Source organism: Gasterosteus aculeatus, chromosome 5, assembly GCF_964276395.1.
Source record: "Gasterosteus aculeatus chromosome 5, fGasAcu3.hap1.1, whole genome shotgun sequence".
NCBI lineage: Eukaryota > Metazoa > Chordata > Actinopteri > Perciformes > Gasterosteidae > Gasterosteus > Gasterosteus aculeatus.
In genome coordinates this window covers 13,099,074-13,375,372 of record NC_135692.1, presented here as the reverse complement: position 1 = coordinate 13,375,372, position 276,299 = coordinate 13,099,074, and the positions used below count along the sequence as shown (strand labels likewise).

The following is a 276,299-nucleotide window of genomic DNA, read 5'->3' as shown; positions in this document are numbered from 1 at the left end:
TATCACAACGCCGGACCACGCGCTTTCAGCTCCAGCGTGCCATTTACACTGAGGGACCAAGAATGCTAATAAACGTCTGGAGAGGTGATTACTTCTTCGCCCTCAGGATGTGTCTTGTAACGTAATGGAACAATGATGGGAAATGAATAGCGTGCCACGATTCGGTTTGGAACAAAACAGGCACATTTCAGTCCGGCAGCATGACAACAAAAGATGTGCTAAGGAATAGAGCAGGATCTTTCAGCGTGTGGTGGGTGTGCAGCTCTGGCCAGATGAGCAGTTTAAATGCTCATTTCCCGTTAAAGGATGGCGACACTTCAATCATGATGCTGTTGGGACGATTGATTAATGCGCCGTGGTCAACTGCGTTGCTGGGCCGACATCTCTAGTTGCGGCGTATCACAGTACGGGTCGGACACATTCCGAATTTGCATCACAAATACTGCGTTAATGTGTTCATATATGGGTGCTTATTGGGTGGAAGGAATTTCACGACTCTGGATTAAAGTGAAAGCAGGCTGAGCCCACAGACAGAGAGCATGTGGCCAAAACGGAGAGAAGAAGCTGTGGCGGTTTTACAAAAAGGCTTCACTATTTCCAATACGGCAAAACAAAACTGAGCGAGGGGCGGCTTAGCATAGTCGTGTTTGTATCTCAGAAACTCAAGCGTGGAATTGTTGTCGAGTTGTAATTGCATCACAGTCAAAAACAAAGCGCGTAGGTTGCGCAAAGTGGAAACAATTTGAGCAATTTGAGGGGGGACAATGGTTTAGTCACAAAAAGTCACAAATTGCACGAGCTAAAAAGGCAGAGCCGCAATCAGACGGGACAGCAGAGCTTTCATCAGGAGAAAATCATCTCAGAATACATAAGTCATCAGAGCTACTGACAGGCTCGATGAGCAGAAAATCACTCCCTGTTCTCCTCTGTCAGCTGAACGCCACACACCCATCAGCCGGCTTCTGATGATAAATTGATAGAAAGATATATATATATATATATACACACACATGTTAAATGTATATTCACCTTGTCTCGTTGCTGGAGCTTCTCCAATTCCTCGAGCACAAAGTCCACTTGTTTGGAGGTGGTGAGTGAAGCGATGTTCCCGTTGAGGTTTTTGCAGTAGTGTTGGGCGTTGTCGTAGCTCTTGTGGCTGGAGTTGATCCTCAGGCAGGCTTCCCCCACCTGGCTCCATCCCTCACTGCACTGCTGGGCTGGAAGAAAGAAAGAAAGAAAGAAAGAGAAGGACGTTTTCAACCACGCGCTACTACAATCACGCTACCACGTTAAGAACAATAAAAAGGTACATTAGATATTAGATTGTTTTTGAAAGCCAAATTACTAGTAAATTATTGCTTCTTATTGAAATATAGTGGTTGTCATTTAGATGCATGTATCCATTTTGAACACAAGAATTGTGCCAAGACACCGTTCCAGGAATAAAACACACACACACACACACACACACACACACACACACAGACGCTGTGTGTGTGTGCAGCTTCCACTGCTGCAACAAGCCCTCAGGCGACAAGGCTTCACCAAGTGAAATTATGAAGCGACTGCAAACAATTCTTCAGACTCCGTCTGAGTCAACATTCGGGAGGGTGAGAGGTAAACTTAATAATCTGCCAGAACTGATAAACAACATTGGGATGACAGCTTGAAAAGTACATCCCTGCAAATAACAAAATGTTGTTTACAGTACACTGTACAAATCCTCAACTTAATGTAAATCTGTTTAAATATTCCCTTTCGGGTCACAGTCTCAGTGGGGGCATTCATTACAGTCGACCCAACATTATCTGGCAACATAAGTGCCTACTCTGTTATGAGGTGCTAACCCGCAGAGAAAGACTCTACCCATAGCACCAAGGAGATCACGTAAACAGTAAGCGTTACAGATACAGCATCATCGATTGTGCCCGATCTGAACCCAAACCGTTCAATCAGATGTTGTGCGTTTGTGTTTATGGAAATGCGCTGGTGTTTCGGGTGTCCGTCTCACCCGGCGAAGCGTGACACACGGACTGATTCTGATCCCACTGACAGTTGACATTCAGCGAGCAGCTCTTGCAATTAGCGAGCTTGCTGCACACGTGCTCGTTCCGCACCGGACACTCGGTGAAGTTCCTCACGTTCTACAGATGAAGAGGAAAAAAAAAAAGAAAATAGAAGTGACAGGGCGGCAAAGAGCGTTTCGCCGCTAATGTTTCAGAAGAGCAGAAGTGCTCCGTCGCCCCCTGGTGGGCCACTCACTGAGGTGCAGTTGCTGGAGGCGGAGAGGCACTTCTTGTCATCACACCATTGGCATCCGTTGGTGTTGGCTGTACAGGTGGCGCAGTCGGAGAACCGGTAGCACCGCTCGTCCACCGTGACTGAAGATGAAGAACAGCAGTGGTGAGTGTGCATATGGTCCAAAAGCATACCATTTTTTTGAATATATAAACACTATTTAATTTTTAATAGATGGAAATAGTTCCAAGGGAATAAGGTATGAAACTGTATCTAACTAAGCTCGAATGTCGACGATAAAAATATCAAGTCATTCAGAATAGCTGAGAGGCTGAATTACTGTGGTGTCACAGATCCGCTTTGTATGAAGCAGGAATCTACCAGAAATTAAAGCGCTAATGAACACCCCAAAAAATCTTGGATGTCTGTCTCTCTCACCAGCTTTCGTGGGGCAGAACGGGGCGGGACCAAGGCTGCCGTTAGCCATGCTGGGTTCCCAGGGGAGACAGCGGCCTCCACTCCAGATGCAGCGGACCCCCGGCCCGGCGTTCACACACGCTTCCTCCGCCGAGAAGGCCCGACAGCTGGGGGGGCGGTAAACGAGCACGTCGTTGAGCAGCACGCCGGAGAAGCCCCCGAACACATACATGGACCTGCAAGAAAACCGGCCAGCAGACGGTCAACGAGGGGAGACGTCGACTAAGACAAACTTGGCAAAAACAACATAATAAAAAGGGAAAGTGATATTGAGGCCTCAAGCAGCCACAGGGAGCGTGTTCTGAAGCATTTTGTTTTCAGAGAGACTCACCCGTTGCTGACCACAGCAGAGTGACCATAGCGGTTGACGTCCCTGTGCAGGTCGGGTTTAGGCAGGAGCCGCCACTCATCACAAGCTGAGGAAGAGCACGGGGAAGAAGGCGTCAGGGAGCATTGGGTTTGACTTTGTGCTCGTGGGGGGTGGGCGAACGTTCAAAATGGTGTCCAGGATGCTACGAGACGCCTACCGATGTCGTAGGCGAGGAAGTCGGCGGAGAAACACTTGGCGCCGTTGCTGAGGGACGAGTCGTTGTGCGTGTTCCCGCCAAAGACGAGCAGCGTGCCGCTGAGCAGCGCGGCCGAGTGCAAGTACCGCGGGAAGCCGCTCTCCCTCAGGATGAACCTGGAGCACACGCAGGACAAGTGTTAATGGACGCGCTTACCTGCCGCGTGCACAGACACGAGCGCGCAGTCAGGGCGCGTTGGGTTTACCACGTCCGGGTGTTGACGTCGTAGCGGTAGAGGTCGTCGACGAGGCCGTATTTTTTGGCGGGCAGCGCCTTGTAGCCCCCGTGAACAAACACGCTGCCGCTGGCGCCGTCGTACGTGCTGCTGTGGCCGTAACCTCCCTGGGGAACGGCGCCTTTCGTCTCCGCCACCAGCCACGTGTTGGACCCTGACGAGGACACGTGTATAGGGCGCGATAAAGGCAGGAGAAAGACAACGTCCTTAGCAACCGTAGTACAAACTTTTCTAATGTCTTTTTTTTTTGTTGAAATGCCTGCTTTTTAAACCACAACCATACTTGGAATCAAGCACACGTGTGATAAAAACAACACAATTCATATATTCATATCACTTACAATAAAAGCTGCAATGTATCAAAGTAAAAGGTCCCATGCTACCTGTTCCTACGATCTACATGAAGTCATGCGATGGGAGGGACTTTCAAATCTGGTCCGCTGATATAAGTGAGAAACAATGTGTGCAGTGCTGCGACTCACTCAGGTTGTACTCCTGAACGTTGCTGATATGGCTGTAGATGGGCGAGTAGCCAAAGATGACCAGCATAAGGGCCTCGCCATCCTCCAGCAGAACGCAGTGGGCCGAGTGACCCTCCACGGCGAAGATCTGAGCCTGGGCCGGCGGGCCAACCGCGGGGTTTCTCCGCTGCCACGTGCGACTGGGTACGTTGAACGCCCACAGCTCGTCCGTCACGTTGCCCCAGCCGGCCTCCAGTTTCCCACCAAACATATAGATGTCATCCTGGAAAGAGAAAGAGTTGCGTGTTCAAGCAAGTGGAACCAGACGCAGAGAAGAAGATAATTGCTTTTTTGAGGTTTTCGAACAACATTTTTTTTTTTTGAAATCCGTAGTCATACAGCTTGCTAAGTTTATTAAATAGGCTTGCTTTAAGCTTTGTGTTTAAAGACATTGAGGGTTATTTTCAATACTAAAAATGTGCCCTTCCTATTTCAAAGCGATTCATGTGGTTTCCCTTTTGGGACAGGGAAAGTTGAATCTCGGTGTGTGAGCGTTTACCTGGTAGGCAGCAAGTGAGTGGCCGTATCTTGGCAGAGGGCCACTGTTGATGGGAACCGTGTTCCAGATGCCGCTCTCCAGGTTGTAGCTGCAGAGCAACAAAACATTACACTCTAAACGCATTGGGAAAACACATTAAGCACATTTATTAAAAAGGGAAGCCGTTTGCCTCATGCTGCTACGGGCAGCGCTTTATTCTTCCAGTCACAGAGGGTATTGGTGTTTCTCAATTTAGCTAAGTGAATGCACCACCCACTACATTCATAAAACACACCATTGAAACCGGAAGTCTCGCGCTCGCCGTACACTGGGTTATTGATTTCTCACGGGACAAGGAGGACCTTCTCCGCACTTAATCTGAGTGTTGTTTGCTTGGATTATAATCCAAAGTGTTCATGCGTGTTCAGGACATCATGCAGACTGGAGGGGGGCTTTTAGTCAAATTAAAAATCCCTCCATTGCTGTGAAACATGTAAATAAATGCCCTGTGGAAACGCTATGCTACGACTTACTTTAGAATCATCTGGAAGGAGCTGTAGTTGAAGGTGTATCCACCCACCACCCACATGACCTTTTCATGCACCACGGCCTTCTGGGAAGCCCTGGCGAGCGACGTGCCGAAGGGCTTGACGTTTGGTATCACCCAGAAGGACTCGGTCGAAGGCACCGTCAGCGAGCAGTCCGGCCCTGCAAGGCAACGGCCAGAGACAAGTTTCAGCCCGAGGCGCACAACGAAAGCGCGGCGAGAATGTCACCCAAGTTCACCGCACGACATTTCTTTCACATTAAAAACTTCTCTTTGTTCAAACAAAGCGCTGCGTTTATCCGACGCTGAATCTCTCTCAGGGACGGACTGCTGTTCCTGCTCGGGGGAAACTTTGAAGAGCAAACATGGCGAGCTCAAACCTGAACGAAAGCACGACCACCGAACCAAACGCGAACGGGCAGGGAGGTGTGATCACATTAGACGGAGTGAGAATGAACGCCGTGCTCCAAAGAAAATGACAACGCGCTAATGATACATGCCACATGCTAATGACGGTGTCAGGTTTGATCACATGAAAGCGTTGTTTCTCCCCGGCCGGCGGCTCATGTTGGCGCGCTACCCATCAGCATCATGACACAAAACAACACAGCGGCTTGTGCTCGTCTGCTGACACCGCCTCCATTACATCTTCCGACATCACTCGCCGCAGCAGACACGGGAGGAGCGGCGGCGTTTTACAATCCAGATGAATCATATCCTACACGCCATGAATCAGTTTTTCTTTCTTCACGTTTCAAATATTTTGTCGCGGTTATCTACAAAAAACAATCTGATCATTATTATTCCACTAATGTAAACGGGGGGGGTGGGGAATTGGAAAGAGCAGTTAGATATTGTAATGGGATGGAGCCATTGTTTGGGATCGGGGTGTTACCTTGCCAGCTGTCGTTGCAGACACACAGCTTCTCTCCGGTCAGGTCGCAGTAGCCGTGGTCGGGGCTGCCGCAGTTGTTCCTGCAGTACGGGATGTCGCAGGCCTCGCCTTTCCAGTACTTGTCGCATTCACAGTACACTCGGCTGGCGGCAGAGTTGCCGGGGGTGCACTTCCCGTGGCCGGAGCAGTTGTTGGGGCAAGAGTTGACCCTGGGCAGAAGGGACAGGAAAAAAGAGTGAGCAGGTCAATCAAAATTAACTGTGGGGTTTTTTTTTGCATTTTGCAAGCATTTTACCAACAATCAGGGAGCAGAAGTCAACGGGCCTGACAAACTCCACATGTGTCAAATCAATAAAAGCCTGGAAAATGTATTTCCCACAGGTGGCTGAAGCCAAACCGCAATGTTCGGAAAGGACAAAGCGTTCTATCGCGTCATGTTGTTCTCGTAGTTTAAGATCAAACCGGATTACTTACGAGTAAAATATTTCAAAGCCGGTCAAGTTGTAGGCCGCGTCGCTGAAGAAATGTAGCAGCGCGTAGCCCGAAGTGGTCTCAACCTCAGGAACCGTCTCGTTTCCTCTGATCTCAGGCACGATGAGGCCGCTGTCAAACAAGCGCAGAAAATTCATTGGCACCAGTTTCTCAGCACCTCAGCCAATAACGCACGTATTAAAACGCTCTCACCTGAACACGGCAACCAGGGGGGCATATATCGAGTCTCCGTCATAGACGTACATGTGGTCCCAACCACATTCTGTGGCAAAGTGGTTAAATCTCAACCGAAGAACCGCATTTGGACTGCGGAGGAAACAGTGGAAAACGTTTAGATCATTTTCGGTGTCGCCGCAGGTTTAGAAACATAACAGAACACTTTATCTGACGGCGACGTCGGCTCATTTTCATTGCATCAATGAGTTCATGATAATTCAATTTACTGAAGTACTCACTAGCCCTCGATGAGCCAGGTGCACTTTGTTTTGAACTTGTAGTTGATGGGACCATCGGTGAGGTATCCCGAGGGCTCCGTCAACCTGAAAGATGACGCAGACGACGGCACAGTCAGAGCACGATTCCCCTTTGTCGGATATGTGGAGTCACGAGAGAGACGTGGACCTTAAATCCAGACTGCGATGGCAGAAAGTGCGAGTCCAAGAATAAATGAGCTACACTGTATTTTTGGGCCGTCAGCAGTTAAGGCCATGGAAGTAGATGTGGTCCGATCTTTGACCAAAAGCGATCATCGAATTTGTGAATATGTCAACGTCACATTCGGAGATTAAAATGTATATGTCCGTATATTGGGTCAAATCTATTCAATCATGAATAAAACAATTCAATCATCTGCCTCTTAAAAAGGGTCGTCTGCTCCTTTCTGTGAATGCAATGCGAAACATTTTGCAGACCAGAAGGTTCAAGTCCAACAGGTTATTTACCCACATCGGGAAAAAGAAGCAGACTAAAATGTGGTGGCACCTTGTGAATAATTTATATCAAGCCTTCAACCCTTTCTGTCTATTATTTGCCATTATTATCCCCAACGGCATAAGACATAATTAAATATAAAGGTTAATAGGAAATGAAGACATTGGAGGTACTAGAAGAAAAAAAAAAAAGAACAAATGAAGAGTGATTGATTATGAACCAGAAATAATGAAAAACTAATAAATGATTAAATCACCAGCATGGAAGATGGCAGAAAGCTTGACAGCCCAAATGAAGTACACCCGGGATGAATCGAAATGAATCACAAGGAAGAGCGATAAGAGGAGACAAATAAGCACAAACTATAGTCTCGACACAGTGAGGCATTTTCTAGACGGATGACTCTTTGATAAAGAACCTCATTTGGATGTCAAAGTTGGGACAACACTCTATGAATCTGTCAGTTGATAATGTCCCCGTCTTTACAGACAGGCAGAGAGCCTTGGTTTTTTTATTTCTGACTCTGCGAGCTTCACAAAAACACACAGCGGCTCTGATAAGAGGTCAGAGTAACACAGGCACTGAATTTATTACCTTTCATGTCCGTTTGATGTACGACATTACTTTCAATTTTGAGGGTTTTTTTGTAGTGGCGCAAGGTTGCCTACCAAGTCCGGTCCCTCTCCATTTAAAATCAGACATTACAAATAATACGCAACCCTGTACCTTTGGAAATAGGATTTATCGTAACGCTTTTTCTTTCTTTTTTTTATGGAAGCCACAGGTCTTTTATGCAGCAATGTTTACCTGACCGCGTATTAACCGTGATGCAGTTCCTCATTCCACTGACAGATGGGACATTTTACGGCTGTTTGTCTCTAGCTCGTTCCCTGCTGCTGACGACAACCCCTTCGAACCCTCACCCACATCACGGCCAGCGGTAATCACTGTGATCGAAGCGCTTCTGCAGCACCTCAGGTGGACTGGAAAGCCATTAGAATGATCCTGTCAAGGGAGTCTCGCTCAAGATATCATTACAGAGCAGTTGGACGTTTATTCTTACAGTATTACCCTGTTACCTATGTGCACCCAATTGTTAACTAAATGCAACAAATGTGGGGTCGACATGTCTTGCACCCGCATGTTCTTCCAATTTATTCCAACACTACGCATCAGCACCATGTAGGCAGCAAGGCTGAATCAATTGGTTGCAGAATTTTCCTCTAAACGACTTTGGAAAATGATTATTTTAAGGATTTTAATTGGAGTCAATGTAATCGTATCAGGCTGTAAGTAACTGTAACAGTATACGTCAGAGTCCTGATTTTCTGGTTCATCACTCACTTAGTCAAGACAATCATCCCTTTACTCACAAAACATCAGACATGCGGGGTAATGCATTATCTAAAGAAAACGCATAAATCACAAACATCCAATTGACTGAACAAGGCTACGGGCGAAGACGTTATATTGGTGGTTTTGGACAAGTACATTGAATGAGTCACTTTGGGTTTTAGGACATTACGATGGACCCTTTTCTAAAATGTTATAGATCAAACCATGATGAAAATAACAACCAGCAAATATAACATGATTGATTTGCTTGATTTCCCTATCATCAAAGCTTTGGCTAGTGATGAATCCATTCAGAACTCTCATTAATAACAGGTCAGTAGAGGCTTCGTCGATGATGATGATGGAGGGCAAAAAGCAGTTATTGTCTTTGTCACTTGAGACCGTTTTTTTTTTTGCTCATTCACAAACGCAACCCATCCGGCAGCAACCTGGTCCGAAGCGGCACTTACTTGAACCTCCCCTGGCAGTGCTGGCACTGGTCCCCGACCCATCCTCGATCGCACACGCAGGACCCGTTGACACATTTCCCAGAGAGGCAGTTCTTGTCGCAGGGCTTCTGCGGGGTCGCGTGGGTGACCAGCACGAAGTAGAAGAGCAGGACGTAGGCCACCAGGTATCTGTTGATGCCCCCCAGGTCGCCGCGGGCGGCGGGTCTGGCTCCGACAATGAACAGTTCCGTCCCCGGATGCATTTTAATGGCCAGGGTTCGACCAAAGAGCGGGGCCCGTTACGTCTGCTTTTTTTTTTGTTTTGAGGGGGGAGGAGGGTGTCGGTTACTCACGCTGTTTCCCTTAGAAGTCCCGCATATTTAGCGGAATATTGCGCATATCTGCATCCCGGCTAAGCTGCGCTTGTGTGCTAGGAAAACGCAAACGGTTAGCCCTCGAGGCGAGCATTAAATTGAGCTAACTGAGCGGGCTAACTCGCGACTAGCTTAGCATGTACCGTCTTAGCATGCGTAGCTAATTGGCCGTTTGGCCTCGGCGGAGTAACGACACGTTACTGTCGTTGAATCCGGACCCTCTCTCCCGTCCGAATGCCATCTCAGCAGCCATTTTAACGCGTAAACAGACCTCCAGAACCGGACACCGGGGTAGGGGGTTGTTATGTGGCGACGCGCGACGGTCCCGCTTCACAAATTTAGCCGGATCTTCGCCGCGGGAGAACGACGGTGTCGCGGCGTTGTAGTCGGACCTGGACCCGGTAAAAAGGCTGCCGCAGTCAACATGGATGTGGTGTGATGGGAGAACTGGAAAGCGCTTTTTTTCTTGCCTACTGGGAGGTGGGGGTCGGGAGTGGGAGGAGGGGTGGGGGGAGACGGATTGAGCAAGTACTTTAAACTGTTGTTGATCCCCACTGGTCTATTCCCCCCGGCAGCAAAACAAAAAAAAAAGAATATGAACGCCTTTAAACGTGGCCTTCGCTGACAGCAGTACGCTGTTTCCTCGTATTCCCCGCTGAGGAAGGAAAGAGAATGAAACACAAAAAAGCCCCCGCTGTTGCTCTCAAAAAGAGGACGAGAAACCGGCCCCGATGGGTTTGCTAGCGCAGCGGCACATCAGTCAGATCCTCAGGTTGGAGAAAACTAAACACGGGCTGCGCATGCGTAGTAAACACCAGTGTTATTTAAAGGGACAGCGTCGCGAAGACAAACCCTGAGCGGTTCTATGCGGCATTTAAAAGCTGGATGCGTCTTTTTGAGGTCAACGGTTTTCCAAACGCACGCTCACAGGCTTTTGATAATTGAACACCCTTTGTGACATTTTGTCTTTGTTCTTTGACCTTGAAGTGTTAATATCTTACAAGCAAAGGTCACTTCTCAGTATTTAGCCCTCCAGTCTTACATACATTGTTATTATTATTTAGTTATATCACTTTTTAAAACTCTATATCACTCTTTTTAAAATAACATCAAAGCATTGAACAATGTACCCTGTGGTATGAAAGTGAGGCTGGTAAAAGGTGTAATGTTCATTAACACTACTAATGAAAGTCACCCTCATGGTTCTTAAGCTACGATTACCCTGCTGAACCAAAGCAAAGGCTGAACTTCTGCCTCCGCATTTGGATGATGATTTTACATGTAAATTTTCCCGTGGAAATGATGTTGGCATCGCACTTGACGTCCTGGCACATCTCACGAAATTTCAGTAGGCCTACTCGACACAAATTTCTGGTGAGAAATTCAGTGGCCGGGTCAAGGAGAGTCGGGCGCCTTTTAATAAAGCCTCTCGCCGTCACTGTGCTCTGACATCAGATGCAGTGTGTCGCTCTGAGAGACCACTTATCTGGCTGTGAGATGAGGCTTGTCAGAGTGCGGCCTGCTGCCGGGGTCATATTTGGTGAAGCAGCGGGGGTTAAGGCAAATATTTGTGTTTGTCATACAGATGTGAAACACCTGCGAATGGACCCCGGCTTACAGTAGACACGGCAAAAAGGGAGTTTTTCATCTTCTCTATTTTGTTACAATAAATAATGACTTTAAATAACAGAAAAGTCATCGTTAAATTTTAAGTAAGCAATAATTGCTCATTCATTAACCGTTTATCTGGAGCCGTCCACACTTCTCGATCTACGCCTCTAGGCGGCGATGTTGCAGCAACTAAGCAATTAAGTTTCAAATCAACGCAGACTCTGTAGGAAGAAATACAAGAATAAGAGGAGGGGAGGAAAGAAAAAACTACTTTTAAAATCATTTAATGGGACGGTTCATCTTAAAATTATGTTTTGGATCATTTCATGATTAAATATTTCTCAGCTCAGCTCTTTTTGTAAATTGAAACCAGTCTCTCCATAGACTAAAGACAATTCAGCATTGCAGACGCAGTGATAACAACTAATGGAACAACTAGTGTTAGTCATTGTGACACACGGTGATGTCACGCGCGGGATACAGACGTTTTCTGTGTCACGGCTGGATTCGTCTACTTATATTCAGCTCCAAAAGTCATCTAAAGACTTTACAAATGCAACCCCTGATGTTGGGACTTTACATAATATAGATAATTGTTATTGACCGTGTGTACACACTGACTTTACTGACCAAATCCTCCAATGTTTAAGACAAAATGACTCACGGATAGTGAGAAAGAAGCAAGGCGATGTGTTTCTTTTGGGCGTGTTTGGAGAGTCATCGAAACACGTCCTCTCCTTGATCTCATAAAGACACCAGACATCTAAAACCAGCCTCAGTTCTCCCCAAACACAACCTGCCAGGCAGGAAAGATTTAAGCCTTCACAAAAGCTATCGCCTCAACGTTTTGTCCGCTCTCACACGACTCATCCGCACAGACTTTGAAAACCTCCCTTTATTTCCCACTGAGGGCTGCTGAACCAAACACAATATTATCCCACTTTGACTTAACATTCTCCTACTTAAGCCACGGGAGAACCTGTTGACGTTTAGTCAGGTGCACGGGAACCTCCGTGGTGCAGGGAAACCAGAGCCATCTTCACAAGGTGCGGTGTGTCTGCGGCCAGTGCCCTCACACATTCTCCATCCAAACGTTGTTAAAACAACAAGGAGGCACAGCGGAGTCAGTAGTGGATTCAACTTTCTTTGGAAATTCCCAGACAGTAAGAGGTTTAGACCAGATTAGATGAAAATACCTAAATCCATGGGGGGGGCTATTTTGTCAGGGGGTTGGTTCGTTGTGAACATTGTAAAGCGCCCTGAATCAAAAAGAGGATCGACTGCTAATTTGGTGTGGAGTCAGTGACCTTTGTCCCCTCGATTCACAGCCGAGGAATGCTCCTCGTGGTGCAGCAGGACAGAGATGCCGACTCCACTGAAGCACCTTTGACTCAGAAATGACATTTTGTAAAAACAAAGAAAGGTTTAGCGTCCTTGTGCCACACACACACACACGGGTAAAGCTCGATGAGCAGATATCATCCAAATCTGCACGCTCAAGACCTGAAATCACCCGTGTAGCCGGAGACTCCCAGAAGGTCTGCTGCACAATAGGAATTCCCCGGCTGGGTTAAGAAGGCGTCTCTTTTGCTGCGGAAAGACGGACACAGACGGAGACCACCCTCGTATTCAATTCATGCCGAGCCATCATGCCCGACTTACGCTCATACTTTGTGTGCTCACGGCTAAACCATTAAGTGTAAAAAAAGGTTAGATCACCAGTTGGCTTTTAGCCGAGTGTGCAAACACAGCTTCAAGGCTAGGAATTGAATCATTAGTCATTCTTCCTCGTAGTTGAGAAAAACTTCCTCAAGTGCAAATTTTCATCTGTATTTTGTGCACAACAACGAACACAAAATATTGAGGCAGGAAGTCGACACACACAGACAGAAAATACATCAATTCCACTGTTTTGAACAAACGCCTTGTTTCAGCGTCAGCCTTTGTAGCAAGAACCGAAGAAGACACGAGCAGGACTTTTTCTTTAGAATGAGAACTCAACACCTTGAAAATAGACATAAAACAGGAACTCAGGAACATCATATTGTGCATTCACACCCACAGGTATACAAATGCACTGCACAAACATGAGCATCAGTGCTCACACATTTGTACGTGTTTCGGTGGGAAGAAAACAAGCAGAGGAGAGATCCCTAATGGCAGCGGTTGTAACTTTATGACAGACGGGTTTGCAGCTGTAAATCAGCGCTGGGAAAATGTGTGCACTGGATTTGAACAAGACACTCTTCACTTTTTGAATAAAATAACGTGCTTAAGAGGAACTAGTTATGGGCCGTTGTGTTTGCACGACGTAAAAGAAACTCATGCAATATATGCTCAGTTCTACCAATATCATTTATTTTTTTAAGATCAAATATCTTAAAATCTTGTCACATCGGGGAGACCTTCTTGACTTCTGACGAGAATACTATTCGTGATCATCAAATGTGTGTGATTAGAAAGGTCACCAGTTGTTACGTCTGTTAAGAAAGGAGTGTGACAACAGGGCAAAGATGTAAAGACCGCAACATCTGTTGTGTCTCCTTCGAGTTTGGGGCGCCGCACCTTCTTTGGGGTGTCTTCGCCGCCGCCGTTACCCCGACCCCAAGAGGATGGGCGAAGATGTTTTAGAAGAGCCGAACGCACTTATGTTACTCAGACACGTGATCAATTAAACCACACAATGTCTTCACAAGGGGACTACTGAGGGACGCTTGGACAGTCACATGTCTCAAAGTCCTCTGTGAGTATCGAGCCACGTGTAAAACTCGACAACAGCAGCCTTAAAGCGGGGCCTCCATTAGACCCTAAAGGGTGACGCATTAACCAGCAGCGGATGACGTCACTGCCAGTGCCCTGTTGCTGTCATGGGCGTGACTGGGACAACAACAGGCAACACCAAACCTCTACCAAGGGCTTCTCTTCATGCCTTTAATCATTTTTTCTTTCACACCGCGGGACACACCTCTCATACCTGGAAGGTCCCGCAGTGTCACGTCTCGATCCTCCCGCTGTTGTTTCTGCAGCATCGCTTTTCTGCTGGCTGCAGCTTTTAAAGACACTTTAGTTCAATCGTTGACTTGACAATTTTTTTTTTTTAATTGCATCAGTCAGACATTTTCAAATGCACAGATGTGCGATGCATATGACGTCACAGAGCTTCGGAAGACCCCCCCGCGCATGTAGAACAAGGAGGGGTGTGTTTTTTTTCTTTTAGGTTTTCCGACAAAAATGTGCCCAGGTGTCATTCAATCATCTGAATCTGAAGTCGTAGGGATCGTTCACATCAAGGGTTGAGTGTCTCTCGCTGACACCTGAAGGCGCTGCGCACGATGCCGCATGCGGGAGGAGGAGGTGCGGCAGAAGCAGAATAGGGAGACGAGGAGAGCGCGCTGCTGTTGCGTCAAAAGTCACCGCGGCCAGTCGGTGTTGTGTGGTCGCAAACGGGAGCGTCGGCGCTGCTGCATTCCGCGCAATTCCGCCGTTCTCTTCACTCGCAAAGTTGTCGGGAAAACTTTTGGGGATTTGTTCGAGTTGCATGAGAGGAGCAAAGCGAGGGAATGGAGAAGCACAAAGGTAAGCGGCGGATTCTTTGTATTATTATGTTTTAAAACGTTTTATACCTCTGTGGCAATAACATGAACTGCCGACTTCTCGATGTAGAGAGGAAATGTTCAAAACAACAAGTGGACATTTATCTACTTTGGATGCATTAGAGATCCGGGTAGAGATGCTTTTTTTTTGTTAATTTGTTAATTAATCACTTAAGTTAATTTGAGTTGCGATTGGTCGCTGTTGTGCACACGTTGGCTTGGATATTACCGGGTCATCTTCCTCTAATTATTGTGATTTAAATGAAATAATGAAGCCTACCTAAACGGACGGACTGTCATTGTTGAATGGATCCTGTGTCACCAAAGATATGAAGATGTGTGACTCATCCCATAACCGCCTTGCCATCCAAGTGGGTTCTATAAAAAAAAGTTTACACTGTGGCTACTGATGAGTTCAAATAGCAGCCACATTGTTCTCACAGCATTCCTAAAATTCCTGCAGTTATTTGTCCATGAGGGATGAGCAAGGCCTCTTAATACTTCCTGATTGACATAAACAAATAGTCAGTAGGATGATCGGCCGTGCAGTGAACCTCACCTTGCCATCTGATCCCCAAAACAGGCACAGAGAGTAGTTATAAGGGGATCAACATAACATGTGGAACGGCACAAACACATTACGAATCCACCTCTCCGTCACTAGTCCGGCAAATGGGTGGATTTTCTGGACTGAAAACAATGAGCGACTGGAATGGGATCACCACAATTTGAAATTCTTGATGCAGCATTCCTGCTCCCCAGCTGACTGGACAGCCCAGTCTGTTTACTCCCACACCGTCCCGGGGTAAATAACCATTGTGGAAGCTTGTTCATTCAATTCATTTGCCATGTTTGAATCATTTGCAAGCATAAATTACCCGGTTTCAGATTCTCAAATGTGAAGCTTCACAGCCTTTTCTCATTTTTGCAAGATTGTGAATTGAATATATGTGGGTCTTGGCTATTATGATGACATTCCCTGTGAAGGGACTCCAGGGAAAAGTCAGTGGGATGCCAATAACAAGACGAGGCATTGTTAGAAATTGCTCCATTTCTCTCGAAGCCGACCCATGCAGGTTTCATTCGAGAGGAAGGAGTATCAGCAGATCGTGACGCTGGTTCTCACACCTTCTGCCAGGGATGAGGATCGGATTAGTGAAACCACCCGGAGCCGTGTTCGGTTTCAGAGTCCTTTGGGCCGTGATATTTGAGAATCATCGGTGCCGCATTGGACGTACTTCAGTGGCTGAGCAAACACATGAATGGAGGATTTCTTTTAAAATGCATTTGATTGCTTGTTGGTTACTTTCACCATTTTTTGGAAAAACAGCCTAAATTCTATACAAGTACATATATCGAAATAAATGAAAGTGCAATTTCCATAAATATTCCGATGGAGAAAATGTTTTGTTTTGTTTCACAAGACCCCCCCCCCCCCCCCCAAGTGTTTATTATCTCAATTCCCTTGTCAATCAGTGGCTTCCTCCTCGTGCCCTTGCTTCTTTTGCATTCCAAGTTATTATGGATCCCACCAGTCTCTGGGTCGAATCCACCGTGCTGGCTGCAGGCTCTCTGCAGCTGGACGGTACTCAGGAAAAGCAGCGATGGGACTCGCGACGGCGGCTCCTTCAACTCTCCTCGGGCGCCCGCCGTCTCCTCCGACAACTCTGCGATCACTGCCAAAATAAAATGCGGGACAACTGGAGGCGGACTGACAGACGCATTGATGGACAGTGAATTGTTCGCTTGTCACATCCAACCACTCGACAACTAAATCTGTTGGCCTAATGATTTGTTTTGGCAGGAAGATTTGGATTGGATTCAGATGGGACAGGAAACAAAGATATTGTAAAAAATGCAACTTCAGTATCATTTCTATGGTTACGGGTATTAACCATAACATAGTTTTTGTGCAAAGTATCATTTGATGTTGTTTTGTGTCAAAAACAAAAACCACTTGATCCTAAAAAGTAATTTTCATTTTTATTACCATATGTAGTTTCAGAGCTGCTGGGGTCTTAATAGCAGGATCATATCCATCCAAAGGACTCCCAGTCAAAATGATTCGCGACATCGGTTGAAAATGAGCACGACAATGCGACACAGTCGGTGTGTTTGACCTCCCTGTGAGCTGAGGAACAGGCCGGCTGAGATGAAGGCCCTCAGCGCCGGCATGGGGTCTCCCGGTTGTGTGCGCGTGTGAGTGTGTGTGTGTGTGTGTGTGTCATAGGCTTTATGGGGAGCGAGCCGAGTGCGGGTAACTCAGGAAGCCGGGGCTATGAAAATGATCAAAAGAAAAAGACGGTCTTGCTGATCTGTGTTGCGAGCGCAGCGCTCCGTGGGAGCGTCGGCCCCCTTTTCGCCCCGTGGGCCTCGCTCCTGTTCGTTTACCAACACATCAAACATGGCTTTGTTTATGGCGTACAGGAGCTCGGGATAAAACCTGCATTGTGTGTGGGGCCCCCCCCCCCCAACCCCGCCCTCACCAGGTACTCTTTTAAAGGAAGTTGCACTCTCTTGTAATCACATACACATGTACGCTCACTAGTTGCTACTTTCCCTGCAGCCCTCCTGGCCACTTATCTGTGGAATAATAACTAAGCAGAGAAGCTTTTATGTGGGTGACTTTGAGGCGGCATTGCTACTTAGTTTTTATTTGTCAGCCACCGCTTCTAGTTTGTCGATTTTTCGTTCTCATCAAGCCACGAATCTGGAGCCTTGCAGAGTTTCCCTTTTTCATTCACATGTGAATGTGAATCCGCATGGTATGAAGACACATGCACGGCTTAAAACATCTAAAGGGTGACGCTTCAACTCCTGTGGAGCGAGGCAACATGCACGGGGAGAGGAAGACTGAAGGAAGGATGATCCTTCAGCAGGAAACTGCTCCCCATGTTACACAAAGTCACTTGATCCTTTTTTGACATAAGAACGTTAGAGCAGCTTTTAACATCTGTCATTAAACTGAGCCGGCTGAAAGCAAAATTCATTGGTCATTGTTATTGTATTAAAGAGATGAATTTCTCTCTGTGAATCAGAATAAATGGCAGAACTTTATTTGGATTTCTATTTCTTTGAATACTCTCTCACACAAAAATAAATGATTTACTTGTCGAGCGCGTTAACATTTTTCAGCTACGGAAAAAAAAAAGCCTGGTTTCTCCAAGGGCCGAGCTGTAAGCCTCGATACGACCAAGACGGCACAGATCCAAAGAAAGCAACAAAAAAAAAAGGATGTGAAGAAAGATAAAGCGTAAGATGAAGAAAGGCGAGGCTCAATAATGCATGGAGGGAAGATGAAAGAGGAAAAACTTGAAACAGAGTGTGGAACAATGCTTTTTAGGTGACTCCTTTTACAGCTTGATTGTTTTTCTCAACCTGTGCTATTGTTGCAACATGCCACTATACTCTATACTTTCATGCTTTCAAGTCTTTTTAAGCATTTCAAACGTTCTCCTCATATGACCAGGAGGAGCTTCGAGTTATTCCGATCAGAACAGTAGACACAGGATGCTCCAACAGTTCATTGTGAGGCCGATGGTACAGTAACCGATTCCACCGACTTCCTCTTCTCTGGTGGAAGTTGTGACGAACAGGGCGGACGGGCGGCCCGCGGCGTTACAACCGGGCGACTCGCTTCACAAAATCTGCCGAGCAACTTCAAGCTCCTCCTACCGCACCTTTTTTTTCCCACAGTGTCAAAGACACTTCCTGTCACTAGCATGCGACCTCCTTTCTGACCTCGAGTGTCAACAACGACTGACACCGATTTTTTAACCACTTTTTCCAGCCACGTCAAAGTCGTTTCCATGGTGTGTACGTGGGGGAGGAAAATGAGCCCGAAGCGGAACGAACTGACACGCTGCTACAAAGCTTTTTTCATTGAAGACAAGGAAGTCGCGACCAGATGAGAGTCGGGAAACGAAAGATGCTGCATGTTAATGGTCCACACTATTCCAGCTTACTAAAATAGTCAATATTCATAATATGAATCCTAAATTAAAGAGCGTCATCTTCATCTTGCATCATATACTCCATATTCCATGCACTCAATCATCTGGATGGGGCTTTGGGAGGGAAATCAGTTCAGGAAGCAGAAAAGTAGAACACCAACTCTTAATGGGCGTATCGGGTAAAACAACAACCTAAAGCGACATAAAATGTTCTTCTTCTTAAAGAAAAAATTCTTTACGAACGGATTGCGATTGCTCAGGAGTTCAATATCTTACTGGTCTTTACTTTTCCTTTACGGGGGCGAAGTCCCGGTTGTTTTCCTCCTTGTCGGTGATTTTCAGCTGATAACAATATTTGCTAACTCTCTCTCGTTGTTGTTCCACATTCCGTCAATATACGCTCTCACGTCTCTCCCCCCTCCCTCGTGTCACTTTGACAATTCATTTGTTTTCATCCACAGTCCCTTCAGCACGGCTATCGGACATAGGCGGCCCCCCCGTCTCTGAGGTCATCAAGTCGACACCCCGCCTTTTTGGGGGGGGGTTGTATTCAGGTTTCTACGGCAATAACAACAAAACACAGCTTGGATTAATCCAGGCAGTATGTCACTGCAGCTGAATCCAGCGCGTTGCGTGGAGACGGAACCAGCGTCTGTCGATAGCTGTCAAAATAATCTGCCACACTCAGCAGAGCCAGGCCGGCCTGGAACAAACCAATCATACGTGGCTCCTTCTCGCTGCTGTTTTGCATTAAAATCTGACCCACTGAGCAACGGTCAATGTCATTCGGGGTGTTTTTTCCTCCACGGAGGTTCGGCGTGCAGGAGTCAAAGGATAAGAAGCGAATGTGCTTTGTTTCAGTCAGTGTCTTTCCCGTCTGCTGAAGCAGAAACCCGCTTTAATCCATCAGGGTGTGAGAACGTTTTGGGCCACAGGTTGCAATTCTCCTTCTTTCTGCCACTTCCCTTTTACGTGAACTTGTAGCGCTGTCTGTTATCTACAAGGTGACATTAAATAGAGTCAGGGCCGGGTGTCAGACTGATACTACTTGACCAATCATTGGTTTCGTTCAACATGGAATTATGTGAGTATATTTCCTTATTCACAAAAAAAGATGAAAAAAAATGAATTTAATCCAATATGTATTACCAAAGTACACAAATTAATAGAATTGGGGACAATGTAAGCTTTGCACATTGCTGATGGGTAGAAGACCAAGCAAGTCAATATTTGTCTTTGTTTTCTATATTAGCGATGGCCTTATTTACCTAAATTAAAATAGAACTAAAATAAAAGATTTCTCAACTATAAATCTGCATTCTGGTAAAACGTGTATAATACTGGTTCAAAGTATTTGACTAATAACATTTTAATTTGTTGAACAACCCAATGAAGCCATTTGTATCAGTTTCAGATTAATAACAGACTTTGTGTGCACATTGAAATGTTGTAAATAAGAGTTATTTTATTGTTAATGAAAGGCAAGAGCATGCCTGAAAACAGCATAAATATGCATCCGTGAAAACAGAATTTTTCCTGGAGCATGAATTTATATGCTGGTGTTGTTTTGAAAGTAAGACTGGAAGAAGATGATGTAAGGATGAGAAAAAACATGAAAGTTGAAGTTTTATTTTGAAAATGAGAGAAAAAGATTAAAGGTAGAAGTGCACACCCGTCACACAGGTTTGTGTTTGTTTTTTAAAGGACTTTGGCGTCTATTTATGGGTTTTCCGAACATGCTGCTGATGAATTATCTCTGATGCCACAAGTCAAAGGTTCAAAGCTCAATTTAGCACAAAATAAGTAGATACTTGACTTCTTAAAATGCCCTTTCCAAACATTGTCAGTCAGTAGCTACTTATTGCTGTTGTGAGGGAAAGCTAATTGGATTATTGTCAGGTTATTATAGCCTGGCATGTTTTCTCGGCTGATCCGTCCAAGTAAACAGTACATCAGGAGGCCCGTTTAACATGGAATTAGTGTGATTGAAATGAGAGGCCATGCCTGCCTCGTTGATTTAACAAAGTGAAGATGTGAGTGGTGATGCAGGACCTCAAGCCCCTGCTTGAAACGATGCCATGAGTCTGACAAGACTCTCTTGTTGCAGAAGACATGCATGTCGTTACAGACCCGAGTCCAATCCGTCACGTCTTATTTTGACGGTTTGGACATGGGCCTCTTGAACGCAATCTATTTCTTGTCGATTGCATTTGCTGACCACATTTGCGTTTCTTTTAATTGCATGCAGGAGGTGATCAGCCGGGCCGGAAGATGGTTAAAGATTAAAAAAAGCTTGATTTGTGTTTCAGACACACAGATAAAAGCGCAGATAGACGCGCATGCAAAGACATTATGTTTGTTGTCTTTAGGGGTCACGCAGATGAAGACCAGCACAGACTAATATCGCAGGACGCATTTGTTAATTATAATCTTTCCCTTTTGTTTGATGTTGTAACCATCGAATCAACTCTTTGCTTTACTTTGCCTTGTTGCACCCCGGGCACATATTCCCTTAAATGAAGACAGCGCAGCCGTTCGGCGTCTCCGATTCCTTTCGGCCATTCTAAAGAATTGAACCGTTTAATGTCGCGGTCACCCGCTGGACGTTCAGAGGGCGCCCGGCCGGCCCGTGGCCCACAGAGGCCGCCTCCCAACAGACCTCCCTGTCCTGTCAGCTGACTCCCTTTCCCAGGGTCCTCCACTCCAAAAGGCCATCAGAGTCAATCTCTGCAAACACACAATGAGGAGAAGCTGGAAAAATGTTTAGATTCCTTCTCAACAGCCAAACAACCAGTGGAAATGTAATGAGTTTGGATCATTATAGTAACATCATTTTTAATTACTCTACGTGACCACATGTGTGTGTGTGTCGAAACGTGTAATGTTTTCCATGGCGCGGGGCCTCTCTGCAGACGTTGACTCAGCTTGAGCAGGAGTCATTAAAAACAGCCCAGCTTGCTGTCGCTCTGGGAAAGCCTCTCGTCATCTCCGAGGGGGGGAAAGGCGTGCAGGGTCCCGATCACCTTATTTTGCAGAAACGTGTACCGCGCTTTGGCCCTTTGATGTGAGGGAGTGTAGGACGGAGGTGAGAGGGCACGGATGTTCTACCCCGCGAGGGCCCTGTTAGTCATCCGTTTGAGCCGGAAGGAGCCTCTAAAATAGTGTGAGTGGCTGTTTGAAAAGAGTTCAGAGGAGCAGTTCACTATCTTTATGAAAGCTCATAGATATGTGATAGCTTTTATTATGATGATTCCAGTTATATGGAGTAGCTTTCGTGAGTGGAGTCAGACCTTTGGCTGTCATTTTAGTTTCAGTTTCAACTCGAGGTGTTTTCACGTGTCCACTGTTGTGTTTAGCTATGTGTGCTGTCCTTATCCCATGTGCACTCACAGGTAAAACAATATGTTTGCAACAAACCGAGCTCAGCTATCCATCAATCCTCACCGGCTCCAAAGGGCCTAGAATATATAAACATGGGTTAAATTGAGCCGCTCGTCTCACTCTAAGTAACAAATAGTTGCTTCAGATGTGTGTTTTTTGTTCTTATTCCATATATTATGTTTGATGCTGGGTTTGAAGACAAATTCATTAATTCTAAATATAGAGCTGAATAACTCGATACACAGGAGCCTACTATCACACACTGCTTTTGACATTCCAGTATCTAAGAACAGTATGACACCCCCCCCCCCCCTCCCCTCTGATATCAGCCCCACCTTATCCTTTGATAAAATCCCCCCTTTTTCATCCTCACGCTGAGGCCCGCTGTCGCGAGGAGGCCTATTCATGAGGCCAAGAGACAGTGAAGGGAAGCACAAAGAGCTCCCCACACAAGTCGGAGAGAGCCGTGAGCTCAGCGATGACCCCTGAAGGATGTGTGTGGGCTGCACCCAGACACAGAGGCCCCGCCGACTCCGGGCCCGGACTCCTCCCCTCCCCTCCTCCGGACTCGACCTTAAACTAAACCCATGCGACTGCTACCAAAACAAGCTCAAACCGACGAGTAACTGGCAATGGCAAGTGGGGCGAGGGTAATGACTGGATGGCACGAAGCCTGAATGGAAATCAAGTGGTCGCCAGCTGAGAACCTCTGAAGAGTCTCTACCCGTGTTAAATGTTGGCGTAGCATGAGGCACAAAGGCCCGGCAGTGACAATGGAATCGCTAACAAACTGACGGGTCTTTAGATTTTAACTACATGTCCTCCATGAGTTGAAGTATCATTCTGCCTGGAAACTCCCCAGGCTTTATATTTCTCTCAGCTCCTCTCTGTCTCAATGATGGGAACTCCCACAGTTTTGCTCCAAAAGCCGTCATTTTAATACCCTTATCGCGGCAAGAAATGTTTAGCAATACCCAGGATCAGGGGATATTCTCTTACAATGTTTTCCTTTTTGAGACCGTCTTGTCTGTCTGTGTCCTCCAGTGCTGGACCAGCTCCTGATGGAGCTCCACCGATTCCTGCACATCCTGGACAAGGAGGCCCTGAGTGGGAACGCCACCGTCCAGAAGGGCTTGCTCTCCGATCTCCTGCAGTCCTACAGAGCATCCAATGGTATGAGGGAAATACTGTAGTCGTGGATGTACAGTGCACTTGAATGCATTAAAAAGGCCGTGGCAGATAACAAATAGTGTAGATATATAAAGAAATACAATTCTAAAACAGCGTTGCTTGAGTTCCCACTTTTTCCTCAAGAGATGCAAAATAAATAGTTAGTCTGAAACATTTCCTCCATTTATTTATTTTTCTTCGTGGTGTGGTATTTGTGTGAACCACAAATCTTTAAACACGCATGGCGGTTAGTCTGCCTTTATGCAAAGTACGTTATGTGAAATGTGGTCATGCCCTGCTCAACAACTCAATGATCTTAGATGGTCTGCTATCAAACAAACCACTTGGTATTATTTTAAACTTTCAGCAGCCACCATGTAATAAATGTACTCTTGCATGGTACATTTCGGTGGTTGATAACCACTTTGTGGTGGCTGAATTGCATATTTCTTTCCCTGCGTTTCCCAAAATAATCCAGTTAACATTTTATTTGTTGTGAATATTACTTACAATAATCAAAGTGCTCATTGCTTCATTGTAAAATGTTGCGAGGTGTGTGATTAATTGGGAATATTGAATTTGCTCCTTGATTCTTAAGTGATGAAAATATGAACCAGTAAAATGATTGGACATTATTTTAAGCTGATCTTGGCAAAGGTATACAGAAATCTTACCAATTCTTTTGTGCCCACTGTCACTTTTGAATTGGAAAAGCCAGCATGAGCGTCGCCGCTCCCTTTCTGTCCCTCTCAGTCTGTCACACACTGACGAAGCTCAACAACACACACACACACACACCAGCAGTGGTGCTTTTCCATGTTCGGGTCCTGGACTCGTCTCTCACTTCCTTTCCTGGCTCCAAGCTGTATCATTTTTCCGAAGCTGCATTTATCCTCTTGGGACGCACACTTCCTCTGAGCAGCTTAAAAATAGCATTTCAACTACCCCAAAAATCTGTTTCCACTGTACAGGCAAAACATAGTTTGAATCCGCTGTTGTTTGGTTTCACCTAGCGATATCTATTTCAAAGCGCAAAGCTTCTCCAGAGCATCGCCCGAGGTTGGAGTTGTGTTTGCTTTTCTCTCGGGGTATAATCTTAGTCAGCTAGAATATTGAATTCATTTAAAAACACCCTCCTCAAAACTGCGCTGCAGCTCCGGAGCAAATTCCCATAACAGGTTAGAGTAACCAGCTGGAGCCTTCTGCACCCAAACCGCAGGGTTTATTGTCTGAGAAAAGACATCCATTCAAACTGTTTATGTGGCGATGTCATGGCGACGTTTTCGCCAGCTTGTAATTACTCCACCATGCTGAGACCGACTCGAACAAAACACAGTGCTTTTCTCACTGGGCCGACTTCAGCATCGGTGGATGTCACGAGCTTTCATCATCTCCGCTTATTGCCTTAATGATAACCGTTGCTCGCGCTGACTCGTAAATATTTACATTTTAGTGGAAGTCAGTTCCGTCTCAAACAAACGACGGCCCTGATTAATTGTCCAGTGATGTTTAACTTCTCTCGCTATGTGCAGCACTTCCTGCTCTTTAACTGTTCTCCCAGGAAACCATTACTCAATTAGATTATTTCTTATTTTGAGTTGAATCAAATGCTTCCCTTTCTGACTTTCTATGCCCCAAATTACTCGGTTGAAAAGATTAATTCCATGCAAGAACGAATCCAATTTCAACCCAAACCATACTTTACGTTATAATGTCGTAGCAGACGGACCAACTTCAGGAGCCACGTGCGTATTTAGCTGCCGGATAGAAGCGACACAATATGTGCAATATCTGTGCAGAAAGGGGCTTTTTTGACCAATGTTCGATGAATGCCGACCACGGTGAGGGTGGGTGTCAATAATGGGCCCGTCTGTCCACACAATAGGCCACTTGTTTGGGGCGAGTTACCCCCTTTTATCCTGGATGTTTGACAAACATGATGAGAGTTAGTCCGGCACTAAGGAATAAGAAATATGGAAGCTGGTATTACATACAGTTACATTACTTTGTTCTATTGAGGTTTAGAACAACTTTCAACAAAGAAATTATAATAACTGTAATATTATTATATTATAATAACTGTATGGGTTACTTTGGACAGTTCCATTCATCAATGTGATACATGGGGTTCTATCACGCTGGATTCAAACACCTTCTTCTAGTGTCTTCAGCATAACACAACGTGTTTGTTTGTTGTAAAATGGAACATGCGTATGTCAACTGTTAACCACACTGCTGTCTCCGTGCAGGTGCTGATGAAGAGTACATCTACATGAACAAAGTCATTGTTACTGGTAAGGACAGAAGCTGCAAAGGTGTGAGCTTGACGTTTTGAGCGGAAACAGTGTGCATGTTGTTTTCTTTTTAGTAACCAGGGCTGGTGATAATATAGAGCGTCTTTAGCAATGCCAGCGTGGCTCTATGGATGATAATCTTCATTTTGGGTGCAGACTGTAATCATTGAACAACTAATGCACGGATTGCCACGCAATTGAGTGCAGATATCAATGGTGCAGACACTTTGCATGGCGCGACTTGGTAAAACCAGCTTGTCAAAATTACAATTGGTCAAATACTTTGTCCAAAATACCCATGCCTGCTAAATATCAGCATGTTGGCTTTGTGTTTGCAAGGAGCAAATATGCTGATATTACTATTTAGCTCAAAGAACTGTGAGAAAACACTTAGTGTGAAGTTATTTTTAAGTTCAAGTGTTTTAAAAATCAGTCACATCCTCATCACTAATGTTATGTGCTGTACTTTAGGTATTTTGAAGTTGTCAGAGTCGCTCAAACACCAACGCATACTTGATATGCCCTTGCATATTATACTCTTTGATTTGACAAAATGCAAGTGAATAGCAGATATGAGAACAAGCTTACCGCAAGCAGTAACCCCCCCACAGCTCCCCTCCTCTCACCATTTCCTGTCTGTCTCTGCGCAGCTACTCACCATCTGAGACTGACCTGTTTTGTTTGGACAGTGTTGAAGAATGTGGTTGCAGTGAGCACTAGACTTAACACACATACTTTCAGCAGCGACGCTTGCAAAGCCGCAAGTTTTCTTTCACAGAGACTGAAGGTAATCGAGGGCTGAGATCGGGCTTGAAGATATTCAGGGGATTCTGAGTCCTCAATGGTAAAGAGCAGTTTAACACTGATCATTGTTAATGAAGTAGCAGACTCAAAGGGAAGCCCAGTTCTGAAATACTGGACGCAAAGCTTCTTCTTGGTCTTTGTGTTTTGCACAATAGGTTTAGATAAACAATGAAGGGGCTCTTGCTGCAAGGCTTATGCTCAGGCAGGAAGCGCCAATATGCACAGAGGACATCTGGAAATCTTGTTGAATGAAAAAGTGGAAAGCATTTTGTGGTTGAGCGTATAAATATAAATCTATTATTTGTTTGCTGAGGTCCCTCTCTGTACTTTGTTAAAACAGATGACAGATCGGATGCCCTGGTCAACGGAAAAGGAGCAAAAAATGTCCCCGTACCACAGAAGAGCCTCCCCAACCTGCCGCCCCCCAGAGCAGTAAGTGACGGCCAGTTTGTTTGCGGTCGGAGTGAATCAACACGTCTAAATGATTTGATTTTTTTGATCCTCTGCGACTGCGCTGGGAACGGTAACAAAGGCGACTCAAAGTACGAGGGAAAGATCAGTGGAAATTCTGCAAGGTACACAAAGGGAACCCCTTCATTGACTGTGAATGTAGCTAAAAGTATTTTGGTCTTCTGTTACAGAAAGAACTTCACTATCACTAAGCATCAGAAGTATTTTGCACGTTGGCAGATCATTTCATCGGTTTTTAATGCACAACAAAAAAAATGCAGTCTGTGGTCGTACAAGCCAAAGACATTTCCCACAAGCAGTGGTCACAACCTCAAGGCGAGGTGAAATGTATTCTCCCACAGAAACAGGTATTTAATCCGTCACGGGCCAGCAAACCTTGCGAAAGTGAGTATCCGAGAGCGTGCGAGAGAGCCGTGGTGTGTTTTACGTCGACTGGGAGGCCGGTGGTTCCTGAATTGGCCCAGTGTGACTTCAGGAAAATGGTAGAGAACGAGAGTTTTAGAACATCCCGTCAGAGCCTTTGAACTTTGCACGCACACACACATGCACAGTGGCCTCGCCATATATAAACTGCAATTCCAGCTGTTGCTAATCAGAACAAATGAGTAGTGTCAGCACGTGTGTGTGTGTGTGTGTGTGTGTGTGTGTGTGAGTTTATGCAGTGAATGCATTGAGTTTTTCAGTGTTAGTATTATCATTTTTGTATTCTTAGACTTGTATTCTAGCTTAAAAAAACGTATCGTTGTTTCCATTCTTTCAGTGTTGCGTAATCCTAAATATCAGTGATCATTTCCAGAAGCACACGCTGCGGTTGTACAGGTTGTGGTGCGCGTTGTTCTCGTCCTCATGAAACGACAACATCTATCTTAGCAGTATCCTCACATTCGAGGAAGAGCTTCCACGAATCCCCCGGATTTGTCCGGCAGAGGCCTTTCTTCTTCCCCACCTTCGGCGTCCAACTGCGGCGTAACCGGCCCCGTCGTGGGAAGCCTGAGCAAACACGTCCACAGCGAACCACTTTTTGGAAACCCCTTCATCTGCCGGCGGGGCTTCCATCCCTCCCCAGTGATGGCGTACTCCAGAGTCAGCATGTGCTTCACCGTGAAGGCCGAGTCGCCCTTTACCGCGGCGGAGAACAGCGCCCCCTTGCTGTTGATGTATGTCCCGGGCATCGCTGTCCACTGGCCTGTGGTGATGCTGTAGCAGTCCATCCGACAGCGCAGGAAGTCGTCACTGGGCCCGTTGCGCATCACGTACAAATTGTCCCTGTGAGCCACCATGCAGTGGCCGTAGCTCTGAGGCCTGATCATGGTGGTCGCGAGTTTCCACTCGTCCTCCGCTGGCGTGTATTCGTAGATGTCGGTGGTGTCTGGCGGTTTCCAGAAGCAAACGAAGATCCGCCGCCTCGCCACGGCGCACGCCGCAGACGCCACAGGCCTCGGCGCGCGTCGAATGAATGCCCACTCCCCCGTATCCACGTCGTAACTCTCCGCCGTGGCCATGGTCTTTTTTTGGAACTCGCCGCCGATGGCGTAGAGTCGGCCCTCGTGGCCCAGCAGGGTGAAGTCGTATCTCGGCTGCTGAGGCCCTGGGAGAACACGCCAAACTCCCGAGTCAGGGTTGTAGCAAAAGCTGCGGTCCACTGCGTCCTTCCCGTAACCGTACACTCCGCCCACAATGTACAATCGATTGTCAAGCACCGCCACCCCCGCCATGGAGGTGCTACAGAGGGTTGGGAGATTGGTCAGATGCTTCCAGTCTCCTTCTTTTTCGTCGAGGTAGCAAACGACCCTGAAGGAGTCCTGCAGCAGCTCCATCGATGGAGAGTGTGTGCCTATAGCAACGTACGTAGCGGGAGGCAACGATCGGGCGTATCGAAGAAGCTCTTGGGGAATCGCGCTCTCGGCCGCGTCCTTCAAGTCGTCGAGAGCGTCCCGGAGGAAGAGAGCCGCGCTGTGAAAGAGCGCGCGCACCCCGTAGATGGACGCCGCGTGGTACAGCAACAGGCAGTTGTCCGAGTCGACGATGTCGCAAAGATGCCGCACCAGGCACGCGACCTGCAAGAACGCGGCACACTCCACGGCTTCTACGAGCTCGTCCGGGCCGCAGACTGCGGGGGGCTCCCCCCTGCAGACGGCGAGGGCGATGAGGAAACCCCTGGCTCGCACCCCTCCCTTCAGGTAGAGCTCATCTCGGTGACTTTCCGCCATCCCGGAGCGGAAGAGGGCGCGGAAGTAGTTGCTGCACCTCGCCAGCGAAGCCCGGCGCACGGTGAACCAGCTCTCCTCCACCCTCACCCTCAGCCAGCCCGCCGCCCGCCGACCTCCGTCCTCCGGAGAGAGGGGGGAGTAGTCAAGCCTGTCACCGTCCCGCTTGGGTCCCGGGCCCTCGGGCGCTTCCATGGTCTCTTAGATCCGGGCTCTGGCGTCCTCCTCGAGTGACAACGCAGCGCGTGCGTCTCGGGCCTCGTGGCGCAGCCGTTTTCTACAGAGGACTGCAGGGGGCGGACGGGGTGAGCGGGGGGGGTAAATAAAGGTTTGTGGGCCATTGCGTCCTGTCGGCATGGTCTGAAAATAGAGCGGTACTAAAGATAGCAGCTGTGTCGCTCGGAGGCGTCACGCAGGGAAGGGGAAACTGTTGACATGCACACTGAGCGGCGACCGGTGGTTATCATTACCGCAATACGATTGGTCGACAGGATCTGCTGCATTATTCACGACGTCTGCCACCACTGCCCCTTTTAATCCACATGACGGCTATTTCAGTTTGATACATGTTTGTTACATTTATTTTTATAGTCGGACATTTTGTGTCAATGAGCATCACAACAGAATTGGGAGGTTGAGATGAGAGGAGGTCAAAGTGTTCCTAGATTAAATAATGATTGTATTTCTGAATATTTGAGATGTATGTATTTTCTTTTTTCTGAGCTGGCTTGTTTTTTTTCCCCTCCATTTTCATTCATGCTTTAAATATTATTACGACAGTTTCCGTCCTACAGAATGAAACGGCCACTATGATACAAGAGAGACAGCAGAAGGCCCGGAGAGTTCTCCTCAATCTAACTTTCCAAAGCTGATTATTTTTATCACTTCTTTCTCCTCAGCTCCCAGCAGGCTCTCGGATACACTTTGTGTGTAGGTGTGTGTGCGTGTGCGTGTGTCTGTGTGTGTGTGTGATTTCGCTGTGCCGGATTCCTGGCATGGGAACCAGGGATTTTCCGTGTTCCTCTGACTCTATTCGCTTTTTGGGCCCTTTTTCCCCACTCTTTACTCAAAGCCCCCCCCCCTCCACAACACCCCGACTCCTTACTTTGTTATTTATGCTCTGAGTCCTCGATCCATTCCTTCTACACAATGTTTCTGTGGTGAGGGTGTGTGTGTGTGTGTGTGTGAGAGAGGGAGGCGTTAAAGGGGCTGTTGGAGAGTGTTTCTGGGACAAAACGAAGTGACCCGACACACACCTGGTATGTTCGATATCAGTCCAGCTGCTCCGATGAATGGCTCAATGTCCTCTCTGGCCTCGGCTCAAACAAGAGGAGGATTTATTTTTTGGGGGAGACGAGGGAGAGAAAACGAAAGAAGATAGAGATAAGGGTGGTTGGGCGGTCGGGGAGGGAGGGGGGGGAGCTGCTTCTGCTCTGGAATGCCTGGCTCTTTGTTTTAATTAATAACAGATGTCTGAACTGCTGTTTTTTCACAGAGGAGCAGCTCACCCCGTCGGTGCCGTTGTGTGTGTTCACTAATACTTTGCAGTCTTTTTCTTGCAAAGTTCCTGTCGGTGTTTGTGGCTGTTTAAAATCTCTTTTAATGGCTCGGATCAAAACAACACGACACAACTCACCTCAATTCTTCTATTTCTGCGATTTAATGTCACATTTTTGAGTGATAGTTTTTCATTTGAATAACTCATGAATCATCAAAAAGTGTTCCATGTGTAAAGTCACGGACACATATTTTATTGGATCCCTATCATTGTGAAACTGGCTTAATTCCAGTGTCCACTGGGATTCGTGGCATTGTCCGTCTTAGTCCCCAAAGGCAATCAAGCCGTGCAGCCTCTTGATTTATCCACAGTATTTATGGGGCTTGGTTGTGGTGCTAAAAGCGTCAATCTAAGCATCACATTAGCTGAGATGCTTGGATACAAGTACCGCAGTCAGAGCCGAAGAAGTGAAAATGAAAAGTGAAAACGGTTGTTGTGCTCCACTTAGGTTTCGGTGCACCAGTAAGTTAGTAGACAGCTAACTAAGGCTTCTGATGTTTGTATTTGCTGATACTTTTCATTTATAAAAATAGGAAAGTGCCTCCCAAGCAGGGAAACACCTGTTTATTGTGGAGGCCAGCCCGCGTCGGAAAATGAGGATTTTGTGATTTTTGGACCAACAGATTTTTGTTGAGCTGTGAATCTCTATTACCACCAAGCTTGGCTACACATTAAACATTATGAAACTCAAAACATTGATTTCATCCTTTTGCAGGAACGGAATAGCTTTTGTCGCGTCTAAAAATGTAATAGAAGCAGCTTTGACCAACTAATATTCCCCCTTAATTAAACCCTGATATACAACTTTGATCTCATGAGATACTTAAAAGATGTTCAACTTTCTTTTCCACAGACTCGGCCTCCCTCCGGCAAGCTTCGCATGATAAATGCAGCTCCTCTGCTTAAAGTGCTGTTACATTTCGTGTGATCTTTCAGAGAATGTGACAGCGTTTGGGGAAATACAGTCAATGTGATGGAACACACATTGACATGAGCGGTGGGAGGAAAAATTAGACATAGTTCACAAACCGCTTGTCGTCATTCGACTTGAAGGGTTTCACAGAGTTCACTTGAGAAAAAACTCTTTGAAAGACCTTTCAGCAACTTTTTTTAACAGATTAGATGAAATGGGCTTCGGTCTCCATCATCGATCTCTATGCGTCATCATGTGATCTTCAATGGGAGGAACGCATTGATATCAACTTGCTCGGCCTTTTTCTGGTCTCAGTTTTAGTGTTTACCAACAACTTGCACACCTCCCATGTTCTGCTTGGCACCATAGATATGATGGCTTGGGAGTTGAGTAGGTTACAAAAAAAAAGGAAACGTTTTAGTTGGTGGAAAATTTGCGTTTCGAAATATCGAGTCAGAGAGTGAGTGTGGTCATTGTCTTAAATAAACACACCTGATAATGTGACTGGTGTGATCTCAGAACAAAACTGTAACCCACGAACAATAATACACCTGACCACAAAGACTGTGTGCGGGGGGGGGGGGGGGGGGGGGGGGGGGGTTAAAGCATAAAAAATCAGGAAATCAGGAATCAGGAAACATTTATTAGCCAAAATATGTCAAACATACAAGGAATTTGTCTTGGCGGTTAGTGCGCGACAGTAGACAGACAAGACAAGACAACAGTGCACAGGTAATAAAATAAAGTGGAATGAAATGCTAATGCAATGGGTTAGTAAGAATAAGGCTAAGGCTATGGGTTAGTATAAAACAGGGGAATAAAGTTAAACAAATTTTAAATATTAAAAAGTTGAAAAATATTAAGCATAAAGTGCACTAACAAACAAGTAACAGACAAGAGACAAAGTGACAAAGTGATGAATTGCAGTTAAAGTGACATGTGCAGTATGAGGGGGAGTGAAACGTCGATAGGACACAGCAATGCGTCCTATAGACGACGAACCACAAACCTGACAAAAGGCAACTCTCCGTTTGCTCGTCAAGCTCGTTGCATTTCTATGTTGATTATATCACGTTATCTTGTCTGCTGTCAAACAAACAGAATCCAAACATCCAGTTTAACATTTTAAAGTGTGTATTTAAACAGATAAATAACAGCTGAGTGGTGACAGATGTCTCCAAAGCGCATTTTACTGGTCGTGTAACCGACTACGGAGATATTGTAAATGAACGGACTCACTGGAGAGTCGGGTGCTTTCCAGCGCGTGGGACGGGCCGTCGTTACCACACGGGAGATGACAAGAAAGACAGAAGTGAAGCCAGACTGCTGTTTGATTTCGGGACAGCCACAGTGCCCACGCACGCACACACACACACACACACACACACGCACACACGCACAAAATAAGATCCATGCTCACTCTCTTCTACCGGCTCACACACAGGCTTGTGCACTCTTCCCTGAAGGCATGTAACGTGCACGGAGCCACATGTTCAACCCGGGGGGAAGAACACGTGTTATTGTGTGTGTGTGTGTGTGTGTGTGTGTGTGTGTGTGTGTGTGTGTGTGAGAATGTGTGTGAATGTTAACCTGGAAATTCTCCTTATTCATTGAACCTACCAAGATGGAGGCTCTACAGTTAAAGGGCATATGAGTGAAACTAAATGTCTCATGTTGCCCCCCCCCCCTCTCACCGTCTCAGGGTGCGATGTGTCGGGAGCCGTTCCCTTTGCCCGCTCTGCCCGCTCCGGCCTGCACAGACACTTCAGAGAGTTACTACGAGGAGGCTCAGCCCTACGAGGAAACTTTCAATGGTAAGCGCTCCGGTTAAACCTTATCTTTGTGTCTATTTGGCCTCAATAAATCACATCACCTGGTTTCTTCATTTTCCCAGGAAAACAATTTTAAATTTCCACAGGCTTTCCAATTTTTCCAGTTTCAGGATTATCACATTAAGTACTTGATCATCTCCTTTCTGCAATTCTACTGCAGCCTGATGTGCGTCATGGAAAGTACAGGTAGCGCAGACGGTAAAGTTTTTAATGCCGTGTTGAAAAATTAGATGAGCTGCTCAAGCATATCAATAGAAGCTGTACTTTCGCAAACCCCAAACCACGCATTGGTTTCACTCTCTGAGCTGTGAACCATAATGAAAATAGCCTGACGTGAACGTTACCCTTGCCTACATGCTTTCCATCCACAGGGTAAAAGGTACGAGTTTTTTTGTGTCAGCGGTTTGACGCATGTGAGAATTGTGCACCCGGAGGCAAACACACGCCAGTTGTCACGAACTGAGACGTTCTACAAGAGCCTCTGGTCTGCGCTGACGGTGCAGTGGTGTGTTGACCTGTGGTTAATACGGTATTTGTTATGCTGCTGCCCAACACACAGGCTGTTGCGTGTGAACTTTGCGCCGAAAGATAAAAGGCTCGCGGTGTTTCTTCAGAATTGCTGCGCTGGGACGCCGTGAGGTCGCGTGTTGGTCCGAGGCAGCATGTTTTGTCTGTTAACGGGTCACAATATCAGATTTTCTCTACTGAGAAGTTTTGACACGTTATGACATAATCACACTTATAATTTATTTATTTATTTATAACACTTAAAATAATACGGTTAAATAAAGTTTTCCTTTTTGTTCATTTTCTTTGGATATTTTTCCCAATCTTGCTTCCTTCTCCTTCTCCTTCTTCTTCCCCTCCTCCCTGTTTCCTTTGACGTTGTGTAGATCTGGACTGTTTTGGCCACTTCTCAGGGCCCTGGATTCGGGTACAGAGCTCTGACAGTGTGGTCTATGCTGTTATCAACAGGGGTAGCTACCTCTCCATCTCCGGGTTGCGTGTTGTGCGTGTTTGTGTTTGCCGCGTGCACGGGTCCAACACGCATGCCCTCGGTCCTCGTTGTCCAGCATGGCCGGCGTCCTGCATGTGGAGGAACAACTTCATGCCAAGACCCGTGACCTTAAGCGCCTCATCAATCCCATCTTATCAATTTGCTCATTTAGCTGTTTTGCTTTTCGTTGTGTCTTTTTTTTTTTTTCTTCCTGTCATCCTCTTTCATCAATACGCCATACGCAGGCAAATCCTCTTCAACTGAAGAATGTCATCAAGATCAGAAGGAGTCAGGCATTGACTGATCATTTGCTCCCTCGAGTTCATTTAACCGCGTGATGCTTGTTGTCGCTACTCATGAACCCCCACCCGCCACGCGCACGCAGCCTTCTGCCTCTTTGTCTGAGTTTTCCTATCACGCCTCTGACTTGATTGGCCCTCAGATGACGGGGATGCCGTGAGCAGCTCGTACGAGTCCTACGACGAGGAGGAAGTGACCAGGGAAAAGTCCCCGTCGGCGCAGCACCAGTGGCCCTCAGCGGAGGCCTCCATTGAGCTCATGAAGGACGCTCATATCTGTGCCTTCCTGTGGAGGAAGAAGTGGCTGGGCCAGTGGGCCAAGCAGCTGTGTGTCATCAAGGACCATCGCCTGCTGGTGGGTAAAAGATTGATTCAAAAGCCGCCGGCGAGGTTAAACAGTTCAACAATTAAGGTCACGGGGACCAGAGGTTTGTTTATTACAGCGGTTCAATGTGACTGAACATGGAAAAAGAGAATTAAGTAAACAATCCCTGGGAATAGATTATTTACTGTGAGATTTAGCTGTCACGTGCTTTCCCTGTTTTGGCAGTTATTTTAAGGCAGGAAAATATGAAAACAATACATAATATTAATAGCACATTCTATTTGTGACCGTGCTCTGAGAGCTAGATGACTACAAAACTCACTCTAATCTGGCTTCAATCCAGTCCTTCTCCCGTCGTAATGTTCAGTGTCGTGTCGCTGCCCCTCTCAGTGCTACAAGAGCTCCAAGGAGCAGACGCCTCTGCTGGACGTGAGCCTGCTGGGCTGCAGCGTGGTCTACAAGGAGAAGCAGCTGAAGAAGAAGGAGCACAAGCTGAAGGTCATTCCGCTGGGAGGGGAGGCCATCGTGCTGGGCCTGCAGAGCAAGGAGCAGACGGAGCAGTGGCTGAAGGTGAGACCGGAACACTGGGCGGGGGGTTGCAGCGGTTCACGTTCACTAATGTTCTGACTCGGGCAGTTCCGCCGGGATCAAATACGTCCACCCTGACCATCATCTTTGCGTTCATCAGGTGATTCAGGAGATCAGCCCCAAGCCGGCGGAAAACTGTGACCCGCAGCACTCGGCGTCCGACTCCCCGAGGCTCATTTGTACAAAGGCAAGCTGATTTTGAACATTCGGGTCTCCTGGAGTAGGTCTGTAGGAGCTTTTGACTGGTTCTACCCAACGTGCCTACTAAATGGCAACCGTGTCTATCCGAACCTTTAGGGAGAACTTAGTGAGAGATACTCGGTGGCCTCAGAAAGCGGCAGCAGCACCGACAGCCACGCGGAGGCTCCCGAAAACAAAGAAGGTGAGACTTCTATGCACTCAGTCCGAAATAAGGGTTTGGGCACACGGTGCCGCTGTGAGTATTAACGGCACCAATTTATTAGATTCACATCAAGAATTCTTCTCTCGCCCACAGTTAAGAAAAAGTATGGTGCCGGGTTAAAGTTTAGCAACCTAATGAACATCGGCAAGAAAAAACCCTCCTCGTTGGAGATTCCAGGGAAGTGTGTGGACACCTCAGGTGAGCAGAGATCTGCTGTACATGCTGTATAATGTTCTGATTTCTCCTCGGGGGCAGCTCCTATTCTTTGACACGTGTGGTTCCTTTATACCAGACCGAGCATGTCAACACACACAGATCACTTGCATCATCACAGCCCTCCGTCGTGTTTCCTCCTTGCGTTGCCAGGCTACCTCAACGTGTTGGTGAACAGCCAATGGCGGACCTGCTGGTGCCTCATAAAGAACGGACAGCTGTGGTTCTACCAGGACAAGGGCAAGAACAAATTGAGCCAGCCAGCCGTGCCCCTGGGGGGCTGCAGCGTTCTGCCCGACCCCAGCCCCGAGCACCTGTACTCCTTCAGGATCAACATGGAGGGGACGCAGCTGGCGACCCTCGAGGTAGACCGCCACAGGGCTTTTTGATGCCGTGTCAATGTTTTTGTGAGAAACCGGAGACAGTATCTCTGTCTCGTGGGCTTCACCGTTGTCTTTTTAGTAGGCAAGCGACCCGGACACAGATTATTCCTGTTATTTGGCATTGTCACAAAAAGCCACGTAACATTCGGACACATTTTTTTTAAACCCTCACTAACTACTTTTTTTTTTTGTAAGCTGTGTTAATATCTAATGTCAGCAAAAGAAAATATTCATACAAAAGTAAAGTAATCTCTCAAAGATCCACGGGACGGGATGTAGCTTGCAATGCTGTCCTCTTTGGTTTAACACACCAACTCTAGCGTTATTTATATTGGAGGATGGGTCGATGCTGATATAAAAAAAAAAAAATAACCGCAAGTCTAACGTGTCGGGAGAGAAAACAACCATCGGCGACTCTCCGTAAGAGAACTGCAGTACAACTCCTAATAGGAAACACTAACATGAAATCCTGTTCTGCTGACATCCAACTTGTGTGTAATACAAGTGAGCTCGCAGGGGTGGTCTCCGTGTTTGTGTGCACACGTCGGCGGGGAGGGTGTGGATGAACTGGGATTTCGGGGGACTAACGTTACACCCTTTTCCATTAGGTTTCCAGTACCGCCGTGCTGCAGCGCGAGCATGCTCATAAACCATTGCAGTTTACGGTGTAGTTTAAAGTTGCAAGGCTCTGACACGTTCATGGTTCTTCTCCCACCAAAATAATAATTTTGGAAAATGATTGTATCAACGCACAGCGACGGACGGCGCGAAAAAAGCTGGTTTGAAACTCACCACGTTGTTGCGCTGTATTCATTTTAGCCGGTGTCTTTCCTCTCCTCTCAGGCTAAGACGTCGGCGGACATGGGCCACTGGCTGGGCCTCCTGCTGTCACAGACAGGGAGCAAGACGGACCCCGAGGAACTCACATACGACTACGTCAACGCTGAGAGGATCTCGAGCATCGTTAATGCTGCCAAGACTTCCCTATAGTGAGATCCCCGAGTTCTGCCCCTCTTAAAGGTGTATGCGGTGCACGATTTAATTACTTCTCTGTGTATTTGTGTGTCTCTCTAGCTTCATGCAGAGGAGGTATTCAGAGCCAAACACCTACATAGACGCCCCGCCCTCCATCGCCCACAACTCTGAAGAGCTGTATGACGACGTGGCATCTATAGCTGATCCAGAGGTGTCTTATCCAAACAAACTCATTTTTCTTGCGATTTCATGCATAATAATAAGGTGTAAATCATTTAGGGCGCCGTTTGTTTCTCGGACTAAAAAACCTGCAGCTTTCTGCTCCCCGTTGTTTTTCAATTTTCAACCACATTTTCAATTCCTGTTTCATTTTTTACATGGACCCTCCCCCTCGCCCCCCCCAATCTGACCACACCCCATCTCCTCACTCACTTCCTCCTGCTTCAGGACGCTGAAGAGAGCAGCCTGGCGGACAGTGAGGACAACAATCCTCAGGAGCAGAATGGACCGTGCGCACGGGACACCAAGGACCCGGAGGGAGCAGAGCAGGACACCGATGCCCGGGTGTACCTGGGCCTCATCCCTCTACGCTCCTTCCTCCATACGCCCGGGGCGAGTAAAGCCCCTTCCACAGAACTCGAGAGCGATTCCCCAGTCCCACCAGAGGAGGAGAAGGACCCCTCACCTCAAATTAAAGAGGTAATATGGTATTTATTATGAATAATAAATTGTCGTAACATTCTACTTGGATAGAATCTTACATTTTGTGCTATATTTCTATGTTTTATGCCTCATTTTCCAGGTCATTAACACCGACTGTATTGAGTCGACACCTGTGTCAAATGGGACATGTCCGCACTCCCGCAAACCAGAACAAGAGCCCCCAGTGACTCCCGCTCAACCACAGCCCCCAACCCAAGCGGTCAAGACCTTACCCCAAAGCCAGGAGACCCCCAAGAGGACGAGTGTGGGGATCCCACAGGCTTTCTGCTCCTCCGGGCCCCAGATCAATAAAGGCCTCCCGGTTTCTGCCGGGCTCACTCAAAGTCCTCATCCCCTGCGGCCAAAGGCGCACACCATGGGTGAAGACCAAAACACATAATCTTCATCATTCTCAACACACACGCACACATATTTGGGGGGAAATGGACTGACAATTGTTTTCCTCAACGCTGGTGTTTAAGTAATGTTACATCACCACGGCCCCCTCTAGTGAAACACTGCATCCTCTGCAGTCAAATGCGCAGCTTCAGGGAGGGTCACGTACTTTATTACAGTTTGATTTGGGAAAACGTTGTTTTACTTACTTTACAAAAATTCAACCTTGATTCCCAGGGTCTCCCGGCGCGGTCGAAGTGAAACTAGGCAAGAACCGCACAGAGGCCGACGTCCGCCGCTACATCGACGAGCGCGAGCGCCTGGAGAGAGAGAGGGAGGAGGTGAGGGCCATTCTGGCAAACCTGAAGAGGGAGAAGAGGGAGACCAAAGAGGAGCTCGGCGCCTGCCAAGGTACGGTCCAGTTCTTCCCCTCACACCACTGAAGGCTCCACAGCGGCCTGTGTGACTGACAGCCGAAGGGTCCGCTGTCCCTGTCCCTCAGACCCCGAGCAGCAGACCCCGTTAGAAGCCTTTCTGAGGCAGAAGGAGGAGGCGTGTCGCGACGCCGAGCGCCGCAGGGTGGAGGTGGAGCTGCGGCTCGTGGAGGTGAAGGAGAGCCTGAAGAAGGTGGAGTCGGGGGCCTTCACACTGGGGACCACGCTGGACAGCAGCCTCCAGGACTCACCGGCGGTTAGTGTACGGGTGATCCGGGTGAACTCGGGAGGTGGATCCCGAGATGACCACGGGCCTTTCGCCCTCTCTGATCGGAGCTGCTGTTTTCTTTTTTTCTCTCCCCTCTCTAAACTCTACGGTTTTACCTACAGCATAAAGCAGCAACCCTGCCTGCTCCCCAGACGTCCTCCTCCTCGTCATCATCATCATCATCCCAACCCCACAACAGCAACGTCAGTGCCGACCCAGTCAACTCTGCGTCTGCGCTAAAGAACAGACCCGTTTCCATCATGGCCACCAAAGGCAAAGTCCTGCAGAAAGCTATGGTGAGTCCAAAAGGCCCACGTGCATTATATGAACAAGATATTCCTGTGGTATCGTCAGGGATCATTTTTATTCCACCTACATTTCTATTTTTCTTTAAAACAGGAGTGGGAGAAGAAGTCCACCTCGTAGAGGGAACGCTGGATGACCTTTGACCCTTCACATCCACTTATTTCTCTTGGTGTGGTCGGGTGTCCACAACGGGAACCCTCCAAACAGACGAGTCAACGTTCTCCCTGCTCAGACAATAAAAAAGGCCGATCAGAGAGATGCACAAGCCGTCTTCTCAAACGCCAGTGGATAATCGTAGTTGTTTTTCTCAGTTTGCAAAGGATGGACGTTGATGTAGTAGCATTTTGGTCGGCCTAACAATTGATCTTAAAGATCCTGATGAAAGAAAGACACCCCTCAACTAAATTTTGTACAATCCAGATTGTAGCTTGGTTCTATATGCTGGTAGCCAACATGTAAATATATTTACACCATCATTTGGTTGTATCGTTAGCTAAAAATGCACTTTTTATTCAAATAAAATTGTTCTGACAACAATACTGGCTCGAAAATAGTTAATAATAAAAATGCCCCCTTTGCTTTTAAAGTTAGTCAAGCCTGTCTGTCTCTAGTTCCAATGCTTTCAAGCATGTAAATGTGCATCATTCACCTTTTAGCTGCCGAAATAGAGTCAATTCGGTCACTTCTCACTTGGGAAGTAATTTGATAACCAGATCGGTGGCATCGATGAAGATTCGTATTTACAATTTTATTTTTTCTAATTACAAATATGTAATTTTTGGGTTTGTTAGGTGTTCACGAGTGGACCAATTGTATTATAATATAGATACTGTTTACTAAAGCTGGACTGACAAATCAAAGATTATAGAGGGATAATTGCAAAGGTCATGGAAAATTAAATAAAAAGCCCACCTGATTATCAAAGTGATAAAGTAATTGTAGTGTACAACAGTGGCAGTTTATCAGAAAATGGTTTTTCACAGGGAGAGCAAACAGTCTTTTAAACTAAAAAAAAAAAAATTAAAATCAGTTGATATATATATTATAGGCCTATTGTAAAAACGACGTACTAAAACATGAAAAATAGTATTAGGTATAAGGCACTTGAGATCATTATACAAAATAATAAAAATCGAGCCAAAGTATATAATAATGTAATATAAAAGTTTACATCTTACAGCGAGTACAGTGACAAACTAGGACACAAATAGACAATTCAGTAGAAATACATTTGAGTGCAAGTTTAAATATTGACTTTTCCATTTATTCCATCGTGAAGCCGCACGCATTCTTTGTCCTCCAGTGTCCATAGTGTTACTGTGAATAGTGTGTGTGTGTGTGTGTGTGTGTTTATCAGACGGCATGTCTCCTGCGGTGCAGTTTGTAGAGATGCAGAAGCTCTCGGTGACTCTTCCTCTGCCGGCTCTTCTTCCTGAGACCAGCGGGCCTCGGGAGATCTCCTCTGGATGGTGATCTGCTGCTTTCTACGTTAAAGAAAACACACACACAGAGAAACTCATGCGCTCGCAGCGGCAATCCCAGCTTTAAAAGGTTTTGACTGATAAAAAGAAAAGGTCTATTGAGTGAGATGATAATATGAAGAAGCTTCATAAATGCCACTGACTTGTTTCGCAGTGTGGTCCTTCATGGCCGTCGCAGCGGCAGCGGAAGCTCCCTCCGGACAGGATGCAGGTCCCATCGTTCATACATGGGTTGGGCTTGCACAGGTTTACTGGCTTCTTAACCTCTAATAGACGTAAATGCATCATGAATCGGCCTGTGACATTCACAACCTCTGGATCGGGCGTCACGTTCCCCCGTCATCATTCTCACCTGAACACAGCATCTGCACCAGCACATCCTCGAAATATTTGAGATCCTCATAAAACGGCACCGCGATCATGTGATCCTCTGACCCGGTGATCCGCAGCAGCCGCTCCTTCTGCACGTCCCCGATGCCAATCACGAACAGCGAAACGCCGTTATCTCTCAACTTTTGAGCTGGGACGACGGCGTCGTCGCCGCCCGAGCCGTCGGTCACCACCACGACGGCCTTGTTGACCCCGGGACGCGCGCCCCTGGCCGCGGTCAGGACGTCGGACCGGACGTGGAGCAGAGCCGAGCCCGTCGAAGCCACTCCGCCCATGTAGTCGGCGGCGTCCACGGCCTTGAGGACGGCAGAACCGGTCTCGTGGGCGTCGAGGTTGAAGACGGTGGTGGCTCTCCGGCTGTAGGCCACGAGCGCCACTTGAGCCACGTCCCGGTTGATGTCGAACTGGACGGTGAGGCTGCGGACGAAGTCGCGCAGGACGCCGAAGTTGGCGGGGCTGACGCCACCAGAGGCGTCCAGGGCAAACACCAGGTCCACTGCTTGGCCAAGACAACCTGAAAAATGAGGTTGTGGATATGAATAAATTGCACCAAATGATGGCTTATTAATCTGAGCCAGATAAGGGAGATCATAAGGTTTCAAAGAAGTGAAGCTGATGCTTTATGGATTTAATGTCAGTACCTTGTGTATCCACGCTGCAGATCTTAGCCTTGAGCTCAGGGATCTTGGCACTTAACTCGGGCGGCGTGTAGGTGATGGTCCTCTGGGGATTTCCTGTCATGTTGTCCAGTTGTTCCCTCAGGTAACCTGGTCCCACCCCTATCAGGAAGATCTCCCTGTCTCGTGCGTACTTGGACGGCTCCACCACCTCGTCGGCGGCGCGGCTGGCGGTGAGCAGCACGACCACGCGGGGCAGGTCGTCCGTGACGTCGGCAAAGACCGGCGCGCTCACAAAGCCGTGGCGCGTGACGTGCTGAAGAGCCTGGCCCGTCAGGGTCGGGCCGCCGATCGGCTGAAGGGCCTCCACGGCCTTGAGCAAACCCTTCAGGTCCCCTTTGAACTTGCCCACGGGGACCTCGACCCGGGTCTCTCCCCCGAACGCCGCCAGGCCGACCCTGCTGGGGCTGTCGGACCCGACCACAGTGCGCAGGAAGCGCTTCAGGAAGGACTTGAGGCGGAGGAAGCCTTCCAAGGGGAGCGTGGCGGAGGCCTCCGTCAGGAACAGCAGGTCCACGGAGCAGTCCAGCGATAACGCCGGAGCTGAAGAGGGACGGGTGGTCAAGTTAAGTTTGAGAGGTCGCATGCAGCCACCGGGGCCTCTTCATTTACTGCCGGTACCCTAAACTGAAACTGGAGAACGTAGGAGACACAGCGTACAGACCGCAGTGTGGGTCTCCTCCGTAGCCCGGTGGACACGCGCAGTGGTAACCCTCTGGACCTTCTGATACACACGTTCCACCGTTCTGGCAGGGCCGAGAGTCGCAGGGATCTGCGGTGTAGAGAGAGACAGAGGGAGGGTGGCAGGGCGTCACACAAATACACATGCGAAAAAGAGGAAAAAAAGAGCATCGCTGTTACCTGGACAGAGAGTACGGTGGCAGACTGTCTGGTGCCTCCTGTAGACCTTGTTGTACCTGCGACACGAATATTAAATCACTCGATCGAGTTTTTATGTTGATTCATGAGACATACGGCGTGAGAGCGGAGGTGGAAAGCGATGCCTGAGTAGTTTCGGGCCTTTTCACGGTGGTGAAGTTGCAGTGGGCTGTGAAATGGATTTAGTCAAAAGGACATTTGAAGCGCCCTGGGAGGTTTTGACAGAGTTGCACTTGTTTTCAGGGACACCCTCCCACTGACGCCGACGTATTGATCATGAATCCGTCCCCGTGGGCCTCTTCAATTACTGCCGGACATCAGCTACCGTGTCACACACGTCTTAGTTTTTGTTTGGGGGATTATCTCTTTTGTGTAAAATGCCCCTGCCTCTCGTGTGCCACGCTCATTTCTCTTCCCGCCCCTCGCGTGTGTCTAATCACCTGCACCTCCCCGGGGTATTTAAACCCTGTGTCTCCGGTTTTAGATTAATGGAACGTTCCCTGCTGTATCCCTCGAGCTTCTTTGCTTTCCTAATCCCCTGATCCCGCTTTGTCCGTTCTGGCTTTCTCTGGATGTTTTCTCACAAACACAGGTGAGTGATTTACAGGAACGTAATCCGCATTCATATAGAAACTGTCAAATTCAGTAGTAATTCAGAAATCCATCTCACGAAAAACTATATTTTTGACTGCAGGGGAGGAAGACAACAAGGCCGTTTGGGTTGTTGGTGCGTTTGTGTACACCTGCCTGTAGTGTGGACACAGAGACGCGTATGGGGAATACCCCTTGGAGCCTTTCCAACACATGTAATTCCCCTGCATCTCTCTCACAGTCTCCAGTGTTTTCCTCTCGCAGGGAAACGACTCCACCAGACAGCCTGGGGAACGGAGCGAGAGGATTAGACGGGGGGGGGGGGGGGGGGGGACAAGGATTAATCAGGGAGACGAAAAATGGAAGCCGTTGGAAGAAAGGGGGTGTGGCTGTTGAAAGGTGTGGCAGACGAGCACCCACCTGCGGGTGTGGCGTCGCAGACGGAGAAGGCGCTCAGCGTGGTGTACAGGCCGTTCAGCGCGTCGCGGAGATGCTCGGCGAAGAACACGTGGCTCTCCGCCGGCTCGCTGGCCAAAGCGTGTAGCTCCTCCCAGCTTTGGGAGACAACAAAAAAGAAGCTTTTTAGAGACTGCACCTGCAAACCAAAGTGATGTGACCTATTGTCATTTTTCCAACCAGGGGGGACGAACTTTGGGTGGCGAATGCCCACGGCGAACAAGACGACGCCCGCCTCTTTGAGCTGAGCAGCCGCCTGCACCGTGTTGCCCTGAGACCTCCCGTCCGTCATGAGGATGGCGATCCGGGCCGCGGCGGAGGCGTTGCGGCCGCCCGGGAAGCCCTTCCTCAGCGCGTACTTGAGGGCGAGGCCCGTCTGGGTGGCGCCTCCCCTGGGAGTTCAGAGATTGGAAGAGCGTTTTTTTATCCATTTATTGTCTGAGCAAAACAGGAAACCTTATGGACTAAATCCTTCAACTGGCAACTTTAGCCCAGCTCCTATTTCACGGAGTGGATTTAGCCACGAAAGTACAAACAGGACATTTTGGAATCTCTTGCACACTTTTTATGTAACGGTTAACTGCAGTACGGCTATAAGCAAGCATGCACTTTACTCGTGTTTGTCATGCAAATTATATAAAGGGAATCAAAAAGTGAAGTAAACCAACACCGATATTACGATGCTAATCGGTGTGATTTTGATTTGAGGTGACAGCTAAGAAATTCATAACACAAATGGCAATTTCGTGCATCTTGCGCGCACACACACACACTTTTTTCTATTTTTTAGCTTTCTGAACATGTTTGAAATAACTAAGTCCGACCATATGGATAACATGTTTGCAATTTTGTTGCTGCTCTGTTTTGCCATCGTTGCCAACTGGTTACTTTTGGTTGTGTTCCTGAAACTACAGTGACAAGCGTCAGCTCGCATAAAAAAAAGATAAAGCTACAAACGTCCTCATCAAAGCAGACACGTCAAATGTACACAATATTATATGTTACACAATTAGCAGTAGTGTATTATAATATGCAGAGACAATTCATAGCGAAATTGCTGTTATTTCTACCCAATTTTCTCCCACAGGTTCACTTGTTGTTTTAGGCTTCCATTTATCAAAACAAGAAAAATACACGTTTTTGAAATGACATCTTTCATTTGTTATAAAACTAAACAATATCACTTTGTGGATAACACAAGTGCTCGTATATCCTCTTCTATGCTTCTCCAGCCGCTTAAAAAAGGATCCATCCACCCACTCCAAATGCCCAAAAGATGAACCGTCTGAAGATGAAACGAGAGGGGACACACACACACACACACACACCGGTGAGAAATCTTCTTCATGCGCTTCTTCAGCTCCTCTTTGGTGGTGTACGAGTCCAGGGCGAACTCCAGTCGAGGGGAGGAACCAAACTGGATCAAGCCGACTCGCACCTGCACAAGAGCGTGATTGCACACGATTGTGATTGAGGGGGATGGAGAGAGGGGGAGAGAGAGGGGGGGGGGAAGACACAAAGAAAAAGTCGGGACACGAACCTTGTCTGGTCCGACGTCCAGTGCTTGACAGAGCTGGATGGCGTAGTGTTTTGCCCTCTCGAAGCTGCCCTTCCCCACGCTGTGGGAACCATCCATGAGGAAGAGGACATCCATGGCCGCTGAGCACTTCATCACTTCCAAAGGAAACACACACGGTTAAATACACTGGTAATCCAGGTCCAACCACACTCATTGTCTCATGTCCTGTTTGACATAGACATCGGGTCAGTAAGATCACATGACCACGAACGTCTTATTTACCTGCACCTTCTGTCCACTTACTTTCTCCCGCTGCGTTGATCTTTTGGATGTTCTCATGGCTTGTTTGGATCTCCTGCACTGAGGAGCCCGGCCGAACTAGGACGGGGGACAACAACAAAAGGTCGGTCAAACGTCTACACAAACAGTACTTTCACGAAAAGTAGTAGGATGAAAAAGACTTCCGTAAACCTCACATCATTTCCATGTTAACTTTGTCTATTCAGTGCTTTAATTTAAAAAAATCATTAGTAATTTATAAAGCAATACAGAGAGACCTGATATGAAATAATGAATGGGATGCTGTTCCTGAAGGCATCACAGTTGGCTGACTCCTGCTTGGCTGATTAAGTAATCAGAGCTAATGTGAGTGGACACGTGAAGAAAACCATTGTTTTGCTCCATTCGCCGAACGGCCGTTGCTCTATTCAGGCTCAGGTCCGGCCCGCTCGGGTCATGTGACTTCAGAAACCCCTGTGAACACGCCTTGTTGTCCCCGGTAACCCCGACGGATCACTCAGGCATTTGTCCAGCGCTCGAGTGCTTTTTACACACGTCTTCAAACAAGTTCTGTATGAGAACATTTTGTTCTAACGTTGACTCAAACAAACAAAATAATCTACAAATACAACACTAAGAGATTCATTCTGAAAAAGAGCAGCTCCTATTTAAAGTTGTTCTTATCTTTGGGAGAATAGTGGCTTGTGTGTCATAAACAATAGGCCAATTGACACAATCTACAAACTCCTGAAAGAAGGGTCCAACTGTCTAATTGCATCATACATTTTGCAAAGCTGCATTAGACCAACAAGACTTTACATAAAGTCGATTATCTTTTGATTGGAGCAAACGGGCCGAGATTCAATCGGATGAGATTTGAGCAAAATAAACACGTATCTTCTTAAATCCAATGTGTGTGAAAGAAAACATATCCGAAAACCAGGAGCAAGATCATTAGCAGGTACAGTCTATTTCTAAGTGTTGATCCCCCAATAGTCTGGGATTCATAGAGAATATTTCCCTTCAAGGTGAAACTGTGATCAGCCAACACCTATATGTGAAATGGAACTTGACCGACAACCTTGCATGAATAGTTATTCATGCAACTCATCTGTGGAGGGAAAAGGGGCGTCCTGGCGAGGTAAAACAGTCTGGTTTTCTCAAGTTCAAAGTCTCACAATGAGCAGTAATAAATACTTGAGATGGTGCTAAAGCTGTCATTTTTGAAAACAACTCATTGCCCCGTGACTCCCGCCTCCTCCCGCCGGCAAATACCGACACTGTCGTGGCCGAGAGAGGAACCGACTCCGCTGCAAAAATCGATGCCAATCGGACAGGTCTGGAAAAACAGGCGGCACTTGAAGGCGCTGGGGGGGAGGGGGGGGGGGGGGGGGCATGACTTTGAAGAGGGACCGGAGACTTGACAAGTTTCAGCAGGACCTTGCAAAGAATCTCAAGTTGTCCCGTTAAGCATCGGACATTTTCCACCACGCGGTCAAAGAAGGCTTGACCTCAAGCCTTTACAATTTACTTCATTGAGTCTTATTTTCCAGAGGGTTTAACCTTTTGTAAATACAATAAAAGGTGTAACTTCTTAAAAGGGCATCAAAAATAGTTAAAGATGACACTGTAACGTGTTGTATGTTTGTGAGGTGACGTACTCGACCTCCAGACAACAACACGGCTGTCTTCGGCTTAACGTAATATATTGGGACACATTTGTAGCCTCATGGGTACAAAAAACCTAAAACGCTCAAGAGGATTCGGAGTAGCCGAGGCACAAAGGGAAGTCATGGACTGAAACTGACCGCTGAAAGTAATAAAAACCAATCACCCAACCTTGAAGAAGCAGCAGGGGCAAGAGGAGGGAGAGATGGATATCGGGCTGCATGTCGAGAGACCTGGAATGATAAACAAGGGCACGCAATTAACCAGAAGATGCAACACAATACACCAATGAGGGAAAAAGAGACGTGGGACAGGAGTGTGTACAAAGGTCGTGAGAGCGAGGTTTCATTTACATGTACTTGAATTTGAAGTGTTTTGGCAAGTTTGAAGCGCTAAAAGTTTCCAGTAACTCCCAAAAAATAAAGATTATAGAAAAGTGGAGTTTTGTGTAACTGACACTTTTTTTCTTTACCCTCACCTTTTGATTCTGATTTTTTTTTCAAATTAAGATCTGCCTAAACGTGTTTTCAGATGCTAAATAGATCAGACTGATCAGATCATAATTGATGATGGTGGTGATTATTCCACATTGCACCGGTACATGTTTTTGTATTCCAACAACGGATCCACAAGTTTGACGCACACATCATCTTACGAAAAGTTTTCATGAATCAACATGTAAAGAGCTTCGATCACGCAGGTGTTCCTGGTCAACTGTTCATATATTGAATGAGGACGAACCTGTGTGATCGTTGCTGCGTACACAGAAGAAGAACAACGGCTGCAGATAAGGTTTGATTAACTCAGGCCGCTGATATGCTCGGCCGTAATAACCCGTGTGTGTCTTGGTGGGATGAAGGACGTGCCAGAGAATCCCACCCCTCCTCCTCCTCCTCCTCCTCCTCCCACCACAGGTACAGCTGTGTGCGTTCCTGAGACAGTTGATAGAATTGTATTCAGGGCCGAAGCCTCTCTTTAAAAAAAGAAAGAGGAGTCTGTGTGTCTGCAGAGCCGACGTGCAGAAGATGAACATCACCACGAGCGATTGATGCTCTATTTGTGCACTCGCTGGTTTGTCACGAGGCAGAGAGATTTTTATTACTGCCAGGGGACACACACACACACACACACACACACACACACACACACACACACACACGCTTATGGGAAGGAGCAGTCTTGCATCACATATAAAACACACACACACACACACACACACACACACACACACACACACACACACACACACACACACACACACACCTGTCTCAAAATTGGCTTCCACTTCACAAGCATTCTTCTGGATACATCCAACCCTCACCTCTCCATTCTGCTCCCTTTTGGCTTGGCAGTGAACGCCTCTCTGCTCTGACTGGCTGCAAGTTTGGTCCTGGCTGAAATAAGAGTGCTGTGTTGTCTTTTTGGGGACGCTGGCGTCGCTGAGAGTCAACACCAGCAATGGTGACAAATGCCAAATCAGGGTCATTTTGTCAGGTAATATCTCAGGGATTCCCTTCTTGGACTATCACTTAGATCTCCCACATCCACAGGAGAAAAAGATCTAAACGTAAACTGGGACTTTCCTGCCTCAGAGTGCCGCCTGCTCCGATTGGTTGCCAGGTTGGAAAGTGGCTCCACTCTGGAGTCTGTCATTAGTAACGATGGCGAAATGCTTTTGGACCAACATCATACAAAATATCCCAGGATCTCCTAGTCTGTACTTGGAGGTCTTTCAGGGTGAGTCACCTGAAAAAGCAACTTTTAAAACAATCAAAGAAATGTGAACTAAACTAGAATTAAAAGTGTCCTGGCATGCATGGAAATGGGTTTCAATGGGTCTGCGATAGAAAATATAAATGACTAAATCATGCGAAGTCACACACAGTCCTGCTCTCACAGACACTTCAAATCACATTTCCTGAAACACCTTTGGTTTATTTTTAAATGTTTCTTTTTGTTTTTCCCCCCTTTGTTGCTTAACTTGTAAATTGTCATCGTGCAACACCTGGTCACAGTTGGCCGTGTCAGGGCAGGTTTAAGAGGGGGGAGGTCAGAGGTTGTGACCCCGACAGAGAGGTTTACCCGCAGAGTGACGCTCAGCGCGTCCTGCTGCTTTACACCCGCTGTGAACGTCGGATTCGGGTGGAAACGTCTCATGAATCAGACGCGAGGACGTCATCGCGTTTGTTTCAATTCGTAAAACTGACGTACGCGGATCCGTCGACACACGAAGAATCTAAATACAATCCTAAATCCTAAAGTCGCGCCATGGCGGACACGCCGCGCCCCCGCGGATCTCTTACCTTGCGCTGCGCGGTGCGTAAAAAACGACCTTTAAATTTGCGCCAACGGGTCGCGATCCGGAGCGGCTGCTCACACCGCTTTCATCCCCGCGCGGGTGTGATCCGTCGGGGCGTTCTGCGAACACACGTCCGAGCAGAGACCCCACCTCCTCGCCAAGCCCACCTCTCATGTACCTGTACAGGGGGGGGGGCGCGGTCTGTCTTCTCAAAGCGCACACAGCAGCTCGAGCTGCCCATTGGATTTACTTGCGTTTGACTTGACTTAAGTATTTGCATTGTATGAACTGTGTTTGTATGAACTGAGCACTCAGAAAAAAAGTTATTATTCGGTCAAGAACGTCGCAACACTGAACTTTGATGTCACAGAAGCTTTTATGTTGAACATAAATCAGGAAGGACATCCCATCTTGAGCGGGTGATTAGGAGTGAACTGAGGAACAGATGGCAGCTCTGCACAGCAGCTGAAGGAGAACAACACTCACTGCAAACCTACAGAGATGCATCTAAATAAAAAAAGGACTGGAATTTAACCGCAGGTTAAAAACATAAAAAGCCCAGAACAGAGTGACTGTTTAGTGAACATAAAATGAAAGCAACAAATTAAAACCTGGATGGCAGTATGTGGAACAGGTAGGCAGAATTAAAATGACATGCTGTATTGAAAGTTAACTTCCATGAAAGAAACAAATGAACAGGATTGATCTGAATAACTTTGTAACTTATTGAAATTAAAATCTAATTTCTTTCTGTCCCACCAACAGTTTGATGAGAGAAAGCTGCTGCTGCATCAACCGCTCCAAGTCGTCAATCTGTGAAAGGGTGGTGAAAAAAAAAAAAAAAAAGGTATTCATTTACACTTCATCTCTTCAGTTTTGGCCAAATACATTGTTGTGTCCTGCTGGAGTATGTCAAAGACGGTTAACAACTCATAGCTTCACTAAGGAAAATAACAAACTCGAGATGCTTTCCAAAAACAGTGAAAACTGCCCTGACCTTTGTGGTCAGCTTTAGACAGCAGCAGCTCGACGTCTGAGGATCTGAGGTTCAAATAGAAACAGAAGTCATTCATCACAAATCATAAATCAGTCAAACTAAAGTCAGATGGGCGTTGTGTGGGACATTAGTCTTGAGTTTGGCGGTCATTGGCAGACGTAACAGTTCAGACTAGCCCAAAAATTTGATTTGACCAACCGTTGAGCGCAACAGCTGACGTGTTTTTCTTCTGCTGCGGAGTCTGAGGTTCCGGCTCTGGATCCACGGGGGGGCCGGTGGCAGCAGCTGTACTTTCAAGCCCCTTTTGGGTTCCAGATTTGGACCGGAGGCCCTCAGGTGCAGCTGAAGTGGCGGCGGCGGCGGCGGCGGCAGCAGCAGCAGCAGCAGCAGCAGAGGCCGGGTCGTCAGTTTGGTCGACCTTCTGGGCGGCGGGTGTGCGAGGACTGCTCGTGGCCTCGGCCTTCGGGGCATCCCGGATCATGGCGGAGACGAGTCGCCCGCCGTTCTCAGTGGGCAGAGCGAGTGTCAGCACGTTTTCAGTGCCATTGAAGGACTGGACCGTGGCGAGGAAGCCACTCAACAGCAGGTCCGGAAGGTTTGCAGGCAAGTGTTCGTTACCTGGAAACGAAGAGGAACGATTACAATAAATACACTTATGGTTTAGCTTGAACGGAGAAATAATATAACAAGAACTCGTCACCGTTGAGGGTGCACCGGGTGACCTGGAAGGGGAGCTGCAGCAGGCTCATGGGGATGGGCAGGATACGGGAGAACGACACTTTCTCAGCGTTGCCGTAATCTGCGTAGATGACACTCGCCTCATTCTCGCCGACCTCAACGACCACCGCACGGTACCAGTTGTTGTCGGCTGATTCAAAAAAGAATAAAAAAGGGAGAGCGGAGATGAAAGTGAAGCTAACCCAGCTAGCAATTCCAGGCTAGCCCAGTAACTGTAGGTCGCCCACAGCTTTAGGAGACCAAGATCAAGCTGCACTCAAACTTTCATCAATCAAACTAAGCTTTTCCCTGCTGGTGCATTTTATTAATGCTAATGTGTCACAATGTCAAGAGAATTGTTCAGAATCATTCTGATGCAAGTTAAAAATGAACTTCCTGTTAACACATCACCTTTACCTGCTACAAACCATAGACAGCAGTCAAAACTCCATTAAAACAAACCCTGTTGTTAGCTGCGGAATGTATGCCAGGCTCTAGTCTCCTACTTGTGTACTATGTTTAAAGAAGAACCGCTCCTCAACACGCGCTGTGTAATTACATCGACTAGCAGCCACCAAATTACCAGCTTCCGTCTGCAGAGGCAACAACAGCAGGTGGGCGCTCAACACAAACAGTCAGAGACGGAACATACAAACAGGATGATGGAATTCATGGTGGCTGATTACTCGTCTGTTTCTTCTGAATGTGATGCCTCAACGATGGATCGGCTGATCGGTCTCCTGCATGTGATCTTTTAATGATGATGTCGAAAATGCATTTATGAAAATGCAAGTTCCTCACCAGAGAACCGGGCGCAGCAGGCAGCTCCAACAGCCGGTTTGCACGAGACACTGGAGGACAAAGAGGCCGGAATGTCGCAGCAGTAGGCGGCCAGCTCTGTCATCACCTCCTGAAGCTTCTGCTGGTCCACTGCACAACAACACACGGCAGTTACGACCGGAAGGTGCACAGGACGTTTACCAGTTGAGCACCTACTGACCCTGAACGGGAACGATCAGGTAGAAGAGAGAAGGGCCGCTGATAGCAGCAACACGAGGCTGAAAGGGGGTGTTGAGAGGCAGCTCCACTGCCTTCCAGTCCACTGGGAAACCAGGGGCTGAAACAAGATGAAAAAAACACAATTTTAAAACAGGAGTCCTCAGAACGTCAACGATTGCACTGCATCTACAGGACACGTGCCGTCCAGCAGACCTTTTGATGGCGTTGGAAGCCGGTCCTCGGTTGGCATTTCTTTCAAACTGACTCCGGTCGCCTGGTTGGAGTGTGCATGTTTTGGGCTGTGGTCATTTTCCTGCCCTTTTGCTTGGTGCGTGTGTCCAGAGACAGTTTCTGCTTCTAGCGCCCCAGGAACTTTGGCCAGTTGCTCAGAGATGAGGGCAGTTGCCACATCCTTCCCACTGCTTTCCAGCTTCAAACCGTAACCCTGATCGGTGACGGAAAGGACACGTGCAGAAAGCTGCTTGCCATCCACCAGCCTATCGAAGTACAGCATGGCCTCACTGGTCCACTCTGACCCCACAGGCTCCACACCTGAGACCAAACGCACACACTTTGTGAGAAACGTATTGTTAGGTACCCTTTGTCCAACTATTCAAGACTAGAGTCTTATTATTTCAATTTGAGCCAAAAACATGAACCATCCCATGGCTGAATATGCCAAAGAACGTGTAATACGGCTTGTAATACCATAGTTTCAGTCAGGAATTCCTAAATACACCACAATACAGAAAAAAACAAAGAGGATCTCTTGGTGGCTGAATAAGAATGCAGTTAATTTGAAAAAAGGCCTTAAAATGTTTCAGTAACTGAAGTTAACACTTTCACCCTCCATCACACACACACACACACACCTGTGAGCCAGCAGCAAATAGCCTGAAAGGGTAGAGTCAGGAGTCGGGCTGTAATGGATCGAAGGTGGTTCTTTTCAACTTTCATGCTGTAACCATAGTCCACAAAGTAGACAGACACGTCTTCCGACAGACCCATCACCATCGCCCGATGCCACTTTCCATCGCCTGTGGAGCAAAAAGGACATTTCATACAACTAAATCCCTCAAAACAGACAAAAGAAAACATGATTCAAGGCGGTTGGCAAACAGTGTTACAGATGTGATTCACAACTGCACCATTTCGTAAAAGCAAACTCGTTGGCATTAATAATCAACCCCAAAGCATAACCTTGTTTTGACTCCTATGCCAATGTACAAAGTATTTCACGTCTTAAGAGTGTGTTAAATACAAGTGGTACAATAAACTCACCAGGAAACATGGCACAACAGGGCTCCCCTACTTTGGGTACAAAAGGTGACGCCTTTGCCTCACAATGCTCCTTCAACTCAGCTCCCAGCTCTATCAGCTGCTGATGGTCTAAAAGAGACACATAAAATGAGGAAAGGTTATATGCCAGTATCCAGACATCTCAAACAATCACAAACTCAGTATAATATGTTAGTTTTTCCAAAAGATTTTGAAGAGGAATGAAGATTCTCTGGGAAGAACAGACCGCACATACCTGTGGGGTTGTTGACGCGGCAGTAGAACTCTTGAGGGTTCTCCACGACGCTGGCGAGCAGTGCCACTGTCTGGCCATCACAGGGAAGCCGAGTGCAAGACCACACCAGAGGCTCACAGGCGGCGGTAGGCTCTGAACAGCACATTCATGACACAAAAATCTACATCAATACATTCCTGTCCGCCCGCTTGCTCTCGGCATTTTAGAGCCAAATAGATAAATCATAACATTTTCTTAAAAATACACACTACTAGCCACATTTAATATAATGTTGAAAGATTTACATGACTCTGATTTCATACACCTCACACCTTGGGGGTCCACAGCAGCACTGGCTGTCTGGTCCGCCTGCTGGTCACTAATGGTGGGGACCGGAACGGCGAAGCCAGCAGAGCTCAACAGCTCGGCCATGTTGGCCTGAGGATCGCTGGCCTCGTCGATCATGGTCACTAGCAGCTTGCCGTCATGTTCTCCCGTGATCTCGATGCGCAGTATTCGGTTCACTACCCTCCGCTGCAGAGCCAGCACGCAGTCTTCTGTCCAGCTCTCCCCAACTGGTCGCACACCTGGAAAGGGGCCCAAAGACAGATGTTTGAGAGGCAGTTTCAGAAGGACACAAATGTGCATTTTGAAATTTGAGTCAAATGAACACCATGTGTATAAGTTCTAACCAGTTACATTGTGTTTGGAGTTGAATACGCTACCTGCTAGACCACAAGGTATAGCTTGCATTGGCATGGCCAGTAGGGAAGTGCTGATAGGCTGCAGGTTGGCCAAGTCCACTTCCTCAGAGTTGCCAAAGTCAAGGTAGCCAACACAGATGCGTTCCTCTGATGAATAACCCAAAACTTTGGCTCTGTACCACTGTTTGTCCTCTGAAAGCAACAACACAGGATTAGCTCGGATTTAAAAAGCACGCCACAGGAAAGTACCAATTAGATACTATACTCTATGACACTGGCTTGAAAGCTTAATGTAGAAATGTAGACACAAACAAAACTCCCATTGAATCTACAAATTAGCGGGGTTTTTTCAAATCATACAGCCATTGATAACCCACACGGGTGTTGTCAGTTATTGTAGCTGATCACTCTGTTCCGGTTGAGATTGGATCAGAGCTTTGATGGGAATCTAATAAATTTTACAATTTCGATTTTCTGTTTTTACTCCCTGATTTGGACATCATCCTACGAGATGAGAAGTTATTGTCGACTTGTATTTATCGAAAATGATTTAAACCGTGTGAATAATACAGCCTATTCTTACAGCCCTCTGATTTCATATGTTTTTACTTACAAATTGTAAATGATCAAATCCGTAGGTTTCTGTGATAATTTAATACACCAGGTCGAACACTCATCTCCTTAAAAATATGTGTGGCGCTCGTTTTACACGTTTTAAGTATTCACGTGTGTGTGTACCTGAGAACTGTGCGCAGCAAACTGTGCCCGGGGCCGGCCTGAAGTTCTGAGGCGCTGGGGCCTGAGAGCAGTGTTCCCGCAGCTTCAGCTGCAACTCCCGAATCACTCCTGAAGACAAAGAGCTCTCGGGTGAAACGGGCAAGTCCAGGTCTTGGGTTGCGCCTACCAGATCAAAACTGTACTCACCGGCGTTCTCGACCTTCTGTACAATCATTTCGCTGGGTGACTGGAAGTGGGTGATCAAAACGTAGAAGGCGTCCCCCACTGCCTGTGTCAGTGGCTCTGGTAGCTGAGCCCAAGTGTTGTCATCTTTTCCATCGGAGAGACGTCTGAAGTTGTCCAAAGACGCAGTCACCATAGCGTCTGAGGGGAATTTAACTTTTACATCAGCAAATATATATGGATCGACACGGGTTTTGTGGTTTTAAAAATCGATGAAAAAAAGCACAAAAAATATCAGATGCTGAATCACATTTCATGTTGCCAGTAGCTAAATTCCTTGTATTACTTTAGCAAAGGACTAAGGAATAACACATTTCAGTAAACTGTCTGACGTTACAATGGACATGCAGTTATTCTCCCAAGCTGTGCCACATCCCTGGTCTGCAGTCTGATTTCACATGTGTGGTTGTATACATATGGCTTACCTATTTCCTTCTTAGTGGGTGCTGTGTTGACAGCTTCCTCCTCTGCATAACCGTGATCAAGGAGAAACCTGCTTAAATTCTTTCCTTAAAAAAAAAAAAAAAGAAAGAACGAAAGTTGGGTTTATGGCCTGGTTCCCTGTCACATCGACACGTCATTGTTTATCAGCATTCCGAACTCCTACCCATAGGAAGTGTGATATCCACAGAATGTGTGCAACCATCTTCATGTGTTTCCACCATCCTAGTGGTCAAAATCTTGCCGGCCAAAAGCGGTTTCACTAAAATACAACACTCTGACGACCAGCTGCCAGCCGTTGGCACCACCCCGCTGATACGGCACTGCATTGCCTGAAAGGAATGGACGCACATCATGATGCCATTTGTACAACTAATCAAACGGTCAACGTAAATGTAGTAGGAGTTTTATCATAATCACGCTTAAAACAATTCAAGTGTGTGAATATGCACTCACGCAAGGAGAAAATGGCTGGATATTGGCAGCCAGGGGCTTTATCCTGTCCACAGGGACATTCTCTTCATTGCCAAAGTCAATGTAAAGGATATTAGCAGTCTTCTGGTCAGCAGTTAAGGTCTGGACAAGTCCTCTGTACCAGTTCTGAACGCAAAAAATACAAGCAACTTGGCACAGTCAAAAACTAAAGAAAATATTGTTTCATGTTAAAAGTTTGGGTCTTTTATCAATCTGCTCGAGAAGGCCTCTGCCTACCAGATCACAGGAGAACTTAACCGCACAAACTTCTCCAACATGGGGAACATATGTCGTCACCGATGGGCAGCTGTACGTTTTCTGAAGCTCTGTGCTGATGTTTTGCAGAGCTTCCAGAAGTTTGGGGTTTTGGGCAAGAAGGAAAAACCTGCCAGGGCTGTAGAACTCTAAGACAGATGCCTAGACCACACACAAAGCAAAAATATATTGCGCTTTTGTACTAATTTAACATTGGCTGGATGCAACGGTTAGCAAACAGCTCGTTGTACCTGGATGTCGGCTCCCTTGATGATTTTAGTCATGTGCAAGTCCTTCAAATAGACTCTCTGGAGGCTGGATGCATCACTTTGCTTCAGTAAACAAAGGTTGAACATAGATAACAAATCCCTTACTGAGGGTTATTTGAAATAATTAAAAACGTAAAAGGTTGACTTCCTCTTTGCATTAGAGAATCTCAAAATGAATTACAATGAGATTACCTTTGACTCAGGCAGGCTGCCTCCGTCTCCTGCCAATGGCGAAGCTGTAGTTTCTTTAGGTTTTTCACTTGGATCAAGAAAAACACGCGAGGGAAAATTATATATCGGACATTATGTAATAATTAAACTCCTGACTGGTGTTTTACAAAGTGTTTTTTTGTTGGCATTTAAAAAATTGTTCACAAGCTGACTGTGAGGACTATTCAATGTTAACATAGATTACATTTGAGGTTCTGGATCAAAGGGCTTGCACATGCGTCTGTGTGCCTTCCAGTCTTCTGTCTGACACGCGACGGAGCAGTAAGGCATCTTCTTGCAGCGCTTGCACCGCAAATTTCCTGTCAAGTGAATACTGGTTAATTAGAAACGTTGAATTTCTTGGCACTCTGATGTGGGATGACTTTTGGGGAGGCAAAAACAAACTTTTAAATTGAAATGATCATTTAATAATCTTAATGAAAATATTACATCCTTTTACTTAGTGAGAAGGACCAACACTTGTAAACTGTCAACACTCATTGGTGCAAGACTGCAGGAACTTGACATTCACCTTTACAGGTATGTAAACTTGTGACTTTCATGGTGACAATATTACCTTGCTGACCACAGTAGTTGCAGAAATTTACAGTCAGGGGTGGTGGTGTGGATTCAAAGAACTAGGAAAATATAAGAGAGATTTGTGGGAAAATTACAACGTTGAGCAGATTACATCAATTTATTCATCAAAGAATTGTGTAACTTACTGCAGATTGATCCCTGCCAGCTGATACATTCGTCAGGGCTGCAAACAAAAGAAAAGAGGAACAAAGATGGACGTATCAGATCTGATATCATTGCCACGTTCTAGGTTTGAAATCGTACCGCAAGTCAGTTAATATCCACTGTGCACGGTTGTCCAACAGGTAACGTTACGTCATGGTTACAGATTTACCGTCTCCAATGGCGCCCGACACGGTGCACGCAGCCGTAGCATCGGGCAAGGAGAGAGGCGGCGCCGGGGCCGGAGGCCTCGGGGTGGAGAGAGCCACGGGGCCCGATGATGGCTTCCTCAAGGGCAGGTTGGGTCGAAGCAGGTTTGGAGAGAATGCCCGATACATGGTGTCAGCTGACGAATTGCGTGATGAATTGTGTGTAAAAGGAGAGTGTAACACAAAAATACTTGTTACGTGATGTATAACGTTACAACAATGTCGCTTTGAGCTAAGGCGAAGCCCAAAGAAGAACTTAATGGTTAATGATAACTGCTAGCTAAGTTAGCGGTTAGCCGTTAGCTTAGAATTAAGTTCATTAGCTAGCGTTACACTTGGTGACTCACATTAACAATGAAAACATAACGTTGAATAGTGGTATACTATGAGACGCAACTGAGAATGTAAACCCAAAGATAGTTTTATCTGTACTTTTTATATTGCACAGTGAATATTCACCTTACTGCACGCGTCGGTAGAAAACGTTTAAGTGTCGCACATGCGCAATAGATTTGATTGGTTAGGTCAAAGGGTCCGGATGAAGTTAATTCTGAAGCATGTCGGTCTCAAGGCACATCCTTTAATTTTTTTAAATTCATTTTTAACTTGATTTATACTGTCCTGCGATGAGTTCCTGCAGAATTTGTATCCATAATTGATCCATACATTTAATTTTTTTTTTTTTTTTTAATTTGAAATAATACATATTGAAACTTTTTCCATCCTTTTAAAATAATTGACACTAGAATACAAAAATCAATGCACTAGAGTGAAGGCAGAGAAGAAAGTAAAGTAAACAAGTTGTGTAGTTGTTATGCATATATTAACATATATTATTTATTATTTTATGGGATTTACTGTGGCTATCTGTTCAAATATAGAATTTTCTGTTTGGAGGAAAAGGCACTATACCTGTCCTGTGGTGACGTCCGACTGACGTCATTCTCCCCGGGCTTTTGATTGGCTAATATCGTCTCATCGTTTCTCCCGCAGTGGCCATATTTGTTGATGTGTCATATCAAAGTGACTTGTTGGGGCTATCAGCTGGTAAGGTAGAAATCCCAAAGTTAACTATTACCCCGGTTCTCTGCGCATTGGAGTACACCATGGAGCTCTCGCATTCGGTGAGTGGAAATGTTACCACGCTTTATTTGTCATGTATGTTAGATGGTTGCATTAGCCACGCTAGCTGCTGTGTGGGGCTAACGCCTCTCTTATCAACGTTAGCCTAGCTGGCTAAAGTAAGCAATTCGTCCCTACAATTTGTCAGTCAGCATGTGTCAACTTTATCTAAATCACCCCTTTTATGTTTGTTACGTTAGTAACGTCGACGTTTTGTTCCTAATGCAATGTCTCGGATAACTAAGCGGCTAGCAAGATTAAATCAGCATTGGCAGGGCTAGCGTTCAATTAGCCGAAGTGTTAATAAATCGGCCGTAGCACGTTAAATTTAAATGGCACATTGGCCTGCTGCTTGCTAACTACACATTCAACAACCCGATGCACGGCTACATAATGGGTATCTTTAAAATAGGCTGACTGCTGACATCACGTCGACTGCTATGACAGTGTTCCTACATGACACCTGTCGCAAGAGCGTCATCGTCTTTGTATGGGGAAACATGTTGGTGTGACGAATCATCATTCAAGGACTATAACTTCATTAATTGATCAGTATTAAAAAAGACTCGTTTATCCCGGTCTCTGTGATTAATAACACAATAGACGCTGGCAAAAGTCCTTTTTCGTCCAAGTGAATAAAAGGTTCAACCCATGACTGGATGTTTCCGACAGATCTACTTCGTTTATTGACCTTTCCCGCAGCTTTGGTGGTGATTCCTATCCGTAAGATGAAACGAACAAGAAAAGGGTTATATTTCTTATTCTTGAAATTCGGTCAGATACCAGCTCTTAGGAGCTGCCTTAGGATTTTTCACATTAGACAATATCAGATCATGTCTCTGCTGAAAACATAGATTTGTACACCCCTATTCATTATTGTCATATCCACCGAAGTGTGTTTGCAATGATGATACAAATGATATGTAATGAGGTTGCTTGGTTATCAAATACTTGGTAGTGGAATGACATTCTGCACCACACGCCCGCAAGTGGCACTGCTTGACAGGACCACGCCTCTGACTGTGTGTCTTTCGAGGTATGTGATCCTTTTGAAGGCGGATCACTAACATGAGACTCAACACATCAAGGATAAGATTGTACCCGATTACCAGAAAATCCACTTCCGGCTCCTCACAGAAAAATAAAAAAATGTTATCCAAATATTTTGTTTTGTCTTTGCGTCACCTCTGTCTCTCCTTCTGCTCCGTGTCTGCTTCTCAATCTGTCTCCGCTAGGATTGAGCCCAGAGAGGGGCCGTGGAACAGGCTGCTCCTGCGTCAGACGCACGCACGCAAGCGCGATGGAAGGATCAGAGGTTGAGTCTGTGTCGGAGGGTTTGCCGCCGGCGAATGAGCCTCACAGCAGCACACCTGACGTAAAAGAAGAGGAACAAATCTTTCACAGCACTGCAGATGTGTCAGAAAAGTGCAGCCAGGCGGAAGATGAAGCAGTGCTCCACGGTGAATTAAGAGATACAGCGACAGATGTGCCGGCAGATATAAAGACAAAGTCGGAAGCTCAAACTTGCAGTCAGGAACAGGAAGAGGGGTGTGAACTGGATGCTGATGACAGCTGTGACCGACAAGGCGTTCCCACGGAGTGCAGGATACCTCCACCTTCACATGAGGCTGGAGGAGCTTTGGTAGCACCCGTTGCCATTTTGGGTGATGTGGTAGAAAGCCCTCCTATCCTCGAAGGAACAATAGTAGCCAAATTGAGCTTTGATGAAGTGAAGGATCCTCATGTGACCACTTCCAACGGCAACGAGCAGCCATCAGTCTTGATCAGAGATTGTCCTCCAGAGCCATCGGCCGCTGATGATAGTGGTTCAGCTGAGAGTCTGTCATCCTTTTCTGTCCAAAGCGCTTCCCAAAACTCCTCTTCCGATCCGATCACCACCTCAGGGTCCTGTAATGGCCCGTCCAGCCCCAGTTCAGACACGGTCAGCTCTTCCCTCGCATCCAGCCCGCAGTGCAGTGCCAAAACCTCAGCCCCCTCACAATCGTTGTCAAGTCCGTACGACACTGATTGCAGCCGGAAGCTCATCTCCCAAATCCAGCGCTCGCTGTCACAGGAGTCGCTGCTGGATGAGCTAGAGTCCGAGCTTCTGGCTTGTCAGGGGGAGCGTGGAGGTGAGAGGAAAGGGAGCACACCCGTCAACGGACTCTCCACAGACCAAGGGGACTGCATGTTGGTCTTTGAGAAGTGTGTGCAGCACAAGTACGCACAGCAGGAGAAGTCCATTCATAGGTAAACTGTTCTGTTATGTTGTCCGTTGTTAGATTAATCTAGGTCTCTCTGTCTGGTTAATATGGTGCCTAGTGTAGCTGATGATGTAATAGGCCACCTTCATCCCAGCATTTTAAACTGCTATTTGTTCAGTACTTGTCTTCCATTGCCAGGGGTTTATTCAGCAAGAGATTGACAAACTTTCTATTGGCTGCTTTTCTTTCACCTTTTTCAGTTGTAAATCTGTCTTATTTTGCAGTTGTGAAACAGGCCTTTTTGGCCAATTAACACATAATGACCCTCTCATTTTGCTATTCTGCTCAATTTTGTTTGGCCTTGATAGCAAGAGTCTTGATTCTTAAGCACATGATCTGGTATTGTATGCTAATTAATTTGTGTGTGTGGCGCTTCTTTTGTTTAAAGGCTGCTTGAGGAGAACAAGAGGCACCAGGAGCTGATCCTGGGTATCTGTTCAGAGAAAGACAACATGAGAGAAGAGCTGAAAAAGAGGGCAGAGACCGAAAAGCAGCACATGGCCACCATTAGAAAGGTCAGTTTCGTTCTCCATGGTCTATTCACATTGTTATCCAAAACAGCTGGTGCCGTATGACCGGCACCAACTGTTTTGGAGCACAAACACAAATGATGTGATCCGTATCCAAAACAAAGGTCCTCCTGTAATATTGGGCTATATTTCTCCTGCATAGCTCTCAAAGCTATTTATAATCTGTTTTAGTAAACAGAAAAGGCTATTCACATTTACAATAAGGAAGTGTTCCCCTGTCCTGTTTTGTCTGACATCCTGTCTGTCGCAGGCATTGACATTGTTATAACATAGCACCTACAATTTTGAAAAACATTTACATTATTCAAGTATTCTCTATTCATTGGATCTCTTCTAGCATCGCTGTTCCTATAGAAAGAAAAACATTTGATGCATGCTGTCTTGGTAACGCCGTTTGTACAAGCCTTGTGTAAACAGAATGATGCGGGAGGTTTTATTTTTTTTATTTTTATGACGTACGTGTACGTTAATCTCTCTTTACTTTCTCTCTCAGTGTCATTATTTGAAGCACAGCTATTTCAATCATCTTTTACAGTAAAAGTCTCCCGTAACACTGCCTTCCTCTTCCTGTTCTGCTGTCTCAATTAACTTTAGCTCCAACATTGTGTATCGGGTGTAATCCTGTGAAGCAGGTTAGCCCAGGTGTGGCCCAGTCTGACACGTTGTTTTTTTCCTTTTCTACTCCCCGTTTCTGCAGTTGGAGGGAAGGGTGGAGGAGCTGCTGAAAGAACTTAAAGAGTCGCGGGATAAACTGATTCACCAGGACCAGGCAGCTAAGGCTGCACTCCAGCAAATGCAGAAGGACCTGTCCTACAGGCTTGAACAGGTATAACCGGGTCCTTGATGAGCAGCGTACACAACTTCAGTTAACAGTCTAACCCTTTATTAGCATTTCTTTCTTTATTCTATTTTTGTCTGCTCCTTTTTTGTTTTGCTGAACTAACCACTACAGATTTGCATTCATGTGCAGACACACTCCTCTACAGTATCTGTTATATTTTTATACTCGGATTATGCCAATGCGTCAATTCCACAGTCATTGAGAAGAGTACACCGCTTTCTATAACTGAATGTTTTATTTATCTTCAGATTATTTCTAAAGCTGAAAAACTCAAAGGTTATTCACGACTGGCAGAAAGTGAATCAATTTTTGCAGCACACTCAATCCCATCTATCTTTGAAGCTGTCTATTAAAAACTTGCAGATTCAATCACATAGCTCAAGAGAGCACATTTATTATCCAATAGATGCCACACCTGGTTTGAACCACGTACGGCACTTTTCTCTTGACGGTTTCATCACACTACAGTTTTTAATTTCACTGTTCAGTGAACATTGAGAGGAACATTTGCCACTCAGTTGTTCTCTTACATCAGTCTTCCCTTAAGATGGTTTCACTGTCCTAATCAGCTGCTAGTCCCTGGTTTGAAATTCTTTTCTTAGTTTTATACAATCTGCTAAGAGCAAAGTGCACGTTGTGATAGTGAGTCATGAAAGGGGCAAACTGTTTCCTTGAAGTCCACTCTTATACAGTTTCCCCTTCCTTCTCCTGAAAGTCCAGCTTGCATATGGATTTAGCAAACCGCATACCGGTACTAACTGAAACAATAGGAAGGGCACATGAGCGTCACATTGGCATGAGGAATCAACCAACCAGAGTGAGCGCAGTAGTGACCATAAAAAGGCTCAGTCAATGAAGTGAATATCGCTAATGAAAATGCTTGTTAGTTTCAGCCTTTAGTAAGCTAAATATGTGATTAAGAAAGTCTTGGTGCTTTACTTTTTTTAAACTGGATAATAAAGCAACAGAAAATGGGCTTTATAACATTGCTGTGTTGACAGTTTTGCATCCGCTCTTCAAAGCAAGCGCCTCCATCTTCTGAATCCAGCCGTCCATCTTTCATTAAGTGTTTCAGTCCAGGCTGAAGTAGCAGCAACCTCGTCCCATTCATCTGGTTTTCTTGTGCGGACAATAGTATAAACCTAATTCCTGTTTTTAAACAATCACCCCCAGGCGGGCAAGAAGTGTGACGAGGCACGGCAAGAGAAGGAGGGCATGGTGATGAAATATGTGCGGGGGGAGAAGGAAGCCCTCGACCTGAGGCGAGACAAGGAGGGTCTGGAGAAGAGGCTCAGGGAAGCCACCAAGGAGGTCGACCGCCAGGCGCTCAGAGGAAACCAGCTGGCTCAGGATAAAGGTCGTCTGCAGCAGCTGTATGATGCGAAGGTGAAGGCAGTTTGGTGTTTTAAGAGCACACTAAACCATTTGTAGCAGGACGTGAAAGACTCAACAACTGCTCTGCTTAACATTATTTATCATCAGGAAGTTAACCTTGGATAAAAGTAAGACCTTTTTCTGTGGTGCGTTTGACCTGCTGATGTGCTAAATTCCTTGAATGTATAATTTTCCTCTAGAGACATAATAAACATACAAACCCTGGATTGAGTCCTAGCAGTTTTAGACTTCTCACACGGGATTGATTATCCTATCAATATTGGGGGGGAAAGATGAAGCCTGCTTATTTAATAGGAAGCTCGGCTCAGCCAAAGATCTCCTCCTCTGATGTTGTTCCCTCGCCCATTTCTCACAGGAAGGCGAGGTGGGCAGATTGATGCGAGAGGTGGAAAAATTGAAGGAGGAGCTCAACTCTCATCTCATCAAAGTCAAATGGGCCCAGAACAAACTGAAGAGTGAGGCCGACGCGCACAAGGTAATGTATCCAACCTTTTGGGTTAATCCTGCTTAGAGCTACTTGTCCAACAGAAGGGCAGTTGGAAACCACTTCCCAACGACTGCATGAGGTAGTTGCGGCTAGACTTTACATTTTGTTTATAATATTTATACGTCGTCTGTATTTGCTTGAAAGATGCAACTCAAGTTTCTGGTTAATGTTGATCTTCTAAACTTAATCTAGAAACCACGCCTGTTTGTCAAAGATTCTAAGCATTCCCAGGAAATGAATGACATCCCCTTCAGTCATTCTGTCTGCAGCCGCCTCACAGAAAACATGATTACTGTGCACGTGTCTCATGATTCGGGCACCAAATGAAATGAGGTGAAAAGGCTACATTAATGATCTGGCACGGATATCATCGTTAACATCGCTGCTATTTTTGGACATTTCTATTAAGAAACTATGCTTTTCATGTTTAACTGCCACAAGCAAATGCTCAACAATGAACAGAGGAGTGTGTGCGTGTGCGTGTGCGTGTGCGTGTGTGTGTCACACACTCGGTCTGCACAAATTCCGAAGGCATTTGCCAGGGGAAAAAAATTGCAACAGGAGCATTTTGCAAATCATTATACGGCTTTATACAATGCGTGCTTTGTTGTTTATCTCTGTGCAGGAATCTAAAGACAAACTGCGAGAGACCACTTCCAAGTTGGCGCAGGCCAAAGAAGAGACAGAACAGATCCGCAAGAACTGCCAGGACATGATCCGAACATACCAGGTTTGTGGTATTTCTCACAAAGAAGTATTAGTTTGCCCATGACCAATAACGGGAGGAGCAGATGCAAAACAGCGCTGCATAAATGGTAGAGATTGATTCTTTTGATCAGGTTCACACTTGTGAAAATTAGGGACACATGACAACAAACTGTTATGGTAATTTATTTATTTTAATAGTATACTATATGAACTACATGAAGCTGAACTTGACTAATTCTCCTCGAGGAGAAAAGACGTTTCATTGCATTCCTTGAGGTGGTGTTAGAGAGCTGCCTCAGTTCCCTGTGTGCTGGTTTGAGCTTCGGTATTCACCAGCAGTGTGTTATTAGTAGACTGGGACTACTACTAATCTACAGGGACTGTAGATTACAAAGCAGGACCTCAATGAAACTCCTTGTTGAGAAGATTTTAAAAAGACCTGATGAAAGAAAGTAATGTTTTATAAACCGATCGCATCTCATGATGTTAGAATGTTAAAATAAAATCCTGAATCGCTGCAGGAAATTACGTTTTCGTCTGTCAGTCTCATTATCTGGCTGCCTTATATTTCCCACACCTCTTTCTTCAAGGCGAGACTGGTCGTCACGGCAGCCCCGCTTCCGCTGCGCCTTCTCTCTTTCACCCTCGTCGTTGTTGTTGTCTTGTTTTTGAATCCTCCAGGAATCGGAGGAACTGAAGTCCAACGAGCTGGATGCTAAACTGAAGGAGACCAAAGTAGAGCTGGAGAAACACAAGCAGGAACAAACAGACCAATTAGAGGTGCCGATCGCTGTGCACACGTACAAACACTTTCCCACACATGCTATCCGGATAAGTTCAGCGTCAGTAGCAGTATTTAAACTATGTGCTAACTGCATTCTATTGTTGAACATCTTTGACTACCAACCACAAATACAAATTAAAAACTGTTCCCGATTTACTATTGATTCAAAATTTCAAGGGCATTCTGTTTCATTTTTCATCCTTTTTATTGACTATCTTGAAGTTCTTCTCGTACATAAAAATCGGTTTGAGATGTGCATTTGCCCTAAATTGGAACGAGTAACGAAGTGGCACTGTGTGCACTCATACACACATTTAAAACACAACGGCCTGTTTTTCTCCTTTTCATTCTGAGGGGAATCACGCTTTAAAAATACATGGCCTAGAAATAATCAATATTGAGCTCAGGGTTTCAACAACAACCCAGAGGACGTCACTTATTCCTCGCTGTCATTTTGCATCCGTTTGTTTATCCAGGTTGTTACACATCTTTTGAAATGAATGTCAGAAATATCAGGTGTTTATAAGTCATTAAATTGTCTTAAGTGTGAGTTCTAGTGTATTCATTTGAGCTGAAATGTGACATTTGAACCGTTTTTTTCTGTTTGTCAGAAATGTTCATATTTGTCCACAAACACCTCCTGTGTTTTACATTATGTTGATCATTTTTCCATGTTGGACCTCAGCAGACATTGTGTGTTATGTTCAAGTTATAGTGCAGCTTATTCATAAGTTATTTGGCAAAAAAACAAAACTACTGGGTTTCCATTACTGGCGGGCGGTAGTGTTAACATGAGACTGGGGTAAATAGAGGAAGTAGACAGTACATGCACCAGCATCACTGACATGTTGTCTTGGAGACCGGCTAATGGCTTCTTGGAAATGTTTTAACATTAATGGCTTTGTTCGAAGGATGAGACGAAGCACTATTAAGCTCTGCCTTCGCATACGTAATGACTGCATAAACAAAATAATGTTAATGAATGCCAGTAATGGACTGCCAGCAAACACATCTGCAATGAAATTATGCTAATGTGAGATTTATTTATTTATTTTTTCAGACATAAATATGCGAGTGTTAAGTTAATGGATAATTGAACTGAATACTAATGTGTTTTAAAATCTTAGTCTTAATAGTTGCACTGGCACAGAAGAACTAGGTATGCTTTTAAAATACAGTGTTTACAGGCTTAGACTCTGCTCAGGACAGCAATCCCCTTTTCTAAGTATTAACCTTAACAGTGGATCCATATCTAACGTAGACCTTGATGTATCCGGCAGGTGCACCGAGTGAAGGCCAAAGAGCTGGACGACTTGAAAAGGAGTTACAAAGAAGGCATGGATGAGCTCATTACTCTACGAACCAAGGTTTGTAATGGGGATAAGGTGTGTGTGCGTGTGCGTGTGCGCGTGAGCGTGCGTGCGCATGATATCCAAAGATTTCAGGGTTAATCAAGGATGTGTTTCGCTGTAGTTAAAGTGTCTAGAAGACGAGCGTCCGCGCTGGGAGGACGAGCTGAACAAGTACAGGGAGATGATCAACCGGCAGAAAGCCGAGATCGGGCGGCAGAGAGAAAAGCTGGAAGAGATCACGGCGCTGCAGGAGCAGCATGAACGGTACACACTCGCGCACGGATCACAAAGCCCTTGAACTGTAAATGGTTTTGACACCACAGTGCACACCACACTGCAATTCTCCCTTCTGGGTTTTTTTCAGCTAGAACATCATTGCATGTTTTAAAGATAGGCCAGGGACCGATATAGCACAGAGGGCATGAAGAGACTCTGGTCCCTCTGCGGTTGTGTGGCCATGTGCAGATCACTTGATGGAGGAACTTTTCCTCTTATCTAAGTGGTCCTTTTTCTGTATGCCATAAGTAGGTGGCTCCAACCCAAATAGAGTTAACCAAAAGCTTTCTAAATGTTTTTTCTTGTTTTTTTTTGCTCTTCCTGGCGGTCACTTTGAGCAGCAGGGCATGTATCCACCACAGATTTTAGTATTTGGAAAGTAAAAATGATGCCACCAGCTCTTTGGTCTGTGGGCAACTTTAGTACCAGGGAAGTTATGACTTTCATTTCAGCCAGTCTGTGAATTAGAATCAAAATGTTAGTGCTCATATTAGCTGTAGCTTCAGTGCTACATACGAGTGCCCATGCAACAAAAACATCAATTTAAATAAAATGATGTATTCCAGATAATTGAAATGAGAGTGAGCAGTTGATTATGTACTTGTTTTTCTACTACTACTAATTTAGTAACTACACATTTTTTTGTATTGGGTAGTTGTCTCTTAAACATGATCAAACATTCAACTCATTAAAGATAAATAAGATCATACATATACAAACTCCCGTCTTATACAGTGTATTCTTCTCTGCAATACAACAGTAAGCCTTTCACACACACACACACACACATGGGCGCTCATATCCAGCACTCTTTTATTAAGACCTCGCCAATGATCCATTTGTCCCGCAGTGATAAACAGGAGGTCACATCTCTTCGCGATGAAGTGGACGGCCTGTCCAACCAGCTGGCGGACCTCCAGCGTGATGTACAAGGCAGCAGAGAGCGCGAGGCGGAGTTACTGGGCTTCACTGAGAAGCTGAGCAGCAAGAACGCCCAGCTCCAGTCAGAGAGCAACTCCCTGCAGTTCCAGTTGGATCAGCTCAACAGCAGCTTCACCGAGCTGCAGGCGAAGCTGGAGGAGACCAACAGGCTGCTGGATGACAAGGTGGGCCAAGTGTGATCACACAGCTGTGTAAAAAAAAGGGTACATGGCAGCCGAGTAGTCAGAACATGCGGTGTCCCAGAACTGATCTCTTTTGTTTTTTTTGGCTTAAACAGAAGGAAAATCATCAAATAGTTTGTGCTTTATTTCTTTCTTATTCAGTCACTGTGTGAATTCTGTTCTGTTGTCACAACCGCTTGCTGCTCATTCACGCCTGCTGTTGCGTCGTTCGCGTCATTCAACCTCCCGTCCCTGATACTCCCCTAGTCACGGCTGCTGAAGCAGGAGGAGGTGCTGAGGCAGCAGGAGGTGCAGGGCCTGCAGGAGGAGCGGGCGGCATTGCAGACCGAAGCGGCTCAGCTGAAAACCAGAGTTGAAGAGCTCCGGGATGAGCTGTCGACTCAGAAAAGGAAACAGGCTGCCAACATCAAGGACCTCACAAAACAACTAATACAAGGTTAGGAACCGGGGGTTTGTTTGTTGGAAGCATAACGGCTGATATTTGCGACGAGCCAATGCGTGCAAACATCACTTTTAAATTTCATTATTTAGCAAAATATAGGATTAGCAGGTGATTTATCCAACCCATGTAGTAAAAAAACGCACATCCTGTGTCAAAATTACTTTACTAGTTTGTGTTCAAAGGAATAGCTCTCAAAAGCGTAGTGTCGTTTACAGCGCAGCCGTGCTCCTGTATTTAAAACCACATGTTTTGAATACGTGAGTGAGTGATAGATTGATTTCCTGCTATCGTTGAGTATCACTTCACTCTGACATGTGTCTTTGATGTATAATGTCTCCACTCGAGGAGCGTCCTTCACTCAGGATTTAATGTCAGGTCACACACACACACACACACCCGGATGAAGAGGAAAGGCTGCGGCGCGATTAGAAACCAGGGGGATGGGAGAGTACAGATATCTGCTGTGCATAGAAAGGCAATGTTCTTCTCATGCTAGGATTATACTTTGTAGAAGGAGCCCGTTCCCCCTGCTTGGTTCCCTGTGGGACACACACACACACACAGTGACCTAAAAGGGATGGTTGGTTTTTTTGTGAGGTTATATGAGGTACTTGTCTGTATTCGGTGTGTTACCCACAGTAGACGGTGGTCACCAAGGGTGCATCATAACAGTATTCTCCACCCTTTGCCTTGTTGACAGGAGGCCCTTTGCGATTAGCTCTTCAAAGCTGACACTTCTTTTAATAAAAAATTGCAATTTTACCTTGCAGAACCCCTGCTGTGGCCTTGATTTGTTAGTTTGGTGTGTGGTGAAAGAGAGCAGAGACAACTGCTTCAGTTGGAATAGACTATCTGACCTCAAGTTAAAGCAGCGGAAATATTTGGAATAAATCTCCCAAATTCATTATTTTTTTGCGTGCGTGCAAATTGAATAGACTGACCATGAAGTCCTACAACCCACAAACTAAATGTGAACAGTCCCTTACAGGCACAAGTTACAGAGCTATTTTATTAACACGAGCGTTTCCTATTTTTTTAATACGGGACACAAGAAGAGCTTGTTCATCAGTGCTGCAGTTAACAACATCATCTCCGTTCAGCTCAGTAGTGTAAAGTCTTTGATTATTCATGGGAGGTTTGCAGAGTGTGCAAAAGCAGCGTGCATCACCTTCATTCAGGTCGACCCCTTCAGAGAAAAACTGTTCAGTCAAGCAGCGATGCTTAGCTTTGACTTTCTGCCTCGTATCGTTAGTTTTGTAAGAATTTATATGCAGTTTTTTATTATTGCACGCTATCTTATGTTTTTGAAGAAGTTGAAGGTTGTTTCTTTGCTCAAGATTAGCGTTGAAATGATTAGTTCTTAAATGAAAATCCCAAATATACAAACATTTACTCCCGCAATACAGTCAAGAATTTTGTTGACACCACTTTCCTGTGTTTTAAGCATTGGTGTGACACTAACCTTTTTTTAAGCATATAGTGCAAATCTTTACGAATCTACTGTCAATGTTGTTGTTTTTTATTCCTTCTGTACTCTGTAGCCCGTAAGAGAATGGAGCAGGTTGAGAATGGAGGCTGCGACCGGGATGCCAGCAGTATGGGCAGTCGCTCAAGTTCCTCAGGTACTGCTCCTGGATTTGGTTAGTATTTAACATGCGCAAAAGTCATTTCCTAAAATACTTTTTACCTGTAAAATGTTGTCGTAAATGTCCCCCTAACAAGGTAGAAGAGAAGGCGATAAATACTGTATTCTTTTTGATAAGAATTAAAAGCTTGCCGCTCGTCTTAACAAAGACCTCCATTCACCAGGCTCGTTGAGCGCACGACACGGCGGCAGCGCTGGCGTTGAAGATCGCTCACCGGACATCCAGTCCGGCCCCTCGGTGGTGGTCGTGGACAGCTTCCCCGAGGTGGACAAGACCGTGCTGGTGGACCGCATCGTCCGCCTGCAGAAAGCTCTCGCTCGCAAGCAGGAAAAAATCGAGTTCATGGAGGATCACATCAAGCAACTGGTGGAGGAGATCCGCAAGAAGACCAAGTGAGTGGCCCCGTTCAGTAGACGAGGCAGAGAAGGGGGAGATTCATCTTCATTAAATTGTTTTCCTGCTTAATGCCATGGTGAATTACTTTCTTGGCGCAGTTTGACCCCGAGGACGCAAGGTCATGATGTTAGACCGGTGCAAGCGATGGTTGGACATGCATCTCATGTAACTACGCCATTAGAGAGGCACTTTCTTGCTGCTTTGTTAAAGGGATTAAAATAACGAGGACTGAATGCAGCACATAGTTCTTAGCGACTGTCTGTTAAAAAGCTTTTGGTGCAAATAGTGCAGATAGAGATGCTGACCAATAGTTCATTTGATTTTTGTGCAGTTTTTGTACCTCTGCTTCAGCTCACCTTCACCTGACAGCGTATGCACACTGTTTATTATCACCCGTCGATTGTAACTTGTGCGCCTCACTTTGGATCCGTGACACAATTTCAAAGTTACTGAGAGTCAAGGGAGGAGGGGGGGGGCACTGCATCAGTGTGGCTCTTTTTAGTGAGGTGCCATCCATATTCACGGCCATCGCCCCCAACTGAAGAGATGGCGTGAAGGTCGTTGCAGCTATCTTAATCACGTCGCTGCTTTATGTGACGGTTGGGCCTTGTAATGGATCGCTATGAATTCAACATACCAAAGTATCACTTTTAGAACCAAATAAACGGTTTCCTCGAATCGTAATCATTGATCGAGATGTAGATCTCTCCAAACTTCTTCTTCTAATTGTTCTCCATCACACTGGCTCTTGTTGCCAGATTATTATTATCATTATTATCATTATTATTATTACTACAACGATTACTCAAATAATCCCTCCTCGACTCGGCTTGGATCATCCTTATCTCTTTTCTCAGCCACACACTTGTATTGAAGCCATTAGCCTCAACCTACATTCTCGAGTTAAGATCGAGGACGAATCCCACGGTTACCGGGCTAAATTTAGCTCTGCGAAATCTCTGCGAAGTGGAGGGGGGGCGGGGGCATATTGCACTTCCCAGAAGTTGGAAGTGCACTTGTCCTTTTTGCCTTTGTTGTATCCATCCCTCCAGGACGACCTGGTGAAACTGGATTTCCTGTCAGCCTGCAGCAGGGGATGAATAAAGAGACCCCGTTAGTGGGACAGTGAATAGCGAGAGAAAAGCTGCCGCTTAAGCTTCCACCGATGATTTTTGGCCTTTTTTTTTTTTTTTTTTTTTTTTAAGGTAATTTCCTGTTGAAGCTACAACAACAATTAACGTCTCTTGTGTACTCGCTCTATTCCAAAGAATATACAGTTACAAAGTAGGTGGTGGGGATATTTTTGGAAACACCTGGTTGAAAATCTCTAAGAAATCTCCAATCACAACTAAATTAAAAACTGTTGCGTTTCAGCAGCAGGCAAAGCGTCAAGTCAGCGCAGTTGAGAAAACCGACAATCTTGCCGCTTAATTCGGTCGTGAGTTGGATTCTGGGTCAATTTTGGATGAATAATCAACATTTTCTGAGGAGTATTTTTTTGCTAACTTTCAACGTTGGATCATTTCGCTGAAGCTTTGATTCGCGCAAACATCAATTTCCCAGCGTGGTCGGCGAACTGTTTCCCTGTAGGCTTTTCACATGAAACTTTTATTATCAGTGTGCTCTCATCCAAAAGCTCTCATTTGTATGAATACGTAATATGACCACAGACGTTCAAGCTGTTATTTGCGGACCTCAATGGAAGCTTTTAATGCTAGAACATACATTTCGTACAAACCTCACTTCTCCCACAGCAGCAGCGACTGAGGCTCTTGGGTTTTGCAGTATTCAGTGCCGCTTGTCAAACCGATGGAGGAAAAACCAACATGATTTTAACATGTGACTTGAATTAAAATGATGCCGTCATAAACCGAATGAGATCACGCACTCGGCTGGAACAAAAAAAGGACTCTCACAAATAAATCCTCGTGCATCCCGGGCTGCAGACCTCGTGGCCACAACTTTAATTTGCCCCTTTTTTTTGCTTTTGCTAAACACGGAACTGGGGTCCGAGTACGGACCCTTCAGAGTCTAGTCAGAGGTAAGTCGTGTGTGTGTGTGTGTGTGTGTGTGTGTGTGTGTGTGTGTGTGTGTGTGTGTGTGTGTGCGTGCGCCTGTGTGTACCATAAACGTCTTTCTTAGTGTGTAATTATAAGTACGGAGCCACACACATTTTGAGGGCTTGTGTGCTGCATATATATTGTGTTAAAGGACTTAATAAAACTGACACATAAAGCACATCCATTCATTTAATGGATCATAAAAGATGGTTCTTAATACTGAGAGCCAGTATTGGTTTTATCCCCCTTCAGTCAGTCATCTTCAAACAGGTGTAAATTATTATTAATTATATTTTGGTATTTCGAAGTGTAATATTTAATATGGCACATTTTAAGGAGACGTGTATGTCAGGCTGCTGCTCTTTTATCTATTTCATTCACATTCATGATTTAGTAGTAATGGTTGTAGTAATAGTACTGGTACTCCCCTTGAATGAATCTACTCTCAAAGTATCTTCTTAGGAAGATAATAAGAATATTTTGAGCTCTACATTTCTTGGAATCTCTTGAGGAATAATGCCGATTTTTACAGCATGCAAATCTTATTGCGGTTCCCTTTGCGCATCCTGCAGTTACCCACTTTCAGAAAGTCGCTCTCGGACCCACCTGGCATTTAAACGAAAGGATATGGCTGGACGTCGTGGTTTCAGATGTACAGCAGGGTTGAGCTCCTGTTTTTGAAATATCGATTTACTGGCCCATCTTAAAGAGTCACAGGAGGGATGTTGTTGACCTTTTGCTGAAGGTCATCGCCCGATCCTCTTCATCTGCCCAGACTCCCAAGTCTTCAAGAGGAAAATTTAAGAACACAGCGGCAAACGTAAACGCTTTTCAGCTCTGGCATTGGAGAGGTTTCATTTATTAGCTGCGAAACTTGGACAGCAAAAAGTTTAGCGCTGTTGAGCTAATGATTTCTCTCTCTGGCACAAACTATCTTCTCTTTCCCCGAACGAACGAGCTTTAGCACGTTATTCTTACAGAGATGAAAATGTTCCATGAAGATCAATCTCCCCTTCTCGGACGATCCCGTTTTGATTAATTGAATCCTTGCGGCCCCCTCTACCGCGGCCCTCTCCATTATCTTTTCCTCCTCCGACTGTCACGGGAATCATCTCTCTAACTACGACTGAATTGATGGCGCGCGCGAGTTCAACAAGCTGCCCCGCTGAAATTACCATTCTACAAACGTCTGCTGCTTTTGCAGCTGGGAACGGTTTTATTGCTCTCCATGCTGCCGCCCATAAATCCCACTTTCCTCCGTTTCCCTGCTCGACAGTCTGCAGCACAAAGTTGTACACCTCTCTCTCCCTTCCTCCCCACAGAATCATCCAAAGCTACGTGCTGAGGGAGGAGTCCGGGGCCCTCTCGTCCGAGGCGTCGGACATCAATAAAGCCCATGTGAGCCGGCGGGGAGGCATCATGGCTTCGCTCTACACCTCCCACCCGGCGGACAGCGGGCTGACCCTGGACCTGTCGCTGGAGATCAACAGGAAGCTGCAGGCTGTGCTGGAGGACACGCTGCTGAAGAACATTACTCTGAAGGTAAATTGTCCTCCCAGCAGCCCCACCCCCCCTCCCCCAAACGCCATTAGCATTGTGCTGTAAATGCATTAACAATTGTACATGCACTCGCAGTATTGACGTTACGTGCAGTTTTCAATGAAACCCACGTAGTGTGCAGTGGGAGATTTATTGTTTAATTCTGATAACTGATAATAAGCATCGGTTTGTGCACAGGTAGTATTCCTGTTCTTAAAGGTGCATTCGTCCATTCTAAAGCGTTTAGACTATTTTCTACCCCTAAACATTTTATTCCAAAACCCTCAAATGTCTGTTTCGTCCATCGGCTCTTTTTTTTATAAAAATATGTTTAAAAGTCGGTTGTTTTTTCATACATGTTTTAATTTGATTGAGACTTCATAGCATTTCAATTTAGATACAAGAATCCCTTTTCTTTTAAGTCTTCTCACCTCCACAGCAGACTGCAGGATCCCGGGATGCCTCTTCTGCAGCACTTTTGCAAAGTACAAACTGCTGATGATGCTGAAACTCATTTATTTTGTAGGTCCAGGCGTCACCGCTGTTGTGGCCCTGTACAGATCAGGGGCTATTCTTGGTCCCCTCAAAGCAATATGTATTTAACATTCACATCACTTGCCTTCCCCGGCCTTTTAAACATTAACCACAACAAAGCTGGATGGAAAGAAAAACACTTGTGTCGTTGTTTCTGCTTTATGTTCCCCAAAAAATGACACGTTTGCTTGAATACTAATTTTAAATTAGTCTTGATTAATGGTGTAATAATTATGTATCTTTGACTTTAAGTAACTAGCACCATTAAATCCAAGATAATATTGATATCATGAATCACATTAATTTGTATATGGTTTGTTTTTTTATTGAACAGGCTCACAGTCTTATCAGGACAGTCGGGTTGTTTCTCTCCGTTATCAGAGAGATGAGATGTTGGGAATCGTGGTCCCATTCAGAGCCTGCATTATTGATGCTAACGCCACGAAAGGATTCATGTGCCCCAGTGACACTGAACGTGTTCGTCCTTCTCGGCAGTCCATGATCTTGAATAGTTTATTCAAGCCCACATTCACAGCGTTCGTCCTCGTTCAGCGAGCACGTGCGCTTTGTCCAGCTTCGCCGCCTTTGGCTCTTTTGATAATGTAATTGAATTGCGATTCCAGCTGAACCAATTTTCCCGATGCGTTTGTGTTAAATGAATGACTCCGCTTCTCGGCTCTCGAGGAGGTGACGTGGATGTGCGCTATACCTAAAAAGAAAAAAACGCAGCGGCAGGGACAGAGTGGCGGGTTTATTGCCGTTGCATGAAATATGCTCCATCCTGCAGTATGTGTGCAATACAGGCTTTACGTACTACAATAAAACCCATTTATTTCATGACCAAGTGCCCGATTAGAATGGGTGAAATCCATAGAGCGGCTGGAAAACAAGCAAAACTCTGCTTTATTTGCACTTTTGTGTTGACGTCTTGGATGCTTTGTTTGTAACAAGCAGCTTCATGTTGTCTTTATATTGTGTTAAACTCATTTTAGAAAAAGACAACCCACGTAAAAACCTAAATAAGAATTTCAATTTCAATGTGTGTGTATTTTCTGACAGCAATTCATGTTTCTGTGGCTGAAAGATTATTGGCAGGTAGTAATTATTTTAAAAACACTCAACACACAACAGATTGTGACAAAATTACAATACAACAAAAAGCCCTGACGAAGCTGAAATTTAAGGCTACGCGTTCCCTCAGATGGGTAATTTAGTTTCTGCAATTTTCAGACCCCGGTAATCGTTGTGAGAATTAATGGCGATTATTGTTTCTTCAAAGATTTTTTTTTTTTTATTGTCAATTACACACGCCCTGTCTCCTTTTGCAGGAGAATCTGCAGACTCTGGGGTCCGAGATCGAGAGGCTCATAAAACAGCAGCGAGATCCTGAGGACGGAGTGAGGAGGAAGTGACAAATCCACCGAGGAGGAGATCAAGGACCAGTAACTACTTAAGCAACCTCGCCCCCCCCCCACCCCCTTTCTGAAGGGACGGGAAAAACTAAGACGTTCTTCCAAGACGCGCAGGAGCAAATACGACGTTGTAAGTGCCAGTAGCGCGTCGGGCTGGAGGACCTCTTGAATTCTGTCCATTTGGGGACATGTCTGAGGCTTACTTGACCTGTCGTCATTCCGTCCACATTGTACCACCTCCGCCAACACAACTGATCTTCCTCTGCCTCGCGTCCATCTCCCCTGAGCCTCGCCAAGATTAAACTCTTTCGGGCCGGTGTGTGAAAGTCTGTCTTGTAAACTCATTGATGCCACAATCATGAATGTATAGCGAAGTCTACCAGGGAGGTAGTTTAAAAAAAGAAGAAGAAGAAAACAACAAATTAATACATGCTAGAAAGAAGACATTTGTCCCCTCGCGGCTCTTTTACGCCGCCCCGGCCCGGCAGCTATCTCGTGTGCCATGTGGGCATTTCTCATCAAACTTTTGCGCTGCACAGCACTTGCGGGCCGAGGCGGTGAAGCGGGGCGACTCAACGGTAGACGCAGCTGGACTGAAGGAAGCACAGCCGCGTGCTCTGCAACGTTTAATGCAGCCGACAGCACTATTCCGTCAGCGTGGAAGTATTCTCGTGTCAAGCTTTGTAAGAAAAACGTATGACAAGTGTAATGTAATGTTAGGGTTGAAATGTAGAGCTGGTCTTGAGTTTGGCCGTTTTTGTGTGTGATTTTTCGTTCTTTTTCTTTGTTTCTTGGCTTAAAACTGTACCGGTGTGGTTATACATTTTTATTTTTTTTTTATCATGCGGATTCTTGTTGAGCTTTTTGGCTTTTAATTTAAAATAATGAACACCTAGGATTTTTTTTGCATCTCCTTCTCTGATTTGTATGGTTATTTCCAACGGGTAACAACTTCTGTCAACCAGACATGAGCATTTAAAGCTGTGTTTGTAGCATCGGTAGCATTCCTGATACCAAACCGTGGACACGCAGGTAAAGGCCCGCGTGCAGAAACGTTCTTTGCACCGTGTGCACAGTCTGAGCTGGTGAGAGGGCGAAGACAAAAATGTTCACGTTCTCCACTTCTTTTTCCTCGTGTCACTCAGTCCGTTGAAGTACATCACGAATCAGACGGACAGGAGTAGGAGATCTGTAGCTATTTGCTCAGGAAAGTCGATGGAACCCACGGAAATATTTTCTGGGACAAAGTGCAATGCTGTTCCTTTTTCATTGATTATATATATATATATATATATCATTTTTTTATTTTTCTTTATTGTCTTTTGTTCTCTCTGTGTGTGTGTGCGCGTGTGTTATTTTTATAACCTCTCAAGCTATTGTGTTCACACCTCCTGTGCATTCTTCAGCTCTCAGAGCTTCTAGGATTCCACCTGATCGAACATGAAGTTTGTTTCATCCACAGGAGAACCGCTACACTCGATTTGCATTTAGACCAGAGTCTTGTCAGACACCCAGCTACACACGGTCTACACACACACACACACCCTATGACTGTTGTGAAGCAGGCAAATTGCTTGATTGAACAATATCAAAGTGTCCATGGTCTGTATTTGATCGGAAGAAGCAGCTTTCACAGCGCGTAAGCCTCTGTCTCTCGGTTGCTTTCAATCAGAAATCCTCTTTTTATGGTTTGCAAGTTGATCGCCCTCCCCGTTCAGCCCGAGGCCGTGTTCAAATGGCCCACTGTGTGAACAGAGATGAAAGTTTCCATGGTTGAAGTCACAGTCCTTAATACCGTCCTCGGCGTTCGTTTAATCCAGAGCGACTTCTCTCTGCGATGTGGGAGCACCGTGTGAACGTGAGGACGGCCCGCCTAGAGATTACACCTTGGACCGGTTGCAGATTCATCACTTTTCATTCAGGGTTTCCGTTTGTATCAAGGCTGTTGATTTATTTCAAAACCAAGGCAATCTGTATGTTTTCATGAATGTTAAACATAAAATAATCTGCTCGCTGCTAACTATGTGTAAATCATAATGCTTTTTGTTGTTTCTTCACTTCTGTCCTAGAAACTGACAGTAAAGTACAACCGATGCAAAAACCATGCATAGGTTGTACTTATTAAATCCAATTCTCAGAGGCAGGCTGATGGTCGCCGGATCCCTTCTGTCAGAATCATGCTGATCACACATTGCCGCAGCCTCGAAACGTAGCAACGCCGGCGCATTGTCATTTGACATGACTGAAATGTGTTTGCGTCAAAAGAGGGTGTGCGTGTGTCAAAATAAGGTGGAAGTCTGTAATTTCTCCTCTTGCTGTGCAATGATTCTCTGGCCCCCTTTAGTGGAATATTCAAACTGTGATTATAATATACATTTGTAAATATGTCATTCTGTAAAATGATTATGAGAAGTTTTAAAAAATAATGCTGATTCCGGATTACATTTGTGTGTGTGTGTATATATTGTTTCCATGGAATAAAAAGAGATGAGTCTTTACTTTCTCTTAAATGTGCCACGGTGCCACATGTCTCTTCTTTTTGTCTTTTTTTTTTTTTTTTTACTTTCGCCTGACCTGAACATCTGCTGCTCTCGTTTGAGTTGTTTGTATTTCATTGGAATGTCATTTAATTTGAGGTCGGGACATTTTTCACAGAGAGAAGATCCTTTCTCTGACTCTTTGTGACACAAAAAAAAAGCAGCTGAGTCAGCGGCGTTGGAGGTCAATGCTGTACCTGTCAGTCAAACCCGGACTCCAAAAAACAAGTCCAGGAGGATTTTAGTATCAATGAAGGCATCGATTATCTGCCCTAGTTTATCACGAATTAAACCGGCGTTTCGGGAGCAACGGTTAAAAATTAAGATATTTTTTTTATTTGGACATTCTGGTCCCGTGTCGGTGATATTTCCCATTTTCTCCGCAGGCAGAGCGGCGGGTTCAAATTGCCAATTCAGAATAGTTGGTGTGGGGCTATTTTTAGCTCTCTGGTAAAGGATACTTCTGTCAGCGTAGTTGGCCACCCTTGAATTCACGAAGCATCGCCTGTGTCCTTTGAACACAGTGGCAGAAGCTCTCGAGCTGCCCGTCCGTGTCTATTTTTCTTTACTATATTACAAACCCAACAGCTGCAGCATTAGGATAAGACACATTCGAATATGAACGGCATAATGAGTGTCCCATAAGTCCGGGTGTCTTTCAGCTTCAGCGCTTTGTCATTCTGTGTACGAAAAATACCCTCTTTTTTTTGATTGGAAATATTCATGTATCCATCAAGTCTATTATTAGATAGCGTTAGAAAATCCGCCCTCAGACGTGCAGAACGTCACGGTAATGCTTTGATTCTATGCCACCTCTCCTGCTCTTTGAGGGTTTCATTTTTTCGCCCTGCAGTTCTGTGAGAGAAAAAAAAAGAAATGAATGAATGAATGGATTGAGGAATGAAATATATTTTGTCTCACGCTGAAACCAGAACTCACTTTTCCAAACTTCATGCAGGGGGCAGATGAGAGTAGAGGCTTTAATCATTTGCTCAGCGCAAAGAGCCAGCGAGGCCTTGAGCGAGATGGAGGCTTCTAAACAAGCTGCTGCTCAGTTTCATTGCTCGGAAGTGGTGGCGCGTGACCACGTTCATATTCATTCAAGTGCTCTGCTTCACTTCAGTGTTTCCATTTAATGGTACCTTGTATTTCTTCATTCCCCTTCATTTAAATAGGACTAAACTTCACGGATGTACCGACTGCACCTCCTAGTTCTTCTTTCTTATGGTTAAAAATCTTGGAGTTGCTCTCCCGCTGTGCGTTTGGACGCTACAGGGGCTTCTCCTCCCTACGCTGACACAGCGGGGGAGGCCTTTGACTTGCACCGCTGTCATGAGCCGGTTACACCCCATAAGCGCCGTTATCACCCGACAGCGGCGAAAGCGGAGAGTGAGAGTGGGGGCTTCGCTCGGGTCAGCGCGGCGAGAGGCCTCCGAACCCGTGTCTTGCACCGCGCACGTCTCGTTCCGTCCTCTAGAAGGGTCGGTCTGCACGTACAGGGTTGTCTACTGCGCGGCTATCATGTTTGGGTTTTTGTTTTTTATCTGGTGTGACACAATGTCAGTGAAAGGGGTTGCAAAAGAGCACCAGTGTTGTTTTGGACTGCCGCCCTTTCAGACGGCTTTGAACAAAGATCAATATCACAGTGGAATCCATTTGTTCAATGCGAGGGCGGAGCGAGAAGCTGATTAGTTTAGCTTAGCTTAGCTTAGCGTAAAAGACTGGAAACGGGGGAAATAGCTGGTCTGAGTTTGTTGAGAAGTTTCAAAATACAACAGTTTCCTCGTGAGCTCTGCAGGTGCTGGTGAAGTAGGAGGATTTTGTTGATTTTGCCGTACATCAAAACTCTGTTTGGGAAAGAAAGTTGCATTACCCTAAAAGATAAACTAGGTGCTAAACACGGCGTAACAAATGTGCCCAAATGTTCAGATTACGACAGTCAGAGCGAGGGCCGACGCACGGCAGATGGAGAACGCCGAGCGCCAAGTTCACATGGGAATACAGACAGATGGACGCACGCGGCGCGTGCACCTGCTTTTTGGCGCCGCATCTCAACAATCACAGCGTGGCTCGGACCGGAATGAATCACGGAGGAGTTTAATTTGACAGGAGTTTCGAGGCATTTTTCTTCGCAAAGAAAGTTGAGCTTAATCAATGCTGCTGCTCCACATGTCAAAGCTTCTCCTCTGGCTACACTAACTTTAGTTTCCAGAGTAGCTAACTTTATCTCAAAATGGCCACTAAATGGCCATCACTTGGGTTATCAATACGTTACACGTTTTCTGTGAATATCCATTTTTAATATATATATAAAGTACTCTTCGGTAACAATTGATGTCAACACACAAAGGACTTGAAAACTGGGCAAAACGGTGCACTTTTATGCTGCCGTTGCATTTAGCACATCAGTTTGGGACGTGATAAGGCCACAGTCATTGGCAATCAGCAATAATTGTTACCAGGTGCTGACATTCCGCCTTTTTTTTTTTTTTTTTTTTTTTTTCAGAAAATCCCTGTGCTGTTTTTTGTAGTTTGTACCTCGGAACAACTTCCCCTCCAACCTGAACCCTGAAGAAAAATGACAGCATTTGCACTGCATTTAAAAATAATCATGTTTGCGGTGGATCTCTGAGAGACACGTTCGACGTGAGTCCTCTTTAACCGGGTTTGATGTTGTTTTTGTACGCAGTGTTCGTGCAAGACAAATCACGCTTTCGAGGCTTGTTTTATTAGCGTCAGTTTGAGTTGCATTTGGGAAAAGGGAACATTACCAATTCATAAAAAGGTCTCCCGGCCTCAATTGTGCTTTATATTCTCTCTGATGTTTCTGTTTGTCTTGGTCAGATGGCAGTAGGCAGTATAGGCGTCAGATGGCAGTAGGCAGTTATTCACGATCTGGACGAGAGGAGGTTGAGTCCATAACTGAATGAAACATCCCACCTGTTGCCCCGAGAGGGTCCGAATGAGCTTATTTAATGTAGTTGTGTTGATTTCGGAGGTTATGGAAACTGTCTGGCCTCATTTTGCTTTTGAAAGCACGTTTGGATTTGATTACAAATGCTTAAGAAGCCTCGGAATGAGTGAATTTCATGGGGGAATGATTGCACCTGGTCTCTTCTGAAATATCGCCACACTCCACGGACAATGAATGTAAATTGAACCATATTTGAGCAGGAGCAAAAGCAACGCAATTAAAGAAACAGTTTTGAGGAAATGTTATTCATGCAGAGAGTTGGAAATTACTTTCAATTTGACTTAATTCTGTGTGTAATAAATTATATTACGTCTGTGACATTTCAGCATCATTATACAGTAAATATACATAACATATTTTGAATATCATCGAATTTACTATTGCTGATTAAGTATTAAGAAATATTATTTAGTGACATTGCTTCTATATTTCATACCAGGAATCTTTCGTAAACTTTATTTTCAAATACTGCAGTGAACCACAAAGGTAAATCACCATCCCCTGTTATTTCTGCATGTACACTGTGTGTTTACTATAGCGTGGTACTAACTGTTGCTGCCGAGGTCACAGTGATATCAGTTAATCTATGACTTGAGCAGCCAGAATGTCCACTGATACACATGCAATTTGGAGCAATTATTCTTAAAACTGCTGATTAGCTCCTCCATCTGTGAGCCCACCGCTAATCCGCCCAAACTCGAACATCCTGCCAAACAAACAATGCTTGATAATGACGCAAATCTTTGCCAGGAGGCCTTCAAATATAATGTGCTGCACTGCTGTTGTAATGTTTTTCTGAAGGCTGTGAATCTCTCTTGTGTCACATATCAACAGCCCCCAAAAAAACAACCATACACGCAGGTATCATCAGGTCCATTTACAGAAAGTCTGTGATACAAACCTGAGAAGTGGGACTAAGGAGGCGTCGAGGGTCCAATGAAAGACACCTTCAAGTTGCATTATGGTACATAGAGGATTTAGTGTTTCTGGAGCGTGACCTGATTGTTTTTTTCTTCCTCCTCAAACTGATTTTTCTTTACCTCAATCTCAATCTTAACCCAATCTCTTGTGTTTTATTCCAATGGCTGCATGTGTGCTCATATAAACCGTGATCAGGGCGCAGTTGAGAATAAAGTAAATACATAAGCCATTAACATGCCTCTCCATGCTCTCCATGTGCATGGAGAGGCATCTTCTCTCCAACGGGCCGATCTGGTTATAATAATAAAACAGTAAATAACAATGAAACATCCTTTTATTTCACAGGAGTCAACACGCCACGTCACAATAGCATGTAAAGCTTAAATACAAAGAAAGAGGCTCAAAATCCTCACTTGAGTCTTAAACACCAACATATGTACAAAGGGCCGAAATCAGTCCCACATTCACTTGTTTAGTTGTAAAAGACAGCGCGGAATAAATATATATAAATATATATATGCGTATAATTACGTTATGTTTAATGTAAACAAATACCCGTCGTACAAATTGCACATTGTGAGCACGACAAGGCTTATTACAGTAAGCGTGTCCGCTGGATTTAAATAACATTCACTTTAGTACAGAGATGCGTCACTCTAAAGAATAGATGACGACACGTCTCGCAAACCGTGGAGGTGTCCACTGACTGTCCGCGTCCATGTGAACTGCGGGTCCAATGGGAGGATGAAAGCGTGCGCTCTTTGGAACGAGTGTCCATCCGCTGAATCCAGTTCCGTAATGCGCGCAGCACCGAGGATGTTTATCACACCCACACCCACAAAACATTAAGGGTTGATAGTTAAAAACAACAACAAAAGAACATCACTGAACTATCCATGGTGATATTTGCGCATCTTGGAAATAATGTTGGTCCAGCTCCACCACCTTTTTTAAAAAGAAAATAGCCTACTGCTTGCAATACAATTAAGTTGCGGATGTTGCGCACACCTTTCCAAAAAGACCCCCCCGTTCATCCTTCCCCATGACTAAATAGTAATCCACCACAAAATGCCTACTTCCCATTCCCTTCACAGCTGTGATTCCAAGTGCGACAGCTTCGCGGCCCGCCCCAAGCCGCCGTCCGCGTCGTCCAAGGCGGCGCAGTCGGACCACAGACCCAACGCGCCGGGCTCCAGCGCGGAGACGAACCCGCCGGAGTACCGCGACAGGTCACACGAGCTGGCGTGCAGCCGGCGGTCGGCTTGCCTCGGGCAGCACAGCAGCCTCTTGAACGCCTTCCTGAAGTCCGGGCTCCGGCAGTAAATGACGGGGTTGAACGCGGAGTTCGCGTAACCGAGCCAGTTCAGGAACACGAAAAGGTCCTTGTCCACCACCTCGGCGCAGAACACGCGCACCACGTTGACGATAAAGAAAGGCAGCCAGCACAGGGTGAACGTCCCCATGATGATCCCCAGCGTCTTGAGCGCCTTCTGCTCCCTGAGCGCCAGAATCTTAGACGGCCTCTTCTTGAACTTCGACGTCAGCCCGGTTAAGGTGTTGTGAAACCTGCCCTCGCACTTGTCGATCTTCCTCAGCTGCTGCTTGGCCTCTCTGTACACGCGGGCGTAAACAAATATCATAACCAGCAGAGGGATGTAAAAAGATATGATGGACGAGGAGATGGCGTAAGCCCGGTTGGTGACGAAGTCGCAACACTCGGGGTCGTCGTAGCAGGCGGTGTCCACGCTGTCCCGGGACCAGTGCATCAGGATGGGGAGGAAGGAGACCAGCGCGGAGATGGCCCAGACCACGCACACCACCGTTCTGGCCCGAGCTTTAGTCAACAGGCTTTGGTAGCGGAAAGGGGAGGTGATGGCCACGTACCTGTCTATGGCGATAACGCACAGGGTCTCGATGCTGGCGGTGACGCAAAGGACGTCCACGGAGATCCAGAACTCGCAGAAAAAGCTGCCGTACAGCCACGAGCCGCGCACCTCGAGCGCGGCGCCGAACGGCACCACCAGCAGCCCCATGATGAGGTCCGCGCCCGCCAGGGACACGATGAACACGTTGGTGAGCGTCTGCAGCCGCTGCGTTTTGGCGATGGCCACGATGACCAGGATGTTGCCGAGCACGATGGACACGACGATCAGACCCATCAGCACGCTCATCCCCGCCATCCACCGCTCGGAGGCGGCCGTCGCGGAGTCCGGCGCGTCCGGCGCCTCGGTGCCGGAGGCGTTCGGGAGACTCAGCGCGGAGTGCGCGCCACCGTCCCCCATGACGGGCTGCTGCGCGGTGTGCGGGACCAGGCCGAGGTCATCAAGGCAGTGCGAGGCGGCCTTTGTAGCGCGTCGCGGACGCACGGGCACACCGATCTAGTCCAGTTGCGCGCCGAACTCCATCTGGAGAGGCGCTCTCGCGCTGGGGTTTTGCGCGAGGTTTCGCACCGGCCGGCACGGCGGTGACATCACCGCTCCTCCGGACCAATCAACGTACCCCAGCGGAGAACATCGTCCCGACGGTGAAATAATTAGAGGAATCACAAATTCTGCATTGAGTGCCGCTCTGTCGCGTCGTTTTTTAACCCAATGCGCGCGGAGGGATGAATGAACGACGCTTGCGTTTATTAAGAGGAGTTTTATTTTTAGCGAGAAGCTCTCTAATCACACCCCACCCCAAACTGCCCTGTGACTGTTATCTTTCTAAAGAATCTGCCTTGGGACCATGTGAAAGCAATTATGGTAAATCCAAAATCCCACCGTGATGTTATGTACTTCGGGGATTTCACTGTTTTTGCCACTTGCCATTACAAACAAGGTTTATCTTTCCACTTGCCCAAATTATATTTTTACCACAAAGAACACATTCCGAAGCTGTGTGGGCTGCAGGCCACAGATCTGCCCGTTTTTCCCAGCGTTATAAAGGTCCCATGTCATGAGTTAAGCCAATTATAACACTTGGGTTTGTCCAACAGTCAAACTAATTCAGGGCCATTGAAATGCATCCAAACGTGCGCAAAGATGAGAATCTGAAAGAAGAGCGAGACGTGTCTTTGTTTTTATCCACCCGTAGTGACCACAAAAAAGAGTAACCCAAGACAGAGTAGAGGCCTAAAATCATGTTTCATTAAACTAACTCCTGAGAATGTGTGTGGCACAGTGCTTATTCTGTCAACATTTGAATTTAACGTGTGCTATGCCTCATTTAAACGTTAATCTTCACAGCGGTAAGGAGATTATTTGGAAATGACAGCAGCCTGTTTTGCAGCCTCCATCGTGTTAGAACCGGCCTCCAGGCACACAGGCTGCAGACACAAATGAACACACCTCTTTGTTGTTGTGATTGTTTTTGTGTGTGTTTGCTGATTTGCACGCCTGTTCGTGAACCCGACGACCCACTGGCCGACACGAGCGACCCAACAAGCGAACAAGGCCGCATCAGATTGTCGGCATCGGCTGCTTGGGTGAGCAACCTCGGGCGCTCACCCACATGCGTGTTTGGAGCGGGCATTTGAAACGAGGAGGCTGAAATAATGAGGCCTCAGCATTTATACTCTCCTCTCAAGAGAAGGAAAATAAATGATGTGAACTGACCCTTTAGGTTGATGGATTTGAAGCGGAACTGTTGCTGTTTTTTTCAATCATAAACGTGCTGGTGTATTAATGTCTCTTTGGCTGCATTCATACATGTGCATCTTCATGTTTCCATATTTTACCTCTTCTCTCACTTTCACTTAAATAAGCTCAAGCAAAGTGCCCTCGAGACACCGTCATACGAGCGTTGTGTTTCGGAATAAAGGGACGTAGAGCAAGTTAAACTTTACTTAGCAGCCTGGGCCCCTTTGGAGCCAAAGGTCAAAGTTGATTTCATCAGCTGAAGTGATGCCTTCTTGTTTAAGCTCCAGGTTCTAAGCAGAGGCGAGAATGGGGGGGTGAGAAGCAGAGGTAGGTGCACATTTTCAGCCGCTCTGTGAATTATAAAAGCCCTCCTTGCAAAGGTACAAGCTGGAAGTAATATTGTATTTCATTCGCAGAGAGGATCTTAATCAATCCCACTCAAACAGATTGACGAGCGAATGTGTGACGGAAACTGTGACTTTCCCGTTCACACGTTTTAACTTAAAATAAGAAAACCTTCAGCCAACTTAACCCCGCACACATCTTTTTCTACATTTGGACTTCATTTTCAATTTCTTATGACACTCCAAAGTCTTTGCAGGAGCAATTCATTGCCGGGGCCTGAAACAGTTAGCCAGTGTTCCTCCTCGTGCATCATATGAGCGCAATAAGGGGCAACAGGAGCCGAGGAAGCGTTCAAAAGCCTCGTCTGTGCCGTTGAAAGGACGTGTGTGCGGATGGTGGCTCTTATCTGATTACTCAGAAACAGAATCCTCGCGGCTTACGTGAGGGATTTGCTCGCTTTAAGGTGAATGTTAGTCGGTTATATCACCGTCTTGGCCGACACCGGAGGGGTGAGACAATGGACAAAGACACTAAAGTGGGAGAGCGAGTCGTTTTAAGTATTCTTCCCATCCACTGCCACACAGTTTTTCCATCAGTTATTTGTTCAGTATTAAATAAATATCTTGTAAACAAGCTTAGTAATAGTGTTTGATGTTTATTCAATTATTTTAAAGGGTATTAGTTTAGAGGGTTTGATTTTTAATTTGTTCTTATCTGTTGCAAAATGTCCTTGCTGCCTCGTTTTGGTTCATTTTTTTAATCTTCAGTAGATGCAAATGAAACACCAAAGAGGGTTTAACATTTTGTTCCATCTTGTCAGTTGCAAGTGCCTTCATCATTTCGAGTGTTAATTGTAAAAATAAATGTACAACCACTCTGGATTCTTACACTTCACAGGCTTAATGGGTTTGATGTGCATAATTTAGGTCTAAATCGCGAGTAAAAAGACTTCCCACAGTAACAATTACTGACACACATCTTACTCCGAGCTGACTGAGAAACACGGTCGGCTTTTCATCATTCAACACGTAAACTGCAAAACTAGGAGAAATTCACAAAGGAACGAGCTCATTAGGAAAGCTTTTAATAGTCTCACACATTCGTTGGAAATACAGGAAGAAATTGTGTGGAATTGCAATGATGGTCTTTGATGGAAACATCCACAGACACACAAAGCAGACTAGATGAAATGTTTTAGTAGTTCCCTCTGTTGCATCTTAAAATACAGCATTGAGACACAAGATGAAATCAAGTGAGAGAATGAAGGAACTCCAGCAGCAACCCCTCCAGCTCGTTGCTGTTAATTAAAAACAACAAGAGGAATTACGATGCTGAGCTTAGAAATGTTGCAGTTCATTTGACATAAATTACTTTTAAATAAATTTAAATGTTTCACCCAATACAGAAATATATTATTCTTGCTTCTGATGCCGTTTGAGTTCCACCATCCGTACAGTAAGGTCCATTTTGCACTCGGCCCTTAGACAGCGTGATTCAAACCAAACCGGCCCGACAATCCGAGTTATGCAAGACACGAGGACCGTGATGATAAACGAAATGCCCTCAGACACGATTCGGAAAAATGCTTCTAGCTTAGAAAACCATAACGGAATACAACACACTGTCATATTACTTTATGCTACAATGAAAAATTGGACTTGAAGCTCATAAATCCCTCTCAGCGCACAATAATCACTCGGTTATCAGTTCACAGAGCAGTGGCCTCCTTAGAAAAACACAGGCACCGTATTCATTACTTCGTTAACAGCAATATTAAGTGGCGTAAATCAAGAGCCCCTTGTGCCATGAATGATCATAATCCAAAGTGTAATCGGTCGTACGGAAAGCAGACACAGATGTGTGGTGACACATTTACAAACGATGGATTAGCAGCATCCCAGCAGACTGATAATGAAGTGGTCACACGTTTGCACGGAGAAATATATTATCGAAAAGTACAAAGTGAAGATTGCTTTGAATCCTGGGGAGTTTTTGAAAATATATTAATGATAATACAAATTTCAGTCTCTGCAATCAACTTCTCAATATGCCAATTTCATTTCTCTTTATGACTAAATATGAACAGTCAAAAGATATGGTTACGTCAGCAAAAGCAGAATAAAGCTCTGAATCAGATATCAGCTCTTTTAAAAATATTATGATTATTAATATAGGATTATGTTTCTGAGGAATTAGATGAAATTCACTTAAAAATCTGAATCGTCTCATTGGCATTTTGGTTTTATGTGACAGTGGGACACAATCGGTGTGTTTTTCTTCCCTATGAACCATGAATAAGAAAGCAGCTTGAGTTAGCTGAGCTCAAGAGTTAGAATGCCTTTCGAGCACCACAGACGGCGTCGATTCCGTGACGATTTGACAAAGACAGCTGAGAGGTTTTAGAAGGCGTGCGCCAGAGTCACAGAGGTTTCTTCCTCTCCACCATCGGCACCTATTTGAAGAGGCTGCTTGAAGGAGGCCGCTTTCATCATGCAAGCATTACCCGTTTCCAGACAGTAGTACAACCATACACCCAAAGTGAGGCTCGGGCTGCTGTTAAAGTCCTTTATAACAGCAGGGATTTTGGTTGAGATGGAGAAGGGCTTCGACAGATCCACAATGTCCCCAGTAAGCACCCGACCTTCCAGGAGCCATTCGTTACCTGTGGAAAAAATACAAGAAACAGAAATTTGTCATACATCAAAATGACAAAAGACAACGTTGTAGTGCAATCTGGCTAATGAGGAAACGGCTAAGTCAGTAGGCTAGTGCAGCTCGAAGCTAAATGCTAGCGCTAACATGCTAATGTTGAGCAGGTATGACGTTCACAATGCTACTACCTAAGTAGCACGCTAGCCTTGGCTAATTGCCCAATAGACAAATTAAACTGAAAAGGCAGAAACAGGCGGGACCATGAATATCTATGCAAAATGTCACGCCAAGGTATTTCAGTGTTTTCTTTCAGCCCAAAACAGTGGTTGACAGACTGAACGGCTAACTGGAGTCCTTCACAATATTCCCCCATCCAATGGCCTCACTGAATCAGGTGGGCCGAGGACGTCGGTTTACCGAAAACAGGGGGGGATATTTTTAGAAACAAAACACACATCTAAAGAGACGTGACGACTGAATGATAAATGAAAGCCGAACAGGAACGGCTACGACTTTGACTGTGAGAAAATATTCCGCCAGAGAGACCGTAAAATCCATGGCAGCAGTGATTAATGAAGCTGATGCCTAACATGAGGTCCCTGGGCAGCCATTTCTAAAAAGCTACAGAAAACAATTTAAATCTGCCGTGCACTTCCAACTTCCTCCATTAAAATTCCTGCCTGCGCTCTGATCTGATCAGCATTAGTCTAGACTCGGTATAATCGGACAACGGAGGATCACGTAACATAGCCTGGTGGCTAATTATGTGAACCAAGGCATGCCGCTCTTATCGAAAAGTTCTAAAATTAGCCCGCTGATATCGCTGACTAAAAGCCGCCTCGCTCGGAATGATGGAAACACTTTTGTTCTAAGCCGTATGCGTGGACCATCACCAATACAACGTTCTGAAAACTTTGGATTACAAATAGAAAAAAAAACCTTGAATAGTACTAAGTTGTAGAAATGACCCCATGTGCCTGCCGTGTGAACTGTGAATCCCAGCAGAGAGGGAACCTACTTGTTGTGAAGTGAGAACAACACTGGGGTTGAGCATCACTTCATGACAGAATCATGGTTGATGGACCAAAATAAAGCACAGAAGGAGAAGTTGAGAGGCTCAGATCCAAAAGGGGGAACATTATAAATGTGGAAAACAAGTTTGGGTTGCAACTCTCACCCAGACAGGTACCAAATAAAGCAAACCTATTGGAGGATAGCAGGCAAATCAGGCTTAGGAAACTGGACAGACTTTTTGAATAGCTTTTTGGTTTCAAATTCCATTTTTTGTCTTCTTGCTTGACTCTCCGGACTTCTCCTTGAAAACCTTTTACAGCATAGTTGCCAAGTCTTTGTCAAATATTGCTTTTCTTTCATTCGTTGTTCTCACTTGAGCAGCGAGTGTTCAATCAGAGCTTAGCAACCGTAACCAGGCGCCGCTGATCCATCAATAGTCCCTCCGCATGTTGAAGCGAGGTGCACGCCGCCGTAGCAAAAGCCACATCCAAAGACTTTGTATTCACATTATTTTTTTACTTTTACAAAATCAAAACCTCAAGAGTGATAGTAAGGAATTGATAAGCTGGCGTCTGCGTCAGCTCAAATGTAAAGCCTGCTAACTGGATTACTAGCTTTGACTCGGTGGATTTCCTCGTCATAACATCATCATATCATCATGCATGCATGTTGAACGCTGCATGTTGAAAATGAGTCATTGAAGTCGTGAACGTGCACGATACACCCGAATGAAACGTTTACATCAGTAACAACGACTGGACTCACCCTCAGCTGACAGGGCCCAGCAGCTGGGAGCCCCTTCCGTGAGTTTGGTTCCCTCCGGGAGCGACAGCGCGAGCGACATGACGAGGGTCTGGCCTGCCGACACCGCCGCTGGTGGCATTTCCTTCCTGGCGGCGGATCTGGGCAGTGTCGGGGCTTTGGTCGGGGCCGACGGGTTGGTAGGCACTGCATCTACGCAGTCCCTGGAAATGGGGAACTGGACAGGAGACCGTTCGTTGGTCGTCTTATTGCCTTATTGCCAAACTATTCTCGGTTTTGAGGATAGATGAATTACACGGAAGTGAGCCTTTCCCACACACACACACACACACGCAGGTCTCACCAGTGAAACGGTCTTGGAGAACAGGTCCAGGACTTTGACTTGGTGGTTGTTGGTATCGGCCACGTAGAGAAGCTTCCCGCCGTCGCCGATGCAGATCCCTCCGGGCTCGTTGAAGCGGGATTTGTCGAACTCGGGGCCCAGAGTGTCTCCAGCCTCTCCAGTGCCGGCTAATGTGCTGCACTGCTTTGCCTTTGGATCGACCACCTTTATCTGAACATAATGAAAACAGGCACATGGTTAAAATCTTTTTTTTTTTTTAGATCTCCCCTATGCAACCTGAAGGGACGTAATGTGAAGACAGAAGAGTGTGAGCACGCTGCAGCGTGCGTACGGTTACCTTGTGGTTGTAGGAGTCGGCCACATAGAGCCGGCTTTGTTCCGGAGCCCAGGCAACGCCGAGAGGATGCTGCAGCTTGGAATCCACCCCTTTCCCGTCGACATCCCCGAAAGCGAAAAGGTTCTGTTTCAAAAGAAGAAGAAAAAAGATCAAACAGAGATGTAAAAGCTGCCCAAACTGCAGCTTGTGACCTCTATGTCTCAACGTGGGTCAAAGAGAAAGAGAGATTGTCTCCAAGTTATTTAAAACATCTTTACAAAGGGAGCCTTTTTAACTGAAAGATAAGGGACTTTTTTTTTGAAAATCCAAACTGAAGCCGTTCTCATATCCTGCAAATGATCGGGTTTTCATTTGAAGTCTTCATTTGAAGAGACACTTGAAATAAAAACATGAAGGCAAAACTGGGTCCGTTGATTTAAACGTTTCTGAATAATTTATACGGGAAAAGCAAGACAAGAATTAATATGTCTCATTAGTGGAAAAAAAAGAGAAAGAATACTACAGTTAAAAATAATTAGATGACTCATTGAGATATTTTAAAGAATAATGAAACAATATTCAAAATCATTGTAAAATTACAGTGGGGAACATTTTATTTTGGCGCAGAGAAGTCCTCTAGTCCTATTGCATTTGAGAGGAGGAAGACATCTCTTTGGAAGTTATCTCCAGAGCGAGGGAAGTCACACAAAAACAATTTAGGTTGGATAAATATATATATTCTTTGATTTGGTGTGAACCGTCCCTTTCAATATTTCTAAATAATACATTCTCCTTCATAAAAACACTAAATTGGACCAAACAAATAATCTTTATAAAGGAAACCTTATATAACCGAGAGGCACGGGAAACTTATTTAAAAGCACTTGGGATTCACTTAGCGCTTTGCTCTCTCTGCCGGTTTTCTATTGCATAATCAAAAAGAAAAAAATACCAATCATCCAGTTATGAACTCCACCACCACCTCCTCATTACCCATCCATCGTCTAGAGCACACCCACCAGCGGGTCCCGCTCTCCTCCGACCAGCGACTTGACGGCTCCATCCTTCAGTGCCAGCGTGCGGACGGTGCTGCTTTCGCTGTCGGCCACGTACAGGCAGCCCCAGGGCTCCTCCGGGGCCGAGGCCAGGCCCGAAGGCTGCGCAAAGCCCGCCTTGTGGGGGTACGCGTTGTTCCGGTTCTCCTCGTTGCCGCTGCCTGCCCATCGCACGCACGTTCCGGCCTTGCATTCGCTGTAAAAATATTACTCGACTGGTCTATTGCTGGGTATGTAAGAGTTTATTTGACCTTTTATCATTTTAATCTGCTTGTAATTCTTTTTAGCGGCCCGGGTGGTGATGAACCAGTCGCTCACCTTCCTTTGGGCAGTTTGCCATCTGCTAGGAACAAAGCCCAGATCTGGTGGGTCCCTGCCATGGCGATCCACAGCACGTTACCTTCGCCACCGCCTACACATGCGAATGGAACACACACACACACACACACACACACACACACACACACACACACACACACAAACTCTTTTGAGTTCAGCACCAGGAGGCTTGTGTCTCTGCTTTTGGCTTCGCTCACCCACAATATCATCCAGAGGTGGTGCTAATATTGGTTCTAAAAAGGTGAAAAAGTCCTTGCAGGTGTTATGGGAACATGTGGCCATTAGTTTTAGACAAAAAGAAAATGCGGCGGTTTACGGCCACATGCAGAAAATCTGTTGAAAAGAGTTTGGGTCCTCTTGATTTGGTCGATTGAATTATTCATGGACATGGTTGATAAATGGTGAATATGCGATGAGTGTTTGGATGTACCTTCAGAGGACAATGTTGGTGTAGATCACCATCATTCTCAGAACACGTGGCGATGAGCAAACCAGCAGGTTATGTCACTGCAATGACTGCTTACAGGCCGTGTGCAATGATGATGCAATGATAATGGATGAATATTTGCCCCAAGGTCTAAGGTATTAATATTTCAATTCACATCATTTTCATAATGTGATTTAAACTATTCCATTTTCAATTGGATAATAGATTACATCAATACAAGAAAATGTTTGCATTTCTTTTAAATCTTCAATTACTTCAATTTAAACTTTCAGAAATTCTGTGTAGTTAATTATTAATGAAGTCCTTAATTTGTCAAATTTTATAACACAATTTGTTGTACAAATAAATAACTTGCAATATGATCAGATTCAGAAAAACACAAATTCAAAAAACCTTTGAAATAATATTTAACTTTTAACTAATTACCAAAAAGGAAAAGTCTATGGCTTTAGACATTTAGGACGACACCAGCCTGGAGAGCAAAATGATTCTGAATTGATTAAGCAACAACTGAAAGGTGTGTACATAGATTTCTATCGGCATTTTGAACAGAGCATGAGGCTTGATGGCAACACGCTAACACTTAGGGACAAAAGTGCTGAGAAATTCAGAAGAGTTAAAAAAGCTTTCCGCTTTGATTTTAAAAAAAGGGCACTGTGGGAAAAGTATTGAAAAAGATGAATAATGAAGAAACGGATTGCCCAAGGCGAAAATAATAAGAGAAAATCATTTTGAGTGTTACTTTGTAAGAATATAAAAGACCATGCCAGGTACTTTACAGGCAAATACTATCCCCAACAAAAACTTTATTTCAACACTCTCTTCCTTTAAGTGTATGCAGGATCGGTTCAGCTGAATGCAGATGTTCGGGCCTCCACTTCGGCCAGAAGAGCTGTTTTTGGAGGTGGTGGAAGCTATAATACTTCTACTGTAATCCCATGATCATAGACGTGGTAGTTACAAACATGTCCTGTAAAGATGTTCAGCTTCTGGTCCGACTGCAGCACAACACTCACCTGCGGAGCCGAGGGTCACGTCCCAAGGAGAGCTGATGGGCTGCTGGGGTCCCATTGCGCCGCCCTCTTTGTCTGTGCCTTGAGCTCCGACTCCAGCCAGGGTGCTAACTCGGCGCTCTAACAGGTCAATCTGAGGCGCAGGGCGACGGGGATGAGAAAATACTGGAAACACTGGGACACGTGAAATTAAATTCAAAAGGCAAAGTTAGGGAGGCTACCTTGCGGATCAGGTGGTTTTCGGTGTCGGCCACGTACACAGCTTCCCCTTTGATGGCCACACCTTGAGGGGAGCTGAAGGAAGCTTCGGAAAAGTCGCCGTCTCGTCTTCCGCTTTTTGGCCCTTGGACAGAAGCGATGATCCAATTAACATCATCGTTCCTGGGGGCTATACGACCTCCTTTTTCCCCCCATTACGCACAAAAGCTTTTACTGAAGTATTATCTGCCGTGCCATTCACCTTTTTTTGAATTGAGACGTTACCAAGCAACAGACCTTTTTTATTTCTCCTCACATATTCAATTTAGAAAAGGACTCTTTCAGTGAACGCAGGAGGTGGATTCAGTTCTTTTTTTCAGTTTTTTTTTTCCTAGTCTAAACTGAAAAAAAAAATATGATTATATTTTCTGATTATTAAATAAAAGGATACGTACAAGCAGACCGGCCTATTTACACCTGGAGCACAACAGGCACTCGACATCAAGTGGCTTAATTACCAAAAAAAAAGGGTAATCTTGCCTGACTGATTAAACGTATTTTCTCAGCAGGATGTGAGATTGAAGTAAAAATATTTTCTGTCCAAATAAATAAACCAACATGACACATTTCTCATACGGTGCGTGATGACGGACGAGTGGGATCAATCTTCAAAAAAATAACACAAAGCCTGCATTTCTTCCCCTAACTTTGTCTACAGGTCAGTGCCATTTGCCAGAGTCTCTGCTTTGCCAACCTCTCCGTTGGTTTGGGGACAAAACAGTCATGCAGCTGCTCTGAGGGCCGTTGAGGCACGCGAGCAGTCTAGAGAAATCAATAATGCCTTCATGTTTTTTTTACAGATTTGTACAGAAATACTGCATATAGATTTCCCGCTGCGTACCTCCTATGGCGTGCAACAGCTGTCCAGCCGTCGAAACCACCAGAATCCGGTGATGTCCAGTGTCCGCTATGGCCAGTCTCTTCTCAATGCCGTCTACGGCCACCTTCCCGGGGAAAGACAGGACGCTGGGAGGCAGGGAGTCTCGGTACAGCTTGACGCCCACTGCGTGTGTCTTGAGGAGACCCCGCTCCCCGTAGTGATGCAGGGCGCTGGCCGTAAACAGCGCCAGCCTCTCGCGGTGGCCTTCGCCCACCAGGGAGAAGAGCAGGTTGCCGCGTGGGCCCAGCAGGACCAGCGTGGGCCAGCAGGACACCTCCAGGTCATGCCAGAGGCGCGCCTCGCTGTCGTTCACCACCGGGTGGCAGATGTCATAGCGGAGCACGGCGCTGCGGATATTGTCCAGGGCCTTCGGCGGGGGGGCGGAGAGGAGCAGAGACAAATGAGTGAAGAGCGGCGAGTCCAAAACTGAAAGATGTGTACACTTCTGTGCATGAAAGAAAGCCTCTGAGACATATTGCCAAACAGCGAGACTGACTGGGATTTCCTGGAGATAAAAGCATGTGATTTTAGATGTGATATATCTAATAGATCAGATATGTCATGCTGGTATAACATTACAGATTTATTTTACAATTGTGCGTTTATGTGCTCTCCCATCATCACACCTTGTAGTTCTGAATATGCCGAAAGAAGCTCAAGCAGACCAGCTAACTAGAAAAAATGAATGATAAAATAATGAAAATCTCTTACCTTCTCATTTGGAAATTTAGCAGAGTGCACACCAACAATAACTAATCCATCTGAGAGGGAAATGAGAGGGTTAGAGATCAAAGACAAAAATAACACAGTACAGTGTTTTGAAAGTGGTTTGACACGCTCAGTCAAAACCAATTTCTACATTTATAAAACACATTATTGAGCTTTAATTCCTAATGGAAAAAGCACAAGCCCTGTCAGTTAGTATGCTTGTTTCCTCCTAGTGATCCTCCGAACGTAAATGTAAAATCTTTTCTAGATCTATGTGTGAACCAGTTGTTAAAAAATAACAAGTTGACAAAGACAAAGGACCTCGCACGTACAGATGCGTGACATTAGGAGACATGGGGAAACGGATGTGATCATAAACTGAACCCACAAGCGTATTTAAGTGAGTGACCCTCCCGTATGATGTATCGTAGGTCTCAGTGAGGTTTCTAGGAATGTTGATCCCAACAGATTTCAGTAATTAAAGACTACAAACACTATCTGTGCTAAACGGATCGGTGACAGTTTGCGGACTATAACAAAGATGAATGTTAAGCCACTGTTTGACTTTGTGAGGCTCTTATGAAACCTTTTTTTTGGATACAACATTTTTTATAAAAAAATAAATTAAAAAAAGCTTACGAAACAGATGTCCCGATAAGTTTCCTTCCTGTTTCCTTATCAGTGTGGGACTCTCTCCGGAAACAGGAATCTTTTGTACTCATGTCATGCTGAGGCAAAGCCTTAAAATGCAGCACATGCTCAAATGTGCAAACAAAACGCAGAATTCAGTGGGAGTTTTATTACCACATTTTATACATTAGTATTTTTTCAGAATTGACAGGCATACAATATATCCACGCTAAATTAGTTTGTTGTTTTGCAATACAATACAAACCAATTCCAACGACGTTGAGGCGAACCAGAGTTATTGTCCCTCCTAACGCGGACGCTCCTCGTTCGAGCCCACCTCCACAGACGTAAACGCAAACGATTTCAAACCCACTCCACCGGCAGCGGATTTCATCGCCCGTGGCCTCTGCCAAGCACTACAGCGGCGGCACAGATTGCAGTGACGATGGGTGGGAGGGACTGTGGGAGTGAATGGACAGGGTGGCTCCCACACCTCGCTGACCAGAGCAGCTAACAGAATGTACTTAGAGCACTGCCAACGATAAGACCGGGGCAGTAATGTGTGGTGGCAGTGCAGTTCCTCAGATGCGATGACAAGAGGCAGTCGGATGGAATTATGTTGTATGTGGAGAGGCTATAAAAAGAGCCGTACAGCAAACAACGGAAGAGTACAATTATAAGAGCTGCACGCAGTGACGCTGCAGCTCGGAAATATTTTTACTTACTTTCTCTTCCCATCTGAGATATGGGGCTGCATGCATTTGGGCAACAACCAGAGAGGCGTTGAGCTGATACATTACAAGTATTTTTTTAAACGGGTACTTTTCACCGCCAACAGGTGCTGATTTAAGTGACATTTGTTTTGGTTACTATGATTTTATCTGGTTCCTTTCGGAGACGCAAAATGACACATTAATCCCTAATTCTGATTATTTTTTTATAATAGGAAGAGGTAGTCTACTTGAGAAGCATTATCTTACATTTCCACATCATGGAAGTTGTATCACTATGTCAAATGTCATATTTGTTATTAGAAAAGTTACATAAAATTGTTTGACATGGCATTGTTACCATTGACCTTCTCTCAACCCCTTTAGGATCAAGAGATCTATGTCTACTGCAGCTTCCATACCTTTGGCAGAGTGCTTCTTCTCTAGACGGTGCAGGTCAGGCAGGATGTGCATGCAGTTGATGCAGCAGTAAGTAAAGAAGTCCAGCAGCACCACTTTGCCAGAGAGCTCCTTGTTCAGAGAAAGAGGGCCCTCCGTGTTCAGCCATTCCAAGCCTGGAGCGAATCACAGAGTGGAAAATGATGCTGTCATCTCATTAATCATTTCAAGTCACAAGCGTCACACTGCTGATCACAGCTCTGACTGCCTTTGTGTCAAGGGAACGACATGGAAATGCTCAAGGCGTCAGAGGTGTTGTGTAGCTATTAAGTGCCAGCAATTAATTTATGTAGATCTGGATGTGTCTGAATTTTTTTTTTTCCACACTTACCTTGCTTGCAGTCTACGTTGTCTGACAACACCAGTTAAACTCCACTTACAAAGATTTGATTAATGCATTTATAATCCAGCGTGAAATACTTATCTAATTATATCATCATACTTCAAGCTCCGCATTCATTTTTTAAGCGTTTCGGAAAGTCATTGCTGCTGCCTAGAATTGGGGCGTCTCATAAGAAAGAAGCACAAGCGCAGATCAAGGAAGAAGAAGAATTTGTTCTGAATTAAACTCTCAACACATGTGAACCCATATCCCCGAAATGTTGTGTCATGGTATTCATCTTGAGTCCACATGTATTCATATGTTCAATTACAATCCTATTATGAATGGGTCAAGTACACAGTTATATTCATAAAAAGAAAACATGTTCTGACCACGTCAATAAAATGAACCAGGTAAACAGCATCCTTTTGCTGTCGCGCCCACCTGTCTGTCAGGTAACCTCATGGTGAGCCAGCGTTAACCCCAAATCTATAAATGCTAAAACATGTTGACAGAGAAACATTTAAACCTTCTCTAAGAGCAGTTGAAATCCCATAGAACCATGTTAATTCTGATCGATGTTCTACTGTAGATCCCCATCTACTGGTGGAGACATTCACTACATGCCTCAACAAGAGCAACTAACACAAGGACCACTTAATTTGTTGTCCAACACTGGCAGTTGGCATGTGGCTTGAACAACAAAGTATGTCCCTAGGCCCCGAGGGGGACAAAAGCAGGGACAATTAAAGGACATACTGCATTATGCATTGTCCTGAAAAGTGTAGATTTGAGGTTTCGGGGATGATGCCACACGAAGTTATAAAAGAAAGACTCATATAATCGGAACCACTGGATGCTAAAAGCTCCTGCACAGCTGATATAATTGCAAACGTTGAAAGCACAAAGCAGATGATCTTATTATGGTCTGGAATTAGTCTCTGTGGCTGATCTCTGGTTGTCTGTTTCACCAAGAAATAACTTCCTGGACAGGAAGCAGTTTTCGATGCAACGTTACTAGCTATTAACTAACTAACCGTTAACAAAAACCCAAGTATTTAAGGTTCCAAAGACGATAGGAAAGTAAACCCGGACTAATCCGTTGTCGCACCACATTAACATGTCGAGTGCTGTAACGTTAATGGCGTGTCAGCAAACTTAAGTCAAACTGTAGGAACATAACTTAGCAGTTGTACGACGGTCTAACCTGTCTGGAAATCGGGTATCTTCAGATCCTCTTTTTCGTCTAGTTTTTCCAAATAGTCTTTGACAAGATTTTCCTTCTCTTGTTCTGTCCTAGAGTCATCAAGGGCGCAGTCCAGCTCACTTTGGATAGGAAATAGGGTGGAGAGGCTGCACTGGGACGCCATGTTTCCAACAACAACCAGCCGGCTAGGTAAACTCACCCCCGTCGATTCAGACCATTGGTTTCGATAAAACTGGAAAAAATCTATACACACATTATTTTCCAGAAGTATTTTTTCTGAAATTTGGTTTAAATGTACCTGAATAGGTTGTCATAATCATTCATTCAGAATGTATATTTATCTATTATATTTCTTTGTCAAAATAAGTGGAATCTGCTGCTTGCTCTCTCTAGTTGTTTCTACTCCATTCAGTGCGATCCTGTGGCGGCAACTTGTTTTTAGCAAATCACACAGTATTAGCGTTAGTTAGCGATTACTAAAGCTCATTTTAGCCAAAAACGTCATCAATCAACATGATTTTCAAATGGAAGCTATTTTCTCAACGGGAATTGTCCTCACAGTCTTCTCCAGTAGCTGTTAATGTTCTGTAACGTATTATTTTCCGCCGCCGCAGCATGTTAGCAAACACCGATCCTTGTGCAACGTAAAGTTTGGTAACGTCAGCGACGTTGCGCCCCTTTCTTGCTTTTATTTCCTTCAAATGTCACAGAAAGACGACTCTGAAAATGACATTTGGGAATACAAACCTCTCGAGAAGAAAAAGAAGACACACGAATCACCGTTAGTGAAAAGGAGCCGTGACGTCACCCTCCCAAGAACCTCCAGGGGCCACAATCGTGTCCCGGTCAAGTCCCCTGATGTGCAGGCGAAGACGGCTCAAAGTCGCCGTTGTAGAAACGCTCGCAGTTTCGGGTCCTGTGATATAGCCTCAAAGTCATCTCCTGCCAGTGGCACGGTGCAAACAGACACTGCTGCAGAGGGACACTGTCCCACTGGAGACTTTTGTCCCATGTGTCAGATGCCTTTTTCCATCCTGGTGGTACAGACTCAAAGATGGCACGTTGCCGAATGTCTTGACGCGCCGAGAGACACATGCAAAGGTACAGACCTCCGTGCTGCTTCATACACTTTATTCAAACCTTGACTGACAATCTCAAAAAAATGATGTTTACTAATATGTCGTCTTTTACTCACCCGTCATCGTGTATTCAGGTGGACACATGGTGTCAATGAAGGAAAACATGATCATTTTTAGATCATTTTATGAAGGAACCTTGAAATGTCACGTATTGCGAGATGTTCTTCATAGTCATTCCACAGTGTTTCAACAAAGTTTGGGTGCCTCACAAGAGACCTTTGGTCCCTTTGCTTCTTGGGATGAACTTGTTTACATTATTTCCGAGCCAGAAACGTGTAATTACAGTAATTATATACACACAGAATCTTCTTCCTGATTGGTAAAGTATTTAGCGTATGATGGGTAATGATTTCTTTAGAAGGCTCCCTTGTGCCACAGCAGTCTTTGAATAGTTCTATTCTGCATTTAACGTTAGGTGATCATACTGTATGATGCTCGACGAGTCTAATGCTTGCGTGTTTTTTGGCTCGTTTTGCACAGAATGCCCAAATGGCCTCCGGTGTTTCTCGACCATTCCAAACCATTTTAAGAAATTCAACCACACCCTGCTGGCCCATAGTCGAGCAAACGGTGACACGTCCCCCCTCGGCCCGTCCCTGCAGTCGGAGACGAGCGGCCCGACGCGCCTCAGTTGTCACCGAGGAACGCTGAGCAGCGACGCGGATGGATCCGTTTCAGAGAGTTCGTCGGGTAGCACGCTCAGTCTTTCTGCCTCATTGAATCGTAGTGACTCTCCCCGCAGCGAACTGGTTGGAACACCTGCGTCTAAACTTACAAATGGACTTCTGCTGCTGCGCTCACCCGGCCCAGAGGACTTTAAGAAAAAGAAAGGCTGGTCACCCTCCGCTAAAAGCCCCAAATCCATCAGTTCTTCGCAAGAAAGTAGAAGAGAGCTTTCATCCACTCCTGTCGAGCCACGGCGGGGAGTAAAAGCTTGTGAAGGTCTACTCAAAAGTCAATCTTCCCCTGATAACAATGATGCAATATCATACTCTCCTCTTTCGGAATTCCCTGCGGAGACCGAAGTCGGCGGCGGCGACTGTCGAAAAGCACTTTTTGATAAAGATACATTTGAAAAAGGGGACGAAAACTCTGCGTTGTTGCTCGGCGACGGTTTCTCAAGTGGCGATGAGCTTCTCGCCGACTTCATAGATCATTTGGAAGGCAACAAAGTGCAGGTAAAGGAGCCTTTGTCCTGTAGCCCCCAGCTGTATTCCGTTACCTCTTCGCCGCCCACTAATCAGCCGGCTGCCTCTGCAGTTGCAAACAGAGTGGATTCCAAAGGTGAAAAAGAAGCTCCTGGTAAATGTACCAGTGCCATAAGTCCGCGTAAAAGCAGCGTTCAGTCCCCTCAAAGTATTGTTTTGGAGCGCCTGAGAGAAACGCTTTTAAGCTCAGATAGCCCGCCTTTACAAAACGTGATTGACAGCAGTACTCCGGGGCCTTCGTCACAAGCCTCCACTGTCCAAAGATCTCAACCCATGCCGCCACAGAAGGGCCAGGTCAAGGCGGGTCAGGGCTCCTCAAGCCTGAAGCAGACCGACATCGGGGTGTTTTTCGGCCTCAAGCCCCTCAAGGCGAAGGAGAAAGTGGCTGAGAGTGGACCAGATGAAGTCGACGCCGCCTCTGTTCCGGGACCTGGTGGAAAAGGGAAAGAAGGGCCCAGGAAACGTAGAGCCGGAGCCGACGCGTCCGCAGACGCCTCACAGGGAGCAGCGACAGGAAGTGACGGTCATGCAGCGAACGCTCGGGGAGACGCGGAGAAACGTGGGACCAGAGGGTGGAGAGGAAGAAGATGGAGCAGGGGGGGCGCCGGCGGAGACGGGGAGTCACCACGTTGTCCCTTCTATAAGAAGATTCCAGGTCAGCGGGGGGGCAACACATCCTCGGTCGCTGCGCACTTTTCAATTATTTTGTTTTGTTATTTGAAATATGTAATCTAAATATTGCTTACCCCCCCGTCTCAGGCACAAAGTTTGCCATAGATGCCTTTCACTATGGAGAGATCCAGGGCATCGCTGCCTACTTCCTCACACATTTCCACTCCGACCACTACGGAGGTCTGACCAAGAAGTCCACACTTCCCATCTACTGTAACAGAGTGAGTCCAGTGCCTGTTTTGATAATGTGAATGACTCTATTCTGTTATTTGGGTTTAATGCCAATCATTTACATGTTACTGTGTTCATTTTGAAACTTTCTCTGCACAAGACCTTGGTGTTGTTATGCTGTGAAACCCTTATGAGTGGTGGTTTTTACCCGGATTTTCATTTAAGTCCACTGCTGAAAACCGTATCCCTCCCGAACTCAATGTTTTCCTCAGTCGTGTAGAGAAAGAAATGAATAGTGTCCGTTTAGTTGCCTGTTTTATGTCATTATTAAATAGCAGTTCTGCCTTCCGAAGGCCTTTTCACTCCTTGAATAATGTGGAAGGGATTCATCAATAACGCTTTTCTTTCGTCATATAAAAGCTTCCGCAGTGCTCGCTCCCTTTAGAATTCATGCCCGAGCTTCTTTTATCTCTCTGCAACTCGATTTTGGAAAATGAGCTCACAGTTGGCAGTTCTGAATAACAATTTGCAAGCGACTCTGCCTTTTTGGAGTTGATTTGAAATGTAATGACCATTGCTTTCAGTTTACATCCATGACATTTTGTTTATTACTAATTTGTTTTCACACACGACAAGCTGAACAAATTGAGGTGCAAATCCAAACAAGTAAAGCTTTTCTATTCAGACTCAAACAATTCTATTAGCCCAATAAATCTAGAATACAATCTATTGGGGAAAGAAGTCCGCTTGGACTGACCAAACAATCAAAAATCCAATTTAGCGTTCAGGTTTTTCTGGCTTTTGAGTGAAAGATCCATAGGGACTTTCTGTTGACTGACAGCTGCCTCTCCTGCCCAGATAACCGGAAACCTGGTGAAGAGCAAACTGAGGGTGGCAGAGCAGTACGTCCACGTCCTCCCCATGAACACCAGGGTCACCGTCGAGGGAATCGAGGTCGTCCTGCTGGAAGCCAACCAGTGAGTCATCAACCCGGCGTCGGTATCAGACTCTTGTCGCGGGTTTCGAAGTTCGGCAACCGTAAACAAACTCGCTGCCCCACTTCTGTCAGTTGTCCAGGAGCTGCCATGCTGCTGTTCTTCCTGCCCGACGGGCAGACGGTCCTCCACACCGGAGACTTCCGAGCTGATCCCTCAATGGAGACCTGCCCGGAACTGCTCGGCTGCAGGGTGCAGACGCTCTACCTGGACACCACGTTAGTACCCGTCCGTCTCCACCCACATAAACCACCGAGGTCGCTGGATGGATCAAAACTGGGATTTTCGAATCACGCTCTTGTGTTTGTGTAGCTACTGCAGCCCCGAGTACGCCTTCCCCACGCAGCAGGAGGTCATCAACTTTGCAGCCAACACGGCCTTCGAGCTGGTGACGCTCAACCCCCGTACGCTCGTGGTGTGTGGATCCTACTCCGTGGGAAAGGAGAAGGTCTTTCTGGGTCAGTGCTTTGAAATTCTGTGCTCAGTGTTCCTCAGTGAATGTCAATATCAGACAACAATCTCAAACATTTTCCATGAGACCAGGAGGAGCATGTGATCGTTGAAGGGAATTCCTACATCCTGTTTCTTACCAGGACCTCCTGACGTCAGTCGGACAGGTCGACAGGTCGATGGCAGTGGGGTGTTTTTAAAGTCCTAAAATGAAAAAGACACACAGACCATGTTCCTCTTTATCTTGTAGCCCTGGCGGAGGTCCTGGGGTCCAAAGTGTGTCTCTCTCGAGACAAATACAACACCATGTGCTGTCTGGAGTCGGAGCAAGTCAGGCAAAGTATAACCACCGACTGGAAGGCCGCTCGGGTCCATGTGCTTCCCATGATGCATCTCTCCTTCAAAGTAGGTGCAGCAGTCGTCCTTTCCATTAAACGACATCAGTGATTAGATTGAAACCAACGCATAGATCTCATGTCCCCCAGTTTTAATAATTGAAGGGGAATAAAACAAATAGAAGTATACACTATTGCTCAAAGTGTCTATGGGCGGTTTATTTAGAAATGCCAACACCGCTTTACTCTCTGCTTCTGGTATATATTTCCTATCAAATATCAAGGCCAGCATTGGAAATAATTAGGAAATGCTAATTATGATGACATAGCACATCTTTCCAAAGGGACTGAAGCGTTTCAGTTTGAAACCAAATGTAAAACAGATAAGTCTCTGAGTATAATTCAAGCATCAACGAGCACAGAAAGGCTGACGGGCGGAAAAAAATGCGCAATTCGTGTTTCCACCAAAACTCGGTCACCTTCAACTAAATTGAGAGATAAGACCGTACGAAACCATTTTTAATTAAATGTTTTCATTGTGGACAAAACCTTGCAGGTTTGTATATCAGCGAGCAAACGAGTGATGACAGAAGCTTCTTGTATTTAGGTTTGATATTTAAAAACACAAAGTCGCAGGCTAACTGCTAAAAGCCTCACAAACGTGTGCATCCATACGCACTTTGGAAGGGAGCTTGATACAGACATACGAGTGCGTTTCTAGTACAGTGCGTTGCCGTTTCGAAGATAAAACCTCTCCCTCCCACGTGTGCAGAAACTGCAGGACTACCTGGCACGCTTCTCAGCGCGATATGATCAGCTGGTGGCCTTCAAGCCCACGGGTTGGACCTTCAGCCAACAGGTGGAGTCGGTGGGAGACATTCAGCCTCAGATCAGTGGCAGCATCTCTATCTATGGTACACACCCTTTGGCACACTTCAGCACAGTCGTATATGAGACACACAAATATTCCATTGCTCGTCAATTTAATTCATCTCTTTGCCGCATTAATCATGGTTAGCAACTGTTGTCGCTGTAAAGCCGTATTTGAAGGTCTTTTACCATGTCGGAGGTGCTGCAGGTATTAAAGCCCTGGACAGAATGCCCTCGCTCTCTTTTTTTCGTTTAGAAGCTACAAAGCAAATCTTTATAATGGTAAGAAAATGTGGTGAATGAAGGGATGCTGGATCACTGAACCCAGACGTAGCGGTTTGTCCCGGGACATGATGCTGGTAACCCTTCGGACATGATGCTGGTAACCCTTCTGGCATGATGACGGGAACCCTTCTGTTTTTCTCGACAGGCATCCCGTACAGTGAGCACAGCAGCTTTCTGGAGATGAAGCGTTTCGTCCAGTGGCTTCGGCCCCTGAAGATCATCCCCACGGTGAACAACGGCAGCTGGGACAGCAGGAAGGCCATGGAGAAGTACTTCAGCGAGTGGCTCGCGGAAACTAAGACCAAACTGTAGCTCTTTTTCACCTAAACAGTGTTCACAGTTGAACCTGAAATCGCTGCTCGTTTTGGTAATGAGTAATTTACAATGACCATGAGAAACAAATAGGATCCTTTTGAGTGTTTTACCCCCGAAGGCTGAGCTCATGACGCCAGTGTTTCAATGTAGAATGAAGGGTTGCAACCAATTAGGTGAACATGAACTGCAATCATGTTTATGAAAAAAAAGAAAGGTTAAGTATTTGGTTTGATAAAGGTTCTGCTTCGGTTCACGATGCGCTGAATTAAAACGGCTAACAATTCTGAAAGCTGTTTGAATATGTGGAACCACGATCCGAGGTCGCACACGCGTCATGCTGCAATAATGCTCCGGCTTACGTATTATTACACATTACAAGGACTGAATTAAATGTGTTTACTGCCCCTGGTCCTGTGTTTGCTAACAATATGCTGGATTGCTGCTATACAATTGTGCAATTTGTACGGAATTTTTTATTCAACTGTATTTTTTTTATGCTGGAAAATAATAAGAAATAATAAAACACTTTTATTCAGATTTTTAGAACTTTGCAAACTTTGTTCAATCAGTAGTTTTCAAGGCTGCATTTTTCCTTTTGCTATTGCACATTCAAATCCTCCGTACTGATGAAACTGCAACACCGCCAGCAACACCCACCAGTGTTGTGTAGCAGCTTTGCAAACCTTCAATGTTGTGTGTGTGTGTGTGTGTTTTTTTCAGTTAAATGTTTGTAGCAAACTCTGAACATGTAAAAGTTGTGGTTTTATTGTAGCTTCCCAATAATCTCACTCCATATGTGCAGGTGACGAGACAAGAAAGGAAACAGGCAGTTCATTAATTAACAGATTTTTGTTTAAAGGGGTTGTTTAAAACTGGCCAATCATGTTGTCTTTTGGAGAATGAGGACACTTAAAATTCCAACATGAAGCTAAATAATGAAACTTGAATTTAAGGCTTGTTGCTTGTTAAACGACATTTCTCAGCCTAAGCAAAGGCTTTTAAAGAAGTCTCTGTTTTTATCAATGTGGTTTTATAAATCCATTTTACAAATGAAACAGACTGAGTGTCACAGTGCAATCGATGATTGCTGCACGCTCAAAGAATGCATTTATTCACTGTATATCCGTGTATGATTTAATACAGCACACATTGAAAATCACATTTAAACTTAAAATCCTGAGGAAGCCGCTACAACGTCCGAACCCTCCGTGACCGAGATCATTTTGCAATTTAAATATAAACCTGAACGGTGTGTTTCAGGCTTTACAGATAACTTCCATTTGTTCTCTTCATCCAGAAGTGCCATTCTTCACTTGATATAATTCACAAAGGATAAAAACACATCAAACTTGTGTAAAAATAGTATACCAGCTTTTTAAAGTCACTATTTCACAGCCTGAGGATCATAACCATTCTGTCTACATAAGTAATTCTCAAGCAATACTACACGACAGTCAGACAGTTATTTCTTCTCCCTTAATTACTTTCAAATCATTTCTCAAAATAAAATAAGTGCGGTAATTTTTGTATTTACAATATGTGCACAGGAAAGGCATTTTAAAACAATCACTTTAGGATCATGCCTAACATCCTCTCTATAGATAGATACTTTCTTGATCCCTCAAGATCAATGGAAAGAGATATGTTCTTCACTTTGCCGTAGCTTCTTCTTAACTTCAGTTGTAAGATCATTATTATATACAGCAACTGTGCAAATTGAAAACATATTCCACGACACGCCTTCCACCGTCACAATTGCCTCCGTGTGTGTGGAGGAAAGTGTGTCGGGAGATTGTTTTCCTTCAGCGTCACACAAGCAGTATGAGGAAGCATGTTGCCGTGAAACATCTGTTGTTTGTTTCCAGCTTTTGAGATCATAATCTCACCTGCAGGGAATACAATTACACAATGGATGACATCGTAAACCTAGCTTTTCTTAAAACAACAACATCATTTTTTACACAATCGCATGTAAACCGCATCCCTTCTTTTGACACGCTCACAGCCCCGAGGAAATACTGGCGTTATCTAAATTGGTGCAGAACAGCATCTCCGGCGTGGGCTGGGGGGTCACTGCAGGGGCAGTCCGGGGAATGCAGCGGCTGGCTCCCGGGAAGACGCAAGGTCGTCAGTTTCACCTGAAACCAGAAATGTTGCACCTGTCAGACGAGTCGTCACGCGTCCGTCCGCCCAGCCGGTGCCTTTGCGTGACCGTACCTCATTTTTGAGGCACTTGCTCAAGTACATGTTGAATTCCTGCAGGCTGGTGGTGAGCAGGTCGTTGATGGCCAGAATTCGGTCCTCTCTGTGGAACAGGCACACCGGCTGTGGCTGGCACGTCCACCCGGACACGCTGTGACGCACACACAACATCGCACAAATTTGCTTCGTCCCGCTGCTCTCAGTCAGACAGTATTTAACATCTTAGGCCTTCCATTGTTGTGTTGTATCTGAACTCTCATGTCCTGACCAAATTCCCATTGAACTTCTATTTTTTGCTCTTTTTGGCACTGATCCTCTCCAGCTGTCGGCCTCTATGATGTTTTCCACTGCAGGTTTGATGTTTATTTAACACGGCTTGTCTAAATCTGTTGCATATCTACTCCCAGAATCTGAATTCTTTTGGCTTACATCTTAAGTATGTATTTTTCTTGGATTCAATAGTTGTTATTCTTAGTTGGTGTTGTATATATTACTATTCTATCCTGATGCGCTTCTGTGAAATTTGAAGTTTTATTTCTGTCTCCATTTAGATGGCGCCCACAGTGCTTAAGCTGCCTTTTTAAAAATGTTATTAGTTTGTATTGGAGCCACGCCTGAAGTAAAATAAAGTCTCATCCTTCCACACGGGAATAGACAGACAGACAGCTTTACGTCGGTCAGAGTAACTTCTTCAAACATTTGAAAGGGGGTGTTAAATGGCATCTGAGGCTTCTTATTATGAATCAATACCCCCCCCCCCCCCTAAAAAAAGGTGTACAGGATCATTTGTTAAGTCTTTCCAAATATCTCAATCAAAACACTCCAATATCTAAGACTTGAATTGTCTTGTACAGCAATGAAGTAAGTGATTGTGTTTCCTACCTCGGCTTCCCATCCACTTCTGTTAGTATAAGGTATTTTTTCAAATCTGCAAGCGTGACTTGAAAATCTATCTCCCTTGGTGTGATGTCAATGCTTGAAAGAGAGACAAAACAAAAGCTTCATTAAGGCGACTGACGCTTGATTATGAAGATCCTCCTCATGTTATAGTTTGAGTTGCATATTCATTGGAGTAGATCTTTAGTAAAGTGACTCTATGCTTCATTGGTGCAAGAAAAGAGTAAAAAGAAACCTTTCAATCTCTCGCCGGAAGTCCCTTAACCTGAGATTTGGAGAACAAGAATAAAGTGTGAACTTGAGTGTCTGTTCTAACAGTTATTGTGCTTATTGTCTGGTCAGAATCATCAAAGTCCGTGCTTCATTGGTGCAGGAAATGAGAGAACTGAAACCTTTCAATCGCCGCCGTAAATCTGACATTTGGGAAACAAGTACGAACTTGAGAATCTGTACTTGTAAAAATGTACGCAGTTACAAAACTTCCGAAGACTTCCGAAACCACTCTACCAGTCCAGCAACATTCCAACGCTAGTCTCAACATTCCAACATTGTGGTTCATTGTTTAACCGAGTGACCTTCTTGTTTTGTTTTCCAGTGTCCTCCGTTACAATTACACAACAACAAGTTGCCTGTGACTTTTTGATCAACAATAGCACAGCTCAGTCTCTTTCATGTGTGTCTTTTAAAAGAATACTAATCATTGCTGAGCATCACTGTTTATGTACTTGGTGTTTACGTCTTTGGATTAAAGGTCAATCTCACCTTTCAATGGAGCCATATCTGTCCCGTGTTTGCCCATTTTGACCTTCCAGCGTCTCCTCAAGAGATTTGCTGCTGAAGTAAGGTGTCAGACGCCTTTCTTTTCTGCAAAAGCAGTTAGCAGCGTGAGGGATCATAACATCAGATGTTGTCGTGTGTTTCTGTTACATCAGTAACTAACAAAAGCCCACACGAGACGGTGTGAATGAACCACGGGAAGCAGGAACCAAGGACGGATGAAAGGAAAGAAGCGATTGTTTGATGATGGCTGAAAAAGCCTTGTCCGGATGTCTTGAGATTTATTACAATATTTAATTAGAGCAGCACAAGAAAAGGCAAATCTTTGCCAAATCGCTGTGATACAAAAATCCTAATTAAGAGACGCTCGAGGCAGCAGTTTGTTAACCCGCGTGCCGAATGTGATGGAGAGGATGTTCTTTCTGGTGTTCATGCAGGAGATTAGAGGAGGCACAACGTGGATGCGTTTAATTAATCGCCTGTTTTGGTGAGCAAGGTGTCAAATCTGATTGGCTAAAACCGGTCCTCCTTGAGATGCTGGGAAACAGAGTGTCTGACTGTTGTACTGCCTGCGTTATATTTTAGAAGAAAAGGAAATGATTGCTTTGAATGATGAAATGACCGATAAGCCGCAGCTTTCCTTTGCTGCATTAAACAGATTTAAAGTCTTAAATCTTAACTATGTTTTTTTTTTTCTTCGATTCAATAGTTTTTGGTTTTAGTTTGTGTTGCATCTATTGTTTGGCATTGGAAATCCTGATGTCTTCTTTGCTTTTCTGTGAAATTTGTGTCTTTCTGTCTTTTTTAGATAAACAGTGGTTGAGCTGCCTTTTCATTTTTTAGTAGACTTTTTTTCGTACAGCAATGATGTAAGTGGTTCTATTTCTTACCTTGTGTTCCGCTCCACTTCTGTAAGTTGTGTTTTCAAATCTGCAATCTTGTGGCGAAAATCTCTCTCCCTTGGTGTGATGATGTGATGGTTTGAAAGAAAGACAAAACAAAAGCTTCTTTAAGGCGACTGACGCTTGATTATGAAGATCCTCCTCATGTTATAGTTTGAGTTGCGTATTCATTTGAGTAGATCTTTAGTAAAATTACTCTATGCTTCATTGGTGCAAGAAACGAGTAAAAAGAAACCTTTCAGTCTCTCGCTGGAAGTCAATGAACCTGAGATTTGGAGAACAAGAATAAAGTGTGAACTTGAGTGTCTGTTCTAACAGTTATTGTGCTTATTGTCTGGTCAGAATCATTCCAACGCTAGTCTAACTGAGGGACCTTTTTTTTTTTTTTTTTCAAATGTGTCCCCCGTTACAATAACACAACAAGTTACAACAGCACAGCTTAGTCTGTTTCATGTGTTTTAGCACTTTTAAAAGTAAAGTGAGCAAACAGGCCACATAAAATGCCCCCGTTGATATATCATTTATTTATTATAGTGGTTACTTCGATGGATTAAAGGTTAATCTCACCTCTCAGCAGATCTCACCCTTTCCTTCCTATTTAGATCCTCCAGCATCTCCGCAGGAGAGACGGCGCCATTGTCACTGGAGCTGCTGCTGAAGTCGGACGTCGAGCGCCTTTCTTTTCTGCAAAAGCAGTGAGCAGCGTGAGGGATCATAACATCAGATGTTGTGTGTTTCAGTTGAAGCTGAAGAATTCAACTACAGGCCCATAAGAGACAGCGTGAATGAACCACAACAAGGCTTCCGTGAAGCAGGAACTGAGTGTAAGTGTTGGAGGGGGGGGGGGGTGTGAATGGAAGACGATTGGCAGATGATTACAGTAGGAATAGTTTGATGATGGGTGAAAAAGCCCTGACCAGATGTCTTGAGATTTGTTAGAATATTATTAATTAAAGCAGCACGAGAAAAGAAAATCTTTCCCAAATCGCCGCACTACAGAAATTGTAATTAAGAGACACTTAAGGCAGCAGTCCGTTAACCCACATGCTGAATGCAGTAGAAAATATGTTCTTTCTAGTGCTGCCCGGCAGCAGGTGCCTTCAAAATCAGTGTAAAATGCAGAATAATCACAGTTTTGTACTGTAGCAAACATATGAAAACAAACAGCAGCAGAGAGTATTTTCATACAGGAGATTTAATTGATCGCCTGTTTCGGAATGCAAGGAATCAAATCTGTCTGCTACAACCTGTCCTCCTCGCGTGCTTCCTGCCTGTCCTGCTCCCAGACTTTATAACTCTAACCCACTTCTGTTGCATTTACAAACATCTTTGCATTTATAATTATTCAATATTCAACGTCCACCCTAATGTGCTTTCATGTTTTAAATCTCAGCGTCACCTTGTTTAGTTAAAGCCTCTTACACAGAGATGAAAAGATATGTGTCTCGTCGTGCTCGCAAGTTGCCAAACAGGCTCTGAGGTTTTGCCTTTCTTAGATTCTCGACGTTGTGAAAACCGCATGTGTCACCGAAGACGAGGTGAAAAGAGGGCGACTTTCAATCCCAGTGTTACCTGTCCTCATCAGCTGTTTCCTCATCGAATGAAGGCAGTGGGGGGACTGGTGTCCTCATCTTTTCGAATGCATTAGTAACAGACCTCATCAGGCTTCCCGCTTTAACTTCACAATCCTCGCTTTCACAGTCACTGTAAACACACGGAGGAAGGATCTGCTTACAGTTTACAGTGACGCAAATATTTGTATTTGGGAAACAGGATTTGTGTTTTTCTGACCTTTCACACGCTGCCTGCTCCGCTATGATTCCGGACATTGTTTCATATCTGCAAGGGAGACACGTAGAGAACAACAGACGACACGTGTTAGGTGTCACTTAAAACAACCAACAGGATCAACACACCGTTGAGTACACAACAACAAACACTCACATTGCGTCAAAGCTTTTTCTGCGTATCGTCAAATTTCCCGCTCGTGTTTTAGTTTTGAAGGTTTTCGGGTAGTCGTAGACAGGCTCCGACACTCGCCTCTTGCTGTGGTCTTCAGCCTGCGGGCCAACCACAAAGCAATATAGCCAACAAATAGATCAATAGATCATTTCCAACCTCCCATCAGACAACCTGACACCTTTTAGGATTAGATTTGTGTCCTCTAATCAGAATCAAGTTCAGGTGTCACACCTTCGGTTCTTTAGAGTTGGTCTCCAAAGTATTTGATAACGGATCAGACTTTGACCGAGTTTTCTGTTCCACCTGTAAAAGAAAACGCACACATTAAAGCATTTCATGTTATTCATTTTATTTTTATGTTTACATTATTCCGTCAGCAGAACGTTTAAGGACTATGAGAAAACAGATCAACAGTGAGGATGCATCACAACGCACCAAGGATATTCCCACAAACGGAAATGTCGTCATTCTCGATGAACCGCCGGGATTCATGGATTAATTAAATTGACAGTTGCATTAACATGGTGGACTGACCTCCGGATGCGCAGCCGCAGATGTCTTGATCCGTAAGATGGGGTATGAAATAACCTGGTCAAAAAGACAAAGTGTCAAAAGGAGTGTGGAGTCGTTGCTCGAGATGACAAAAGCTACTTGTTGGATGACAAAACTTTCAAAAATGTGAAAAATATCTGAACCTGATTAAGAATTTAATAATTAGTTTATCATTTAGTAAAATGCTCACTTACAAAGCTAGGCCAGTTATTCCGCTGTTTACATGTACAGTCTTATTGTCTGGCTATTAATATATTAATTATATGAGAGTGCTATCGATCGTCTACCGCTTAACTTTCCACCAGAAAATGTCTAAATATACTTGACAAACTGTTTATTGAATGTGATTCGGGCTTTAAATATTTACCTCAACTGTTGGCGGACCAAAAAACATTTCCTTTGGTATAAAAACAAACAAACATGATGGATGAAAAAAAAAATGCAGTGAAAAAAAGGATTAAAAATAAAAACACGATAAAGACCTCAAATCTCGATGTACCTCTGAACTCATGCGTTGATGTGGCCGTGCTTTCAGGGCTTCGTACAGGTCGGCGAACCAGCCGTCCGCCTCCTCGCTGAAAGCAAATGAAACACTTGAAAACCATCATTTTTGAAGTGATGTTTATTTTAAAAGTAATTTGGTTACCTAAGTGGGGAGCAAAGTGGAAGGCCGTTAAACAGTAAATCCACATGGTATATTTATATGTGATTGCTTGAACTCGCGCGACAGGTGAGTTTTATGAGGCTCTGTAGTGTCAGCCGGCCGACCCAGCTGTGTAACCTCCATCCTGATCACAACTTCACCTACTTTTTGAACTCAACTCTTGAAAAAAATGTGTCCTGATTTGAGCAGCCGCCTGACCTGTTGTCAGCAGCGAGGAAGTACTCCCGCTCGGCCGCCTTGATGAGGAACACACAGGACGCGGAGCACTTCAGCACCTTCTCGACCCAGGGCCATCTCCCGTGTTTTGCAGGGTTCTTATACAACAACGAGATTCTGACAGACGGACACAAATGACACAGATGTTAAACACTGGTATGCTGGATAACTAAAAAAAAAAAGGCTGGGTTAACCGTATTTAGAGAGCTATTCAAATATGGTAAATTCAACATGTTGTGAGAACTTACTGCGATAAGTCAATCGCTCCAAGAGGACTGTCCTTTTCCTCTGGACTCTTGAAGTACTTCAGTAGGTGCTCTTGCTCGTCGATTTTGAACAGCACAAAATAGCGCCTCTTCCATTTCTGCAGGACAAACAATGCAAAAAAGGAACTTAAGAAACGTCCCCCAGAGACATTAAAAGCTGCAGATTACCCCTCGTGCAAACTCACCTGTGTTTTCACCAGTTTTTGGGGAGGGGACTTGAACAGGTATCCAGATCTGACTTCTGCCGTGTTTTTGACTGGTCTGTAGAACACTGTTCCCCCTTTGTTCACTGAAAACATGTGTGGTCATTGAAGCGCTTCAAATAGATACATACAAAACAAAAAAAATAACACTACTGGCTATGTTGAACCCCATAAACTCTGTCAGCCATCAGGAAACAAATAAGAATGTGTTGTTATGTTATGCACATTGTGGGTTTCTTTGTGGGATTACCTGTGTTCTTCTGGCTCTTAATCATTGTGACACCACACCTAAACAAAAATAACACAGGAATCCGTCTCTGTCACATCAAAATAGCCTTCAAACATCCACATGGCGATCGTTTCGAAACTGACATTTTGCACGGGTTAAATAAACTCACGCTTCTGTCAAAGCAGAGAATTAGGTAGAGGCAATCTTAAAGCTAATTTGGATTAAAAGACATTTTCCATTAAAGGCAAATCAGTCGTTATTTTAAACAACAAAGAAGTCTATTAATCTATTGACTTTTAAACACGCATTCGGTTTTGTTTCACATTACAAAGCAGGCTGCTGGCACTAAAAGCAAAAATAAAATAGTTATTCTTACCTGTGGAGCACTTTGCGAGATACTGCTCCCTTAGCTCTCTTTGACTAAGTGCAGGAGGAAGCTGGAGGCTTTCTGGTTCCTGGTGAGCGATACAAACGTGTCCACGGGAACTGGACTTTCTGGTTTGTGCAGTTGATTTTCAGGTCCACCTGCTGCGTGGTTGTTAGGCTGCAGGATTCCAGGAACCACATCAGACATCTCTGAAGACAAAATAAAAGATCGATGCTTATTTTTCATACTAGGTGTTTTTTCAGGATGATCATGAAGACTAACTAGTGTAGGAGGGAGAGGGATTTAAATGTTACTCTAAAACATGCATGTGTTGGGTTGTCCGGTTCTAGTTCACAAAAATATGTCCGAAAATGACTGGTTAATTCAACGCCTGTGTTTTTTTTTAAAGCATCTATAAATAACACTTCGTGAAGACTTTAAGTTTAGATGTGTTTGTCACCACATAAACATTCAATAAATGGTTGAAACACAACATTATGTAGTTTTAAGTGAAACCAGGTTTCTGGTTGGTAAGAAAAGAATTTCATGCCTGCTTACTGTATATATTTGTACAACTACATAGTGTAATAAATAAAAATGTATAATAGGGTTATCCTAAAATATAATAATAATAATAATATTCAGAAGTTGGTGCATAAATACATATGCTTTGTTCAAGGATTAGTATGTGATTCATAAGCAGAGCCACATTTCTCGCATCTCTCAGAGTCCATCAGTGAAGCCGTTGTCGGGAAACCTTCCCTTCAATGGGCGCGTCCGTTTGAACAATCTGATGGAGATAATTGGCCTCGCCTGCATATGACGTCTCCCCGCTCGTGTGTTGTGTGCATAGGCCTGACCATTTCCGCTAACGCAATGCAAAGAATTTCCACAGACGTAGGCTGGCTGCGTATTTCACTCGTCACTGTGCCCTGGTGCGTGAGTGCGGTAAATGGCCACGAGATACAAAAGCAACATCTAAATGTGCAACTGGGCCACAGACACTAACACACTCACATGGGGTATTATGTTCGGTGTCAGGCGGGTATTATTGGAGTGGGACGTGGGAGAGCACCGGGACAGATATCTCAAGGCCACCATGTGCCTGCCCAGGCACACGTCACATGCGTGAGAGGCCTATAAAAGAAACCCTTGTAGTTGTGTTGCCCCCCCGGTGAGAGATTGGTCTATTACACAGAAAATGAGCAGTAGGGAAGGAGGGAAGGCCACACAGCAAGTAAGCGTTTTCATCGTGGCTTCTATTCAGAAGGAAAGGCAATGCACCTACTGACCCGACACAATGTGCATCTGCAGTCCTTGTATTTAGGTCTTATTGATGCTATGTGCCCGTCTCTGCTTGAAAGGAGATGCTCCAGAAACATCGGCAGCACCTGCAGAGACAAAGAGATGGCCTCGGCCATAGAATGAAGAAGCTAGCAGCTAAGCAGGTGGAGATAACAGTAAGTATTTGTGTATTTTCTGGTGTTCTGTTAAGTGTAGAAATACTAATAACATTATATGTAATTACAAAGAGACTTGGAATTACCCGATGGTATATTACCCTCATTTCATCCGTGTGTGGAGACATTGTTTTCCTAAACATCCCACGTGTCATATTGCTGAAATCAAAATGTGTGCTGTGTGACATTTGAAGACATCTTACTCCATGTGTGAGGTAACGTTCTGCAAGCTGTCTTGTAAATGAAATTAGTGGCCGCTCTATTGTGTTATACAAGTGGTTCTCCATATTGAGTACGCTGATCCTTTACTGTTTAATTTAAACTACCGTTGGGCCTCTGATTCTTAGAAAAAGACCAATGCAATCAAGGAGAAAATCCAGAAAAGGTACGAAGACATGAAGCGGGTTCTGGATCAGGATCTTATGATCACGCTGACCCAGATGGACATTGAGCTGGAGGCCACAGAGAAGACAGTGGAGGACAGGATGGAGCACTGCTACCACCTCACTCAGGAACTGGACCAGCAACTGTCCGACATCGGCGCCCAGGTGACAACACAAGAAAATGAAATTCAGGTAACCACAATGACCACAAAAAGTTCAAAGACTTGAGATTTCATTCAACCTATTAAGTAATGATTTATTCCTTTGCAGCAGATTGCTGAAACCGACAAAAAGTATGTATACGTTTTAGAATATAACAACTCGTCGCAAATATGAATTTACCAGCATCTAGGCTTGAGGTCGGCAGGAAAAAGCATCTCTTTATTTTGCTGAAACTAGAGTTTCCGAGACTATGAAGCTGAGCGACCCCGACGGGATTCACATGGACGAGTTCAGGAACGAACAACTGCTGAGTCTCACCGTCAACCTGCTGCTGTTCATCAGATCCCAGGTCCCTGTCACCAAGAAGCTGTTTCAGACCTGTGAGTCCCCCCCCCCTCCTCTCCCCAAAAAATCAAGTAGACTGACATGTGGGGGAGTATTTCTCCTGGCTGTCAAAGCCGTCAAAGGTTAAGCTTGCAGGGAGAACATGACACCTGCTTTCCTCACATCACATCCAACACAGATGCTGCGGACGTTGTCCTCGATGCCGAAACCGCCCACCCCAAGCTGATCATCTCGCCCGAAGGCGACTCTGCCACCTACACGGACACCTGGCAGGACGTCCCGGAGACCACCTCCCGCTTTGAGACCACCCTGAACGTGCTCAGCCGGCGAGGCTTCAGCGAGGGCCGCCAGTACTGGGAGGTGGACGTGAGCGGGAAGACCTACTGGGAGCTGGGCCTCACCTACCCGAGCATCCCGCGCAAGGGCCGCGTGGAGGACTCCTGGCTGGGCCGAGGCGAGGGGTCCTGGTGCGTGGAATACTTCAACGGAGACTACACGGCCTGGCACGGCGGCGTGCAGCACGAGCTGCCTCTGCTGGCGGGGAAGCAGTTCGACCGAATCGGGGTGTACTGCAGCTTCCCCGCGGGCCTGGTGTGCTTCCTGGGAGCCGACACGGCGACGCCGCTCCACTGCTTCTGCGCAGGGACCTTCGCCGACAGCCTGCTTCAAGCCGTGTGTCCCGGCCACGACAACGAGGGCACCAACTGGAAGTCCCTCAAGGTCTGCGATGCCTCTCGATCAGCTCCTGTTCTCTGAGGCGGAGCAGCAGCGCCTCACGGGCAGGAAGGCCGGGAATCAAATGACCAGGAATTTCAGATCTTTAACTTGTGACCCGGGAGGTGCTCGGCCTGTCAGGAGTGTCAACTTCTGTCCGGAGGTTAGAAAACGATGTAAAGTCAAACAGATCTGCTTTCAAACAGTGAATTCATATTCATTTTGATCATTAAATAGTGAATTGTACTTTTGGTAAGGCTGGTAATGTTCTTTATGTTTCTTAAAGTCACCAACAAAGGGTTAGTAGTCCTACTTGTGTCTGTCAACCTCCAGCCCAACGTGTCCTTCTAAATATATAAACCTAGAAGTAATAGGGTAATTAAGAGTATGGGATTTGAACTTTTTTCTCAAAATACTACTCAAAATACTACACTTCAATGTTCGTTTTGGATGATATTCAGTGAAAAAACTAAAACAATGTAAACAATCTTCCGTGTTGGCTTTTATTGTGTCTGTTGCAGATAAAAATAAAAAATAAAACACAAACATCATTACAGAATAAATTCTTTATGTTTTAATACAATAAAATGTTTACATGAGCATTCCTCTGTTTTTGAGGTTAATTATACATTGCCCCAAATTAAAAAGAAATTGGGCCAGATTCAAATTCATTCATTCATTTTTCCAAATCTTTTCAACTATATTCCTGAGGACAACAGCATTTAACACCCAAAAGCATTTTAAAATTGTACCCTTAAAAATATTTTTTCTCCCTCCCTCAATTCCAATCGGAAAAAAAAACAAGTGGAGCAAACGCTCCTTTCAGCACAGGTTGGGCACCGCTGATCAGAGATCCATGTGTCGAGTTGTGTTGGACAAGTGCACTGGCTAACTTAAGCCAGTATTAATCAAACTTCTGGCCAATAGAAATATGATGAAAAAGTGCTAAACTGATTAAAAAATAACAAGTTAGAAGTGCTTCCTTAACATTTCCCCTAAGTTACTGACACATGCAATTATGGGAATAATGTAAAAACATTGCAGCAACACTAATTGGGTATTGCAGACATGTGGATTGTGAATATTCAGACTTGTCACCACCAGTAATAGCTGCCTCTGTGATTGACAGACATTAACAGAATGCAGAAACAAACTCTGTGCAAGTTGAAAGGACCGTCAGCAAATCTTCTATTCAAATATGTGATATTTTACCGCATAACGCCGTCATAAGAATTCATTTACTACTATAGGATTTGGGTCTTTAAAAGTAAAAGATTGATTAAAAGAAATACAAATAGGACCATTTTGCCGGGTACGTCCTACCAGTGTAGACAATGTGCAACACTAATATACAGTAAAATGAATTGGATATGGGCTTTGGGCCATAGTCCAGATTAACACTGTAATTTCCCAAATGTACTGTTTTCGACAGTTCTCTTTCTAGTGTACAAGTCCTATCGCATGTATACTTTCATCTATCAAAGTAAATAAAGAGGAGAAAAATCTCATTTAAATATTAAAAAAAGAGAAATTCCATAACTAATTTGTTGGACTGATAAGATCCGCGCATCATTTTGATAAACATACTTCACTTCCTTTGGGGGTGAACAACAAGCGAGTGAAGTCTAATAAAACTGGCAAATTGCAAATAAGCCTTAACTTTTGAGGGAGTGGACTATAATACGATGCACTTGACCCAAAATCCCATAGAACTAATCACAACACAGCAGACGGTCGCTCCTTCCCAGCCATACGTATACGACCTTCTTTAACATTACAGTAACCCACCTCGTGGGACATTGAAGAACCTGAGGATGCCAGCATGCTGCTACCAACGTAGAACCTGCCAGGAAGGCCGACACACGGAGCCTTTGGCCAAAGCATCGCGTTTCTGCTCAGAGGAGTGTCGTCTTTTTCTGCTTTCTCTTTTTATCTGACACTTGACAGCTGAAAACATTGAAATGATCTGATCCAGGGCCGGGTTTGTAATCAAGGCAGCCCCAGTATTAATTCCTACAGTGATTAAATGCTTTTTAAATCACTTGTCCAATGTATTTTACTGTGTAATGGCGATTTACACTTTACAAATACAATGTCAACTATTTCTAAACCCGTTTCATGTCCTAAATAAAAGTTCCTTTCAACAGCTATCGCGAGTGCTGGAAAATGGAGAGACACATATTCAGATATGATTCCCCAAAACCCACAAGAAGTGGCAGCAATTTCTTTTTTTTACGGGCTGGTGGAACAGCAAGAATATTTAACGTGGCTGTCAAGAAAAGATCCGATCAAATGTGACGCCATTACTTCCAAAGGATAACCTGAAGAAGATTCACCATCAGCCCATGAACGCGGAGTGCCACTAATAATATTTTTTTCTTTTATCACGGAGTGCTTGTTTTTTTTTTTTTCGGGCCCAGCTACACATTTAAAATGGTCATGTGAGGATCTGGGCCTGAACCATCCCTGAATGTATGGAACGCTAAGTCGGTAACTGAAACGGTCCGTTGAGTCAAGGTCGGGTCGGTGAGGCCGGCGTCCTCAGTTGAAATACAGTTCTTTGGTCAGCATGGAGACCACGCAGGGGATCTGCTTCTTCTCACTGAAGCGGGGGTCCTCGGACCAGGACTCGAAGCTGGTGGCCACCATGTAGTTGACCCTGGTCAGGATCTGCATTATCTCCAGCTGCTTGCCGAACTCGTTGAGGACGTTGCAGAGCGCCTGAACGAACCAGGAGCCGCGCCCGGGGTTCCTCCAAGAGTAATAACCTGTGAATAAAACGAACGCGAGTCAGCGCTGCCACTGGCGTCTGTGAGGTATGTGACCCATGGCCTCTGCATGGTTTGCGTGCTAGGCTGCTTTACCTGGCACGGTGGAGTAGGCAAACAGGAAATCTGCCTCTACAGGGATCTTATGTCTCGGATTAGCATCCGTCTCCAGGGTATCGTTGGGCGGACCCGAATCCGTCTGTATACCATCGTCAAATTCGGAACCCCGGCAAGCCTGGTGAAGTAAATGAAATGACATTTCATTGTGATCCTGAGTAGCTTTCTCAACGATGACCTGGTGAAGCAATTCAAAATTAATTGACTTTAAAAAGGTGAGACGGGGTGAGGTTTAAACACAATTGCTATTGCTGTCTTCTCAACATAATAACGTTACATTTGGCCATTTGGACCCAAAGGCCTGAGCTTAAGGTTAATTTACAGCTTTTTAAAAAAATATCTTAACGTCTTTTATGAATGAAAATCTTCAGAAATTCGTACCTGGATGAAGAAGAGTTTCGGCTTCCCGACCAAGCTTTTGCACATGTCCCCCCTGAACAGCGAGGTCATGGACTTGATGGGCATGGCGGCGTCTGTTCCGTAGATCATGCCCTCCTCGCCATGGCTCAGCAGGATGCAGGCGAAACACGAGCTGTCACTATGGTCCTCCTCCGAGGCTGATGCCCACACACACACACACACACAAAACACTTGACTCTTAGCTCGGCCTCATTAAAGTGAGAGAAAAGTGTCCAGATGTTACTACTCACCCTCTCTGAGAAGACTCTCCATCTTCCCACACGTCTGATCGTTGTAGATGAAGACATCGAAGCCCAGGCTCTTGAAGCACTTGAACAGCTCTCCCGCGTCTCGGTCCGTGCCGTTACGCACATTCATCCCTGCAGACAGACAACCTGTTCGGAATCACGCGCTCTTTTGGAAGCGAGTGTGCACACGGTGTCTGAAACGCGCTCGCCGTACCCGTCTGTTCATCAAAGTTCTTGTTGTTGATGATGATGCACTTGCCCACTCGTTGGTGGCTCATCTTATACTGGAATGTTGGTGAAACGACTCTGTAATGGCTTTCAGAAGAGTAGTCCTGCTCCCGCGTCTGGCCATCCTTATTCTTCTTACTACGAGAGAGTCGGAGAAAATCAGCGAATCAGCGCCAGTCACGACAGTTTGAACTCAAATGTTTCTAAGTGACATAAATCAAAAATACAGCATCATTCCAATTCGATAAGAATAAAAAATTGACAGGCCATTTGATTTGTCGACTCCTGTAGTGTTAACTCTTATCTTACGTGGCTTTCAATACCAAATTCCCGACACTAACGGAACCTTTTAAGCTCAAACGTTTCAACGCGTAATAATTACTTGGTCATAAGCAAATATCAAGACTTCCAATGCAACGAAAAACTGACTCACTCTGATCCACTTACTCAGATACCATAGATTACATACATTTTTCAAATAAGGCATTAAAGTCACAGCCACATTTGATCGCAGTAATCCACCGTCGGAAGGGAGAAGAAACTAGAACATCGTTCCTCAGGTACAGGTACAAAAAAAAAGTCCGAACCACGTCAAAGGCAGATCGAGCGAGAGTAAATCTTTCCCGAGAGGCGCTTCTCAAAGACCTGTCGTACTTCCATTCATTAAAAGACGCATCTAGATAGACAAGGCCCGTCAGGAGGGGAGGGGGGGGGGGGGGGGGGGGCTTGGCTTCAGAACCCTAACCCCAAACCCTTGTTCCAGAAGAGCCACGTCATCAGGTTACTCGAGCACAGGGAACAATACGCGGAAACAACGCACACACTCCCGGGCGGCCCCGGCCTCGTCGCAATCAACATGTGATCCAGAAGTTTTCGCGGCACAACCCCCCCTCCTCTCCCCCTTCAGTTCTGTTGTGCTGTGGGCTGAGCATGGCAGAGAGAGAAGCGGGGTGGGAGGAAGGTTTCTTCCTTTCGTCCTTCTTACCTGGGTTCGTCATTAAGCGCCACGCCACTCTGCATCTGAAATGCGTTTGGTTTTCGTCTCCTCGGTTTGGTTTGTTTTTTTCCGCCCCCACCCCACAAAAAAAAAAGGTTACGTTTCTCCTTCTCCTTTTTGGCTGTGTGCTAGGATACCGACATGCTCTCCGTACTGGATGGACACCTGACTGGGTGCTGAGGATGGGGGGGGGGAGGCGGCGCTCTGTGAGCCCCCCCTTCTGAGTCAGCAGCCCGGCCACCACACCAGCGCTTTCTAAAGGCCTATTCACACACGTGGCCCCTGTGCCTCCATCCCTGCTGAGGTCAGACAGGGCAACCAGTTGCTCCCCTGCTGACAGGCACATATTCCACCTGTACCGGCAAACGTGCAGTGGGAGGGGCTTGTTGCCTCGACTACACGGCTGGACGCGGGAAGATAAAAATATATATATATATATATATATATATATATATATATATATATATATATATATATATATATATATTCCTGCTGGCTAAAAAAAACGTATACCAATAGACATCTTAGTTATCCATAATAACAGTCTTGGCTTGAAGTATAAATCCAACCACTTTACTTTATAATCTCTGTGTTATTATACAAAAATAATTTACAGATGACGTAACACATAAATCTGCGGATCACGCCTTCTTCCAATGAAAAAATACCAAATAATAACCATGACTAAGCGAGCAAACCTGTCAGCAGATTGGGTTCACGTAACAATTTAGCCCATCGGTTAATAATCTAAAACGTTGGATGGTTCTTTTAGAGACTGTTTCATTAACGCCGTCTGGGAGAAAGGTTCACAGCGCCACCTTGTGAATCCCGCAGGGACAGACAGAGAAGGTCCTCTTGTCACTGTCGACGCGGACATTTGGGAAAGGGCCCACGTTGTATAACACAATGGGAGATAAATATGACCACAGGTGCGGACCCTCCTCCGCGCATGCGCATATGGTCACCCCTTATTGTACCGCACGGGCAATTTTTGTCAGCATCTTAAAAGTCGATTTAAAGTTAATTGAGTGGTTGAGTTTGACGAAGGGACATGTTTGGAACTGGAATTCACCCGAACAGCAGGAATCTTCCTCTGCGGTCCGGTTTGGCGTCCGTCTGGTCTCCCGTCGGCCCGCCTTCCTCCGCCGCGACATCCTGCGCTAAACCCTCCATCTGCGGTGCGGCGCGGGGTTCACTTCCTGTAACGTTACAGCAGCTTTAACACGACGGCGTTACATCCCCGACCTGTGCGGAAGTTAGCTTAGCGCCATTAACTTGTTTGTCCCCCCCCCCCCCCCACCCCGGTTCTGCACGAAACCCGTGAAGTCATTCGTGTAAATGTGTTGTGTCACCTTGGCTGCTGCTCACAGAGTTGGAGTTGGTTGTGGAGTTTTTTTTGTTTCCCTCTTCGTTTTCTTCCCCTCTGGAAAAGCTTTCGGACAAGTTTCTGTTCCTTAGAGAACTTGGAAGTGAAAGTAAGGTGACGTCCAGCCGCCGCGTCGTGTCTCCAAGGTGCGTGATGACGTCACAGCCCTGCGTGCTGTTCCTATTAGCATACGACGTGAGGATGGTACCAAACTCCACAGTTTATCATGGGAAACAACTCTAATAAGCATAATGGCAAATATGTTGCCTGGTATTGTGTTTGAATTGTGACCGACTTAAAATAGCATATTTTTGCCAAAACATAATAATAGATGATCAGAATAAACGAATGGCCTCGGAAAATACTGTGTTTTCAATTACTGTTCTTGTAACTAAGTATTTGTATCTGTAGATTACCTAAGTTTCCTAAACCCCGATGTTACATTTACATGTTCCCAACAGGTACATAATCAATTGCTCTATTAAGTTCATACCCTGAAGTGCATATAAGAGCACAGGATTATAGCTCAAAGCTGCATTCATCACCCCTCTATTTTTTATTATTGTACGTCAACATCCAAGTATGCATAGTAATGCTGCAAATGAAGGTAGAATTATTCATATGTGTCAACATACTTAGCAGAATAAGCTATAAGTAAAACTATGACATAATGCATTACGTTTTTATGTCTAAGTGCCAAGGCAAGATGCCCAAAGTGGAACTTGCTTTCCAACTCAGGATCATTACACACATACAGTGACATCTGACCGAGTCGTCTCTCTGCGTCCCCCCCCCCCTGCAGAGTGACAGCTGGACTCAGCCAGTCTTCTAGCATGGTACACGGAACGGGGTTGGTCCATCGGGGGACATGGTGTCAAGAAAGAGACCGTTTTAAAGGCTCACAGTCCCAGAGCTAAGTTTACCACCACCGGAGAGATACACACTACCAGGACCGCGTCAGAATCACTGCCAGTCCCTCTACTAAACCGTCTGTCCGACCGAACTTTATTCGTTAGTTCACTTCTCATATAGGTTTTGTTTTTTGGGGGGAAAAGGACAAACATTCACCATGCAGTCCTGTGCCAGGTGTGGGTTTGTGGTCTACCCGGCTGAGAAGATCAACTGCATTGACCAGGTGAGATAATGTGATTGTAAGAAGGTTGAAATTGTTTCTTTGAGCATTTAATCTAACATACATTTCAAAATAGACAAGCAAGTCAGTAATTACATCAAAGTATGAAAAAACGTATGATAATTTCAATCAACTTATTTCCGTAAATATTTGTAACTGGAAAATGAGAGTTTGTTTTGAGGATATCTTATTGTCAAATACAACACAAGGTTTAGTTGAGCAAACAGTAAATGTAATGAAATGCTTTTTAAAAATGCACACGGCCTATATAAAATGACATACTTCTTAAGCTAAAGGTTTAAATCTGCTTTGTATACGAGTTTTACTTGAGTGAGATGAAAAGTAAGAGTTAAACAGTTCAAGATATATTTAAGAACAAGGCAGCATGATCAATTGATGATGCTGTGAATAATGTTGTCATGTTGGGCCTTGTTTAATGAAATCTGTGTGTTTAATCTGAATTTAGAGATTCAAATGATGTTCTGGGGACCTTGTCAATTAATAATCTGATATGTCTCTTTGTCCCAGAACTGGCATAAAGGATGTTTTCACTGTGACGTCTGTAAGATGGTGCTTACTGCCAAAAACTTTGTCAGCCACATGAAGAGGCCATATTGCTCTGTGTAAGTATCACGAGTAACAGCTGATAACATGAACTATTATTTGAGCATTAATTCCCAAAACTGGATGAAAGATTTATCTTTTCATCCAGTTAAAATCGGTAATTAAAATGATGACCATTTAAAATTGTATTTATCACCCGTTTAGACACAATCCGAGGAACAACACCTTCACGAGTGTCTACGAGACGCCAATCAACATCAACGCAAAGAAGCAAAGCAAGGCCAGCAGCGAGGTGAGACGATGTCACACGCAAACACACACACACACACACAAGCAGCAACATGAGACAAAGTATCTCGGCCTTCACCTGAGTCGAGGTGCACTGTCTGTGGCGTGAGCGAAATGACCATTTATCATCGCTTTGTCGCGAGATCGCTACAGGGACGGATCCTTTGCGAGTGAATATGAATAGATCCGTTTACATTTGTTTTCAAATCCCCAAAATGTGTTCGTGAATTTGGAAAATGACGCTTTCTTTCCAACACTTCATTGGTCTGACCCAAAGCAGCCGCCGTCTGTTGGGCTCGTTCCCATGTTAAGGGTGGAAGAGAAGGAGAGGTCGCCCACGGCGACGGCCGCCGTGTGGAATGGAGCAGTGCGGCTCCGGTTATTTCTGTTCCTGTGACAGAGCCGAGACAACCCCCCCCCCCCCCCCCCCCCTCTCCACCCCCCTTCTGCTTAGCCCACTTCATGCTCGGGGGGCTAAAATTATACATCGGGAGAAAAAAAAAAGTCCTCACATCCCTTCTTCTCATCCGCCCGGGGCCACCTGTTCCCGGCCGTCTGTGTCGCTCCGTAGTTCATGCAATGTTCCTGTGCTCATATTAGCGGTGAGCCTCCTGTAAGTCACTGCGGAGATATAGGACTTGTTGACTTGACGTGACCCTCGACCTTGTGGATGCAAACATTTGTTTTTCATCAGTTCCCCCGTTTGACTTGTTTTCAGTGAGTTCTTGTCAATCTCATTCTAAAACCTGAGTCCTCACTGAAGCTTGAGTCCGATGTTTATTGGGAGCCTTTTACCGGTGCTTCGGAGAGGTCAGTGCTCTCTTATATCCCCGGCTATGAAGCTATTCTAATAATAGTTTTTACAGCTTAAGGATCATTAGCAAACAGCTCACGCCCATTGCTCCTCTCTAGATCTTTCTCGGCAGGTTAGTTATTAATGACCACACACTAATATTATCTCTTCCCCGTGAAAAATCTGAGATCAGGTTGTCGGGTTTAAGTTGGATGTTTGTCCCTGTGGATAAAAAAGCCTGGGCGATAACTCTGTTTGCTCATTCTCATTATTGATTTCACGTATAGCCTGAGCTATGAAAGCGGATGCTGCAACGCACACGACTTACGCATGCCAGTTGTGTACCGGCCCTCGGCTTGATGCTCGTCCTCTGTGTGCACTGTGTAGCTGAAGTATCGCGAGGACGGCGAGCGCTTTATGTCCACCTTCCACCATGACATGAGCTCCGTGGAGCTGGAGAAAGCTCGCCTAGCCGGCCAGATGTCCAGCCAGGTGAGCGGCTATCGATCGCGCCCTGTTAATGGGAGTCTTGAATGAATTAGGGAATGACTACGTCCGTCCCTCATGTCCAAACAGGCCTTTCAGTCTCAGTCTGAGTTCTCACAGCAGCAGACATGGTACTCGGGGACAGTGACCAACCAGGAGGTAGTCACCATGTCTCAGAAGACCCAGAAGACCCTCGATGACGTGAGTAGTCGACTTTCTTTTTCAATCAAATCTAAATATGGGGTTATTGAATAAAAAAAGAAGCCCAGTTGCAGGGATGAATTTTGTCGACGGAGTGTCTTGATTGACTTCTGGCAGGTGGAGTACATGGAAGAATACGAGGAGTCAAAAGGCAAAGGAAGCTTCCCAGCCATGATAACTCCAGGTTACCAGGCTGCTAAGACAGCCAACACTTTGGCCAGCAGTGTAAGTACCGATTGGGGAAAAAAGAGAAGTGAATCCAAGCCGTTTGTTTAAGTGTCTCTGTCCCCGGTTGCTTGAGGTCCACTTCATAATGTGCAAAAATTAAGCTATTTTATTTGTTTTTCTTTGCAGCTGGAATATAAAAAGGGACACGAGGAGAGAGTTTCAAAATACACCACGTTTGTCGACCCCCCGGAGGTCCTTCTCTCCAAAAAACAAGGACAAGTTGTCAGCGATGTAAGCTTTAAGCCTTCCCTGACGTCATGATAACACGGACGGGACGTGTTTAACACAACAGTACTACGCAGCCTGTGCTTTACGCAGTCTGGGTGCCCCAATCACTGCTCTTCTCTCTCCAGTATGCCTACACAGAAGAATATGAGCAGCAGAGAGGTAAAGGTAGCTTCCCTGCACATCTCACACCTGGATACAAGATGTCAAAGAAGGCCAGTGAGCAGGCCAGCGATGTAAGCCACATTTCTTTGGACGCATGCGAATGCACACAAACACACTGCCCCCCCCCCCGCCGATCCTCCGTCGGTAATGGATTTCCTGTCCCACCAGATTAAGTATCGTCAGCTGTATGAACAGGAGATGAAGGGTAAAGCCAGCGCCGAGGCAGCGGTAGCTGGAGCAGTTCACGCCAGAGAAAATACAGAGAACTTCAGTCAGGTAAGGAACTTACTCTCGCCGTTTTATTCAACATCGTCTTTATGAAAACGGCCTCTGGTAAATCAAATAGGACGCCACATTATCATATGCTGATTCACGTCCATGAAATATCTTGCAGGGAGGGACATCAAAGGTCCCTTCTCACTCAGATACACAGTGGATCCTACAGTACAAGAGCTATGCATCCTTTTATTTTTAAAGTTTGGGATTCCGGGCCAGAATGATTGTTTAGAAAACGAAACGAAATGAATATATCAATTAATTAACTTAAAAAGAAAACTCATTGCGGTTTCAATTATTTTAATTCCTTTGCGTGTTTTTTTTTAATCCCAAATAATCTTCCGTCTACAGGTTGCTTACACCGAGCAGTACGAGCAGCAACGAGGCAAAGGAAGCTTCCCCGCCATGATCACTCCTGGTTATCATCTTGCCAAAAAGGCTCAGGAAAACGCCAGCAACGTGAGTATCGCACCGACGAATTAGAAGCACCGTGGAACGTTTTTTTGATGCCCTTTATTAGACTAACACGAAAGTATCTGCACTGCGTGTCCGCCCATCGCTTCGACACGCGACTGCCGTCACAACACGGCCGAGTGTGGAGTGCGAGAGCTCAATCCGTCCTTTGGCCTTGTCATCGCCCGGGCAGAACAGATGAGGGGCCACAATGTGAAAGCCTCACCATGTCGTCATCCTCAAAAACCTCCACGCCGACTAAATTAGACTGCGTGTGTGTGTGTGCGACGCTAATCCCCTGATTGTAAAGAAACACGACGTGCTGTCCTCCTATATGCGATCAATCGTCTTTCCTCCCTTCGCAGCTGAAATACCGGAAGGACTTAAGCAAGATGAAGGGCAGCTCGCACTTCCACAGCCTGACGGCCGAGGACAATCTGGCCCTGAAGAACGCCCGCAAGATCAACAAGATTGTCAGCGAGGTGAGTTTGCTTTCAAGGCACAGGTCGGCCCGTCTTTTGGTACATTTGAAGGAAGGCTTGAAACGTGTTGGATGCACAGCGTCAACTCCCAGCAGACATGGAGCCACCTGACTTGCATTTTCGGCATCTCTGACATGCCGGTCCGGTGTGGTTACGGCTTACCTCCAAGGCCACTGGACGTCCCGTCAAACTAATGTTACCTCACACGGGAAGCCAGTGCATCGCTCATCGGCAACTATCCCGAGCACCGGGAAGTGTTTCACAGTGATGTCACAATTGTTGTTGTTTGCCCGTGAACCAAAGCTTAAAGGTGACAGTGTTGTATGTTGTGTTTGAGGGCTCACGCTGACAAGTTAAATGGCGTTCCGCTGTCATTTCTAAGGTCAGGAAAGCATATTTCTTTTTAGGATTAAAGGTTCGTCTCGGTTACTCTTTAGTGTCTTTATATTTAGCACATTGGTGACACAAACGAAGAGCTTCGACTGGTCAACAACACAAAAGGGTTACGAAAGAAGCTGATGTCAGTTTTCCTTTTAAACTGTGATGTACACAGCTAAAATAAGCATGCTTAATATTGTCCTGCACGGGGCCCCCAGTGCGGGACACACCATGTCCGGGTCGATTCTTTTGTTAGAACTTTAAATAGAGTCTTACTACATTAGAGTATTTATTTCATGTTTGCATCTCCTTTGGTAATTGTTTGACTTTTTGTCGTGGTATTTTCTACCAGGTGGAGTATAAGAAGGACTTGGAGAACACCAAAGGTCACAGCATCAATTTCTGCGAGACGCCACAGTTTCAAAATTCAGCTAAAATCGCCAAGTTCACAAGTGATGTAAGTATGACAACCAAAGCAGTAAATTTCACGTTGTCACTTCCGTAAATAAGTAGATAACAGAAAGGTCAACTATGAAGTCAATTTGGCCTTATTGTAACTGCCTTAAGGGCAATCATGTGGATAATCCTGCATACCGTTGTTTATTTTCACCTCTCTATACTCTTAACAGAACAAGTACAAAGAGAAGTACACCAGCGACATGAAGGGCCACTATGAAGACTCGGGAATCGATAAGAGGACCATGCACGCCATGAAAGCGAGGAAACTGGCTAGTGACGTAAGGCTGGTTTCTCTCATGGATTTAACATAATATACAATTGATAGATTGATGCAAAGTTTGGCATTCACTAATATTTGTGACATATTGTGTTTTTAAATGAATATTTGCTTTGACCTGTTATTTTGACAGATTTATTACACAATCCAGGGGCCGGTGTTTAATTTAATAATGGTTTGAATAAAACAAACAGCTGTGTTTCTTCTTCTTGTTGTTTTCTTCCAGATTTCATATAAACAGAACTGTGAACAGGAGCAGGGTGAATACAACTACCCGGCCACACTCACACCAGGCTACCAGAGCCAGAGGAAACTGGACCCACTGAAAGACGTCAGTTTTCTCAAATTCCACCCAAAGCCTCTTTTTATGAAATTCACTATTAAAAAATGCTATTTTACAGTTAGGTGGAGCACCTTAGTTGATACATTTACTATTAAAATGGTTTCTTATTTGACTGCAGAAGAACTACAGGCAACACATCGACCAGGTCAAGTACAGCCAAACAACAGACACGCCTGAGATTGTTTTAGCACGGAAAAACGCCGAGCTGGTCAGCAATGTGAGTAGACGGCATTATAACGAGGCGTCAGCACCTCAGGTCTGCAGACTGAGCTGAAACATGTATTTATACACACCAGCTGTGCATGATGGTGTATGTGTCTTTTAGCTGAACTACAAAAAAGGCTACGAAAAGACCAAACATCAGTACACGCTGTCCCAGGACCTCCCCCAAATCAAAGCGGCCAAAGCCAACGCCGCCTTGTGCAGTGACGTAAGTCAACACGCGCCTACTTCGCGCCACGGAGGATGCGCGCGTACGCAAGCGAGCTCCTTCGCGCGGTCTCACCAAATCACTTCTTCCAGATTAAATATAAGGAGGAATGGGAGAAGAACAAGTCCAAAGCCTGCGACATCGGCGTGGACGGCCTGAGCGTCCGAGCAGCGAAGGCTTCCCGTGACCTCGCCAGCGACGTAAGCAAGCACACGTCATGTTGTCATCTGCCAAGGGAAGCAATGTAAATGAAACTGATGAAAGAAATGGCTCAAATAAAATGTAATCGCGGGCATACGTGTGTGTTTCAGATAAAATACAAAGAGACCTACAGGAATAACAAGGAGAGGGCAGCGGGGGTCAACATGAGCGACTCCAGGACTCTGCACCATCTGCAAGCTGCCAAGATAAACAGCAACGTAAGCAGGCGGACGGCGCTTTGATTTACAGGCATTAAAAAACAGTTTTTTGAAGCGTTTAACACTCTTGCAGCTGCAGCATGTGTGCGAAATCAAAAAGCGATCATTTCTTTTAACCCGCGACCACTGCAGATTGAGTACAAGAGGGGCTCCAAGGAGAGCCAGTCGCAGTTCAGCCTCCCCCTGGACATGGTCAACCTGAGCCACGCCAAAAAGGCCCAGGCCCTCGCCAGCGACCTGGAGTATCGCACCAAGCTGCACGACTACACCGTCATGCCCGACGACATCAAGGTCCAGCAGGCCAAAAAGGCTTATTCCCTGCAGAGCGAGGTGAGAGAGACCCGGCCTATTATCCGGATGGTAACTCCCGCCGGTTAACAAGTCTTTTGGTTGCTCAACAGAACCAGTATCGGTCCGACCTGAACTGGATGAAAGGAGTCGGCTGGGACTCTGAAGGGTCCCTGAACGTCACGCAGGCCAAGAAAGCCGGAGAGCTGCTCAGTGACGTCAGTAACCGTGTGTTTCCGTTGCGTCCAACAACTTGACACACTTTAATTTATTTACTGCACTCTCGCCGCCTCACAGATTAAGTACCGGCAGAAGGCGGACAGCATCGGATTCACCCACGTGGCGAATGATCTCTCCATCGCGCACGCAAAAAAGAGCCAGGAACTGCAGAGCGGCGTACGGCCTTCACTTACAGAGCTGTAATCGTGTACATTCAAATTTGGTGCCCTCATGTGTGAATGTTTTTTCTTGCTTTTCTTCAGCTGGCGTACAAGGCAGACACAGAGCAGACGTTACACCAGTACACCATGACGAAAGACGAGCCCCTCTTCAGACAAGCGAAGGCTAACGCTGACCTTCTAAGTGGGGTGAGTTTAGTTCACCTCAATGAGGTGAAGTTATATATATATCAGATTATAGACCCGAATATTTGTTTTGTTACATCCCGTATCTTCTGAATATATTAAATCAAATTCAACACAAATAGCACACGTCCATCCATGTAGTCTCATAACACATGTTACTTATAATTAATACCTAATAAAATAAGGATTTTGTACCTCATAGCTGTGATCAGGAACAATACAATGCAATACAAATACAAAAGTGTAAGTGTTTTTCTTAGAAAATAAGAAAGACAACCAACTAAATCCCAACTGATGGGGTATACTTTACTATATACTAATTGCATCACTTCATTTGAGCCACACAACCTGTCCGCAGGTATGACGGCTTTTGTTTTTTCTTCAGAAAGTGTACAAGAGCAAGTGGGAGAAGCAGAGGGAAAAGGGCTTCGAGCTGCGTCTGGACTCTCTCTCCATACTCACCGCTAAAGCCAAAACAGATCTGGCCAGTACCGTAAGTTATTCTAAAACCAGTCGACACCCTTAAGGTTGATAGTCAAAAATAAATCTACAATAATCTTATAATATATTTCAACTTGAAAAGGTGCAGATTCAAAGACTGTCTGTTGGTTAAATCTCGCAGGTCAAATACAAGGAGAAGCATGAGAAAAATAAAGGCAAGGTGATCGGCATTAGGTCCGTCAGCGACGACTCTCAGATGGCCCACTCTGCCCTGGCCACCAAGCTACAGAGTGAGCGCCGGTACAAGAAGGACTATGAGGACACCAAGAACAAAAACAGGTGATTCTTTCTTACCTTGGTGGAGCCCTTTTAACGCTCATCATCGCACCTCACATGCCTTCACCTCGTTTAACATAAAACCCAAAGGCCTTAAATATTGTGTCAATCAAAACTCTGTTCACCCAGCGTTCACCTGGACATGCTGAACATCAGCCACGCGAAGAAAGCTCAAGACCTGGCCACCGAGACCAACTACAGGACCTCCCTCCACGAGTACACGACCCTGCCAACTGACATCAACGTCGCCTGGGCGAAGAAGGCCTACGGACTGCAGAGCGACGTAAGTCTCCTCGCCAGGAGCAAAGATAACAATAACAATTTGTTTGAATGCCAAAATGATTCCTTCAATCTTTGTTTTAGAAACTGTACAGGTCGGATCTGAACTGGATGAAGGGGGTCGGCTGGGAGGCCTCCAAATCTCTGGATGTCCAGCAGGCAAAGAAAGCCGGGGAGCTGATCAGCGAGGTAACCTTAGACCCCATGACCCACAATGCAGCTGCAGGGTCGCCCGGGGTCATATTATTTCAAATGAAACGCTAACCCACAGAAACAGTTTCCGCCCTTGGCCTTTGTTCTTATTTTCACTTATTTATGGTAATTAAATTATTATTATTATTAAGGGGAAAATGTAATATCATACCAAACGATGTAGTCTATAATTAACCCGGCTGCGATGCTATTTCTAACTACAGTACTCTGCAAGTAATTTAGCACACAGCAAGAGAAAAAAAAGCTTATCTGTTTATGACTTGTAGTCATTTGAGTTACAATTACATTTAACTAATCAAAAGGAGAAGACACGAAAAACTAATATAACAAACCATTTAAGGCTTGATTGAATTTCTGTAGATATTATTGTCCTGGGAAGTCTTTTCTCAACACCTTTGTCCTCCACCGACTCTTTTAACGAATGCTTCTTTGTAAACGCATGCAAATGGAGCTTAAAGTAAGACTGGAAAAACACCAGACTCGTTTCAAAACATCTTCACAAGCACCCGCTCATTTTTTTAGCTCATTCTGGTCAGTTTCCAACATTACATATGAAACCAGAACATAAATAGAACGCCCAAATATCGATCATTTATCTACTGTACATTTGTTCATTTAGTGGGTTCAAACGATGACGGTGTGCCCTCTACTGTTCAACCAACGCATGTGCACACATTTTATTTTGCACGCTTACTGTGATAATCTTCTGAAATGTGTCACCCTTTAATTTATTTCCCATGTAGAAAAAGTACCGTCAGGGCGTGAGTGGTTTGAAGTACACCAGCGTTGAAAATACTCCCTCGATGGTCCAAGCCAAACTGAGCAACAAACTGGCTGTTGATGTGAGTTCAGTGCTCATTTGTTTAACTCACCGGGTAAAATAGGAAACTAAATCAAAATAAAACCGACGCATTTGTGTCTCTTTAGAACATTGTGATTAGTTTTGTTCGTCTGAACTGGTGCCCTATTCTAGATATGAAGTACACAAATAGAGGTGCGTTGGACGCGCTGTGATGCCTTTCTTTCACCTTCACAGAGGCTGTACAGGGAGAAGGGTGAGAACATGAAGCACAACTACACCCTCAGCGGAGAGCTGCCAGAGATGCTTCAGGCCAAGCTCAACGCCATGAACATCAGCGAGGTAAAAGCCTTCACACGGACGGACACGTGTGAAATCGAGACGGCCGACTTTGCGTGTGCGGCCTTCCGCGCTGAACTGAGGTAACACGTGTATCTAATTCTCAGAGCTGCTACAAGGAATCCTGGACGAAGATACGCGATGGTGGTTACAAGTTGAGTTTGGACGCCATACCCTTCCAGTCCGCCAAAGCGTCGGCAGAGATCCTCAGTGATGTGAGCTTGCAACTTCTTGTCGTTGTGTCGTAACAGTTCCAGTGTGGACATCAAAATATATTTTCGTCTGCAGAAGTGAGAGAGCGTCAAACTACATTAAAACAGTGCCTCTCTAATGCATTTACAGCAGATCACTGATGCATGTTTTTCCATTTCAGTTTCGATTAGTTGACAATTGAAAACGCTTGCGGATTGTACATTTCACACAGCGGCTCTATTAACTCGTCTCACTGGACGTAACGAGTGAATCGCTTGTCATTTTAGCAAAAGTACAAAGAAGAATTTGAGAAGACGAAAGGGAAGACGATCGGACTGAAGAGACTGCAGGATGACATCAACATCGCTCACTCGGTCAATGCCAGCAAGCTACAGAGTGATGTAGGCTCTTTTTAAGAGTAACTCAGAACCCCCCCCCCCCCCCCCCAGCATATATTATGATACAAACACGTCTCTTCTTTGTTCCCTTTTCACCTCTCCAGCTTAAGTACAGGCAGGACTCAAAGGAGCTCTCAAAGTTCCACCTGCCCATGGACATGCTGGAGGTGTCCCACGCTAAAATGGCCCAATCGCTGGTCAGTGATCAGGACTACAGGCTCACCCTGCACCACTACACCACGCTGCCCAACGACATGAAGGTGCAGGCGGCCAAGAAGGCGTACGCCCTGCAGAGCGAGGTGAGATGCAACATCTATTTTTATTTGTACGCTTACTCTACGTGTGGTAGCACGCGGGGAAAAATAAGTCATTGACTTTTAGCCTTATAATACCTCACCGTATTTGAATAACGTCCCGGGCCTTTGCCTTGTTTATTGCTGAAATATTATAGCAGCGATAACTAGGTACTTGAGCAACATGTGTGTGTGTGTGTGTGTGTGTGTGTGTGTTTGTTTGTTTGCAGAAAGTGTATCGCTCTGACCTGAACTACCTGCGTGGCGCAGCCTGGATCGGCACCGGGGCTCTGCAGTTTGAAGGCTCCAGGAGGGCCACGGACCTCATTAGTGATGTGGGATATCTTCCTTTTTATTGTGTCTCTGTCTCCTTTTCAAAAAAAGTATGAAATGTGGACTTCCTTGTTACAAACCCTCACTTTTTTTGTTGTTCTGTTTCTGTTACAGAAAAACTACCGCCAGCAGCCGTACACCTTCAAGCACACGTCTGTAGCAGACTCTCCTGATATCGTCCACGCCAAACTCAGTGGACAAATCACAAACGAGGTGGGACGTTGAGCTCGCAGCTTTAGCTCTGGTGTTTCCTGTTTTTTTTCTCACAACCAACTCATTCGTTTTGCGCTTCTCTCGCAGCGTTTGTACAAAGAGAAAGGGGTGAACGACCGGCATAACTACACTACGACAACCGAGAGGCCGGAGATGATGCAAGCAAAGATCAATGCGGCCAACTTCAGCGAGGTACCACACGGTATTCTGTGGACATTTCCATCCCAGTGTCGGCTGATTTAGAGGTGAATGATCGTCGGTTTGTTTTGTCATTCCGCTCTAGCTCAAATACAAAGAGTCCTGGCACACTCTGAGGGCTCAAGGCTACAAACTCACCATGCAGGACATCCCCTTCCAAGCCGCCAAGAGCTCCACAGGCATCGCCAGTGATGTAAGAGCAGTCGTCGTGAAATGTGTCAAACATATCCACCTGAACTGCATGACATATATGAAATACCTGTAATAAAGCAGCACATGTACATCCTAGAATTGTATCAACAACCTATTTTAAAATGTGCAGAATACGCTTCAAAAAAGTAGCATTTATCAACAATAAGTCGCAGTAAACTACAGCGATTACCCGCGTGTGACTGCAGAACAAGTACAAACACGACCACCTGCTGGAAAAAGGCAAGCACATCGGGATCAAAAGCGTCCTGGACGACCCGGGTCTCCTGCACTGCCAGCAGGCGGGCCGGCTGGCCAGCAACCAGGAGTACCGCAAGGACGCGCTGACCACCAGCGGGCAGTTCCACCTCACGCAGGACATGATTCACCTGGTGACGGCCAAGAACGCACAGGCGCTCGCCAGCGAGCAGGACTACAGGAAGAGACTGCACGAGTACACGGTGCTGCCCGACGACATGAAGGTCAAGTGGGCCAAAACGGCGTACGACCAGCAGAGCGAGGTGAGAGTTGTGGACGGGGGGGGGAAACGACTGGTGTTATTCAACTCGACTGACACATTTTATCGCCCGTCGTCCAGAAACTCTACAAGTCCGACCTGAATTACATGAAAGGAGTGGCCTGGGACGGTGTGGGGGCACCGCAGATGGAGTCGGCTAAGAAGGCCGGACAACTTCTAAGTGATGTGAGTGGGATGCACAAAATACAGCCAACACACTTCCTGATGTTATGATCAGACAGGAATACCGTTGGGTTCAGTTGGACGTTTGATTTTCTCACACAAACATTAAGTGCTGTCTCAAGCCTTCGTTTGCCATGAATAATATCTGACTCAGACTGCCGAAATTGAGACAATTTAAGTCTCAGCAATCTGTTAAAGTGTGTGTGTGTGTGTGTGTCTGGTCCTTTTTCATGCAGAAGAAGTATCGTCAGCTGCCAGACAGCCTAAAGTTCACCTCAGTGACCGACTCTCCGGATATTGTCCACGCTAAGACGAGCTACCAACAGTGCAGTGAGGTGCGTTGAACTCCTAAACACAAAGACGGTTCACGTTGTGTGATGAATGTTTATCACTGGCTTGTTTTTGCACCACAGAGGCTGTACAAATCCGGAAAGAATGATGACATGCACAAGTACACTTTACACTCCGATGATCCAGACTTTGTGAGAGCCAGGATGAATGCCCTGCAGATCAGTGACGTAAGCCATGCTTTGCATAGATTTTCACAATCCTGAATGATTTTCAATCAGCATCAGAAGATTCCATTGTGTCTGTGTGACATTGCGCTCTTCAAAATTCCTCTCCCATGAAGAAAGTTTACAAGGCGTCCGGAGAGCAGGTGAAGACCTCGGGACATGACCTGCGGCTGGATGCTATTCCCTTCCAAACGGCCAAGGCCTCCAGGGAAATTGCCAGTGACGTGAGTTCATGTGATAGTTAAGTTAGTGAAATTATTTGAGTACCTTCAATTTTCTCGAAGCACAAATTAGGATTCATTAGCCGCTCTGACTGTCAGTGCAAATTTTTGTTATTTATAAAAAAAGTGCATTATAATGTGGTGAAAACACAGTTAACCTTGTACCGGGTTTCCTTTTTCAGAGGTTGGAAAGTTTGTCTCTAACTTAAATGAAGCTGTAAAAGATAGATCTTCAAATTGAAAACTTTATTTGCATGCCTCCCACAGTTACGCTACAGGGAGTCTCACCTGAAGGAGAAGGGGCAGCAGGTGGGGCTGCGCTGTGTGGAGGACGACCCGAAGATGGTGCACTCCCTGGCAGCCAGCAAGCTCCAGAGCAACCTGGAGTACAAGCGGCAGTCCAAGGAGGACCGGGGCCACTACAAGATGCACGCTGACCAGCCCGAGTTCCTGCAGGCCAAGAAGAGTCAAGCTCAGGCGAGTGACCTCACCTACCGCAGCAGGCTGCACGACTACACCTGTGACTCCGAGCAGCTCAACGTCAAGCACGCCAAGCAGGCCTACAAGCTGCAGAGTGATGTAAGTCACCGTCCATGCACGGGATTCGGGAGAACCGATACCTCATTTTGTCTTTGGCGTTTAAATTGTGGCAATCAACGTATAATTGCTGCTCCCTTTTGCTGCAGGTGAACTACAAGTCAGACCTGAACTCCACCAGAGGAGTGGGCTGGACCCCTCCTGGCTCCCACAAGGTGGAACTGGCCCGCCGGGCTGCAGAGCTGGGGCTGGCCGAGGGAGTCACCACTGACCAGGCGATTGCAAATTATCAGCACATGATGATGGTGAGCGAACGTGGAATTTAGCCGCGTGGATTGAAGTGGGCGGGTCCTTTTAAAAATAAATGAACTTTCCCCCACATTCCTAATTTAGATGCATCACCAGCAGCAGGTGGAGCAGCAGCAACAGAATTCACAGCAGGTGGAGACCAGCGAGGAGACTAAACAAGCCGTCAACATGGACGCCATGGAGGTCCTTCACGTCAAGAGGAAAAAGACCATCCAGACAGTCCAGAAAAAGTCCACCACCACCACATCTTCCTCGTATAAATCCATGGAGAAGAAATCCAGCACCACCTCCTCATCGGCCGCCATCCAGAACACCGTGAAAACCACCACGTCTAGTAACGCTGCTGCGATAAAAGAAGCTTAGATCAGATCAGTTTTTGTGGATGATATTGTTTAGAGATGACCAGCACCAGTATTTCTGGTATCTACTTTGAGTAAATGTCTGTTTTGTCTTGCAGTTGCATGACACATCGATGTCTAACGGAGCTACTGAAGGAGCAGTAATGAACCGTAAAGGGAAGACACGGTGATTTCTAAGGGTATTATGTAGGTTAAATCAGGTCAGGACTTGTCAAGTTAGTTAAAAGGATTGTAAAAGTATGTGCGAAGGGAAGGGAAGAAATGTATTTTTTGATATTTTATCAAAGCTTGAAGGGGTTAAATTGCCTCCAAAGAGCCACGTTCAACACAAAGGAAAAGATCAAAAATACCAAACGTGATGAGGGTTGTTTCGGGTGAAAAGTGAAACTGTGTGAAATAGGAAAGTTTGAATTCTGGGTTTAGAAGATAGTTGTACCTCCGAGTTTTTTTCATCTTTTTTTATCTTTAGAGATGACTAAGGCACAAACCTTGTCTTAGCCAAGCAAAACAATGCAGTTTGTCAGAAGGTCGACTTAGCTCGTGCACTTTGAGCCAGGCTCAGTGAGAGAAGTAAAGGCCTGAAGTCATGTGTGATCTACATTTTGTCTGGCAGGTTCAGCTTTTTGAGGTTGTATCAACTCCCCTTTTTAACTCAAAGCTGTGCTGGGAGTAAACACTTGGTTTTAATGCTGAGTAAATAAACTTTTTAAAGCCAAATGAACTTTAGTCTGTTTTTTCTTCACAAAATAAACAAAATATTCCAGGGAAAAGTCGTCACATTTCAACACATTTCCACTGTCACCTCACATATACCTAAGGAAAGGAATAATACACCCACATACGTGTAATTCAAATCTGATTCCAAAAAAGGGATTTCTACAACATTATCTTTTGAATAACGTTTCCTTTCTTTAATCCAAATGATGATTTAACACAAATATCTGCAGGCAGCCGTGTGAATGTATCAACAGCCCCTGCATGCAGATCTTTCACATTCACAAAACATAAACAATGCTGCCTTGTCACCAGCATCCACTCTGGCGTTCGTGACTACAATCGCCGGTATTGGTGGAAACCATTCTGAGTCGTATCCCTACGAGAGTAAACGACGAGCGATCCAGTCGACGAATCTGCCCACGTTGGCGTAGACGCCCGGCTTGTACTTCTTGCCGCAGCCGTCTCCCCAGCTCACAACGCCGACGACATAGTGGGTCCCATTACGCTCGCACACCAGGGGGCCACCGGAGTCCCCCTGCAAGGGGCAGAGAGGAGGCGTCACCTCTTTCTCTTTACTCTCATGAATACAGCTGCCGGCATATATCACAGGGATGAATAAGAATTCCCATCTCACACACCTGGCAGGAGTCGACGCCTCCTTGTAAGGTGCCTGCGCAGAACATGCTGTCGTCTAAAGACGTTCCGTAGACATGGGGGGCTTTACATTTCTCCTGCGAGATCAGGAGAACACGAGCATCCAGCAGCTGGTTGGTTCCGTACTTCTCTGAGACGAGACAGAGAGAGAAACACAATGTTCAAACGCTCAGTAAAGCCTGAAGAGATGGAGTTTAACTAAGAATCTACTTTCATGCCACAGTGCGAGTGCGAGGCTTCAATGGTTTTTCCATATTGTTTGCAACCCCATTTTATATTTCATGAATGCTGTTAAATAGTTCAGATTCTGGCTCCATGTTGGCATTTTAAAATTTATATTTTACTTTTTCCTGACGTCAGATATTAACTTTAGTAATCCTAAATCTGATGCAACATCAGAATATATTAAGGGCTACATGAAGCATATACTTCATAAAAATATATATTTTTTCAATCGTTACAATAATACTGTGTTTCTCTTTTGTTTTTATTTTGTGAAACAGAGCTCCATCAATGAAGTTTTAGTACTAAAGCACTTGAAATACGTTACCCTGTTCTCTCATGTAAATGCATGAAATAGGCGCCGAGGTGAATCAGATGAATACCCATGAGTTTAAAACATTTTCATTTTATTGGTTTAAATTTTAAAAAAACAAAATATAGCTTAACTCCTCCTTGACTACATATCAACTATCAATATTCAAAAGCTAATCCCATTAACTCAAACTGATCATTATGTTATGACATTCTACGACAGTTTGTTATGCAGTCTGCAATAGAAGGTGCCAATAAAAAGGATACTTACGTGTTTCAGTCGCTCCCCACCCTGAGATCACGCACTCCGTCCCGCTGGCGAAGGGCTGCTTTGGGAGGCAGGCTGTCTTTACAAATCGGGTCTCGTTGGCACAGTACGGTGTGTTCGTTACTTTCAGCTGAAGCATGGCTGCACAGGAGAAGCGCAGAGCAAAGAACGGTGCATGAGCAGTGTACAAATACTCTTTAACTCTCATTGTTGTGTGGCCGAAAATCATTAAAACAATTTTTCTGTGCAACAATTTTTGCTCCACACCAATATCATTGTAAAGAACGAAGGGGGTCTCCCTGTAGTCCTCATGCACGACGGCCTTCTCCACAGGGATCACCTGATCGTATATTTCATCCTTCTCCAGGTCTACTCCTCCCAGCACCACCTGCATTTCCACTCCGCTTTTACTGGTCAAACAAAAGAGTAAAAAAAAAAAAAGCTCAGGTGTGTGTTGATCGATGTTCTCACTTGATCTGAAACTGTTTTGCTGCAGTGAATCCACACTGGCGCTTACATGCAGTGTGCAGCAGTCAGTACCCGGCAGGTCCCGATGAGGATGCCTCCACACACGTGGTCGAAGGACTCCACAGAGCCTTCTGGTCTGGTCTGTAGTGAAACCTGCCACGGATGAGCCCCGGGTTGAGACTTCCTCCCCCCAAAGATCCTGGATGTGCGTCCGGGCTGCGGCCTGCCACACGCGGAGAACTGACCCGCAGGGACCTCGGGCTCGGCCGGAGGGCCTGTTTCGTGGGGGGTCGGTGGAGTGGCTGGAGCTGGAAAGGAGGATGTCAGAATGAGATGTTTTGAGACCATGATCTTTCTGTGTGTGTGTGTGTGTGTGTGTGTGCGTGTGTGTGTTTTACCTTGGGAACATTCCCTGACTTTACAATAGTCCCACTTCAGTCTGCCGTTCCTATTAATGTAGCACCAGGGCTGATCATCTCCATCAGGGTTCCTTCAATACAGAAGAAGCTTTTTAAAAAGCTTTATTGCATCAGATTCATGAGTGAAGTTTATTCTCTAAGATTAAAAGAAGCTTCACAGTCCATCACTAAACACACTGCTTAGACAACCAGTTTGTCAGTTAGACAAACATGTGGACAGTAACCATGTGTGTAATATTTACACCAGACACCTCCTCACCTGCAGTGATTGTGTGGTCCAATGCCGTCAAAGCCTGCATACTCTTTGAAGGGATTGCTCCCTTTCTGCAGGATGAAATAGGAATTCCAGTCCAGACACTCTTCCCCATCGACTGCTACACTCACCGTGCCGCGGTAAGACTCTCCGTCCCCCCGGTAGCAGTCGTTTGGTCCTAGGAGAAAAGACCAATCAAGCCATGCCCTTGCATGGGATACTTGTGTTTCTTCTATTTATGACGGAGAGAGAATTGCATTTACCAACTTCGCAGAACTTTCCACTATACCCATCAGGGCAAAAACATTGGAAGGATGAGCGTTTGGGACTCATGCAAGAGCCTCCATTCTGACAGGGATTGGGCCTACAGCGAGAAGCTGTGAACAGAGGCAAGTCAAAGAGCGTATGACGTCCAGCGTGCAAAGGCATCCATACAACAGGACTAATATAGTTTAAAAAACAAATCAATCACATGATGCCAAATATTCCTTAAATCAAATCAGACCTTTGGTGCAGTTGGGTGGTCTGTATGGATGCTTGCACTTGCACTCGTAGAATGGAGCTGTAGATGTGTAAATACAGCTTCCATGGCCACATTTCACGTTCTTGCAAACGTCTTTCACTGAAGAAAACACGGTGCATTCATTGTATTAGGCTTAGTTTAGAAAGTAAGTTTAAGGTACGTGCAGAACTGCTGCCACTGCTCAGTCTTCTCTTGTTTGCTTCGTTTATTAGCCTACTAATATTGTGCAAAACAATTTTCTGCTTCACATTGTTTTGTATTATTTGTCTGCATTGTGCTTTTCCTACTTTATTTGAGGCTGGCCTTCCTCCTCTAAATTCTTTGTCGTATTCATGTTTCACCTTCTCCTGTTATGATTTTATATATACGTTTTGTTGTATTGTTTTAATGCAGATTTGACATTCGACCAACGAATCGAGAATAAGACTTTTGGCTTCAAACATAAGTACATTTACAACTATGGTAATTAGTGCGTATTTTCCCTAAAAACAAATAAAATCAAGCCTAAATTGACATTCAAACTCACGTGTCTTGCTAACACTGTGCATTTGTTGTTACTTGCATTGGGGGGCATATAAATCCCCTTAAATGAACTTTAACTTGGAACCTGAATCAAATGGTAAGCAAGGGGAAAAAAGCAAAATCTTTAAAAACATTATGCTCCACGCTTTTACTTTTAAATCTCAGAATTCATTGCGTGTGCATTCAGGTGCAACACATTGAATTTGATGATTACGGCTCACTTGTACCTGATCTAGCCTACCTTTCTGACACTTCTTCCCCGAGTACGACTCCGGGCACGAACATCTGAAGCTCCCGTCAGCAGCGTGGTCGCAGCGGCCTCCGTTCAAACACGGGTTCGGATCACACTCATCTAAATGAATACAGAAACATAACCAGTGTTTGCAAATGTAAAGACCTCACGTATAGTCCCACATGTTCGAAGCAGAGTGCAATTCATTACGCCTGCATCCATCTAAGTTAAACTACCGCCGGCGTTCAGTATATACAGGCAATCAAAGCAGGTGTAATTTACCTGTGACGTCCATGAGGTCATACAGCCAGTCATCTTCATACAAATCCCAGTCTGCTGCCGGGCTTTCAGTGGTGTAATCGTAATAGTATTCATAAACTGTGTCGGAAAGAGAGGCATTTGGGGATTTCAGTCATGAAAGACTTGGTTTTACTGAAAAGTCAAATTAAAAGTGTTTTTTTACCATCAATGTCATGTGCTGCTGTGATAACCTGCAACAACATATTTACATGCCTTATCAAGTCAAATCAGTTTTAAAAATGTTTCTTCCTATGCTATGTGCATACTTACATACAATTCCTGTTGTAAAAGTAAAGTTACGAAGCAGACGATGTTGATGGAGAGCCTGGCCATGATGGAACCAGTGAGCATATAAAGTAGGCTCTTTTTCTCCTAAATAATCCCTCACAAACACAGAGACCCTGAAACACTCCACCCGCCTGTTAATCATTGGTACGCTGCATTGATTTTACAGGAGTTCCATGTTACCCAATGCTCATTTTGCCCTTTGACCTTTTCCTGTTGACGTCACCAACAGCAGCAAGAACATTATAAAACAATATAACAAGAGGCTGATTCCAGACTGCACCCTTTTCACAGTCTGAATTTTTAAAATGTACTGTGTAAAGTTCTTTTATTTCTTCGATTAGTTTGTACTTGCTGGTCTACAATTTACAATTTTTGCACACAATATGTAAACTACCATTACTCGGTATTGCAATGTGGACCGTATTGGGGTTTGAACATCTAGCAGTTAATAGTGTTTTAATATGTATTTTTGCTAACTGCCGAGCAATCAGTATTTGTTTAATAACTTGCACAGGTATGCAATTCGTCACATTTGAGCCCTGTAAGCATTATATGCTCATTATAATTGCATGATAAAATAACTGATTTTAAACGTCTCTTTGTCAACTGATGGCAGCATACATTATTGTCACCAATCGTTAATAAGCTTAAAACTGGACGCAGGAACGACACAGAAAAAACACATTTAGTCAGACTTTTTGATTCGTCAGCTGAGCTGTTTTTTATTCAGTGATCACTTTACAGTGGGTGCAAAAGCATATTCTCTATAAACTATATATAATGTACATAAGGAGAGTGTGGAGGCCAGAGATCAGATTAGAGTCCCTCCCTTTGTTACGCTCCTCTTGCGGGTAAACTGGGTCATCGCCTGTTCGCACAGTGCCAACCGGATAAAATGGATTTGGGTTATTGACAATTGGAGTGCTAGTAATGCATTCAGCATATTCCATTCAACTCTGCCCTAGCATTTGATTATACAGTCTATATTCAGAACAGACACTTCAAAACATGCAACCCCTGGATAATCATCATCAGTGCCTCCAACCATGATTGTTGAATTGCATGGTATGAAGTAATCTAACAACCATCCATCATTCTAGTGGTGTTATGAACCACATGCAGAAAAACACAGCGTTAAGCTCAGTCCGTCTACAAACCACTTGGCGGTTATTGAGAATAAGTCTGAAACCAAAGCATTCACATTTTCATTGCAATCTCCCAATGCTGTAACCTTTAATATTGTTCTGTAAAACATACAATTCACTGTCTGCAGCACCAGACAATATGGAAAATAATCTGGAAATAATTCACAGGTTTTCCCCCAGAAACAAGAGGGAGTTGGGTGCAGTATCCAGAAAGTAAAAACAATATAAAAAGACTATAAATATAGGCATATATTGCTAACTTCAGTCAGCAGCAATAGTCCGTGCGTCTCACTATCAAACTCCATGACCACAGATCAAAAATGAGTCACGGATGCTTGTTTGTCTCTCTGCTCGCACAGTGAGACTTCTTCAGGTCCAAGCGGAGTCTCGGGATGAAGCCTCGTTCATGTGTATTCGGATTTGCGGATGTAGTTGGAGGGCACGTAGCCCCGCCGGCCTGCCGCCTCGCCCAGCCACCATTCGCTGTTGCCGTTCATGTCCTTGAACTCCAGTATCCGCAGCCGCTGGTTGGCCGAGATGCTCAGTTCATTGGCACAGCGGGCGTCGAAGGAGTAGAGAGCGTAGAAAAACTACAAACAAATGAACAAAAACCGTGTCATCGTTAATTTGTGTTATCTTTTCTATTTTTAAGGGCATTAATAACTAATATTGGTGGTAGTATCAAGGATTGGCCCTGACATACTCACTCATCAGAATATTTAAAGTTTACCGTAATATTTACTGTTATCTTTAAAGCTGTGTGCACTTCTTTTGGTATGGTAAATGTTTGATTAAAGTCACACTAAAGTTTACCTGATGGCTATCAAATTCACTCTCTTCTTCCGGCTCCGGTTCCGGCTCTGGCTCCGGCTCAGGTTCCGGCTCGGGCTCCGGCTCGATGTACTCGTCTCTGTGGTAAGAAGCTTTCTTCTGGCCGCTTCTATCTCCATTTCTCCACTGGCTCGAACTGTACGTTTTGTCCGTGTGTCCGTACTGCTGCGAGCTGCTGTTTCCGAGCGAAGAGTAAGAGTCCGTCTCCGAGAGGTCCGACGTCTCCTTGTGGCCCGGATAACTCCCGTCGGACGCGCCTCTGTGATTCGCCGAATGCCGGTGGGGCGGCTCGGCGTCTCTCTGCCCGGAGGAATTCCGGTGCGTTTGGCTTGAGTAGTCCTTGCGGTTTGAGGGATTTCTCGGGGAGGAGCTGATGGAGTTGCTCTGACTGGCAGAGTCGAGGTGGCTCCTACGAGAGGAGGCGGAGTCCAGCGAAGGCTGCGGCGATGGATGAGTCTGGGGCTGCGAGGTGGAAAAGCTGACGGTGGCCGTGTCCTGGTTAAAAGTCAGTGTGCTGTTGCTGTTTTGGCGGGAGAAAACGGGCGAGGAGCCGCCGTAGCCCGACTCGTTAGACGAATGGCTCCCGATGGAGACGTCCGATTGGCTCCTGCGTGGGTTGTAGGGTTTGAGGAAGGAGCTGTACACAAAACCCTGTCGGGCTGAAAAAACGGAAAAAAAAGCAGTCGGATTAACAATATGTCAAACGTTACAATATGCGGCTGATTGGAACAAAAAGACCCACCTCCATTATCAATCAGCCAGCGGTTGTAGCTACCCATGGGGTCCTGCTGCTTGATGACCCCCACAAGGTCTCCTTCTAGTAAGGACATGTCCAGATCCTGCGCTGCATTGAAGTTCCTCTCAGCCTGGAAGAGTTTCTCGGGAGTGTAGCGTACCAGAAGTCCTGCGCGGTGCTCATCCGTCTGCATGACGTGGTTGGGCTGGAAGCGACAAGGACAGGCCTATCGTTTAGATCCCGATCTTTCGTGGTCACGCACTATGCATTATATTCACGCGGTATCGAATGGAATGAAACTTACAGGTGCCTGCAGCTTCCTAGACGTCGGCCTCTCGAGCGTCTTCCTCTCAGAGGTCTTTTTCGTGGAGGTGGCTGGAGGGAGGTTCTCCGGGCAGAAGCTGAAGCTCTGCAGAAGTTGGAGAACTCGACCGTACTCCTCTTGGAACTTGGAGATCAGGTTGCCCTCTGTGCCGGCTTTGTTCGAAAACTGGAGACGAAAGGGAAAGTATTTAAAAACAGGTTTCCTAATCCGACCAACGCGTGCATGAGAAAATGTCCCACTCCCTTCAAAACCCTTAAAAACAAAGTTCCTCACGGCGTTCACGAGGGGCGTCAGCTCCCCCAGTGTCCTCTTCATGAAGTCCTTCTGGGATTGAGCGAAAGCCCTCACGCAGCCGGTGAACAGGTCCTCTGCGGCGCCGTGGAACTTGGGGAGCTCGTCCAGAAGTTGGGCGTTGAGCGCCTCGTAGTTGTTGCGCGCCGCCTGCAGCTCGTCCTGCACGCGGCGGTCCTTGAGTCGGTCGGCGCGCTCCTTGCAGTTGTCGTAGTCCAGCAGCTTGTCGAAGCGCTTCTGGATGAGCTTGTGCGGCCCGGCGAACATGAGGAGGAGCTGGTTGAGCGGCTCGATGACCAAGGCCTCCGTGCGCTCCTTCTGCTCGGGGGGAACAAGATAACGGGATTTGATCGGAGGGCTTTCCCGGGGGGGAGGGGGGGGCACCAAAAGGAGGCTAAATAAAGGGAGAACACTCACAAACTGTGCGAACTGTTCGTCGCTGATGGAGCGGTGAGCTCTCTGGAAGCCCTCGGGGCCGGGGACGCTCCGCTCAGCGTAGATGTCACAGAAGCTGATGGCCGCCAAGACCTTTACGGACGCCGATTCCTGGAGAGATTCGTTGTATTACAATCCACGTTGAAAAAGTCCAAGTCAAAATAATTAGATTTACACTGAATATATGTTGAATGCGCTAATAATTTAAAATCTTTACGTCCTGCAATTAAAAATGTATGAACGTAATCCGGAGTACAGAGTTATGTCCGAATAAATTAAGAATTATTACAGTATTTTTTACAGACACCGGACATTTGACCCATGACAAACACGGTTCTGCACAGGTGTTGATGACGATCATTATGTTAACAAACATAAGACCTTCTGTTGATTTTACATGCAATAAAACGGCATGAATGAAGCACATTATATATGTTCATCTACTTCTCATATGGTATAAATAACAAAGATACTAAAATGCTCCTACCCTTATATGTTGCAGGTACAGGGATATGTCCCTGATAAAAGACTTGATGAGTCTCTCCTGCAGCCGGAACCTCTTCTCAGCCTCATCGAACGCTTCATCTTTGATCTGTGGAAGCGACGCAGGTCAGAAGATCAGGACAGACGCTTTCGTGCACCACATTTACGATGCCACTCGCAAAATGAGCAGCGATGTACCTGTGGGGAGATTCCTGTGAGGTGTTTGAGGTGGCTGCTGACGCGGTTGGATTTTTTGATGATGGAGTGCATGCTCAGCTTGGAGATCTTGTCGATAAACGTGTCCTCGTCGCCTTTCCTGTACTTCACCACTGTGGGCAGCGGAGCGAAAACAGTTCAGACTCTGTCCTGGATAAAACGCTTCTCCAAATACACAGCAGCCTTCAAAAAGGGATTTTTTTTTTTTTTTACCGAGGTCCTTCCTGCGCTTGAACTCGTTGATGTTTACGTTGATCTCTTTGATGGCCAGCAGAGCTTTAGTCAGCTGGGGCCGGTCGTGGTGGCTCTGCGGCGTGGCCCCCAGCAGCTCCATCAGCAGCAGCGGGTAACGCATCACCCGCTGCACCGGCTTGATTAAGAAAGAGCCGAGGTTGATGTAATTTGTTTTTCCCCTGAAGAAGAGACAGAGGAGGGAGTTGGTTTGTAGAGAAACATCGCAATACTGAAAACTGAGACAGACTCATTTACAGCCACTATCACAGCCACAGCTACTGATTTGCGTTCCCGTAACACATTTCTCTACATCATGTGGATTGCATGATCCAATGATGCGTAACCATCATCATATATTCACATATTCTGATGATGATCAGTAGAGTTTTTGAGAGACATGAAGGAACATATTGATTTGCTTTAATGCGATCTTGAGGACAAATTAATTTAGCAACCAATCCAATTGCATGATGTGATCTTTTCTCAGCATTTAAAGACAATTTCTTGCTATTGGCAAAGAACAAATTGGTGTTTGATTTATGGCAACCAATTTAAGATTAACATATTTTTACATTGTTTACGGCCTTGGAGGTGGATTCTCTATAAAGATAATCTTCATATTTGAATATTACAACATTCTCATCTTTAAAAAAAGATCACTTCATGTAAACTGCTGTTGCTGTTTTTATCCAGTAGATGGCATTAGATGTTTCTCAGGATGCATATTTCTCTTCACATAAACAGTATGCAGAATTCCCAAGCGCATGCAAACACAGTTCGGTTCAGTCAAGCAGAGAGAATTGAAATGGCAGCACAGATGTTTTTAGAATGTCCCACACTCAGGTCACACACACAGAGGTCATTTCCAGGGGAGTTAGTGAGCAAAGGGAATGCGATTCTCATGCTGGGAATCATGATGACACTCATATTAGAGACTTACCACTCGCGATAAATGGCCCTGTTGGAGGAAAGATTGGATAGATGACAAAAACAGGATTTATAAACCGATGACCAGGATTTCAGGGAGATGTGTTAAATACTTTGACTGAATCCACAAAAGTTAGGTTGGACTTTGCAAAGTCAATAAAAAAGAGAAGCCGGCCACACCCACGGTTGTTATGGTTCTGTTGTGAATTTTCTCTTGAAGCTGGACAGAAGCCCAGTGTGGCAATAACAGGTAGGGCAGAAACTATGACCTTTTCACAGCTCAACATACCCACACACTTTAGAAAATATAACACACTGATAGCAATATTATGGTTAACAAACAAAAAGACGTGGAACTTATTTTACAATAAATGCGTTATTCAAACAAAGGGTTGACAGCACACACAGCTGTGCACACTGGTTTTCCTTATATTCAATAAGACTCCCTCTTGAAACCGGCACCCTTTTTTTCCTCTAAAGCTTCTTGTCTACTAAAACCGGAGTTTATCTCTAAACACAGACTGACTATGCTGACTATTTACGACAAGCTCGATTGTTTGCGTCACTGATGGTGAAACCAGACAAGTGAAACCAGGTGAGGCGCATTTTTCCGAGCGGCTTGATCTAACGGCGTTCATGTTGGCTGACATACCAGGAATGGACTATGAGTAACGACTGCCCTTTTCTATTAAAACTTGCCAATAAATCATGGTTCTGTAACAATTTATTGAGCTCCACAAACAAATGATCAATAGCCTTTTATGGTTGATGTTCCACATTGATTATTTCCATTAGTGGCAGCTGGTGCTTTCTTGTACTTGTACACACATACAACAATATTTCTGAAGCGAAACAAACAGGATCTAATCTGTAATCTGAAACTAGAGAGGGACTTCAGCCGTAACTTGCTCCTCCCGGCGACTCACCTCAGTCTCTCCAGACACTCCAACACGTGGCACTGGATGGTCTTGTCCTTCTCGTAACTCTCGAGCAGAGATATGGCATCGTCGTGGTTCTGGCAGTAGGTCTTGTACACCTCTTCCAGCTCAGCTTTGAACTCCAGAAATATATTTCCTGAGACCAGAAGGTGGAGAAACATAAGGACATTTGTAATTCAAAAGGGGGGGGGGGGGCAGAAGAAGAAGATGCTTTTAACTTGTGACCCTCAAACAGAGAAGAGGATGTTAAAGAAATCTGTGATTATTTGTTATTTTTTAACTTCCTTCAACAATTAAATATTACAACCAAAGTCTCGGTGAACCAATTGACTGTGATCAGGTGACAGATTATGGTTGAAATGTGGATTAAGTGAAGAGCCCAGGGAAACACCCTCTAACAGAATTAAAACAGAGGATATGCATTTGTTTTTAAACATGCTTCTTACCAATAGAGTCTGTGTCCTGCAGCGTCTCTAAGAGGCGTTGTGACAAGTCGATCACTGAGCCGAGGTTCCCAAAGAGCCCATCAAAGTCCACATTCTTTACCTTCCAGGAAATGCACACAGTAAGTTTCAAACACGTGATAAAAGTTGTTCTGTGCAGATTTAAAAAAAAAAAAGAAAAAAAATTATACTTTGAGCATCCTGCTTATGTTTTTGTTTCAATAGCCTTAATTTAAAAAATATTTTATTTCTATTAAATATAAGATGAAAAGGCACAGTAAATTCAGCAGAGGGCAGTAAGACAGAGTAAAGTAGATTTATGTATACAGAGAGGCAAAAAAACTCTCTAAAGTATGCTTCATGATGATATTTTATCCTGAATATGATGTTACATAACATTTTCTGTTGCTCTTTGCCCTTTTTTGTCTCTGTAATATCTAATATCTAATAATATTTCACAGGCAGCTCAGATCAACAGAACCCCATCGATCCAAACACAGGAAATAAGAAATGTGTCAAAACATTTACGTTGTGTGCAGTCATGAAAGTGACACCAACCAATGTGATTTTTAGCCCTTTTTAAAAACAACCCCTCAGACTAGGAGTGTTTTCAGCCCCCCCCCCCCACCATCCCCCCCATCTCCAAAATGTCCACATCTTTCTACCTGCTTCTTCTGCAGCGGCTCGACGATCTCCTCGACACACATCTGCAAGTCTTTGATGTAGTCTTTCTCGGTCTGCAGCAGCTCCTCGATGACCTTTGACCTCTTCTCCAACATCCTCAGCTCGGGATCCTCGGTGCCTGCGTCGGCAGCGGGGGCCGAGTCCGAGCCCGGTGTTGGGTCGAGCGGTTTGGGTTGGGAGGACAGGAGCGTCATCTCTGGGGACGGAAGAGGGGGAGAGGAGACAGATTTAGCTCCACAAACCGAACTTCTCTTTTATCACTGTAATAACTTCCAGAAGACTGTGACACTTCTGCTCGTTAGTTGCTTTAGAATTGGCCCGGACCACAAAGCTTGCTCTAACAAAAAAACACAAAAGGGGGTTTTCTAAAGATGACAAACTCTAAAAAAGGGAAATAAAAAATAAAAAAAACATTCCCAGCTCATGTCTCCATTCATTGTTTCCAAACATACTCCCGCCCGCCCACCCTTTGGTCCTCCTCTTGTCTGACTGGCTTTGGATCAATGTCTCTGCTCTCAATCCCAGAGGGCTGATCTGTTGGGGGGGGGGGGGCCTGGGACTGGAGGGAGAGCCCGGTTCACGCACCATCGGTCTTTATCAATGGACCCAAAACTGGAGTGGACTCGGGCTCTTTGTGTGTGGCACAATGGCCTGTGACAGCAGCCCCAGACGTACAGGCTCTCTGGGGGCAGTTAGAGGCAGACTGAGAGACAGAGATAACAGTACTGTAGAGGGATGCTACATGCTGTATAACTCTTCAAACAAATCCCCACATCCGCCCTCAGAATTGATTTCATTACGTAGTGAGATATTGCCCCTCTCAGGATAAAAAGGAGATTCACTATATTTTTCTTATCGTCAACAACGATCATTAAAAGGAAACTGAATTGTTTGTGTGTCGTAACTCTGAGTTTATTTCCATCTAAAAAAAACCCAAATCAAATCAATTCAGCCACACTGTTGGAGTTGCTGACACGATTCTTTAGTACCATGAACAAGGTCACTGCGATTTATTTTAAGTCAATACCTAAACACACCACCACTTTGCTGTCTGCAGTTTAGGAATATAATTTACCCTTTTAAGCTTGTGAGAATATGAATTAATGGCTCGTTCCTTTCTACGATTTACATCGGGATAAAACGGTGGTCATAAAGCGCCATGAGGCAGACAAACACAATGTTAATGTCTCCTGACCAAATATAGATCATTGGCTGTTCAATCCTGCGAGTGAAGCAGCGGACACACTTGCGCTAGAAGTCTGATGCATTGCGATGGATGACCACGAATGAAAAGACACCGCTGTCGCTCTCTAACAACTTCAGAGGAAGCAGCATGCGCTGCGCTGCGTTTACCGACCCGGGTGACGTCACACAGGCTCCTTGAACAGATGCTGTCGGGGGCTAATGAAGTTAACTCTGCTTACCCTCGTTACCCCCGTGCACGTGAAAATACACTCACACACACACACACACACTCTCACACACACACGCCGCCTGTTGCACCATCACACTTTAGTTTGAATGACATGAATGCTGTTATTTTAAATATTATGAACCAAACTGACTATTTCTCATCAGCAAACATAAAACCTTGTCAAATTTATTTGCGGAGCTTTTTACATCCTGATACAATTACATTGCAAAATGATTTAGATTTTATGACCCGAGTGTTTGTCTGATCCTCGGGCCACCTGCCTTTTGTCTCCCCTAACACCCCCCCGCCACCCTGACCTCATCTCTCTTTCTTCACGTGACTTGGCTAAAGCTCGACTCGAAAGGAGCTTTTCCTGACCGCTTGCACCACCTCTCCCTGCAGCATCCGTCACTGCTGCTCGGCCAGCTACAAACACTCCAGCATTCCCCCCCCCACCGGGGAGAGAGCAGCTCGCTAATGGGTTTTTAAGGTCATACAGCAGCAACTGAAAACAAAGAGAGGCTGAAAACAAAAGACTCTTGAGTTTAATTGGAATCAATCGGCTCATTCCCATGTTTGATCCTCCACGTACACACAAACACACAACTACATCATGTGCTCCACTTCACATGGCTCAATCATAACCAACCTAGCAAAAAGCATGAGAATTTGACCCACTTCTATGAAATTCAATTTTTCTTTGTTCTGTGAAGTATTGTAAAGAGAGTACAGGCATCTCGTTTGCATAAACACACACACACACACACACACACACACACACACACACACACACACACACAAACAACAAAGGGTTGGAAGTACAATACATCTCATTCATTTCAAATGTGTTGTGACCGCAGCAAACAACGATTCATTAGTTAGTGATTGAGAATTTATTCCAATATACTCTTTACTGGACTGCTGAATTTGAGAGAAATGCATTACATGAATTAGGCAACGACGCACTTGCAGCTGGGCGTAAGATGAGGTAAAATAAAACTGTGGGACTGGATCTGCAACTGTGTCACTCAGTCTGGGGTAACCAGCTACACCCACGGTTACTTCCAATGAAGCATTGGCAGCTGATTGGTCTCTCTGACTCAGGTCACAGGTGTGTGATTAATCAGTCAGCGCAAACTACAACCGGCAGCTGAAAACAATGGTCAGCGAACTTGCTGGAGCTTTAAACCCTGCATTAGATCTGGGTCGTGCATGTTCTGCAGGATCAATATGTGTCAGACGAGGGCTAAAGAGGTGTCTGCACGAGGATTGATGAGTGAGTGGCGACCTGGTTAAACATGTCAGAGAGTTTGGAACGATAAAACAAAAGGTGTGTCTTGGCATACATTATGGGTCAAACAGGGGATTAAAACTGATAATTAAGTCCATTATAACTGTTGATGTGACTCTCTACTCAACAAAATATTGTTCTTTCTTACACCGTCAAGGGCATTTAGATCAGAATACAGCGCAGCCCGGAATCGTGAAAGTCTGAAAGGGAGCCTACTTAATAGCGAGATAAATCAGTATGCCACACCTCCTACGTGCACAGGCACAGCTGACACATCAGCACACGTCACCAAGGGTTTACAAAACACAACGGTGGATATCAGCTCCATCAGGACGCCTGCTTCAAGGTCGACCAGACATTACTATAGAGACCCAAGTGTTTGCTATCACACAGTCAGACTTTACTTATGGTTAATGTGCCTTGACTATTTTCATGATAACTGTTTGACCAAAAACCAACATGAAAAGTTTTACTTGTCGTTAATTAATCAACAGTAATATTTGAATTTAAATTAATCGCATTTAGAAAAACATGAAGCTCTACAATGTCCACCTGGAATTGGTTAGATTTTTAGATAAATCAGCATTTCTTCTTAAATCAGAAAGAGCATATTAATGATTACAAATTGAACTGCATCGTCCCATATCAATGTATTTCTAATTCATTAATCCCCCTGAAATCTTTGCTCTCTCCAATGCTATGATGCCCTGTACACGGATAAAAAGAGAGCAAGAACGAGGAGAGAGAAGACGATGAAGCATCACGCACCTGCTACTTGGAATTTTGTTCAAACCACTTCTGAATCAAGCACCCCCCCCCCGACACACACACACACACACACACACACACACAGGTTCAAACAACGCCACCCATTCTACGATAGTCCATTGTCAGTCTGAAGTTCAGCTCCTGAGCCTCGTAGAGGACTGCGTGTCCCGCTGCAGAAACTCCATTCCAGGCCTCCAATTACCATGAGAATGGGTGGGAACCTACCATCGTTAAACACACACACTCCGACCCACCCACACACAGACACACACAGAGACACTAGGGAGGACGACCACTCTGGTAGAGAATCGCTGCGTGTTGCTGAGACGACAACATGTTGCATCCCAGCCATATGGAAGTGGTTTATGGAGTTTCCATGTGTTTACAGTCTGTTCTGTCTTTGAAAGTGAAATAATAAAGAAAAGAGCAATCACCACATACTTAAAATCGCTTTGGGAAGATGTACTCCTTTGGCATTTTTGAGGTTTTATGCTGCGTAAACTCACATTTGGCGAATGTAACATGTGATGAGGAGCATCGATTCACTCCCATGCTTTGATTAATCTGTTCCATGTTTCAGTTTACCGACAGCTGACCGAGCTCCTCCTCGAACCTCAACATCTGCACCTTTTTAACTGCTTCATATGCATAATCCCCTAAGAAAGCTTCATGAACAGAAATATCTCTCCCCTGAACAACTGTGACTGTTGCACAACTGTAGCAAATCCTGTTTTCCAACAACGCTCCTCTGAATTCACGCTCTGTAGTCGGCGCGCTCCACTAACAGCCGCGTAAAGTCAAAAGGTTTGGGCGAGCGCGCCGCGCTCTAAGGTCACACACAATCGGTGCCGTGTTCGTGCGCTGTGCTCCAAAGTTCACAGTGGACTGCCATGTCGCCATGGAAACACGAACAGCGGAGGCCCCTCCTCATTATCAAGCCAGGTTTTGGAGAGCAGGGAGCGGCTTGGAGGGAGGAGGTGGGGGGGGTGATTACATGGGAAACTATGAAAATGAGTTCATACAAGCTCATGAGACTCTTCAAGATGGCGACACTCTTTTTAGCAACAAGAAACTGGCAGGCCAGGACTTGTGTGTTAATACGTGATGTATTAAAAACAAACCACGACGCTGTTAACCGGCATGAGAAAAATATCTCAGCAGGAGCAGAATCAATATTAGCAAGACTGTTAGAGGGCAGTGAACTGTTGCACGGGTTGACCTTGGTTGACCTTGTGTTTCAGAGAAAGAGGCAGCACTTATTACAACTGCAGAAAGTAAATCTTACATTTTGAGCATTCTTTAGAATCAGCCAATTGAGCGTGCACAAGTTTATTTTGCTATATCCCCCTCCCCTTCGTCCAGATTTTTGCCATCAGGTTGAAGGTCCCTTAAAATTGATGGAAGGGGAGTTTATTCAGTGACATACCATCCGGTTTATCTCTTTTTTTTTAAGGTCAAATGTCAAAAAGGTCACATTCCTGTTCCTGGTAGAATCTCTCAGCAACCTTTTTGTAGCATCGTAAGAAATTCCTTGTAATCACAGCGCTCCGTTCGGTTAAAGCAGGTTGTGTGCCGATACATTCAGCGTGTGATTTCCTCCAGACAATCCTGTGTTTAGTGTCCTATGTCGGTCAACAGGGTGGATGAGACTAGTCTAAATAACGAGTTGAATAAATAAGTTGCCACAATGCTGCGTGGCAAGAGGGGACCAGGACTGGGATTTTGAGCTTCCTCGGAATTTCTCTTTTAGTCTCACTTCTATGACCAACAATGTTCAATTACTTCAAGAGACCATCAGTTTTGCATATGTGCAGAGAGGGACCTATCAAGTTAATGGAGAAGGAGAAGACAACAGTTGTAATATGTTTTTAAATTGGTCATGGTTTGTAATACAGAAGCGGTGAATGACATTTTCTGTATTAAACACGTATTGCATAGACTGATGACTCAGAGGCTTTCAACCTTACTGCCTGTGTGGGCAAAGATCTGTTGCTTCAGTCCAACCTGAGCGTAAGAACTTTCCTGAGGCTTTGAGATGACGAACCTGCAGCATTGTATCCGATAGCCGTTGCACGACAAGTAAGGACAAAGATCAGCCTGGAGGTTCTAGGAGTTTACCCGCAAGTTAACAAGAGAATTTAGTAATATTCAAAATATCTAAATAAATATCAGCCTCCTATATCTTATTATAAAATTAAAATCAAATACATAATATGCTACTGCAATGGAAATGCAAATCAAGGGGTAATATTGTTCTGATATTAATACAAGTGGCTCCTTTCATGAAGAAACCGTTTGAGTTTGACGCCCTGATGTACTAACAATAGTGAGTTTAAGAAGAAGTGAAATAATCCCTGTATGTTTGAGCATGAAAATGACTTACTCCACAGTCAGTCAATGTAAAAATAGGGTAATTTACAGGTAATGTCTTTGATTATAAACATGTCTATTCTGTATGCAATAGGAATGACGGCCCTTTGAGCAAGAGTGAATTAGTCCAGAAGGGAAAATCCACAAGGTAAAAGATTAGCTGCTTATTCCCAAGTACCAAAAATATGAAGAGGCCTGTCTGTGCTTCTTCAACAACTCGACCAAAGACATGTTAGAAAAGTTGCACCGGAGTTGAAAAATGTATTTATATGAAACTTAAAAAGAAAAATCAATGAGGGCCCACGAACAAAATGCATGCACGGCGTTGGAGTGTGAACCCCGCTGACTCATGCAGAACTTTGGACTAATGAGCTAAATTTCCGGCAGCTTTTAGATAAGACGTCCTTAGAGCAATGTTGTCGGACGATCTGAGATCCTGTTTTAACTCCCCCACCCCCCCACTGCCCAACCCCCCCCTTACACCGCTGCCCACCAATAGCACCGACTGCTTAGGGATTACAGAGCATACGCTGCAAGATCACAGCCGGATGACGACACATTCCTCACAAAGACGATCAAGCGGCAGAAGGGACTTCTCTTTTGAAGTTCAAGTGCATCCACAAAGGAGAAATATACCGAATATATATATTCTGTTTCAAACAACACATTGGTTAAACTGTTATGGTATCTATTGCTGAAAGAAAAACAACTTCATCATTCATCTGCAGCGGCTGTGAGATGAACTCACTACATCTGAAACTGAGTTACTGGGAACAAATGCCCTTCAAAACAAGCTCAAAAAGCCTCGACCATCGCCTCAATTTCACTGAATGGCAGCGTAAGCCCAATAAGCACTGCAACGAGATTGCCTAATGTTTTGAGCCATGCTATCAAATGCTTTATTCGAGCGAACCCCTGACAGAGCTGAAACCGTCTAACAGGATTAAAGGATGACAAGATGCTGTAGAAGGAAAGCGTGGTGCATGTCTGTGCGAGTGTGTTTTTAAAGAACGGCATCATCTCTCAAATAAGCCTCCGTAGGACCTCACACACACACACACACACACACACACATTCAGTCTAGTCCTGCAGTGAAGGAGTCAGGCGAGTGCTGGCCACCGCCTGGCACCAGACGGACCCCCGCCATCCGCCCACCATGCTGACGCTGGGGATTAATACTTGGGACTCCTGAAAAGGCTGTGAGGTGGGGGCTGATGTGTGTTTGTGTGTGGCTGTGCATGTTTCTAGGTAACTGGGGGGGAAGGGTCACGGGGCGCCACCTGCTTCTTCTCAGACACAATGAAGCGAGACGGAAGAGTCTTCCTAATGAAACGCACACATAAGTACACCTACTTAGCTTGTTTTCCTTTTAACAGGTTACTGCACTATTGAACCTCTTCTCAGTGTTAATAAGGGATAACATCATTGCTCTGGGACGTCAACACTTTGAGTGCAGACTCACTGAAAAGTGTGAATGATGCGTTAAATAATAGAGATTTCCTTGTTTAACTTATATGTGCTGTGTTCAACACTGTGTGGGTTGCATCTTAAATCAGTAAGTGTCAAAATGTATGTAAAATTCATTGTTTTGGCCCCACCAATCACACTTTAGTTAAAATAACAAAGGCTGACTGCAGAGCTTCACATCAGGGACTGGTGTTGTAATAAATACATATTGTTTGTATACGAAACATGCCTGAATTTATCTCTAACAACTAAACTCATCATAAACTTCTTTATAGCGATGGCTAGAAGTATATCGCGGTCTAAAAAAAACCCGAATCGACTTATTATGGCCGCACATAGCTTCAGTGAGGAAGACTATCACAGCAAACGTGACAAATGCATACAGGTAGAAACCTGGTAGAGACAAAGGAAAACAAAAAACCCACAAAACCTGTCCTGCAGGTCCTTACGCCTACAAATTCCTGACAGCTCACTTTTCCATTGAGAGAGGTGATACTGATGCACGCGCACACACACACACACACACACACACTCCAGCACAGGTTCCGGCACATGCTTGCTGGGGAAGTAAGTCTGGCTGGTCAGCACTTTAAAGTCCCCAGCATTGATTAGATGAGCATCTCTGGAGGTCACAATTGATAAGAAGTGAGGCACCATTGGGGGTCGACCTCTCCTCCCCTTGCTGTCTAAGGGGATTGGCAATGACAAGAACCCTTGCACACCGTGTTCCCTCATTCAGGATCTGTTAAATTAAGTCACATAAGTACCTCATGTTGTGCAAATACAGCACCTGGAGTACTTTCTGTCCCTGTGTTTACCTTTGTTTTGTTTCCTGATAGTGGCGAACTGGGACTTTCGTAGGGCGCTCGGGGCCGTCTTCCTGTAGAAGCTGCTACGATCCAGTGAGCCCACGTAAACAGGCTTTCGACCCCGTTTGGAACCCACGCTGCCGCCACTCGACTCGTACCCCCTTTCCTGGTCGTCGCTGTGCTGGTATGTGACGGGATCCTCAAAAGAGTGCATTTGCCTGAGCGCCAACTTCTGGTTCTGCTGCTCGACCCACTGCTCTATGTGTGTCTTGCTGTCCTTTTTGGGGTAATCCTCGTATGGCGAATCGACCGACGTTGAGCGCAGATCCCGATAGCGGTCTCTGGCCACGTAGCGGTCTTCATTCTCACGCTCGTAGTCGTCCACGGTCCTGCCCTCATAGTGCTCCCGTGCTCTGTAGTGGTCTCTCCTTCTGTGCTCATCTCTCATGTCATCCCCTGGATTCCTGCACCTCTCCCTGTAACCACGGTGATCGTCCACTTCAGAATCATAGGGGCCCCTTCCTTGACTGGTATAAGTTTCCCCGCCTCTTCGATTATAGTCGTCTTCGTCTCTGTAGTTACTCTCTCTGCGGTCATATCGGTCCTCTTCTTGCCGGTCAAAGTAACGGTCCTTACGTTTTTGCTCATCATAGTAGCGGTCCTCTTCCCTACGCTGGTAGTGTCTGTAGTGATCACTCTCTTTAGAATCATAATAATCCCTATCGTAGTGGTCCCTGTCCCTGTAATTGTCTTTGCGAGCGTAGGAGTCTTTACGGTCGTAGGAGTCTTCATACTCACTGTCGCGTTGTCTGGGATCATGTTCACGGCGTCTCCTGCTGTCGTAATATCGCTGATCTCTGTCGTCACAGCGCTCGTTGTATTTCCCGTCATAATGACCCCTGGGGCTGTATTTGTCCTCGCGATCATACTCCTCCAAGTCTCTATGACTCCTGGGTTCATAACGTTCATTTCCCCTTCTTCTTCTGTCCTCGTCCAGTGCACCAAACCCTCCTTGAGTTCTTAAGTCATCGTTGGCTTTTTCCTGTGGCACTCTGCTGTAGTCCTGGGGGCTGTAATCCTCGGGGCCCTGGTAAAAGCAATTTCCCCCTTTCCATTCAGATATCCTCACATTAAGGTGCCCGTCCTCTGAACCAGGGTGGAAGTAAACGTCCCGGCCCTGGGTCCTCTTCTCTTGGAAAGCTGCCGCGTGCGGGTCGCCGTACCCTCGATTGGGTTGCTGGCAGACATTGCCCTGTCTAATTTGGGCTTGGTTCTCCCATTGTGCCGGCCATGGAGCCGGTACATGCCCCGGAGGTGGTCCCGGCGCACCTATGGGCACCATCATGCCGCCATGTACTGGCATGGGGGAGCCTGGAGCTGGAACTGGGTCGCAAGGACTTGGCACCATGACATGCCCGTGTGGCTGTCCGTGAGGAGCAACTCCATATGCGGGATATCCGACCTGTTGCTGCTGAAGTTGGTGTAGTTGTTGAATATGCTGCAGGTGGGCTATCCTCTCTCTCTCCCTGGCCCAGCCAGCATCGCCCAGGTCGTCCACACTCTTCCCTCTCCTTACCGGGGCACCGGCTGCATAGTTCCAATCCACCGGACCAAACATGATCGGGTTGCCGTAAACCACCGGGCTCTTCATGGCTCCTGCCGTCTGAGCCGGCTTTCCCGTTCAACGCGGCGGCGTCCTTCTTTCCAAAGTCCTGCATTCCATAACAAAGCGCTGTGGGGGACTCCACCTGTCAGGCACATTGTCTGTGACTCTCCCGCTTGTTCTCTCCGGCTCCTCTCCACTGCCTCTGCATGACTGCCTGGCCCGAGCGCCTCCCAGCCCTCGGAGTAACCAGATCGTACCCTCCCTGCCGCTATCTCAGCGAATCACGGGAGGAGATGCGGGTAAGGTTGCTGAAGGAGGCGCCTCCTTGGGTTAATGATTCAGTGGAGTCACATGAGTGAAGGATAAGCCTAACGGCCCCTCCCATAGTTTCAATTGGCTGCTGCGTGTGTCTGGAGGAAAACAATCTGCCAGTGGATTTTCTCTGAAGGAAGATGAAAACTAACTTCACAGAATGCCTTAAGGGGCCACAGACTTTTTCTTTCCTCCACTACTAGTAACAATCCTCCATTCTTCCTTGTATCCTGTTTACTTTGCTTTAGCTGTTTCCTGTGCTATGTTCACCAGGTCATTAAGCCTGTGACAAGCAGCCGGTGATAACAGCTACTACAGAAGCTACTTTTCTGTGTTTACAACCAGCTCTAACTTCCAACATGGGGATTATTTCTGTGTGAACCCAAACAGGTCAGTCTGTCGGTTTAACTTTACCCTACATATCAGAGAGGAGCCAACGTGGACAGATGAAGACATACACATGCTTTAGTTTGGAACAAGTTATATTTTGGAAGAATGTGAAAGATCTGCATACCTATGTCTATTATGTATAATGAAAATGAAAGTGGAGAGGGAACTTTTTTTTTAAGCACAATCTAAGCCAGAGAAGCTTTTCAAAAGAAAATAGCTGCTGGTGTGTACAATGAGCTTTTGTTGGGGACTGTCCGCACTCTCTGGAGAGACACGATCTTTTAGTGAGAAAAAAACTCTGGGCTATTCATAAAGCTGGTGTATAATATATCCCTCCCCCTCTTAACTCTCCATGAAAAAGGGAGGCACTAAAAGGGACAGGTTTAAAGGACTTGCATACCCTGAAAAGCATGTGATACACACAGACACACAAGATTGTGTCAAGTCAGCAGAGCTTTGATAAATCTGATAAAACGAAAAATTTGATAAAAAGTGGCGATTAAACTTGAAGAATATCATTCATCAAGAACAAAATATTTTGATCCAAGCCAATAAATAAAGCCACCTTTATATTTGCAATGCACAGTTTCACTAGCTAAGGCTGAGCATAGAAAACCTTACATGACATCGTCCTTTTTTCACCTAATGCTGTTTTATTGTCAGTGTTTAACATCTCAGCTTTCAGCAGCAGAACAAGACCGGAAACTGTGTTTATGTGTCAACTGTGAGAATGTCAAATATAACATTCCTATCGGTGGCGGCGCTAGCTTATGTAAATGAAACAGTCATGGGCTTGATAGAAGTGCGACACTTCTAGGTGTCGTCCAGGAAAAAGGTCAGATATCAGACGAGAATCCAGTAAAACACCAAATCAATTGTTCTGTCTGTCATTCTGCGTACATTTTCCATATTTGTAAATCAATACCCGTACTCCGCTATACTAGTCCAATCCTCATAAACCTCAACCAGACAATCTATTATTCTGAAAGGCTATGAAGCAGCATATCTTTGACTTTCTGTTTCGCTCAAGCATTACACCTCTTTCAGATTCTATGAGGACTTTGAACCGGCCTCAGCACGGTGAGGCGCAGGCAGACCTCAATGTCGAAATGGCTCCCTGCCTTGTAACAATAAGCTGCCATTGTCTTCCAAAAGTCACACTCATGAACACACCCTGCAAAGGCACGGACACTCACTCCTGGCTAAGTGTGTGTGCGTGTGTGTGTCTGTGTGGGTGTGCGTTGATACGTAGCAGCAGGATGACACATTTTTTTGCAACAAAGATCCTAACGTGTCGATGATTACCGTACCAAATATTTAGCAATGGGACTCTGCCCGGCTCCAATAACTATCTTCAGTCCACTTGCACATTTAACAGTGGGGCAAACATATATATTCAATTGAATAATACAATAATTTTGTGACCGTGAACGGAGGGTGTGAGAATTCCGGTTGTGTGATAAATAAAAAATGTGGCTGCACGACCCCGAGAGGCAATGGGATGAGTTCCCTGCCCTCATGTGGATGCCTGTCACTGACAGCAATACATCTATAAATCTATTGATAGCACCGGAGAGTGACTGATACAATCAAACAGGACGCGATTGGATTATTCTTCTCTCCACGACCTCCACTGTGACTGTGATCAGAATGTGATTTCCAATCGTTAAGCACCATTCAGCGTTGATGCAAGTAATATGAAGACACAACATAACAAAAACATAAGAATAAATGAGAAAATTCTGTAATGCATTACAGGAAAAGTTCGTTGGAAATCTTTTACCACCCTCTGGATCGGACCATCCTCTGTCTCCACCACCGCCAAAATACCAAAATACGCCTGCAACGTAATCCTTCTCCTCGCGCCTTGTGAGGGACAGACGCTAGAGGAGAAGGTGCACCGTGAGGAAACCGGGATACAAGTGAAGGAGGACATTCGGATAGAGGAAATGGGAGAAAGAGGCCCAGCTCCCTTCTCACTATGCGCAGGAATGCACCTGGTACCTATGTGGAGAAGTGAACTGAGCACACCGTCAGTTGATTAGCTTTGTTGCTACGCCGATTATAAGCCGTTGACTATTGAATTATGAGAACGAGCAGAAGTGCAAAGCTTTCTTCAAATTCACCATTTCCTGTTACTTCACCTGAACCCTGCAGCTACACGCTGATTCTGCCACATTCAATATAGTTTTTTTAATTTAGCATTGTAGTGAGACAAAGGAAACTCTTCAATTGATATGCACAAACACACACACGAACACACGGCACACAACTTGCACACAGTTATGATAACCATCATCATTTACATACACAATCGATCTTCCGCTGATGATTGAGGACAGTAAACAGGGATGTTTTGTTTGCATAGTTTAAACCAGAATTAAAATAAATAGTGTGTGTGAGTGTGTGTGTATGTATGTGTGTGTCAGGATAACAAGGAAAAAGCAAATCTGGTGAGCACTATTGGATCATTTCTAGATTCCTGCTATATTGCATTTTGTCTTCAGTTGCTGAATATTAAGTTTTTGAAGGACCTGCAGGCAACAGGGCCTCATACGTGAACTGTGACATCAGGCAAAACCAATTGTACTTTATTTGTCTTCTCTTTTGCAATGTTTCCAGCTCACTCTTTGAGCCATGGACTTCCAAAAGAAAAAACATTAAGACGGGTGATCGTGGTCTAAAATGATTGTTTTCATTCCTTTTGTGGTAGTTTGAGCCCACTGATGGTACATTTTAGCAGATAAAAATGTATTATCAGGACAAGTTCTCAAAAATGATGTCTGGTTTGTTCGGACCAACAGTCCAAAGACATTAAATCCACTTCATTACTCAAACAGTCTTACCTTGTAGTTGATGCTGCTCCAGGGCCAGCGTCTCCAGCGTGTAGTTGCAGAACTCCAGATTCTCCATGGCCTGCATGCGGGCTGTCTCGTCCTCCTCCTCCTCCAACATGTTTCTGAGTTCCTCCGCTGTGTGCGCGTAGGCCTCCATGTCGTGCTCCACCTCTTGCAGCCGCAGCAGCAGCTGGTACCTCTCCTCCTCTTCCTCCCGTCTCTGACCCTCCAACTCCATCTCTCTCTCGAGCTCTCTCTCGGCCTCCAGCTGACGCTGTATTTCGCGCTCTTGGGCGGCCGCGAGGTCGCCAAACTCGGGCCTCCCTTCTTGGTTGAGGAGGTTTAAAGCCGGCTCGTCGCGGGTGTAGACGGTCGGCGGAGCGGCGTTTTGTCTCGGGCAGCGGGGAGGGGCTCGCGGAGCAAGGCGAGACGGCTTGTACGCAGGCGGGGCGGAGGCGCGAGGGACTCTGGGGCGAGGGGGCGGAGGACGAAGGGTCCTGCGCCTCTCTAGCGAGGACGAGGCGGAGTTCGACTGCAGCAGCTGGGACACCGGCGAGTGCGCGGAGCCTCGCATGATGTCGCTTTCGTCGCTGTAGTCCATAATAGAGTAGCGGCGCGGCAAACGGGGACGCTGGCTCAGGTCGCCGACGGAAGACACGTCCCTGGGAGCATCACCTACCGAAGAGGTCAGGCTTTTCTCAAACTCAAAGAGCTGCTGGGACAGCTTGGTCTCCAGGTCACCCGCTGAGGCTGCCAGGGCGTCTAAAGTGACGGATGCTGGCATCAGACCATTGGAGCCACTGGACGTCTGCCGGGAGCGTTGCCGCGCCTCAGCGCCGCCCATCATCTGATCAGCATCACCGGCGCTGGCGTGGCGAGTTAGTTTCTTCTGCCTATGTCCCTCCACAAGGTTCAGTAACGCCTGGCTGAGTCCGCTGCTCCCGTTAATGGCGGCGGCGCCGTCCTTTCGTGGCCTTTGGTGGCGTCTTGAGTTTGCGGACCAGCCGGGCTGAGAGCCGGGGAGGCCGAGGCCGTGAGGGGATTTGGGCTGTGAGGACTGCGTGTTACCGTTTGTTTGGCTGGAACGATTTGTGCCGGATGAAGGGCCCTGGCGCCCGTGGGTGCCCGCAGGCGGGCTAGGCCGAGCGGGGAGTTTGGGCCGGGCAGGAGGTGTGGATTTGGGTCTTTCAGGCCCTTTCTGTGCAGGTGCGACGGGTCTACGTGGCTGAGGGTCGGGCCTCTCGCCTGCGTCAATTTGAGCTCCGGTTCTTTTGTTTTCACTTTGCCACCTCTGCTCCTCTGTCCGCTCAAAGTAGTCCAGGTCCCACACGGTATGATCCTCGTATGTCCTCCATTTAGGATCGTTCTGGGACCCATTGGGACATGAACGACCCAACCTGTATTCAGAAGTACAGCTGTTCTCCTTGTCTTCTTCTGGTTCAACAACATCTGTTTCTTCAGCAGCTTTCTGCCCGTTGTCCTCGATTTTGACAAAACGATGAGGAAAGATACCCCGTTGCCCTCGCAGCTCTCCCTCCAGCCAACCGTCCTCCAAAGTCCTTAAAAGCCGTATGCGATCCCCCATGTCAAAGTCCAACTCGCCTGGTTCAATGGCCCGAAACTCATAAAGAGCAAGGACGTAGACACCACCCTCCTCGTCCTCCTCCTCTTCTTCTACTACCTCCTTCTGTTCTTCTTTGTCCCGACCGATATCCTCTACTGCTTCCACACCCTCCTCCTCTTCCCCCTCTTCTGCATCGTAAGGGTCCTCAAAGCTAAATTTTTCAGTATCATTGGTCAAATACTGGCAGTCCTGAGGAGATCGGAGGGATCCCTGGAGCTCAACAAAGCCCTCCGGGAAGATGCCCCTGCGGCCATCCAGCTCCCCTTGGAACCAGCCCGGCTCGGGCCGGCCGGTGATGATGATCAGGTCCCCTTCGCGGAAGTCCAGCTCCTCATTGAGCTGCGCGTGGAGGCTCATGAGGGCCCGGGCCTGGCCCAGGGCGTACGGTGGGAGCTCCGAGGCCTGGGCCTGAGCCGAGCGCTCGGACAGCTGCCTGGAGCGCCCCGAGAGGGTCAGCTCCGTCACACATGATGTGGGGAAGAGACCTCGGATGCCCCAGGCATTACAACCTCGCTGCCAGGATTCCCCGAGTTCCGCGGGCCCTCCGGCCTCTCCAACTATCACATCGCCTACAGAGACAGAGAACAAAGGGGATCAAATTCAGCGTTTAGATGTACTGACGAGAATCAGTTAAAAGGGAGCTAGAGCTAAAGTTATGCTCAACCAGGTTATTCTCGAGTGTTATCAGTCTAAATAGATTACATTTTAGCAAAACAAGAGACAAGAGCGGGGGTAGTGAGCACTGCCAGACAAAGCGGTGGAGCATGAGGACATTAAGGAGAGCAGACGCTCTCTGTGCCGCTCTAATATGCATGTTTGTGTTGTTTTATCCCTCTGATTCTCTTAGCTGCCAACTACTCGATATGTAGAAAGAACAAGGTTATGGGTGCTACTTGCGGGGTGGCCACTTTGCACAGCTGGAGATAAATGCTTTATCTAACCAGACTGGAGAGAAAGGTAGAACTAACTGGAATGTAGTGTATTAAAACATTGCTGCTCTCGGGTAGCTTTAGTTACGGCAGATTACCTTTATTAATGCATTCTTAATAACTGCTAATATATCTTGAGATTGAGGGATTATAGGAATGTTGACCGGTCATGGGGGTCACATTCCAAAGACCTGTAGCTCCACCTCCTATTGTGTCTGGGACCAAAACTGGAAAACAGCCAATAGGGACTTTGGAAAAACGTGCTGGAAATGAACATTTAAACTCCCCCATTTCCAGTGAAAACTGTTTCCTACGTTTCCTGTGATCCAGGATGTGTTATTATGAGAGAACAAAAATGCACTAGACTTTTGTTATTGAGTTAATTTGTTCACAAACTTAAACTAAAACAAAATCTGAAAGTATGATAATAGGACAGTAAAACATGCTTTTAATGAACAATTTAATTCCTAACACTGCAACTTACACCTACCACTAGAACTTTTAAAGACAGTACAAGAAAACCAAAGACAAATGTTACCAATGTAAAGGAACTGTGCAAATAACACAGAAGGTTTTTGTTGAAAACTATTAGAAAGAACATTAACGTAATTTTAGGGGAGAATTCAGAAATGTAAAAAGAGAAAAGAAGAACCTAGAAGATTACTAGGTTTTATCTTTGTATTTGGGGACATCTAGCGGTGAGTTTTAGAAAGACACTTTCTGTGTTTTGTATTTTTTGAGTCATTACTATTTGGTGTCATTATAATGGGAAATCCACCAAGATTTTCATTATATTTCATCTGCTCAACCACCAAAGACGCTTGTTTGTTGCCCAAGAGAACCTGAAAAGGACATTTTAGTAGAAAAAGTTTTAAAGGCTGTAGGTTGTTTGAACAGCAGCAGGCTCAAATAGATGTAGGAGGTTGTCACAGGGAACTTATTCTTATCAGACTTATCTATTCTTATTCTTATGACTAACCAATGTAATCTTAATGGTCTTTAACTAAACAGAAACCAAATAAAACAAAATCCCATGCAAACTAATAGATCCGAGCATTAGTTCTAACTTCTCTTATAATTCTCTCCAAATGCAGAGGGACTTTACTTTCTCTCTTTATTTTGGAAGGAAAGCTCCACCAGACAGACTGATATCACAAGTATATTCCTTTGCTAATTAATTTCTAGGTGTCGTTTAGAGTTAAGTATTTTTTATGCAAAAACACTTTGACAATGTTATTAGTACAGATAGTTGAATAAACTGGGATCATAGGAAAACCAGCGTACCTTCTCTATTTGATCTGATCACTTCAATCGGGGCATAATTTGTATAAAGAAGTAGAAGAAGAAGAAGTTTTAAGTGTCATCAACTGTGCTGTGCATTTATTAGCACAACATCTTTGTTTGATTTTTATATCTTTTTACGTTAAGAGTGTGTGGGTCCCAGTTTGTGTCAGTGGAGACAAGCTCACAGTGTCCAACATAACTAAACTACAACACAAAAACAAAGCAATTTACCTGAGCAGACCGACATCAACAAGTAGCGTTAAGCTTTGTGAGAAAACATGAGCCGTTAGGTGGAGACGGTGCAAAATAATCAACAGATAAAAAAGCCTGTGAGTGCTCCAATAAAAAAGGTATTTTTATTTTCAAACAGTCCTGACTGTGCGCGTGCAGGATGTCCGTACCTCTCTTCAGGGACAAGTCGCCCGGCTCTGCTGAGCTGAAATCATTGGTGCACACAAAGAGTGTCTCTCCGGGCTTGATGCTGGGAATGGTAACCTCCTCCACAAAGGTGCTGGGAAACTGACCTGAAGACAGGACACAGAGGGATGAACACAGTGAAAACCTTTGTTTTCCTCGAGGCAATGGCCACACCGAATACTATACAATCTAACAGATAAATACATTGTTTTCTGGATGTATTGTCTTAATCCTAATTTCCTAGTTTGTAGATCCGAAGTACAGGGACAAAATCAGGTGGTTGTTTTGTGTTGCAATTCTCCATATCAGCAGAACGACTCCAAGTCAAAAGTAGTAACAGGTTCTAAATTGTTCTTCTTTAGTTTCCAGTTGCCTTCGGTCCAGGGAAGTCCCGCCATGAATGTATTATTAATATCATCTGTGTTTTCCATACACAAATACTCCTCCAAGGGATTCCCCTTCCTCATTTTAAGTGACTCTTGGAAAACCAGGAGCAGAAACAGCCAGGAAGCAATGATTCACACACTTGTCCTACCCAGAATGCATTGCGTTTCCTCTTCAAATTGTACCATTAAAACTCAAGTACATAACTGACAAACTATTTAATGTGGGAAAAGCTATTTCTGACTTTATGAAAGAATACCTAGTTCCTCGCTTTACAGAGTAGTTTTCATTCATCGTTCTCAACATGCATTACAAAACTCAAAAAGGAAGTGAAAGCGTTGCTGTACTAATACAAATGAAAAACTGATGTTTTTGGGGAAAAATTTTAGGCAAAATCTATTTCTGGAAAACAAAGTGCAACTCCTTAATAGAGATGTGGAACCATAAAGGTGGATTAGCAGTGCTAATAATCCCTAACAATTTACCTGTGATGCCATCTTTGTTGCCGAGCAACCAAAACTCGTCCACGACACTGAGCACCTCGATGACGTCGCCGGTGAAGAGTGGCAGCTCCTCGGAGACGCTTGGCAGAAACTCAAAAACTGCACGCACCACCGATCCTGCTTCCATCACTCATAACCTGTCGGGCCAAGCAACAGATCAAGAGATTATATTAACGCTGTGACGTATTAAATGCATGAAATCATGGAGACGGGTAAAACAAGTTAGACGATTAAAAACCAGATTCAGAAGGACAAGGGTGCTGTTCAAAATCCTCTCCTTACAAATCAACAAAAGCCTCACGGAGAGCTTTTGTGAAACAACCGCAAATGAAAGGGGGATTGAGGACGTGAGAAACCTGCAATAAGAAGGAGACCAAAGAGACAGAGAGAAAGCTGTAATTGAGAAGCCTGAAGGACATTCCTCATCTGTCCTCCCGTCTCAACTCTGTATTATCTCGGTGACTCTAGAAATGCTATAATGTTATGTTATCTTATTTTCCTCACCAACTAGTTGGTTAAACTGCATGAATGTGTCACCGGAATAAATTGCATCCAGTCGGTTGCTGATCTTGAAATCAAGGAACTCTAAAATGTGTCTCTTGCAATACAATGAATGGATTATAATCGCAGCAAAACATATGCAAGGCGACACAAAAGCTGCATGTAATAAGTATTCTACCGGCCCTCGTGTATCATTATGTGGAGACGGCTTGACCACAGGTGGGGATGGACACGCTGAAAGAGACGGGAAACGGGAGAAGAGGGCTGCAGTTTGACCACAGTCAATGGAGCCTCTGTTCAGTTGGTCGTTAGCGCCGAGGGGAGGGGGGGACAGGACTCTAGTCTAGTTCAGTGTCCCTGTCTCTGGGGAGAGACCCGGTGCAGGGTTTGCTTCATGTGGCAGTAGGGTTAGCTAGAGGGGGCAGATGACCAGCGTTAACGGAAAAGATTTGATAATGTATGTGTGTACGTGGGTGTGTGTGTGTAGGTTTCTCAGTAAAGGTTAAGCACTAAGTGCTCACAGTTCAGGGAAGTAGAGTGTGAACTCAACACCACGTGGTGTTAAAGCCAGAGTGAAACCCGAGACGATGCAGTAACTAATGCAAGGCAGATGGACGTGTGCAAGTAGAGGTGCAGGCCATGAGCACAGGAGGGCGGCCCATGCATTCATTACATGTCAATATAATGTATGAAGAGACATCTTTAAAATAAAATAATTCTTAATGTCCTTTCTCAGGATGAAGAACATAATACTGACTCATAAACTCATATTTCTGCATTTCTTCACAACAAATAGTAGCTAATAATAATAACACCTCTCCCTCGTACACCACAGCAGATTTAACACTTCCTGGCAGGCACACACGCTTTGAGGGATTGTCTGTATGAACAATGAGTGATAATGATCTTTACTGTAGCTCAATAGCACACAGCCGCATCCGTAGAGTTTATGGCACAATAAACAAACAAAAAAAATCAACATACCCGAACCTTCAGGTTTTTTCTATCCCCTGCATCTTTCCATAAATAAACTGAATTGGAATCGCGTTGATTGCAATAAGCAGATTCAGTTTTCTAAATAGTGAGTGTTTGAACACTGCTTTTAGCCTGGCTAAGGGACGTGGCCTCTTTAAGTGACAGGTGGGTGTCGTCGGTAGCTGTTTGCGGTGTTGCATCACTCAGGTCAAGTCAGCTTCACAGACAATCCGTCTCTTAGCCCATTTCGGGGGTTATCAGCAGGTACTTAAAATGTGTTGTCACTGCCCAAATTAAGAAGGCTGGAGCCCTGGAGCCCCAGAATAACAATTCTTCAGAAACCCCTGATCCAGACTAACGCACTACTGCGTATAATATACAGTGCATCGTCACCAGCGCACTGGATTAGATAACGGTCCTCGGTCCGTCAATGGAGAAATGATCCAACACGGCAAGAAAGTACAAGGGGCATTTCACACGCTGAGACAAGACCTCATTGTCCGGCTCAAACAGGTGTGTCTCTTCTAGTGGAATTCATGAGATCTTGATAAGCAGTGGGACTCTGCCCCGACAACGGGAAAGGATTTAAACAGTACAGAGACGTTAGACAGCTCCCTTATTGTTTAAATGGTCTGGTAGAAATTAAAACAAAGTCTTCTCCCACTTCAACAACGCTGCTGACATGACACAGCAACACAGAGTGCTTTTTTTAAGCAGAGAGGGTGAATGGGACAGTGTGTGCCACTTGGCATCTTCCTGGAGAAAGTAACAGGATTACGACAGACCTCCAAGTCAAACACACACACACACACACACACAATCACGCATCACCGCCCTTCACTAAACTACCTGCGCCTGGGCAACGTAACCGAGCGTTAGATGAACCAGGATCACAACTGGAGTGGAGGAAGTGGGACCTGCTGACTGGATCGTTCCCTGAACCGGCTCAACTGATGGAAACAATGAAGCAGCCGCCTCGTTATCTGTCCGCCTGCCAGGACGAGGCTCACATCCACGCGCCGGCAATGCGCCATTCAACCTTTTCAGATACACTGCGGTGGCAGACTGGCACGTGGATGTCATCCCACAGACACACAGACAGAGAGGCGGGTGGAAGCCTCTGGAGAGGCCTGCATGACACCTGGTGTCTTTTGATGCTAATTGTTTACTGTGCAGAAGCGTAGTCCTCCCATCCAGAGTGCTGAGCCCACTGAAACGCATTCAACCCAAAACAACAACACCAGCCAGTGGACGGATCTGGACATTAAAAACTGAAGGGACATCTGTTGCCTTTCTGTTGACCGTCTACTCTTTCAGCACATGTGATGGGGAGTATGGAGGGGGGGGGGGGCTCTATGTGGCTGACAGTTGTCAACACAGGTCACGTAGTTGTCTCACAATCTGTTTTAAAAGTTAGTGGCTCACACTCCCTGTCACATAAGTACATTTGGATGTACGGCTTTTAAGGCTATTGCAATTATTACAAGTTATTCTCTTTGACTGTTTAATAATTAAATAACCTTACAAGCCACCTTGAAGCCATATTAAATGATTTAGCTGAGGGCATTCTCGTCCTCGGTGGTCTGGTCAGGTCGATAAAATGTCTTTGCTTGTTCATTTTGTTTTACAAACACTCTTAAATATAAGAGCTAAATATTCTAAATAACTAATAACTAAATATTCAGTTTACTATGACAAGTGTGATTATTTATTGCATACCAAATAGTTGCAAGTGGATGTATGTTTCTGCCTTGTGCCCTAGTTATTGTTCTAAAATAAACAACAAGCAAAGGGAGGGACAGCAGAGAGAGCAGACGGGCTCTGAAGTGCATTTCGACCAGATGAGGTAGCACTACGTGGCCGCAGCCAGCTGCATGAAAAGAACACATCTGGCAGGCAGAGTCAAAGGCCTGAAGATGCCAAACTGTTGAAATGTCTGACGAAGACGCCCCGGTCCTCTGAAACATTCAAAGCGCAAACACATGCGAGTGAGATGAAGGAGCACGCAGACCGACAGTACTTTCAAACGCCACCTCTGCATTTCAATACAAACGACCAAACAACCTTTTTTTGTCACAAGGCCGCCATCCATTTAAGTGGTTTACATAAAGCGAGTGGAAGGGCTGTTGCTTTCATTTAATGAAACCCAAACAGACAGAGTTTCTGTGGTTAGGGGGAAATTTGCCAACGTATGGGGGAAGTGGAGCGTCCCCCCCGCCCGTCCCCCACTTCTGGTCCCCACCCGGGTAAACACCGTTAGCTCCGTGAGCACGATGCCCCCGAGCCCAATAAATCAATTGTAAAAAAATCAGTTATTCTGGCTCTAGTTTTAATACCAAACATAAGCGTTGACAAACAAACTAGTTAATAACTAAATCAGCCCCCCATTGCCCCTTAAAACTCCCAAATGACCTCATATTGCATCAAGTTTGAACATGCGTATCATCTGACACACTAGCAGGGTGTTACAACACCACAATAAAATAAGGATAGGGCCAAGTCATGGCAGTGTCTCATTCATCTTGTTTTAGAAATAGCTAAATGTATTGCTGTGTTGTCTGCTCCATGCCTTATTTAGTGTTGTATAATACTTCTCCTGATGTCGAACTTTCTTACAGAGGGAATTGCACGCTGTGTTAATGCTGATACATGAGGGGAAAATGCTGCGTGGGCACTTGGGAAAGGCTTGGAAGCCCTCTTTCTGGCTCATCCAAAGCTATAACTCTTTTGTCTCAGCATTTTCCTTTACTCCAAATATCTGCATTTCGGCTGAGCGGACCGGCCATCCCTCAGGGGAATCTGCCTATTTCCCTTTAACTTTTAACGCGGGGGTGTCGAACATTAAAGTTACTCACACGTATACAAACACCGGGTGGAACCTTTTTTTTGCATAAACATTTCCACAGCGAGGACGACAGAGCTCAGAGGGCGGAGAGCGCGTTGTCATGGTTACAGGGATCCGTTTGGAGGGTTTTCCCTCGAAGAACCCTGGGGGTACCCGAGGATGTACGCCGCTCCTCTAAAACATGGCTGAGCCATAATAGTTTGCACATGAGCTGTTGCTGGACTGATCCCTCCCTGATGACATGACTGCAGAAGCATCGACTCACCCAGGGCGAAATGAATGTTTCTCTCTGTAAGAAAATCCATCCAAACTCAAAATTCTCACATTTTCCAGATAAACAACAGAGTGGGAATTGAGGGCATGGAAAACACACTGCCAAGATGGCAGAACTTAGGCTGCGTTATGAGGATAAACCTTTGGAAAGCTCACTAGAAACCTGCCTGGAATAGTTTACGCGGAGGACTTAAACCAGCTCTCAATGAATTCAGCCCAAAACACTGCCGTGCCGGTTCCATCAGTCTTAAAATGTTCACATGAGAAACAATCAAATCATGATTGTAGAAAGAATTGTACGTGTTAAAAATAAATGCATATCAGGGAATAAAGGGTAGTACAGAAATCTCAGTGGTCCGTAGAACTAGTATAATAACAGCTGTCCACAAAGAGCTAAAATATTAGAACAATTTAACTAAATGTGTAGAAGGATGTGTAGCTTCAAGTCCCTCACAAGTGTCTTTATGATTGGTGCAGAATATACAGGATGTATGGCGGCCAAACAAAGCCTGATCAGCTGAGATGGAGGCTATTTATGGGCCTCTCATATCGATCGAGGCAAATGCATCATCTACCCAGTAACATGTTACTCATGACAGTACTTGGAGAATACTGAGAATACTGAGCCTTGAGGAAGAGCTTTTCTTGTTTTGTCCGTCTTCTTGCGAGCGTGACGTCGCTCTGTCTCAACGGCGCATTGCCTCCGTCGGTTTAGTTCAATCTCAAAAAAAGCAGAAGTATTTTGTCTCTGTGAACAATTTCCCGTTGTGAGTACCGTACTGATGACTGAATCACTGTGCTGAAACGTCTCATGATGCCCGATGAACGTTTCTTTGAAGCCTGCGCCCATTCTGGCACTTGACTAGTCCGAACTTCTCACATGCAAATCAAGCGACGTTCGTGTTCAATGTTTGAGAGACATGTGAAGGAGTTTCACATTGTTTAGAGTGCGCGTGAGTTTTGATGCCATTATAATCACGCGCCAGTGAGCGTCCGCGCTGCTGTTACAATAAACACAATGACATGTTTCAAAAGGAGTCGTTGGGGAGTTACTGCAAAAATGTTCGTTTCATGTAACACATGCGGACTAACACAAACTACTCGGGTTTCTTTCTCGCCAAGTAGGGATATAGGATACAAGTGTTGAATAATTCAGGATGTTCAGGTGGACAACAAGCAGGACAACAGACAAGAAGAATATAACCTTGACTGAGGTTGATGGTGGTTAAGAAAAAAAGGGGTTGAGGCGGTTTGTCATTTATGACTCAGGAGAAGGAGAAGGACTCTTTCATTTTCATTTTTACACAAACCACGGTTTTGGGGTTTGGGTCTAGAAGACCAGCCGAGGCTCCATGACTGAAACTGTGTGTAAATGCTGCCCTGAAGGCGCATAGCGTAACGTTAGAACAAACACGTGGGCATGTACGGGCTTGACGATAATTATATACATCATTTACATAAAAAGAATGAGAAGAACACCCCATTTGGCTCTAGCTCTTCTAACTGTGCGCATTGAGTCTCGGGAAACATCTGCATAGCGGACTCAGTTGAAGTGACACAGTGTTATTATTATTTAGCTTCAGACTCTTTGAGTCAGCTCCACAAAAGACCTGCAGACTCGTGTCCGAACACGCAGGTCCACAGACGCGCTGCGTATCCTTAACGCAACGCAGCACACACCTGAAGCAGAACAGGATATATTTCACTATATTGAAATATATCCTGTTCTGGTATGTATGTATGTATTCTGTAGAATAGAGCACAACAGAAAAGAGCAGGCGTGACGACATTGAACACGTAGGATCACCATAAAGGAAAAAATAATAGAACAGAACTCAGGAGAGCAGAATTCAACAAACATGAACAGGACAGAATGACGAGTGGAGCAAAAGCAGTGCAGGACATCACTGTGCACGAGACCAGAATATTCCCTCAATCCGCGTGCGTGTGTGTGTGTGTGTGTGTGTGTGTGTGTGTGTGTGTGTGTGTGTGTGTGTGTGTGTGTGTGTGTGTGTGTGTGTGTGTGACTCTCACATGGGGGAACAACTGACAGCAGCGGCCACAGGTGACCGACAGACTGCGCGCGTGCTCATCACCTTTCAGATGACGACATTAGTCAGTTCGCCTCAATGGTAATTCATTAAAACCGTTATTACTCTGTAGAAACGCATTACTGTGGTATTAAAATGAGGCAGCTCTATGTATACTTATGTATACCGCGATGGGGCCACAGAGTAAGTGTTTTATTAATAAGTCGCGTGGTTGCTTACCTAAAAAAAAAAGAGTCCTGAGGAAAATGAGGAAATCCAGCAGTCAAGACGAGAAATCCAACTTCTTCAGCCCGACGGCGGGTCGGCGGAGGCGCTTTTTCCCCCCCCTCCGCGACTCAACTTTCTCTGCAGCAGCTCACACCTCCCGACGCGTCATTGTTCCCGGAAATAAAGTCGTTGGTTTTTTTCTTATTGCCTCGCGTTGACAGCGTGAGTGCGTCCCGGCGGCTCCGTCCGTCTCGGTAGAATCAGCTGTCATCACACGGTCGGGGCGCGCGGCGCAGGCGGGTCGCTTTGCGCTCCATGCCGACGCACAACAACGCCACCCACTTTTACCAGAGAGACCCATAGGTGGCCTCACTGATGCCTCACTGAAAAGACAAGACAAGGGGCCCCTGTTGTCAGATACATTAAGTTAAGCTAAATTAAAAAATACGTAATTATTCTACTTTTTAATTCCATTGAATGTATTTGATAGGCTTTGGTCAGACTATAATTTAAAAAAAATAAAGTTTAAATTACATCCACCTTCACCAGCTGTAACATAAAAATGCTGCTTTAATCATTGATCAACTATTATCATTTTTATTAATATTTTCACAAATACATTTTCCGTTGGCATACTAACCTTTTCAGCTCTACTTTAGAAAAAGTGTTCAAGTGTAATATACCACATGTTAGTGAAAGCAACTTCAAAGACTTAAAGCTTCTACGGGGATGCTTAATTTCACAACATATTGGTTTTCATAAAAGCCTGTATCCATAATACTGTCATCCATCTGATGTAAAGAAATATAAACTAGGTATTTAGGCTTCAAAACATTGGAAGACACTTTCATAAATGACAGCTCTCAAGAGGATTTAAAGAACATGTTTATTATTTACTGGATATATACGTTTAATGTGTCATATAGTTTAAAAATGCATGATCTTACAATTAAAACTGTTTTAGAGCGATATAATCACAGTCATTTGCATTGCAGGATTGTACATTTTCTCAACCACAGCCAGAGTTGTGTTTTGGAATGATTCATTACTTCCAGTTTCTTTTTTTTGCTGCGTCTGCAGTAATGACCGCTTCCCCATATGTGATGTGCAGAACAATAGCAGGATACAAAGTCAGTCGAAAGCTTTTGCCTTAAAGTGTTGGAACGGAAGAGGAAAAGGAAGGAGAGAAAGGACACAGGAGAGAAAATATAGAAAGATACATGAAAACAGGCCTCAAACATAATCTGCCTGCATTCTCTGCAGTGCACATGGACATGCACATTACATTAATCATAAGACTGAACCACATATTGTCATTTATGGTCAAAATCTGGCAAAAAATATACATATATTTTCACATTCCAAAATTGCTCCAATAAAGCTTCTTTGCATATAGTGTTTGTTCAATTAACCAACCAACCAACTTAATGATATTTCTGTTTAAAATAGTTAAATATTCATCACCGGATGATTCCTTTTTTAAAGAGCCTGTTCTATAACTTCCGATAAGACCGTGTAGGAGTTCTCTGGCACCGCAGGACCACTAGTGGGCTTCATTGACGCCACGTATGCAAATACAATATTGAGACCTCACACACACACACACACACACACACACCCACACACACATACTGCTGCTGAGAATCCTCCAGATCACTGAGCGTGTATGAAATACCGGCTTTGTCTCCTCTCACAGTGGTCACTTTCATTCAGAGCCCGTCGGCCTGTTGTTGTCTTTCAATATTTGCTGCTAGTTGATGGTCGCTGTGATGCTCTGCAGGCAGAGAACACATTGGCCGTGTGGCACAATAGTCCTGTTGTGTCTGCGCCGAGAAACATTAGCTGTGACGAAGGGGTCGGAGTGGGCGGCAAATAGAGGTTTTTGTGTTCATTTATAAGCTCATGTGTCAGCGAGTGAATGACTTGTGATCATTACTCAGTTTGGTCGTGACAGCGGGTTTGATGCCAAGCGACTGACCTTTTGATTTCTCACAGGTCGCTCACATTAGTTTCACAATGGCTCTGCGTAATGTTTAAAAACACAAATCTTGGGATTTGGGAGTCAGAAGAACTGATCTATATTAAGTCAGTTAAGTCATTATATTAATCAGTACTCAGAAACGAAAGTTCAAGATTAATAGTTGTGTCATTATCAATGAGTTAGTAGCACAGTGATTCAACCTTGATTAAGTAATACAATGAATTGTTTAGTTTTGAAATGATGCACAAGCCATTTTCTTTGACAATTTATTTAGTAGACATGTTTATCAAGAACAAATGTAAAATTGCACCAATAACATCATTTGAAACTGCAAGATATAGAAAACCTTTACTTGGAAGGTGAATCACAATTATTACTTTTTCCCTATTTTCCAAAAAACAAGGACTTAATCAACGAGGCGTTTCTGCTTCAGTCACAAGGATGTGAGCAGACCGAGTAATTAACAGTTAACTGGATTCAAGGAAGAAGTTTGCTTAGTTAAAGTAGTAGTAGTAGTAGTTGAAGTAGAACTGTTTTTCTGGTTGCCGAGCAACCGTGTTTGGCTCGCTGCTTTGTGCATTAGGGACATCTACTGTTTGGTTTTGGTAAAGCAACTGCAAAGATCAGCAGGAAAAAGTGTGAATTGATATATATATATATTAAGGATAATATTTTATACATGAGAAAAAAAATATATGTGGTTGTTAAGTTGCTTTACTTTCTATGTCTCGTCAGAATTCCTTTAGTCTTCATGTCTGTTTCAGGGTGGATTGAGTATTTATTATATTATTATTTGCGTCGTTGTAATTATAGTGAGGCAGTGAATAATTCTGTACTTTAGACAATTAATATGAAAATGATTGAGCAGAAATGGAATATACAAAATGGTCATTTAATTACAGCAAAAACAGTATTTTATTTTCACTTTCAATTTACATCAAATTGTAGGAATCAAAATGAAAAAGCCCTTTACAATTACAGGATAGCTGTGTTCATACAAATCGACACTGTTACATAAATACACCAACATGTCCTTAATACAGACACAAAAACAAACAAAGACACAACAGTTTTGAAATACAAGGTCTACAAAGGTAAAATTACATACACATATAATGGTAAATTTTCCTTTTCATAATGTGTTTAATGTGGGATTTTCAGTGTACGTATATACACACATATTGTCCATGCCTCATCTGGGGCCGAGTTTAAAAGTGGACTTGGGAGATGAGAGGTTCCTCTTGCTGTTGTGCGGCTTCACCGGCTTCAGGTTTTGTTTTGGTGCCTTTTTCAAGTAAAAATGAAGCTGAGCGGGAAGAGATTGCGAAAAACATGTGAGGGATCAAGACGGAGGACATTTCTATAATACAAGAACATACACACAATTGTACATAAAACGTGCTATGTGTTATGCCCACACACACACACACACGCACACATACACAGGTCCTGTCTGTACACACCTGTATGGCCTCCGCTGGTCCCACGGTGACGGTGCTGGTGGAGGCGGCGTAACCGGGGGCTGATGCTGTCACAGCGTAGGTGCCGGGTAACAGAAGTCGGAAATAGTCGCCGTCGACTCCTGCGGGAGCGCACAAGATGGGAACGAATGCAACGCAGTCAATTTCAAACGTTGAATTACACACGCGTTAGATTAAGTATTCAGATCCTCCACTTACCAAATAATTGTCTTGTATCGACATGGGCAGATTGTGAGACAATAGAGACAACAGAAAGGCCCCACTTTCTCCACAGGAGTGAGACACACGGACTGTTTTGTGTCTCTCTGCAGACCTTTTTATCTCTCTTTATGGTCATTTTTTCATTTCCTTGCAGCTCTTTGTAATCTTTTGTATCTTTAAATTCTCCTTGTGTCCCATTCGGTCGATTTGTGTCTTTCCAGCAACATTGCAGCTGAATGCCCCCAGAAATCCAACATGCAAATCAAATTTTCCATCTAGATACCAGCTGTGCTATTCTAAATGATTTCAAGTAACAATAAAATGCATTTAATGCCATTTACGTGTCTGGTATCAGGTATTTATTACATTAAAAAAAAACTATTTTTGTCTTTACTTTGGTGAAATCAATCAACCACACCTCCTAACTTGTTCTCGCTCTCTGCAGTACCAGCATTCCTCCACTGGGCGGAGACACAAGCCGTGACTTCACATGGAAAGTTGTCCCGAGGGTAAAGACAAGGAGCTCATTTTTGTTGTGGGCTCAATGAGTGTTAATGGATTTCACTGAGTGATGATGCTTTTTATTAGATTTTAGCCAAGCTTCTTTCCTTTCCACTGCTCAGGGAGTACTCCTGTGCTGGAGCTATGCTACTGGATAGTTAATACAGATGCTGTAACATGTAAACATCATGTTAAAGTTAAATCAGTCAAATAAGGTGTGCCTAATTTTTGTTTTTTTCAGATACCATCAAGCAGTTTAATTCACTGTCAAAAAATGCATCTGAATGCGCTGAGAAATGTGTAGCTTTTGGTCCCTATACCTGTTAAATGAAAATGCAACCATTCATAGATCAGTTACCACACACACACACACACACACTTGCACACTTTTTCAATCCTACTACACAGTGACACATCCACATCTGTTTCACTGACACCCCTGCAGCCCCTTTCTCACCGGTGGTCACATCGTGGTTCACGCCGGCCACCGAGACTTCAGCCTTGCCTATTGGGTTGTTGTTTTCATCATACACCATCCCTTTTATCCCATGATGCACCTGGAAAACACAAGTTATTACGTGGTAGGTATGTGGGAACATATAGCGCATATTTTGTGTTTAAATACATAATTGATTATTCGTTATAGCAGGTCATTAACTATTAATTAGTCATTTCCAATGCAACTTTAAAACAATTAGAACTAATAAGTCTTTGGCATTCGACAGGCATGTAGTCAAACAAGACCAGACAGCCCTTTTTAGTTTGATCTGTTTAATCAGAAAAAAAGGGGTATGGATGTCTGAGCCGTCCCTTGAGGCTCAATAAACATTACTAGCGGCCATGCATCGATGTACGATATATCAGCACTCCATGAAAATTTTGGATGGAGGATATTAGTCTTCAAACCGAGGTCTTTTTTTTATCCCATAGAGGGCAAAAGCTGACCTGTTCGAGGTACGAAACCAGTGCTTCTCGGTTGCCCAGCCATTCCCTGGGCAGTGCTGACGCTGAAGGAAACTTATCACAGCTCAGCTCCAGGGTGATCTCGAAACAGTTGGTGTACAAGTAGTTGAAGTCCTGCATGCCTAAAACCAGGAGAAGAAGACACTACTTTAGATTTCAAAGGTCTCTCGGTTGGTTTATGGACGTGGAGTCATTCGTATTTGTGATTTATTATTTAAATCCATTAACAAACTACATATTTCATCAATGAGACTGCGCAGATTGTACTAAAGAAATGTCATATGGTCAAACAAATATTTCCAAACAACTCCATTTTGGTGGATATATTTTAGAAGGGCCGATGCTGCATATGAGGCCATAGTTGGGAGGGAGCATCCAAACCTTACTTCATAGACTATGATGTCACACTTGGCAGAGAAGGAGCCGGTTAAATAAACATGACATGCTCCTGCTAAATACAACCGTCGGTGTTTTCGTCAAATTCAAACGCTTGCATGACTTAAACAGATTCACATTCCAAGGAACAATCCAGACGAGTCCAGGCCAGGATTTACACATTAAAGACAAGGATATTGTTTTTCTTGGAGTTACAGCCTAACTGAACTGAAGTCGAATATATGCCCTGTCAGTTTGATGAACTCGGTGTGCTGTAGCTTCCAAGCATTCTATGGAAAAATGTTTCTCATAAAGCAAACAGTGAAGGATGAGGACTGCCAGTTCCAGCGCTCATATAACGGCCTGCAGGCCGGCCTGTGTCGCTCGATATTATTACATGAAACAAAACCCCAATAACAGACTAAATGGGAATTCTGGCTGCTTTCATTGGCAGCTAAAATATCAGAATAAACCTAAAATTGAGTTTGTTTTTTCTTTTTCTTTTCTTTTCTTTTTTTCTTTTCTTTTCGGAGCGATTGGAAAGCCGTAAATATATTGGCCTAGTGCGTGTCAAAATTGGGTTGTTAAAAAACAAATGTGTGACCTTCACTGGAGGCAGAGGTTCAAGAAGGACATAAGATGGTAATAGATGTATTTGTTATATAGGATTAGGATTTCTTTCCATTTGTGGACTGTATGAAACCGATTGGGGTCCGGAGGGCGACTCAACCCAGCGGGTAACTCAAAGAAAACACAAAAAACAAGAACACCCTCGATATCTAAAAATTGAATTTCTACAGCTTGTCCAATCGACATGAAAAGGTGCCTCTGTCAGTGATAAATAGGTGCATAGTGCATGCAAAAGTGCAAAGAGGTGTATTATTCAAATGTTTCTTCAGGAGTAACACTGCTGTCCGTGACTCATAATTTTTCCTGCAGGCTCCGAGGTTCCTGCTGCCGTGTGCCATTTACATTCTTGAGCAGCTAAACTGAGCGGTCAGGGCGAGTGCAGCTGTTGGCGTGGAGAAGGTAAAGAGGTTAAAGGCACCACGGAGGCTTCATGACAACACCGGGAGAAGCTCGCCTCTCGAGCCCCTCAAGGCGTGTCATTCACGCTGAAGTCCGTGCCTGGCGCCTGCCGTCGTTGGTGCAGGGGGAGGCCTCGTCTCCCTTTGGCACGGGAAGGATAATGGACGCACACCAACATGTGCTTGGAGACGGCTTTTGCTCACCTTTGGACAGAGAGTACCAGCTGGCCCCGTTGGTGATACCCTCGTCGAAGAAATCCCCGCAGTTCCAGCCCTTGTGCATCCAGCTGTGGGCGTACGAGTAGGTCCTCGCCAACTGTCATCACACACCAATCGTCCCCATTGTTACCACGCACAGACAGTGACGGAGCTTCGACGCGCGCGCCGTCTGGTCAGAGGTCAATCGTTTTTTTCGGCAGCCCACCTTTCTGAAGATCTTGTCGTCCGCGGTGGCCGCGTGCGTGTTCCTCCCCCGGATGCGAGAGTCCCTCGACTTGTCGAACGGGTAGTTAGCCACCACGGCTCCCCCGTGGAGGTTGGCTGACAGGACAAAATTGTAGTTCTGCATCCATTTTATGACCGCCAAAGTCTCTGGTTCAACCTGTGGAGTGTTTAGATGACACTGTTAGGGCTGATGCACTCACATGGTACGTAGGCCCTTTTTACACAATGACATAAACACGGAGATTTATCGAAAGTATGACTCACTGCGATGTAATGCAGCGATGTGCTTCTCAAGTGTTTAAACCCAATCAAACAAGCCAAGACCCTCTTAGTGCCTGTATATTATCATCTTCATCCCAGACTTTTTAAAAACAACATAAGTGGACTGCAGACATCTGGTTTTCTTTTCCTCCTGGTTATCTGTACAAATCCTAGTTGTTCTCTGCTTCCCCATATGCAAACATTTCCCTTTTTCCTTTTCAAGCAGCCTAATCACTGCTTCGCTCAAGCCCCCCTCAACTGATTTTCCTGCTTTACTTGCAGTGTGCTTTCGCCCTGATCCTCAAACGTTTCAGTGTGTCTCATTTGATCCAGACCGAAGAAGGAATCAGGATGGGGAAAATGCTGGGTTTCCAAGGCGATGCAACGTAAGAGCCGCGAGGATGGAAACACAACGGTAGTCTCGACAATACCAATCAGTGGCTTCTCCCATTCAAATTCCACTTTACTCCGCCATTCGTTTTCTCCATCAACGGCAACTATCCCTTCCAGCCATACATCATCACGCACAGAGACACGGACCAATGCCTCCCCTGCAATAAGGTATGTGGGACAATAAACACAGCGTGCACCAGCCGAGGAACATTCACAGGCTACTGGCCTTGAAGTGCGGACTCCTGTTTCAGAGACTGGCAGGTGTTTATTGTATGTGGATCTTTATATATACGCCTGCATGCTTGAAGTCTGAGCTGTCACTATGGTGTTTGGTTACATGTGAAGGACAAACACACACACACACACAGGGAATAAAGTAGAAAAAAGAAATTAAAAAAAGATTATCATGCCATTTTAAGCAAATACACTCAAATCCACATATGCTGGATCACTCAGACGAGGTCATATTTCACGAGCGATGTTCTCCGCACGCACACACACAAGTTGTCTGCAGTTCTTTCTTTTTTTTCAATCGCAGGATTTGGAGCAATCCCATGTGGCGATGAAATGGGAGTTTCTGAGTTATTGCAGCTGATATAAGATCAGTGTGTTTGCCTTTTGAGCGAAAATGTCTGCATTGTTTTGTGATTCAGTCTAGAACAAAATCTCTCTCTTTTTATTAAACTCATTCCTCGCTGGATGAAAGTACACAAATTGTCTAATTAAAATGTAGCATGAGCCTACAGGCGACCGCGAGGGGCTTGTTGCTTCATGCAGCCTGTGAGGATGTAATCCCGACCGACCATGAATGAGGTATCTGTAAAAGTGGCACAGTTGCTCTTTTGTGTTTGCCTTTCTGCAGCCATTCATGTGGGTAGACAGCCACCTCGCCACTGGGAGGACCGGCCTATTCGTTTTCTCAACACATTTGGAGCCCAAGGAACTGACTTTGTCCTTTTTTTTATTCAAACCATAATAATTGTAAAGCTAAAACATCACATTATCTATTTATTCCCTATTTCTTTGTTATTTTAACTACGTCTTAAAGTGAGTTACAGCTTTTTATTGACGATGTAACAATCATATTTTCAGTTCAAGTTAAATATTAGCATCCCCAAAATAATAATGCCTTCCTCGTACAAGCTTAGTCCATAATATATAATCTAATGGAAACAAATACTTTTACATTGTTGTGGATTCATTTATTCATAGTTTCAATTATGTTCTGAGTATTCTCTAACTCACTGGACTATATCTATCTGACTCGAGATGAGGACCCATACATCCTCACAGACCAGGGACTTCCAGTAACACACATACACACACACACACACACACACACACACCCATAGGACGCACTGCAGATCTGGATGAAGTTGATTCACAGAGATTTATTGGCCCACCAACACTCGAACAAACCCAGCCCTCCCCTTCTATCCCACGTAGCTCTCCTCCTGTTGTTGTCGCCCCACTGTTCTCCTCCTTGTCCTTCACTTGCCCCTCTATCTGGTTGTTGATGCTAAACTAACTGGCTCAGTCCGGTGGGCTGACACTATCTCGCTGGCCCTCCCGTTATGTCTCCTTACACACAAACATGAGACCGTCGTCCCACAGCTGGTGTCTCTACATTGTTTTGTCCTAAACCCTTTGTCATCCCCCAGTGTCACGATGACTCCTGTCGCTTTGGTCGCTGTCGCTTTGGATAAAAGCGTCAGATAAATGACCTGTAATGTTGATCCTGCCTTTCCACATCTTTGCAACCTTGCCGAGTTGGCGTCTCACTATATCTGTCCATGGGCCTCCTGTTAGCTTCTCCTTTCCCTCTGTTGAAGTGTACCTCATCTACAGGGATGTATTAACATAGTTATATACCTACTTACCCAATATCTCTAAAACTGATTATAACATGAATATATGTGGGCCAATAAGAAACATTTTCCCTCAACAACATATATTTGACTCTTGACATTCCAAAACTTTTTCGTTTCGTGCAAGAGAAACGACCTTGGGCCCAGTAAACCACGTTGCGTCCGTTGAAGATAAGAATCCGGCAGACAAGAGAGCCCCAAAGATATGACCGTAATCCTTAAAACATACTTTTCAGCAGACTGATGGCAGGAGTTTGGCAGCCCACACCCTCACTTCTGTCTACATTGTCTACACTGCGCTGATCGGAAATAATAAGCGCATACCGAAATACACAAGAGGACATTGTTCTGCAGCCAAGTGGAAATGCAATACGTCTGCACATTTCTGAATAAATAATATGTATTATCGGTGTAGAGAAGGTGTCTTCTTCTTATATTTTCTTACGAATAACAGACAGGACGTGTTGCAAAAAATCTGACCGTTTCCGCAAAGGCAGAAGGATTTCAAGAAGCTTGATTAGTGCGTTTCAAAGTTCCATTGAAAGAAAAATACAGACTTGGCAAAGAAAAGACTCTTCTGAATGGAATCACAGGTCTCCGAGTTATGTGCTGAGTCACGCCGTATCTCAAGGTAGAAGGTAACAGTCACACTATGAGACCGCAGAGTGGGTCAGGTCAAGTTCTCGTGGCGGTGATGAAATGACAAAAATGTTCAGCTGAAGCTGAAGGTCTCGTCCATATACGGTGCATACCCACCTCTTGTATGGTCGCTATGTGAAAATGTGAAGGACTTCTTCATTGCGTCATCATCCGCTGACATGCTTTTAAAATTGTAAAGCTTTTTCTGAGCTTTGAAGCTATGCACATTTGACCCAAACCCCACTTTTCTTTTTAAAGGTGGCATGTTAACATCTAAAAGATATTTTCAGCTATGCTCTTCTGAGGAGCAATACATACAGGTTTTACAGTAAAATAAGCACAACCAGCCAAACGGGTCAGACTATATACAGACGCACACAAACACACACATCCGTGCGTCGATAAAGGCCAAGATAACTCAGCTAAGTTGCCCCTTACACAATGACATGAGCATGACACATACTCTCGCACACATGCACGCTCTCGCCGTGGTTTTTGGACCACTGACCTGTTGCTCCCAGTTGTCCGGCAGGGGCAGGTGATGGTTTCGCCCGTTGGTCTTCTCGTAGTAGTACATGAGTGCGTTCAGGTCCGGAAAGTTCCGGTTCAGATCAATTTCTTTGGCGTTCCCTCGACCCACCAGGTAGCCATTGAATTCTGGACCCTGTTGGCCCCAAAAGACAAAATATCAAGTTCCTCAAACAGCAGCTACTGTTGGGTCACCTTATTTATTTGTTTTCAGCGCAGTTGGGGTAATCATGATGTTTTTAGCTACTGGGGTCTTTCGAGCTATGAATTGGTAATGCTTGGAAGCAGCAAAAGGAAAACTGGGTGGTGCATTCCAAAAGCTGCACAGTGATTGAAATGGCTCAGTAACTATTGATAAATCGGTCAGGACTTTGGTCGTCCCTGTTAGGAAAGAGTGGACGCCCCGACAGAGCTTCTTTACTGACTATGAAGCAAGGATCCCGTAGCCTTTTTTCTTTTTTGTTTGTTGTCTTGTTGGGTTTGCGCAGTGTTTCCATGCAGACTCTTTGACTTGCTGTAAGAGAACTGAAATAACAGACTGACTGAAACTACTTAAATCTCAAAAGTGTTGATGCCGCGGCCGCAGAAGGATAAATGCTGTTGCTCACTCGGTACCCAAAATCAACGCCGCGAAGTGTGCAGATGCTGCCGCTTAATATAAACATCTGTGGATGCAACAAATTACACGGTTTTGTTTGTGTGTCGTCTGAATGACAACGAGAAGGACAGTCATTTGCAACTTGCCCCCTCGGGACATGTAATTACTCTCAAAGCAATTGGGCGCATGTGTGTGTTTGTGTGGTGTGTGGTGGTGGTGGTGGGGGGGGGGGGGGGGGTTGTTTCAGGGCCCATGTAATTACCTTCCAGGATAAAGCTCTAGGGGCTTTCTCATGGAGCTGATAGATGGGATTATTACAGGCATTAGCAAACAGTGGAAGATTTAATTAAATACATGCTTTTGGCTCTTTGTTGCATAACAGACACTCATTTTTAGATGTTATCTGATGGCGACGGTTACAATATGTGGAGCGCCGTGATTTAACTCGCAGTTGTCTTTTGCGTTTTCTGTCGGGAATTTTTCCCTTGGCAGGAACACAATCAAGCCCGAACGTGGAAACTGATTGCTGAAGAAAAAAAAAAAGAAAATTGAGAAAGAAAATTGCTGGTGTGCCCGGAGTAGAAGCTTGGAACTCTTGTCGGTGTGTGCACATTACCTGTTTGGCGGCCACCTCGTAGCCGTCCGGGTTCATGGAGGGCAGGATGTGGATGCGCGTGTCGTGGATCAGCCTCGTGATCCGCTGGTTTCCGGCCCGATACTCCTCGCACATGAACTGGCACAACTTGATGAGCAGTTCACGGCCGAGCACTTCGTTGCCGTGCATGTTCCCCACGTACTTGAACTCCGGCTCCACTGGGGAGGAAGTGAGGAGGCGGAGGTCAAAAAAAGCCACGCGGAGCTGCAGAGCTTTACGTTTTAAATGACTGCCTGATCACACACACATGTGAGCCCACTCTTCTGAGAAAACAGTGGGCTCATTGAGTGGGACAACCATTGCAACTTGACAGTTCCGTCACAGATTCTCGTGCGTTATGCTAATGTAGCCTTGAGCTACCAGCCTGAGGCCGACGTGAGAAGCTACTGAGATGCGGTACTTCTCACGTTTCTGACAAAGGTGAGCTCTGAGGAGGGAGTCTGATTGGATTGTTTGGATAAGATCATCTGGCATTCCTGTGGGTATCTGCCACTGATTGGGTGAGCCGCCTATCCAAACAGTGTCCCTCTCTGTGAAGGGTTCCCTTCACAGGGTCGCTGGGTCGCTTCATTAATCACTGCTGCAGCATTTGATAGAACGAAGGACCATGCATGCATCTACACGGAACCACCGCTGGACACTTTAGCTTATTGATGAAGAAAAATCATGTTTCTTTTACCAAATGTCCCACCGTATTATTATTTTATTTTTTGCACTTTAGTTCCCCATGTGAAAACAGTAGGTATTTGGGCGGTGGGGCATCGTGCGGAAGAGCCGATACTTCCAAATGTATGCACAACCTTCACTAATTGCTTCAGGCCCCCAAATGGCAGCTTGGGGGCTGCAATTCACCTCTTTTCCTTTAACGCAGGGCCAACTGGCCTCGGGTTCAGAAAACAGCGTTGGCTCAAGCATGCAGCTCCTAAGAAACACACACACTCAGCAGCTTGCCAAAGACGAGAACTTCCTAAAAGGTGCAAGGGGTTTGACCCAGACAAGACCTCGGGTCACTCCCCTCCATGAAGTGCACAGTTCCTGTTTTTCAGCCTTGGCCATCTCGCAAAAGAACAGGCGTACATCCTTCTATTCTACTGAAGGAAGCCCCTACGTGTGCAAATGCAGAAGAAAAATGCAAGCTCAGTTGCAGCCAAAAAAGCATTCCCCGTTGTAGTTAAGTATGGGGGGGGGTTCTCCCAAGATCTGCCATTTAGAATGGAAAAATCTTCTAAATTGCCAAAATCAGTGCGCTCCTTCCACTCGTTTTCAATACAAACATTCACATTGAAAAGGTTAGTGTTTTCCATTTGCAGCCGATATGCAAAATACACACCGGGAGAGCTGATTCAGTGGTTAGGAAAGGGGGGGGGCGGACTAGTAAAGCTTTTGCAACAGCCGGTATTGAGTTAAAGCTTTGAATTAGACGGCAATAATTGAAATGAATCACAGATTTTCACTCATTGTTATTTTTTTCGCCGTTTCATTTTCACTTTGAGTTTTCCAAGTATTCCCGCCACAAATGTTTATCAAAGAGGCAGCTGGGGATAACAACTCCTCGTCTTCTTCACATAAATACAGACTCACAAACTAAGTCAAAAGCTCGCGTTTCATCTCATGGAGGGAAAAAAAGCAAGAGCCCCGGAGACGGACTGGTCTTTCTTCTGCCAGCTATGTTCTCACTCTCCACAGCAAGAAGTGCAAAACAAAGCCACTTACATGTATCAGCCTGTGCATTTGAAAATCCAAAATCAATACAAATCTACAACCTTTGTCCCCACAGAACATTGTATCAGGCTTCTTTCTCAGCCTCAGATGCAGTTTGAACTTGCTGTCATATAGAAATTGTAACTCATGTACACTGATTTTCACATTTTTATTCAATTCACATAATATATTGACTCGGAATTTGTGGCATATCTCCTATTAGGAGTGATCCCCTACTGTGCAGTGGTTTTAGACTGAACTTGCAGAATGAGATATTTTGTTCTCACTGCACGCTCATCCTGAACGACTCACGTGCTTCGTGGATGCCCGGGTTGTCGCTGAACTCCAGCACGTAGAGGTGGCGACCTTCCACGCTGCGCCCGATGCTGTAAATGCGCGTGACGTAGGGACACTCGCTCTGCACTGCAAACAGCGCTCGCACCATGTCCTCGTAGCGGTGATGCTGCAAGTCCGATCCGCGCACCAGGAGCCCCATCAGCCCCAGCAGGAGAGCGGCGACCCGGGGAACAATCCGCCCCCGCTGCATGGTCCCTTCGACCCAAGTCGTTCGTTCGCGGGAGCAGAGGAGAGGCGTCCGGAGAGGGGGACTTTCCCGCGACTGGTGTGTGCAAAAGCAGAATTATATTGATCTCCTCACACAGCAAACATGCTCCTCGCTGCTTCCCGGTCCTCTTCTGGCCCTTGCTCTCCCTCTCCTTGTTCCTCCTCCCTCGTACACTTCTCACACTGACAAGAGCAAGTAAGGACGGCCCCCTGCTCCTTCTTTGTCTCACTCTCCTCCTCCAACAGCTGCTTCTCTCCCTCTCTATGTCCCTTTTGGGTGCTTGTCAAGTACACGCTACTTGCTTTATTGCCGCTTAGAGTACTTCTGCTTGAAGTAGTTTGCCCCGCAGCCCCCTCGGCGCTGTGCACACACAATCTGAATTTCATCCTGTCTCTGAGACACCCATTTCCCCCCCTTTCTTTGTCTCCAACTCTTGTTCTATACTCCCCTCCTGGGAAAGAGGGGTTGTTTCCACGGCAGTGCTCTCCCCAACCCCTGCAGCCCTCAATCATCCATTCATTAACTCTTAAGTCAACATGCAAGCCCTGTGTGTGTGTGTGTGTGTGTGTGTGTGTGTGTGTGTGTGTGTGTGTGTGTGTGTGTGTGTGTGTGTGTGCGTGCGCACACGTGGGCCTGCACGCCTCAGATGAATCAGTGTGAGAGCTCTTTCGCAACCTTTTCGACTGCTTATTTCGTTTCCTTGACTTTTCTCTCACACACACACAAGTACACATGGTCAGAATGACTAAATGCTGCAATTAAACGTTTAAAATAGACAAGTTGATGCCAAGTTGCATGCAACTCCACAAAACACACACACACACACACACACACACACACACGTTTACCGCGGCGCAGAGAATGCAAGGGGTGCTGTCAATCAAACCTGCTGGAGAAGCTTTTCCCTCACAGCGCGTTGTGCAACCGCTTGTTGAAGTTTCAACGAAAAGAAAGGGAGCAGGAAGGGCAAACGTGAAGCAAGAGAAAGAGTCACAGATGGGGAGTTGAGTAACATGGCTCAAGAGGAAGGAGAACTTTCCAAAAAGAATAGGAATAACAACAACAAGGATGGTGAGAAAGCAGGAGAAAAGAAAGACTGTCTGGCGTCATTCCATAAAAATGTGCTTCTCTGCTATTTCCCTCAAGATGTTAAGATGTTTCTCACATCAACGTGCTTCTGAATGACAAGCCGCCTAAGTGAGGGGGCCGCATTGGACTGGTTGTCTCCACTTCCCACCATGCCCGCGCTCTGCTCAGTGAAGCAATCGATTGATGCGAATACGGCGTGATTGTTGAACAGGAACAAAATGTCACACAACATTCTTGGCGTTGGCCCCAAATTCATGGAATCCAAATATCACCCAAATATCCTGGCTAAAGTCCGGGTGAAGGAATTGTGTGAGCTGCAGTTTGTAACAGCACGGATTCCACATTATACTATTAGTAGTAAATGTTTTTGTCTGAAAGAGGCTGAAGCTTTCCCATGGAATTATGGGTAATCACCAAAACCGCTGTATAAATATAGTTGTATTACTATACGAGACATAGTCCAAGAAAAAATGTCACGGTTGTCTGTTTATGCACTGATTGGTGAGATGGCCCCTCAGACTGAATGACATTTGTCCTTGCCAGTAGTCAGTTTAGTTCTGTTTATAGGTTGTTGTTTTTTGTTAACAGGAAATACGAGACATTGTCACCTCGAAAGGAATTCTCATCAATCGTAAATCAGATGCAGTACCGTTTTCCGCCACAACGATGTGCCCGTGGACTGGTGGCGCTCTTTCAAGATAGATAGATGTTCACTCTTTTATTAGGGGTAGTGTCCACTAGCGGGCAGTGTATACTAATACAAATCTCAAATAGACTTTTTTTTTTTTTTTACAATTCATGCCTTCAATATGTTAATAAAGAGAAATCTATCTATATTCAGAGGTCCGGACACCAAAACCTGCATTTTTCACTACTTTTTCACTCCGAAATAAGTATATTCTTTCAATATAATGTATCGTTTTGAATGACCTATTGAAACATAAAATTGATTTTATTAATTAGAAAAGCTAAAAATCTTAAAATTAATTAAAATCTACAAAAGCTTCTGATCATTCGTTGTTTATATTTTACATTGAGCACATGCGGAAATAATTTCATGTTTTTTTTTTACTGTCTTAACGTATAATTGTATAATAATAGCTTAAAGTAGTACTAGAACTGGTTGTATAACTTATGCTATTTGGTTATTACCGTATATCCTAAGTGACAATACCTTTCAAACACATACCACAGTGGCCAAAAACACACCGGTATGTCACATGTTCGATGCTCGGACCTGCCCTCCGCAAAAAAAAAAAAAATCAGGACATTTGGATGCTGCGCTTTCCCCGCCCACCACACTTATTGGTATAATAATGAGAGATGCGGGAGCAGAGGGGGCGGGTGGGGTTGAAACATTTTACTCTATTTGGAGTTGTGTAGTTTGCTGATGAACGCAGTTTTTTCTCGCGTTCCAGGGCTTCCACCACAGCTCCTCGGCGCGTCCTAAGTGCGCGCACCAGGATGGGTGCTCTCCCGACGCGAGGGGTGTTATGGATGCGCGTTTTGATGTTTACTGGAATAACAGGAGTGTGCGGTGAGTTCTCACGTTTTGGGTCTCAGGGTTCTTGATCTACAATTGGATTCTCTTTTTCTGCCATTGAGGAACATTTTTGCTTATTATGCTGGAATGGAATGAATTTTGTGTGTTATGAATTGTTTGTAATTACATATCCAATATCTGAAAACTTCTCAGATGGGTTTCATTTAGCTAAAATGTTATTTTCTCTAAAACAGTTTGTATTGTTCTCTCTGGTCTTCATTTTTCTACTGAAATATAACTTTGATGCAACATCCAAAAAGTATCTTTTAGAATTATTCACAACAAAGAATTAACAACAGGTAACTTCCACACATGGGCGAACATTTTCATTAAATCATTTCTGTAATTTGGAAAAACTTAACCCAGCTTTTGGTTTCAGGTTTAAACGTCTGCACCTCCAGAGGTGCCAGCACATGCAAGCAATGTCTGGCTGTGCATCCCAGCTGTGCGTGGTGCTTCCAGGAGGTGGGTTCCTTTTCCACTACATTTCTTTTGAGCAACGAGCCGTCTGCCAGCCGGGGCTCGGGGGGCACAGATCTCGTCATAGGCGCCATTGTCTTGGTTGTGAAGATTTAAACTGAGAACACAATTTAGGTTCGGTCGAAAGGGACTGACTGACTTCATATAGGATTTGCCTTTAAATCCAGTTTAGATGTTGGATTGCTTCTTCGCTCCAGATTTGTTTTTTCTATTTCCAACTCATTAAAACACAAAGCAGAAGAGGAACTTGCTGGAGGGGCCTTTTCTACGTATAATGTAAATGACTCTTCCACCAGGACTTCGGCCAGGGGGCGGCCAGTTCGTCCCGCTGTGATCTGAAGAGTAACCTGGCGGCGGCGGGCTGCGCCCTGTCCGCTCTGGAGTCTCCGGCCAGCAAACTGCAGGTGATTGAGGACCGGCCCCTCAGCAACAAGGCAGCGGGGGCCACGCAAGACGTCACCCAGATACAGCCCCAGAAGCTACAGATCACCCTCAGGCCAGGTGGAGTTTAGCATCTGAGTTTGTGGCTTCTCTGTTTGTCATACTGAAGAGAGAGAGTCAGAGAGAGAAGTTCTTTTCAAGTATACCTGTTTAAAAAATGGTATTTCTGTATCCTACTCCCAAGATGATGCAAAGCGCTTCACAGTGAAGGTGCGTCAAGTGGAGGACTACCCTGTTGATCTCTACTACCTCATGGATCTCTCCTACTCCATGAATGACGATCTCTTCCGCCTGAGGACGCTGGGAAAAGGCCTGGCCGAGGCCATGAACCGCACCACCAGCAACCTCCGCATGGGCTTTGGAGCTTTTGTGGACAAGCCGATATCGCCCTACATGTACATCTCCCCCAAACAGGCCGTGAAGAACCCCTGCTACAGGTAAAAGACACACACAGGAGCTTGGACAACACAAACAAAGCCATGTTTGTAACCTAAACCGAACCCAGATTTCTTTGTAATGGAACGTTTATTTTTGTGCCTGTGTTCTAACAATGTGTTACATTCCTAGTAGGTACCCACTGGTGTTGATTTCACTGCTTGTTTATGTCTGCATATGGGAACTAGCCTCGTTATGCAGATTACATCATTTCGGTGAGGACACCTTTTAAACGCAGCGTTGCAAGCACATGTTTAAAGGCTCAGAGCGGCTCGCTAGTGCTCGGTCAGCTCCTCCGAATCAACCGGCAACAAAGGCCAACAGCCGTGACTGGCTCCCTGGGTCTCGGGTGACGATTTGGTGGTTTAAGGTCTCTCGGGGGTTATTTTCTCTCCCGCCTTACACACAGTTTGCTGCAGCCTCCAGGAATGTTTGGATAAAAGATAAGACTTAAAGAATTAAATACGGAGAGAATAGGGGCGTCCATTAGGAGCTGCCTTTAGGTTAAGTTCTTGTTCTCAAAGGTCGTATCTCTCATTGACAGCATTAACACCACCTGCCTGCCGCAGTTTGGCTACAAACACGTCCTGACTCTGACGGAGGAGGTCGGCCGCTTCACCGAGGAAGTGAAGAAGCAGATGGTGTCCAGGAACCGAGATGCCCCGGAGGGAGGCTTTGATGCCATCATCCAGGCTGCCGTGTGCAAGGTGGAGAGGCCCACTCACACAGCTTTGATTTTGTTCTACAATCTTTGTCTCTTTTGTCACACTGAATAGCATGAATTCCACCAGATGAAATCCCACATGAAAAAGTTGCGACGCTTCCTTCCTTTTTGCTGTTTCATGGTCTGATGGGAGCTAGGAGGAGATCGGCTGGCGCCCCGGTGCATCCCACCTGCTGATCTTCACCTCGGACGCTAAGACCCACATGGCTCTGGATGGTCGTCTGGCTGGAATCGTGCGGCCCAACGACGGGAAGTGCCACCTCAACTCTGACAACATGTACAGCATGTCCACCACCATGGTTAGTGTGCACTGTGAAAGGGTGTTCGGTGCACAGACGGTACAATAGAGAATCATAAAAGATCGTATGCAAGTGCTAACACCGCCGTGCGGTTTGGCCGAACACAGGATTACCCGTCTTTGGCTCTGATCACAGAAAAGACGTCGGAGAACAACATCAATCTCATCTTTGCCGTCACCAACCCTGTGGTTCCTCTTTACCAGGTCAGTTCAAGAGAGTAAACTGAACAAACGTTTTACCCATCATTGGTAATCATCTCATCTTGTTACACTGTAGTTTAAGTAAACATGATTGGTTTTAAACTGAGATACTTGGAGGAATGGAAATTCAAAATGAATCAAATATAATAATACGCTGTTAAGACATAGCAAGGATAGAAAATAAAGTTTAGGTTAAAGGAAAACAATTCAGCATCATTGGGCCAGAAATGACACCTTTGCCTTTACAGTAAAGGGCGTTTCATTTAAAAAATAAACGTTTGGGACATTTGGGACAACTCTTACAACTATCTCATACCATGAAACCGTTGCAACCGCTGTGACCTAATGGAGGAACATCTGCTGCACACACCCATGTTTGTACTTTCTGCCTGCTGTGTGCGTTTGAACTGGGTGACAAAGAAAAAACTGTCGCATCTGTATTTTAAGAGCGTCAAAATGCTCTATGTGACTGGTTTAAACAAAGTTTGGACTTATTCAAAGGGGAATTGAATTACATTTATTTTAAAGTTGTCACAATATTGGGGAAGTAACCGCAACTGCAGACTGACTGTGACTGTGTAGATCGACAGCGTGACAGTCTGTCTCTCGGTCCTTTAGAACTACAGTGAGCTGATTCCCGGAACCACAGTTGGAACCCTGTCCAACGACTCGGGGAACGTTATCCAGCTCATACTGAAGGCCTACGCTGTAAGTCCCCCCCACACACACACACACACACCTTAGACTAGACAGTGTTTCAGGAGGTGACGCATGTTTTGCTGACACAAAAACCCACAGTGTGTGAGTCATACATGCGGTCGAGTCTAAGAAGGTGTGAACCTGACGTGGGAGACATATTTGGGTTTATTATGCGGAGAACAAGTTTACTGCATGTCATTTTTTTAGTTCAATTCTGGCTGTAACTTTGATGTGTGTACAGCTGCACATACAAACGTGTAAACCTATGCAATTCTATGACTGATGAATTCTATACTCCCAAATGATTGTATAGAGTAGGGAATTTCGTCATGCGCACAAATATAGGATGGGGAAATTATTTGAATCTGTTTTTTTTTTTTTAAGTATTAAGACCTAACATTCCTTTTATGGCAGTGTGGTGCAAGCCTTTATATAAACAAGCCCATGTGTTTCGCGCCGCTTTCCTTCATCGGTGTTGCCAGAAAATCCGTTCCAAGGTGGAGCTGGAGCTGCAAGGCGTCCCGGAGGAGCTGTCCCTGTCCTTCAACGCCACCTGTCTGAATGGCGAGGTCATCCCTGGCCTCAAGTCCTGCTCCGGGCTCAAGATCGGAGACACGGTCAGTCCACGTCCCGCAGGTCCATTTCTGGGCTCGCAATCCCTTTTAAAGTGAGATAGTTTCTACTTGCGACCCTCAACGCAGGTCATGGAATCACTGTGGAAATAACTCACCAGCAGTTTGACCAAATTATTGTAATATTTGAGTTTTTAATGTCCCGAAAATGTAAACATATTTAATATTTCACAAAAAAAGGCAAAAAAATAAATAAATAGATCATTCATTCTAACAATTGTTCATCTAACAACTCAAACAGGTGAACATAACTGGACAAATGACTACTTTCCCTCCCACTTAAAATACTCTCACTGCTTATTTTGTTTTTTCTCAACAAGACACTTCTCACATTCAGCTTTAGAGTATTATTTGCCGATAATACTAATGATGCTATCGGTGAAATTATTTAAAAAACCGTTTGCATGATGACATACGTGTTGAGCAGATGCAATGCTTGTTTTAAGGATGAAATATTAGTGTGAAAGACATTTGCACAACCAACATATCCTGTCTTCAGTGGACATAATCACCCGGTTATTGCAAAAATAACTATGTTGTGAGTTCCATATACTATTTTCAACTTCTTTTTTCACCTCTTTCCATTTCCCTTCTTGCTGCTACAGCTGCGTGTCTTTAAAGTAGGTTTTTCCCCATCTCCTCATGGTGTCATAGCAGATGATGGAAAAAATTGGATCAACACTCCCTCGGAGCTTGTCTTTCTTAAAGGATGTTTTCCTGTCTTTCTGTCAATCTTTTGCCATTTCTGCTTAAAGACTTCTCCTCTTCCTTCATTTATTTTTTGGCTTCTTCTTTATCACAGCGTCCTCTTCGTCCCGGTTCTTCCCTCAGTCCAGGTGATTTTTTGACCTCCACACATTTCTCTCTCTCTGCCTCAGCCTCTCTCATTCTTGCCATATATGGCTGTCTCTCCCCATGTAGTAACTGCCTACTTTTGGACATTTACCAGATTTTGATGCAGCGCTCCTTGAACAGTTACTTAGACAAAATACATATGGAGGCAATTCCCCGTATCAGTTCTTTGCACTGTTTTCACCAACAATGATTAGACCATGCGTACGGCTATTAGATGAACAATAACGGAAAGCATTAAAGAAAGGTCTCAAAGCACGTTTGAACTTTTGTCACAATTCCCTCCCTCCTCTCACACGCAGGTGTCCTTCAGCGTGGAGGCCCGGGCTCGGGGTTGCCCCAAAGAGAAGAAGAAATCCTTCATCATCAAGCCGGTGGGCTTCAAGGATTCCCTCTCCATCACCGTCGACTTCGAGTGCGACTGCAAGTGCCAGGCCGAGGCCCAGCCCGACAGCCCCGCCTGTAACCACGGCAACGGCACCTACGAGTGTGGCATCTGCCTGTGCCACCCGGGTCGCCTGGGGCCCCACTGCGAGTGCGCGGAGGGTGACTACGACCCCACGGAGCAGGACCGCTGCAGCGGACCCGCCGGCTCCGGGGGGCCTCAGTCGGCCATCTGCAGCGGGCGCGGCGACTGCGTGTGCGGCCAGTGCGTGTGCCACGGCAGTGATTTTGGAAAAGTCTGGGGGAAGCTGTGTGAGTGCGACGACTTCAACTGCCTGCGCTACAAGGGGGAGCTGTGCTCAGGTGACGTCTCGTGAGCTTCTTTTAGAATTAACTCGGGATGCGACTGATAATTGTTTTTCATTACCAAGCAAATTAACGTAACTCGCCGTTTGTTCTAAATTTACATTTAACAGCCATGTAGTGCTTTTCCATCGTGCATACGGGGATTTTTCGAAAATATAGATTTTGGAGAGAATTTCTTCCAAATTTGATCAGAAAGTGAAAGATTGTTTCACTAATCTGCACAAAGAAAGCCAATTAGCGTATTTCACACAATGTTAAACTAACTAACTAATCCATTAACATTATTTTCACTTTGCACAATATGGGAACAAAGGTGACGCAGGGTAAAAAAGGCCACTGAAAGTCATGAACATTGTGTGTGTCTGCGGTGGCCCGTTGCCGTCGGGGGTAGGCAGTCCCCCTTCATCACACTGACTTGCCACCCACCTCATCTGGGAAGAATTACATATAATAACACCCCTCCCCTCGGGACACGGGCTCAATTCACAATGAACATGTGGTTTGGTGAGTGCACCGTGTGCGAGTGTAAGCTCGGGTTGCACGCTTTTGTCAGCCAAGTTGCATTTTATCTCTCTCCGGTCAGAGGGGACTCTTTAGGGTTTCTTTATCACGGTTGAGGTTTTTTAATCAGTCAGAGTTTGTGTTGGCAAATTGTTAAGAGCTTTAACTTATGACTTCATGATCCTCCTCCTCGTATTTAAAAAAGACATTTCATAGCCAGATGTCATAGCAGATGATGTTTCCCTGAAGATTTTGGAAGTGCGATTTTATGAGCAACTTTTCAGTCTGTCACTAGCTGTGTTAAGATAAGATAAGATATTCCTTCATTAGTCCCACAATGGGGAAATTTACAGGAACGCAGGAGCAACATATGGTAAAAAAAATACAATACAAGAGCAGCAGTAATAATTAAGTAATATAATAATAAAAAAAAAAAAGAAATTAAAATAAAAAAGGTTAAACAAAAAAAGTGTTATCATATGCCCATGCTGTCAGTCTTCTTCCTAATAGTAATTAATTTGCTTTCACTACTGAAAGTTAAAGGTTATGGCACTATATATTGCAATGAATCCCATCAATAATGTAAGTTAACATTTTAGGGAATATTCTTTCTTAGGGAGTAAGTTAACAATATCCATCACCTGCAATTATGAGGGGTATCAATCTTCTGTCAACCAAACAGTCAATAACATTCTTTTATCTGTTGAGTAAATATTAATCGTTAATGTGAGCTGCCGGTTAGTTTAATACCGCATTAAGCTGTTAACGGGAGAAAGCAGGTATACTAAATCTACATATTTATGATAAGATAAACTGCTCCCTTGCTTCATCTTGAAACCCGGGAACAGTCTTTTCTTCTTACTCTCTAAACAAAACTTTTCTAAATTAAATTTTGTGAAACGATAGCAGGATTTAGATGTCGGGGGACGGCAGGAGACACAAAGAATACCAGGGGAAGTCAAAAGGGACAGTGTTGTGGGAGTCATAATCGATAGGCCTCTCTCTTGTAGAAACAAGGACTCTTAGTGATGAAATTACATCAACTGGGAATTATATACTACTCAAGGGACGTTTTCTGCCTAAATTCATCACCTAATCACATCTCATATATCAGACATCGCAACCACCGCCCTTGTCCCCCTCCCCTCGGCTGCTGTAGCATAGAAATGCTTTATTTGGATTCTCCACAGCACCTAGAGAAACATGGAAATACCTTTCTGCTTGCGCATTGCCCGGTGTGGTGTAATAAGGCTAAAAATAAATGTTTGGAAAAGGGCCGAGTGGGAGAACACTGGAAATGTTCTGTGTGTAAAACATGGTCTGCTTTTGTCATGAAATACCTATTTCAGTGCGAGGGCCGCGGCCTATGTTCTTCCCCCCACAGAATGGTCAAATTAGAGGCCGGCAGTCCTGTGGTCAACGGCAGTTTAACCCTTGGATCATCCTTTGTTCAATCAGACTGTTCCAAGCCGCTTCCTGTCTCTTTGTTTATGAGCTTTGTTTTGCCGTGATAAGTTTTCTGCATTGTCACTCTCTTGCATGAACACGATACCCAGACAAGGAAAACAACAAACAAATGCAAACACTGATTTTTAGGTCTCTAACGCTTGCAGAAATATGACTAATTTCTCATTTCCAGAGCTGAGAAATGTCTAAACAGGGTAAACGTAAAATGTAAATGTTGAATTTTGAGTTTAAAGAAAAATGTATGTCGCTCAAAACAGAGAGAAACCACATATATTCTCAAATAAAGGTAAAACCCATCATAGGGACAGGGAATTACAGATGCATGTAAGTATGACAAAGGCTTGTGGTATATTTGCCTTTAGCCAGTCACGCCCAGTCATTCTGTACCCATAATGACCTTACAATTACTGTTCTAACCCACAAATCTTTATTTCAATTCCCAGTTCCCAAAAGTCCCAAAGTTGCTCCATTCGTCAGAATGAATTTTGAAATGAGAAATATGTCTCAAATGGTTTATAAACTATATATCTGGACTGATGTGTAATTCATACTAGCCTACCAAACACAGGTGGTTTAAAACAAAATGTGCACACTCGCTGACCCTTCTCCTCCCTGTTTCCCAACGTCAACCACACCCAGACACAGAATTTCATTTGGTCATATAGTCCTCTTCTCGTTTATTTACTTCTCTTCCTCTTTTGCTGTTGCTCCATATGCCACCCTTCCTTGGGGATGGAGGGGGGGGTAAATTAATATATAACCAGTAAACAATGTAATACTAGCTCTTTGTAAATTTGTATATTACCTTCTAGGCCACGGCGTCTGTAACTGCGGCTTCTGCCAGTGTGCGCCGGACTGGCAGGGTGACAACTGTAACTGCTCCAGACGCACCGACACCTGCATGTCCCACCTGGGCTTGTTGTGCAGCGGCAGGGGCCAGTGTGCGTGCGGGGCCTGCGAGTGCACCCAGCCGGGTGCCTACGGAGCCACGTGCGACAAGTGCCCCACCTGTCCGGACGCCTGCACCATGAAGAAGTGGGTCTGAACATGGTCGCAACTCATTTCTGTGTCCGGAGAAGCAGTTCAAAAATGAGCGGATGGAGTGATGCATTTTTTTGTTTTTTTTTTCATTTTAAAAGGGAGTGTGTGGAGTGCAAACATTTCAAGAGGGGGACACTTTTTGATGGCAACACTTGTTCTCGGATCTGCAAGGATGAGATTGTGCTTGTGGATAAAATAGGTGAGAACTGCTTAAGCAGAACACAAGTTATAAACGTCAGCTAACTGATTGAGTAAAACATCTGTTACGTTGCTTTTGAAGATTTGGTCTTGACTGACTGATAAACCATTTTCTCTCCATTTTCCATGCAGTGCTCCATGATACTAATGCTGTGAACTGCACGTACAAAGACGAGGACGATTGCGTGGAGCGTTTCCAGTATTATGAAGACACCAGCGGCAAGTCGATCTTGTTCGTGGTCAAAGAGCCCGGTGAGAGAGGAACACACTGTACATGCATACATGATTGTAACAAGCACATACTCAATGCACTATTCAATATTTTTACTTTTTATTATTTATAATCCTTCATAATTAAACTAACATCATTGCAACTAGCTGGATATGCAAGCATGCAATTGTTTGTTAGGCGTAATCATTTGATGCAAAGCTCATGTGTCACTGTTTTGTTTAAAAGTTATTCCAACTTATTAATATGGTTAAATGAACGCGTGGAATTAGATGAGTAGCCACAATCACAGATAGATAGTAAATGCCAGTGCTGGACAGATACACTCTACAACCAAACATTCACCACCGAAATAAGCAAACTTCCTCGCTTTGTGGAATGAGTTTATGTTGTTTTTTTTTCACTTTCCTGCTGCCTGCCCTTCATCTGCTTGTTAAGCGGCCAAATAGAAAGAGCGTGGTGTGGTAAAACAGCCTTTAATGACCGCCGGTGCCCGCAGAGAAAGTCTGCCCCAGGGTCTGCCTTTAATGAATGTGTGTGTTTAATTTAGGCGCAACTGGGTAGCAAAGAAGTACACCAACATTTGCCTTGAACTCAGCGCACCCCGCTGTGTCAAAGAGGGCCGTAAACAGTTGCCCAGCTCCTCTCGGGAAGCTGCTGACTCTACGTATCCTCCTGAGGAAATAATGACAGAGAGAGAGAGAGAGAGGGGAGACTAAGTGAGCCGAAGAAACATTTAAAGACGTTTTTTTAAAGGAAACATGAGGTTGTTTAGCAAAAGGTGAAAAGGCGCTTAAATTAAAAGTTATCTATAATGTTAAAGAAAAAATATTGCAGCAGCATACTTACATGATACTTACATGATTTACATGCAAAGCATAATGTCGGCAGCTTTAGGGGTCAGTTAAAGAGCGGGAAAGGGAGGAATGAGGAGAGATGAGTGAAGCTTGGATGTCAGCTGTAAAGGTTCACCTCGGTTGCCCCACGACGTTCTCCAACACGACGATGCACTTATGCACTAGAGGGATCACACAGTCAAACGGTTGGATAAACAGACAAACATGCAGTGTTGAAACAATTAGGAAAGTGAATCAATTTCTTGTACAGCCTTTTATTGCATAATCCCACCAGCTTGACAAGTAGAAAATGCCTATTCCTTTAAATCTGAAAACGAATGGTATCCAGAGGATTCATCCTCAAAACAGGGAGGAAACCACCTGAGGAAATCCGACTTCCCACGGACTCCTGTCTTAATCTTCATCGGCACTTTACTCATTGCTTTATCGCTTCTTTTTTTCAAACCAGACTGCCCCAAAGGTCCAGATATTTTAGTGTTGCTCCTGTCGGTGGCAGGGGCCATCTTGTTCCTCGGCTTAGCGGCTCTGCTCATCTGGAAACTTCTGGTCACCATCCACGACAGACGGGAATTTGCAAAATTTGAGGAAGAACGCGCTCGAGCCAAGTGGGACACGGTCAGTGAATTTAGCACAAGGCCACTAAATGCCCTGACGGGCGGTTTGCTAACCCTAGGAATAAAATTTTTAAAAATGTAATTTTTAAAATATTGCAGATTTAGTTTGAGGAAAAACTTGAACTAAATCATAAAACATGTCATGGCATCTTCACACAAACACACACACACACTACTCTTTGCATCCTCACACCCACACACTCTCACACATAAAAGGCCACACACACAGTCTTGGTCGCTAGTTTTCTGGAGATGTATTTTTTTTACTATTTTGTGGCATGCTGTTCCTGCGAGCAGAACAAAAGACCGCCAGCGGAAGGGCACGGTTTAAATTAGCCAACGCTTATGAGCCTTTACCGGTAACAACCTTTTCTGTGACCTCAAAAAGCACCCAAATCCCACAGATCTGAAACCAAAGAAGCGCAGTATGTAACACAATTGAATAGGTCCATACATTCACGTTGATCGATAAGTCCAATATGTGTGTCCAAAAATGTTGGGCTAATAAAGTGACTTTTGGGCATTTTCCTAGAATCCCGAAGCATCGGGTGAAAGCATCTCTTACATACTTTGTGTCCGTTAACTCACCTTGACTGATTGCATTTCTTTTTGTCAACAGGGACACAATCCTCTCTACAAAGGTGCCACATCTACCTTCACAAACATCACATACAGAGGAAAAGAGTGATGCTACTGAACAGAAAAGAGGATGAATAATAAAGGACCTTTTTCCTTTTGGAAAGGCACCGAATCATGTGCAGGCCTCTACTGTCACAAGACAATCATTAATAATTATTTGTTTGTAAATATGTGTAAATGATTCTGAGGACAAATTTGATCAGGGATTTGTCATATGCACCCATTTATACTACAATGATAAATAAGATATTGATTTTGTACCTCTTGTGCAGGTTTACTCAAATCACAAACAAAAAAGTCCACTTCCATTAGTACGCCACCAGTCATCAGTCGTTTTTATTTTATTTGCCCATATAATTATACATATTGAAGCTCCAAAGTCCGGAAGTGTTATTTATTCTGGATATCTGTAGTTCACTCTGAATATCTGGTACAGAGAAAGGTAAGAAACACTGCTATCCACATGACTGCATACCACTGGAGCTTAGTGGGAAAATACATTTAAACAAGTGGTGTTGGCGACCTGATCCTTAAGTCAGTGGAAGAACAAAAGGTGAAATAATGTTACGCAAAACCATCTGTATTTCCTGTTAACAATGGAAACAGGATGTCCCGTTTGTGGTACATGGCTAAACTATGGAAACATTAAATGTCTTCAATCAAGTGCCTTGCTAGAGATATGCTGGGGTTTGGAATAAACTATTAATTTACTACAATTGGTGCAGTTCCTTGTGTGGACTGTGAAATGACTCTCTATTATCTATAATAATAATCTGCAAGTGATAAATGATTGTATTGCTTTATGTCTGCAACGCTCTGCTTCCATCTCCTGGGCTCAAACTGCAAGTAAAGCGTAAAGCTACTGGCCGTGAACAAAAAAATCAACTGCAGTATACAAGATGTTGATGTCAGATTAAACATTCCCTCGTAGGCTACATGGAGGTAAGTGGGCTACTAGATTAATTTATATTATATAGAATATTATAATCTATAGGATCCAAGCTTCCAAGCAGTGCAGAAAAAAAGCACCCAAGACAGCAATGAAGTTGCACAAAAGACTAGCCAGTATTCATATTCTAAGAAAATTACATGTTTGGAAAGATGTCCCATCTATGCAAATATAACACCGAAAAAGTAGACCTACTAGATTTGTCCCAATGAAAAAATTGCAAAACAAGTACGAGACTGTTATGCAATCCTCTTCAACAAGACAGGGGGATATGTGTGTCATAATAAGGCTGGACCCAGTTGATAGTGCAGCTTACTTATATGTTGGAAATTCCTAAACAAGTCAAATCACCACTAATGAGCCCGTTATTTTGGGGGGTCCCCGAGGCACCTGTTGGATTTACCAGCCTCGCTGTGCTGTTTGAGGGTGATTCTGACCTGAGCAGCTCACATTATCTGTTGAAATAACGCATGTGAGGCATATAAAGCCCTCCCTGGGGCCCTTTGCGAACTTGCTGCAGGGGAGTAATGCTCTTTAATTAAACAATGGACTAACATGGTGGCGTAACTTCTCCCGGTGTAGAACGTTGCATCGCTCTTTTATGTTAATAGGAGAGCCGAGTGGAGGAGAAATGTGACAACACTTGCCGTGAGGCTTCAGAGCGTTGACAGCTCCGGGTTTGCCCGTGCAGGGGCAACCGAACGGACAAGGAAACCCCGAGGATCAGGGCCTACTGTCCGGATGACACCGGCAGAACCCAGCAGCCACACTGCTCATCTTAGCTAGCATTGGCTAAGCTAACAAATGTCTTTCTTGGATTCGAAATAACGGCCAGCGCTAAATGGCTAACTGTATCTTTGACAACTTTATTTGAAATGTCTGGGAGTTGTTGAAGAGTTTTCTGTCCCCGGTTGGACGGACAACATCCGCCGCAGGACTGCGAGTGACTGACAACTGCGAGAGGTTCTCCAGGTGAGACTTCTACTGAAGCTAACGTTGACGATAGCTTGTTAGATAACTTAACGCTAGCAAGTTAACCCACCGTGTAGCCGTGGCTAGCTGTCATTTAATGCTATCGTGACCTATGATATCCTAGCGCAAAAAACACTGTCCAAATTCTACTGTTATTTGATTTACAATAACTTCACGACGCTTGGTAGCGTTTCACTTTTCTTTCTGTAACGGTTTCCCGAATTTTGGATCGGAATTCTAGCATTTGATCCCGCTGACGTTGGTGTTAGCCCAGTGGGTCAACACAATGTCCGTCGATTACAGTCACGAATTTTCCATAAACTGTCATCTTACTTTAGCTGAAAGATGGTTTAACTTGAAAAAAAGTTGAGGCTTGGTCATTGAAGTTTAATTGAAGCAACTCATTTTTCTATAGCAATGTTTTCAAGTTGTCAGACTACTTAACCTAATTATCAATCCTTGTGTTCTTTTTTGAATCATTTAACGTTAGTTATCCGTGATTGTTTTTGAGCGACTGTCATTCACCTTAAACGTGACTTAAGTGCCTACATTCTGCTTAATGTCACTTATTTAAAGATGTTGGCTGGGGAATTCATTAATGTATCATTTAAAATAAATGTTTGTTCTTTCATCTAAACACAGAATACAATTTGTGTGAGAATTAAAAAATATCTGTGCTTGTCAAGTTAGACATAAACCCAACCCGGTTAGTCCCATTTGTATTAATTATTTGCATCTCTCTTCCCAAGGCATGATGGAAGGACTTCACAGCCAGGCTATAAGTCTGGACCCACGCAGGCAGGAACTGCTGGAAGCTCGCTTCACTGGACTTGGTGTGGCCAAGGTGAGCATCCCTCAATCACATACTGGTAGTTGTCGATGCTCAAAATGATCAGCCCCCTCTTAAGTTTGGATCGTTTGTGCCGATGTTACACAGTTGTGGTGATTAGGAGTTGCCTTGATTTGGTTGTTGAGAAATTTGTCAAGCAAATATCCCTCAAACAGAGTATATATATATATATATAAGCGTGTGTGTGATGCAAACCCGAGCTGCCGGTCTGCTTTGTTATGTTAGTTTAGTCAGTTTAAAACTGCCTTTTCTCTCTTTTTTTAATCCCAGTATTGACGGACGCTCTGTGTCCAAAAGTTTCTCTCACTGAAATGATCTCGCCTCCCGATCAGAAAGCAGAAACAAGACGTGCTCTGTCTCGGGCTGACATTGGAGCTGGCCAGCAGCTCTTTGTTTCAGCACGGACCGGTGACACTGAAATGGCACCGCAGCTGAAGCTCGCAGCGTAGGCTGCGTGCTATGCTGCAACCCTGCTGTTGAACTGGGTATTACTGTGTGTGGGTGTGCGTTTGACAAAATGGCAACCCCTGAGAAAGCAGTCACCATCATCCCGCTCCGGCTTACAGCGTAAAATGAGTTGTTAGGCCGGCTCACTGTGGTATTAGAGTCATGATGATTTTGAGGCTGCTAGTATGATGTCTGCAGTAAATGTTGATGTAGCAATGTCATTGTGTGGTGCATAGCATATGTTGGGAGAAAGAATGAGAACATTTATTGCTCTATTTGTGACCTTGAGCAGCAGAATGACAGCTGGCCTTTAAAAGCATTAGCTAAACGCACCAATTAGCCTGCGGTTTCTTATGAGTCCCTTCTGGCTGTGCAGCTGGCCTTTAATATAAGCAACTGATTTTACCAAGAGATTTGTAGATTAAAAATGTGATGTATGTGTATTAGCCCGTTGCAGCGTCCTAGCTGAGCTGAGCTCAGCTTAATGACTGTAAAGTGTTCGATGAACGTGCCGGAATTCTGACAAAAATAAGATTATAAGACATGATAAGAAAAATAATGTACACACGTGTGTAAAGGTTTTGAAAATCTGAAGAAACCCGTATCACAATTGTAAACATCATTCCTCGGTGTACATGAGTGCTTCATCGTGTGTGCGTGTGTGTGTGTTCTGTTTTCCAGAGTTCAGCCAACAGTGAATCATCCAACCAGTCTCTGTGCAGTGCAGGATCACTTAGTGACAAGGAACTGGAGGTTGGTATGAATAACTGGATCAACCGCACACAAAAAAGATTCTATTAATCTTGCTGCACTGTGGTGAAAAGTGAATTTAAATCGAGGAGTGCAATTGTATATAATCAAAGACGCGAGGCTTAATTTGGTCAATGAAGTGTTTGCAGTTACGTTAACGTGTCTAATGGAATAAGCCTCACGGTGCAACTATCCAAAGCTAAGCTGTGCTGCTTTTCTGCTCATGTTAGACACCTGAGAAGAAGTCAAGTGACCAGAGATGCAGGAAGAGAAAGGGAGACCTTTATGACAGCAACAGCCCGGGTAAGTCCAAACTACTCACTGAGGGAGAGAACAGAAACATTCACTCATATTCCAAAATTATCAACTTTCCTGTATGTGTATGTGCGTATGCTTAAGAACATAGTCACGGATCAAATTATGAAACTGTTTGTTGTCTGGTCTTCTTTCTTTTATTTGTAGGAAAAGGAAGAGGGCAGAAAATAAGTGATTATTTTGAGGTGAGTACTAAGTCACAGCCATTTTAATTGAGCAATCTGTCTCCTTTGCTGTGCATTGTTTCAAATCACTCACCAACTTCTGTGTGATGTCTTCACTCTCGGTCCCGCCTGTGCCGGTACGTTCCTTCATCACATTTTTCTTAAATAACAACTCTCTATTCTTTCTTGCTTTCACTTTGTCACCTGCCCTGTGGCCAGTTTGCTGGTAGCAGTGGCTCTGGCACCAGTCCGGCCCGGGGCGTCCCAATGCTGGTGCGCTCCTCTCCACAGCACTCACTGTCTAATCCTCTGGTGAGCACCAGCATCCATCTCCCTAGCCTTCCACCGCTTTGGCTCTCCTCTGTCAGTTTACCGGCTGGTAAAACTTTGGCCAGTATCAAATTAATCTGCCGATGGGTCTCTCTCTATTTACTTGTTATCGGTATCCTCTTGATTGGAGACGCTTGCTTAGCCACGTGTCATACCAAAGTCTGATCTATTCAATTAGCGTCGGGTTTGTCTCCATTCAGCCAGTGCAAGTGACACACTTTAATTGGCCTAGAGGTTGTTAAACACATACATTTTACTGAAATATATTCTATTAGTTTGACTTTAACAGAAATAGAAATCAACCAGAACATGGAGTGAGTAGTTTGTGTGTGTGTGTTGTTGTTTCCAGATGTTACTGGACAACCTTGTGTACATTATGAAAGCTTAACACCTGCCCTTTCAAATGATTACGGGCTTTTGCTAATGATCTTGTGAATTAATCTAATTAAGAATCTTTTCACCTTCCATTTTCATTCCCCTATGTTGAGATAACATTTTCACCACAACTTTGTTCCCTTCCTACTAACCTGCATGTAAACCGCGTATTGCAGCCATGGGACAGGAGTGAATATTGTTCCTTTTAATTTTTTTTTGCTATATTTTAATCTCCCTTATCCTTTATTACATAATTGTTATATTTTACCCATGTGTCTTTCAACCTTTCTCTTTTTTTTTCGTATGTCTCTCTGGAAAGCAGTTTCAGCAAGGCAGTCCTTCGTCCACGGGCTCAGCCCACACAGACTCTTCATCTTGCAGCTCTGTGAAGACGGCCCCCACACACTTTTGCTCACACAAAGCCATCCAGGTAAATCGCTGGGCTCAGTTTAACACACAATTATCAGATAATTTTGCAGAGATAGTTCCTTTTACATCTACCTCTTGCAGGAACCGATGATGTTGTCCTTCATCAGAAAAAGGTGTATTTTTGTCTCAATAGCTGCGTCGTATTTAGAATTAAATGGCATTTCTGACACTAATAGTTGAATTCAACCAAACGGGTAGAGATTGTGCAACTTCACACCCTGTGTTGTCCTGGTTGTTAACGATGTGCAAGAATTAAAGGTCACATTTTCAAAAGCTTTGTCACCCAAATCCCAATTGGGGTTGAGTAACCTCCAGCTATCTTTGCAAATGACATAATTAAAGGTCAACATTTTGAATTCCTTTAGATTTAGATTTAAGATGATGGTGTTTTGTTGTTAACTGGTCAAAGGGTTGTCTGCATCAAATGAGTTGGAAGAGGTGGTAATTTTTGGCTTGTCGTTACTTTGCTCTTCTTGCTTAGTCGGAACTGACGCTGCTGAAACTGACGGCACTGGAGAAGGACAAGAACTCTGACCTGGAGAAGAAAGAGGGGAGGATCGACGACCTGTTAAGGGTAGGCTGAGAACACATTTAAAGTTTGTCTTAAAAATCTGATGAGCCAACCTTCATCTGGCCAATTTGGCCCATTTTGAAATAACATCCTGAGCAGTCCTATTTTTATCATTTTATTTCTGCCAAAACCTTACTCAAATACCACATTAAAGTAATCCAGCAATTTTTCATGTTACACACATAGTCAAACGTATGTCGGAATATTAATAAATGCGTTAGGCCAATTCACAAATGCCCTTTAATAATTGCATCACAATCTAAATAAATGCGCTACCACTTGTCACAACAACCCCAGTTATTAACCTGCACTGGTCTGGTCACAACTCATATCACTTGCACTTTCTTTAATGCCATGCTTTGCTTAAAATACATTTGGTGTAAATGTCAGCAAGCTGACCCTCTGCTGGCTGCTGCATCATCATGTCAGTTTGACAACAAAACAACCTTTAATCCAGGTTGTCATTCAAATTAGATTTGATTTTTTTGCAGGCTAACTGTGACTTGAGGCGGCAGGTGGATGACCAGCAGAAGATGCTGGAGCGTTACAAGGAGCGGCTCAACAAGTGTGGGACCATGAGCAAGAAGCTGCTTATTGAGAAAGTGCGAGTAGAAATATACACAAACATGTTAATTTAACAGGCGGCAGCTTGCGTTGGCTTTTTGAAGCGTGCAAGCGCAATTTTCAATTTTTCGTTTTTCTCCGTAGTCAAAGCAGGAGAAGATGGCTTGCAGGGACAAGAGCATGCAGGATCGTCTGCGTCTGGGCCACTTCACCACCGTACGGCACGGAGCCTCCTTCACCGAGCAGTGGACCGATGGATACGCCTTCCAGAACCTCATCAAGTCAGCACGCAAATCGGCGCAGGCGAATGTTTACATTTTGTCCGGGCCGCCTGCGAGCATGTTCACAGTAGATTGTTGTTGCGTGTTTTAGGCAGCAGGAGCGGGTCAACACGCAGCGAGAGGACATTGAGAGGCAGAGGAAGTTGCTGGGAAAGAGGAAACCTCCCTCCATGGCCCAGACACCTCCAGCCAGCCTGGAGCAGAACAAGCGAAAGAGCAGGAGCAACGGCCAGGAGAGTGAAGCGTAAGATTACAAATGATAGCTAAATCACTTCAAAGAGCAGAAATGTCATGCTGCTCGGCCCTAAAGTACAGATGAGTCTAGAAATGAATTGTTGTGGTGTAACCTGACTTCAATTATTTTCCTTAATGGCTAATGTTATTATTTTAAAATATATTATGCTGGTTATAATTGGTTACATACAGACACTCTGAGCTTTATCTCAACAGCAGAATATCAAATTGACACAAAACCTTTTTTTTGTTGAGACAAATTAAGTTGGACGGATCTGTAATTTGTATTTGCTTATTTTTTTAACTATCCGTTTTATCGGATTGTATCATGCAAGGTTTTTCTTCCTCTCAGTGCTGGCCTGCTTATACTGTTATATATTACAAACTGTTGCCTCTTTATCTCACACAGGTTGTCACTGGCAGAATATCATGAGCAAGAGGAGATTTTTAAACTTCGAATTGGTTATCTCAAAAAGGTAGAGTTCACCATTTAAAGCCGCTTGTTCCTGGTTTTTATGGATTGGGGGATTTGTGTCCACGCACAGCATTGTTCTTGCCTGTTTCTGTTCATCGTGTGTTGCTGTAGATGACCGACGTGTGTGGTTGTGTGCAGGAAGAAGCAGAGATGCAGGCTGAACTGGAGCATTTGGAGCGAGTGAGAAACCTGCACATTCGGGAGCTGAAGAGAATCCATAACGAGGACAACTCTCAGTATGTATCGTCTCAGTTTAAGTTCCGTAGTTTGCTTCTATCGAATAAGTGTATTAAGAAAGTCTTCTTCTATAGATTTAAAGACCAGCCCACGCTGAACGAGCGATATCTGCTATTGCATTTACTGGGAAGAGGTGGCTTTAGTGAGGTTTTTAAGGTAAGCCTGAGCTATTCACACTTTTGGTCTCTACTTTCATTCTTTGTGAGTACCAGATGATGATCTTTCATTTTATCTAAACTGAGTCTTTTGGAGTAATGCAAAGAGAAATCAGAAGTAATTGTGATGAGACTCACAACACTCTGTATCCAGTAAACATCTGCAGATAAGGTGTCCACTTTTTGCAGGCTTTTGATTTGACAGAGCAAAGGTATGTGGCCATTAAAATTCATCAACTCAACAAGAACTGGAGGGAGGAGAAGAAGCACAACTACCACAAGTGAGTCTGCACTGCTGTTCATGTGCGTTGTCTGCTTTCTTTGCATCATTGGAAATGTATCCATGTAACATTTTGTTTTGTGGACCTTCCTGCTGAAAACTGTTATTTGGGATGTTTGTACAAAGTTACTAAGTCGTTAATGCCTTTTCAGACACGCCTGTCGAGAGTACAGAATCCACAAAGAACTTGACCACCCTAGAATCGTCAAGCTCTATGACTATTTTTCACTCGACACAGACTCGTAAGTTAATCATTCTACAAATAAATGTTAAAAATCCAAACCTGTATGTGCCTCATTTAAAGTTGACGGAAACTTCCCGAACAACCCGTTCGTACCACACGCAGGTTCTGCACAGTGCTGGAGTACTGTGAAGGCAATGACCTGGACTTCTACTTGAAGCAGAATAAGCTGATGAGCGAGAAGGAGGGCCGCTCCATCGTCATGCAGATAGTCAACGCCCTCAAGTACCTCAACCAAATTCGCCCACCCATCATCCACTACGACCTCAAGCCTGGTATTTGCCCCTTTTGTTATAGAATAGTCAATATAAAGTTCACAAAACCAAGTTACCCACTTATTGAGCAGTGGTTGACTCCAACCAATCCAGTGTGTGTTACGTTATTGTTGAAGCATTCAGTGCAGAGATCGGATGTCGTATATGGGTCTCTTCAAACATGAATGTTAACAGTTGAGGCAGAAAGCGCCATGTGATGTGAATGTGAATTCAGATGAATATTTGTAAACGTGTATTCATTCCTCAGAAAAGGCCATTTACAATGATACGTCTGTAATTTCACTGTTCCTGTTTTTAGGAAACATCCTGTTAGTTAACGGCACAGCTTGTGGAGAGATAAAAATTACTGACTTTGGCCTGTCCAAGATCATGGATGATGACAGCTACAACTCTACAGATGGCATGGAGCTCACTTCTCAAGGAGCAGGGACCTACTGGTACATGGAGACACACGTCACTGCATTCAGCCAGCGAGCAAATGGCTTCATGTGTTTATAGTTTATAGGCTTAAACTTTTGATGTAAATGTTGATATTTGAATTCACTTTAACTTTTCATTTAGAAAATTGTGCACTGTTTCAATCTGAAGTTGTGATCGTGTGACTCACAGGTATCTGCCTCCGGAGTGCTTTGTGGTGGGCAAGGAGCCCCCCAAAATATCCAACAAGGTGGACGTTTGGTCAGTAGGAGTCATCTTCTATCAAAGCTTGTATGGACGCAAGGTAACCACTTGCCTGCATTCTTTCACAAGGATTTTTTTTTATTTTTGTTGTTAACAGTCTCCCCTTTGTCTTATTCCAGCCTTTTGGCCACAACCAGTCACAGCAGGATATCCTTCAAGAAAACACCATACTAAAAGCCACTGAGGTGCAATTTCCCCCCAAACCTGTGGTCACTGCAGAAGCAAAGGTCTGGTGCTCACCTCTCTTGGGAAAAAAGTCACTGCACTTTTCCCATTACACTTTATAAATTTATACCGCATCTCCTCCAGAAATAATTGAGTCCCTTTCACTTTTCACACAGGCCTTCATCAGACGTTGCCTGGCTTATCACAAGGAGGGCCGCGTGGATGTGCTGCAGTTGGCCAGCGACCCCTTCCTAATGCCCCACATTCGCAAAGCCCTGGCCAGCAGCACGCCTCAGGCCCCCCCGCTCCCCTCCACCTCCGGCTGCTACGGCAGCAGTGCCTCCAACTGAAACCAATCCGACAGGAACCGGAACAAATCCCCGTCGAGGACGAAGTCACGCGCTTGATGAAACTCCTCCTTTGGTCTCTTGGTTGGGGGCTGCAGACAGCATGATGGGATGTGGGTAAAAGCGTCGATGGAACCAAAAAAAGATGGATGCCGTGGTGATAAAAAATTAATTGTGTCCACCACAATCATGCAAGTGCTAAAAATGAAGGGCCAGTCTGTGGATGTGGGCTCAGTAGAACCCAAAGATGTGCCCATGCACCAACAAAAACCTTTCATGGGGCTTTCTTACCTGCTAAGTCTGCCCTAGTTACTATAAGAGTAGTAAAAGCACCCAGGATACTGCACAAGCGACAGGCTGAGGAAAGTTCGGCATGTGTGTGTGAGATCAGCTGCCTGAATGCTGTGGGAGGTTTATAAGAAGCATTCAATCACCTCATTCTGCTTCAAAGGCGTCATCTATCAAAAGAGTTTACCAGAACTAAAGTGGTAGTTTCAAATATGTATCCCCATCGGTTGGAATGAGGTGATAAGGAATTACTGATGACCAAAGTTGAAGGTCTACCTTGTTGACATGGCACTATTAAGTCTATAAATGATATTTTACTGGATAACTGGAAGTCAGCTTATTTTAATTAAGTCCCTATTTTTCCAAGAAATGTGCTCCCTCTAATGTTTGTTAACATTGTAGGGGGATGACTGAGTGCTGTAATGAGCTAAGATTATACAGAAATAAATATGAACGCATTAAAAATACATTTGACTAACTTTGCTGGGTATTTTCTTTGGGAGAGGGCTGGACGTTACGTACACATTTAAGAGTTTTACCAGCATTAGTTGATTCAATTCATGCTGTTGGTATATTCATTTCAATTCATAAGAAGCTCTTCAGACTTTTTTTTTTGTGTGAAATATTTTATTTCCTTAAATCACACTATAAAGAATCCATTGTGTCTAAAACAAACAACGTTATGGTGCCGAGTATGAACACACAGATGTAACTTTGAAGTGTCAAACGTGATGACTACATTAAAGGTGAATGAAATACTGACACTTGTTGAATACTAAACCGTGTGCGTCTATTACAAATTTGACCATGATCATCACATCCAACTCTTGCAGCTCAAGTGACAAACATGGGAAAACTTGAGTGGTAAGAGGTTCTTGTTTTGGTGAACATTTCTTTTTACGGTGCGGTTTGTTTAATGTTAAGTCAGCTTTTCACAAAAAGCCAAACCACAATTCGGCGGGTAAGAGAAGCATAAGTTTTTTTTTGTTTTATCATCCTGGTATCTCAGGGAGAGGTGATAAGTATTTAATACTTCAAAAGTGGGCACCCAATTCATTAACTCCACATTGTAGCAGATGCAAAATGCCCTTCTTTATGACGTGTAAAAACAGACAGTCTGGACCGAAGATCTACAACATTACTTCACACAAAACCATTTATTTTCCTTTGGCAAGTAATTCGATTTAGATTCACGGAACATCCAACCACCAGAGAAGCATATGCATCATAGGCCAAATCTCAACGGCATTGTGCAGAAAGTCTTATCTGTTGTAGAACTGTGAGGTCACCCAGGCCAGTCCCCACTTCAGATTGGTGAGCATGAACTTGAGCGCCTTGGTCCACTGCTCCTCGGAGTTGAATTGCGTTTTGATGGAGTAGGAGCCACCACTGCCACCAGTGTCCTCGATCTTGCCCTTCTCCACGTCCATCCTGAGGCATGGAATAAGACGATAAGTTTGACCGAACATTTCTCTGCCTGAATGGATTTGCTGTGATGTTTCATCATGTTTGTAGGCTCACGTGTGTGTGAAGCACCAGTGCGGAATCGGTGTAGTGTGAATTTCTCAATTGGACTTTTAGCTTTATATTGCAAATTACAGAAGTGATGTGCCAGAGGTCCTGCTTTATTAATTAAAATGGTTTTATAGCCGAGGCTTTCCCGAATGTCTTATTTGCACCGACAGCTTCATCAAAGCAGAAAACTATCCAGCCAGGATAAATTGAAGTAATGGTTTACAATGTACTTTCGAACTTCATTACATTTACAGCTCGCATTCCACTCCGCTCCATTTCAGAATGTGCACAGTGTGCTGCGGCTGTCTGACCTGTACGGAAGACAGAAGCCAGTGTCTCCTTTTTCCACCTCCTCCTTGAACTGCTGGACACAGTCCAGAAAGGCCACCATGGCGTGGTCGAATTTATTGTCCCAGAAGAACCTCAGGCCACCTGAGCAATACAGAGGAAGTTCCTGGACAAACACAAGACAGAAAGAAAGAGCAGAATTGGAGCCTCGAGGAGTTCATTTATGACGGGAGAGCTGTGTTGGAAAACATATTCTATGTACTACCTTGGACTTGTCGGTCAGTGACTCCAAGTACGAGTGGTTTCCATACGGGACGAGACGATATCTGAGGAGAGAAAGCTGCTATTTGAGCTTCCTTTTGCCCTGACTTAGAAGAATACTTGCAATAAACATTCATTCTGAACAACTGCGGTAAAACACCTCTGGAAGCGCAGTCCCATTTTATTGGCCAGAGCGTGCAGCAGCAGCACCGTCTGCCCCCAAGCGGCGTTAATCTCATTCCACTCCACTGGGACGCTGGGAAGTCGACCCAGGCGGAAGTTGTTTATGGTTCCAAACTGGCCACTGTGCCTGGACCAGAACAGAGACAAGGAACTCACATCCTCAGCTAATAGGCATTGATTCCTCTATATCAGATATTTGCCACGTCATGGTTAGTTAATTGGTTGACATAAAAAGAAAGATTGATTCTTAGCGTAGCGTACCAGATGTGAAAAGTGGCGTTGAAGACGTTGGTCTTTTTCAGGCGATCTAGCTGAATCTGGCAGTAACGCATCTGGTTGTCAACGCTCTTCAGCTCGTCATCCAGCTCCAGCTGCTGCCGCTTAAACTCGCTGTACTCCTTCTGGTACCTTTTTGGCACAAAGCAGTGGAAAGAGACTGAGCTGTCAGCCGGAGGTCTCATTTGTATCACAAACGTCGCCCACGAACCCTTTGGGTCACACTCACTGTAGCTCCTCTGTGTCCAGCTGCTGAGAGTGGACCCTGCTTTGGTTCAAGTCCTGGGACACAGCAGCCCTCTGCTCCTCCACCGCCTCCAGCTCCTGGACCAGAGCCTCCTCCTCCTCGTTCAGCTGACGCAGCTCCGCCAGCAGGGTCTCTTCTCCTTCCACCTGCAGGTGTGACAGCAGCTCAAGGCACTGCCTGTAAATACATTCACATGTAAGGTCATTACACACGCTCTTTGGTCCAAGGTAGGCATTTTGAATGTTTGCTGTGCACCGGGCTCACTTGTAATTCTGGCATTCGTTCTCTGTGATGTTGAGCTGCGTGTCCAGGTGATCAAGCAGGGTGTCAGTACATTCCTCACACAGCGGGTGGTCCACGTCCGTCTGGCCCGACATGATGTCAAACAGGTCGCTGGTCACCTGGGTGGGATGGAATCAGAGCCACAATGAGTCCACCGAAAAACAGGTACTGCTTTGCAAACCACCTACTTGTCTGATATTCCAGCCAAAATTGGATGAGCAGAAGAAACTGACATAATCCAGTTAATATATTTCCGCAAAGTTAAAAGTTGACTTTACCTTCAGCCTACGACTAAGATTTTCCATGGTGCCCCCATCTGACGCTTCTCCAATCAGCGTGAAGCTGTTGGCGCTCTCCGTTGACATCACCCTGTAGAGCAGGAATAAGTGGTTCCGTGAACTTTGTCACTGAGCTGTGGGTAGACTTGCAAATGCAACAGAGACACTAACAAGGAGTTAATCAACACATGAAATATGATCAGTTTAAGACTGAAGACTCGAGTGCTCACCGTGCAGGAGGGATGTATTTTCTTGACACTCCATCTTGCTTGTTTTCTACAAAGGTCTCCTGACAGGAAAAAATGATTGTGGCTTTAAAGACTACATTTAATATGTTTTCCCTTTTGTCCATGTTTTATCTCATCAGTCTGTCACTGTTTTATCACATCATTTTCATATAACTATACAAGCGGGGTCGATGGTCACAGTGGTTGCTCAAAGAAATAACTCTAATAAATCAGATATTTGCAGTTCCGTATGGAGTAATCCTGTGCTGAAAATATCCTAACAGTACATCACAGCATGTTTATTCTTCTGTACCAACCTCTGGTGCGGTTTCTCCCACATTCCTGTCAGCCTGTTTGCTGGGAGTCACTGTGACCAACGGTGCTGAGGAGCAGAGGTGACAGTTTAAACGCCGCCACGCCACATCTGCCAAACGCGTAGGTGGTTTATATCTCCTGTATATACATACCGATGAGGTCCTGGATTGTAACCCGATCGAGCACGTTGAAAGATGTGTCCAGTTTAAGCGGCTGACAGCACCGCTGACACACGAAGCTCACCTGCATGGTTGTGCTCGACGACTTGGAGCCCTCCATCGCTACAACATGAGACATTAGATGCACTCTGTTAATAACAAATATGTAGTGATTGGAACGAATGACCGCTTGACTGCCAACGCGTATATGTTTTTAAAAGTTAACGTCACAGATCACAGCTTTCTTGCTCGTTGACGTTAGCTGTTCGGCTAAAGTCGAAGCTAGCTTTGCAGCTAGCTTGTGTGTGACTTAACACGTAAAAAATAGACTTACTGTTGCTTGTGAGAAATGGAAACTATTGCATAATAATCCGGATTTGAGTGCTTTAAAAATTAGAAATCACTTTGGATATTTTAGCGTGACTGTTGCATTTCAGCACCTCGGGTCTTCTCTTTCCACTTCCTTGTTGTTATTTACGGTGGATGTGACGTCATGTTTAAAGCGTGAAAGTGACTCGGGGTAATGTCATTAAATCCTTGTTTTTCCACCTTCGTTTATTTACTTTATTCTTCCAACAACACAAACAATCAACTCACCCTTTTCCCCCAGGAAAAGATCATGAAATACTGTCTTATTATGACTTAATTATGCCATTATTTGTAGTATGTAGTTCACTTTACAGCCAGGTGGGCGGCGCTGTAACAATTGCTGCAAAACGCAATTTCGCGAGAAGAAGACAATAGTTGCGGGAAAACTGAAGCGAAAGGTAGCTGTGTTGTTAAATCCCAATTGTAAGAAAACAGGGTAAATTTGGATTGTTAAACAAAAACAACTTTTTACAACTAGCCAGTGCTATTCATGTGCTATAACATGTTGTCGACCCTTTGAGACAAATGGTGTTCCGCAGAAATGTTCGTGTTGAATCTCAGAAAGTCAGGAACGAGAGGTTACAGCTAGAGTTGTGTAACGTTAACCTCCCAACAACAAACCATAGCAGCTAACGTGACGTTAGCCAGTCTCATGTTTAGCTAACTGCGTTTTTCAGCTTCGGATTGATGACACCACAGTCCGGATGTCTTAACCTCACCGCGTTGTTATCTTTTCGGTCCAGTCAGCTCTTAATGTGCTCTGATTTTTACTTTGTAGCTTTTAAAAAAAGCAGCATGAAAACCCCGACGACCACCGATGTCAGGAAAGGTATTTCAGTCCTTTGGGAGACCATGCAATGTCCCATTTGGTGAGTGTCATGCTGGCCAAGAAATCTGATGAGAAAATGTCATTTTGCACCTGCAGAATGTTTGATGAATTGTTTACTGTCATTATACGTATTGTCACATGCAGCTTGGATTTAATGACTGAACCTGTTTCTACAAAGTGTGACCATCAGTTTTGCAAGTAAGTCATGTTTGATTACTTCCTATCTTATTAACTGATAGTTAAACGTTTGCTTTTTTTCAACCACTGAGAAAAACGATTTGTGTTTTCTTTTTTTCCACCCCAGATTTTGTATGATGAAACTTTTGGACAGCACTAAGAAAAACAGGACAAACTGTCCAGTGTGTAAAACCAAAATAACCAAAAGGTTGGAAAAAAATCACCAAGATGACACCGTAACCTTGATTATTTTGAATACTTACTCATTATCATAGGATCTGTGTATTTTTTTACAGGAGCTTACAGGAAAGTCCTGGTTTTCAGCGACTTGTAGCAGGACTGCAAGACATGATAAAGGCTTATGAACACGACACCGGCACCAACTGTAAGAGAAAATCACTTAAAACGAACAAACTTACATTCAGTTTTCTAATGACATCAACTTTATTGTTTCAGACTTCACTGGAATGTCCCAGCAGAAAGGGCAACTGGGGTGAGACATTTGAACATTTAACTGTCTTGTTATTGGGAGATATATATGTTCTGGGCGGTGCTGGACACAGGGTTATAAGTACATTCCCCACACTGCAACTGAGATTGCTCTCATGAAAATATTTTTGATTAGTATCCAATGATGTTTTGACTGCTTAACTCCTCTTCGGACGAATAATATAATACAGTCCTTCAAATGCATGCCAGTCATAACACAAATTCTTATTTATTAATAGTTTTACCTCATCTTTTTTTGTTGTATTTTGTTCTATTCAGAGTCACAGAGGATGAACCGTGTCCCGATAAGTTATTGGGAGATACCCCCGACAACGTGGACAGTGTCAACAATCAGGATCCTTCAAAGTCTCACTCCTCCACCATAGCAGGTAAAATCTGGAGTACATGTATGTTGCTCTGCATTTTCCCCTCAAATGAATTTGAAAATTTCCGTTTATTTAAAAGCTGCTTTTATTGTAGAAGTGTGTCTTCCAAAAGGTTAACCATTGGTAATTTTCCAAATCCTTTTAGCCCAGAATGGATTTGCAAAACTGATGGGACTTGAAGACACAAGTCCCACGATGACAGACGTTGAAGGCCTGGACAGTGGCCTTGGTGAGGCCCATCCAACTTCGTCCAAGAAGATCAGCAGCCCCACGGATCATTTGGAACCACTGGAAACGGACATTTCAGAAGTTGTGGAAACGTCGACACACAAAAATAGACGCAAAATAAGGCTCCGTAAATTGGAGAAACCCCCCCTGCCGGCATCGTTGACTCCAGACGAGCCTGAACACCGACCTTTAAGAATGTCCACAAGGAAGAAGCTCCAAAAGGATTTGAAGCCAGACAAGGTTCATGAGGAAAAAAAGAAGAAGAGTCTACAGAAAGTTGCCGAGTGGCTCATGAAGGTTCCAACTGAAGGAAGTCTCGAGTTGGACAAACCCAACGAGGACACGGAGGATTCTGACAGCTGCTCCACCGCTTCAACAAAAGATATCAAAATACACAACATTAATGTCAATTCCAGGAGAGAGGAACGGGCTAAAGGCCTCGAAGATCAGGTGTTTGGTGCCGTCTACAAACGGGAGCGGAGAGGCAACAAGGTCATCGCTCCTCCGCTTAATGTTTTAATCGAAACGCCAGCAACCAAAGAAACGCAAATTATCTCCAAAACCAGGAAAATAAACACTGTCACTCCTGCTGGTTTTGTCAAGGAAACAATCTCTGATGATAAAAGTGAAAGCGACATGGAGGAAGAGCAGCAAAAGACGGAAGAAGTAGATGATGCCAGCAGTGACGTAGTTGCAAAAGCGGAACAGACTGAGGTTATGGAGGAAAAAGATAAATATGGAGAAGGGTTAAACAACCTGCCAGAAAGTGACCAAATCAATGACAAAGTTCCCTGTAACGTGTCTGACAGTGGACAGGTGGACAGGAGGAGGTCAAACAGAAGGACATGTAACACTCTGCAGCAGGTCGACGGGGATTTGCAAGCTAAGGCAAAGAAAACGGAGAATAGGAATAGTAAAAACACAAGGACGGAAAGAGGCAAGTCTGCTAAAGTGCAGAAACCCCTTGTTCTGGTTGGAGTTAAAAATGGAGAAACCAGTCCCAAGGCCAAGCCGAGGTCGGAAGAAGTTCAAGTTCACATTGAGAATTACCCGAGCAGCGAAGACCAAGAGATCCCTACAACGAGGAGCACCAGGAGGAGCAGAAGACTTCAACTCTTCACTCAGGAAGTCCAAGAGAGTCACAAGAAAGCAAACCTGAAAGCCGTTAGAGCTGAAAAAGACCGAAATGCTCCAAAGCGATCCGAGGAAGCTAACGGTGGAAACGTGACACCGGCGACTGAAAGAAACGGATGTGTTTTTGATCAAGAGTTAGAAGGGATCGAAGACCTGGAGTCCAGTGAGATGCCGCCTTATTCGGGACCAACGGAAGCCGTTGAAGCGTCCGCCGCCGAGGTGCCGGATGCTGAACCGTTGGCCGAAGCGAACGTCGCGCCCAACGCTGCCGAAGTCCCGAGCTCCTCGAGTCCGGCCGACGCCGCGGTGGATCCAACGCTCGTAAACGCCGACCAGGACGATCGTCGGTTGGAAACTGTCGCTCACGTGACTAAATGTCACGACGACGAGGACAAGAACGACAGCGAGCTGGACACCGAGCTGCTGCTCAAAAGCTTCAAAGCCACCAAAAGAAAATCGTTCTTCTTTGGCGGCCCAAATGTGAAAAAAACCCGCGGTTCAGACACCGAAAACCCGCGGCGCGCCGACGCAGAGGACAGCCCGCCAGTTAGCGCTGAAAGAACCGACCTGCAGGCGTTGAGGGACGATGAAAACTCCCCTTGGAGCGATTTCATCTCCCCTTCTAATTCTCCCGCTCAAACAAGAAAGCCCGTTCTCGAGAAACCAGAGGAAGAGACGCCGGAGGCCTCCGACCCCGAGAGCAGCTGCTCAGGTCACGGGGGCGACTCTTCCTCCAGGAATGGTGTCAGCAGTGGCCTCACTCCGAATAAAGTGTCAACGCGGGATATCAAAAGCCCCCGTCGCTCGGTTGCGCCTCGAGGGCTCCATTCCGGCCTCTGCTTCGGAGCGGCCGAACACTTGGAGCCACGTGAGCCCTCGAACTATTCTCAGAGTCAGCCGGGCTGCTCCGCGAGGGACGCCGGCCGAGGGAAGGAAACGAGGGGAGGCACCTCTGTCTGCAGCGCTCAACATCTCTCAAATGCAGAGGGTTCCTTAACCCCCGATGGCCTCGGAATACCGACGTCGCGCAGCGGAGAGCCGACCTCCCATTCGCCAGCGGAGAGCGCGCCCAGGAAGAGGAAGAGGGCGAGGAGGCTGAAGTCTTCCTTTGAGTCCGGCGAGAGCGGGGAGGATTTGCCGACTTTGACGGAAATCTTCGGAAAGTCGGCAGCTCCCTCCGGGACGGAGGGTCGGCGGGGGTCCCGGGAGGCTGATGGGTGTGCGGGTGCCCCAGCCGGCGGGACGCCAGCGTGCCCCAGCCCCGACGAGCTTCATTCCAGCCAGGCGTCCGTTGACCTGTTCGGCACGCCGGACGAATGTAAGTTCATTGTGAGTGACCAAAAATGACGTTTAGCTCAGTTGGCTCATCACTGTCGCAAACAATGATTGTTCCCCCTCTGCAGGTAACGTCCCAGCGAATGACGTCGGTGTTTCCTCACAGTTTGAATCATCACAATTTTCAAGTGAAGTCCTCGTTACGCAGGTAAAAAAAAAAAAGAAAACGACTAAGATTCTTGACAAAGGAGAGCGGTGGTTCCAACCTGCAGCAAGTCGCTCGTTCGGCATCAACGGGCGCGTCGCGCTCCCCGGTGATGCACTGTGACGTCCCGCCCCGTAGAGGGCGACCTCTGCGCTGCAAAACCCCATCTGTCAGCCCTGGATGACGGACTGCCTCGATCTGTGAAAAATGTCCCCCTCAGCGGCTTTCTAAATTGCATTTCATTTAGGGTTGGAGGAAATTCCGCCCTGGAAGATGATTCTCGTTTTCTACCTCATCCATCTTGCCGGCTCGCTCTCTCTTTTACCAGTCGACTGTCTTCCACGGGGAGAGGGTGTGTCTCACACCCCGCGGGGTTTAGTGGGGGCCCACGATTACACACACGCACACACACACATTTGTACTGTTGTGCTTCGTGTGTCTGTTTTAATCAATTCACTTGGCTGTCTTAACTTAAAGGATGGATGCAAGTGAAGCTTTGAAACAGAGTTCTAAACTAATAGACTCTGTTCTTTCAAACGAGCACCAGTTGGACAAAGTGTTTGTCGCTCAGCCTCCCGATCGCCTCTCATTTATCTTAAATATTGCGTAGTAATCGCCTTCTCGCTCTCTTATTCTGACGTGTGCTTTCTTCACTAAGTGCTGTCTGGCATTCACTTCCAATAATAAATAACCGTGTTGTTCCCTCCTCATAGATTGACAGATTGCAGAGAGTACGTGCCCCCCACCCCCCACCCGTTATGTGATGGAAGTGTAAGACTTGTTTTATTGTACGGTTTTCCGCTTTACTCAGTTCTCCTCCTATTTTAGCAAAAGGTGGAAATGCAGAAGGAGCTGGTGAGGCTGGAGAAGTTGATGGCTCTGGTGTCGGAGGTGCTTCAAGAAAAGGAAGACATTCCTGCAAACGAAGTCCCCTCAGAAACAAATCCCAGCAGACAAAACACAGGTGTGTGTATGTGTGTTTGTATCATATCTCCGTTAACCCCAAACCCTTTGACTTTCTTTTGAGTCAGTTTAGTGTTTGGTTTGTGCATATATTGAGATGGTTTTGTGTCCCCCAGACGCTCACAGGCTCCTCCCATGCGACCAGGACCCGGGCCGAGGGTCAGACGGGTGAGTAGAACCTGGCAGACTGGACTCACACCCCCACTGCGAACTAATCTCACTATCAACTCAGACGCTTTTAAACTCACCATATATGTGGTGCGTTTATCACAGTAAATTAGAAATGTATTTTCAATAGTACATTAGTTTGGCTTTGAATACTCTTCTACTGTAAATAACACTAAACATCAACACACAACATTGTTATTATTTAAAAATAAGTGCCAAAGCAATGAATAATAAATGTGTGTTTTAGTTCTGCTTCATTGCCTTTTCTCTCTACAAGTAAATCCTCCCGTATTCTCTTTCAAACATCAAGAATTGGCTCTGATCTGATGGCCTAACGGCTTCATCATTCTCAGGAAGCTAAACGTTAGAAGCAACGTGCTAATTGGCTCTATGTTTACAGACGTTGGCAATTCTCTGTATTCAGCCGTCTAATGATATAGTTTCTTTGAAAATGATATTTGGGGATTTTTTTGTCATTATCAGTGTCTACAAAAGTAAATTTAAAACCAATATTTTGAGATCCCCATAACAGACTTCTTCCTCGTATCGGTTTGTCATATTTGAAGCTGCTGCCAGTTCGTTTTTGGTGACCAAGTCAGTTAAGTGATCAGCAGAGAAAATCCTTAAAGACGAGACACGCTTTGATGATAATAACTCTAATTAAATATAATCTGCACCGGTGTGTCGTATTTCTCTCCTCAGAGGATTGTATTGTTAATACTTTTTAAATTGCGTCATATTTCAATGCAGCCGCATTAAGCAGAACAATAACTGGGGCAAGTGGCGTCTTTCAATCTGTGACTGAAGGAGAGTGTGCGTGCGTGTGCGCACGTGTTGGTGGTCTGGTTCTCAGAGGGTGATGCATCTCAGGAGGACAGGCGGATAATCTCGCTAATGAACCCAGAATCCGTTTATGCTGTGGAGAATAAAAAAAGTCATTACTGACTGCAACTTATATGTCATTTAGAGCACTTAGAGGGAAACTTCTGCTGCCACAGTCGTTTATCTCTGCTGCTCGACTGCTCCCCTACCAGCCGCTCGCCTCGCAGGGTTCCAAGTGCCGTCCTCCAGGCGAGGGAGGGAGGGGGGAGAAGGGCCGCGGATGAAAACACGGAGGGCCGTAGCCGTGCGAGTTCTAAATCAAAGGGCGAACCAAAGGAAAAACGGAGGAAGGGAACCACCCAAACTTTGTTAGTGTGAGTTAAACAAATGACCAGTCATTGAGTTTCTGCCCGTACCGACATGTGATCTTACATTCACATCTTTCCACCTCATACACTTGCACAGTGCAGAAAGTGTGAGGACAGTGTTGTTTTTAATCTAATCCAGCATTCTTTTTATGTTTATAAATTGATATGGCCACAGCTTTAGGGAACACAATCCGTTTATTTTAGGACGGTGCAGCGGTTTAATCTCGGCAGGTCTGTCCGCGGCTGTAGAGTACACGCGGTAAACGCGCTCCACGTGACATCACACTCCAAGCGGTTGCACTTTGGTTTGAACGAGTCACGCGAACTAATTGAGGGGAATAATTGTTAATCCCAGACGTCATGTCGAGGAGACTGCAGATGAGCACTTCTCTAATAACAACCCTTACCTCGAGGTCTTTTTTTTTGTTTCTATTTCACCGCCGAGCCGTGTGTTGTTATTGATCGGCTTCGTCAGCCACTTGAAATGACTCAAAGTGCACGCGTGTTTCACTCGCTGAACAAAGGCCTGGAGGCAGAACGGCTGCTGACAGAAGCAACCCGTCATTATGGTTTCAGTCAAGTGTATTTGTTCACAGTTTTTGGATCGAAGGCTTTAGACAATCATTGACTGCAAAGGGATTTGCAGACATATTTACTTTTTACTTTCTCTGCCCTAAAAGCAGAAGACAACAAAACGCAAACAACCTGCCGCGGAATTTCAACCACGTAGTGTTTATTTTATTTTAAATATTAAGTGTATCCTGCGTCAGCCTTTCAAGCTAAATATACAACAAAAAAACCTTTGTTCTGCCCTGATGGTGACCATCCCGTTTCTCCTCCGCAGAGAAGCTGCTCCCGAAGCCGAGCGAGAGCGCGGCAGAAGAGCGTCGGAGCGCGGCGGCGCAGCAGAGACGGGTGAGGCTACGGGGAGGAAAGTCACATAGTGCCACACTGGAAACTCGCTCCAGTTATTCCACGGAGGTTTCGATTAATGTCAAGAGCAGAAAACGGAAACATTGTTTTTAATAGTTTTGTTTTGCCTCACATTGCTTCTCAAAGCAATGTTTCAGTACTCCAAGGTTTGGACTGAGTCCAGCAGAGTTCTTGTGATTTGTCCGTGTGGTCGATGACGGTTCCGCTCGCTGCGACCGATTTGAGGTCTGATTGGTGTGACTGCTGCCCAACAACCGTTTCTTTTTTAAATGTTTGTGTGTGTGTCTCTCTGTGTGGTCAGCCGCCCAGAGGTCCAGACCCACAGGGCCGGGCCTAAACGGCACCGCGGGCTCCAAGGCACTCCGTTCCAGCTCAGCTTCAAAAACATCAAAGAAAGACGCTTCACCTACAGATGGTCAAGAAAACAAAGAAAATAATACTCCTCCGGGAGACGGGAGACGAACCAAGATGCTGCTGGTGTCGTCCGGATTGGACCAAAGCGAACAGGTGCCGATTCTGCGCTTCCCCTCAATAAAAGTTCCTCTCCGTAGCTGGGTGCTCTAACCCCTCACGTGCCTTCGTCCCCAGACGATGGTCAAAAGGTTTGCCAAACGTGTCGGCGCCCGTGTGGTTTCTACGGTAACGCCGGAGGTGACCCATATCATAATGCACACAGGTGAGACAGTGGGAACTATGTCGGCACTATTCACACTGCACTAATGCATCCCAGAATATCGATCGCTGCTCATTCACACAAGACCCTGTGCGGGAAGCGTTGATAAATATTTCAGTGATAATCTGCATCTGTGAAAGGGACCAATGGGACGACATTGTTCCTGTTTTTATTTTTAATAAATCCACTCAACTGCATACACACGCGAGCAATTCAAGCCGCTGTTGGAAAATCCACTTCACCTTCTTTCCAGGTCGTGTTTCTCAATATTTTCCTGAGCAGGAACATTTCACGGGTCCGTCTTCCTCTTGTCACGTTGTTACCGCTGCTTTTTGTGCGTCGTCTTAAGCGCTCCTAGATAAGCTCTCTGTTTCTCCCTCACCCACGCACCCTGTCCTCCATTCATCCGTTCGTTGCTAATTACCCTCTCTGATAGATTATTTTTAATTCCAGAGCTCGCTGTCTCCAAAGCACCACATTAACCGCCCGTGTTTAAGAAAGCCTTCTTTCGATGGCAGCTGTTTCCCGGGTAACCAAAAAGTGGGAACGCTGCAGCTTTTGAGCTTCGCGGTTAAAGCACTTAACTTCTGCATGAAATGCAAATCGATTGATAATCAGCATACATCACCGGACGAAGAATAACCCCTGACCCTGCAGACCATCCGCGTTCTGTCTCTGTGAAGATATTCCCTCTTGGAGTGAACCCAATCCTGAAAGAGTTTGAAAGAGCTGTTTGTTCAGTTATTACTAGTTATTACTATGAGTAGTTACAGGTAACACAAGTGTGAAAAAGTTATAGCATTTCAGGAGTTTTATTCCACCATATTTTGCATCACATTGACGCTTTCAGTGTTGTCTTGAAGACAGCACAGCACTTTGCAAATGAAGGTGTTTTTGGACGTGTGCTCGATTGACATTTCGGTCGCTTCTCTCCTCTCTGCCAGATGAACACCTGGTATGCGAGCGCACGCTCAAGTACTTCCTCGGCATCGCGGGCAGGAAGTGGGTGGTGGGCTCCCAGTGTAAGTTCCCGATGCGGCTCGAGATCACCGCCCGTGTTTACAACAATCACGGCAAATACAAAAACCGCATGACGCGGGACTACAGGAGCGTTGCATTATACAGTAGACACCGGAATACTCTTTGTGTCCCTGACACGAAAAAAAACAAGCCCAAACTTTTCTGTCTTCTTCCTCTCCACAGGGATTTCAGAGTGCTTCAGACAAAAGCAGCTCTTAGATGAGGTTTGTTCGTCTGCATGCGTCTTCCCGTTTGTGCACCGCTTGGCGTCCTGTTATCTCCGCGTGCCTTGATGTCGAATTACGGCAGCGTGATGAATCGCTCCATGTGGTTCGTCGCGATACCTCATAGATTATTTGTCATCCACTTGCGTTAGTAATCCCTTAATCTGTGTCTGTGCTGTGCAAAATATAATCCTTTGCCAAACTTTCGCAGCATCTCCATTCATTTAAAGCCATTTCTTCGTCATCCGGGACGCTTTGTAAGCATTTGTGTGCATCATGTAGTGGACGCAGAGATGGACTCCACACAATTACAATAGGAACTCTGTCAAAGTGATGGATGTTAGGTGTACTCTTCGATCTGTATTTGACCCTTTTTAAATAAATCTAATTATTTTAGCTGTCTGTCTGCTTGCAATCAGTACTTTTATGAGATGAGAGAATAGCTGCTTCACAAAAACAACAGGAAAGGCTTTGTACCAGAGGGACTGAGGTCATTTGGGTTTGATTTTAAACAGAGCGCCTTTGAGGTGAGAGGAGACGTGGTGAATGGACCCGACCACCACGGCCCCATGAGAGCTCGTACCAGGGAGGACAATAACGTGAGTACCTCACAAACTGGACGTGTTGTGTTCACTTTGACTCGTTCCTTTCACCTGCAGCTGTGTTTACACACAAATAACCATTCTAACAAAAAGTTATCTAATGTTTTTAATTCGTTAGCAGTAATATCATTTTGCTCTCTTAAGAGATAATGTGGTTTTACCACAAAACTGCAACTGCAAGTCCCTTTATCATAATGACATAATCCCCATCCAGCATTAAATAAAGATCGAGATCGCTCAACACCTGAAACTAAGGACTGGTTTTAAATCCTGGTTCAAAAAGAGGAAAAAAAGAACCAACATCCTTGTAGTCCAACCTCAACGAGCAGTCCGATTTCATGAGGAAATTCTAAAAACCCACAGCACTTGAACCCGTTTCCTCCTGTTGCAGCAGCCTCTTCGCCCCGGCTTTGTTGGAAAAGCTCGTGGTAATTTCCCTCTTGGTGTCCGGCCGGCAGGTCCGGTTCAGTTGACACCGAGGGGGGGGGGCGGGTGGATTGGAAATGGCTCGATGTCATGTTGGCCATAATGCTGCCTTTTGAAGAACTTATATCTAATTGATTTAGCTCGTCATTTCAGTGGCTCCGACTGATTGTCCCATCCGTGCTCGCTGTCTGTCGCCTGCAGAGGAACCGGGTGAAATGAGGTGCCAGAGTCAGTCGCCAGAATGTCGATGTGCAGGAAATCAGCCACAGAAACTCCCGAGTGCATATGTTTAGAAATATGTGTGTATGTGTGTGTGTGCATCTGTAGGGTTTCGAAGTTATCCCATCACACACGCTAATACCTCCCGAAGGACGCCGGGTGTTGTCTAAATTAAAAATCTGTAATAGAAAGTCTGTTCCATCTGCCCAAGCCCTTTGGGCTAATGATTTTTGGTGGATGAACAAGGAGGTGTGAGAAATTAGTATTTCTCTCTGCAGCACCTTGGACGTTTATATGAGGGTGGGATATGAGTCGCAAATTTCCTTTCCAGAGCTACAATGGTTCAAGGAAGCAATTTCCCATTTTCCCATTTCAGGTTTCGTGACCCCGAATGCAATAAAACTCTGTGCTCCTGGTGTTGGTCGGGCCGTTGTTCTTTTTATGCTTAAAGCGTGACATTACCTTGGTGAAGGTGGCTCTGTTCACTCTCTTCTGCTCAAATTATCCCTGAATTTACAGTATTAAAGAGGGAAGCCGATAATGTTTTTTCCAAACATCTCTCAGGTTTGATCCTACATTTATTTTCTTCTTCTTCTTCTTCTCCTCCTCTGCAGTTGCTCATGAAAGGCTACAAGATCTGCTTCCAAGGGCCTTTTACAGACATGACGACAGGTAAATCCCATCGGCCACAGTTGAGCTGATGTGTTATGGGTTGCTATTTTATACCATATAATGCATGTAATTGAGATTCATATTTTTCAATCGAGTTATATAAAGTCATATATATATATTATATTGTGCAATATTTGTCATACACTTTATATACATCTCTAATGAATTGTATTTATTGTCCCCATCTTGCCCATTTTGTCTAAGAAACAGCACTCATGAATTGTAGCACTTTGATAAGGAGTTAATTTACATCATGAACTTCAAAAGCTGGGTTTCTTTTCATGTAATTGTTGCCTTTTGTTCAGCTGCCATCATGCTGTTTGCACTGTTCCGTTTTTTCTCCATCAGGAATCGCTTTGCTCAACTCCACTTGTTCCGTTTTATTGATGCATGTGTGTCCTGCGGGACGCTGATAGACAGACGGGGAAAGAAATAACCATAAGAAAATAAATAAAGCTTCCATTGGCTCACGTAGGTTTTTGACTGACTGGCCGTTTTTTAACCCCGGCTGTCATCTAGCGAGAACAATGACGAGTGCTTCCGGAGCGTGGGTGTATTCAGTAACCACTTTGAGCCGTTTTCTGGTGTCCTCGTATTACACAGCAGTCGCTTTGACGTCCGTACTAGTCCAAATGAGCCTCTGAGTTTGGTCGCCCCCCCCCCCCCCCCCCCCCCCCCTCTCCCTCTTCGTGCAATGCACTTAATGCTTCACCCTTCCAACGTGAATAGATGCACAGATAGATCATCGCCGAAGGCCTCGCTGGGGCACAGCAGCATTCCTTGGTGTCCTCCTCCTTCCACGGGGCTCTTTTTAAAGTGCTTCTGCGGCGTCCTCCTGCTCAATCGATGAAGCTTCGCTAATGGCCCGACATCTGCTGGCTGCCGTGTGGAGTTTTAAAGACTTCCTTTTACACGGCACAGACGTGGGGATGGAGTTTGTTTTCTTCATCCATTATTGAATCGCTCGTGTTTGTGTATGTTGAATGAGCAGAGGAAGCTGTTCTGGTTCAGATTAAGTGAATTGACTTTCTTATTTTAATCATCTTTCTCAAATTGCCCAAACAGGAGCAGATATTGTGTCGGCCGCTTTTTAAATATTTTTTTAACTTTTTGAGTTTGTTCAGGGGTCATTGTAAATGTTGATTTGACGGCTCCATCATCATCACCATCATAAATTAAGCTTTGAAATATTTAATGAATCCCTGGAAGCTGTTCCTCTTTCAGTTTGACAACAGATGTATGTTGAAATATATAATCAATTATTTTCTATACAAAGTGAATGAGTGTTAACAGAGACCGTTATTGATTTAAGTGGAGACATAGTTATTGATCTGTGATTCCATCCCTCCAATGAGAGGAAAAATCGCTCTGCATCTTCTCTGGTTTGAAGATGGCGTGGCCAAACATTGAAGGTGTAAAACTTTGTTGTTGTGTTTATTAAGATGAAATGGAGTCGATGGTGGAGCTCTGTGGAGCAGCTGTAGTCAGAGATCCAATTCTCCTCGACGGTAACAAGGTAAGATTTCAAAGAAATGTGAAACGCATCTGATCGGTAACATTTTGTATTTATTTACATTATTTGAGTATCTTCTGGCAGTAGAGTGTATGCTAGAGGACAGTTATTTCCCCCACAAAGCTGCAGCCTCCATGAAGTTGGTTATTTGCCTGCTGGGTTCAATTTCAAATGTGTTTATAAATTCTTCATGATTCATTCAAGTTTTAGATCATTTATAACAAAACTGCTGAAATCGCGTCATCCTATAACGATAATCCTTTTAGCCAAGATATAACACGATGCTGATACGTAATCCAACAGGCAGGTGTGAAAATAACATTTAGTTCCAATGCGTGTGCCTCTAAAGAAGTATTTTCTATTTGTTCTAATTTTATATTAGGAATCATTCGTTTTGTCTTTTGTTATTGCAGATCTCCCATCAGCTTGTCATCGTACAGTCTGGATCAGAGTCACACAGCAGTGAGTCCAAAATTACATTTTCATTTTTACTGCATCATTTTCTGCCATTATAACACACATAATATAGTAGTCAATCTCTCTCTCTCTCTCTCTCTCTCTATCACACACCTTTTGGGGAAAGGTGAAGCTAATCAGAGGTGTTGCTCCAGGCTAAACTTAATAGGATTCATTTTTTCTGAACCGATGTAACTCAATTTACTCTCAAGAACCACATTGTAACTTATTTCATTTTCTGGTTCCCCTCAAAGTTTTTTCACCTTTTTTTAAATTTATTTATTTATTTATTTATTTTCTTAAGTTTGTTGCACAAGGGAAATGAACATTTAGTTTTTGATTTTAGTGACTGGTTCAAAACACTGACGGATAGACAGAGACGTTCCGTTGGGGGTCTGAGTGCATTTTGTGGCTGTGCGGGCGGCCAGTTGGAGGGGGACACAACGGAGAGGAATGGTGGACGCGTGAGGGGGGAGTGACGGGCTGCGAGTTAGGCCGCAGAGAAAATGTCAGGTCGGCGCTGAGGGAAATGTCGCAACGGAAAGACGGCGCGGTGGCACGAGGCCGAGGTGACGGTTTGCAAAAGAGAGGGCCTCTGAGTCCGCTTCCTCCCTGGAGTCCTAATTTGCACTGCTGCATATTTAATGCAGCTTTTCCTCTTCCACGTCCTCTAGCAGTCAAAGCCCAGGTAATCAAGTAGCCCCGCCCCTTCCCCCTCTTCTCCACCATTGATTGAAATCACACACGCTCCTCTGATGTAGCGGAAATGTGGGAATACACGCGCGTGCACGCGCTCCAGGTCAATGTTTGACGGGTGAAGATGATGCTTCTTTTTCTAGCATGTCTACAATAAAGTAGACTAGAGATGTCAGGATTTTCTCAGGGATACTGAAATGCAGCCCGCTAAAGATTTTCATTTAAATCTTTGCTTATGCAAATAAAATTGACCAAAATAAAGAGATGTGTGCACATGTTAATTTTGTAGTCTTACCTGAAAACCCGTCTGCTTATCAGGTGCCCCTGGAAACGCTACAGTGGTGACACGTGGTTGGCTGTTGGATACCGTGGCAACCTACACCCTCCAAAACTACGACCAGTACACAGCACCTCCAGCCGGTGTGCCTGTTACAACCTCTGCCTCTTAATGTCCAACGCTGCATCTAATCTCTCGTCCATCGGCTTTCTTTACTAATCCCTATGTATAGTGTTTGCTTGACATGATGTATATAAAGTTTAATGAACCAAAATTGCAGTCTTTTTGTTCTTGTTCTATGATTTATCACACAGAAGATATAAATAACAACATATTACTAAAACGTAACGTGGCCAATGATGCAAATCTAAACAGCTCTATTGTTAATTGACCAATATTCTGTTATGGGGACCACAGTCTTTCAGATATTTTACCTTATACAGTCAAAAATGAATGGCATTGAAATGCTAAACTCAGAGTACAGCACCCTTCCACTACGTGGACGTCCTTTGGGTTACAGAAAGAATCGTTCGCAGTATTTAGTACTTGTCCTCCCGGTTCTTTTGTGTTTCCGCTGATGGCTCAGCGGAGTGTTCCAGCTTTCTGCATTCTTCCTGAACATGGCTTGAACCCAGCAACAAATCCTGCGCACGTTTTTTTCTTTAATTATTGAACAGCCATTGTTGAGGGGAGAGTTTAGAGGGGGGAGACCTGCAGCAGTGAGCCGTGTGCGAGCGCACAATAAAGCGCGCTCTCCTGCTCGTTGTGCGCGGTCCTTCTTGCCTGCAAGGTCGGTGACAAAAGGTGTAGTCGACATCATTTGACTTTGTTAGAACACGTTAAAAATCCTTATTTCTGGATGAAATAGGTGGTTCTGAAGGGCAACCAGCCCAGAGTATTTTCATTAACGCTGATTATTTTATGATTAGTCATTTGGTCAATAAAATGTGACAAAAACAAATGTGTCCGCATCATCTTGGAACTGTTCATTCAACTATATCGAGCGGTGGGCGGTGGGCCAACTGTCACCTCATTCCTATTGCGTTCTTTGATTTCACTGACAAAATCTTTTATATTTTTATATATTTATATTTTATTGGAGGTTCAATATCCGGGGGGTGAGAATTCAGTCTCAAGCTGGACTGGTATTTAAGTTCTGTGTGTTCCCACATGTGTGTAGATGTGGTTTCCCTTACCAAATGCTCTAAATGTCACTGTTCATTCAGAACTTTCGTTCTCGACAAACAAGATCACTTACAATATGTAGAACACGTATCTTTGCATGTGGAAAAACGCATTTCTACATCTAGAACTCACAGATGTAATGTTTGGAATTGATATCTGCAAAAACCATAACCACTGAAACAATGTGGAAAAGGTTTTTGACAGGTGGAGATATTGCATAAAAACACATTTCTCGCAGAATGAGCCTGGAACAATTATGACTCAAGGATATGAGTCAACTTGAATGACTTCCCTCTATATTAACTCCTTATAGATGTTGGGCTGAGGGCCTGAGTGGTGATTATAAGCCGTGTTTTTTCTGTTAGTGTTGCTAGTGTCGGGTACTCGTGCTGAAGAACGGTACACAATTAAAATGTCAGACCTCCAGACAGATCAACAGAGAATATTTAGAGAATATAAGACCGTCTTGTTTAAGAACAGATTGTTTTCATCTGATCGCACACAGCATGTTGAATCCATGCCAAACAATCGACACCCCTCTCTGCAATTTGTGTCACAAACTAGGACAGAAATCAAAAACCGGGTGGCTTAAAATAGAGAAAGCGGCCACACAAAACGGTAACGTCAGCACGTCGGCTCCGGGGACGTTTAAATGCCAGATGTGCGGTGCCGGGGTGCCGCTTTCCTCCACAGTCAGCTGATTTTTCAGTGGCACATTCCTCTCAGGCGCCCTGAATGGGAGCCGGAGGTTACAGCATGGCACCGACTCCGGGCTCACAACGCGCCACTGTCTCCTTTCTTTAACCGTACAATCGGCGGAATGGTTTTAGCCTCGGAGGGTATTGTTGCTTTAATAAAGACACGATGGGTTAGTGGACAGTCGACCCTGAATCAGCTGTCCAATGACAAAACACCAAACCGGTGTCTGGCAGTCACCATGACTAAGACATCAGTTGGTCACAGAACAATACCTCTTTATCCCACTATTATATTCCTTTATTATGTAATACCTTTATTCCAGACCTGTACAATTAGAAGAAGACTAACCACTGTTGTAGATCCATTACCCCGGTGATGCTAGTAGATCGGGGATGATCTGCAGGGTTGATTATACTTTTGCAGGTATTCGGTAACAAACCAAAGTGTTGACAGTCCGATTGTTGTTGAACTTTGACCTGAAGGTTGCACAACACGCAAAGTCAAAGGGACGTATGGTATCGCAACGGTATATATTTATAGCAAAGTTGAAAGCAATCCGTCACTTAGTAACCAAGAAAATTCACTAACAAAAGGTACAGAAGGAGCAAAGATGTCCACCTTCTGGAATGTTTCAACACGGGTGTTTGCAAACCTTCACATCTGTGCATGTGGGTGCAAACGTGTACGAGTGCACTGGCCTTTGCTTCAGACCCCTGAGGGCAGTAATTTCCTCCCCCAGCAAAATTCAGAATGAGCAGAGTGATTGTCCCTGTTTTTTATTTCTCCGTGACGCAACAGTGTTGCCGTGTGCCCGGGGCTTTTGTGCGCGTTGTGCGTTCAGGCTGACAAGAAATCAAGATTTCGTTTATTCTTGGCTGCTTACTGAAAATAGCGGGTTGGTTGACAAAGTCCCATTTTTGTCATTCGGCATTTTTAAGGCGCATTTGATGACGGATATATTTTGTCATTTACAGGGTTATTCAAATTGAGTCAGTAAAATATTTATGTAATTTCTCAGGGATGGTGAATTTGGATTGGTGGAGTCATCATTGTCTTTTTGGAGGTCAAAGGATTAGGTAACACTAACAATGGAGCAATAATCATATTTATTGATAATGGAGATAATTGTTTGTTACCAATAAAGATTTCTCGTTTGTGATTTTCCATGACGTTGGTCATCATTGCACGGCATGCTGGAAACCGACCCCATTTTTTATTAAATTGAGAATTGTGGGTATTTATTTCAACAGCAAAAACAATTACACTTTTGTAGTCAAGCCTCTATGTAAACTGAGTGCACTCATTCATGATTTCCCCGGCTGATCTCACACTTCTGGTTGTCTCCCAGTGTTTTGGCTGCAAACCAAACACTGTCAACAAGTGTCTCTTCAGCAGAGTCCTCGGGAGCAGGCAAACGAGTCCATAGTGCCTCCAAAAATGTCCCCCTGTGATAAGAAACACAACGTATTTATATATTTACATTTCCCTTTTTTTTTTCTTCGGTATGAGACTTTGTTTTCTCCCACTTCAGAAACATCCACGTACATCCATCCCCTGCTGTGCGTACAGCTGCATTTTGTCTTTTATTCATGCTGTCACTCGTCTCGCCGCCTCCACCGCCGCACAGAGAGAACAAGAAGGAGAAGCCTCGGCTCCCGGCGACCCAGGACACACATATATTTTTAATCTGCTCAATTTTACATACCGTTTAAATGGGTCCTGCATTTTTAATGCCTCGCTCTCTGCCACTGACACGGCAACCATTGTCCCGCCGTTGCTGTTGTGTCGCCGGTATTGGATGGCGGACGCTCGTCGCCAGCCTGATTTCAGCTAATTCCCTTTTTCGCCTTTGCGATGTTAAAAGTGGGAATTTGAATAAAACTGAACGGATAGAGCCGTGCTGTCGGGCCGTCTGACACCCTCGGAGCATAAAATGCAGTTTTATGGCAACTTAAACTGTGCAAGCAGGAAAGGCATTAAAGATGCATGAGGGCTGTGCCGCGCTGGTCACTGATCAGTGCTTCTTTATGGTGGAATTAAAATGAAAAACGCCCCCCCGCCAAAAACTTTATATCACGATAATGGTGCATATAATATTAACGCAAGATAGAAATAGATTCCTGTCTTGCTCCAAAGTGCAGAAATAAACTTTCTTCCTTTGCAGAAAAAAAAAAAAACATGATGAATTTTACATCACCGTTGTTGAACTTCTCACAGTGACTCCTCATCGTTTACATGTGGCTGGCTCGTCTCGCAGGGGAATCCCAATGAAAGTTGTTGTTGGACTTTCGTGTGAAGGCGCTGTGAGGATGTGGTTGCATTACAGCAGGAATTCAAGCGCCTTCATTTTAAAGTTTAATCTGCAAATTCCATCAACGAGTTACAAAAAAACAAGGTGCGTATACAGACTGTTACATCATTTTTGTATCAGCCTCATCACTTTAAAAGTAATATTCTTCGGTATTCATTACTTATCTGATGTCTCCATCTTTGATATACATAAACCACTTAATTGTGCTCTATATATTCTTTTTCTTAAAAGCCATGTTTTCCAGTACTTTTCCTTTCAAGTACTTTTCGGCTCTGATGAAACTCAACTCACTTTGGGAATTATATTTTCCCCTCCTTACATCCCGATTGAGGCATCTCTTTGCAAGCTGACTTCAGCTGAATCAAAACATACAGGCAGGCTTTTTATGTAGTTCTGTACTGTGAACTGTGATGGGGGTGGAAAGGTCAAAGTGACTGGTGTTCATCCACTGGTAACCATGAATACACAGGGCTCTAACTTATGTAGCTCATGCAGCCCAAACCATTGTCCTTGCTTCCTGGTCGATGCCCTTAACCAACAACATTACCTCTCAATCACAAATCATTGTGCATACCTACAGGCCGCTCGCTTTCTTAATTGTAGTCTCACTTTAAACCCTTTTACTCATTTCCTTCCTTCACACTTCAGGTTTACAAAGGGCTTATGCCTGGTTCTTTAACTCATAGTACGGGCGTCTGGCTTTGAACACGCTTGGCTGTGTTCTGTACTTCACAGCCAAGCGTGACCTTTCCAGTTAAAGATTAAATGTAAAAACGCAGGTTGTTTTAGATCTTTGACAATGGGAATAAATGGGAAATACATGCGAGCGTCGTCCACGTGGGAGTCCGAGGGTCTTTTTCTCTTTGCGGTCTTGTGTATTAAGCCTTCTGGGTCAGTCGAAGTTCATTTTCCACAAACCTAGAGAGAGGACAGCAAAGTGACATTTCGACTCTCTCCGCGGCATCAACAAACATCTCTCCCACCAACGCCTCAGGCTGAGGTCACTCCGGCCTGCGGGCTCCTCCCCCCCCTCGACCAGCGGCCCACACTGGTCCGGCCTCGGGCGCAGGGCGCGACCCCCCCCTTCCCCCGTGCTCCCTGCGTGGCGGCGCGGCGGCGATGCTGTGAAATGTCGCTGTGCTGTTGCTCACAGAGGCAGCGAGTTGCTGCAGGGGCCTCGTCCACAGTGGTGGGAAACAAATGGAAACGAGTCGCTGCTAAAGGTCAGACTTCCAGGCTCGTAAATATTGCACAGTACAGCTGTGTTCATTAGAAGTGTGACGGGGACATTTTCAGGTTTTTTCACGATTTTCTGAAGAAATCAAGGTCTCCAAAAGGATGGATTGTAACAGCTTGAGTGGTACTTTAGCTGTAGGGAGTTTACTAATAGCATGAATTTAATAAGGTAAAATGCTACACCAAGAAGTTCCATATTAAAGATGCCAACAGCATTTTCTTTTTATTTCATTATCACGTGTACAACACTCTTGAAACATCTCCCTTACTTTCCTTCCCGGTGTGGATTATTAGAGAGAATTTTAATTTCACAACACTTCAGTCTTATGTGGTGAGCGATTATTCACTTTCAATAATAAAAGCACTTGTGGTTAAAGAAAAGAAAGAAAAAACGCGTGTCCCCTCCGCCCACCAGTCTTTTTGTGTGTTATTCAAAGTGGAACAGCAGATCATTGCCCGGCATTTAATAATAACTGAGAACACGTCGTGTCTATTGTATTGTGCTTCGTTTAATTTAACATTTAAGACAGAACAGCATTTCAAAACAGGAAACAACACAACACAAGTCAAAGCCCAGCACTGTTCTTCCTGCCGGTTAATTAAAAAAAAATCTCAGATATTTCTTTTTTTAATTTCCTGACCAGTCTTGTTTGTGTCCACGACACAATCTTTGTCCACGTCTTACAGTAAAAGCGTCAGAGAGTAATGAGCTCCCGCCGTCCTTAATGACCTCCCTTCCCCGATAACAACAAAGCCACACGGAAGAGAAAATAAAATAACAAGGAGAGTTTTGCTTAAGACGGACAAACAACTCGGTCAAAGAACTCGCGCACGAGATCACGTCGGTTCTTCCCACGTTTTCATCACGTCGTCCTTCACGCAGTGCAAATATCTGACCGGGATTCACCAATAAAATGAAGTCCACGTGCAGAGCGGCGCCCCGCTTTCCAACCCGGGCGCTACATCAGCACGCAGCTTTTGGCCCGGTCCTTCCTGGCGGCGGGCGGGTGCTCGTGAATCTCAGCGGTCCGGGCCGGCTGCTGGGAGACCCGCTTGAGCCCCCGGCGGGAGCCGCAGCGCTTGAGCGGGGGCCGGTGGACGCGGGACACGGACGCCAGGGTGGTGACGTGGAAAACGTCGCGGACGCTGTTCTCTGAATACTTTGAGGTGCACTCCGCGTAGGCCACGGCTCCCATCTGCCTCGCCAAAGTAGTCCCCTAAAAAAACGAAACACCCCCCCAGAAATGACAGATTATTGGTCTGTAAACGGGGAAGTCGCACGTTCGGACGCATTTTTCAGGCAGTCTGGGCTTTGTCACCGACTTATAATATTGAAACTTACCCAAAATTATTAATATGTGTATAAAAAAAACGGTTTCACATTTGGAAAATTAAAGATTTGTGTTCAAATTCCAACATTTATCCAGCCGTGTGCTCCAGTTTGTGCTTGTTTGTAGTGTAAAAAAAAAAGGTTGAGTCACCTTAAGAGCTACTGAGTGCTTGTACGACAAACAGAAGTGTGTGCGTGTGTGTGTGTGTGTGTGTGTGTGTGTGTGAGGGGTCATGCGGTGGAATTGATGCTTTCCCACATTCTAAAAGCCCTTGAACCACGTCGATCCTCTGGCGCGCTGTTGGAAGCCTTCTGTAATTGAATCAAACCTATTCACCGAACTACGAGCGCGTCCCCATTTCTCGCCGTTTGTTGCGTGCGCTTGGGATGATCCTCCCCGTTGTGGATACGAGACCGCCGTGTACAGTAAACACTCGGCCCTCAATGAAAGCCTGACCCTCTCAGAAGCGTGATCGCTGTGCGGGGGAACGCACAAAGCAGCAAAGATCCTCCTGGCAGCTGTGAAATATTCACGGTGCAGCTGTTACACTCGAGTGTCAAAGCTCAGCTTTATTCGACTTCTTTGGCAGTGGAACATCGGCGCCGCGTGATCGGCGTGGGCGCTCAGCCCATCGGTTTTCGGAGGTGTTTCCGTATGGAAGGAAGATCAAGCAGTCCGATATGGAAATAATATTTCTCCTCCGCGGAAAAAAAAAACATTAAAGACTTGAGCTCTACTTCCAGCGCGGCTGCATTATTTTTGCATTAACAGAAACATTCCAACACTTCAGGTTTCTCTTTTGACTCCCACAAGCCAATTACAGCAGGATTCACTAAGGATTCCACTGTGGCATTGAATGCACTCCGCTGGGGGTCACGTCCGTTTGAATGGGGCCAATTTATTAATTAATTAAGTTAGTGTAGAATTCCATGTATTTTTTTTTTGCACTGGAAAGCTGCATACATCCAACCAAACGAGGTAAAGGTCTCCTCACAGAGATGACCTCGGTCGGATTGAATGGGCAACAAAGAAAGTTGTTTCACGGTTTTCCCTTTCTCTTTCTCAACGCCATTACTGAGAACGAGGGGCGTTCACCGACTCCTTTCGTCGGAGGTGTGAGTGAATATTAATATGTTGACAAAAGGCGGCCAGGAAGTGGGAATTCACATCACGAAAGAGGCTGTTGACATTCCGCGCCGCGCCGCTGTTCATCGCTCCAAGGCAAAAACAAAACAATCGTAGCATCGCACGTCCGGCTGTTTGTTGAGCGCCGCTCATTCCTCCGTCTTTTATTCTCCTAGTGTTTACATATTTGTGGAAGTTATGATGTGAAACAAATGCCATTGTCCCAATTCATTTTTTTCCAGAGGCTTTGTTTACACGTTTGGGCACCGGAGAGCAAAGCAATGGATGACATGGATCAATTTAAGCAGTGTTTCTGTAGGCAAATTAAAATCACTACAGCGGAAAATAAGAAAGGACTGTTCATTTAAAACCATATTCAATGGATGTTCCAATTATTATAATGTTAAATGAATTCAATCAATACCGTTCATTCCTTCACACGTGCAAAACTAGGTTTGCATTATCAGGATGTGGTTGCAGGAACAACCGTTTGGTGCTAAAAGGTGTTTTCTCTGCCCGGCTCACCTGTTCGTGGGTGCAAGGAATGAGTCTGTGTTTGGAAAGCTCTCTCATGACGTTGAGGTCCGTCCGCAGGTCCAACTTGCAGCCGACCAGCACCACTTTGGCACCGGGACAGAACTCCTGCGTCTCCCCTTGCCACTGCGTGTCCACGGACAGAAACACAAAAACAGAATGAGGACGGTGGAGAAACAAACTCATTTCCAGTCACCAAACTACACCCCAGCGATTACACCCCAAGCTGCAGTATGTGGATGAATGAATGTATGCGTTGGCTATGCGTGGTAGTTACAGTCTTTATATCATGATCTGTTTCAACGCTTAAAGTGTGACTTTAATTCCTTTTCCTTCTGACCTTCGGTGTTTAAAACAACATAAATGTTCCGTTCGCGAACTTAAATTCTGCACAGACAGACTTTCGTCACAATCTCCTCGCGCGACGGAGCAGCCGGAGACTTTGCCCATCGGCGCTCCACTTGTTGTCCCTCACAAAGGGAGCTTTTCTCCCGGATGCCTGAGCCGCTGCTTGCGGGGCTGCAGAGTGGCTGCAGAGTGCTGTGCAGTTGTGCGCCGCTCCGCCGAACAGCGCGCAACCGGTGAATGGCAGCGATTTAGATGAGTCACAAAGGACCCGTGGGAAGAGATGCTCATTGTTTGTGTTAATTTGAAGAAGTGGTAGGAGTGCCTTCTCGGATAAAGAGCGGATTACACGCAGTCGGAACTGAGCCTGGTTTGCCAAAGGAAGGAAATTGACATATCTTCAATAGCTTTGTTGACAATTCAGTTTTCAAATATATGTGCACTCCAAGTAACTGCTGCAAAAACGCTGGCAGCTGTCATTTAGGAGACTGATTCTGATATTCCTGCTACACCCAGTAAAGGTCTGCAGACAATGAACCCTAATGACCTGAAGTTACTCTTACTTTTCCTCTGTGGCCTCCATGACGTTGAGATTTGTAGCTTCATTTGAAATGCTGATTTAATTTAATTGCCATGAAAATTGAAACTGAAATTAATTTTTTTCACTCGTTGGTTTTATCTTTACCTATTATAAACTGAACTTTCACATCATCCAATTCTCGATACTGTTGTTCTAATGACTAACTAGCAAATGTTAGCAGACTAAGCTGCTAAACCGAGGTAGTTATGTATTTGTTGAACATCAGCATGATAGCAAGTGTGCATTTTAAGCACGTGAGCATGCTGATGTTTGCAACACTGCCACAGTCTGCGTGTCTGTGGACTCTCAATCTGGCCAATGATAAGTTGCCTTACATGTGACTGGCTTTTAGTATTCTTGGCCAAACGTTGCAGGATACAGATAAGTTACAGATTTGTGTAGACTGAAAGTGTCAAAGATCAAAGATTTTTGCGGTAGGTTTGTGTTGCACAAAGGGAGAATCCCCCTATAGGTTCGCATCCTCATGAAAAAACATGCATGAGTCCTATGTGTATTTATGTAAAGCACAAATGTTATTTATGTCCTCTCATTATACTGACAGACACTGTGTCTGCGCCGAAGCGGTGCTTGCGAGAACATTGCATTTATGGACCCTTTCATCATCAGCCTCTGGGATTGTTTGCCCGTCATCCTCAGCTGTTTCACTCGTGGTGTTTGTACAGCTTCTGGTTTTCATATATACAAGTTGCGCATTGCTTTATGCTGCAGCCTGGGAAGATATCACCACATGTACAGAGATGGTCTCATCCAAACAGGCTGCGGAATAAAAAGACAGAAAATAGATAGAGAGCAGGAGATGCTCGTACTTCTTTAGGAAAGGTGAAAGAATGATGGAAAGCTTTTTAAGTGTTAAAAAAAGGTGACGGCCGGGTAGTGAGTGGGAAAGCATCTTGGACTGGGCGAAACGGAACGAGTGTTTGAAGAGAGATTGGAATAAAGAGAACAAAGGATTTAAAGAGGAAAAGGCGAGGGCATAAGGAGTCGGGGGGGTTCAGCTTGGCAATACTGAGAAAAATATTGTCCTTTCAAGAGGAAAATTGGAGGGCACAATAATTGGTGAGAAGGACGCTGTCAAAAATGGCAGAAGAAAAAGTGCTGTATAATGCAGGGGAGTTATTTGAGGATTGAGGCTTGCGTTGCCAAAGTAATGGAAACGAAACAAAGCAGTCGTTAAATAAGAATACGTTGCTTTGTTTTGTGTCTTAACCTTGAGTAGAGGGAGCCATCAACCCGTCAATGTCACTTTGGCATCCCGGGCACGCATTGTGAAATCCGTTTATTCACCAGCACTACTTGGGTCATCCAATGAGATCAGGGTTGAAGTGAGAATTTGTCTTAACATAAAAGATTGGGAGAGGGGGGGGGGGGTTGTTGGATTGATGATGTCATTGATGAATGACGGTGCTGACCGCAGGTCAAATGCACAAAACACAAAGTTCTAATTCTAAACGCTACTAGTTTGGCTTTGGGTTTTTTGGGGGGGGGGGGAAACCTCTTTGTTGCATGCAGATTAAATGCCTAAACTCTCGGATTCATTTTCCCCTCGTCATTGGATAAGAGGTGCATCCACTTCCTCGGGACACACTCACACTTCTGTTAATGCGACACTGACCTTTTTCAGCACGCTGTTCATCGTTTCCGGACGGCTGATGTCAAAGCAGACGAGCACGGCCTCGGCGTCGGGATACGCTAACGGGCGCACGTTGTCATAGTAGGCGGAACCTGTGGGCGGAAAAAAAAATAAAATAGACGCAGACATCACCGACGTTTGCAGGTGGATTATATGTCATTTGGTTTGTTCTCAGAAGAATTTGATCCCAAAATGAGTCATTTCAGCGGCTCCTTTGGCGGTAATAACTGTGATTAAATGTAATTACCGTGAACTTAGCCACACTGCAGATGAGGGACAGTGGGTGTTTCTTCATGGAGACCCTGTCCACAGCTCCTGGTCTGTTTGTCTGACAGACTTGAATGAGCTGACAGACAGACGCGTGACAGCGATGTAATAAACGCCTCACACAAAGCGCCACCCGGTATTTCAGAATGGCATGTTTTTTTCTTTTTGCCGGGGGGGGCCCCAGGCTGAAGTAGTGAAACGTGGGCAAGGGGACACATTCCTGTCCAGAGGGGACACCGTTCCCTCTCTGTTTCCCTCATTGTCTCACAACAATATGCATTATTTTCAGCGCGCACAGCCTGACTTTAGAAAAGTGCGTTTGACAGAAAAAGTTCCCAAAGAACCCGAATGACTCTGAGCGGTTGCTTCTCACCCACCACACACAGATAAAAACAGAGTTAACACATCAAATATTTTTGAAATAACCCAGCTTTGAATTTTAAAAACATAGTAGCCAGCGCACAAACCTGCTTACGTTCCAATCCTGTGTAGTTAGACTTGTTTTCTCACTCTGCATATTGCACTTTAAATGCAAATACATCACACTACAGAAGTTAAGTCGCATTTTTGACACTTGTGGCGTTTTGTCACGCTGTCAAAATCTCGCCCCAAAGGCGAACGTTGTGTTTGTGCGTCTGTGTTGCTGTGGTAGAAAAAGGTCAAACTAAAAGGCCACGACCATTTCACACTCTCTCACTTTTCACACGCTGCAGATCAGGTCTCGACACCCAAAATGTGCGTGATTAAATTAATGAAAGGTAAATGGAGTGCAGATGAGTGGAAGTGTGTCTCACGGTGCCCATGAACCAGCCATAGGTCTCCACAGCTCGCGCACACACACACACACACACACACACACTGGCATCAGTGATCACACAGCTGTAGTTCAGCTTCACACCGTCAGCTCCACCCGTGCATCAGATGCCAGTTGTGAGCATCGGAGGTGTTAAAATGTTTCAGCCATTTCAGCTGATTTTGATTGAATATGATAAAAAAAAAGAAACTGTCTCAACCCAGCTGAAGCTCTACAAGCTGTATTTATCAAATACTGATCTGCACAATATGATAAGGCCCTGGTGTGCTTATACTGATCTATGTAAACTACAGCCATGCAGGGTGAAATACTTTTATACATTATTATTTATTACTTTGAAACAAGGAATAAATATAAATGGGTGTGAAATTACAACTCAAGCTATTTCTCAAATTCCCTAGACCGGAAAAGTTGAAAAATGTACTTCAGGGATCAAATCTGCCTTCTTTTTTCAGTAAAAAACCTCAGATACAGACAATTAAGTTTCTCCCAAACGTATCCCCCAAGGTAAGAAGGAGCTCAATAATAACATCATATAACTGTTAGGCTTTAATGTCATTTTAAAAAGCCATTTCACACAGCTGCTTTCTACTCCTCTGCACGTCTCCAAGCAGAAATAACGAAGGTGAAAATATATACTCTGCTATAAAAGCTGGTGCAGACATAACAGAACGTTCTACACGACGGACAATGGAATCAAGGACTTCTTACATTTGGGCCGTCGAAGGCTTTTGGTCTCAACAACATGCAGCAGGTGGTAAAGACGTCCCACGTGTTTCTTAATACGCTTCACACGCGTAGTTGCTTTTTTTCTGCGAGCGCCTGCAGAAGGTTGAAGATGATTGAATGGACATGTTTGCATCTGATAGAGATCTACTTGGTGTTTTTAGAAGAAAGTTGCTCACAGTGCTGAACCCACTGATAATTACCTCTCCTCAGTTTCTCTCAACTCTGAATTGTTTAGTGTCTTCTGCCGCGTTGGGTGTTCCGGACACAACTAAAGTGTCTTCGTTCTCTCTCACAGCACTTATCAGCATTTCTGAAGCCGCTGTGCAGCTGTTAGCAGTAAATAGCTGGAATAAACCTGTTGTTCCAGAGTGGGAAGACACCAAATAAAAAGATAAAAAAGTAAATATTGGACATACTTTAGATGGCTGGAAAGAAAACTCTGAATATTAATGTTACTCTGTATGTGTTGGATGAGTAAATTGGAAACTCCAGCCAGTTTGTAACAAAATATCATAACTGGTCTGTCCAATATTGCCATCTATCACATTTTCCCCCCAATATAGAGCTACTTTTTAACACAAATGCTCCATGTGTCATCATGTGCAGATAATAAATAATGATGCTAATTTTCATGCCACAAATAATTTAAATTATTACACTTGTATGACACTACTAAGCGCAGCATGCGGCCGATAACCTTCACGAGTGTGTAAGTGAGCTCATAGATGGTGTGATTTGAGCGAGGAAGCAGGAAGTAGTGGGGCGGGAAGTGAGGAAGGGGCCATTGCAGCTACACTATTCCTCATAAAAAAGGCTATTAGCTTAATCTTGGTCAATGGCAGTGTTCACTTGACTCTTCATTACACACACACACACACACACACAGACGGCAATCCCCAAAGTTGCATGATGTCAACTAATCCATGTTCAGCACTCGAGCTGCGGCTAATGTGTATTGATCTGTGAGCTTTTTCGACCCTCTCAGGGATTTGTAGCATGACGCCCCTCATGGGAAGAATCCTCAGCCCATCTGTGTCCGTCTGAAAGCCTCTGATCAGCGACAAAACTCAAAGTGCCGCACGTATTTAACTATCTCAAAGGGCCGAGGGGTCGTCTACGTATCACAGCAGAGAAAAAAGAGAGTAAACAGTGTGTGTTCCTCTTTGTGAATGGACGATATATTCAGTTTTGGACATTGTGAATCTTTTACCAATCTAATTTTCCTCTTATTATAGTTTTCTGTAAATACATGAATCCCGTAAATGTGATTATATACAACAGAAAACATCCTACCAAGGAGAAATATGTCATGTACTAATTAATATATACTTAATAGTCCATAAGGCTTTTTAGACACATAAAGATGAACAGAATCGTATTTCCTACATCATTTACATACATACATTACATTCCCAAACCTTAATGAGCCCCATTGGGCAGGTTTCTTAATATTGAGAATGAAAGCAGGCATGTTATCTGTTACATATGGTGAATCTTGATGGGAGATTTTTTTAACGTTCCTTTTCCCCGTTTTGTCTCAACCTAGAAAACTCATTATCAAACATCCATCCATCAAACAGGAAATATATATTTGTGTGCAACTGTGGGGGACAACGAGTGTTGCTGGTAAATAACAGGAGAGAAATCAACCGGTTCATTGACGTGGTTATCGTCATAGAGCAATAGACTCTGCTCAGTAGAAACACAACGCTCGCTCAGCGTGGATAATCACTGCATAAACACCTTGAGACACCCTGCGGAGCCAAACGCCGTGCCGCTTTTTCTCTGCACCGAATTGCATTGAAATTGAATACCTTTCATAATTTTTTCTATTCTCTCATTTTGTCGTGTGATTTTAAAAAGCCATCGCCAGATGGGATGACAAAATGTATTTCCAACAAATCCTTACAATAAAGATGTTATTTTCCCCAACTGTTAATCTTATTTCAGCGAGTCAGTGTCTTGATGTCTCAGTACCACAGCCTTCCACACAAAGGGAGCATCCGCTTTACTAGTTACGAGCGCTACTCCGCCTGTCAAAAGATTTGTACAATGTCGATAACGGCAAAATGCTGTGAAATCTCCTCTCTCTGAATACCAATCAATAGCCTGAAAAGCAGTGTGGAGGACTGATCGATGCATATCAAGATGCCAACAGTCTTTGTGCAATGTGCTGGCGTCATAATGTTCTTGATGGTTCACTGAAATCCCCGATGAAGACACCGATTAAAACAACGGTTGTTTTAATATTCCCTAAACAGGTGTCTTATCCTTCGTATTCTATATTTTTTCCCTGAAGGATGTATGCGGGATGTCAAACTGAGGACACTGATGAAACTTTTAATTAAAAAGACAAGGATCAAAGATAAAGCCTGAAAAATAACGATGTAAAAAAGGAGCCGCCATTTAAAACCTGTCGATCGAGCCAGAAGACGTTGAAATTAAGGCGCAGCGTGTTTACATTCCGTGTACCTTCGGCTGCTAGCGTAGCATAGACTCGCTAGTCCCCGATGTGCTTATGTACTAAGACTCACAGGTTTTACGTGGGAACATCTCCTTCTGACATCTCAATCTAAAAAGTATTGCTATTAAACGTTTCACAAGGTTTCATCAGAATGAACAATCAGGCCGCAGTTCACTTTGATTTTTGTTCAAATCACGTTCTCACGTCTGTTTATAAAAAAGGTGAATTTCTCACCGTGTCTTTTTTCAAGATTTAACAACAGCAAAACTGCAGTTCATCCACAGAATATAATCCCTTCCACAAATCATTTTTTGTCAAAATGATTCTTCCTTTACCGCCTCGTGCACGCCGAAGAAACACACGGTGATTAATTAGCACTCAAATGTCAAGTTTATTTTTCTCTTGACTGCGACTATTACTAAACCACTGGGCTGGATGCCAGTGAAAAAAATATATATACGTGATGTTCTTGCATGTTTCCAATTCAGTTGGCACACTGTTTTTTTCCCCTGAAATCAGCAGAAATCCTGCAGGATTGCTTCAAATTAATGACGGCGGGTGACATCTGTGCGCATCTCCTTCACATTAAAGCTGCCAGCTTCCTGTTGTGATTTCATGCGCCGTCTGAGCCGCCTTATGTTCAAACCCTGAGAACACATGGAGCTCCCATCCAATACATCTTGTTTATTTTGTTCGACTGGGAGTTTTAAAGGCCATACAGCCAATGGGCAAAGAAAGTAAAGAACTTGGAGTTTGTGATTACGTGTGTAGAGGTACTGGACTGTGGTATATGATGTAGCATTGTTTTCGATCGTGCGGTAGAAATGTAGTCACCAAACCATCCGTCTCCTCCGATTCTCCCAGTAAAGGCCGAGGTGTTGGCGGTTGAATGGAGTGGTCGTAGCTACGCGTTGCATTATTGATGGTGCCTCTTAAGGGGGTCTTAAGAGGATGGATGAGTGTCCTTCTGTGCTTTGGTGTCTCAACACCAAAGTGCCCTACAAAGGCCTTTTCCAGTCACATAATAGTAACAACAAAGTCATAATGTTTTTTTGAAACAAAAGCATCCGCAGTGTTTGTCTCTACGGCCCGATTACATTTCAAAATGGCAGCGTGCGGCGTGTTGTTCAAAGTAGTTTATAGCAACGACTAAGGTCAAGTCGACATCCATTCTCTTGGGGGGGTCGGGGGGGGGGGGGGGGGGAGTCATTCAGTCACAAAATAGAGTAATTAACCCTCCTGTGTGCACCTTCCTAGTTGTGTCTCTGTTTGTCACGGCCCAACTCCTTCTATTAAAACAGCTTTCTGTTTTATGTCAGCTAACATGTTTATAAAAATTTAGATGAGATGATGTTTCTGGAAATATAGCGTGGAAATGATGGAAGATCTGAAAAACAAGCCCAGGTGTGTCGAAGCTGCAGAGTCACGTCTGAAATTCAGCCGTGTTGTGTGCTCGTCCATCCAGACTCGCTGTCTCTCTTTGACAGACCTCCTCGGTTACACATTCACCGGGAGCTGAGAGACGGACCGCTTGTCCCCCGGGGACGGGAGCGGAGACGCGGAGACGCAACCAGACCATTGATTTCCTGTGAACCCTCGATCTTCTAATGGGCCGCAGGAGCCCGAAGGGGAACCAGACCAGGTTAACTGGGTCAAAGCATCACAACGTGAAACACCACCGCCGCTCATTCGGTCCGAGCACTTAAAACTCAGCTTTCTCAGGAGGCGAAATCCTCCACAGACGGCATGGACCCCCGGGATGGACGGATGGACGCTCGCTACGAGGGCTCGGAAGTGCCAGCGGCGGTGTTTTGCACGTCACGTGACAGAAACGTGTTTGCCGTGGGTGCAAGCATCCGTGTTAGCATCCGTGTTTGTAAACTGACATGCCCTCGTTGACTTCAAGGTGTTCGAGGGGTCAAACCTCAAGACGTTCCTCTCGCCGCCGACTGTTGGTGAGACGTGACCCCGCAGGGTCAGCGGGTTGCAACCTGTGTGTTCTGGAGGCTTGTGTTTTTTTGTGCGGGCAGGCTTGGTTTCTGTCGTCTGACAGGCACAGAGAAAAAATAGACTTGGATTTATTTGAAGCAACAGTAAAACGCGCTGGTTCTTTATTAATCCGGCCGAGACAACCAAACCTAATCGAAAGCCCGGTTATGTGTATTAGAGCTTCATAATTAGAACAAATTATTCAGGACTATGACTGAATTATTGCTGCTAAAACCAGCTCAATTAAGAGTTTAACCTGCAAGACAGATTATTGGTGGTCATTTGGGGATAAACTAACAGACACAACTCCAACATATTACCAGCTAAAATCCAACCAAAAAAAACAACTATTTTCCTAGAACGAAGAACATTACCAGCTGCACTGGCGTTAAAATTCAATAAATCAGTCTGTACCTTCGGGGCTGCCGCCAACGCCAAACTATATGTCATTAAAATTAGAGACAAATAACCTCACTCGATCGCTCTCTTCCCCCACATTTAATATACACCTCAACAAATGTTTTAACAACTCCACACATACATAAGTCATGACGTGTGACCCAGCACAGGTCTGTTTTAATGCTCAATTTTTATACACAACATAACATTACGTTGGGTTGTAGAATTGTGCTTATAGGACATATTCATAACCTCGGGATATTAATTAGAAACGTAAAGGTCACCACTGAAGTCTGTATATTAATCTAATTCATGACCTTTTTAAGAGCCACAGTGGCAAAGTGGTGATAATTGACCAGATGCGTGCAGAATTACTCCGAGTCTGGCTTGGTCACGGCCCATAAACCCAGATTAGAGTGACTCATATGTGGCATCTGAACTGCCGGGCGAAGGACGGAGGCAGCGTGGGATTTTCGGGGGAAATGAGAAAACGACTTAGCGAGCGGGAGACATAACGAAAGATAGAAACTGACAAAGATATTGCAAGCTAAGCTAATCGAGTCCTGACCTCGGCTGGTTGGAAACGGGGAGGAGGAGAGACTGGTGGGGGGTCGGCAGCCCGAGTTATGAAGAGGTGATGACATTAAAGAAAGGGAATGCAAAGTGCATAGAAAGGAGAATCAAGTGATGAAAACTATATTATACTTCAGCACATGAGGTCGGCCGGGATCAGATTTTAAGTTTAGAGGCTAATTTGTTTTTGTTGTGTGGTCAATTGCTTTTTTGGAACTCCATTGGCCACATTCTGATATTGCAGGCATTTTTTTTCAAAGGGTAAATTAAAATAATATGTTACAAGCTGAAATTCTTTTGACACGCACACTTTTCAAAAAGCAAATTCATATGCAAATAAAAAAATCATAATATTAACAGCAGGCCTGGGCAGAGTGTCGTTTCAGAGCTGTCAACTGGCTTGTGACCCCCCGGGACCCCCGCCCCTCAGGGATGAGGCAATTGTGGTAATTCCACCTGCGAATGAGTTTGCTGATACAGAATGCACTGCTGAAGCAGTCTCGTTAAAGCCCGCTGTTATAATATTCCTAAATTAAGTTTGGTTAAATAAAAAAAACGAGAAAACCCTTTAGAACTCATCTTGACGAATTCTTCCCTGACTCTCAATCTTGACAGCATGAAAGACAGAAAGTGAAAGTGATGAGGATGGCAGAGAGATGTAGGTAGGTAACATGTTTATACACAGGTAGACAGAGGGAAGAAATGGCTTTGGCATAAAGACAGACAAAAAAAAGAGAAAGAAATAGAGTTTAACCTACGAGGCAGGAAGCCGCCGTGCAAGGATGTAAAGGCAAGACGGTGCAGAGGCCTTGGGTGGTGCAGCGAGATAACGGATGAAGGAGACGGGGGGGCAAGTGTTCGGTCACACGACAAGTGCCCGATTAATGAAATCCACTGTTTGTTTCTGCACAATGAGCTGGGAGGCTCGTTGTGGCACCTCGCCTCTCACAACGCTCCTTATCTCCTCCGTTCTTCCTCCTCTAATCGGTTGTCCTCACGGGAGCGCTGGCCTTTCATCGCGAACCTGTGATGACTTTGTGTTCTTTCATCATCTGTGTTTGCATTCGTGAAGCTACTCGCAACAAATCAGTTTAATTTAATTTGACCTTCAATTGGAACAACTCTGCTGCCGAGATGATGTGTTAAACTGTTACGTTACTTTGTGATGAAAGCGGCAGATTCTTCTGACACGCATGTTTCTGCCTCGTTCCCGCTGGTTCAGTTCACCCGCTGTAATGCAAACTGCACACCAGCTATGACACAACATCGGGAACAAGCACACATACGCACACACACGCACACCAGCAGACTTATGTCCAATCAAACAAAACTGAGATTGCATAAGAAATAGCAAATGCAAAGGTAAGAACACAACACAGGTTTCAAACTCTACAACAACCGTTGCAGCAGCACACACATTAAACCTTATTTGCAAACCAAATTGACTGTAAATCTCCAAATTGACTGTAAATCCAGAGCACCTTGCAGAGACGCTGCGAGTCTAAATAAAGCCAGCTCCTGTCACAAACTGCCATGATCTAGATCACTTGTTGTTTGGCGGAAATCCAATTCATTATATATATATATAATAGACATGTATGATTTACATCGTTATGCATCATATATATCGTTTTTTATTTAAATATTTATATATATATATATATATATATATATATATATAAATTCTAGAAACCGTCATTCAATTTGATCAAACCAACTTCCTTCCCCACTAGACCACCCCCACCTTTGTTTTGACCTAAACATCTGCAGAAGGATGTGGCTGCGTGTTGCAGGTTTCTGACGCTACCATTGCGTCAAAATCGGTCCACAGACCACAGAAGTATGACGGTCATGATGACACACAGACACGCGCTCGTTGACTCAAAAGGTGAGACTGTCTATTAATGAAAAGACTTTTTTTTCTCTCCATGGTTTCCTTTATCTTTATGCTTCGCTAACTAGCAAAGAGGCCGCCGCTATTATGACATAATACAGCGAACATCCCAGGATTCACACAAAACAATGGATTGCAATTGTTTTGTGTGGTGGAGTGAAGCATTCCTTTGGTGTAATTGTTGTTGTGTGTGTGTGTGTGTGTGTGTGTGTGTTAGAGAATGTGTGAGAAGCAACCAGCAGTTTCACAGGGTGTTGTTCAAACACAGTGGAGCGGCCTCGCCCACTGCAAACCGACAGGCCGCGGCAGCATCATCAGCAGTAGCAGCTCTTAATCCCCAGCTCGTCGGGCTGGTCTTTCTCTACGTCTGCCTGGGTGGAGGTTAATGGAACGCTGGGAATTAATTCCGCTCTCTTGTGGTTGTGTGAGAACCAGATCTCAGGGTGTAGGTGTGGACGTGGAAACAAAATGTGGAAGGGCCTGAAGGCTGGCAAGAGGGAGAAAGTTCACCACCCAAACAATCTCGCTATAAATTCTGAAAAATGTAACTTTTCTTTCAGCGGTAGGGTAGAAACACACATCGCGGCATCGCTCCTCCCCACATATTATGTTAACTTTGTCGTTTTGAACTGATGGCCTTAAGACCGTCCAGCACTAAGAAAGGACAAAAAACTACCAACATTTGTTACTCCAAATAAGATAAAAGCGCCCTTGTTTTACCTTTGGAAAGACCTGCCACGTGGATTTGGCCTTGGTGTCAAATTATAAATGTAACAAATGAATTCCTACGGGTTTATAAGCAACTGTTATGCTGTGAGAGCTACCCGAGGCGGCCTGTGTTGAACCACAAGTTGTTTATTCTCTCCCAGAGCTGAAACAACGGCGCGCGGCTCCTCAAATACATTCTAAAGGAGACGACGGGGACTTAAAGAAACGCTGTGTTTGCTCACCATGACTCTACTGTGACATGAATTTCTTTCTCTAGAGTGTCATCCAGTACCCCAACAGATTACCCTGACGCCCCTTAGGGGTCGCTGGGGTTTCTGGCCCACAGAATCGCCTGTTAAAGTAACTTCTTTATACTTGTCATTCTTACCTGAAGTGTCCCACATGTTGAGCTCGATCCTCTGTTTGTCGATCTCGAAGCTGGCTGTGTAATTCTCAAACACCGTGGGAATATAATCCTGAAAAGAGACAGAAAGCCCACAGAGGTGATGTGTACAATTCAATTCAATTCAGATGATTGTAAGAATGTGTTGAATAGACAAGGCTAATTGTGAGCTTTGACCTCTTTCCCAAGCTTGTTTATGTAGTCTATTTGGAGGGAAAATATCTACATAAATCGAGAAAGATGCAATCTGCCTAGAGGAAAGCCCCCCATGGGCATGACAGTATCACATTTAGATGACATCAGTTAGAAAGGCGTAAACCACACTAGAATAAATAAATGCATCAGTCAGTTCCCACGTGAGAGGATCTCAGCAGGTTTTGAAGTTTAACTATACATGTGTCCGGCTGCATGGAGACTTTGTCACGCAACTTTGCTGATGTGTTTACCTGCATACAATCTCTTACCTCCGGGTACGAGTTTTTGGCAAAAACATGAAGGAGCGCCGTCTTGCCACACTGCGCATCGCCGACCACCACGATCTTACAGCGCAGTAATCCCTTATTGCTCTCCATGGTGACCCCGAGCAGCGGTAAATTGTTGTAAATGTCTCCTCCGAAGAGAAAAAATAAATAAATTCAGATCCCCCCAAAAAACTTCGGCAGCGCAGGTGTGATGTACTTTCAGCTACATGCTGCGCGTAATGCTGCGCTCCTCTGCTCCGCGGATCAAGTGAGGCACAACGCCGGCACCTGGCTGCTGTCAGGGAGCGTCTCTAAAGGATGTGTTCCTGTGCGATCTTTCAAAATAAAACCCATTTTATAACCCATGACTGGGTTTCAACATATTGGCTGTTATCAAATTGTTACATTAAACCATTAAAGTGTTGTTATTAAACCAATCGATAGTAGTAGGCTCGGTCTTTTAATTATAATAACCAAATTATTGATGTCTAACAATGGCTAATAACACATGTTTTTAATTGTCAATCATATTTTCTGTGCTTCTATTTTGAAGTCGGAATCGTTGTACTTCCGGTCTTCCCGTCGCTGTCTCTGTTGTCTCAATCACTAACGACGTTCACGTCAATTATCTCAAACAATGAACAGGAGCACACATGAAATGTGGATGTTGTCAATTAACATAGCTGATCATATCTGACACATTAACAACAAACCTTTTTATACAGTTTAGTAAACGCTATTTTATTTTGTGTTAACGGTAGACTGGTCATGTAGGGATATCATACACACTTTGCTTTTTAAGCATGTAATAGTCCCTGTACAGTTGAGAGTTTTTGAAATGCAGTTTTGAATGAATGACACTGGATTAACTTGCACGTGACCCTGTTTAGACTGCATCCTGGTTGATATGAACAACTCATTGTCATTTAAATACAGTACATTATTCACTATATACATCTATATACGTCAGTCTGTAGACAGAGTGTAAGGTGAGTAAAGGCCTTTGGCTCCATCTTCTGGTCAAACTGAAGTAGCCAATTTATTTATAAGTATTAAGTATGTGTTTTTTTATGTGTTTTTTATATCTTTTTCTACATGACGTTTTATGTTACACTACTACTGTATTTGTATGGATGGTAAAAAATATGAATTTTGTGTTGATAATATTATTTTAATATTCCTGGCAATATTAACAGTTTCTAATTATATAGCAACTATTACAGATTGCACGTGCAAGCATAATACAATGTTGCGGCAGGACAATGCTAGTTTGCACAGTCCCTATAGTATTAGATTAAAATATTGCATTAAATAGTATAATATTTTCCCAATGAATGGTCGAGAAGTGCAAAATAAAACGAATCATCCAAAAATGGAAATCTTTCAGTAAAGTACAACTTATTTTCCCTTAATGGTGTATTTTTGTATGTGCTTGCAGTACTTTTATTGTAGATTCATTGTTTTGCATTAGTTTTTTTAAAGGTTGTTAGAGTTTGCAAGATGTATCAATACATTTACACACTGAAAATACAATGACAGCAAAAAAGTTTCAAATTGTGCCTTTTTTAGTATTTTAAACTGAGTTCACACGATTAGCAGGAAAATACAATATATTTGTTGTTATGTCGACAGGTTTTCTAACAATAATGTAGCTGGCAGCGGCTCTATTGTGTAAAACCTCTAATAACAAACAAATGGTCACATGGTGCATTGAAAAGCATATTGAGTGTGACCGAAAATATGTGATTGAAGTGTTTGAGTTTATGTTTGTACCTGAAAGATATGGAAAAACATTTCCCTCATACCATTTAGTTACCCCTAGTAAGTGTGCTAAGTGGGTCGAAGAATGTGGTTGTGTGCAGAGTGTGTGTGGGCAACATGATGCTTATTTGACCTAAATTGCAGATCGATGCGCCTGCCTTTAAATGTTGTTGACAGCATCTTCAGAACCTCGAACAGGAAAGAGTGACGTGTTAAACTGCAACTTTGAACCTTACATGAGGCTTTATATTAATTAAAAAAACGATTTCCTGTCCTTCAAAAACGTCTCATCATCCCTCCACTTCCTGTCTGACACACTCAACCCCCATAACAAGATGAGAAAGCAGCTCCAGTTGCAGGGTGCAGAAGTCTGCAAAGACTGCGTGTGGGCACATGTTAGTTGACGGAAATATGAATTACCTTTTCTAAAGGAAAGGACCTTAGCTATTTCATATATTGCCCAGCTGTCAACCTCAAATAGATTACTTGTTTTCTTTGTTTTGGAACAATAGAGTGTCAGTTTATAAAGGCTTGTGACTCTTATTCTAGCAGTCTACCAGTTCTTCTCTGGTAGGTTAAATAACTAATACATGTCACAAACCTGTTTTGGGAATCAGAGCTCAGATTGTCTCACATGCTTACATACCGACATACATACATACAGAGTTGACTAAAATAAAAATAAAAATCAATTTTTGTTGAATAAGAAATAAAACGAACGGGAGATAATCGTTTGTTTACATGTGTCTTCACTAGATAGTGGTGACATTATTCAATCCCCAAATGTGTTTCCTCCAGCTGTTCCAGCTTAAACGATCCGAGCACTTCCTCGCAGTACTCCAGGTTTTGAAGTTTTTAACGGAATCAAATCCCCCCCAAAACCAGTAGGAGACCAACGGAAGTTGCAAGACCGGGCATTAAAATAAAGGTTTTTCAATTCAGTTTGCATTCAACAACAATAATTTCAAACTACCAGTTTTGAACCAGTTCACAATTGATTGCGGCTCATTCTAAAGTAAGAATAATTAGATGCAATAATACAATAATTATGTCATATTTGACAATGAAGCAAACTATGAAATCCGCTTCATGGCGAATTCAGATGAAAAGGAATTCACTTACTCAGTTTATAAATTGAAATGTGTCATTATTGTTTACAAGCATATAGATCTTCGGGTAGTACCTCATGTCATCGCTCAGACTGATTTTGATGGATAATCAAAATACTGCATTACTTCATTAATAAAATCATACTTTAATTACCAATTTTTCCTTTTATTTAAATTAGTGCTATTTTGGTTCATTTCTCCATTCCACCAGTCAGTGAAACAACTCATCTACTTATAGTAATATGCCAATCATTTCTCTCCAATCTCTTATATGGAACTTATATATTGTTCAACTTTGACCTAATAAACTGTTTGGGGTCAATATAAATTACTTTTAAGTGAAAGGAAGTTTCTTATTGTGAAAATCCAAATCGGAAACCATAATTTCCGTTGACCACTTGTTGAGTTGAGAGCACGCACGGGAAACCCCGCAGTAACAGTCTAATTTCACCGCGGACACAGCTGTCTTAACTGGGGGGCCTATTTTATATCAATTAACCACTTAAATAAGCGGTTCCGCTGCTCCTTGAGTATTTGCTTCACCCCGAGCCTCGACGCCCAAAACCGGCTGAACTCCCGATCCGATCCCAACCGACAGACGTGCGCTCATTATGTCCGGCGAAGCGGCTCCGACTCCACCGCCCGAACAGGAGCAGAAGCCCGACGAACCTCCGCCTCCTCCTCCGGGACAAGCGGTGGAGTCGGCGAGCGGCCCCCCCGCGGCCGAGGAGAAGCCCCTCTCCTGGCGGGCCCTGGTCCTCACGGGCCACGGCGGCTACGACAAAATCAAGCTGCAGGTGAAGACGCGCGCGCGGCAGCCGCCGCCGCTGCGCGAGGGAGAGTTGCTGGTGCGCGTGAAGGCGTGCGGGCTGAACTTCGCGGAGCTCATTGGCAAGCAGGGCCTGTACGAGCTGCTGCCACCTCCGCCCGTCACGCTGGGCATGGAGGGCTCCGGGGTGGTGGAAGCCGTCGGGGACGGAGTGCTGGACAGGAAGGTGAGTGAACGCACTCGAGCACGCATCATGCCGCCGTCGGGCGCCGTCAGCTGGGAGGATGGGGTTTTGGTTTTTAACGCGGGGGTTTTGATGACTGTTTGTAATCTGCTTCTTATTTTCCCTCCTGGCTAAAATAATCTTGTCATCTTTTTCCATTAAACGCCAAACCAGCTTTTTCATTCATTCATTTAACCCATTTATCTTAAAGTCATGAAGTAATGCAGAGCCTGACAAATGGTGGCCTTTTGATGACGGAAGCCTTTTGGAAAAATACAGCTGTCATTTATTCATATTCTCTGCATTTAGACTGGGTATTTCATTTCCTCCTTGAGCTACTGATAACGATTGCACAAAAACTGAACCCTCTCATAAACAACTTCTCTTTTACGTAACCTGGTGTATTCAAAGGTCAAACTGTCCTGAAAATCCACATTGTTTAATTTACAGTGTGTCCTTGAGGTGTGTTTACATTCTTCTCCCTGCATTTACGTCTCCTTGATAAAGAGCTCATTGGGTGTGACGAAAATGAGCAGAATATTGCAGTAACTGCAGAGGCAACTGGTTTGTGCTCATGTTCCGTGTGCCTCATGCATGCATGTCAGAAGCAAAACATATGTTTTGAATGAATAACCAGACTTTTTAGCTGTGTCAAGAGCGGCCTTTTCTGTTTTGTATGTAGATCTCTGCGTTCGGTGACCCCTCCCAGGCTGACCTCTGTGACTAACGCTTTGTTCTTTTCTGCGCCTGTGTTGTTGTTGTTGTTGTTTTTTAAACGTTTTACATGATTTCATCCTTCCAATGAATCTGAAGCATGATCGGGTGATCTTGCCAATTATTCAAGAGAAGTGAAACATTCTGGGAGCATTGCGGTTAATCATTGTGTGTCCCCGGTTTGTGCCTCTTGTGTATTCACACCAAACTTAGTTCGCTCCAAGATCTGACTGTAGTAAGGTATAAATTCCCACGTCTAGAAATGACATATGTCCTCGCTCAATTTGGCACGGAGAAGTATTTCACCCAGAGTTGTTTTATGGAAGCACCAGCAAGTCAGGACAGGAGACCATATATAACAGACTCCGTAACCAGTATGAATCGTTAAATGAGATCCTTTATTTGAGGTCCGTTGTTCTTTCAATCAAACTTAAAGAGCCTAATCTGAGGATTCACGTGCTGTTTTTCAATTTAACATGCATGGTTTGAATTACCAAAGCTCCACCGTGTCCCTCTGTGTCAGTATGGAATTTCCCCCTTCCCCCCTCCAACTTACTACACGTTTTCCAGCTCTTCTTGCATTCCTCCCCCGTCTCTGTTTTCAAGCGCAGGAATCCTATAGGAGGACCGGAGGGCGCGGCCGGCCGCAACTGAGCAGATGTGTTGTGGACAGATTTGTCTCCACGGTTCTGAGCATTGACAGTTATGCCTCATAACCTCCGTAGGTATTTCGGAAAGCTGAGCGGTAATTGGTGGATTATGGCTGCCTTCAAAGAAAAACACACACACACAGCTGTTCAGAAAATGAAATTTGCAGTGTTGTGTGATGAGAGGAAGTGAAAAGTTTTGTAGCATCCAATTAAAATGAACCGCAGGTTTCCACACATTCCTTGCTGTCCCACTTCAAACATCCCTTGAGTTCCCTCAGTTCATGTCGGTGTTCCAGGAAGTGGAACTATTGTGTTTATGTTTTTTAGTCACCCGGTGGCTGTCGGTAAGTGTTTTGTTAGTTCAGAGGTTGATGCCTTTTTATCAACCCCAGAAAAAAGGAAGTCAAAGCTGGAAGTAGGCGCTATTGGAGTTATCGCACTTAAACAGACGTGTGTTTGTTTGTGTGTGTGGGTGTAAATATTTGTGTATGTCTATTGTGATGCGTTTGCGTGCAGCAGGAAGTGGCTGTGGCTCAGAGCTCTTTGGGCATTTTTTAACAGGAAGCAGTGCAGTGTTCACAATCTGCCTTCTTTCCTGAGTCGTCCTTCTTTTATTTTATTCTTTGGCATGTTTTGCAACACCGTTTATGCTTTTGTAATCTCAAGTCCCTCTGGAAGAAGGCAGGACCAAAAGCAGGAGCAACATTTTCAACATTTAGTTTAGGAGGCGCTTAATTTGAAGGTTTTTTTTTTTTTTTTTTTTTTAGAAAAAACGTGTATTTTCAATGTAAATATCTGTCAATAATCTTTTTTTCTTAATTGTGGGAAGCCTAAATTGTGATTGCAATTAATATTCTATTTGTCATACTTTTTGCAGCAAATGGACAGAGCCAGTCTTTTTATTTTCATCTTGTATTTCCCCATAGCTGGTTTTCTATAAATTTCTTACATTTTCTTTCTTTATTTACTCAGGTGGGAGATCGAGTCATCATGTTGGACCGCAGTGGCATGTGGCAGGAAGTTGTTGTTGTGTCCGCCAACCGTACTTTCCCAATGCCCGAGCAGATGAGCTTTGAGGAAGGTGCTGCTATCCCCATAAACTACTTGACCGCCTACATGATGCTCTTTGAGATGGCCAATGTGCGGCCGGGCAAGAGTGTTCTCATCCACATGGCAGCAGGTAGGACACGCACAGGGAATCCCGATAACACAATAAAATTAGTGGGTTCTGAAAATTCATTACTCATTGTAATGAGTATTTCAGAGAGATGCGTAACAAAGAACAGCTTTACTTTGAGAAGAGAAATGCCTTTACTTTTCCAACTTCAGTTTCATTCTTCTCTGCAGGTGGCGTTGGTATCGCTGTCACCCAGCTGTGCCAGACTCTACCAGATGTGACGGTTTTTGGCACAGCATCAGCCAGCAAACATGAGACTATTGCTCAAGGCGGCGTAACTCACCCCATCGACTACCGAACTAAAGACTACGTGGAGGAAATTCGCAAAATCAGCCCAAAAGGTAGTAAAACGCACACCTGCTTGTTGTGGGGTTCAAGCACAAGAAACGCTGAAATTCATTCCTTTCTGGCTGTTGGAAAGATAGTTTTATGAAACTTAATATTATGGGTTATTGATTGAATATTCTGGTCTGTTTTTGTTTCTTGAATAACAACTTGATAAAGTATCAATTATATTTATTTTTTATTTTTTTTGGTTTCTCCCAATCTATTTAAATTCTGTGTCTCTGCAGGAGTGGACATCGTCTTCGACCCACTTGGTGGGTCAGACACCCAGAAGGGCTTTAGTTTGTTGAAACCATTGGGCACACTTATAGTCTTTGGTGAGTCACGTTTGAGACCGTGTGAATGCATTTCTCGAGTCTTCCTAAATGTATTGTCTTTTGCCTTTTTTATCTAATTGCATTTGGGCTGTTTTTTTGTATAATTTTACAAAAATTGTATAGACTTTTGCAAAAGCCACTAAAGTACACCTGCTAGAACTGCACTGTAGTACAATTTTTCGAAACTTTGCTAAAAGGTACTTTGAAGACTTCTAGATTAAAAAAATCATTCATGATCATAGCTCAGTTTATAAAACTAAAAAGGGAACTATATTACCTTTGTTGCACCATAATGAAGAAGCGCTCAGTACATGCTCTAAACCAGAGGTCACTAAGTGGAGGTCCGCGTTCTGGACCCAGAAGCCGTCCCATCCGAACCAAAGGCTAAAAAATGACTTTTCGACCGGCGCAGCTTTGGTCGTCTTTATGGTAGTGGCTTAAAGCACAGACCAATTACGTTGGAGTTAAGTTGCATTCCAGGCAGGATGATGATATCGGACAGACGAGAGCGGTAGTGGCAAATTACAAATAAAATAGCTAGAAGGACGAAAATAAAACAAAGCTCAATTTGAGACAAAGAGGAGTGAGACTGAGAAAGCGAGAGAAAGGGACGGGTGAGAAAAATGAGGAACAAATGTCACTCTCCAAAAAGAGAGAAGTGGACAGCGAAAGTAGAGCATTTAATCCATAATGGAAGGACTCGTTTCTGTTCATACTTTCCCCTGCAGCTCTAAACCAGAGTCTCATATTGATTACACGCAAATGTTGATACAACTCAACTCTATTTAGTCACATTATGATCTTCTGGACCTTTGCTTCTAGACATTTTCTCTTACTGGACTTCTTCAAATTTTAGTTGAATACCCCTGCTCTAAACTATTACCAGCTACAGCTCAGGTGCCAAAACATTCCAGAAGATGTCTATAAATAGATACAAGTTCATCATTGTTTTTGTTTTTTTCCTTATTCTTTGTGTACACCGTTTTCATTCTAGGTGCAGCCAATTGTGTGACTGGCCAGAAGAAGAACCTGTTTGCCATAGCAAAGACGTGGTACAACCAGCTCTCTCTCAACACACTAAAACTGATGCAGGCCAACAAGTCCGTCGGTGGCTTCCACCTGGGCTACCTCACTGATGAACTAATCGGCAGGGCGATGTTCAAGCTGCTGGAGCTCTACGGGCAGGGAAAGATCAAGCCCCGCATTGACTCATGCTATCACTTCGAGGAGGCAAGTTTGATCACGTTTTGAATCAAAAATGTTAAAGAGTTTTGCATTTTTAAGCGTGGATGATGGGACCTTCGGGGCTGAGGTGAAACGGAATCTGCAGCTTAGAAATGAAAAATTAAACTGAACGATAAATGTGAAAACGATAGCTTAGCTTGGTACAGAGACTAGAAGCAAAGGGAAGCGGCTAGCCTGGCTCTGGCCAAAGATAACACATCAGCACTCAATAAGTGCATTAAATCTGGACTTAATGCGTTTATTTGCTACCTTCTGGCTTCGAACCAAATCATCTTAGCTGTGACTTGCTGTCCGAAATGCGGAGCTAACAAACTAATGGTTACTATCTTTAGAGTGCCGTCATCATCTTATCTAAGCCCCGCCAAGGAAATTGATGCGTGTGTTTCTGAATACATTGAACATGTTGTAAGAGGTTTGACTACGAAAGAAGCTCCTCACTTGGATGAGCTCAACGCCTCGCAGGCGTTTTCACTGACTACGATCGGCGAGGTGGAAGCACGTCTCTTAGGAGATCCACTCGAGCTTCTCCTGCGTCAGAGCCTTCTGGTGTTTTCCTCGCTTCCATTTACTAAACCTCTATCACGCCCATCAGATGACCCGGTACTTGAGGGCCGTTGCTAGGCGACGGTCTAAATTGTTGCCGTGGATGTCTGTTTCCAGTTTCTCTGGCTGACTTCACGGTTGGACTGGAGTGCGATCCAAAGGGATCTGGCATTTTCGTGTGCTACCAGGAAAAAGCGAAGGCAGAAATGATTGATCTGTGGCAGATAGACATGGCGTAGATAGCCCTTGTCTTCATTAATCCGCCTCCCCCATTTTAACTGATTGGCCATTTGCGCGTAGTTTTCCACATCTGTTTGACTCCTGTGTTTCCTGTCAGGTGACTGATGCCATGAGGCGCATGCACGAACGGCAAAACATTGGGAAAGTCATTCTTCTCCCTGAAAGGAAGCCGGAAGACACAAAATCTAATTCCAACGTTGAGCCGGTAGAAAATGGGGAAAAAACGGAAGCTGCCATCGACGAGAAGGAAGAAAAGGCCACAGAGGAAGTTAAAGCAGAGGTTTGAATAAGAATGTTAATGTTTTCAAACACTTCTTGTATGCGTTCTCCTGTTGTTCACTTGTCCTGAAGAGAAGAAAAGCAAGATGCCATGTCTTCTTCTACTTTGTCAGTACTGTATGTCTGCAGTGTAATGATTGTGTTTTAAATTATACTAGTCTGTGGAGGAATAATGTGTTCTGGTAACAGTTTGTTGTTACCAGAAGGGATGTGCCTTCTTCCTGACAACAGATGAGCAACAATTCTGTTTCTTCTTTAATCGACCTCATCAAGTCTGACGAGGTAATTTGAATGAGCTCCAGATATATTGCTGAGTTTTGTTAAGTCCTTTGATCATGTTACAGATTATGAATTTGATAAAGTAACGAGTACTTCCTTTTAGGAATAGTAGTGGCCGTTCAGTCCTTTGTAGTGAATGTTGTTGGACCAAAGTCTTTGTATTACAGTTCAAATTGTTATATTTTTCTATTATATTACAATGTTTTATCGCCCGAAGTTGGCTGGGATGGACTCCAGCCCCCCCGCGACCCTGTGTGCAGGATAAGCGGTCTGACAATGGATGGATGGATGGATGGATGGATGGATTACAATGTTTGTGCCAAATTCAAAGTCCGCTTTCACCGCGGCCAGCAAGTCAGCTGTGAGTGACGCGGAGGGCCACTCGGGTGGGTTTTCTTCCAAACAGTGTTGAGCTAAAATTGTTGGGCAAGCCATTGATTGATTTTGCTGCTTTCTAAACTTGTACACAGCCTCTTTAAATGAAAAATATATAAGTGTTTACATAACTGCAGTACTATGTGTTGCTTAGTCATTCCTCTTGTATAAATATAGGGAGTGGGTCATAACAGAAAAAAAAAAATTGCATGTTGTATTTGTGCACGTTGTATTTCTTTGTTTCATATGTGTTCCTTGTGAATGCAGTGAGGGACATCTGGTGGTGAAATTGTGCCTTATAACTAAGTAAAATACTCTACAGTGTTGCTTGCCTTGTTGAATGGAAAACATAATTCTAGTCGAGCCCTGCATTCTTCTGAGATTTTGATAATGACCCCATTCAGAGATTCCACCATGCTTCAGTATGCAAATGTTTTTTTGTTTTTTAATACATCTGATTCCGTCTGCTGAGTCTTTTCATTTGGTATGTTGAGCTCCAAAACCATTGTCTCAATAATGGTTTAAGATTGTGTGACTGTATTCATGATGGGGATCAAACAACGCTGCCTTGTATCATTTTCATGCACACACTCCTTTGTTAAATGGAACTAACCTGTCTGTGTTATTAAAGTACCCTTGCAATATTTCTTCTAAGCTTGAAGATTACTCACTTCTGCATTGATTAAAGTTGACACTCATGATTGTGTATAATTAAGCCAAGAATGCAAACTCCAGGTGTGTTCACATCTGGGTTTTTTTGTTTTGTTTTCTTTACCAAAAGATTAGTTTCCCAAACTTGGATCATATTGTTTTGGTTGACTAATACTCTTTGACATAAATGCCGACCAGCAGAGGAAAGGTCATTAACTGGGAAAGGTTTGTACACACACTCAGCTTCTCCTATTCAATCATCTCCGCTTCGTCTTCCTGTTCCGTCATACAAACCAAACCTTGTGAGGAAGTTTCTATGCCCGTTCCATGGAGGAAAAATACAACCTGATCAAAAGTACATTTGTCATTAAATGTTAGAACTACTAAAGACGTGTGAATTAAGCAAGTGTAGGCGTAAACTGAACGTGGGTGAGCGGGTCAGTGAAGACCAGGGACTTCGCCCGAAACACCTGCAATAATGGTGTGTTTCTGAAGACTGAAATGTTCTGATATAGTGATAAGATTATGATAATTAACAGTAGATGTGTTATCTTGTGTTTACATCACCAACGCATGATACAGCAAAAGAGATGTCCTTTCTTTAACCCTGAGCTGTTTGCAGCAAATTATAGTCTCATACACTTAGCTGCTGCTGCCTGCAAAGAGTTTCTACTACAGTCGAACGGCTGTTTGTCAATGAATTCAGTTAGTAGGGTGTTGTAGTAATTGTCAGCTTGAGTTAAAGTATACTTATAATTACATCATTGGTACTAATAATACTGTGCAATTACTGGACCAAATAAACTAAAGATATGTGATCATGCTTACCAAAATGGACAATTGTAGAAGTGCTAACATCTTTTGAATTGGTTCATAATAATCCATATATCCTCATGATAGTTACTGATTCAGTCATGTGCCTAGCTCCTTTTAATGTTGCATCTTAAATGTGGATCTGGTCCAACTACACTGTATTGCGGCTTAATCCGTATCGATTTATATGTTGTATTAAACTAAATCAAGGCACCAATATTGCTAAATAAATGTAGTGGAATAGAAGTAGCCTTTAACGTAGCCTTTCAAGTCCATCCAGCGGACGATATGTAGACGACTCTTCCTTAGAAGAAGCATAAACTAGGCTTTATGGTCCGTTGAAAGGGTAACGCGCTCTGGGGTATTTTACTCTGAAAGGTTACGTCGGAAGTACTTTAGTCACGCACGCTCGTGTGACTTTAAATGGGAATACCCTCTGAGCTGCTGTGGCAGTCTTGCCGCGTCACTGGGATGCGGTCGCCGGAGCCGGGCGTCTAGCCTACCGTATTCGCTCCTATGCCCACCGCCGGTAGGCCTGGTCTTTTTTTCCCATCATATTCCTTTAGTCTTTTTTTGTCTCCACGTTTGATTTTACTATTTGAATCAGCCTTTTAATCCGTCTTTTCCGTTCGCTCGGACACAGACCCGGTCAGCATAGCGACTCCTGACAGAGCTCTGGAATGACTTTCAGCGGTAACCCTGGAGCAGGCATAGCTGCTCCAGGGTTAAAATTAGATAGCTTACTGAGTAAATATGCTCTATAAATAATGTAGCCGCTTTCCCGCTTTTGCACATGCGTCGCTGCAGCCAGACTGCAGGTTAAAGGACGTTACATCAGTGAGCGTCCGACCAGCTGATCTGTTGTTATTACGCTGTCAGTGAGATGACATTGTCAGAAAAGCGGTATGCATGCAACTCGTCATGTCCCTTCAATCTTATTATTTGACATATTAAATACATATAAAATGTCATTTAAATTTTAAAATAAAAAAAACGTTTTGAAAAGCTAACGCCATATTCATATAAAAAGGGGCAATTGCTGCTTTTGGATTGTGCATTAAATTAGATTCAGTCAGATTTTAATGGGAACAAAGTGTAATTTTCTATTAGTGTGAGGTTTTGCTGCATCTTTAGATAATTTTTGTTTACAGGTGGTGCAAGATGCATTTGGACAACTGGCACATTACCTTCTTAGATCATAATCTTAATCATAATTTATCAGTCATATACTTCATAAATGATTATATAATTGTATTTTTTTACTCTAAATACACACGTATGGCATTTGGCAGCATACTAAAGTGCTCTACATTGTGGTAGAATATACCTTTGTCTTATATATTACTCTTTGGCATCAATAGAATACTCACCAAGATACCTTTATGCTATTACTAGTGCTACTCATGAGTCAATAGCATTTAAATGTTGTAGCTTGAGTTCGATACTTTATATAAAGTTCAGTAGTGTACAATGAATCATTTTACAGGACGATCATGATGTATTTTTACATCTTATTTGCTACTGACAGAAGTTGACAAAAAGGGTTTGAATTTAGAAGCCTCTTGACCAGATATTTTAACTGAGCACTAAACATTAATGTATTTAATCTCCTCAGCTTGATGTCCATGAACAAATCATCTAGTTTCGTGGAATTATTTTTCATCAAATACATTTTAAAATGTGATTTTAAGGGAGTATAACCGTCAAATTCTGTGAATTCCTATATAGTCAGAGGCTATAGCTAGCTGCTGAGCTAACCTTTATCCAGACCTTATCTGGTGTTTCTTTTTCGATTTGCCAACTCTTCAGCTACTGGAACAACAACATTGATTATTCAATCACGAGAAAAAAATCAGTAAATTAGCTTTAGGTCGATTTATCTTGCTATCCTGTGTTAAAGTGACGTCACTACATTTTAAATGCTGACCTCTTTATTTCTATTGCAAATGAACTCACCTACAATACTATTCCTTCATCTTTTCAAACAGAATTTAAAAACGTTTTTCTCTTAAGTTTTTTATGTAAGTAGTATAAAAGAGGATTTCACGCCTCGCTTGGCTGGTTTAGGGTCACTGCTCTTATTTGTTCCATTTATGGCAAAGGTATGCTGTGATGCTGCAGCTCTCTCTCTCTCCGGTCAAGTTACAACATTCCTACAACAGTGAAAGCCTTCCCCTACAAACCCTTTTATAAATGTATAAACACATGAATATGCAATTTGTCCTGGTCCGAGATCTGTCATGTATTAATAGTTTTATTCCCTTAATCCAAAAGGAATGAGTGATTGTCCGAGTGGAGAATTATGATGAATATAAAACGTGTTGCATATTAGATTCTGCCAGATATCAAACAAAGACGGTCTGCTATCTCCACAAAAGTAATCTAGGGATGTTTCTTTAGCCAATTGCTTTGTCTCCAGGTGCAATTCAACGGCATCGCTGACCCGCAGCGTGCGGAAGAAACATCAACATGTATCAACTCAATTAGGCTGCACGCTGTCGGGTAAACATCTGTTTACAAGTGGAAAGGAAGGGAGTAGAGTAAACAGGATGTTCGTCATTCCGCCAGTAACATTGTATTCTAGTAGCGTGCATTAAGAAAAAGTAAAACGCTCTTTCGAATATGTTGTCCAATTGGCGTCTCCTTTTCTTAGAGAGGGACCACTCGACATTTCCTCCGCGCGGCGAAGATGACGGCTCCGTCCAACCAGACGCACGCGTCGCCGCACGCGTCGCCGCACGCGACGCCGCAGCAGCGCTTCTTGGTGTTGTTCGACTTTGACGAGACGATCATCAACGAGAGCAGCGACGACGCCGTGCTGCGCGCTCTGCCGGGCCAGCGGCTCCCCGAGTGGCTGCGAAACAGCTACCGGGAGGGCCACTACAACGAGCACATGCAGAAGGTCCTGGTCTACATGGCGGAGCAGGGCGTGTCCGAGGACTCCATCCACTCGGCGGTGGAGAAGATCCCCCCCGCGCCCGGCCTGCTCAGCCTCTTCCAGTACCTGCAGGGCCACCGGCAGGAGTTCGAGCTGGCGGTGGTCTCCGACGCCAACATGTACTTCATCGAGAAGTGGCTGGAGGGCGCCGGCGTGCGCCACCTTTTCGCCCAGATTTTCACCAACCCGGCCAGCTTCGACGCCTCCGGCCGCCTGGTGCTGCTGCCCTTCCACTCGCACGCGTGCTCCTGCTGCCCCGACAACATGTGCAAGCAGGTGATCCTGCGGGAGTATCTCGCGGGCCGGCAGAAGGAGCGCGGGGGGGCTCCGTTCCAGAGGGTGTTCTATGTCGGAGACGGGGCCAACGATGTGTGTCCCTCCCTGGCTCTGGGGCCCCGGGACACGGCCTTCCCCAGGAGGGGCTTCCCAATGCACAGGCTTCTGCTGGAGATGTCCCAGGAGGCCGGGCTGAAGGCAAACATAGTTCCTTGGGTTAGCGGCGAAGACATAGTGGACAGCCTGAAGGAAGTAGTGGAGGAAAGATGAGATGTGTGTGTGTGTGTGTGTGTGTGTGTGTGTGTGTGTGTGTGTGTGTGTGTGTGTGTGTGTGTGTGTGTGTGTGTGTGTGTGTGTTCCTAATTCAGGAAAATATTTTTCTGATTGGGGAAAAGAAATCTGTTCCCATCTGAAAAAGCAGACTTTTAGGTCATTGTTGAAGGTTGGGGAGAGCGTGAGGTCTCAACGAGTTTTGGTTAGTGTGAGGATGACACTGAAAGGAGGAAAAAGTAAATCCCAAAACGTTATCTAAGTAAATGTGTGCGCGTGGGTTTGTGTGAATGAGAGTGGTAATGATATGGGAAAATATAGCACGACCCCCCAGTCCTGGCAAACCACAACATGCATGATTTTACCCCAACAACACCGATCAATAGAAATTGTGGAGTCAATTATTGTGATGTCCGCCCAATAAATACGTGGCTGATGTCAGCAGGTTGTTAGGTTAGCTTAGCATAAAGATTGACAATAGGGGGGGCGGGGGGGGGGGGGCACTTGATGTTTGTTCTTGTTACTAGTCTTAATGCTAAGCTAAGACACCCAGCAGTATATTGTCTGTGGACACCACAGCGTGTTATAGGTTTTCTCATTCAACTCGCTGCAAGATGGGAATTGTCATTTAAGGACAAGCGTCACTACTGTACCGTTGATGCTCGCCCCAAATACCTCTTCCCATGCTTTGTAATATACCTACTTTTCAGTATTATAACTTAGTTTCTCATTTGAATGCAAATAAATCAGCTCGCCTGTCGAGATAATCGTGATCAATAAGGGAGATGAGCAAACAACGTTCTGGTTTTTGAGTCTGATCAAAATGCTGCAGGTCAGAGTAGATCTAAACCAAAGTTGTGTCTTGTGAGCTCTGGAGGGAGCGTGATCAAATGCAATGCGCTCCTGGAACACACCGCCTCATTCAACATCTATGGAACTCAGATTACATCAGACTCTCACTGTATCGAACGTTTTCTGAGTTACAGATTGAATCTACTCCACTATGTGTGGCTCCTCCTGTGTCGACACACGTGTGTTGAGACGGGGGACGAGGACGGCATGGGAGCAGGGATAAGGTGTCTGGAACTCGTGCACTCTACCCGTGCTCACTCATTACTGACACCTAATCTGGGGCTCAATTTATACAACAGTAATCCACACCAGCGTGAGCGATCAGCCACACGCTCGCATACCGTCACGGCCTGTGACACCAATGGAAAATGGGAGCTTAATAATTACAAAGCTGGTACCCTTTTAAAAATCACAGGGAATATTAGTATTTTTATAAGGTCTGTTTAGATTGAGGAGGATTTGCAGCCTCTGAAAAGCTTCCCTTTATGTTTGAATGTATTTCCCGGTGAACAGCAGCGTTGTGGGTGAGTATCGATTATCCTCTGGGTACATTTGCATACTTAACTCAACGCATAACCTCACTCTGCCTCTCCGGATCCATGACATGGATGTGAAAATATATTTTAAAATAAAAAGCACTTGCAAACATTGAGATGGTTTACAGGGACATGTCAGTTTTGTTTTTAATTCAGGAAGTTGTGAAATTGTGTCCTGCACATGAGATGATTTCTGACGCCTGTTTAAGGTTTCATTGCAGGTAACAAGAAGAAAGTTGTGTGCTGATAAAAATACAGGAAGAAAATAGAGGTAATAAACTTGTTAGTTAATTCAAAAACTCCTAGCCTTAAAAACAACAGTATGCTGGAATTAGGGAGTAGAAACCAAACTATTAACAAGCAAACACAATGCTATATGTTTATGAAAAATGTTTCTTTTCTGCTTTAAGAACATTGAGTTTATTCATGACAAAAAAGTATATATGTATATGAGAAATAATGAATGCAGCTGGAGTGTGATCCTGAAACTAAAATATAGTAGTGCTTTGAGAAGTTATTTAAAAAATCTAACAGGGGGCAATCTTATTTACAATAACTGTGTGTATAATTGTAAAACTTCCATGGAGTTTGTGCAATAATAAAAGGCTGTATTCTTGATATGATGTAAAAGAGATAAACAGGATAAATAACTTTTGACATTTTCAGGGATGTGAATCAACACCAGATCAACAAACCAGTTTATTTCATTTTTTTAATAAAACTTGGCATTATGGCATTGCAACAACCCAATAAATTAATGCGTTGTTGGGATTGCTCGAGTAATATGCTACTTTTTATTTATGGAGTTTGCTCTATTCTGTTTGTGTGAGTGTTTGTAAATCAATAATCCACGAATGTGTTGTAAAGCATCAGTGTAACCGGAATATGAAGCCATTATCTGATTAAACAACATTTAAACTACTATTTTCCTATGTATTCTATGAAATTAATTTACATGTGTTTCTTTAAATACAAAGATTGAATATAGAGTATATGAGTAAATTAGTCAATTGACAAAAATACAACTTGAAATTACTTTTTCTATATATAAACACAAATAAAATGATTTGGCAATAACTTTCTTTGAATTGAGCAAGTTATGCGACATCATCAAAAAAAACGATACGACATATGTTTGCTTTGACAGCAACTTTTTCAAAGGAAAATCATTCATATTAAAACTAAATGTAGAAATGAACAACTACCAGGGCGGGAATTTTGGGAGGGGACAAACTGACAACAAATGGCATCTGCAAATAGATTTAAGTTAATGTTTTTGGGAGGGACAATATCAAGCTGACGTCAAACACATTAGAAACTAATTGTGGAGTGATTTAGTGATAAGAGACAAGGAGAAACAGCCTTGCATGTCCTCTCCAAGTAGGCCGCGGCAGAGACACAGAGGACAGAGGCCACCCGGAGACAGACGAGTCATCCGAAACCATTTTCTCAACTCGCAGCACTTCAGACGGTCAAAGGACAAAGTGGAGACACAAAGGGAAGGATTGGAGGGAAGTTGATGAGGGTGCAGACAGAAAGGAGTGAATGTGTCGCGGAGGGAGGGGGGGGGGGGGGGGGGGGGGGGGGGGGGGGCGGTCAGTGGAAGGAGTCAGCAGTGTGGATGGAGGAGAGAAGAGATGGACAGAAGCACTGAGCTGTGATGAGACCAGAGAAGAACTTCAGAGATGAGAGGAACCAACATTTGCCCCCCCCCCCCCCCCCCCCAGCAAGGCCAGGTCAAGAGCAGCAG

General features: G+C 44.7%; 23 protein-coding genes across 49 annotated transcripts in view; 10 read left to right on the top strand and 13 right to left on the bottom strand.

Moving 5' to 3' along the window:
- The window catches only part of atrnl1b (attractin-like 1b), a 45,135-nt gene extending 33,204 nt beyond the window's left edge, over window positions 1–11,931 (bottom strand). Inside the window, exons 1-15 of the mRNA XM_040175887.2 lie at window positions 9,185–11,931; window positions 6,905–6,988; window positions 6,642–6,755; window positions 6,432–6,560; window positions 5,958–6,166; window positions 5,049–5,223; window positions 4,537–4,624; window positions 3,999–4,260; window positions 3,487–3,670; window positions 3,243–3,397; window positions 3,047–3,131; window positions 2,677–2,891; window positions 2,263–2,381; window positions 2,012–2,144; window positions 1,030–1,217 (exon numbers count right to left, since the gene is read on the bottom strand). Of these exons, the coding sequence (XP_040031821.2) occupies window positions 1,030–1,217; window positions 2,012–2,144; window positions 2,263–2,381; window positions 2,677–2,891; window positions 3,047–3,131; window positions 3,243–3,397; window positions 3,487–3,670; window positions 3,999–4,260; window positions 4,537–4,624; window positions 5,049–5,223; window positions 5,958–6,166; window positions 6,432–6,560; window positions 6,642–6,755; window positions 6,905–6,988; window positions 9,185–9,426 (2,382 nt within the window). The 5' untranslated portion in view covers window positions 9,427–11,931. The remainder of the gene's footprint in view (window positions 1–1,029; window positions 1,218–2,011; window positions 2,145–2,262; window positions 2,382–2,676; window positions 2,892–3,046; window positions 3,132–3,242; window positions 3,398–3,486; window positions 3,671–3,998; window positions 4,261–4,536; window positions 4,625–5,048; window positions 5,224–5,957; window positions 6,167–6,431; window positions 6,561–6,641; window positions 6,756–6,904; window positions 6,989–9,184) is intronic.
- A 2,165-nt stretch (window positions 11,932–14,096) lies between these two features.
- Window positions 14,097–40,150, top strand: afap1l2 (actin filament associated protein 1-like 2). Of its 4 annotated transcripts, none has more exons than XM_040175888.2 (20): window positions 14,363–14,724; window positions 23,120–23,248; window positions 25,495–25,539; window positions 26,684–26,775; window positions 33,195–33,306; window positions 34,218–34,301; window positions 34,764–34,975; window positions 35,336–35,515; window positions 35,634–35,720; window positions 35,831–35,915; window positions 36,030–36,134; window positions 36,303–36,514; window positions 37,376–37,521; window positions 37,607–37,718; window positions 37,955–38,206; window positions 38,310–38,589; window positions 38,843–39,016; window positions 39,108–39,295; window positions 39,430–39,603; window positions 39,707–40,150. In XM_040175888.2, exons 1-20 carry the CDS (start codon window positions 14,709–14,711, stop codon window positions 39,731–39,733), a joined length of 2,712 nt encoding a protein of 903 aa, XP_040031822.2. In that variant the 5' UTR covers window positions 14,363–14,708; the 3' UTR covers window positions 39,734–40,150. The 4 variants fall into 4 exon arrangements, with proteins under 4 accessions (XP_040031823.2, XP_040031822.2, XP_077959640.1 ...); XM_078103514.1 differs by lacking the exon at window positions 14,363–14,724 and adding an exon at window positions 19,702–19,778; XM_040175889.2 differs by lacking the exon at window positions 34,218–34,301 and having other exon boundaries at window positions 14,097–14,724.
- Window positions 27,035–29,514, bottom strand: LOC120818964 (kelch repeat and BTB domain-containing protein 13). Its single transcript, XM_040175891.2, has one exon. The coding sequence runs from the start codon at window positions 29,214–29,216 to the stop codon at window positions 27,693–27,695; it is 1,524 nt and encodes a 507-aa protein (XP_040031825.2). The 5' UTR covers window positions 29,217–29,514; the 3' UTR covers window positions 27,035–27,692.
- vwa2 (von Willebrand factor A domain containing 2) lies at window positions 39,656–49,960 on the bottom strand. Its single transcript, XM_040175890.2, has 14 exons — window positions 49,857–49,960; window positions 47,725–47,786; window positions 45,910–45,984; window positions 45,628–45,761; window positions 45,416–45,525; window positions 44,282–44,479; window positions 44,052–44,185; window positions 43,788–43,917; window positions 43,023–43,078; window positions 42,826–42,933; window positions 42,126–42,704; window positions 41,447–41,998; window positions 41,238–41,360; window positions 39,656–41,097 (listed from the first exon to the last, which is right to left on the bottom strand). The coding sequence occupies exons 2-14, from the start codon at window positions 47,774–47,776 to the stop codon at window positions 40,967–40,969; spliced, it is 2,382 nt and encodes a 793-aa protein (XP_040031824.2). The 5' UTR covers window positions 47,777–47,786; window positions 49,857–49,960; the 3' UTR covers window positions 39,656–40,966.
- A 249-nt stretch (window positions 49,961–50,209) lies between these two features.
- On the bottom strand, window positions 50,210–59,336 carry tdrd1 (tudor domain containing 1). Of its 2 annotated transcripts, none has more exons than XM_040176671.2 (25): window positions 59,254–59,336; window positions 58,305–58,478; window positions 58,117–58,154; window positions 57,969–58,029; window positions 57,597–57,711; window positions 57,374–57,440; window positions 57,164–57,244; window positions 56,895–57,074; window positions 56,640–56,783; window positions 56,350–56,515; window positions 56,168–56,251; window positions 55,707–55,883; window positions 55,521–55,628; window positions 54,804–54,974; window positions 54,411–54,665; window positions 54,100–54,231; window positions 53,847–53,954; window positions 53,438–53,602; window positions 52,779–53,117; window positions 52,567–52,683; window positions 52,368–52,496; window positions 51,550–51,717; window positions 51,048–51,467; window positions 50,850–50,893; window positions 50,210–50,665 (listed from the first exon to the last, which is right to left on the bottom strand). In XM_040176671.2, exons 1-25 carry the CDS (start codon window positions 59,282–59,284, stop codon window positions 50,585–50,587), a joined length of 3,555 nt encoding a protein of 1,184 aa, XP_040032605.2. In that variant the 5' UTR covers window positions 59,285–59,336; the 3' UTR covers window positions 50,210–50,584. The 2 variants fall into 2 exon arrangements, with proteins under 2 accessions (XP_040032605.2, XP_040032606.2); XM_040176672.2 differs by lacking the exon at window positions 59,254–59,336 and adding an exon at window positions 58,801–58,914.
- ccdc186 (coiled-coil domain-containing protein 186) lies at window positions 59,331–79,767 on the top strand. 2 transcript variants are annotated; one of them, XM_040176675.2, is made up of 16 exons: window positions 59,331–59,465; window positions 60,699–61,713; window positions 62,116–62,242; window positions 62,955–63,083; window positions 64,272–64,484; window positions 64,849–64,968; window positions 65,606–65,710; window positions 66,370–66,468; window positions 67,753–67,839; window positions 67,946–68,088; window positions 68,951–69,206; window positions 69,471–69,660; window positions 71,208–71,288; window positions 71,476–71,704; window positions 75,091–75,310; window positions 77,170–79,767. In XM_040176675.2, the coding sequence occupies exons 2-16, from the start codon at window positions 60,764–60,766 to the stop codon at window positions 77,251–77,253; spliced, it is 3,033 nt and encodes a 1,010-aa protein (XP_040032609.2). In that variant the 5' UTR covers window positions 59,331–59,465; window positions 60,699–60,763; the 3' UTR covers window positions 77,254–79,767. The 2 variants fall into 2 exon arrangements, with proteins under 2 accessions (XP_040032609.2, XP_040032608.2); XM_040176674.2 differs by having other exon boundaries at window positions 71,208–71,306.
- Window positions 79,768–84,001: 4,234 nt separating this feature from the next.
- Window positions 84,002–87,340, bottom strand: adrb1 (adrenoceptor beta 1). The gene has a single exon (XM_040176551.2). It carries the CDS (start codon window positions 85,965–85,967, stop codon window positions 84,774–84,776), a length of 1,194 nt encoding a protein of 397 aa, XP_040032485.2. The 5' UTR covers window positions 85,968–87,340; the 3' UTR covers window positions 84,002–84,773.
- Window positions 87,341–88,718: 1,378 nt separating this feature from the next.
- nhlrc2 (NHL repeat containing 2) lies at window positions 88,719–101,009 on the bottom strand. The gene is made up of 12 exons (XM_040176546.2): window positions 100,767–101,009; window positions 99,201–99,353; window positions 97,442–97,491; window positions 96,692–97,097; window positions 95,814–95,935; window positions 95,596–95,725; window positions 94,111–94,204; window positions 93,757–93,988; window positions 92,759–92,881; window positions 92,422–92,631; window positions 92,082–92,295; window positions 88,719–90,312 (listed from the first exon to the last, which is right to left on the bottom strand). Exons 1-12 carry the CDS (start codon window positions 100,927–100,929, stop codon window positions 90,050–90,052), a joined length of 2,160 nt encoding a protein of 719 aa, XP_040032480.2. The 5' UTR covers window positions 100,930–101,009; the 3' UTR covers window positions 88,719–90,049.
- Window positions 101,010–101,154: 145 nt separating this feature from the next.
- Window positions 101,155–107,743, top strand: dclre1a (DNA cross-link repair 1A (PSO2 homolog, S. cerevisiae)). The gene is made up of 9 exons (XM_040176543.2): window positions 101,155–101,867; window positions 102,386–103,768; window positions 103,873–104,006; window positions 104,815–104,933; window positions 105,026–105,169; window positions 105,264–105,409; window positions 105,652–105,806; window positions 106,509–106,650; window positions 107,037–107,743. Exons 1-9 carry the CDS (start codon window positions 101,468–101,470, stop codon window positions 107,201–107,203), a joined length of 2,790 nt encoding a protein of 929 aa, XP_040032477.2. The 5' UTR covers window positions 101,155–101,467; the 3' UTR covers window positions 107,204–107,743.
- Window positions 107,744–108,266: 523 nt separating this feature from the next.
- Window positions 108,267–117,209, bottom strand: LOC120819286 (pleckstrin homology domain-containing family S member 1). Of its 5 annotated transcripts, XM_078103510.1 has the most exons (20): window positions 116,453–116,573; window positions 116,098–116,135; window positions 115,830–115,933; window positions 115,627–115,742; window positions 115,361–115,495; window positions 114,998–115,073; window positions 114,866–114,895; window positions 114,481–114,534; window positions 114,178–114,249; window positions 113,929–114,044; window positions 113,776–113,823; window positions 113,557–113,688; window positions 112,552–112,668; window positions 112,220–112,249; window positions 111,973–112,041; window positions 111,068–111,169; window positions 110,541–110,570; window positions 110,291–110,383; window positions 109,424–109,559; window positions 108,267–109,344 (listed from the first exon to the last, which is right to left on the bottom strand). In XM_078103510.1, exons 2-20 carry the CDS (start codon window positions 116,120–116,122, stop codon window positions 109,231–109,233), a joined length of 1,599 nt encoding a protein of 532 aa, XP_077959636.1. In that variant the 5' UTR covers window positions 116,123–116,135; window positions 116,453–116,573; the 3' UTR covers window positions 108,267–109,230. The 5 variants fall into 5 exon arrangements, with proteins under 5 accessions (XP_077959636.1, XP_077959638.1, XP_077959637.1 ...); XM_078103512.1 differs by lacking the exon at window positions 110,541–110,570; XM_078103511.1 differs by lacking the exon at window positions 112,220–112,249.
- A 337-nt stretch (window positions 117,210–117,546) lies between these two features.
- On the top strand, window positions 117,547–120,058 carry LOC120819357 (zinc-binding protein A33). Of its 3 annotated transcripts, none has more exons than XM_040176679.2 (6): window positions 117,547–117,680; window positions 117,758–117,903; window positions 118,251–118,478; window positions 118,557–118,579; window positions 118,686–118,828; window positions 118,972–120,058. In XM_040176679.2, exons 2-6 carry the CDS (start codon window positions 117,811–117,813, stop codon window positions 119,547–119,549), a joined length of 1,065 nt encoding a protein of 354 aa, XP_040032613.2. In that variant the 5' UTR covers window positions 117,547–117,680; window positions 117,758–117,810; the 3' UTR covers window positions 119,550–120,058. The 3 variants fall into 3 exon arrangements, with proteins under 3 accessions (XP_040032613.2, XP_077959634.1, XP_040032612.2); XM_078103508.1 differs by having other exon boundaries at window positions 117,560–117,680; window positions 117,808–117,903; window positions 118,560–118,579; XM_040176678.2 differs by having other exon boundaries at window positions 117,560–117,680; window positions 117,808–117,903.
- Window positions 120,059–125,813, bottom strand: casp7 (caspase 7, apoptosis-related cysteine peptidase). 3 transcript variants are annotated; one of them, XM_040176680.2, is made up of 7 exons: window positions 125,617–125,813; window positions 125,337–125,463; window positions 123,254–123,405; window positions 123,043–123,171; window positions 122,774–122,949; window positions 122,372–122,510; window positions 120,059–122,275 (listed from the first exon to the last, which is right to left on the bottom strand). In XM_040176680.2, the coding sequence occupies exons 2-7, from the start codon at window positions 125,435–125,437 to the stop codon at window positions 122,049–122,051; spliced, it is 924 nt and encodes a 307-aa protein (XP_040032614.2). In that variant the 5' UTR covers window positions 125,438–125,463; window positions 125,617–125,813; the 3' UTR covers window positions 120,059–122,048. The 3 variants fall into 3 exon arrangements, with proteins under 3 accessions (XP_040032614.2, XP_040032615.2, XP_077959635.1); XM_040176681.2 differs by lacking the exons at window positions 125,337–125,463; window positions 125,617–125,813 and adding an exon at window positions 124,253–124,663; XM_078103509.1 differs by lacking the exons at window positions 125,337–125,463; window positions 125,617–125,813 and adding an exon at window positions 123,737–123,919.
- A 666-nt stretch (window positions 125,814–126,479) lies between these two features.
- Window positions 126,480–141,682, top strand: nrap (nebulin-related anchoring protein). Its single transcript, XM_040176676.2, has 43 exons — window positions 126,480–126,765; window positions 127,291–127,385; window positions 127,531–127,618; window positions 128,795–128,899; window positions 128,984–129,094; window positions 129,212–129,319; window positions 129,449–129,553; window positions 129,676–129,783; window positions 129,881–129,988; window positions 130,340–130,447; window positions 130,807–130,923; window positions 131,654–131,758; window positions 131,931–132,038; window positions 132,264–132,368; window positions 132,499–132,597; window positions 132,706–132,810; window positions 132,903–133,010; window positions 133,122–133,229; window positions 133,362–133,559; window positions 133,631–133,735; window positions 133,815–133,913; window positions 134,000–134,104; window positions 134,487–134,594; window positions 134,724–134,881; window positions 135,008–135,161; window positions 135,242–135,346; window positions 136,114–136,212; window positions 136,407–136,511; window positions 136,616–136,723; window positions 136,988–137,101; window positions 137,203–137,397; window positions 137,622–137,726; window positions 137,839–137,937; window positions 138,025–138,129; window positions 138,221–138,328; window positions 138,534–138,845; window positions 138,923–139,027; window positions 139,261–139,359; window positions 139,438–139,542; window positions 139,656–139,763; window positions 140,028–140,339; window positions 140,447–140,602; window positions 140,691–141,682. The coding sequence occupies exons 1-43, from the start codon at window positions 126,700–126,702 to the stop codon at window positions 140,967–140,969; spliced, it is 5,403 nt and encodes a 1,800-aa protein (XP_040032610.2). The 5' UTR covers window positions 126,480–126,699; the 3' UTR covers window positions 140,970–141,682.
- Window positions 141,683–141,854: 172 nt separating this feature from the next.
- On the bottom strand, window positions 141,855–146,303 carry habp2 (hyaluronan binding protein 2). 2 transcript variants are annotated; one of them, XM_040176677.2, is made up of 13 exons: window positions 146,126–146,303; window positions 146,019–146,046; window positions 145,838–145,933; window positions 145,565–145,675; window positions 144,784–144,900; window positions 144,542–144,655; window positions 144,285–144,456; window positions 144,005–144,096; window positions 143,656–143,914; window positions 143,406–143,548; window positions 143,142–143,279; window positions 142,321–142,466; window positions 141,855–142,217 (listed from the first exon to the last, which is right to left on the bottom strand). In XM_040176677.2, exons 1-13 carry the CDS (start codon window positions 146,204–146,206, stop codon window positions 142,059–142,061), a joined length of 1,656 nt encoding a protein of 551 aa, XP_040032611.2. In that variant the 5' UTR covers window positions 146,207–146,303; the 3' UTR covers window positions 141,855–142,058. The 2 variants fall into 2 exon arrangements, with proteins under 2 accessions (XP_040032611.2, XP_077959633.1); XM_078103507.1 differs by having other exon boundaries at window positions 143,656–144,096; window positions 146,126–146,298.
- A 535-nt stretch (window positions 146,304–146,838) lies between these two features.
- dnmbp (dynamin binding protein) lies at window positions 146,839–179,473 on the bottom strand. Of its 2 annotated transcripts, XM_040176821.2 has the most exons (17): window positions 179,101–179,473; window positions 172,219–172,373; window positions 171,334–171,456; window positions 167,105–169,288; window positions 153,813–154,027; window positions 153,151–153,250; window positions 152,693–152,840; window positions 151,780–151,797; window positions 150,819–151,018; window positions 150,588–150,718; window positions 150,394–150,498; window positions 149,889–150,017; window positions 149,454–149,789; window positions 149,160–149,345; window positions 148,862–149,060; window positions 148,102–148,778; window positions 146,839–147,878 (listed from the first exon to the last, which is right to left on the bottom strand). In XM_040176821.2, exons 2-17 carry the CDS (start codon window positions 172,361–172,363, stop codon window positions 147,693–147,695), a joined length of 5,082 nt encoding a protein of 1,693 aa, XP_040032755.2. In that variant the 5' UTR covers window positions 172,364–172,373; window positions 179,101–179,473; the 3' UTR covers window positions 146,839–147,692. The 2 variants fall into 2 exon arrangements, with proteins under 2 accessions (XP_040032755.2, XP_040032757.2); XM_040176823.2 differs by lacking the exons at window positions 167,105–169,288; window positions 171,334–171,456; window positions 172,219–172,373; window positions 179,101–179,473 and adding an exon at window positions 161,960–163,872.
- Window positions 179,474–181,960: 2,487 nt separating this feature from the next.
- cpn1 (carboxypeptidase N, polypeptide 1) lies at window positions 181,961–194,220 on the bottom strand. The gene is made up of 9 exons (XM_040175768.2): window positions 193,018–194,220; window positions 190,966–191,162; window positions 189,732–189,887; window positions 186,043–186,219; window positions 185,823–185,934; window positions 184,198–184,337; window positions 183,710–183,809; window positions 182,533–182,651; window positions 181,961–182,375 (listed from the first exon to the last, which is right to left on the bottom strand). Exons 1-9 carry the CDS (start codon window positions 193,250–193,252, stop codon window positions 182,262–182,264), a joined length of 1,350 nt encoding a protein of 449 aa, XP_040031702.1. The 5' UTR covers window positions 193,253–194,220; the 3' UTR covers window positions 181,961–182,261.
- Window positions 194,221–195,676: 1,456 nt separating this feature from the next.
- On the top strand, window positions 195,677–207,676 carry itgb3b (integrin beta 3b). The gene is made up of 15 exons (XM_040175763.2): window positions 195,677–195,896; window positions 196,282–196,367; window positions 196,679–196,883; window positions 197,008–197,260; window positions 197,803–197,965; window positions 198,120–198,281; window positions 198,389–198,484; window positions 199,100–199,189; window positions 199,663–199,797; window positions 200,967–201,411; window positions 204,195–204,417; window positions 204,522–204,622; window positions 204,754–204,873; window positions 206,156–206,322; window positions 206,941–207,676. The coding sequence occupies exons 1-15, from the start codon at window positions 195,824–195,826 to the stop codon at window positions 207,007–207,009; spliced, it is 2,388 nt and encodes a 795-aa protein (XP_040031697.1). The 5' UTR covers window positions 195,677–195,823; the 3' UTR covers window positions 207,010–207,676.
- A 595-nt stretch (window positions 207,677–208,271) lies between these two features.
- Window positions 208,272–218,099, top strand: LOC120818891 (serine/threonine-protein kinase tousled-like 2). Of its 4 annotated transcripts, none has more exons than XM_040175765.2 (21): window positions 208,277–208,881; window positions 209,631–209,725; window positions 210,860–210,931; window positions 211,159–211,231; window positions 211,391–211,428; window positions 211,627–211,719; window positions 212,435–212,542; window positions 213,023–213,115; window positions 213,604–213,714; window positions 213,821–213,957; window positions 214,049–214,201; window positions 214,601–214,667; window positions 214,805–214,902; window positions 214,978–215,059; window positions 215,248–215,339; window positions 215,491–215,580; window positions 215,685–215,854; window positions 216,153–216,291; window positions 216,464–216,575; window positions 216,655–216,762; window positions 216,877–218,099. In XM_040175765.2, the coding sequence occupies exons 2-21, from the start codon at window positions 209,633–209,635 to the stop codon at window positions 217,048–217,050; spliced, it is 2,103 nt and encodes a 700-aa protein (XP_040031699.2). In that variant the 5' UTR covers window positions 208,277–208,881; window positions 209,631–209,632; the 3' UTR covers window positions 217,051–218,099. The 4 variants fall into 4 exon arrangements, with proteins under 4 accessions (XP_040031701.2, XP_040031699.2, XP_040031698.2 ...); XM_040175764.2 differs by having other exon boundaries at window positions 212,432–212,542; window positions 216,877–217,814; XM_040175767.2 differs by lacking the exon at window positions 211,627–211,719 and having other exon boundaries at window positions 208,272–208,881; window positions 216,877–217,814.
- Window positions 217,941–221,871, bottom strand: becn1 (beclin 1, autophagy related). Of its 3 annotated transcripts, none has more exons than XM_040175693.2 (12): window positions 221,700–221,871; window positions 221,360–221,488; window positions 221,210–221,274; window positions 220,896–220,954; window positions 220,666–220,756; window positions 220,370–220,506; window positions 220,088–220,282; window positions 219,844–219,990; window positions 219,560–219,709; window positions 219,404–219,464; window positions 219,162–219,304; window positions 217,941–218,766 (listed from the first exon to the last, which is right to left on the bottom strand). In XM_040175693.2, exons 2-12 carry the CDS (start codon window positions 221,484–221,486, stop codon window positions 218,598–218,600), a joined length of 1,344 nt encoding a protein of 447 aa, XP_040031627.1. In that variant the 5' UTR covers window positions 221,487–221,488; window positions 221,700–221,871; the 3' UTR covers window positions 217,941–218,597.
- On the top strand, window positions 220,529–236,763 carry LOC120818889 (uncharacterized). 6 transcript variants are annotated; one of them, XR_013467760.1, is made up of 22 exons: window positions 222,080–222,132; window positions 222,513–222,603; window positions 222,708–222,761; window positions 222,868–222,948; window positions 223,037–223,125; window positions 223,197–223,233; window positions 223,509–223,618; window positions 223,761–226,295; window positions 226,381–226,460; window positions 227,286–227,421; window positions 227,537–227,588; window positions 228,556–228,784; window positions 229,623–229,693; window positions 230,013–230,218; window positions 230,300–230,387; window positions 231,329–231,406; window positions 231,588–231,628; window positions 232,144–232,227; window positions 233,490–233,547; window positions 234,990–235,063; window positions 235,474–235,522; window positions 236,531–236,763. XR_013467760.1 is itself a non-coding variant. In XM_078103505.1 (21 exons), the coding sequence occupies exons 2-21, from the start codon at window positions 222,530–222,532 to the stop codon at window positions 236,659–236,661; spliced, it is 4,128 nt and encodes a 1,375-aa protein (XP_077959631.1). In that variant the 5' UTR covers window positions 220,529–220,552; window positions 222,513–222,529; the 3' UTR covers window positions 236,662–236,763. The 6 variants fall into 6 exon arrangements, 5 of the variants coding, with proteins under 5 accessions (XP_077959631.1, XP_040031696.2, XP_040031692.2 ...); XM_078103505.1 differs by lacking the exons at window positions 222,080–222,132; window positions 228,556–228,784 and adding an exon at window positions 220,529–220,552; XM_040175762.2 differs by lacking the exons at window positions 222,080–222,132; window positions 228,556–228,784 and adding an exon at window positions 221,227–221,327.
- A 5,350-nt stretch (window positions 236,764–242,113) lies between these two features.
- LOC120819235 (rho-related GTP-binding protein RhoN) lies at window positions 242,114–258,500 on the bottom strand. Of its 2 annotated transcripts, none has more exons than XM_078103503.1 (5): window positions 258,191–258,500; window positions 257,712–257,799; window positions 247,469–247,578; window positions 244,902–245,036; window positions 242,114–243,137 (listed from the first exon to the last, which is right to left on the bottom strand). In XM_078103503.1, exons 1-5 carry the CDS (start codon window positions 258,296–258,298, stop codon window positions 242,880–242,882), a joined length of 699 nt encoding a protein of 232 aa, XP_077959629.1. In that variant the 5' UTR covers window positions 258,299–258,500; the 3' UTR covers window positions 242,114–242,879. The 2 variants fall into 2 exon arrangements, with proteins under 2 accessions (XP_077959629.1, XP_077959628.1); XM_078103502.1 differs by having other exon boundaries at window positions 258,173–258,453.
- A 1,112-nt stretch (window positions 258,501–259,612) lies between these two features.
- On the top strand, window positions 259,613–268,857 carry LOC120819234 (synaptic vesicle membrane protein VAT-1 homolog). Its single transcript, XM_040176448.2, has 6 exons — window positions 259,613–262,052; window positions 264,386–264,593; window positions 264,761–264,931; window positions 265,163–265,252; window positions 266,247–266,482; window positions 267,378–268,857. Exons 1-6 carry the CDS (start codon window positions 261,669–261,671, stop codon window positions 267,564–267,566), a joined length of 1,278 nt encoding a protein of 425 aa, XP_040032382.2. The 5' UTR covers window positions 259,613–261,668; the 3' UTR covers window positions 267,567–268,857.
- A 1,244-nt stretch (window positions 268,858–270,101) lies between these two features.
- On the top strand, window positions 270,102–275,473 carry LOC120819233 (putative phosphatase phospho1). Its single transcript, XM_040176447.2, has 2 exons — window positions 270,102–270,206; window positions 272,331–275,473. Exon 2 carries the CDS (start codon window positions 272,367–272,369, stop codon window positions 273,159–273,161), a length of 795 nt encoding a protein of 264 aa, XP_040032381.1. The 5' UTR covers window positions 270,102–270,206; window positions 272,331–272,366; the 3' UTR covers window positions 273,162–275,473.
- The last annotated feature ends 826 nt before the right edge of the window (window positions 275,474–276,299 follow it).

What these genes read in the sequence shown, in the direction of transcription:
- afap1l2 (XM_040175888.2), top strand. An exon ending in GAAGTGTGTGGACACCTCAG is followed by an intron (nt 36,135 to 36,302) that starts GTGAGCAGAGAT and finishes TTGCGTTGCCAG; the next exon opens with GCTACCTCAACGTGTTGGTG. An exon ending in GCCAAAGGCGCACACCATGG is followed by an intron (nt 38,590 to 38,842) that starts GTGAAGACCAAA and finishes CTTGATTCCCAG; the next exon opens with GGTCTCCCGGCGCGGTCGAA.
- LOC120818964 (XM_040175891.2), bottom strand. Translation starts at nt 29,216, where the DNA reads ATGGAAGCGCCCGAGGGCCCGGGACCCAAGCGGGACGGTGACAGGCTT.
- vwa2 (XM_040175890.2), bottom strand. Translation starts at nt 47,776, where the DNA reads ATGCAGCCCGATATCCATCTCTCCCTCCTCTTGCCCCTGCTGCTTCTT. An exon ending in ATGAAGAAGATTTCTCACCG is followed by an intron (nt 44,480 to 45,415) that starts GTGTGTGTGTGT and finishes CTGAACTCCCAG; the next exon opens with GGGAGGCGCCACCCAGACGG. An exon ending in CTGCGACGCCACACCCGCAG is followed by an intron (nt 43,918 to 44,051) that starts GTGGGTGCTCGT and finishes TCCGTTCCCCAG; the next exon opens with GCTGTCTGGTGGAGTCGTTT.
- tdrd1 (XM_040176671.2), bottom strand. Translation starts at nt 59,284, where the DNA reads ATGACGTCAGTCGGACGTCACCACAGGACAG. An exon ending in TGCTGCTGTGGACCCCCAAG is followed by an intron (nt 54,232 to 54,410) that starts GTGTGAGGTGTA and finishes TGTGCTGTTCAG; the next exon opens with AGCCTACCGCCGCCTGTGAG. An exon ending in CTGTTGTGCCATGTTTCCTG is followed by an intron (nt 53,603 to 53,846) that starts GTGAGTTTATTG and finishes TTTGCTCCACAG; the next exon opens with GCGATGGAAAGTGGCATCGG.
- ccdc186 (XM_040176674.2), top strand. Translation starts at nt 60,764, where the DNA reads ATGGAAGGATCAGAGGTTGAGTCTGTGTCGGAGGGTTTGCCGCCGGCG. An exon ending in TGTCCTACAGGCTTGAACAG is followed by an intron (nt 63,084 to 64,271) that starts GTATAACCGGGT and finishes AATCACCCCCAG; the next exon opens with GCGGGCAAGAAGTGTGACGA. An exon ending in TCATTACTCTACGAACCAAG is followed by an intron (nt 67,840 to 67,945) that starts GTTTGTAATGGG and finishes GTTTCGCTGTAG; the next exon opens with TTAAAGTGTCTAGAAGACGA.
- adrb1 (XM_040176551.2), bottom strand. Translation starts at nt 85,967, where the DNA reads ATGGGGGACGGTGGCGCGCACTCCGCGCTGAGTCTCCCGAACGCCTCC.
- nhlrc2 (XM_040176546.2), bottom strand. Translation starts at nt 100,929, where the DNA reads ATGGCGTCCCAGTGCAGCCTCTCCACCCTATTTCCTATCCAAAGTGAG. An exon ending in GCTGTTGCACGCCATAGGAG is followed by an intron (nt 95,936 to 96,691) that starts GTACGCAGCGGG and finishes CTTCTGTCCAAG; the next exon opens with GGCCAAAAAGCGGAAGACGA. An exon ending in CGTGACCCTCGGCTCCGCAG is followed by an intron (nt 94,205 to 95,595) that starts GTGAGTGTTGTG and finishes TCGCATGTGTAG; the next exon opens with GCGGTGGCGAAGGTAACGTG.
- dclre1a (XM_040176543.2), top strand. Translation starts at nt 101,468, where the DNA reads ATGTCACAGAAAGACGACTCTGAAAATGACATTTGGGAATACAAACCT. An exon ending in ACGCTCTACCTGGACACCAC is followed by an intron (nt 105,170 to 105,263) that starts GTTAGTACCCGT and finishes GTGTTTGTGTAG; the next exon opens with CTACTGCAGCCCCGAGTACG. An exon ending in TGGCAGCATCTCTATCTATG is followed by an intron (nt 106,651 to 107,036) that starts GTACACACCCTT and finishes TTTTCTCGACAG; the next exon opens with GCATCCCGTACAGTGAGCAC.
- LOC120819286 (XM_078103510.1), bottom strand. Translation starts at nt 116,122, where the DNA reads ATGATTAAGAGCCAGAAGAACACAG. An exon ending in GAAACAGCTGATGAGGACAG is followed by an intron (nt 112,669 to 113,556) that starts GTAACACTGGGA and finishes CTGCTTTTGCAG; the next exon opens with AAAAGAAAGGCGCTCGACGT. An exon ending in AGATATGGCTCCATTGAAAG is followed by an intron (nt 110,571 to 111,067) that starts GTGAGATTGACC and finishes TCCAAATCTCAG; the next exon opens with GTTAAGGGACTTCCGGCGAG.
- LOC120819357 (XM_040176678.2), top strand. Translation starts at nt 117,645, where the DNA reads ATGAGCAGTAGGGAAGGAGGGAAGGCCACACAGCAA. An exon ending in GAGGGAAGGCCACACAGCAA is followed by an intron (nt 117,681 to 117,807) that starts GTAAGCGTTTTC and finishes TCTGCTTGAAAG; the next exon opens with GAGATGCTCCAGAAACATCG. An exon ending in CAAGAAGCTGTTTCAGACCT is followed by an intron (nt 118,829 to 118,971) that starts GTGAGTCCCCCC and finishes CATCCAACACAG; the next exon opens with ATGCTGCGGACGTTGTCCTC.
- casp7 (XM_040176680.2), bottom strand. Translation starts at nt 125,437, where the DNA reads ATGGAGGGTTTAGCGCAGGATGTCGCGGCGGAGGAAGGCGGGCCGACG. An exon ending in GGAAGATTCCTGCTGTTCGG is followed by an intron (nt 123,406 to 125,336) that starts GTGAATTCCAGT and finishes ACTCTCTCGTAG; the next exon opens with TAAGAAGAATAAGGATGGCC. An exon ending in CGAAACTCTTCTTCATCCAG is followed by an intron (nt 122,511 to 122,773) that starts GTACGAATTTCT and finishes TTACTTCACCAG; the next exon opens with GCTTGCCGGGGTTCCGAATT.
- nrap (XM_040176676.2), top strand. Translation starts at nt 126,700, where the DNA reads ATGCAGTCCTGTGCCAGGTGTGGGTTTGTGGTCTACCCGGCTGAGAAG. An exon ending in AGATCAACTGCATTGACCAG is followed by an intron (nt 126,766 to 127,290) that starts GTGAGATAATGT and finishes TCTTTGTCCCAG; the next exon opens with AACTGGCATAAAGGATGTTT. An exon ending in ACGCCATGAACATCAGCGAG is followed by an intron (nt 136,512 to 136,615) that starts GTAAAAGCCTTC and finishes TCTAATTCTCAG; the next exon opens with AGCTGCTACAAGGAATCCTG.
- habp2 (XM_078103507.1), bottom strand. Translation starts at nt 146,206, where the DNA reads ATGCTCACTGGTTCCATCATGGCCAGGCTCTCCATCAACATCGTCTGC. An exon ending in AGCAGCACATGACATTGATG is followed by an intron (nt 145,934 to 146,018) that starts GTAAAAAAACAC and finishes TTTCCGACACAG; the next exon opens with TTTATGAATACTATTACGAT. An exon ending in CTGACTGCTGCACACTGCAT is followed by an intron (nt 143,549 to 143,655) that starts GTAAGCGCCAGT and finishes TTGTTTGACCAG; the next exon opens with TAAAAGCGGAGTGGAAATGC.
- dnmbp (XM_040176821.2), bottom strand. Translation starts at nt 172,363, where the DNA reads ATGGAAGCAGGATCGGTGGTGCGTGCAGTTTTTGAGTTTCTGCCAAGC. An exon ending in GGAGCAGCATCAACTACAAG is followed by an intron (nt 154,028 to 167,104) that starts GTAAGACTGTTT and finishes TTCCGTCCCCAG; the next exon opens with AGATGACGCTCCTGTCCTCC. An exon ending in ACGAACAGTTCGCACAGTTT is followed by an intron (nt 149,790 to 149,888) that starts GTGAGTGTTCTC and finishes CCCCCCGAGCAG; the next exon opens with AAGGAGCGCACGGAGGCCTT.
- cpn1 (XM_040175768.2), bottom strand. Translation starts at nt 193,252, where the DNA reads ATGCAGCGGGGGCGGATTGTTCCCCGGGTCGCCGCTCTCCTGCTGGGG. An exon ending in CCCGGGCATCCACGAAGCAC is followed by an intron (nt 191,163 to 193,017) that starts GTGAGTCGTTCA and finishes CTTCCTCCCCAG; the next exon opens with TGGAGCCGGAGTTCAAGTAC. An exon ending in GACCAGCGGAGGCCATACAG is followed by an intron (nt 182,376 to 182,532) that starts GTGTGTACAGAC and finishes CTTCCCGCTCAG; the next exon opens with CTTCATTTTTACTTGAAAAA.
- itgb3b (XM_040175763.2), top strand. Translation starts at nt 195,824, where the DNA reads ATGGGTGCTCTCCCGACGCGAGGGGTGTTATGGATGCGCGTTTTGATG. An exon ending in ACAGCATGTCCACCACCATG is followed by an intron (nt 198,282 to 198,388) that starts GTTAGTGTGCAC and finishes GGCCGAACACAG; the next exon opens with GATTACCCGTCTTTGGCTCT. An exon ending in TCATACTGAAGGCCTACGCT is followed by an intron (nt 199,190 to 199,662) that starts GTAAGTCCCCCC and finishes CGGTGTTGCCAG; the next exon opens with AAAATCCGTTCCAAGGTGGA.
- LOC120818891 (XM_040175764.2), top strand. Translation starts at nt 209,633, where the DNA reads ATGATGGAAGGACTTCACAGCCAGGCTATAAGTCTGGACCCACGCAGG. An exon ending in ACTCACTGTCTAATCCTCTG is followed by an intron (nt 211,720 to 212,431) that starts GTGAGCACCAGC and finishes CTCTCTGGAAAG; the next exon opens with CAGTTTCAGCAAGGCAGTCC. An exon ending in AAGAAGCACAACTACCACAA is followed by an intron (nt 215,340 to 215,490) that starts GTGAGTCTGCAC and finishes ATGCCTTTTCAG; the next exon opens with ACACGCCTGTCGAGAGTACA.
- becn1 (XM_040175693.2), bottom strand. Translation starts at nt 221,486, where the DNA reads ATGGAGGGCTCCAAGTCGTCGAGCACAACCATGCAGGTGAGCTTCGTG. An exon ending in AAATACATCCCTCCTGCACG is followed by an intron (nt 220,757 to 220,895) that starts GTGAGCACTCGA and finishes CCTGCTCTACAG; the next exon opens with GGTGATGTCAACGGAGAGCG. An exon ending in GGCTTCTGTCTTCCGTACAG is followed by an intron (nt 218,767 to 219,161) that starts GTCAGACAGCCG and finishes TCCATGCCTCAG; the next exon opens with GATGGACGTGGAGAAGGGCA.
- LOC120818889 (XM_078103505.1), top strand. Translation starts at nt 222,530, where the DNA reads ATGAAAACCCCGACGACCACCGATGTCAGGAAAGGTATTTCAGTCCTT. An exon ending in ACCATGCAATGTCCCATTTG is followed by an intron (nt 222,604 to 222,707) that starts GTGAGTGTCATG and finishes TGTCACATGCAG; the next exon opens with CTTGGATTTAATGACTGAAC. An exon ending in ACACGACACCGGCACCAACT is followed by an intron (nt 223,126 to 223,196) that starts GTAAGAGAAAAT and finishes TTATTGTTTCAG; the next exon opens with ACTTCACTGGAATGTCCCAG.
- LOC120819235 (XM_078103502.1), bottom strand. Translation starts at nt 258,298, where the DNA reads ATGGAGAGCAATAAGGGATTACTGCGCTGTAAGATCGTGGTGGTCGGC. An exon ending in TGAACAGCGTGCTGAAAAAG is followed by an intron (nt 245,037 to 247,468) that starts GTCAGTGTCGCA and finishes GTGGACACGCAG; the next exon opens with TGGCAAGGGGAGACGCAGGA. An exon ending in TTCCTTGCACCCACGAACAG is followed by an intron (nt 243,138 to 244,901) that starts GTGAGCCGGGCA and finishes TCGTTTTTTTAG; the next exon opens with GGGACTACTTTGGCGAGGCA.
- LOC120819234 (XM_040176448.2), top strand. Translation starts at nt 261,669, where the DNA reads ATGTCCGGCGAAGCGGCTCCGACTCCACCGCCCGAACAGGAGCAGAAG. An exon ending in TCTCATCCACATGGCAGCAG is followed by an intron (nt 264,594 to 264,760) that starts GTAGGACACGCA and finishes TCTTCTCTGCAG; the next exon opens with GTGGCGTTGGTATCGCTGTC. An exon ending in TCGCAAAATCAGCCCAAAAG is followed by an intron (nt 264,932 to 265,162) that starts GTAGTAAAACGC and finishes GTGTCTCTGCAG; the next exon opens with GAGTGGACATCGTCTTCGAC.
- LOC120819233 (XM_040176447.2), top strand. Translation starts at nt 272,367, where the DNA reads ATGACGGCTCCGTCCAACCAGACGCACGCGTCGCCGCACGCGTCGCCG.